The 287,238-nt window shown below is 46.6% G+C and overlaps 4 protein-coding genes and 1 long non-coding RNA gene across 32 annotated transcripts; 2 read left to right on the top strand and 3 right to left on the bottom strand.

Moving 5' to 3' along the window:
* The first annotated feature begins 23,804 nt into the window (after positions 1–23,804).
* Positions 23,805–33,390, top strand: CFAP161 (cilia and flagella associated protein 161). Of its 2 annotated transcripts, none has more exons than XM_026000288.2 (7): positions 23,805–23,922; positions 24,719–24,808; positions 25,415–25,647; positions 26,607–26,691; positions 30,412–30,570; positions 32,365–32,438; positions 32,995–33,390. In XM_026000288.2, exons 1-7 carry the CDS (start codon positions 23,854–23,856, stop codon positions 33,209–33,211), a joined length of 927 nt encoding a protein of 308 aa, XP_025856073.2. In that variant the 5' UTR covers positions 23,805–23,853; the 3' UTR covers positions 33,212–33,390. The 2 variants fall into 2 exon arrangements, with proteins under 2 accessions (XP_025856073.2, XP_025856083.2); XM_026000298.2 differs by having other exon boundaries at positions 23,835–23,922; positions 24,627–24,808.
* Positions 33,391–60,346: 26,956 nt separating this feature from the next.
* Positions 60,347–162,745, top strand: IL16 (interleukin 16). Of its 25 annotated transcripts, none has more exons than XM_072737450.1 (21): positions 60,604–61,114; positions 87,820–88,217; positions 120,477–120,585; positions 123,731–123,873; positions 125,697–125,807; positions 128,658–128,772; positions 135,181–135,254; positions 135,841–136,066; positions 136,480–136,597; positions 138,677–138,809; positions 142,779–142,866; positions 145,443–145,921; positions 147,558–147,617; positions 149,295–149,454; positions 151,357–152,449; positions 153,929–154,097; positions 156,282–156,383; positions 159,431–159,689; positions 159,931–160,053; positions 161,803–161,894; positions 162,261–162,745. In XM_072737450.1, exons 1-21 carry the CDS (start codon positions 61,075–61,077, stop codon positions 162,390–162,392), a joined length of 4,224 nt encoding a protein of 1,407 aa, XP_072593551.1. In that variant the 5' UTR covers positions 60,604–61,074; the 3' UTR covers positions 162,393–162,745. The 25 variants fall into 25 exon arrangements, 23 of the variants coding, with proteins under 23 accessions (XP_072593567.1, XP_072593556.1, XP_072593557.1 ...); XM_072737458.1 differs by lacking the exon at positions 60,604–61,114 and adding an exon at positions 86,844–87,047; XM_072737448.1 differs by lacking the exon at positions 60,604–61,114 and adding an exon at positions 87,007–87,383.
* LOC140595481 (uncharacterized) lies at positions 143,340–146,677 on the bottom strand. Its single transcript, XR_011997125.1, has 2 exons — positions 146,249–146,677; positions 143,340–145,483 (listed from the first exon to the last, which is right to left on the bottom strand). It is a non-coding gene; the product is annotated as an uncharacterized lncRNA (long non-coding RNA).
* Positions 161,542–174,156, bottom strand: STARD5 (StAR related lipid transfer domain containing 5). Of its 3 annotated transcripts, none has more exons than XR_011997124.1 (7): positions 173,970–174,141; positions 173,278–173,327; positions 172,792–172,924; positions 167,843–167,960; positions 167,089–167,182; positions 164,138–166,492; positions 161,542–162,707 (listed from the first exon to the last, which is right to left on the bottom strand). XR_011997124.1 is itself a non-coding variant. In XM_026000311.2 (6 exons), exons 1-6 carry the CDS (start codon positions 174,066–174,068, stop codon positions 166,345–166,347), a joined length of 642 nt encoding a protein of 213 aa, XP_025856096.1. In that variant the 5' UTR covers positions 174,069–174,156; the 3' UTR covers positions 164,046–166,344. The 3 variants fall into 3 exon arrangements, 1 of the variants encoding a protein (XP_025856096.1); XR_003235193.2 differs by lacking the exon at positions 161,542–162,707 and having other exon boundaries at positions 164,046–165,703; positions 165,748–166,492; positions 173,970–174,143; XM_026000311.2 differs by lacking the exon at positions 161,542–162,707 and having other exon boundaries at positions 164,046–166,492; positions 173,970–174,156.
* Positions 174,157–179,288: 5,132 nt separating this feature from the next.
* TMC3 (transmembrane channel like 3) lies at positions 179,289–219,538 on the bottom strand. Its single transcript, XM_026003149.2, has 22 exons — positions 219,312–219,538; positions 217,941–218,087; positions 214,307–214,382; positions 208,459–208,540; positions 205,373–205,479; positions 204,458–204,556; positions 204,213–204,355; positions 202,660–202,807; positions 201,999–202,042; positions 199,253–199,400; positions 197,300–197,409; positions 195,207–195,285; positions 193,692–193,937; positions 192,693–192,821; positions 192,365–192,432; positions 190,676–190,804; positions 188,412–188,522; positions 187,605–187,730; positions 186,873–186,951; positions 185,757–185,799; positions 184,145–184,400; positions 179,289–183,009 (listed from the first exon to the last, which is right to left on the bottom strand). The coding sequence occupies exons 1-22, from the start codon at positions 219,398–219,400 to the stop codon at positions 182,172–182,174; spliced, it is 3,297 nt and encodes a 1,098-aa protein (XP_025858934.2). The 5' UTR covers positions 219,401–219,538; the 3' UTR covers positions 179,289–182,171.
* Positions 219,539–287,238: the final 67,700 nt, after the last annotated feature.

Raw genomic sequence — 287,238 nt, 5'->3', positions numbered from 1 at the left:
GAGCCCGACGTGGGACTTGGTCCCGGGACTATAGGATTGCGCCCTGGGCCAAAGGCAGGTGCCAAACTGCTGAGCCACCCAGGGATCCCGAGTTACTGTACTATTGACTAAAGCTATTGTTCAATAGCTTTACCAGGGAGAAAACATGAAAAGATGGGCCCGCACTGGAGTGAGAAAAGCACTCCGGTTAACTCCAGGGTCATTACCAAACAAGTGGAAGGCTTGCAGAGTTCGTTCTAGGAGATCTGGAAAATGGAGTCAAGAGGTCACCCTTGGGGCACGGAACTAGTCTGAATGAATGACTTGCATCCTGACAATGTGCCGGCACTGCGGAGGCCTGGTATGAGTTCCTTTTCCAGATCCTGGGCTCATGGGATAGAGACCTGGAGCTGTGGGTCCTTCCCACTCCGCCCAGCAAGAAGGGGCTTGGACAAGAGAAACGTAACCGGAACCACCCAGTGAAGGATCTGCATGCAGCTACCTAACTTCAAATAGTAAAGTTAAGAACTGGAAAAATGAATCTCTGATGATAGAAATCAGAGCTGTGGTTGCTTGTGGCACAGTCTGGGGGATTGATTGGAAGGGCGGCAAGATGGAATTCTCTGGGGGCCATGGAAGTGTTCTTTATCTTGATGGCGGTGTAGGTGTTTTTCAAAATTCATAAGTTGCACAGGTAAAATGTGCATTTCTCTATAAGTGAATTTAAAAATATACAAAAAAATACAGAAATGGTAGGGAAAATTATTTAGAAATATTCCTGCATGGGTCATACCTCAGGAAAGGCAAGAGTATATCCTCAGGCTACCACCCTAACCTGGAGAGGGTGACACGACAGTCCCTAGACGCCAGAGGACCCCGATTCTAGACCTGGGCTTGATAGCCCCTTGGTATCAACCACCATCTTTCCCTCTCTACCTCTGGCCCAGCCTACAGACTAAGGGAGTTTTACAAGGAGATGGATAAACTCTGATGGTCAGGGACTCTCTGTCCCCACTTCCCGAGACAGAGGCTGAGCCGGATGAGCCATGGGTGTGACCTGATTTGGTGATTCTTGTGATCTGAATCTCTTCCACATGTCTGGTGTCAGCCGGCTGAGGGGAGGGGGAGAGAGAGCGGGGCAATCTGATACCTCCAGGAAGTCCAGTGCTGGGCTGTTGCTAAAATTAGAACCAGGCTGCTGCTTACATCAAGGTCATTCTTCTCCCAGCCCCTCCATGAGCTAACTTCTCCCTCGCCCCCCCCCCCCCACCCCGTGCCCTGCAAATGCTCATGACCACAGAAGCCCCGTCCCATGAGCGTCCAGTGATCCAAAGCGCAGAGACCAAGGGCAGAAAGGGGGTTCTAGACTCACAGAGGCCCTTTCAGATAAGGAGATGGGGAGCAGGTGCGAGGAAAGAGAACCGAATGTGAGGGAAAGGAAGAAGGAAAGCAGGTGAGCAAGTGAAGAGAAGTGATTAGCTCCTGTGCCTGGAAGGGAGCGGGGGTGGAAGATCTCTGTGCTCCGTCCATCCTTAGCCATTTGCTGCAGGCTACACGGAGGTTCCCCCGAAGATAGCAGTCCATTCCTTTTTTAGACAAAACTCCAGAAGGATGAAAGCGTGTTCTTTCCAGGTCATTCATTTCAGTCGCATGCCTGCCAGAGGCCGGCGCTGGGGCAGGGCTGCAGTCCTCTCTGTCACGGATTGACCAGGACCTTGAGCAATTGACCCGATTGCTTGTACCTCATTTTCCTAATCAGCAAAGCAGACAGATCTACCATGTAGGGAACTGGGAGGACGCAGTGGGGTGCAGGGTGTGAGGGCACCTCGGAAGTATGTGAGCAGGCTGGCTGTCCCTGCATCTCACTGGAGATGTATAGATAATTTTAGGGTCCACTGGTATCAGGGACCTTACCCCACTGTGGGTCCTTGCTCCAAGGGTCATTTCTTCATCCCAGGTCTTCCCAACCCTCCTGTAGGAGGAGAGGCCCTCTGGCCTGTGCCTCTCCTGTCTGGCCCACCATGAAATGGTGACAAGTAGCTCCCTAGGAGCTGCCCTACCTTGGTCCTGCGGGACCCCTGCTGTCAGAGTGGTGTCCTCCACCACGAGGGGTAGATCTGCCTGCAGAGCTGTGATCCTGTGCTGTATTGAACGCAAAGTGCCTGATGCCATGGTGAGCACCTGGCTGGTGCTTAAGACGACACTTGTTTAGTAGGATGAGTTATTAAGAATTTTTAAAAAGTCATTTAATCAGTCAATTTGTTAATTTGATGCTCTGGGCTTTTCGGCTGAATGAAAACACGTCTACTTTCTTTGGGGAAAAATACAGTTTGGTACTTGATGGCTGAGCCATTTATCTCCATAAGGCCATTCTCACAGTCCTTGTTGTTTGTAGTAGTAACGTGAACAGACAGGAAGGCTTAGAAGGAGAAGCTGAGGTGTGTGCACCAGGCTCTTGGGTCACTTCCTATGGGACCAGCCCCAGGTTGCAATGTCACTGTGCCAGCCGCCTGGTGACCCTCACCGCATGGTGATTCTGATGCTCCGACATCATCAGATGGATCCTGTCAAGCAGAATTCAGAGAAAAATCTTTACAGAACTGCCCTGGAGCGGCCGTGAAATGTCCACACTGGGGCTGCCCAGAGCAGAGCCACAGCCTATAGATAAGAAAGGGAACACAGCTACTTTTCCTTCTGGGCCTCCTGGCTGTCCCTTCCTTCTACCTCCTGAAGCTCTCCTGATCTCTTCTCTCCTGAGGCACCTGCTGCTGAGGATGGTGGGAAGTCTTTCTCTGCCAACCTTGGGTCTGTGGAGATCTGTGGTGAGCGAGGGGCCTCCACTCTCAGGCCTCACTGGAGTCAGAGACAGGCCCCTCTGCTCAACCTGAAATGCCTCCAGAGAGAAGGGGACAGGCTTCTGGAGTCATGTGAGTGACGGGGACCTGCTGGCATTTCAGGAGCTGCTTCTGTAGCAAAGGGCACGGAAAGGAAAGAGAAAAAAAAAAAAAAGATAGCTCCTTCTAGACATAACAATTTTAGGCTGAAAACCCTCGAGGTATCTCAGCAGGTGACTCACAGGGAAGCCTTGCTAGTCCCCAGGTGTATATGGAGACAAAACAGCCCATCAGGGATGGAAGCCATGTCTTTTATCTGCAGTGGTGGCCAAAGTGAGCACTTGGACTCTAGTTTCTTTCCCTGGCCTCCACGCCTCCCATCATAGGATGGGGAGGTTGTTTGAGATGCTCAGCAGCCACCTTTCCTTGCCTGGCTATGGAACTCACAGATGGACACCCCAAGGCTCCTGAATTCCGGCTCAGCCCCACCTGAGGTAGCAAATACACACCAGCGTCTGCCATCTTGGTGGCCCTAACATGCACTTGTCTCCTTGCCCCGGGGCCTGGTGTTACTCATGAACTTGTCTTTCCCCAAGAACTCTAGTCTTTTTCACTGCCTGCTATGACATCTATGAGATGCCCATGGTTCTCCCTTGAGGCTGACCACACTGGCCATGACCTCCTGATGAACAATGGGTCCCTTGCCATCATCCAGTATAGAGTTCCACGGAGGGACAGTTCACTCATGCATGAATGCTGAGCCCTGCCCACCTCAGTACATGCCAGCCCCTCTATGGTCTGCCCCTTGAAGGGTGACTCTTGTCTCAGCTCTGGGACACCCCCTGCCTCCGCCTGCCTCGAGCTGAGGCAAGCTGGCCACCACGATCTTTGGGATGAATCTCAATGTGGTTTTTGGGATCTGATATGAAACAGACTCACACCAACGTTTCTTTCAAGATTTCTACAACCGTGGAGAAGGCCCTGGATATGGGCCATGTGGTCTCATTTCCTTGCAGACATCCCTTCTCTGTGAACTGCAGCCGAACACAGGAATCGCCCATGTGAAGACATCTGGGTCCTTTTGCAAAACGCTGGTTGGAGATGGGGCTGACTGTGTTACCTCATGTCTGTTATATAAGGACGCACTTGATAAATTTCTCCTTGAACACAGTGCCAGGAAAAATTTCTCTTTCCAATCTGATTCCAGAGTTATTGTACAATGAAAAGTATATGAGCCAGCCTGTTTCCCCTTCATCCAGGAAATTCAGAGATAAATCCAGCGTTGAGCTGTAGTAAACAGCTCATCCCAGGTGGCTCGAAACATATTGTTTCTGTTTTACCCTCACTTGTTCTTCTGAGGGTTGTGTTTAGTTTGTAAAGTTTCCTTAGACTCTTTTTGGGAAAGAGTGATTGCAAGGACATCCATGCACATGGTCACACAGCATAGATGTCCCCACTTTTACTGTCACCCCAGCCACGTCCCCAGTGCAGGCTGCATGCCAGGCACGGAGGGTGTAGGAGCAAGTGGCTTTACAGTTGGCCTACGGGGAGCCTCAGCAGACATAGAAAGAGCCTGAACGTGAGGCAGAGCAAGGTCAGCACTGAAACCAGGCAATGGGGAGGAGGTCCGCCGGGCTCAGAAGAGGTCGGCTCTGGAAAATGGACATCAGAATGGGGAAGACTTCTTGGAAAGAAGGGAGTCTCACCGGGAAGGATGGAACAGATTTTGAAGGCAGAGATGGAGGGGGAAGACCTTTTCTGACAGAAGGAACAGTTTGAACAAAGTCTTGCGAAGGAAAAAAATCCATTGCCCTCCGCGTTTGGCAAAAACATGAGGAATCTCGTTCAGTTGGCAGGTCAGATACGTGGAGGAGGCACTGGGAGCTAAGGATGGTGTTCTTTTACTTTGCAATTTGGAAACAGGATTGGACCCAATGTAACCTTTTGTCCAACCAGCCCGGGAGGTCCGCAGAGAAAGAGCGATTATTCCCTCGAATGGGTCGGGGGCTGGGGCTGCAGCCCGGTTGAGACCCGTTCTCGGAGACCCACTGGAAGCACGAGCACCAGTTCCCGGACCCACACCGGGCGCTCACTTCGCTGCGTGGCTCCATGTCTGGAAATACAGGAGGAGGACGGGGTTGGCAGGGCCGGGCTAGTGCAGCTTACCTCGGGGATGAGATTCAGAGCTTTGGGTTGTGTTTCCTTAAGGGGTGGGTGGGGTGGTGATGAGGAGCAAAGGGAGGAGCCCCTGAGCACAATTTACAGCCGGTTCCCCTAACAACGCCTGCAGATGGGTGAATTTCCGCGCAGCCGGGTTCTCTGTTCCTTTTCTGCTGCTGACGAGGAACAATGAGGGAGTGAGGGATAAGCAGTGATGTTTATCTTTCCAGCTCTGAACTTTCAAATGCTGGAATCCCCCGGGTTGGGAAGAGTGGGTGTGGTCACTTCCCACCATTGCCAAGGCGGGAGATGCAGCCACCCCGCTGGGGAAGAGGGGGTGTGATTTCCTCCCAAATAGGAAATTTATCTCCCGAATGGGAGTCTGCAGAGAGTCATCAAGGACTTATCGCCAGAAGCAGACTACCAGGGAGGAGCCCTGCCCAATCCTTTACCCCAGAGGGAGGGCGCTGGCCGGGGAAGGGAGGGTGAGGTCAGGGGCTGAGGACCAGCAGGGAGAGCACTGGTGTCCTCCGTGCAGAAGGAGGACTTCCTCCTGTCAGACTCTCCTGGGACCCTCGGGACCCTCGGAGGCATCGCAGGAGCTTGTCCCAGGACCTCCGTGATGTTGCAACTGGAGAAGCCAAGTTCATTGTCATGGAGAACAAAGGGGAATTTTGATCCTTTCTTCCAACTGGGTCCTGAACTCTGGGGTGAACATCTTAGCTCTTAGAAACCAGGCTCTGGAGATTCCAAAAGCTCCCCAAGCAACCAGACCTGCTAGTTGAGAAGGAATGTCCTCTTAGCACCCTTAGGGCATTGCGGCAGGAAGGACCCCCACTCTCTCTTACAGATGAGGATGTTCATTATGGATGCACTAAACAGATACCAAGTCAAGCTTATTGATGATGGCATTTCACTTTTTTTCTAAATCCTTCTTTCAAAAGAATCTACTTTAAGGAAGCCTGGGTGGCTCAGTGGTTGAACGTCTGCCTTTGGTTCAGGGTGTGATCCCAGGGTCCTGGGATCGAGTCCCACGTTGGGCTCCTTGCATGGAGCCTGCTTCTCCCTCTGCCTGTGTCTGTCTCTGCCTCTCTCTCTGTGTCTCTCAGGAATAAATAAACAAAATCTTTAAAAAGTAAAAAGAATCTACTTTATTAGGCATAAAGGTCTGCATATCTCCCTGTCCTACTAGCTTCCTCTTCAGTCTGTCATATTTCTAAAGTGTTTTTACTTTTATTTGTCCCAGCAATTCTCTGTACTTACTTCGTTGTATGAAGGGGGATGATCTTGGCTTCGTACATATCTGGGACTCAAGTACCCAAGGCAGTGTGTCCAGCACGTTAAACAGTTTGCAAACATTCAATAAAGTTATCACAAGGGGAGAAAGCCTCCAGTTTTAATTTCTTCTACCTCAGCCTACCTGCCAGGATTTTGGTATAGTTTGGGATTTTTTTTCTTTTGACAAAGTTTAATGCTCATTATTATTAAGTATTTTTTTTTCCTGAGGAATTATTAGAGTGTATGGTTTTGTCCCTGTATGTGCAGTAATTATGTCCTCTGAATTCCCACGCTTCTGCTACATATGAATTTTCAGCATTTATATACAGTAAGTCCTTCTATAATTCAGTCTCCCTATACTGAGTTCTTTGACTTGATTTACAGCCCCATTGCATAATATTTTTGAGGAAAGTTACATAAGAGGCATGTTCTGGGCTAATATAGGCCTTAGGATGTCTTTCTGCTGCTTAAATTACAAATGCCAACTTGCTGGGCTTTGAACTCTTGCTTTGCTGACCTTTCCCCTCAGCATTTCATTGAGGCTGGCTCCTTTCCTCTTCCTTTGTCCCTGATTTATATGCCTAGACGATGATAGGCATCTCCCTTTATCCTTGAGATTAAAAAAAAAAAATGCCTCCACTTTTTATCTCTTAAAAGTCCTTGTTCTTAACAGAAAAGAGGTTTACTTGGCCAGGTATTTCCTCCCCCAGTATGTATTTGTGATGTCCTTGGGAGATCCTGAATTGTGGGTGGTGATGGTAGCCAAGCTGTTTAACATGGTGTCCTGACCAATGAGACAGAAGCAGAGGTCATATGGGGGCAGAGGTCTAGGGACCCCCTCTAGTGCCAAATATTTATCCTTAATTGTTGAGTAATGGTGGTGGGGGAGAGAATGACATCAGGGTGACCTGACAGGGAGGGATGGGGAAGCCATTGTAGCAGAGGGACACTTAGACAGTTTGGGGGCATCAGCTATTTGTAACCAGTGTGGAAACATAGCATATTAAAATCAGAATAGCCGTGCCAGTGCATGTCCAGCCTTCCATGTCGGAGATGGTTTGTCCAGTCTGTTCCCCCAGAATCTCCCTCAGTGCTTCTGCTTGCTCGAGGTCCTTCTGGCAAGGATGTTTTGCAATGCCACTTGAATATCAGTGATGTCCTTCAAAGCCCTGGGAAAGACAGACAATGTTGGCATATTTTCTGGGAATCTAAGCTTGTGCCTGACCAACTAACTGCACCACACTGCTGCAGGTTGCACCCCTGCTCCCATCCATGGTAAAAGGTATAGCTCTGTGGGTACTTTGCGGGATGGCAAACACCATCTGGATATTGAACTGAGATTGGCATTTAATTGCTACTGAATATCATCATACCCTAGAACTGAGCCAAAGAACGGCTCTATCACATGGCAGCCAAACTGTCAGGAGAACAGAGCCAAGAAGTACAGATTTACTCGGCACAAACAGTGATGGTGCTCAGAGTATTCTCGGACAGGGAGGGATCAGGATCTTGGCACCTGAGCTGCGGGGTGTGGTTGGGTCTGAGAAGGTGCTAGGACTGGGGTCTGGCCAGCTTCTCTAGGCCAGCTCCTGGGCAAGGCCTCCTTCTGGGAACATGAGAAGGGATGGTCTGCAGAATGTTCTATAGACCCAATACAGAATTGGCTCATGAAAATTATGTGGGCATTTGGATTGCTTCTGGAGAGAGCAGGCTAGTGTATTTGGCAGGCAAACCCAAAGGAAGACTGGCTTAGCTTGCAGATACCTCAAGACCCAGGGCTGATAGGCCAGGCCAGGTGATGGGGCAAGAAACACAGTTGGTTTTGGGTCCTTACACTGGAAGGGAAGAAAGTAATTGATGGGATTGATTGCAAGAGGTTAATGCTATAGGCATGGAACATCCCAAGGGTTGAGAATAAAGGAGGGTTACTGAGACCCTGCTAAACAGACTCTGCTTGAACCACAGAATATTGCAGTCTACTACAGGACCAGTAGTAGCTGAAGGAAAGAAGGACAGAGGATGCATGTCATGATGATGACGGTGATGATGGTGGTTATAACAGGCAACATGTATTAAGCACTTAGTGTGACCGTGGCACTATTTAAATCCATTAACTTACATACTTGCTGCAATAAAGTGAACAAAGTAGGTAGTATCACCATCCCCATTTTATAGATAAAAAGAGAGAGGCCCAGAGAGGAGTGAAAACCTGTTCAAAACACACTGCTAATAAGTGGTGGAGTCAAGGTCTTTTCCACTGGCAAAGAAGGAGCAAACAGACTGTTAATTAAGTAATAAAAGTCAGGAGTTTTTCCACAATGCAGAGAAATAGCAGTAGAATTCAGCAGGAGAAACAGGAGTTGGCTCAGTTGAAAGCTGCCAGGAGGCATCCATAGACAGGAGCTTTTAGCCAACCTTCCCCACCGCACCCCCGCCCCCTTCTTCATTCTCTCATGATTGCAGAGAAGCCAGGAGGGAGCCAGAAAGCCATGGCAGCAGGCACGGGCCAGTGGAGGCTGCGTGGAGACCTTAGGCACCTGGCTGGCTCATGCAGAGGCAACGGAACAGAGGCTGGAATGCTGGCAGCTGCTCCCAAGACTTGTGGGGATTTAGAACCTCCCAGTGGAGGAGGGTAGATTGAGATGTAGTTTTAGATCTTGCCACAGTACATATGGGGAGATGGATGTGACACGGCAAAGTGAAACCCCTCGAAGAGCCCCCTCCTCAAGATAGATCAGTTGCATGTTTTAGATGTTTATTTTTTGAAAGTATTTATTTATTTATTTATTTGTTTATTTATTTATTTATTTAGAGTGTGAGCAGGGGGAGGGGCAGAGAGAGGGAGAGAGAGAATCCCAAACAGATTCTGCACTTAATATTGAGCCTGACATGGGGCTCGATCCCGTGACCCTAAGATCATGAGCTGAAATTAAGAGTTGGACACTCAAGCGACTGAGCCACCCAAGTGCCCTGTCAGTTGTGTCTTTTAGAAAAGAGTTTCAGATCATAGGCTGTGGCTGGCTGGACCCATTAGGTCCAGCCCTGCTCAGCTACTCTGGATTCCTTCCCCAGAGCAGCTGCCCTGAAAACCGGAGCCCTTCCCACTGAGGTTGGCAAGACCACAGGCAAAGATCCAAGACCAGAAGAGATGGAGACACTTGCCAAGCAGAGTTGGGCTGTAGGTCATTTCCAGCTCATTCTGTGATAGCTGATCGGTCCATGTTCCTAGATAGAACTCACAGGGAAGGTGCCTGTTGGTGAAACTGGAATTTCTGGATAAGCTGTCAGAGACAAATAGTGGGCAAGTTTGCATAGTACTCTGGTAGGAGTAGCTGAGTCCAGATTTTTCTGGAAATTCAGACATACTGTTATTAACAGTAAGGGGAGTTGAGTTCAGCCCTGATCCCAACTCATACTTCATGAGCCAACTAGCACATGAGGTAAGATAGAAGCCGAGAACAATGGGAACTGGTTCTTTGTCCCCTGTGGGGGTGGGGCGAGAAAATAAAGTTAGATAGCCCCCATCTGAACAGTGAGAAGTCTCAAGACATGGAAAGAGACACACAAAGGGAAGGTAGGAGCTACAAGAGAGGTGTTCTCTTCCACAAGTAGACCTTTCGCTGTGCCAAAGGGATGTGGCACCCATGAGCAGCAAGCCATGAGTCTAACCTTCTATGGAATGTTCAAGAGTGATTGCCTTTGGAGATCACACACTGAGGAACCATTTAAAAGAATTCGTTCCAAATGTCTTATACCCAAATCTTACACTTTTCCAATCTGGAAATTTGGAAAAGTGAAACCTATTGAGGGGAATCATTATGAACCACACAGTTCACTGTGACCCCAAATCATGACCTAGTGAGAAGTTGATAGTTCTTGGCTTTAGGTGTAAGGATAGGGTGTTAGGAGCTGTTAAATTCTGAGATGGCTTGGGGGTGTAGGCTGGCTGGAGGGCTGCTCACCATGAATGGAAGTGTGGGACCTGGGCTGCCCACCTGCCTACATGGGCATCCAGAAAGTTTACCTATCGGGTTGAAGATGGGAGAGTGATAGGAAGTCTGAGCAGGATGGTGGCAGGTTGTGCTGGCCTGCTTTTTCCTTTGACATCCAAACATCATTAATAAAGTCACCAAAATCACAAGAGAGTTAAATTTAGCATATATATACATTTATGTATATATATGTATATACATATACATATCTGTATCTCTCTATATCTATGTTGTTGTTTTTTTCCTTTTCCTTTTCCTAACACAGGGACAGAAGTGAGAAAGCAGGCTCAGGAACCCAGAAGTGTTGTCACATCCCAGGTGGGGATTTGTTTTCAAATGTGTTATTTATTCATTTGAGAGAAAGCATGAGCAGAGGAGGGGCAGAGGCAGAAGGAGAAGCAGACTCCCCACTGAGCAGGGAGCCCGACACAGGGCTCCATCCCAGGACCCTGAGATCATGACCTGAGCTGAAGGCAGATGCTTCACAGACTGAGCCACCCAGGCGCCCCCAGTTGGGGAAGTTTTGTTTATGGTCTGATCCTTTTAATAACTATAAATAGATGATGTATCTTGAAGTATTCCTTTACAGAACTGTATTATCTGCCCATAACCATGGCAAACTCCTCCATGTATTACTTATCGGATTGCTATGATATCCTTAGGAGACACATGCTTATCTCTTAATTTTACAGAGGAGTTTACTGAGGCTTTGAGAGTGAAGTGCCTTAAAATCCCAGTGAGCTTGGATTGGAACCCGGCTCCACCTATCTGCAGAGCCCTGGAGCTCAAGCAAGCTACACGCTGCTCCGTCTTTTGCAGACAGCTTATTCAGCTTGAAGAGTACTGAGAGAATAAACTGTAAACTCTAGAATTTCATCCCTGCATCTAAGAATAACTGGATTATCTTCACATCTTCCTGCCATCCACCAGGCACATAGGTTGTCATGGACTGAATTTCTGTGGCCTCTGAAAAGTCATATGCTGAAGTCCTAACCCCTCTGTGATAGTACTTGGAAGTGGGGCCTTGGGGAGATAACTAGCTACGGATGAGTTCACAAGGGTGGAGCCCCACAATAGAATTAGTGTCCTTAGGAGAAGAAGAGACACCAAAGCTTCCCCTCTCTGCCATGTGAGGACACAGCAAGAGGACAGCCATCTCCAAGCCAGGAGGAGGGCTCCCACCAGGAACCAAACCATCCTGATCTTGGACTTCGTAGGCTCCACAGCTATGAGAAATTAAGTCCTGTGGTTTAAACCACACTATTCTGTGATGGCAGTTCGAGGTAAAGCATAAGTTCATTTATTGGTCTCATGAACACAGCTTCATTGTTTTTGAAAAAGAATTGTAAAAAATTTAAGCAGCATGAAGAAAATACAATAAGGAAAAAATCATTCCAAATTCCACTACTCAGAGACTATCACCAAAATCAGTTTGTTAGATATTTTTCCAGGCATCCCTCTGGGCTTACATACACGGGTACCAATTTCTATAACATTTTAAAAAAAGATTTTATTTATTTATTCATGAAAGACACAGAGAGAGGCAGAGACACACACAGGCAGAGGGAGAAGCAGGCTCCTTGCAGGGAGCCCGACAAGGGACTCAATCCCGGGTCTCCAGAGTCACTCCCCGGGCCGAAGGGGCGCTAAACCGCTGAGCCACCCGGGCTGCCCTCTATAACATTTTACATAAATAACCACCACAGTGTGTATGATATGATCTACTTTGTTATTTATGAGGTGTGTTAGATTCTCGGGGCTGCTGTTACAAAGTAGTAGGAACCAGGCAATGGAGACAGAGACAGAAATTTATCCTCACACAGTTCTTGAGGTTGGGAGTCTGAGAAGGAGGTGTTGGTGGGGTTGGTTCCTCCTGGAGGCTCTGAGGGGAGCCTGTTTCATGCCTCTCTCCCAGCTTCTGGTGGATTCTGACAAACCTCCACGTCCCTTGGCTTGCAGACATAACCCTTGAAACTCCGTTTCCCCCTTCACATGTATGTCTGTATATGAATTTCCCCTTTCTTATAGGGACACAAGGCATTGGATTAGGACCCTCTCTAATCCAGTAGACCTCATTTTAGCTTGATTACATCGGCAAAGATCCTATTTGTAGACAATGTCACACTCATAGGTACCAGGTAAATGTGAATTTTGGGGCCAGTGGGGGGGAGGTAGCATTCAATCCAATACACATGTGGGCATCTCTTTATGTAAATAAATGGAGACTTCTATTATTTTTAAGGAATTTTACCAGAGATGTGTACCATAATTTCCTTAAACCAATCTCTTATAGATTTATGGATTTACCTCTAGGTTATTTTTATTTTAGTTTTGGGCTATCTTTAGCATCTGCTTGATGTACACCCTTAAACACAGATTTTATGCTACTGTGATCATTCTTCTTAGAGAAAAACTTTAAATAGAATTGGTGATCCAAAAGGCATGAACTTTTATTACTTTGACATCTCTTGACCGAGGCCTTCATGGAGGGTGGCCCCAGGCAAGGGGTGAGAAGTATCAGGGGCTGAGGGGCTCTTCTCTTGCACAGTGAGTGTGATAGTCTCCAGAGGATTTCCAGAGCCTCTCTGGAGGCTCATTTCATAAGAAACTTCTGTATCTGACACATAGTAGGCATATAAAAAGTCTTTATTAAATGAATGTGGGTATTTATGAAAAATAAGATTTTTTCAGGGAAAAACAAATAGCTTTTTTGAGCATTGCATTGGGCACAGAGAGGAAATTTCTGCATGTTCCACAGTGATTTTTCTTTGGAAGCCAAATGCATGGGGGCTGGGCTGGGAGCACAGATGCTTCAGGGGTCTGTTCTGGCACTGTCCTGGCAGGGCCTGTAGCCACCATCTGCAGGAATGTTCAGGAAAGGGAACAGCTCCTGTAATAAAATGTGTTCCGACTTCTGCTCACGAGGCTGGGGTCTGACCAGGATCGTGGTGGCCGACCCCCCTTAGGGGCTCTGCATGGCTTTCAAACTGGATTGGGTCACAGTGCCTGCATTTGCTCAGCCTGTCACAGGGCACCCACCCACGTTCCAGGAACAGAGGAATCTATTTATCATACAAACCCAGGTCACCTTCTGCTCCCAGACTTGGGTGGAGGGGGTGTGCGTCAGTTTGTGGGCATGGGTACAGGACGTGCTACGGCCCTGGGAAAACATCATGGATATTCAGAAGGTGACAAAGCAGCTGAGCACAGAACGGTCACTCCAGAAGCTGGTGGGCAGAAGAGAAAAAATAGTGAATTGCCTGGGATGAGTAGGAGAGGATTTCCTTCCTGCCCATGAGATTCAGAGCATACTCTGAGTATGAGAGGAAAAAGAAGGCATCCCGTCAGTGAGGCTATGATGTGGGGAAACCAAGGCTTGCCTAATGCTGATGCTCACCTCAGGGCTCACGTGAGATCTGGGTGGACAGGCAGATAGGAGATTGCCTGTGCAAACGGGCTCAGTGTTTACTCAATAGCCAGGTATTTCAGTGACTAACATTTATGTCTATAACTGGGGTAAGATAGTTGTCCCAGACTGTGCCAGGTCTGGTCCCAAGAGAGCTGGAGAGGGGAAATATATTCATGCAATGTGTATCTCGAACATCCACTCTATGCCAGGCACTGTGCTGGTGTTAAGGATATGTCCCTGGAACAAAAGACCTCTGTTCTCGTGGGGCTCACACAAGTCTGAGTTGCTCATTGGTAAGAAAAGTTGTGCGTACTAGCAGTTTGCAGAGAAAATGCAAAGTCCCATGAGAGCCCGAGCAGAGGACCTGGCTTAATGAGGTCTGGGGATGTTTTGGGGGAGGTCACCTTTGGGTTGGTCTTGGTGAACGAGTAGACATGACAGACAGAAGAAGCATCTTGAGTAAGGAAATCTAAGTAGAGGAAGCATCAAAGCCAATAAAAAGCATTGTGTTGGGGACCTCACACATCTGAATACTCTCGGCACCTAATGAACAGCGTTACTACAGGGGAGGATGCTCAGACTATTACCATGGAAAATGGTTTACTAGGCTTTTGATAGGTGGCTGGCTCTCAACCTCAACGTTTATCATTTTGTGGGAAGACGCATTATAATTTCTAGAAGTGCCCACTTAACATCTCCCTCTGGGGACACTTGTCAACTGTGGGATCTCTTGCCCAAAAGCCCGTAGACTGTCTTGTGGGGTCATTTTCTTACAGCAGACAGGAAGCTGTACTCAGGACCTGCCACATGAGGGCACAATTGCCCAATGATGGGCTCAAAGTCCGTCCCCCCCCAAAGAGAGGTCAGGAAAGACCTTGTCCACACAAGCTCTTCTTCCAGATGACAATGACCAAGTGCAAGAAACTGTCCAATGTGATTGTATGAAAGCCACAAACATCTGCTGAGCGAGGCGCTTGGAGGAATTAGGGCAGAAAACTGGCTCCCTTTCTAGGTCCTCACTTCCCCAGCGCCTGAGACATGTTTCCTATGATTCTTGCCCTGTGATTACAAATCAGACTTCAGTTTAGGTAGGTGTGGAATGCCAGTGGGCTAGTGCTTTCAGAATATATATATTTTTTATGATCACAAAGAATTGCAGGCTCATACAGAAAGTCTCATGCCCCTTCCCCATTAGCTACATATATAAGGATTATAAATGCGTATAGATTATATACCTATAGATTATGCAGGTATATGATTATATATAATATTAGATATTGCACTATATGACACATACATATTACACATATAAGTGTACACACATACTATACACATATATTTATAAACTATATTGTTTTTTCCTATGATACACATTTTTACAAAATAGACATCTTACACTGTAAACTATTTTGCGATCCCATTTTCATTTAATACATTTCAAACATTCCCAAGATCACTCAATATTGTTCTTATATTATGATTTTTAATAGCTGCATAACCTTTCAAAACGTAAATGCTCTGTAATTTCCTGAAGCAACTTATCATTATTAAATATTTGGGTTGTGGGCGTTTTGCAACAAATCTGCTTTTCTGCAATTTGTTTCTGTTGAGGTACACATCTCCTTGGTATCATACCCTTGAAGTGGACTTTAGAGAAATAGACACTTCATTTTAAAGCTTTTGATAACATAATGCACAACTACCTTCCAGAATCATTACCACAGTTTCCTGCCTCATCAACAGCAGATAAAAGGGCTTCCCAGTTATCCTCAGGGTGTTTGTCAGATTTTGGCAAACAGAAGATCCCTGGCCTCCGGGAAGCCACAGATTTAGTGGAGCTCCTGGGACTCCCTGACGGATAGTTGAAGGAGGGATCAAAGGAGTGCCTTGCGTGTCATTTCTCTCCCCACTTCTTGGCGGAGGATAATGGTCGTTCCATTCAGCGAGCTCTGGATTGGGGTCAGAGTGTCCGGGGCCTGAGTGATGCCATCGCCTGGTGCTGGCTTTATGCTTTGGAGCAGCTCAGGCCACCCCACTGGGGCCATGGATCTCACCCTAAGATCCAGGAGAATGAACTCCCCGTAGGGAATTTCTCTTTGTGCTTCACAGAGGCCTGGTGCTGAGCATTGCTGTCATGACTGTTGGTTTGTGAAAGTGTATTGAAGACACTCTTAATTTTTCAGCTCTTACTTGGGACCCTACAATCCAGCAGAAGACATTACAAGTCCTGAGTTTTGGTTCCTGCTCTGACAACACTAGCTGTCTGACCTTAGACACTTCTCTTCCTCTGGCTGTGTCTTTGTTTTCCCATTGGCCAAATGAAGTTTCCCTTGAACTGGAAACTGGCAAGTCTTGCAAACAGAAAACTACTTGGTAGAGCTCTTCTCCATGGCAAACTTTCTAAGATGGTGAGTGGCAATATCTACCAATTCCTTCCTCTGCCCTAGGCACCTTGCGAAGGATGGGACGTGCATCATCAAATGCATCACAAGAATTACATGAGACAGGTTTTAAGATCTCTTCATTTTACAGGTAGGGAAACTGAGTCACAGAGAGGTTGTGACTTTGCCCAAGGGTCACTCAGCCTGCAAGTGGTTGATTCTGGGATTTGAACTGGGGTTGATTTGAACTGAGGATGTAAGACTCCAGAGCCTGTGTTTGAAATCACAGAGCTGGCCACAGAACCTAAGACTATCTTCCAACATCTTGTGATGGCAGCGCCCAAATGATGTGTGTAAAAGTGGTCATGGACCTGTGGACACTGAACATGCGAGGCCGTACCTTCTGTTTTCTCTGCTTTCTCCTTTCCCCTTCCTCGCTGTGTTCTGTTGTGGGTTTCAGTTCTGGCTCTGGTGCTAACTTGGGTATTTCCCAAAATTTCTCTGTGCCTCCATTTCCTTGTTTGTGAAATGAAGGGACACCCTGCCTTTCCCCATCAGATGAAAGGAGCTGGGAAAGCTGACGGTTTGGGGAAATGTGTCTTTGTATTGGTTCTACTCTGTGCACACGTACCCGGGTCTTGGAGGGATTTCCTGGAACCAGTTCATTTCTTAACTGTGTCCTATTGTAACATTAGTGTTTGAATGATTGCAATGCTTTCAGAATGTTTTTTATAATTACTGGCTTTTTGCTTGTAAGAGAGGGTCCTCTCTTTTGACCAGGAAAACATGCAAGGGCCAGAGGTGAGTAGGTGAGTGGTCCCACAGGTGGGGCTGGTGATGGCTGGGAAGCAGAGAAATCCCAGACTGTGTGGCATGCACGTGGCAATGACGGAGGCCCTGTTCAGGGCCCTGTGGTTGAGTCCCACTCTGCAAGCCTTGAGTGTAAAATAGGGGACAAATGAGATCAGTAGTTTTAAAACTATGTTTTGCAGACTTTTAGTGTCCTCCCATGGGGCAAGTGGGAATTTAGGGGCTCACCTTTGGAGTCAACCATAAGACCACCCTTTTTTATCTATTTGTTTTATATAACTGAGTTCTGTCTTGCTTTTGTTGGAAAAGAGGCCTTCCTACTTTCTAAAGGGGGAAGAAAGAGTTTGAAATAAATTTATGGTGATTTTTAAAGAGAGGGATACTCCTGTAACCTAAATATCAGCCTAGGATATGCTGCCCTTTGAGATCTAGAAGAGACAGCTTGATACCCTTCTCTATGAGATCTAGAAGAGACAGCTTGATACCCCACCTTCATGCCACTGGGAAGCCCAAAGTCCTCCCCAGATTTCATGAGTCCCAAGGTGGGGCTTCTTTTCTCCTGATCACCCTGCCTCTGGGTGCTCCACCTGTTGGGAAACTGGCTTTATTCCTGCTCTTTTAGGCAGGGCCATTTGCCTCTTGCTCTCTCCGGCTGTCACGCCCTGCCCTGGGTTCACCTTGCCATTTCCAAATCCACCAATGTGCTGAGTAGAACAAAAGGGTTTCCTTTCAACAGGGTCCATCCCCTGCAGAAGTCAGGATTGTACATGGAAGGAAATTTCTTCTACTATGGGAACTTCAGAATACATGCAAGCACCCATGAGCTCGGCTTGAATGGAGGGGCGCTGACCATTGGCTGCAAGGGTGACAAGGAGGAGCTGAGAGAATGAAGTCCCACAGGTCTGTTCCTGCACCAAATGCTGGGCTCTGGGCTCATATGTGGCTGGGGAGAATTCCAGGTGTATTGCTGGGAGTCTTTCCCCTGGGCATGTGGTATAACCAGTAGGGAAAGTAGATGGAGACAAAAAAAAAAGCACCTAGAAGACCCTTTTCTGGTAATTCACTACCTTTTGTTCTTTGGAAAGGATCAGAATGGACACCCCTGATTAGATGAGGCATTACCCAATGATGACATAGTCCTAGTGGCCCTGCCCATCTTATTGAAGGACTACTATTAGTGGGAAAACTTTACCTGCCGAGGTCCCTTTGGAGAAGTCTGCCCTTACTGGGCCTTCAGCAACATGCCTCACACAGATGACTGCTAATTCAGAGTTGTCTCCTCTTTCTGACTCTCCACAAAAGCAGGAGAGTCTCATTTATCCCCATCTCCCAAATGCTGAGTATAATGCTTGACATGTGGCAAATCTTAGGAAATGAATAGATTCCCCAATGCACGGTCATTTTCCAAGAGGTGACAATCTTGACTTGAGTTCTTTCCCACTGTCACTGCTGTACTTATGCACATGCCATCACCTCTCCCCACATTTCCTCCTCACTGGGGCTCCTGCCCTCTGCCTGGCCTGTTGGCTTGAGGTCTGTGCAGTGGCCTGCAGCCCCAGCAAAACTTTTGCCAGCTCTATAGGCATGCCTCATTTCATTGCACTTTGCAGATACTGCTTTTTTTTTTTACAAATTGAAAGTTTGTGGTAACCTTGCATCAGGCAAGTCTATTGGGCCCATTTTTTTTCCAATAGCGTCTGTTCACTTTGTGTCTCTGTGTCACATTTTGGTAATTCTTGAGATATTTCAAACTTTTTCATTATCATGATTAGATTTGTTATGGTGATTTTTGACCAGTAGTTATGACTCACTGAACGTTCAGATGATGGTTAGCATGTTTTAGCAATAGAGTATTTTTTAATTAAGGTATATACATTGTTTTTTTAGACATCATGCTATTGCATACCTAATAGATGACAATACAGTGTGTAAACTTAACTCTTATATGTCCCCAGAAACCTAAAAATTCACAGGACTCTCACTTTATTGCAATATTCAGTTTATTGTAGTGTAGTGGTCTGGAAGGGACTCAGCACCAGTCCAAGGTGTGCCTGGGCTCTGCTGGTGGTCGATCCCTCCTCAGGAACTCACAGTAGCTCTCCACTACTCACAGAAGAAGTCCCTGTTTCCCATCTTGGTCTACAGGCCCTTCACCACCTCCTCCCCCTGTCTTCTTTCATTACCCATTTTCTTTCTGGCCCTTTAGATGTTCCCTGAGTCTTTGTGTCTGTGCCAGCCTCATCCTGCCTCCCCTGTCTGGAAAGTGCTTTCCTTGGTCGTTCATCTACATGGCCAAATCCTACCTGTTTTTCACATTGTTATACAATTTGAGTCTCACTAAAATCTCTTGAGTCAGTCATAGAACATTGGTCCTACAAGATGATCCTTTAAAAAAGGATTCCATGTTAAAATTGGCTCAGGCAATGATGCGCATCATCATCCCTTTGTGGATTTAGGGTGACACCCCAGCACCTGAGGTCCTGAGGAGGGCTACCATCAGGATGACTCTCTAACCCAGCATTTCCTGAATGCATTGACATCAGAACTCTTCCCCCCTCCATATGTATTCACATCCTGCAGCCTCTCTGGGGAATGCTTCCCTCAGAGTTATCAGTCAAGTTATCCTTAACCTGTTTTTATTGGGAAAGAAATCCAGGCAAGAATGCTGGCACGAGCTGAGTGAAAGGAGGGCCAATACCATTATTTTCTTTACTATGCTCTGATGACTTATAATATTTATCATCCAGTGAGGACTTTAAAACTTATTCTCGGAATCCTGGAAGTGACTGGCTTCAAAGACTGTAACTCTCATTCCTCTGTCCTAATATCTGAACTTTGTCCTACTTCTCTTTTCTAAGAATGATCATGTCCAAGTATTTCTTTGGCTTTTCTTTTCCTGCCAGATGTTTCACAAGTAAGGAACAAAAGGTTCCAATTAAATTTTTCCAAGAGTTTCATCAAATCATGACAATAAATAGCAAATACGTTTTCTAGTATATACCTGCCTTACATCAAAATCAGAGTAACTGTAAAGAGGAAGGAACGATGGCCTGATTTTAAGGAGATATTTATAGCTAAATAAGAACTGAGCACATTTTATGGTGGCCAGAAAAGCACGAATGTATTTCTGTTTTAATCTTAGCTTTGAGGGCTTTTGAGGGTTATACATTAACATTTTGTATAGTGAAGTAGAAAATAAGCATTTTACATTTTTTTTTCAAAAATGAAAGTAAAAATTCGGAAAACTAAGGGAAAAAAAACTTTTTGCATGTTTGTTTAACATTTTGTTATTATTACTTAACCTTTAAATCCACCTGTGTTGTAAGTTGTGAGATCCTCCCTGATGGTACTTTATTGTATTAAGAGTCATTTGGGGGGAGAGAACATCAGCACACTATGCACACGCTTAAGGCTGAATCCCTCAGAGGTGATGTCAGAGGGCTGTGCGCTGCTTGGGGGCAGGTCTCACTGAAGTAATCCAGCCAAGGTGACTTAAGAGATTCGTAAGCAAGCAAGCACACAACAGCAGACACCTGGGGTGGGGAATCAGTATTCGGAATTGCTATACTATGTTACAGAAAATGTCTAGCTTTCAATAAAAAAATTTGATCCCTGCCAACAAACAGGAAAATGTGATCCATATTCCAGGGAAAAGGCAGGCTTTAAGAGGGCCCAGATGTTGGACTTAGCAGGCAAAGACTCCAAAGCAATTAAGAATATGTTCAAAGAACTAAGGAAAACCATGATGATAGAATCTAAGGAAGGTATGACAGCAATGTCTCATATTAAATATAGATTATAGATAAAGAAGTGATAGAAAAGAACCAGGCAGAAATTGTGGAGCTGAAAAGTGTTATGACCAAAATGAAGAATTCACTAGATAGGTGGAACAGTAGATTTGAGCTGGCCTGAGAAAAAGTAAGACCTGGAGAAAAAGGACAGAAATTATGCAATCTGAAGCCCAGAGAAAAAAAAGCAAGGAAGAAAAATGAATAGGGCCACAGAGGTACGTGGGACCTAAAGAAGGGCACCCACATACATGTAACAGGAGTCTCAGAAGGAGAGAGAGAAAGGAGAAGACAGATATTCAAAGAATTAATGGCAAATCCCACATTTGAACACAACAATCTACACATTAATGCAGCTCAATGAATTCCACATGGGATGAATGTGAGGCCCTTGCCCCCAGGCTGCAGTCAAGTGATGAAAGACAGAGCCACGGAGGGCATTTTGAAAGCAGAGGAACCAGCACAGGACCCTTTGCAGATGTGCAGGGAACCTGGATAAGATTAATGGTTGACTTAGGAACGGTGGAGGTCAGAAGGCAGGATGATGATGACATTTATTTTAAAAAAATTTTTTAAAGATTTTATTTATTTATGAGAGACACACAGAGAGGCAGAGACATAGGCAGAGGGAGAAGCAGACTCCTTGCAGGGAGCCTGATGCAGGAACTCGATCTCTGGTTGGGGATCATGCCCTAAGCTGAAGGCAGATCCTCAACCACTGAGCCACCCAGTCATCCCTAGTTTTTAAAATTTTTAAAAAATATTTTATTTATTTATTCGTGAGAGACACACACAGAAAGGCAGAGACACAGGCTGAGGGAGAAGCAGGCTCCCTGCGGGGAACCTGATGCAGGACTCAATCCCAGGACCCCGGGATCATGACCTGAGCCAAAGGCAGATGCTCAACCACTGAGCCACCCAGGTGCCCCAGGATGATGACATATTTAAAGCATTGAAAGGAAAAGCTGTAACAAAGGATCTCACAACCAGTAAACCATCTTACAAAACTGGAGGTGAAATAAGCAAATGAGTAAAGGCTAAGAGAATGTATTGCTAGGCCTGCCTTACAGAAACACAGAGGGAATGGGGGACAGCAGGTTATACCAGGCAGTAACCTGAACCCACACGAAACAGCAAAGAGTCAGCAAAGATAAGTGTGTCTGTAATTGCACAATCACGTAGTTATATCTTTCTCCTGATTAAAAAGCTGTTTCACAAAACAATGTGTGGAGAGCATCTTTTTGGGCCTATGATGAACAGCAGCGTAACTCATTTCACAACAATGGCCCAAGGGAAGTAGGTGACAGCAAAGCTTCCTTGGAGTGAGGTCTTACAGACTCATCGAACTTCACTAAATTACATGGAGACCATAGTTGCCTTGTGATCTTTCTGATTTTACAGGGATTATGGAAGCACTTAGAGAAAGCATGAACTTGGAAGTCAGGAGATTGGGCTTAGTCTTTGTTTTCAGCAACTTTGAGCATTTTGAGCTTCGAGGAGCCTGTAGCGCCTTGGAGCCTCAGTGTCTTAATTTATCAAACACAGTCTTAGTGGGATACTACATGACCTACCTTCTTTGTCCTACTGAGCCTTTTGAAGTATCCTAGAATGTGTTGATGGACTGGCAGGGCCAGTGGACTCACAAGTGTGAGAGAATGGCCCATCTGGACCTGCGGCTGCAGCTAGTCAGCTGATATCCTTCCCAGGCCAGCTGCAAAGTGCCCCCACCCTGAATCACCACCCAGAGGCTTCCTTCCTGATTCTCATTCCCTCACTTCCCCAAGGCAGAATGAACTTTTCCTTATACTGCTTTGACCCTTCATCAGCCTTCATTGGCACATCTGTGATACCACTTGTTCAATTATCTTCTCTTTTAGAGTGGGTTTGCTGGAGGGAGGCAAGGGTATGAGTCCTTCATGTCTGTGCTGTCTCAGTAGACACAGAACAAGGTCAACTACCAAATGCATTCCATCTCCGTCAAGCTCCAGGTCATCCTAAAGCAACTGCCTGTCCCTCCTACTCATAAAACACTGCTTTAAAAATGTTGGCTCCAGCATCAGAACAAAATTAAAAAACAACTCAAAAAACCAAAACCAAAAAAAAGAAAAAAAAACAAAACAAAAAAACGTTGGCTCCCGCATGTTCTAGCTCTATCAGGAGTTTTTGCAAGCGACAGGCTTGTCCTGTCACTTGGAGACTGGGGCAGGCGGGATGCTGTAAAGCCCATAGAGATAGGGGTGTCTCAGAACCCTGGAAACAGGCTAACATGATAGATTTCTTACTTTTGAGGCACAGACGTTGTAATTCTACCTTCTGTCCTTCCTCCGCGTTACTTTGGTTTCCAAATTTCTGCATCGAGGATGCATGTTTTAGGGTTAAGGTCAAATTGATGTTGCTTCTGCTTCTCTAAAAATCAGAGGCAGGCAAGTCGTGCTTCGATTCAAAAGCTCCTCTTTTTATATTTTTTATATTCCCCAAATATGAATGAGACCATATAAAATAGTGAAAGGGAATAAAGGGGAGAGGAGAAAAAATGAGTGGGAAATATCAGGGAGGGAGACAGAACATGAGAGCCTCCTAACTCTGGGAAACGAACAAGGGGTGGTGGAAGGGGAGGTGGGTGGGGGGTGGGGGTGACTGGGTGACGGGCATTGAGGGGGGCACTTGATGGGATGAGCACTGGGTGTTATGCTATATGTTGGCAAATTGAACTCCAATTTTAAAAAAATATGTAAAAAAAAACTTAAAAAAAAAAGACAACAACAAAAAACCCCACAAAAGCTCCTCTTTGGTGTTTCAACAAGTAAAGGATATTTTACTTATATGGCACTTTTCGTTTGGATTAAAAAAAAAGAAGAAGAAAGAAAAATGTTTTAAATTTTTAGCATAATGAGGTCTGCCGGCTAGAGTTTGTCCTCCCGCCTGCTTTGCAATTAAACTCCAGGAAATCGTGGTGGAAGGGACTCCAGGAGGCGAGCGTGCCGCCCCTTCCACCCGGCTCCCCGCCTTCCCCGCCTTCCCCGCCCCTCCAGGGCCCCCCTCCCTCGGGCGCCCCCCTCCCCGTCCCCTCCAGAGCCCCGCCCCCGCCCAGGGGCGGCTCCTGTGCTGCCGCTGGTTGGCCAGCAGGCCTCACACCTGGCCAATCGCCGGGGACCGGTTGTCATGGCGACAAGCACGCTAACAGGGCAGGTGCAGGAGGGAGGCCAGGCCCGGGAGCGCAGGATGGCGCAGAACCTGTACAGTCCGCGAGTACGGATGGGCAACTGGAACGAGGACATCTACCTGGAGGAGGTACGCGGCACTGCTCAGGGACTCCCCGGCCCGCCCCAAGGCCGGCGGCCGGGGCCTCCCCTCTCACCCAGCAGACCCCCAACACCTGTGACATCCCACCAAGGCTCGGCCCCCACGAAGTTCACCTGCTGCCCCACAAACCCAGGTCTCACGCTCCTCGACTCTTTCTAGGGGTCCCTTGGCCTCCCAAACCCCATGCCTCCCCTTCCGTCCAGAGCCCCACCAGGTGTCCACCAGGTGTCCTCCATCCTCACAGGTGTATGTGTTTCAGAGGCTGCAGTCCAGGTGCGAAGGAGGCGCGCTCTGTGTGGAAGCACCGCCCCCTCCCGCTCCTGACCCGGTCACACACACCCTCTAGGTGTCCCCGTGGTGTCCCTGGGGTGTTCCTTTCCCTGACATTACACTCACACAGGGCCCTGGGCCTTCAGGAACCCATCCAGCTGGGACTGTGGGGTGGGGTGGACGTTGAGCACCAACTATCGCACAACCAGGGGAGACCTCAGCTGGGGACTCCGTGGCCTCCAGATGTTATTCATGACTGTCTCTGGGTGGACTCATCAAGCATGATGTTTCTTATTCTTTGTGTGTCGTTCTCATTTTTTCAAGTATCCTACACTGAAGTAAAAATATTAAAATAATGCTAAAACAATTTCCACCATTCCCATTATGCTCACATTTCTTTTTCTAAAATGTTGCTTTTTCAGCGTGATGTGCTTCTGACCTGTAAGCTACCAGTGTCTGTAGATTCAGGACTACTGCTGACCTTTTGGGTTCCCCTCATTTTCTCTTTCATCAGGAGCTCATGAAGGACTTTTTGGAGAAGAGAGATAAGGGACAGCTTCTCATTCAGAGAAATAGGCGACTCAAAGAGAATCTTTTGAGACCGGTAATTTTAAATTCAAGCACTGTTTTCAAAATCCTATCGAATCAAGTGTGAGTGTATGTTAGGCAAGCAGACGTTTTGTAAATGAATTATCATTTGGAAAATACTGTTTTTTTTCCCCTTTAGATCTGAAAACCACAGTGTTTAAAATTCCCTAAGATTTTAGAAACATAGGAGAAATCTGCTCTTAATCATGTTTACCCACATTTTCCAAATTAAGACATGGGTGGATCAGTGCAATATGTATAATACCCCTTAGCTGGGGCTTAAGACATTTCCAGTGCATTTGAAGAAATTAAGTGGAGTCAACTCATGTGGTTTTTCATCAACTGTTTTTTTTTAGTTCATTTAGGATTTTGGGGGGACTGTGCTTTGGCACAGTGGGAGGGTGAAGGTAGCAGGAAAGGGAAGAAAATGAAGGACGTGGGGAATGTGAGTTATTACAAGTCATCCAAATGATCTCACCTCTGTTGAAATGGGTCCTCGATAGTGAAGGAAAGCAGGTGCCTGGGGCAGTGACCTCTGCACCCAAGGTAGTGGCCAAAGCACCGGCTGTTGGCTGTCAAGGACTTGCACCATTTGTTTGAAAAACTCCTATTTAAATTGTAGATGCAGCTTTCCATATCTGAGGATGGGTACGTTCACTGTGGCGACAAAGTGATGCTTGTGAATTCCGACTACCCTGAGACAGAAGCCCATCTGGTTTTGGGCGGGGACCTGAGCCTGTGCATGACCCCAGATGAAATTCAAGCCCACCTGAGTGACGAGTTAGAGGTGCCCTGTGGCCTGAGCGCAGCTCAAACCAAGATCCCAGTTGGCAGAAACACTTTTACCATTTTGAGGTAGAAATACTTTAATTTTCAGCTCATTTTTAAAATCATAAATATATTTTCACATAAAGCTTCAGGGTGCCCTGCGACTGGAGCAGTCCTGCCTGGAGGTGAAAGTCATAAGACTCTGTGCTTCTCATCTTGCTGTCTCCCCTTAAGGATTGTTGTTGGGGCCCTTTACCTGCCTTCACCTTAAATGTCAAGATAACTACTCGTTTGTGTTCAGTTATAAATGCTTACTTCAAAAGTATTGGATCTAGGTAATTAAAATCATATTGTGCCTAGAAGCTGGGCTTTTGTAATAACATCTCGGGATGCTGTGAGCTCATCTGAGTTTTTTTTGTTGCTCTTAATGTCACTGTTATTTTTATAACAAAAATAGTTTGGTACAAGGTGGCGTCATGTGTGGGATACTTGAGATCTGGCAAATAAGCAATTAGATCCTTAGAGAACAGATACATAATAATAACGAAAAAGTATTGCTTAACAATGTTTATATGACAAAGATATAGCCAGTCTTTTAAGTCTTTAATTGAGATCTCCTTTGAATACTGATAATTTATGTCAAGACAACTAAAAGTTGACCACAATCTCTGTGTCCTGGAGGATTAAGAGGGAAGACTGTATTAGGTGTGCACACATTTGTTACTGTGGCTCTTCTAAAGATGTCTGTGCACCGGACCAGAATTCCTCAGTGTCAGATAGCGTGATGTGCTCACAAAGAGGGGATGCCTCTTGTGAGGCACAGCATGTTGGCTGTGGTGGGACACAGGGACAGGGTGCCAGCTGGATTCGAAGGCCCAAAGAAATGACCATTTTGAAAATGTTTAGTTACTTAATCAGTTATGGTGTGTGAATGTACATTATCAAGAAAATTGATTATAAACAAAATTGCATCTGCAAAAAAAAAATTAGGATGCAGAATGATTCTAATATAGAGAGTTGACGTGATACTTACCCTTCGCTGACAGTGAGGACAGGAATGCCATGGGTCAAGTCCTTAGATATGGACAGAACTTCTGCCTTGCGATAACAGGAGGATTTGAAGGCAAAATGGTGAGTCATCACGGTGGGTGTGACCGGGTGGTCACACCTGCATGTGTGTTCGGGACCAGGTGTTTTTGTTTCTATGTGGGTTTGTGGCTGTGCACAGAAGTGGACAGAGGACGCAGCAGGCGTGAGCTTCACCTTTGGCTGCTTCAGCTTCAGTCCACAGCTCTTCACTGGCAGTGTTGGGCCACTTCTTTCCTTCTAACTTTTTGAATGACAAAAGTATACCTTTAGATGCTAAGGAGGAAGGGAGAAAACTCTTCCTAAATGCTGCTGACAAAAAGCAAAAATGTATGCCACCTCCACCTGTAAGTCAACGATTGGATTAATTAATCATCGTCTGACAGCTGTACCAATGTTCTCAGGGTATATTATCTGATTACCTTTTTTAAAAACTTGATCTTTGTCTTTCTGTTGAGGATTAGCAGGTGTAATAGAACCAGATCTGGGTCTAACTAGTTGACATGTCTCTCTATGGGGTGGGACTTCAGATAGGTCATATAACTTTTTTGAGTCTCATCTATAAAATGGGGATTATTATACCTTACTACATGCTTAACTGACACACACACACACACACATATATATATATATATATATATATATATATATATATATATATACATACAATCATCCAAATAGGCCTTTAAAAATATTTATTTATTCATGAAAGACAGAGAGAGAGAGAGGCAGAGACACAGGCTGAGGGAGAAGCAGGCTTCCCACAGGGAGCCGGATGTGATTTCCATCCCAAGACCCTGGGGATCATGCCCTGAGTCAAAGGCAGACACTCAACCACTGAGCCACCCAGGCATCCCTCTCAGAACAGATTTAAATAAAATACCGGGAAAGCTTCAAGCCCTGCAGCATGGAGATACACCATTTCTGGTCCCCCCCTCCCCTCCGCACATACTGTCCTTAACTCTCCCATCTTCTTTGTCCCTGTAAATCATCTGTTCTTTGCCTGAGTACTGATTTGTGATTATGTATCTGCTCTTCCATAGATTATAACATCTTGTCATTCTGTTGGTAATTTTTCCTCCCTTTGGCTACTTGGCTTTTATTATTTTTATTTTTATTTTTATTTTGGCTGCTTGGCTTTTAAATCACAGTCGCTCTCACATCTTTTTGAGTAAAATGTATCAGTGTTTTCCTTGGTAATTCCTTCCATTGCTTGGAGCCCTATTAAGTCTGCTCCAGAGATACTATAAAAAGAAAAACTTGTATGGACTTCTTGATGTCTGAAGTTTGACTTTGCTCCAATTTGTCTTCATCCGCTTGAGATTTATTTCGATACAGGGTTCTATGCAGACATGTGATTTCCCCACAAACAACTAATTAGCTGCTTTTTTGTTATTTCTTGAATAATTATTCCCTTCCTCACTGACACGCAATGCCCCCATAGCGTCCATCCGTTAAGTCACTGTACAGACTACATGCTGTCTCTGAGCTTCCTATTTTAACCCTTTCAACTCAAGTTGTATGTATGTATGTATGTATGTATTTATTTATTTATTTTTCAAGTTGTATATTTTTATTCTAGAATTCTACTTTATGATATAATGAGACATTTTGATGGCTTGTCAGGCTAGTTCTCTCCCTACACTTCTTTGTCTGAATTGTATTAAGAATTAACCTCTCAGTTAATTATTTCTACAAGTCCCTCTGCCCCCATGGGGGGAAAAATCATGTAGTATTTTGATTGGCCCTGGAAAATTATGTAAATTCACATATTTAGTGCTTTACAACACTTTTTCTTCTGAGGTGTCTTGCCATTTATTCATTTATTTTTTTGTTTTCTCTCTGTAAAATGTTGTGGTTTTCTTCCCACAGATTTGGTGCTGATCTCATCAAGGTGGTCCCCTGGTATCTTCTATTGTGGGGGCTCCTGTAGGGCGGCCCTTACAATAGTTGCAACAAAACTATAAGAAACCTGTCAACATTCATACTTACCTTTGATGAAATCCCTTACTCTTGTTATTTCTAATGATTTTCCAGCTGATTGTTTTATGACTTCTGGGTAGACGGCCCTTTCCTTTTCAAGGGATGATGATTCAATCTTCTCTCAAATTTTCTCATTTCTGTTGCTTGTCTTTGAAATAGCAAGTGCTTCCAGGGCATTCATTAAAAGATATCTGGTAATACTGAACTTCTAGATTTCTTCCTGATTCATTATTATTTTTCTTTACATTAAGAAGGCAGAGTTTGGGGCAGCCCGGGTGGCACAGCGGTTTAGCGCCTGCCTTCAGCCCAGGGTGTGATCCTGGAGACCCAGGATCGAGTCCCACGTTGGGCTCCCTGCATGGACCCTGCTTCTCCCTTGCCTCTGTTTCTGCCTCTCTCTGTGTCTCTCATGAATAAATAAATAAAATCTTAAAAAAAAAAAGAAGGCAGAGTTTGTGGTTTGAGGAAGATATTCTTTGCCATCGGAAGTCCTGGTTTTCCTGTTGCTCTAGGTGGCATCAACATTGACCCAGTCACTGAGAGCCAAGCTCTGGTGAGTCTTGGGCCCATCCCACTTCCCTGCCCATGTCCAGCTCACAGCTCTCCATTCATACTGTGTGTAGGTTTGGCTTTTCATCCCCAATGCCAGGACCTCAGTCCAGGGCCCCTTGGCTTGACCTCTCTTGTCTCTCCTGATTTCAGACCACAGTAGATGCACACTGCCAGATTGATCCTTCAGGGGCTCAGGTTGGTCAATGCTGCTGTTCCTCTGTGACATGTCCCTGGCCTCCCTGACCACCACACTGCCTCCTCCTCAGAGCTTCTCCTGAGCCCCTGGGAAGCACGTGTCCTCACCTATGCCTGCCTGTAGCTCTTCCATCCCTGGTGGCCAGCCATCCCTCGCAGGTGCTTCCCAGGCTCATCCTCTGTCACTCCCCTGCTCATCAGGAAAGGGCTCGAAGATAGTGCCTCATTTCTACCTTCCCCACAGTGAACACCTCCTGGCACAGCTTTGCACGTGAGAACTTACCGAGATTGGCAGAAACAGCCTCGACATTGAGGGTCAAAGTCCATCAGTCAAGAACTAACAAGCCACTAATGTTTCAGACTTTTCTGCAGGATGGGGCCCCTCTTGGCTCAATCCAGGTGCCTGGATAGAAGCCTAAATGAGTCCCGTGTGTGGACATTGACTCCTGAGGGGCGCAGAGTGAATGTCAGCTGTGATGGTATTGGTTGTAAGGACACTTCACTTCATGTAACGAGTTTCGTGCAACACTATTTTGAAGAAGCAAACTAGTGGTCCAGGCCGAAGCCCTATGATGGAGGAGGGGAGCAGGGATGGGCTGAGGAGGAGAGAGTGGGTTTGGTGTCCAAAGGAAGGAGAAGCCATGGAGGTGACATGGGCAGGTGGGCAGCCTCAGCGTTCTGAGATGACATTTCTCAGGGGGAGGAAAACCGAGTGTTCTCATATAATTGGCAAGAGTGGGATTTTCCAAAACTGCTTTTTAAAAAAATATTTTATTTATTCACAAGAGAGACAGAGAGAGAGAGGCAGAGACACAGGCAGAGGGAGAAGCAGGCTCCATGCAGGGAGCCCAATGTGGGACTCGATCCTGGGTCTCCAGGATCAGGCCCTGGCTGAAGGCAGCGCTAAACCACTGAGCCACCCAGGCTGCCCCCAAAACTGCTTTTGAACGCACCTGACATCTAGCCAGGTAGTAGTTTACTTGCCCAGCTTTCGCAGGGCTGTGGTGTTGCTCATTCACGTGTTGCCATTCTCAGCTGTATTTATCAAGTGACCACAGGACCCTGCTGAAGTCGTCAAAGAGGTCTTGGCTTCAGGAGGTGTACCTGACAGATGAGGTCTCCTACCTGAACTGCTGGCAGGCTGCCTTCCTCGACCCCCAGCTACGCCTGGAGTACGAAGGCTACCCAATTCCGGTGAGCACAGCCTGGGAGAGACACTGGTACCCCAGGGCTCTTCCATGGGTGTGATTTACTCCTGTGTGTGCAATGGGAGGCTTCTGAGCATTCTTACACCGTCTGGGCCCCGTGTACTTTCTCTTCCCCCCACCCCTACTTCATTTGAACCTCTAGCCTGGGGCAGCATCCTGCACGGCTGTTTCTCAATCCCAGCTGATATTAGACTCACCCACTGAGCCTTACACACACACCACCATCTGGATTGTAAGGATTATGATGCTGGTCTCTTCCAGGCAGCTCACTTCTGTAGGTGCTGGGAAACGTTGGGTCCTACAGGGCAGCATCTTTCCTGTTCTCGTTGTTGGGCGCTTCCCCGGGAGCTTGGGCCCCGCAAGGCTGGAGCACCAGGCACCGGTCCCCTGGGCCAGAGGCTTTGCTCTGGCTCCTGACGCATCCAGCACACACAGAGTGAGTGGTCGTTGGAAATCACTGAGAGCGCTTGGAATTGCAGTGGGCAAGGACTGAAGGGTTGGCCAGCGGAGGTGGCCATGAAACGGGGGTGATGATAGTATCCGCTGATGAGGCTTGGTCGGTGCAGTGGCTGTGCTCACTGGAACAGTGCCTGGCTCCCAGTGGCTCGCAAGCACTCCTGGTTGTCATGGTTGTCGCTGTGCTTATGGGAAAGCAGTGGGCCGGGCCCAGATCTGTGCCTCCTGCTAGCTCAGGCCTCCCTGGCACACGGCTCCTGTCTGCGCACTCAGAGCCCCACACCTGTCCTGGCTACCTTACTGTGCTCAGAGTTCGCCAAGTGCTCCTGGGGTTGAGTAAGTCAGCTTTCCCGCTTGCTGCAGCAGGGCAGGAGGCATCCGTGGGGCGCATCTCAGGAAGCCGGTGGTACAGAGGACGTGTCCTAGGATTTGGGCTTTGATTGGGGGATTTAGGGAGGTTCCCAGGAAGTGGGGGCTCTGCTCCTGATGCCGTCAGAAGTGGGGTGATTCTGTGACTGGCATCTCAGCACCCCTTAGCTGTGGAGAGGGCGGGCCAGAGCGAGGTTCATGCTGTCCTCAATCAAGAAGCAGCAGCTTCTTGACCCCGGAAGGGCGGACCCTGGAGGGACGGATGTTGGCCATTCCGTGGCGTGGACAATGCTCACGTTTAGTCTGTGTTCACAGAGTGGTCTCGTTTTTGCTCTGACCCTTCGTGGTTGCAGGGTGGCCGGGTCTGACGTGAGCATCCTCTGACGCTGAATAGGTCCCACAGGAGCGTGGGGGCCTTGCAGTGAGCGCCCGTCAGTCCCTGGAGGCCAGGGGCTGCTTCGTTCTTCCTCATACAGCTTATAGCTTTCATGAGCCAGGAGTTTGAAATAATACATATTGTTTTTCTGATTATAAATGTAATACCTGCTCACTGAAGGAAAAATTTAAAAAGCACAAATAATGTGAAATTAACCAGTAATTTCACTTTCCAGAGAAAGCCACTGGTATTTATAATTTCTTTTTCCATGTATGTTTTTTTTACTTAATTTAATTTTTTTAAACAAAATTGGACCTCAGCGATATCCTTATCTTCTCCACTTAAAAACACCATTGATTATATCTCATGCTGTGAGAGATCTTCTTCAGTGTGGCTCTGAGTGGCTCTAGAATGTTCCATCATATATGCACCTGCAATGATGTATGTCATCTGTCCTTTATGGTTTGGCTTCTCGGTTATTCTATTTTCTAAAAATTAATTTAAATGAATATTTCCAAATTTTTGCCTTTAGGAATTGGAGGCTTTAGTGCAAATAACACACTCTCTTCATCTTTAAAGGCAAATGCAAAAGTTATCATCAATCACTGTCACACAAATCGGGGACTGGCAGCCCACCGGCACCTATTCTTAAGGTATGTGTTGCAGGGCTCAGCGAAATGCCACAAATAGGGGGGTAGGCTGTGCCTATTAGCAAGGAAGCTCAATTTATTTTTATTTATTCATTTATTTATTTTGGCAGGGGAAGGGCAGAGGGAGAGAGGGAGAATCTCAAGTAGACTCCATGCCTAGTGCAGAGCCTGATGCAGGGATCGATCTCATGACCCTGAGATCATGACCTGAGCCAAAATCAAGAGTCAGACACTTAACTGACCGAACCTCCCAGGTGCCCCCAAGAAACTCAATTCGGAGTGTGGCCACAGACACAAGTCCTTTGATGAAGTATTGTCACAAAGGACTCGATGGTGTGACAAAGCCTACCTGTGTCCACAAGTCCCTCTCAAACAAGAGGATCTTAGCTAAGGGGACCCTGTGCCCCTCATCATTGCCTAAGTAGGGTCAAACGTTGGGCAGACATGTATTGTAGAGCCCACCCTCCCTGAGCAGGGGCTTGGAGGAATGAGTGGACAGAGTTCCTTACCCAGAGCCACTACTCCGTTTCCAACCAGTATCCATTCTTTCTTGCCCCAGTACCTATTTTGGAAAGGAAGCTGAAGTGGCGGCTCACACACATCTGGATTCACACAGAGTTGAAAAGCCAAGGAACCATTGGATGTTGGTGACTGGGAATCCCCGCAAAGACTCGTCCACCATGTTGGACCTGCGTAAGCCACTGGCGGAGGACAGCCGAGCCCTGGAGCAGGCCACCCAAGCCCTGGAGCAGGCCGTGGACCCCGGGGTGCAGTGACCCCAGGTGCACCTGCTCAATGGTCAGCGGGGGCGGTCAGGACCTCTACCTGACTGGCCACACGATCTTGCAATGATTTTTTGCCAAGTGCAAAATAGTCTTTGAAACTGGCACATTTGCCATGGCAGCTATGTGATCAGAAAGTTCCTGACAAAATAAATATTTTTCCCTTCCACATATTTGCTTGTCTATTCATTCTTTGTGGGGTATAAGGTAAAGTGTTATAATGGGATGAAGAGTCCCCCAGCCCTGTTGGTAAAGATGAGCCATGAGGCTGTCTCATGGGGACCTATGCCAAGAAGCAGATGGTAGGCTGCAGGTGGTGTAGATGTGGTTTAAAGAGACACTGCTTTGGGATCCCTGGGTGGCGCAGCGGTTTGGCGCCTGCCTTTGGCCCAGGGCGCGATCCTGGAGACCGGGATCGAATCCCACGTCAGGCTCCCGGTGCATGGAGCCTGCTTCTCCCTCTGCCTGTGTCTCTGCCTCTCTCTCTCTCTGTGACTATCATAAATAAATAAAAATTAAAAAAAATTAAAAAAAAATAAAGAGACACTGCTTTAAGGAGGCCTTTGCCAGCAAGTGCTGCAGGAGTTAGGGCGGTGTTTCCTGTCCCCAGCCATGCATTGGATTTACTCAGAGAACTTTAGCAGTTGCTGATGCCTGGGCCCCAGCCCAGAAATTCTGATTTAATGCAGCCAAGGTGGAGACCCACTGCGGTAGGAGGCAGAGGAAGGAGCAGGGGTTCCTTGGGGCATCCAGGGAAGGCTTTCCTCAGTGAGTTTCAATCAGGCCACCATTCCGAATCAGGTGAACAACATGGAGTGAGCCCAGTGCCCCTCTGCATGCCAAACCATGAAATCAGAGTTTCTGCAGTGGGGCTTTAAAAAGATACAGATGCTTGAGCCCAGCTCCAGGGATTTTCATTGGAGTGATTTGGGGTGGAGGTAACAATATTTTCAAAAACTCGCCTTTTTACTGTAATGTACAGCCTGGTCTGAGCACCACTGGCAGGTGAATGGAGTTAGGTTTGCCTAAGTGTCTCCTGAGGGCGAAATCAGGATTGGGAGTAGGTCAGTTGGGGCTCCAGCTGGGGAGAGATGTTCTTTAACAGTTCAATCTGCAAGCATTTGGACCAATTCTGGTGCATTCTAGCTCCTACCGTAAAAGGCATCCATGAGAAGCTTCCAGACGGCATTGGGATTCCTGCCTTGAGCCACTTATCGGTGGTATCTTGAGAACCAGCACAGCGTTTCAGTACCAGGACTACTGAGCAGGTTTGCATGACTGTGGTTAGTGACAATAACAGTTGAATGTGACAGCAAAGCACAGTCGTTTTAATCCAGAGACATTAAACCATGAAAAAGGCATCCCTGTGCATCTTGGCATCAATGAAAGACACCCAGCAGCTGGGAAGTTGGCACTACTGAGTTCAGACCCACGCTTACCTCGTGCCATCACTTCAGACTGCTCCCTGGGTCTGTCAAGCATGTTACAAAACCATAAAACTCCTTGTTGAATCTCACTCTTCTCAAGGGTTAGATGAGATATGGTTCATTTCGGTGTCCCCATTTCTTGAGAAATACCTGTTGTGTGAATAAAGGAACAGGTGAATGAGCCCGCACCTTTTACAGGGGTAGCAGTAGGCTTGTACAAGTTAAGTGGTCTGCTCAAGATCACACAGCTTCTACCAAGCAGGATGGGGCAGGAGCAGGTCAGGTCTTCTAGACCCTCCTCTACACCAGAGTAGAGGACCTGGTGCTCTCAGGTTTTGAGTCCAGATAATTTTTTGTTAGTGAGAGTGGGGGGTGGGGGGCTGTCCTGTTATAAGATGTTTGGCAGCATCCCTGGCCTCTAACCATTGGATGACAGTAGAGCCTCTCCACTTGTGACGGCTGAAGGTGTCTCCAGACATTGTTCAACATCCACTTGGGGCACATCTGCCATTGGGACACCACTACCCTAGATCTTCTAGAGATTTATATCCCATCTATAGAGGATGCCATAAAGGGGTCTTTCTTCTATTTATATTTTTTCTTTAGAGGATACTCTATGTGCTTTTAAGAAACTACCAGGTACATGAATAATCTGCTTTTAGCATCTGATTTGGGCTTTGTTGGAAACTTAGAATTTTGTGTACAGCGGCCCTAAGGACAAAGTTGCTCTGGATGTAGTTACATGCCTGGAAGGCACTCAGCAGCTCAGTAGTGGCCTCCAGTGTGGGGGGCACACAAGCCGGCCCATACAGATGGGAAAAGAAAAGCTTAGGACTTCTATGTGTATCATTATTTTATCTTTTAAAATACATTAGTGTGTGTTTCCTACCATTCAAAATGTTAGTTTTAAAATATACATAATAGTTTAATGGGCTTGAGTAAAATTTATAAGTGCAAATATATATACGTGTGTGTGTGTGTGTGTCTAGCTATTGCTCAAAACTTACCATGGAGGGCTGTGTGCTGGGTGCTGTGTGTGCTTGTTTTCATACAGAAAGTGCCCTGGAGTCACTGATGTTGTGCAGTTTTGTCCGGAGTTGTGGGCTGTGGGCTCCCCCAGCTCCAGGCCTCACTCGCTCACCTGAACAGGTGTCTGTGGATCGCACACGGAGTGCCGGTTCTCTTACCAGGGCTGTGGACACGGTGGGCACTCACACCAGGTCCCTGTGGTGAGGGAGGGGAGGGGGAGACCACGAGCCTGTGCGTGCAGAGAGCACTTCTCGGGCTGGGCCATGGGGGAGAGGGAGAGGGAGAGGGAGATGACTCATGCCCAGGGACCAGATGCCAAGGCAGCAGGAATGGAAAAGAGGAGCATTCCAGGCACAGTGGGTGGGGGCGGGGGGGGGGGACTGTGCCCAGAGGCAGGGACTTAGGCAAAGGCCCAGTTCATGTGGGCTGTGTACACAGCTGATGCTCAACAAGTAGTCCTAGCAAGCTTGTACTGGCCGGTAAAGTACTGTCATATCTCCAAGCTGCTTGGAGACTAGCTTCTGACCCAAGTCCCCAAGGCGCCCCTGGCAGCCCTGGCACCTCTCTGCAGGGACCCCTGCCCTCACTACAATCCAGCCACTGGAGAGTTAATGTCTGGCCCGGCCAGGGGACATTCAGGACTCTGTGGTTGGGGTTTGTTCGGTTTGGTTGATGCCCAGTGACATTCAGGAAAAGCTGGGCAGGTTGTCCAACGTTTTGAATATCACTGTTGGCTGTGTGTATCAAATTATTGAATTTGAATTTTATCTGGAAGGTGATGGCCAGCCTTTGAGAGAGTTTGAGGAGGAAACAGCATGATTTTGCTTTAGAGGGATTATTATGGAAGCAGCAGGGAGGTGGAGGGGTCCTGGGGAGAGAGCTGAGGTACTGCACTGAGGCAGTGTCAGGAGGCCTGGAGAGGAGGGGTGGATGAGAGAGACATCAAGGGTGGAGGGAAGGAGAGAGACAGAGGGAGAGAATGAGCGGGATGACTCTACCTTGGGAGGCCGAGAGAGGACGAGAAGGTGGGCCCCAGGTCTGCAGAGGGAGCTCCTTGCTGAGATTCAGAACACAGGAGGGTGAGCAGTTGCACAGGGGGACGGTGCCCCGTGGTGTCAGGCCCAGAGAGGAAGATGTTTTCTGCAGATGTGGCTGCATCCCAGCTACAGCGTGTTCCTGGGCGCAGCGCAGCCGTCTGCGGGACGCTTGGCCCCACCAAATCCGAGCTAAGTGCACGGTAGCAAATACAACTTCAGGATTGAGTGGTGCCTTTAGCTTCCTGGCAGGGGGAGCGTGGAGGAGTCCGACAGCCCGGTGGCGAGGACTGGCCGCTCCCTGGCTGCGGGAAGGTCACCTTTCCGAGGATCGGTGGACTATCTGCAGAGCAGCAGCACTGGCTGCGCCCCGTTGTGTGGAAGCAGGTGCCGTGCATGTGGGCTCCTCCCCCGTCCCCTCTGCCTTCCTGGGGGAGTGTAGCTGAGTGTGCGTCTGAGCCACAGGTGAACTGTCTCTGTCACACATGTGGCTCCAAGCTGGGACTGGGCCCCACTCTGTCCCCATCCACGGCCGACCTTGAGTCGAACCCAACAGAGCTCCCTGACTGTCTTCTGCCAGGTGCCTTGGGCCTTGCGGATCCAGGGCGAGCCAACGTGTTCCTACCTTTAGGCCTCCACTGGGGACATGATGCTTTCCGACGAGACGAAGGGTGGCTTCTTGTGCTGGTGAGAGACAGCAAGAGCAGGAATCTGCACGAACCCCCCAGCAGAAGCCAAAGCCTCTGACTGGGGAAAGGCAGGAGGTATTTAGCAAGCTGACAGCAGCCGACCTTGGCTGCAACACAGGGTGAGATGGTCAGGGGGGCAGAAGACACGGAAAGGGAAAGGCCAGAGTGTGGAAGATCATGTTTCATTGAGCAGGTGGCCGGAGCCACACAGCACGCTGCTGGGTGGGAGAGGGAGAGGACGAGAAAGGAAAGTTTCCATGGTGGGAGAGGTACAGGGGGAGGAAAGGTGACTTCTGAGTCTGCGATCACATCGGGGAAAGTCTCTGAAGGCCTGAACCTGGGCACAGCAGACCCGGCACTCCCATGGCTTTTAGCAGATGATTTCATTTTTTTCTACTATCCCTTCTTCACCAAAGGCTATGAAAATAGTAGAAATGTTGTTTTCTCCATCGGCAACTTCACGCAACATCTCTTGATGTCACCTGGAACTTCTTAAAAGGGAAATAGCTGCCTTATTTGTAAGAATGACCACTTAGAATCATTCACCGATTGGCTAATAACTCAACATAAATTCAATTATGATGGAAACTGGCATAAGGAGAGGCTGGCTCCATTCCTAGGAGGAGACCATGTTGTAGGGAAGACAGGTGGTTACTACTATGTGAAGAAACCCTCAAGTACAAGAGGGAACAACAACGTCCTGTCAGAAAAGCAGGGCGAAGGGCTTGACATAGCAGTTACAAAAGAAGAGATTTGAGTATCCACTGAGCATCCCAGAGCATGTTCGGATGAAGACTGGGGTGCCGTCTTCTCTCCCTCCGACTAGAAGGCAGCCAGGGACCACAGCTGATTGGGCCTCCCCCGTCCTCTTACAGGTGGAGGGATGGACCCTGACTGGAGGAGGACCATGGCCCAGGTGGCGGGGAGGATGAGGCAGGGTGGCCCAAGGAGAACAGGTCTGGGGGGGTGGGTCTCATGCTCCTGAGGGAAGCCCCCTGGGGTGAGAGTCCCGCAGCTGCTGGTGACCTGGGAGAGACTCTCTCCCCGTCCTGCAGCTTTGCTCTTGCAGTTTTCCGGAGTGGCCACAAGGTGTCCATGTGAAGAACGCAAACAAGTCAATGCCCAGCAATTGCTCAACCGTTGAGCTAAATTTCAAAACACTAGGGAGTTCCCAGTTTTAAAAATGCTCATTTGAAGAGTGGGAAAAAATCCCAGAAGTGCAGTGGTCGGGGTATCAGTTCACTTCCTTCCCAGTGGTGCAAGGGGCCTCTGTATTCTGAGGGGTCGTGCAGGGGCACAGCACCTCTGGGACTCTTGGCAGGCATCCCCTCCCAAGTCTGGAGTTCGCCCCAGGACACTGGACTTTGAACCTGGGCCTGGGGACTCTGGGCCTCCCTAAGTGATGGCAGTGTGATGTCTGGGCAGATCCGAGGCCTCACAGTTCCTTTCCAGCCTCATTGAGCTCTGGTGCCAAGCCCCGGCTTCCTCTGCTGGGTTATTGACTTCCTCTTAGTGTTGCTGAGAAGGTCAAAAGCAAGGAGATAAGGCAAGTGATAAAGGCAGGAGGGAATCATGGTTGTGGGCCGGCTCCAGGGCCAGATAACTCTGTGGGGACACCAGTCACCACCCAGCTGTGGAAGTCACCACACCTCTTCCAGCCTCCATCCGCTCCTGGGGTAAAGAGCCTCCAAATCACCTGTCTCACGGGCTCGCTGTGCCCACACGTGCCAGGCACTCAGGCTCCCGTCCAGCATTCTCTCCGTAGCAACAGTGCCGATCGCTAGGCCTCGGGCATCTCGTGTGCATCTCTTCCACCGGGTGCGCTGCCCGGCCTCGCTGCATCATGCCTCGTTAGCATCTGTGTCCTCTGCGTGGCTGCGAGCTCTTCAAATACGGAGGCTGTGCATATACACACGTCTCCTCGGCGTGGAGACAGCTCAGGGTCAGCTGCTCCTGTCCCTCATTTACAGCACGAGGAGCAGAGCCTGGAGGGGGGCCTGAGCTGCCCTGCCCTGCACACCAGCGGCCCTTCTGTGCCACAGCTCCTGTGCCTCTGAATGGCAAGACGTCAGGGCGGGAAAACTCACTCCGAGCGTGTCCCCCATGTCGGCACATCAGCGGGGGCGCGGCGGAGGGCGTGTGGGGCCCTCACTGGGTGCCAGACGCTGGTGGAAGCATGCTTTCACGGAGCAGCCACGTGAACACTCGCACTCAGCCTGCGAGATGGGCACCGTCGTTACCCGAATTTGACAGGCGAGGAAGTGGAGACACAGAAAGGTTAATTTAACGTCCGACAACCCAGGAGGGGAGTCTGGATCCAGGTCCAGAGCACTTAATCACCCAGCAGTACTGCCTCTCAGGAAGCTTCCAATGCATTTTTTTGGATGGAATTGAAAAGTAAGAATGGAAACGGATCCGTACGACGGTGTATGTGGGGAGCGACCGCGGGTATGCATTCAAGTTCTCCCTTCAGACCTGCTTTAAATACGCGTGTCGGGGGGGGGGGGCACCTGCCAGGCATGATTTAATGAGTGGGACGAAGGGCTTGAGGGGAGCGTCTGAGTTCGGGAGCTGTCCAGTCCAGGGCAGCGGGGAGCAGGAGCCACGCAGAAGGCCTGGAAGCTGCCGGGAGCCCATGGCGGGACCACAGGCAGCTCTCCTCTGAAAAGGCTCAGCGCTCTGAGCACCTGCAGGCTGTGTCAGTACACCTGGGAGCTCTGTCACCCTGCTGCATCCTGCAAGCCCAGATGGGTGATGGGTGGGGTCCTCCTAGGTACCAGCTCTTGATGAGTAGGGGCTTTCTGGAGCCCTGTGCCAAGCAAGACTGGGATTGTGCCCAGTGCAGTGGAGAGAGCTTAGAGATGCCCCGTGTATCCATGAGGGCCGTGGGCCATACTGAAGTCAGTTGGGTCCCAAGCCTGCCCTTTCTGAAAGACCCTAGCAACCCTCGTCCTTGTAGCTTCTCCAGGTTCCATAGGGTGGCCAGGCTGCCTGGAGCTGGGGTTGTGGGCTCTGCCTAGGAACCAAGTGCTGCAGGCTGAGCCACCCAGGCCTCCACCCCAGAACACTGTACCCTACACTCCATGCTCCAAGTCATACAGGGACACCCCGTCCTCCCCCAGAGGGAGTGGGCACGGTGTCTCCTATGGCTGTCCCCAGCTGCTGGGCAAGAGCCTCCTCCCTTCCTCCCTCCTTGCAATGTCTCTGTGCTGTGTGTTATTGTTGGCTGACGTGAGCAAGGTTGAACATCTGCCAAACATCTGCTCATGTCTCCTGAATGTGCTCCCAAACAGACGGGCAGGAAGCAGCACCACCCTTGCGCTGAAGTGCCAGGGCCTGTGAGCAGCCACCCCAGGACACCGCCTGGCTCACTGGGGGGCTGGTGGGATCCCATGAACTGGGAGCTCATCTCCTTGGGGGGAGCTGGGAGGGGGCTGGAGAGGTCTCTCAGTTCCTCATCCTTCCCATCTTCCCCAGAAGGGATGTGGCTAAGTGTCAGGGACACTGGACCGAGGAGGGGCCTATGAGAGATGGCGGGGGGCAGAAAGCAGGCCGTGTTAGAGCCCTCCCTTCCCTGGGTGGGCATGGGCGTGGGGCGTCCTTAGCCTGGGATCCTCAGGAAATAGACCCCATGCAGATGTGAACGCACACAGCTTATTTGACGTAGGTGCATTGGGGATGCTGTGAAGCAGGGAAGGAGGAAAATCTGGAAGAATACCTGATTCAGCAGCTGATGGACACAGGGGGCAAGTGGGACCCCATCCCCCTCAGGAACCAGAAGACTGGGTGAGCCTCAGACACCCGCCACCTGCCGCTGACAAAAGCGGCCCCTGGGCCTGGGCCTCCTCGCCATCCAGCTTTCCTGGCCCCTGGCATGACATGGGCAGGGAGGAAGCCTCAGGTGCTTGCAGTCAGGACACAGAGGGATTGTGGGTGGGATGTGACAGTCTATGCCACAGGGGAAAAAGCCCCTGGAAGGAGAATTAGGAGTGTTGGACATCATCAGTTCTGCCCCCCATCTTCCCTCTCTTGGCCCTCTTCTCTGGGAATCCATCCCTCATACCTGTCTCTCTGGGTTCCCATGTAGCCCTAGCCCCAAACAAGCCAGGGATGGAGCCTTTCCCTTGTCCTCTATCCTGTCCTGTGGGCTAGTTTCTTCCCGTCCCCTGGATGAATACTCTGCTATCCCTTTGGTGGGAAAGTATCCTTTGAACCACTTTATGTTGCTGAACGCTTGAACCCAGACTGCTCAGCAGCTGCAATGGGATTTTCCCTTGTACTACTGAGTCCAGGACTGGCTGCAGAGGCGAGCCTCCCCTCCTCCTCTGTGCCTGGTTCCCTGCAGGCAGGAGGCCCTGGTAGGTCCTCTCCTCCATCCTACCGAGGGTGGTGTCTGACCTGTGGGGTTGGAGCTTAGGGGGAGAATAGGGTTTTGGGAAATCAGGACAGTCTCTTCCTTCTGGGTTCCCCAGTCTTGACAGATAGATAGCCAAGGTGACAGTCTGCCTTGAGGGTCTTGCTGAGGCTTTGGGGTATCTCCCACTCCTGGGTCTGAGGTAGACTCTCCTGTTGAAGGAAATGTGTCCCCTCTCCAACAGAGGCTTACTCTCAGCCTCTGATCATTCCCCATTCTTTGGAGTTCTTCCCACCAGGGTCTGCTTACTCTTCCAGGACGCCCTCTAAATAATCCCCCATCTGGCCTGGTTCCCATCTGGCCCTTAGGCCAGTGATGGAGTCTTTGAGTCCCATCAGGTTTGGGGAGTGCAGACCTATCCCAATGCAGTTACCTCTCTCTTATAGTGTCAGGGCAGGTAGGTGCCTTCCTCACAATGCCCCCTCCTTTGCCTAGTGCCCCAATCCATGGACTTCAGGGTAACTCTCTGGTCCGATGAGGGGCCACGATGGGCTGCTCACTGCAGTGTCCCTCACAAGCAGCCAAGAGCCTGGCAGTTAGCTAATAAAGCCCAGCATGTGTGTGTCGAGCAGCTGAATGAGTCCTTCACATTTGGCCAGGCCCCAGCCTGGTCCAGGAGGGCTCTCTGGAGTGTGCTGACCCAGCAGGACGCTTGCAGGAGGACCTTGGAGAGATCTTTTGCTGAGGCTGGTGTGAGGGCCAGATCGGCTCCCCACCTCCTCTGCAGTGTTTGATGGATCATCACACTTAGTTGGGGGGGAAGAGGGAGCCTAGGCCTGGCCCAGCAGCCCTAAATCTGTGACAACAGCGCTGCAAACGGCAGCTTTGCCTCTCTTTGCTTTGTTTCAAATGAGCCACTGAGAGAGCTTGAAGAGCTGACCTCGGGATCTGAGGCTCAGCTATGCTTTTGCCTCAGGGCCCTGTGTGCTCAAATATTGGGAGGAGCAGCTGCTGGGTGCTGGTCTTCATTCCTTGCTTGGCTCAGGGTTCATTTGAAGCTCCTGGGCAAGGCTCACTCTTCAGAAAGCTGAGGTCTCTTCCAGTCATGCCTTCTTTGCCTCCTCTTTAATGCCAAGTCTTCCTCAATTCCCCCAAGCTTTCTGATTCCCATTCTCCAGTTTTCCGAAAGGAAGTGGATTTTCAAGGAAAACCTTTGGGTGGAAGGGTGTTGATCTGGTGGGAAGGTCTACTGCCATGGCTTGTACTGCTTCCTCTCCTGCAGAAGGCTGCATGGTCCAAGAGATGACGCTTTAAAATGAAGTGTGATGGGAACTCCACTAGGTGATGTTCACAGGTTGGAAAAATTGGGGCGATTTTTCTGATCAAACGGTTTCATTCTGAGGTCTTTTTTTTTAAAAAAAGATTTTATTTATTTATTCATGAGAAACACAGAGAGCGAGGCAGAGACACAGGCAAGGGGAGAAGCAGACTCCATGCAGGGAGCCCGAGACAGGACTCAATCCCGGGACTCCAGGACCACGCCCCGGACCAAAGGCAGATGCTCAACCACTGAGCCACTCAGGCATCTGTTCATTTACTCATTCATTCATTGAGCCCCTGGCTGTGGCCCAGGTGTTGAGGATTACAAGGGACAGTCGATGTAACTTGGCTGATGCCTCCCCTTTGGATCTACATGTGGTCCTCACCACATGCATGTGCACCATACAGACAAGGGAGCTCTTGCTCACTCCAGGTGACCCCTCATGCAGCTGCTCACCCCATGCTCTTGCGTGCACCTCGCTCCATACCCTTCCATCCACCAACTGCACAGCTTGTTCTGTATCACTCTCGCCTTGTCCTGATGCCTGCCTTTAATCTTGGTTCCTATCCACAGGGATTCTGAACTTAACTGTCTTTGTGAACCTTCCCCAGGATCTCCCTGCTCTCATAAGTGATGCACGGTACCTGAGGCTGAAGAGTTCATGGTTTTGTGGAATATGTAAAACTGTGGCAGGGTTGGAATAGTTACTCCGTGGTATCATTTGGAGGATTCTTGTATTCTGTTGTCACCATGATTATCTTCGCGAAGTCCTACCTTCCCATAAAGGGGTGGTAATAAAGGGGATAATTAGATAGAATCCAGCCCTAGATCTTATTCCAATGCAATCATTCAAACAGTTCCTTTAGGTCAGAAGTTCAATCTCTGAAGTTTGTCCCCACTATCTTTCCCTACCCTGAGACGGCATTTGAGGTGCACGGGGTAACCAGATGCGCCAGGCAGCAGGGAGAAAGTAGGTCCATGAATTGGATCTAGCCCTGCTAGATCCTCGCTGAGCCCTACCCGACACACCTGGATCCTCTGTCCCCTGGACTGGTGACTGCTAAGGGCTGGTGACCAGCTCTCTCCCCTGACATCCCAGGGATGCTGGTGACAGGAGTGTGCGGCTGGAGGCATCAGTGATCCGGCCTCTCTGTTGTCCTGGTCAGGACTTCACAGTCCTCGCTGGTTGACCTAGTGTCACCTCAGTTCTCCACATGGCCATGGCTGTCCTGATGCCCTCGGGTATAGGCTACTTTGTCGCGGAGGCAGGAAACTCTGGCAAGCTCCCCAGTCAAACTCTCAGCCAACTTCAGCTTATCCTTTCCAAGACATTGGAACTTCTTGATCACGTGCATGGTGCAAAGGAAGGGGAATCAGCTCATCACTGCCAAATACAAGGGCCACCTTCCCAGTCCTGAGGCAGCTCCCGTTCACCATGGTATGGTTTCCCTCCGGGGTGAGAGGGTCGTGACTTCTCTATGGCCAGACCTGTGAGGAGTCCGACATGGACTGGTCAGAAGCACTTTCCTCACCTCCCCTAAGACCTCAGGACCAGAAGACCGGGCTCCTATTCCCCTCTCCCCGCGGGGCAGCATCTGAGGCCACTGCCTCTCCTCCAGGGTCAGAGGTAGTTTCTCTATATTAGGGAATACACTAAGAAATTTTGCATCTGAACGTGCTTGCTGATAAGCCAGGGAGGAATGGGGGTGAAAAACCAATTGGGAAATTCCTTTCTTACAGCAAAAATCTGGCTTACAGGACTGGGGTGTGGCAGGAGACCGCAGAGTCCCGGATGACTTGCTTTGCCTACGTTGCTGGCACCTGACCGCTTGCCTTTCCTCCCGTCTCCAGACAGGTGCACGCCTCAGGCTGCCTAGAAACAGAATGGAAACAAAAATCCAAAAGAGGAAAGCACACAAATATATTTTTAGAACATTACTACCGTATCCAAATGCCAGCATTGTGTAAACATCAGTGACGCAGAACAGAGGAGGGAAGGACACGCTGGTGCTTTGGGAATGAGGAAGACTTTATCCAACAGGGTTATACAGTATGCCGAATCCTCCAAGAGCTTTGCGAAAGGCGCCTACAGAGAATATAGATTTCCAAGGATAAAGTCAATTGACTTCTTAAGTACCGAATCCTGGGGCACCTGGGTGGCTCAGTTGATTAAGCATCCGACTCTTGGTTTTGGCTCAGGCCCTGATATCAGGGTCGTGGGATTGAGCCCCTGAGTTGAGTCGGGCTCTGACCTAAGCAGGGAGTCTGCTTGAGATTCTCTCCCTTTGCCTCCCCCTCTCTAAAATAAAAAAATAAAATAAAATCTTTAAAAAAGCCGATAACCATATCTCCCAAGCAACTAAACTATCTGTTGATATAGATATTTGTTTTCTCCTGATCACAAAGTAATAAGCACTCAATGTAGTAAATTGAGGAAAACATAAAATAAGTATTGTTAATTTTCAGTGTGTTTCTTTAACATATATTTTAGATGCTATAGAACGCCGCAGGGACTCATGTCAAAATTGATGTGAGCGAGTGACCTGTGCTCCTAAGCTCCTGAATTTTGGGGTTACCCTGGGACTGTGAAATACCCTAGCTCTTCCTAAGTTAGAAATTGGTAATCGAAGTAAGATGCTGCAGTGACAAAACCCAGAAGTACATGGTACTGACCCGTTGGCCAGGCTACCGGAAGTGAGGAAACCAACAGCCCCTGTTGTGCACTGGTAAAATACTGATGAGGCTAGTCCCTTGTGATGGAGCTTGCAGCCCCAGGGGAAGAGGATGGAACACAGTCCGCTGGTGTGGGCTGGTGGTCACTGGCTGTTTAACAAAGGTGTGACAAGGAAGGCAGGAGCATCAAGAACTGATGAGTTTCCAAGAGAAATAAAAGGAATAAAGAAAATGGGACAAGTTTTCTGAATTGGATTAAGGAGGACCTGGGATGGCCAGAGGCAAATGTCAGACTGAGGGTGTGGTGCCCGGCGTGGCGCCCTGTTGGAATCAGGGTGGAACTCAGAAGAAAGGCATGTCTCTAACACCTATTTCAGGTCTTCCCCTGGCTGGAATGTCTCAGAGCAAATAGGAGAAGAAAGCCTGTAAATGTCACATTTACCCGTTGCCTGGAGGCCGCAGCTCTGACATTGAAGGAAGAGGCTCAGGGGCATGAAATGAAGAAATAAAACACATCTGAGAAGCAAGTCCTGAAAGAACAACGGGTGTGGTTTCTGGATGTGAAACAGACTACTGAATTTGAGAGTTGTACTGCCAAAAAAAAAAAAAAAAAAAAAAAAAAGGGGGAAAAAAAAAAAGAAGAAAGATCCTGCCTTAAGAAGCCTGTGATTATTTGAGACTATTAACTCTGTGGCTGCCCGGAGACCCCAACCATCCAACAGGCAGCGAGCAGGCTAAGGCGTGTTTGCAGCCACCGTAGAGGAAAGACATGCTTTCCCAAGCCCACTTCAGATGAGGCCAAAGAGGTGAAGGGTGTCCATGTGCTCATCCTGGCTGCCTTGGGATATGCATGTCAGAGAGTAAGTTCTAGGCAATAGGTCCAGCATAGAAATGATGTGGTCACTTTTGGCCTGAGATCCTGGAAGGCCCTGTCCCGTCTTCCATGCATCTCATCCCCATCACAGAGCTCTGGGGTGTCACGTTGTGGTGGTGGATGCACTTACCTCCACGACGTAGGGTAGAGGCCTACATGCTGCCTTGAAGAGGCACCAGAAGTGCATCAGACCTTGTGGGGATGAGACAAATAACTTCTTCTGGGTTAAAATACTGAGATTTGAGGATTAAGTTCATCATTTCCTCTAACATCACTCTTCTGACCAATGGAGAACATACCACACCCACATCATCATTTAAATAAAATTGAGATTATACTTGTCCATAATTGGCATGCAATATCTGTATTATTAATATCTCCCATACTGTGTAAAATAGTCTTTGAAAACATGACTTTTAATAGTTCCTTATATTTTCCTGAATTATTTCATTGATCATGTACAATGCTGGGGAAGGCATGGTAAGAAAAACAAGTTCACTCACTGGCAGCAAAAGAATAATTTAATGCAGCTTTTCTGAAATGCAAACATTAACATGTTTATCTCTTTGGATCCAGTAATTCTATCTCTGGAACCTTGCCCTAAGGAGACAAGACAGGTGGGCAAATACATATGGGGGAAGATTTTTGTTTCAGCTTTATTTATAATATCAAATATTGGGAATAATATAAATATCCAACAGTAAGTCAATAGTTACATAAGTGATGACCATTAGCCTGCTTGTTGATGAGGCTTGTTTAGCATCAGATGGCTGCAGCCTGAGATGTGGAACATGGGTCTGATCTAATAACTGGCAGATTGCATCTCTGCTTTCACACTGTACCTATTCATCTCCTGCTGGTTGCCTCCGATGATGGAGGGGAGGCTGGCCAAGCTTTGTCTCCTTTTCACTTCCTTGGCAAGTCATGGCTCCTGGCTGCAGATACTTCACATGGTTTCTTGGACATCACACGGTGACAGCCCAACATTTGGTTACATAAAGTGCAAATGAATCATGAACACGTGGATTATATTTCCGTTCAAATACACAGGGATTTCAATTTATGGGAAATGGACTGTGGGCTGTACCCATGAGCACTAGGTTTGGGAAATCGGTTGAATGGCTGATCAGATCCTCAGTGTAGGTAATGTTCATCTGCTCTCCCCCCAAATCACCTCCTTAGCACCCTAGAGATGACAACTGTTTCATTCCAGGGGCCTCCAAGAAAGACGGAAAGCCAAATGAGTTTGCCAAAGGGTTCCTGGGGTTTATTTGTTCTGTCCCAAAGCCAGAGAAGACTGAACAAAATGCAAAATGGACCCTCCCTTCCTCTTGGCTTCTGTGTTGGAACTTCGAAAGTTTTTTTTTTTTTTTTTTTTTTTTAATCTCTTTCTTCCCTGTCTTCCCTGCCCTGGTGCTGTGCATCTCGTCATTGTTTGTCTCTTCTGTGTTGGGATTTCCTCAGGCTTCATCTTTAGCCATTTCTCTTACTGTACTTTCTAGGTTATTTCCAATCTGAGCCCTAGGCTTTGACTCCTCTCTATACGCTGATGGTGGTCAGATGGCTGTCCCTGGCCCAGGTCTCTCTCCTGACCCCCCAGTCCCTGCGTCTATGTGCTCACCAAGCATCCCTCCGTTCTGAAGTCCCCAGTTTCCCAATCTCACTGTACCCTCTGTTCCCCATTCCAGCCACTCTCCCTGCATTCACTATTTTAGTCACTGAAAGTGCCAATCATTCATTCCATTGCCAATACCATTAGTTAATTAGTTCAGAAAACTTTGAGCTCTCACCAACTGCTCTCATCAAGTGCCAGTTGCTGATTTAGATAACAGGGCACAGAGAGGAGTAACACCTAGCTTTATTTAAAAAACCTAGGTTTTGCCCTCAACATACTGACATACAGCGTGGTAGATGGATGTGCAGGTGAATGATCACAGGACACTGGGAAGCACTGCATTGGAGATAGGCAGAAGATCCTTATAGTGTGCATGCAGAAGGGCCACAGATCACATCAGGGTGTGGGTGGGGGTCCTGGGGATTCTAAGGAGGGTTGTGAAAAGGTGACATCCTAGCAGTGGATCAAAGGATGAGCTGAATAGACTGGATGGGGTGGTTGGAGGGGGCCAGACACAAGCCTGGGGGTGAGAAGCAGTGTGGTTGAGGGAGGGGGGCCGAGGCAAGGGTGTCTAGTGAGGCTGCAGGGGACACAGAGGCCAGAGAGAGGAGGTCTTGCATCCCTTGCTCATGGGTTTAGATTTTATCCGATAGTGTTTATAGGGGTATTACCTACAAGGTATAAAGGTTAGGTGTCTGTGACTACAGGAGCAGATACACTTGACGCAGAGGAAGGCAGAGATGCCAGGTGGCTCTGGGGGCACCCTGGCTGCCAAGTAGGAGAGCCTAAGCTAGGACATGGCAGGGGCAACAGAGAGGTCTGTGCACTTGAGGGATGCCTTGAATGTATACTGGCCTTGAATTAAATGTAGAAATAAAGAAAAGTAGGAGTGGGAGATAGTTGTGGATGCTGGGCTGGGTCATGGGGAGCATAGTAATGGTGTCGGGAGAGCAAGCATGGGGACTTCTTAGAAATGGTCTCTGTGTGGATTGGTGGCTCCTGAACACGCCCTGTTTCGGGTTGCTGTACGGTGCTGCACACGGTTCCTCTGGTTCAGACAAGCCCACTTCCCACTCTCCTGACCTTCAGATTCAACCCGTCAGCCCATGACTCCTCTGACCTGACTGTGCAGGATCTGTGCCCATTTCTGTGCTTTCAAATCTTCCAGGGGGCAGACTTCATCCCAAGTGGCCTCTCCCTTAGAAGCTCCTGGGGTCACAGCCCAGCTGCTGTTCACTTGCTATAAGCTGGATGCTGAATGCCTCTTGGCAGGAAGCGAAACTTGTTCTTTTTGGTTATGGAAAGTCAACGTGTTCAAAAAACAAGGACATGATGGACGCCTCCGAGCTTATGACTTCGTGACACCCGTTCTCCATGTGGTCTTGGGACACCTGTTATCACGGTGTGATCTCAGGGAGGTTTGCGTGGATGGTGGCCATCTGCTGGTATGACTGGGGCTGTGGCAACCTCTCTGGGCTCTAGCTGCCCATCAGGTGCATGGAGAGTTCCGTGTCGGCTAGCGAATGGCCAATAGCCTGGAGGTGGAGCCCGGTGACCATATGGAGTGGGCTCAGACCTTGCAGAGATCAGCATGGGAGAGGAGCTGCTGGAAACAGGCCAATGGGGGTGGGGGGTGGGGGGGGGGTGGCTGCAGCAAGGGGAGCTTGCATATGAGGCCTTCTCCTTGCTTCTTGGCAGCACAGGATGAGTGTCGGCTGCAAAAGTGTTCCTTGCGGAGGTTGAGGACAGAAGGAGGGGATAAGGTGCTGGGGACAGTGTTGGGGATAGCCTTGGGTGCAGGGGTCCTGGACTTCACAACTTGACTCTTGGGTCTTCCTTCAGAACTGAGCTCTGACTTTTGGTGCCAACTTTCCATACTTTAAACCTTCTTGGAGAGGAGACCAGGCCTTGGGTGGGCCCTTGGCCTCTTTCAGGCTGGCATCCCTGCAAACACGAGAAGGTCCCTGTGGAGAGGTGGGACTCACACAGCAGTCCTTGTCCCCCTGGCTGAGCCTCCTCGGTCAGTCTGCACTCAGCATGCCCGCCATGCCTCTGCCTCCCCCAGCTCTCCCTAGCTGGACCCCCCGAAGAATCTCTGAGTGCAGGACCAAACTGACCTAAGGAACAGGACTCTCTGGATCCTCCAAACAGTGGGCTCATTACCTATCCACTTCTCCAAGGAAGAGTGAAGCCACGACTCGCCGGGGCTCCCCATGCAGCGTTCGTGTTGGTTCTGGTTCCCAGGTGACTCCTGTGACGCCCCCACTCCCCGAGTCCCCCATGCTTCCCGTGCCCTTGCGTGGGCTGCTGCTGGAGTCGCTGTCCTTCCTGATCCCTGTGCTATGACAGATGGCCTGGCTGAACCTGCATGGTCAGTCAGCCAACCGGAGAGTGGCCACCAGTACCTGCTGGGAACGTGTCTGTTCCTTCTCCACCTTCTTGTCCAAGTGGGAGGGAGATAACCAGGCTTCCGTGGAGGCATTCTGCAATGCAGGGCTGACCACAACGGCCTTGATTAAGAGAGGTAAGGCATAAGCAGCGATTGGTGCAGTGCTTAGCCAGAGCAGATACTCACCACTAAGTAACTCTCATCACTACCATCATCACATCGTCACTGTTCGTCACAAGTAATTGCACATAACCTCTCCATCGTGCTGTCGGGGCCCAGCGAACACGATCCTACCATCGGACGGGACACAATCAGCCGACAAGTGGAGTCTAGAATTGAAGGGCTCTGCTTCCAGGGCAGAGCATGCATGCTTCCTCCCTGGAAAGAGAGAAGACAAACTGTAGTTCACAAGGGATCCCCAGGGCTCTGAGGTCTGGGGGCCATGGTGTTCAGTCCATCACTGGTCAGTCTCAAGTTGGGAAGAGGCTGGCAAAAGATGAGTAAGGCGGGACCATGGACAGAGCAGGAAGGGGGATCCTCTGGATGGCCTCATGGGTGTTGGCCACCATGGGGACGCTCCTGTCCTGCCAGGAGGTGGCTCGGGTCCGATCTGGAAGAACGGAAGAAAGGGCTGCCAGAGGGTCACAGAGGAGTTATCTCCGCTGGTACCTGTGGCACTGGCTGAGCGCTGGGGTCTGGTTGGGAAGTCCTTGTCATCTTCAACTGGCTTTCTTTCTTTTTTTTAATAATAAATTTATTTTTATTGGTATTCAATTTGCCAACATACAGAATAACACCCAGTGCTCATCCCGTCAAGTGTCCCCCTCAGTGCCCGTCACCCATTCACCCCCACCCCCGCCCTCCTCCCCTTCCACCACCCCTAGTTCGTTTCCCAGAGTTAGGAGTCTTCATGTTCTGTCTCCCTTTCTGATATTTCCCACACATTTCTTCTCCCTTCCCTTATATTCCCTTTCACTATTATTTATATTCCCCAAATGAATGAGACCATATAATGTTTGTCCTTCTCCGATTGACTTACTTCACTCAGCATAATACCCTCCAGTTCCATCCACGTCGAAGCAAATGGTGGGTATTTGTCGTTTCTAATGGCTGAGGAATATTCCATTGTATACATAGACCACATCTTCTTTATCCATTCATCTTTCGATGGACACCGAGGATCCTTCCACAGTTTGGCTATTGTGGACATTGCTGTTAGAAACATCGGGGTGCAGGTGTCCCGGCGTTTCATTGCATCTGTATCTTTGGGGTAAATCCCCAACAGTGCAATTGCTGGGTCGTAGGGCAGGTCTATTTTTAACTCTTTGAGGAACCTCCACACAGTTCTCCAGAGTGGCTGCTGCACCAGTTCACATTCCCACCAACAGTGTAAGAGGGTTCCCTTTTCTCCGCATCCTCTCCAACATTTGTGGCTTCCTGCTTTGTTAATTTTCCCCATTCTCACTGGTGTGAGGTGGTATCTCATTGTGGTTTTGATTTGTATTTCCCTGATGGCAAGTGATGCGGAGCATTTTCTCATGTGCATGTTGGCCATGTCTATGTCTTTCTCTGTGAGATTTCTCTTCATGTCTTTTGCCCATTTCATGATTGGATTGTTTCTTTCTTTTGTTTCTTTGGTGTTGAGTTTAAGAAGTTCTTTATAGATCTTGGAAACTAGCCCTTTATCTGATACGTCATTTGCAAATATCTTCTCCCATTCTGTAGGTTGTCTTTGGGTTTTGTTGACTGTATCCTTTGCTGTGCAAAAGCTTCTTATCTTGATGAAGTCCCAATAGTTCATTTTGGCTTTTGTTTCTTTTGCCTTCGTGGATGTATCTTGCAAGAAGTTACTGTGGCCGAGTTCAAAAAGGGTGTTGCCTGTGTTCTCCTCTAGGATTTTGATGGACTCTTGTCTCACATTTAGATCTCTCATCCATTTTGAGTTTATCTTTGTGTATGGTGAAAGAGAGTGGTCCAGTTTCATTCTTCTGCATGTGGATGCCCAATTTTCCCAGCACCATTTATTGAAGAGACTGTCTTTCTTCCAGTGGATAGTCTTTCCTCCTTTATCGAATATTAGTTGACCATAAAGTTCTGGGTCCACTTCTGGGTTCTCTATTCTGTTCCATTGATCTATGTGTCTGTTTTTGTGCCAGTACCACACTGTCTTGATGACCACAGCTTTGTAGTACAACCTGAAATCTGGCATTGTGATGCCCCCAGCTATGGTTTTCTTTTTTAAAATTCCCCTGGCTGTTCGGGATCTTTTCTGATTCCACACAAATCTTAAAATAATTTGTTCTAACTCTCTGAAGAAAGTCCGTGGTATTTTGGTAGGGATTGCATTAAACGTGTAAAATGCCCTGGGTAACGTTGACATTTTCACAATATTAATTCTGCCAATCCATGAGCATGGAATACTCTTCCATCTCTTTGTGTCTTCCTCAATTTCTTTCAGAAGTGTTCTATAGTTTTTAGGGTATAGATCCTTTACCTCTTTGGTTAGGTTTATTCCTAGGTATCTTATGCTTTTGGGTGCAATTGTAAATGGGATTGACTCCTTAATTTCTCTTTCTTCAGTCTCATTGTTAGTGTATAGAAATGCCACTGACTTCTGGGCATTGATTTTGTATCCTGCCATGCTGCCAAATTGCTGTATGAGTTCTAGCAATCTTGGGGTGGAGTCTTTTGGATTTTCTATGTAGAGTATCATGTCATTGGTGAAGAGGGAGAGTTTGACTTCTTCCTTGCCCATTTGAATGCCTTTAATGTCTTTTTGTTGTCTGATTGCTGAGGCAAGGACTTCCAGTACTATGTTGAATAGCAGTTCAACCGGCTTTCTGATGCCAGGTATTATTGTGACTTTCTTCCCTGTGACCTACGCTTACTCTTGGGGACTCACACATAGCCAACTTAGTGTTGGCCATGGGCAAGGAATGACTAAATGTATATGTGTACCCATGTGTATACACGTACATGTGTGTATGTCCGTGTACACATACGTGTGTGTATACACATGCACATAATGTAACGCACATACAAAATGCAAAACTGTACATTAAAACCACAGAAGCCTTCCAGAATAAAATGAGACTTTATGCTTTTGGGTCTGCAGAAAATGTTTCATGATAAATTAAAAATTTAAGATGTGAGAAGATACTTCTGGACGTGATTTCAAAAGCACCAAGTATGTAAAAGTTTGATAAAGCAAGTTCTGCCCAGCACCACGATCTGCTGGGATGTGTCCCTGTTTGGGCTTCTCTCTCTGATTCTACTGGTCACCAGGCAGTGGTAGATAGGGGCTCTGGGGGCAGAGGAGTGGTGGGAATAGATGGTCTTTGGGACCCTCCCCGTTCCTGTGATGGTTCATCTTTGGGTACGTCATTTTCCCTCTAGACCACAACATGTCTGGGTGTGGATGAGAGGGGTGCTGTAGGACAGGGGCTTCCAGACGTGCTCAGCTGAACCTGGGGGGATGCCGACCAGTGGTACAGGGGGAGGTGGTGATGAGCTATAGACTCATCATCCTGCCTTCAGCCAGGATGAATTCACTTTCATCCGTCATTGTTTTATCTATTAATGTTCCATGTGAGACGTTTGAGAGAAAGGGATCTGGTCTTCCTAAAGGTTTGCAAACCACACAGATTAGTTCACCCCTAAGCCCTTCCAGCTCTGACTTCCCTGGTTCCATGACTGACTCTCTCAGGCCTGGAGTGGGTTCCAAAAATCCCCACCTTCCCAGCGGGGGACCTGGGAGCAGGTCCTCTGCACGGATGCAGTCACCTACCCATGTCGTTCTTGACTGAGCACCAAACAGCCCTTTCTCGGTCGTTACAGAAGAGCACTGGGTGTGTCACGCCCATCATTTCTTACTTCTGGGACCCCAGCACACACCCCCCAGCCCACCTCTGAGGCTTTGTTTCCACATCTGTAAAACGGGGACCACTGAACACCACATGCGGTCTTGCAGGATAGGTGGTTCCCTCTGGCTGGTGGGGTGAAGGGTAGGGACCATCATGTCAGGTGGTTAACAGTTAAGGCAGGTGCTGTGGTTTCTGGAGTTGCCACAGATGATGGACAGAATTTCAAGACTTTTTTTTTTTCAGATCTGGGATTACCAGCCTGTGTTTCACCCTTTGCCAAATGGGCTAGGAGATCCAGTTTGCCCCTGAAATAATGTTCAAACATCACAAACGCCATGATTTGGTATATTAGGCTGTCTCTATAATTTTCTGAGTACAAAAGTAAATTTTAAAGCCAGTGAACATTTAAAAATGAATGGGTTGGTTGACCAAGAATATTGGTTCTTTGGCGCATGTAACCATCCATGGGGACGAAGGCACTCAGGTTAATAATTACACATTTAGACTGAAAAACAGTTCCCTGGCTTTGGCTGAGGCAGCCCAGGCTCCCGTAGGGTCACTATCGCACAGCCGGTCACATGACCCTCCAGGTAGCCTCATCGGATGACAGGGCAGGCCACGTGCTCCTCGGGGAGGACCTGGATGCAGAGCCTGGGAGGTCTGTGACTTGGGGTGATGCTGGTCGACAAGGGCTCAGCTCTTGCTTACACATGAAATGGGACTTGGCAGGGTCAGCCGGGCACTCAGAGGCACAGCTGAGGGGCAGCGGGAGAAAGTGGCCCCAGGCTGCCATGGGCCTGGCTCCTGGGAGCCCTGGCAGTGGGCCGAGTCCCGGGGAGCAGAGGAGAAGGGCATGGATGGGGCTGCCTGCCCTGGGAAGGGGTCCGGGCCGGCTCCTGTGGTGGGGGGGCAGGGCGAGCAGTTGGGAAGACAGGAGCCCCATGTCCACATCAGAGGCCGAGGACTTGACGGGATGCATGGTCCAGGGAGGGATGCAAGGTTCAGGGCAGGTTCCAGGTCCAGCAGGGAGGGGATAGGCCCATCCGCAGAAGTGGGAGGCAGGCCTGGCAGGGCAGACGGACACATGGGAGCCGGAGGCCCAGGGCTCACGGAGGGCCAGCAGGCTTTGTGCCCACAGCTCCGAGCATCTGCAGCCCACCAGCCACACTTGCTGAGCCGCCCACAGCCTGGCTGCCTGGGCAGGACTGGCTCAGGACCGGGTATGGCCCACTGTGCAGCTGAGGAAAGACCCAGGCCCCCGAAGTGAGCACACCCCAGGGGGCTGCTGGGTCGGGGGAGGTCAACACCATACACTTCCCAGTCCTAGGACCCCAGCCCTGCTAGTGGGAGCACAGGCAGAGGCCAAGAGGGGCCAGTCGGTTGGAATGTGGGAGCTTGAGGCCACGTTTCCCCCAAGGCGGTTTAACTAGTAAGAGACGGGATCCCGTTCTTTGTGGCAGACCTTGTGCGACAGATGAGATCGGGTGCATTCAGGGTGGTGTGGCGGTGGACCCGACCTTGAGTGAACTAAAGATACTCCCTCCGTCACCTCATGGTGCCCAGGAGGGGCCAAGGAGGCGACTCTGTTTATGGGAGGAGGCCACAGAGAGAAGCCCCCTCCCCACCCCCTGATACGAGACCCGCTTCCCCAACGTTCTAGGCTCTTCCCTTACAATCTGTGATGATGCCTAAAATTGTGCCACGTGGCCCCCCTTATCCACCTGGCCTGGGCACCTCCTGAGCAGACGTTACCATGTGAGGAAGCCTGGCGGTTTGGGGGCTTCCTGGTAGAGCAGGTGGGGGGCAGACACCCGGGGGCCAACAGCAATGCCCTCGCAGGTCTACCTTAGCTTCTCCCCTGCTGCACACTTGGGAAATGTTAAGCTCAGAGGCCAGGCCGCTGGGCCCGGGATTCCCACTGCGGCCTCTCGAGCTTTTCCACCGAAGCCCCGGAGACACAGGATAAGATGGAAAATGAGTCATCAGTGTGGAGAACCCCGCAAGCAGGCTGTCCTCGGGGTGTGCAGATTGGCAGACTGGCTGAGGAAATCATTCTGCAAATACTTCTGGAACATCTGCCACGTGCCAGGCACTGTTCTGGGCACTCGGGGCACATCAGTGAAGGAAGCACAGCCCTCTTGCTCATGACGGACACAGGCTGTGCCTCTGTGCACGGCTCTGGCCTTCCACGTGTTACGGCTTCCTATGTATATGCTGTCCCCCCACTTTTTTGCTAAGAAATAAACTTGTTCTTTTTGGAGAAAAAAAAATTAGGAAATACAGAATAAAAAGAATAAAAAAGTGTTCATAATCCCACTGGCCACAGATAACTTCTGTCCACATCTTGGCACGTAGCTGATAGCCTATTTACAGGAAAAAATAATATGCACGAACGTGCAACCTTCCTTATTTCTCTGTAACTGGACTCACTTGTAAACCTTCCCTTCTGCTGATGATGGGATATTGATTTTGCTAATGTTAGTCATTCCTGATTTACTGCTGATTTTACTCTGTCCCCTCTGGGCATCTATCTTCTCAGTCCAGTCAGAGTTTGAGTGCTGGGTGCTGAGTACTGTCAGGGTGTTGCGGAGGGTGATAGCCATGCATGGGCACCTCTTGGAGCGCTCGGTGTGCATGGAGCCCGCCAGCCTCTCCCTTGTCCCCGAGGCTCCACCCCACCCAGCTGACCGCCCAAGCAACTGTTTCTCACAGCCACTCAGGGCACTCCCCTCCCTCCACATCCAGCTGTCCGGAGCTCCCCAGGAGCACTGGCACGTTCAGGCAATTCTGGGTACCCTCTCAAGGCACAGGGACCTTTCAGCCACACTCCCTCTGTGGGAGCACGTGTCCACTCCGGTAGGCATTTCATGTGGGAAGTGTGTCCTCTCTTGTCTCCCATGTGCACTGTGTGTCTGGTTATCAATCAGGAGGGATCAGAGTGGGGGCTCCTTCTCAGGCCCCCATGCAGATCTTTGAACCCCAATCACCTTCACTTGGGTGGATCTTTTATCTCCTTTTGGATAAGAAGACAACCTTTTTCCTTTTAAAGATTTTATTTATTTGAGAAAGAGAGAGAGAGCATGAGCAGAGGGGAGGGTCAGAAGGAGAGGGATACTGCCCACCAAGTAGGAAGCCCAATGTGGGGCTTGATGCGGAACTCGATCCCAGGGCCTCAGGATCACGACCTGAGCCAATGGCAGATGCTTAGCCGACTGAGCCACCCAGGCGCTCCAAGAAGGCAACTGTTTTTTCATCATCACATGGCTTTTCCCAAATCTGTGAGCTTATGTAAATACTGTGCTTTGACTCCTCCAGACTTTGCTGTTTGTAGTCAAAGGCAAGCTTTCAGGATCGAGGAAAACAAAATGAAAACAAAATGAAAACAAACTCAAACATAGTAGTTTCCGATTGCTGCTGTAAGAAATCACCACAAAAGTGGTGGCTTAAAGCAATACAAAGTCATTATCTTGTCGTTCTTGAGGTCAGAAGTGTAGAAGGGTCTTCCCGGACTGTAGTCAAGGTATTGGCAGGGCTGTGTTCCCTTCTGGAGACTGGAGGGGGAATCCATTTCCTTCTGGAGGCCACCTGCATCCGTGTCTCATGGCTGCATCTGTGGCTCATGGCTGCATTCATGGCTCGTGGCTGCACCTGTGGCTCGTGGCTGCATCTGTGCCTTGTGGCTGCCTTTGTGGCTTGTGGCTGCATTTGTGGCTCGTGGCTGCATTTGTGGCTCGTGGCTGCATTTGTGGCTCGTGACTGCATTCATGACTCATGGCTGCATCCGTGGCTCATGGCTGCATCCGTGGCTCATGGCTGCATTCGTGGTTCATGGCTGCATCTGAGCCTCATGGCTGCATCTGTGGCTCATGGTTGTATTTGTGGCTCATGGCTGCATTTGTGCCTGGTAGCTGCATCTGTACCTTGTGGCTGCATCTGTGCATCATGGCTACATCTGTGGCTCGTGGCTGCATCCGTGGCTCGTGGCTGCATCTGTGGCTCATGGCCCCATCCTCTGTCATCAAAGCTGGCACTGTGGCTTCTCGAACTCTGACCCCCTCTTCTGCCTCCCCCCCTCACATTCATAGACCCTTCTGATTACATGGGTACCACCTGGGTAATCCAGGATAATCCCTTTATCTTAAAGTCAGCTGATCAGCAAGTTCATTTCCATCTTCAACCTTAACTCCCCCTCCAAGGACCATAACACATTCAAAGATTCCTCCTACAGGATGTGGACCTTTTATGTAGGGGTCAATAATCTGCCTACCACCCCGAATAAAAACTCCTTTGTCAAAGGCTTAATTCATATGATCAAAAGCCATGACTTTCAAAATTATAGTCCTCACTATCAACTTTACAAAAATCTACTTAGGACTAAGTTCTAAAGCCAGTGACTCAATTAAAAAAATAATTTTTTTAAAGCGAAATTATTATTATTATTATTTTTAAAAAAGATTTTATTTATTTATTCATGAGTGACAGAGAGAGAGAGAGAGAGAGAGAGGCAGAGACACAGGCAGAGAGAGAAGCAGGCTCTACGCAGGGAGCCGATGCAGGACTTGATCCCAAGTCTCCAGGATCAGACCCTGGGCTGAAGGTGGCGCTAAACTGTTGGGCCTCCCAGGCTGCCCAGAAAAATTATTTTTAATTAAAAATTTTTCTACCATGCTCTAGGTGGTATGAATGGAAAGCTATAGCTGCTCCCTGAATTGTGGGGGTATCAGCATGGACACTGGGAAGTTCGTAGAGGAAAATACCCATAATTTTACTTCTCCATATTTAATCTTCTTTCACATCTATAGAGCATACACTCTGCAGTTCTCACCCTATTCTTTTCATGAGGCAATATAATGCAGACATCTTTCTATGATAGTAAATCTTACTTTATCGTATCATTTTAATTTCTGCTAAGCGTTCCCTGTTTACGTAGCCCTGTCTCTCTGTGTTGCTATGGCCGCGTCCTCCTAGGAGGCAAGGCCAGGTTCTGGTCCCCGCGGTGCTGGTGACAGAGCCCCGGTGTCCTGCGGCTTCGGGACCTGGGCTGTTGCTTGGTTGCTCAGGGCCAGGTAGGGCGGGCAGCGGGGCCACGCCAGCCCGGATCCCAACCCTCATCCCAGGATGGGGATGACTGTCAGGGAGCTGTTCCTACTCCAGGTGCTGACAGCAGAGGTTTTTCTGGCAACCTGTGGCACTGGTCTGAAGAATGATTATTTATGGGAAAACGTGGGGTATATGTGTTGGTAGAGGGACCATCGTGACCTGGGGGTGGTTTGAGCACAGCGGTGGTAACTTGGGAGCCTTTGACTCCAAGGACCTGAGCCGTGGTGGCCTTGACCCTGGTCCAGGGCTGTTGGCTGTGGTGGCCATGGCTGGGGCCTAACCTGGGAAGACTGGGGGCTCTTGGCAGGTGACAGGTAAGCCCGGACCTGGACCAGGTCTGTGTCGCTTGCTTCCCTGGTGGGTTTTTCTCCCTATCTGATTGATCAGGCTTTCCTTTCAGTCCAATCATCTATGTCTGCGTTCCCAAAACCATCACATTCTTCCCCAGCTTCCAGCTCTGACTCTTTGCCACTTATTGTATATTCTTTTGGTCTTTTCGGTGGGGAATCCAAGGATTTATATAACCCGGCAATCAAGTCGGTCACTTAAAATAATAGTACATCTTGTCCAAGTCTAAAAATAAAATCTCCTGGTATGAGAAGGCAAACAGGGGGAATTGGGTACAGTGGGCAGAAAACATTTTTACAGCCCAGTTAGCCAGGGCTCGTGCCCACTTTTCTATTATGCTTGCTTGTCCCGACTCGGGCGGGAGTCAGAGTGCCTTCTGTTTGTTCTGATGAAAGGCAGCCTCCACCTTCCCCGGAGCCCAACTGCCCTTCTGGGGACACAGGCTGCATTCACCACCAGCCGCTCTGCCCAAGCCCTTAGCAGATTTTATGAAAGGCGTTTTCACTTGGATTAAACAGGCGCTGTGTTTGTGTGTGGTGTGTGTGTGTGTGTGTGTGAAGGAGAAAATGAATCACTTCAACTTTGGGCAGAAATTTTAGGTGTTGTGTTTGTCCCTTGCAATTACATAAACACACCAGAACTCATTTAAAAAACGAAGAAAAAAAAAGTTGGGAGGTGGGGAGCCGAGTCCAGTGCTCGGGATGATCTAAACCGTTTAGCACATTTTCCATACATTCGACCTCAGAGAGGGTTGTGTTCAGTCCGCTCCCAACAGAGTCTGAGTCCAAAGGAAAGTTTGAGGTTTTACATTTCTGTTTGTGGTACAGGAAAAGGCTTATGATCTGAGGGCTTGATTCAGTGAAATAACATTGCCTTCATGAACATTTGCTTCGCAAGAAAGGCAGGGGTTGGAAGCAACCGTTGTGAGACTTTAAAGATTTGCTGGCAGAGGGAAAGGGATTTTTTTCCCTCCCTCCCTGCCGGGGGGAAAACCAGTTCTAACGAGGAGCTACTTCGGAGTTTTAACTCCTATTCAAATATTCCCTGCCCAGGAGCTGCCGGTGATCCCCGGGACTTCTCAATCTGGCTGGGGCTCTGAGGGGCTTTTTGGCTCAGCCCCATCCTCAAAGCCCTGCACGGCATGAGTTTGCAGAAGAGAATCTTCCCTCGGAGGGAGAATGGTGAGTGCAGCTTCTTCTCGGGGGCTCCCGCGGAGCTGGGGATGGAAGGCTTGCCTCTTCTTGACATCCTCCCGGAGGGGTATGGAAAAGCATGATTTTGATAATGCCATAGAGCGTGTGTGTGTGTGTGTGTGTGTGTCTGTGCGCGTGCGCGCTCACCCGTGTGCGTGCACGTGTGGCGCAGCAGGACACATCTCTGTCTGTCTGCATTGTCCTTGCAGAGCTGCCTGTGTGCTCTCTAGGCTGTTTGGCAGAGAGGTGACGGGTGAGGGCAGGTTCCCCGAGGGGATGAGAACAGCCCGGGCGGTTGGCTTTTATGAGCCCTCGCTTCCTCTGTGAGTGTGGCTCTTAACGAGCAGGGGCAGGGACATCAGTATCTAAATGGGCAGCTGTCAGGGTCCCCACCCGCTGAGCTCTGGTCCCAGCAGGAAACAGGACAGGAGAGGGAGCTGCTTGGTGTCTGGGGAGAATGGAGCAGGGGACCATCTGAGCCTTGCAGAGCTGGGCACGGGGAGGACAGAGGTGAGGCTGGGAGGGGCCTGAGTCCCCTGGCCAGACTCCCTGCCTTCTTGCAGGGACAGCCCAGTAGATCCGAGATCATTTCTTTAGCCGACCTCCTTTTGCTCTGGAAACACAAATAAACAGGCACCAGGGAGGGTTTTAACCCCTCTGCCCAACGTTTAAAGTTAACACTGGCAAAGCTTCAGCCCTGTTGTAACTTTGGCATCAGAGAGTAAACACATGGTTTTCTTTAAAAAGGGGGAATGAGACAAGTCAAAGGCACACTCTGAGTGTTCCAGCTCCAGGGAGATATGGACAATAGAGCCAGAGCCCAGAGGCCAATTGGTTAGGTTGCATCAAAGCATCTCTGAAGTCTGAAGGAGGGCAGTGGGACATGGGGACCAAGAACCAGGCTGTGGGGTCCAGCCACCCGGGATGCAGTCTTGGCGCTGTGATGCACAGGCTAGTTGGTTTGGGGGAAGGCATTCAACCTCTCCAAGGCTCGGTTTCCTCCTCTGCAAAACAGATATTGTGAGTTCATTCCTACCTCTTGGGACTATAGAAGCAATCACGGAGATCACACATGGAGATGGCCAGAGCATCGTATGAGTGACACCCAGAATAGGGCAGCACCTGTACATGCTCCTCCCCTATGGTGCCACGGCAGCCCTCACAGAGCACTCAGGGCTTGGGGATGGAGGGAGCCCTCCATGGCCAGGCAGCCATGCACCCTCTCTCTTGCAGCCAGGGGGCCTAGCCTTCAGAATGTCTCCCTTTGGCTATGGACCACATGGGTGCATTTACTGGGGAGTCGTCAAGGGCTGGGATTGATCTGGTATTCAGTAGGTGCTCAATATTTGGTGAAACCATTTTATTTCTGGGGAGGCCTTGCCGCTTTGTGTCCCTGGCCACATTGCCATGAGTGGGTGGGTTTCCTGGTAAGCCTCTGAGACAGCAATTCGTGTAGGAAGGTCATTGGAGAGTGTGTTTGGGGACACCATCTGTGTGTCCTTCTCCCAGAAGGAGATGCTGGGCAGGATGCAGCTATGATCCAGCTGATCCCATGGGTTTTGTACACCTGCCATGACCCATCATGCCTGTGGGCTGCCCTAGGATCAGGGTACAGCCTGGGGCAAGGCATCTGTCTTCAGCAGAGGGTCATTCTTGGAAAGAGACTCTGACTGTTACAAGTGGCTCTTCATCAGCTGTGGAAATAAGCACCTTGGTCCTGGGTCTGGGAGCTAATCTGGGAGACACCCTATAATGTCACTTAATAGTGATGAGTAAGTCCCATTCTCTGAGTTCAGCTGTAGGATAATTGAGGGTTAAATGCACAGACACCTGTCCAGTTAGATCCTTACAGTGCAACATGACCTGGGGAAGCCCGTTTCCGAACCAGGGGGCTCACTGTCCCTGTCTAGAAGGTGGATGAAGGCTGCTGGAGGAGAGTTGCCTCTAAGAAGGCTTCTAGTCCTGCCATCTCACAGATACACATTCTGAGCACATGACGTAGCGCTCGCTTGTCTACCCAACCAGCGGTCACATGATGTCCTCTGCAGGTGCCTCCTTTCCTTCAGCTGGAAATGGAATCCCAGGACCGGGAGACCCTTGTGCCTCTCCATGACTGGCGTGGGCAGGGAGGGTTTGCAGAGGGAGGCTCTGTGTGGGGCTGGAGCATCAGGAGTGGGGTCTGTGATCAAGGGAGAAGTAAAGCCATCTGAGGGACTGCCATGCTTCTTTGATAGTTGAGAGCTACGTGGTGTCACCCAAGACAAGTGTGGATGTACTGAGTCTACCTTATTGCCCTCCCCATCCTACCACCCATTTCCTATTTCTGTTTCAAGCTGCAAAGAATGAAGTCACTTTCTCAAGCATTTAGAACTCATTGTCAGCCATTTATTTAGAACATTCTAGGCTGGGATGCCTGGGTGGCTCAGGTTGTGATCTCAGGGTCCTGGGATTAAGCTCCATATTGGGCTTCCCACAGAGACCCTACTTCTCCCTCTGTCTGTGTCTCTGCCTCTCTCTCTCTGTGTCTCTCATAAATAGATAAATAATAAAATCTTAAAAAAAAAGAACATTCTAGGTTGCAGGCACTAGGCTGGGTTCTGGAGATCTAATGGGTGTCACGAGGCTGGACATTTACCCAGATGTGTGTAAATCTACAGAGAAAGAGGGTTAGGTGCGTTGGAGTGCTCTGATGGGGAACTAACCCGTGGGTCAGGGGGGCTTCCCTGCGGGGGTGCTGTTTGAGCTGTTTTCTGAAGGATGTGCAGGAGTTGGGTGGGGGTAGGGGTGGGGAATCAAGCTTTAGGTAAAGGGAACAGAACCTCGTAGGGCAGGGATGAGAAAAAAGAACTACCTCAAATCTCACCAGCTTATGAGCCACTGTGAGCATTTTCAGTATACGCCCACCTATCTGTTTTCTCTGCAGCATTTAAGAAAAATAATCATGGTGACTTGTTAGCTCAGGAAATACAAGCTTGTGCTGGAGGGGAGAGGCCCCAAGACCCTCCTCTGTGAGCATGAGTCACTCACCTGTGTTCCCCACACCTGGGGCGCCGGCCCCCAGGTGCACATCCCGGAAGCGTCTCTGTGACACCGGCCTCTCTCCCTCCTGAGCATCCCCCAGCACCAGGCACAGGCTGCTTTGACCTTCCCCATGCCCCTGGGAGGTGAACACGGTTGTCTTTACAGGTGAATAGAAATGAGGCAGCCACACAGAGTCAAGCCGAGGCAGGTCTGTTTCTAAAGCCCGTGTCCTCGGCGTTCTGCAGGTCCTGTGGCCGAGCCGCGTCAACGGCGACCCTCACATGCACGCATCCTGTTCCTGGACGGTGGGGCTTGTCGGTTCCTGCAGAGGTAGCCAAACCTCCAGCTCTCTGGCCCCAGAAACCCACATCAGATGCCTGTGCCACAACTGGTTTACCCATTCCCCAAATCATGGATTCTCGAGCTTGCTCTCAATTGCATTTCTTCCAAAATATTACAATAAAAAGGTGTTCAAACATACAAAAAAGTGGAAAGAACTGTCGTCAGTGGGCACACCCCACTGCTTTAATTCTCCAAGTAACATTTCACTCTACTTGTCTCATCGCGTGTCCATCCATCCTGTCGTCTGTCTGCCCATCCATGCACCCATCTCAGTTTTTGGATATGTTTCCGAATAAGTTTTCGGCATCACTACCCTTCACCTCTAAACACTTCAGTGTGTATGTAATTAATCTGAGTTCAGTATTTGCTCACTGTTCTTTTTTGAGATAAAGTGCACCTACGCTGAAATGTGTGTATCTAAAATGTGCCATTCTATTGATTTTGAAAAATGGACACGGCTGTGTAAGACCAACTCTGGGCACGATGCAGAACTTTGCCCCCAGAAAGCTCTCCCAAGCCCCTTCTCAGTTGCGTTTGGTTTTTACTAATGATATATGATGTGTCACTAAATTTAATCATGTAGTTTAATAACATAGAGTACCTGCTTTGTCCTGCCTCGGCCACAGGGGCAGAACCGAGTGCCGGCTTAGGCTGAGGCCCTGAGGGAGCCCCACCCAGCAGCAGGTTAGGCTGGGCAGGAGGGAGGATGCTGGTGCTGACGCAGGGTGTCTCTGGGCACGCGGTTAGGGCTGGTGCGCTGGGGTCTGAGAGTGGGCTTGGTACGAGGCCAGGACAGAGGAGATGGAGCAGGTGCCCTGTCATGGGAGCTGGACCCTTGGCTGGTGGGGAGAACCATGGCAAGGCTCCGTGTGCGTACATAGGTGCGTCCTGGGGCCTCACGTGGGACCTCCGTGATCCTGAGTGAGGGTGATGGGAGCCAAGCTGTTCCCACGAGAGCTCCCGTGTACTGCATGCTGCTGCGCAGATGGGCCCGGGCACTGGGGGAGCATGTGCCTCTTCCACTGAGATGAAGGCAGAAGCAGCCAAGGAGGATAGGATTGTAGGAGGGATGTGCGCTCTCAACTGTCTGATGTGCTAGGGTGGTCTGGGGCAGAAACGGAGAGGGACTGAGGGCAGGGATCTGGCTCCTGCCCCGGCCCTGGGGTCCTTCTATCCCTCCGGTTGTGGATGGCACTGGGTTCACTGCGGGTGATGGGATGGGGAGGGAGGAAGGCAGTGCTAGTATTTGCTGAACCACCACCAGGTGTCAGGTGTCAGGTGGTGAGAGCATTCGCAATGAAGTCTTCTTTTTAAAAAAAAATTTTATTAATTCATGAGAGACACACAGAGAGAGGCAGAGACACAGGCAGAGGGAGAAGCAGGCTCCCTGTGGGGAGCCTGATGCGGGATTCGATCCCAGGACCCCAGGATCATACCCTGAACCAAAGGCAGATTCAACCAGTGAGCCACCCAGGTGCCCCTGCACTGAAGTCTTCTAAAACGACTTCCACAATGTGGAAACTTGTGGCTCAGCAGAGGGGGTGGCTCACCCCTGGTCACACAGCCAGTCAGCAGCATCCTGGGGCTGAAAACCAGAGTCCTGGACTCCCAGAGCAGGGCAGCTCCTGTTTCAGTGAGTTGGGGGGAATGACAAGGAGGACTTCCTGGAGGAGGTGACTCCAAGCCAAACCTTGAAAACTGCCCAAGCATTGGCCAGCAGGCAGGGGCCTGGGACAGCGTGGCGTGCGTGCCCCGAGGTGCGGAGGTGGGAGGAGGCGGGAGCCTCTGGAGGAACATCAGGCGTGCTGGGGGAGACAAGCCTGTGACCCCGGGCAAGGATCTTACATTTTTGCTTATTGAGTCAGTCATGTCATGACAATAACAAATTAAGAAAGGAAAGTAGGGATTTCTTCATCTTTACAAATGTTGCTTTCTGAGGCAAGGCAGGAAGCCACGCTCCTCAGATGGTTGTGTGGGCAGACAGGGGGCAGGGGGTCCGGCTGTCCTGCTCCACGGAGAGGGGCGGGGCCAGGCACGCTGGCTGGGGGACCCCTGGTGTCCTGTCAGAGATGCAGAAGACAGGGGCTCGGCAGCTTCCGCACCCTTCTAGGAGGGCACACCCCAACCAACACAGCACAGCGGTCCTGCCAAGGCCCTGCTGCGCGGAAACAGCCGCTCCGGGGCCCCGGGTGCTGTTGTTCTTACCTGGCCGTTTCTGGAGGCCAGGTGGAGGGGAGGCGTGCTGTGCCAACAGTCCTCATCTTGGCCTCGAGAAAGCACCACCAGCACGGACCACTCCCTCCCGCCGTGGTGCGTGACCCTTTTTGAGCCCACCCTGTGCTGGGCGGACTGGTGTGGCTGGGATTTCCAGATGGCTCAGCTCGGTTTATTTACTCAGCTTGGGTTTGTGGATGGGCTGCCTGGACTCTGTTGTCAGATCGCCCTGGGTTCAAATCCTGGCTCTGAGCTTTGAGAAAGTCACCTGGCTGCTGTGCTTCTGCTCTGTCCCTGGCCTTGGCAGGGAAATAGGGATAACCCATGGCACCCACTGCACAGGTTCATCGTGGGGCTGGAGCCTGTGTCGACAGCGCTTGGCACGGCGTCGGGCCCGCAGGAGGCGTGTGCACAAAGTCAACGCTGTATCTCCAAGTTCTCTTTTTTCACACCGTGGCCGTGGATGAAACCATGTGCCTGTCCAACCCACAGGATTATCGGAGCTCTTAGAAATAGACTCTCTTCCCTTGGAGAGACGTTCCCACTGTTTCTTAATCCGTGAGCTTCAGGGAACCGGGACAGAGAGTGAGCACGTTTCTTAAGTTCCATTTAAATCTGTACCTAATAGGATTCATTTGATTAAGAAAATATCTGTAAGAGCTCTTTGTAGGCTCTAAAATACAAACAAATGTAGAAGCTCATTACATGGCATTAGTCACTTATTTATTCGTTCAGCTGTGGGTTGATTCATTCGGTAAATGTTTATTGAGCCCTTATGGGCCAGGAACGTCCTAGAGCTGGGAAGCTGCAGTGAACGAAGCTGACGATCTCTCTTTGGGGCACTTGTGCTCTGGAGGGGATGGATAGGTGGTACACAAGGTCCCCAACAGGCCAAGAACACCTTCGGATAGTGACAGGTTCTATGAGGAAGGAAAAAAGGGGGTGTAGTGGGGAGTGCCTGGGCACTAGTTTAGATGGACAGGAAAGGTCACATTTAGGTATGAGGATCTGGAAGCAGAGAGCAGTTTGGACAAACACATTATAGTGACAGGGACTCGGCTTGTTCAGGAAAGGGAGGACGAACAGGGGCAAGGGCATGTCAATCTTTTGAGACATGGTAAGGCATTGGGATTTGATTTGTAAAAAGCAATGCAAAGTCTTGGGTGAATATGTGGGGCACAGGACACTTTTAGTGGAGCAATACACTTTTCCATACGGTGGTGTAAGGGCGCACACAGGACATAACCCACCTACCAAATCCCACAAAACTGTGATGGGTTATTTTGTAGAAAGGAACATGGAGATCCAAGCAGGAGCCAGAAGCCCAGCTGGGAGGGGAGCAGCAGGGCCGTGGAGTCAGGGCCCTGGCAGTGGAGATGAGAGGAAGGGGGTGCAGTAGGGGTGTCTCCTGCCAGGAGGGCCAACAAGAATGGCTGATGAATAGGGTGGTACGTGGAGGGTCAGAACTGGGGTTGATCAACAGTGCTGCTCCTGGTGTGAGTTTTGGGCATCACCAGTCAGTCCCAAGGTGGAGATGCTAAGCAGGTGGCAGGAAAAAAGAGTTCCTGACTCAGAAGCAAATCCAAGGCTAAAGACATGGGTTTGGGCATTGTTGGCACAGGGACGGCCTGCATGCCAGCAGGATGGGCTGTGGGCCCTGGTTCTCATCACACTGCATATCAGCAATGGCTGTGACCCTGAAAGGGTGCCAAGCCCAGAATGGAGAAGTGAGAGAAGAGAAGGCCGGAAGGAGAGCAACAGGGTCTACATGGAAGTCAGTGATAATTGTTGCAGCAAGTAAGACCTCTGGGATAGTCCTCAGGGCCTCAACTTCACAGTGTGAAGAACTCCGGAGGGTTTTTAAAGAATACTAGGTAGGTCCATCCTTGGGCCCAGGGGAGCAACCGCTGGATTGTCATTCCCATTCTGCAGAGGAGTGAGGCTCAGGAAGGGAGTGGCCTAAGCTCCCGGAGGGGGCAGGGCAGAAGCTGTGGTCTCACCCGTGAGGTGACTCCAACCACGATCCTCTTGATTTGGCTGCTTTTTGACCAGAACAGATGACCCCGTGAACGCACTTTTCATTTTGCCTTCTGAATATTTTGACTTGCTATAGCAGATATGTATTACTTTTATAATTTAAAAAAAAGAGGGAAAGTATCAGAAGAAAATGTGGACATCAAGTTTCAAAAACAAAATAAATCGAAACATCATGTCATAAATAGAACTCATGGTCTAATCCCAGAAGACGCCGGCTCTCCACGCAAACCTGTGGGAAAGGCCTCCTGGTCAGTGGCGCTCATCCCGAGCCTACGTGCAGAAGGGTCTGGTCACTTTCAGCCACGACGTCAACGTGCTCCGTGCATTAGTTTACAGTCATTGGTCGTGAAACTCTGGCTGGCATCACGATGGCTTGAAGATATCTGGGCTCCACCGCTGGAAGGACAAGGTGCACAGCTTTCCCCCTGGAATGTTCGCCTCTTCCAAGACCTCGTGGGCAGTGTCACTCGTGGATGTATCCAGAGGGTGTGAGGCACACAGATGGGGGTTCATGTGCTGCTCGGCTGCCAGCAGCTGCGCGCCCCAGGAAGGTGAGCTGCTCCTTCCCTGAGTCCTAGTTTCTCCATCTGTGAAATGGGTATAGACGTAGAATCTGCTTCATAGGGTTGATGACAGGGCAGAAGGAAGCTGAGTGCTCATCCACGTCTAACACATGGACAGACGTCTGCAGATGCCTGCCAGTCTTTACGTAACTGAAAATGGGGACGTGTGTGCGTGAGCGCGAGCGTGTGTGGGTGCCAGTGCACAGAGGCGATCGCATGGAGGTGAGCTTCAGTTTTCATGCTAAGGGGAGATTAAAACGCAGATGGAAGGTGCACATGTGCATTGTCGCTGGGGGGTCCTTCCTCTTCTCTTGGCCCATCCCTCAGGAGCACTGTGCTCATCCCATTTGGCAGATGAGTGAGCTAAAGCTGAAACATGACCACGATCCCATAGTAAGACCTTGGCTGAGTGAGGTGTGCCACCAGCTGCCCCAGTTCGTCCTGCCTGCTTCTTCCTCTCTTGCTGCTGGCACACAGCGAGCTGGCCTGTGGAGTGTTAGACAGTGATGGGGAGTCTGTCCTTTTTCTAGAGGAGGTCCTGGAGGACACAGATGCAATAGTTTCCACCCTATGTCAGTAAGGATCTGGGCAGGATTTCTCCTACACTTTGCAATGAATTTGCCTTCTGAGAGGTAAGCAAGACAGGTCATCCGATAGTAGGACAAAGTGGGAACTGGATTCAGGCACAGGTGATGGGGGGCTTAGGCCTGGTGTCCGAGGGAGGCTGTGGGATCTGGGAAGGGTGAGGCTGGCCTCCAGAGGCCTGGGGTACTGCGTCAGTCCCAGCCTTTCTGCCAGACTGTGAGCCCTAGGAGCTGCTGCCAGCTGCACTGCACCCGGGAATGGAGAGAGTCTGTGCATATGAACAGAAAACATGGCACTGACGGAGGCCTCCATTCCCTGCCCTTGAGAAGTTCCTCCGCTGCCCCCACCCCCAGACTCAGCCCTGCAAAGTGGAACTGTCCCCAATACCCACAGACAAAGACAGCTCTGTCTCCAACATGCATCCATGCGACTGTGGGCCTGGCTGCCCTGGCAGCAGCTGGTCCTCTGCAGCTCCACGTTGCATTCCAAGGGCTTCCCACGGGTTGCACCTACACGCTCATTAAAGCCCCCAGCGGACCCTGAGACATTTGCTGGTGAGCGCTGGAGCACATTCCATTCTTCCGAAGAGAGGGCCACTCAGACATCCCAGCCTGGCGCACACCAAGAACTCACAGAGGCTGTGCTGAGGACGTGCGTGTGGGAGGCTCTTTAGGGGGCAGATGGGCTGAATGCCACCTTAGAAGGGGACATGTGGGAGGAAGCACCCTGGTCACAAGGCAATCATCCCAAGGGGAGAAACAGAAGTGCCTTGTCCCTTTGTGCTACGGTGCTCCACATGTTCTGTGTGCATCACGTCCTAGGTCCTCATGCTTGAATCACCTGGAGGGCTTGCCGAAGCAGACTGCCAGGCCCCACTGCCACAGCCTCTGATTCAGGAGGACTAGGACACAGCCTGAGAATCTGCATTTCTAGCCGCCGGTGCTCATCCTGCTGGCTTGGGGACCAGACTTTGAGAAGCACTGAGTTGTATCAGCCCCTGCTCCTGAGAACCGGTTTTTTATTTTAGGGACAGAGACGCAATGTGGTGCCATAGAGAGCATGGGCTTTGGCGTTGGGCAGATCTGGATTTAGGCTCCTGGCTGGGTAACCTCAGGGGAGTTGCTGAGCCAGTGATGGGCTGTAACCCAAGGGTACCAGGTTTTGGTGTTCAACGAATTTGTGTGTTGTGATTGTTTTCACCTGTAAGATAGGTATGATAATATTTGCTAGATTGGAGGCAAGACTGTGTGAGCCGATGTTTATGTAAAGCTCCTCGCAGCATGCCAGGCGCAGTGTACACCCCAAGTAATGTTTCATACCTTCCCAGCCTCCAGCCTCTTCTAGGTTGTCCAAGGAAGGCTAAGCCAGAAACAAGGAATCTTGCTGGGGTCCTGGGGTTCTGGATTGGGCTGGCCTCCTCTCCAGTCCAGCAGATGGTGGACTTTGTTCTGGGGCTGAGCTTCTCAGTGCTGGCAGCCTCCCTATCAGACCAAGGTGTTTCATGTGGAGAAATCAGATGGCTCAGGTCGGGAGTCTTTGAGCAAACCGTGCCAGGTTGGACACATTTGCCCTGAGTCACCTGTCCAGAGCAGGTGGTGAAGGCAGCGTCTGACTCAGAGCCTCAGAGCCTGGGATCAGACCCAGAGACTGACCTCTGTGTGAGGAAAGAAGTCTGTTTCTCATTCTCCCCCAGCTCTAACCCAGGCGAAAGCCCCAGGCTGTCCCGGGTAGGTGGTGTCTCTGTCTCTGCTGGGCCATCAGAGAGAAAAGTGAGAGGTGGCAGCCCTGGGGAAGGTGTGCAGGGAGGTAGGTGGGCCCACGTGGGTGAATGTCCTTCAGGCTCTGTCCAGGAGACTGGCCTCTCTCATCTGTGTGGGGGAGGGTCTTGGTGCTGGGACTTAGTGTCATATTTGGAAGCTGTGCTGGGGTGGGGACACAACAGAAGCCAGAATGCTTGGGTGGGAGTCGCGTGCCACCATGGTGCCCAGTGATGTGAGGAGGAAGCAGCTTCGGAGGCTGGTATGGGGTGTAGGGGCTTCCTGTGTCCCCTGTCCTTGCTCTGCCTCCCTGGGGGCTTCTGGGTCTGGGCCATCCGGCTGTCAGCTGGGACCTCCTCTTCCTCGGTGCAGGGGCTGCAGCAGCAGCAGAGGGTGGGAGAGGGTGGGAAAAAGGGGGAGGCACCCGGAGGAGGCTTTCCCGCTGCTGCCAGGCCCCTCCTCCCCCAGGTGTGTGGGGAGCTCAGGCATCTCTGACCTTGACCACAGGCAGGGCGGTCTCTCCGCCAGTCACTGCACTGTTGGAGTCAGTCCGCCACTGATTCCCAGGGCAGGCGGTCCGTGGACTGATGACCGTGCTTGCTGCTTGGTTGGAGGATGTGGCAACCCAACTGATTTCCTCGCTCTCTGTCCAAACAGGGAAGCATCCATCCCTCCTTTTCTTGATGGATGAAATCACCTCATTTCAGGCTGAGCCCCTCAAGGGCAGCACTTCATCCCAGGAGCCCAGCCCTGAGGCTACCCCCTCTCCCCAGGGCGCCTGGGAATGAGAGGAGCCTTCCACTCTAGCCCTCTCTCTGGCTGTCCCCTCATGTCCTGCAGTTAAGTGGTGCTCAGTGTTTACGACCCCAGTGGAGGGCCCCTCCAATCTGCCAGATGGGATGGGTCAGGAGCTGTCAGGGTGGGCCAGGCACCTCCGTGAAGCCCCTACTTTGATTTTTCAGGTGCCCAGTGATGCTCCTGTCACATCCCTGCCCCCAGCCGCCCTGGTGCATCTTTCTGCCCTGGCACTGCACTCAGTCTCTGCGTGTGGCATGTTGTTGGAGCCTCTCAGTGCCCTGGCTTAGATAGTGTGTCTCCAGAATGGAGAGATGAGGTGATGTGCCCAGGATCACTTGGCTAGAAAGTGGCTCTCCCAGGACATCAACCCTTCCAACCCAGTCTCTGAAATCTATACTCTCAGCTGCTGTGCAACATGCCTAGGAAACGTCTGCATTGACTAAGCACAAAGATGAAATTGTACCTTTACTGGGTGAAATTGTAGGGCTATAATTACTCAGAGTAGGTGTTTTCTAGCTCTTTCTATCCATAGGAACCTCTTTAGAACTGAAATCTTTCATGAAACATGTAAACAGTCAAGACTAGAGTCATTCGCGCAGCAGGCAGTCCGGGAACGTGGGACCTGCCCTTGGGGGCACCTTCTCTGGGGCCCAGGTGGCCTCAGGGCTTGGGGGGGGGGGGGAGGTGAAGCAAGGAGGGTGCACTCGGAAATGAAATCCACTCACCAGCACGATGGGGGTCCTCATTCCTTGATCCCCTATCTCATCACCTGAGTTGGCAATTTGGTCCCTTTGCTTCCTGGTCACACTCCTGGGGCTCCAGGGCCACCAAGAGATTTGCTGATACGAAGACAGCAGGGTCTTTTAAGGCTTTCTCCCTTTGTGCATGCAGTTCTCTCAATGTGAAATGAGTTCTCTCGGCACCATCTGCCTTCCTTCCTCTAGGTAGGAAACTCTCATTCGGCTTTCCAGCCTCGGCTCATGGGCCAATTCCTTGGTGAGGCCATTTATCAAGTCACTGCAGATGGTAGCACTTGATTCAAACCTGTATCATAAACTCCCCGCACGAGGAGCCATCTCCACCGACACATCCATCTTCTCCAGCGGGCTGTGAAAGCCCTTGCCTTCCTCCTCGACACATCACCAGTGACACACAGTGAGTCTCAGGAAGCTGTTGCCTCGATAAGTGAATAACAGCATCAACACAACCTTAACTGTAACAGTTTCGTACCTTGTATTTACACTGTCCATTCAGGCTGGCAATAAATTTTCCACATGTAAGTTTTTTTTTTTTTGACCTAAAAGACACAAATTAGCGCAGATAGCAACACACTCATATCCAGGGAGGCAAACTAAACAAATAGTTCTGAGAGCTTGGAGTGTGGTTAAGAAGACAGCTTGAAACAAGAATGTATTTCAAGCTTTTCTCTTGGATTCCAGCTGAAATAAGGACAAATCTCTGTTGTCCTGTAAGCCAGGCAAGGTGCCCCGCGTACCGCTGAAGTGCTGAGGGTCTCAGCAGCAAAGACTGCAGAGCAGATAAGGGGCGAGGCACCACTTGGAGAGGAGCCCACGGGGAGCTGCTACGCTCACCACACTCGGAGATGCTGGAGGGCAGGGTGTGCGCTGGCTGTGCCGCCCGGGGCTGGCGGTGATTCCACTCGGTGACCCCGGCACTGGGACCACCCACAGATGGGACTCTCCATAGGACTTGCTCTGGCTGAGGCTTGCAGGCACAGCTGGCCAGAAATGCTCTATGGCTCTTATAGCAGCAGGGACATGGCTGCTCCGCCAGTCAGCTAGAGGTGGCCCCCCCAGACACACTCTCCCAAAGGTCCTGAAGCTGTCCTCACTGTGGGGACAGCCAACATTAGTGCGTGCTCCCTGTGGCCCCCTCCTCTGGCAAAGCAAATCTAGAGCACACGTGAGCCCCTTCCTCCTTCTTCCACCTGTAACAAAAGGAACAGGGGCTTTCACAATCCATCGCAGCTCCTAAATCTGCGTGAAGACAAGCAAATGCAGTGAAATCGCCGTGTTCACACAAAAAGTCAGTGGCTCAGAAGAATGGAGCTAAGTAAGAAATCACAGCAAATACTCCCATGTGAAATTGTTTTGGGAAATCAGAGAGCACTTTAGAAGAGAGGTTTTCAAACACAACCCACTTGTGCATTGGAACTCAATTCAGTGCTTTGAGACCAGCCTTGTTTTAAAAGAAAAATAAAAGAATCGAGTTTATCAGAATGCATCAGGTTCCAGGCGAAATCCATTTTATACTATCTCTGTCATGTTTTTACTTGACTACATCCATGGTAAGGGTATTGTTTCATAAAACTTCTGTTTTTGTTATATGTGTTTATGTACACAGTGTGTTTGTTTATAAACACTTATATACATACACAGCTTATATGTGTTTGTGTGGTATGCATTATGATGTAAAATGTAAATTCTTATGGCAAGAGAAGATTTACAAAGTTTCATGAGCCAATGGGTAGGATTTGGAATGGAGATGTGTAGGGAGAGCATTTTAAGTCCAATCTTCTCTTCCAACATGGTGGCCTTTATCTGTGGCAGAGATCGTAGACTAAGTAGGCCATGAGTTCATCTCTTTCTCTTCCTGCCTTTTCTTAAATGGATCAGAAGAGCTAGAGCAACAGAAAGGTTGGGGAGGGCAGGCAGGCCCCCAAGCTCGCGGGCCTTTCGTCTCCTTTCTTCTCCTTGGCCTCTGAGCACACAGTGGCCAGTCCAGCCGGGCTGTGGTGGGCGAGCCCCAGGAGCAGGAGACTCCTGGCATGTACTGGAGCTGTGTCTTGGCCATCAGCTCCCTCCTCTCCGTGCATGGAGCTGATTGTCAAATGCAGGTAATACAACTGTGTCTGTGCGTATATGCATGTGGGTGTGCTGAGAGAAATAAAAATAATCTTGAAAGAGACGATATGTAATCTCTTACCAAAATGCAAACCCAAACCAGTCATCTTACACACACACACACACACACACACACACACACACACAGGCAGCTGTTGGACCACAAAGTCTGAAAAAGTCTTGCAGGCCAAAGACTCTGTGACCAGCTATAGCTGAGATTTGCATTTCCACGAACCTCCTCTCCGTCCTGGTTGGAGATGATCAATGTCAATTTAATGCCCTTGCAGCTGTGTCCCCAGGAAGGGGTCTTGCTTGTTCACTTATGTGCATGTTTTGAGCACTTTCCCAGTTCTTCTGGCAAGTAGGTCCTACTTTAGGGTTGTGTGTTTTAAATTTTTGTGTCTTTTTTTCCCCCTTTCTTCCCTCTTAGGTTGTAATTAAGGGAAGTATATGCATTTCTTGCAGATTTATTATATTGCCACTTTGTATTTTAATTTTTATAAAGTTTTACTTTGGGTAAAAATGTGATGCTTAGTCAAATATGGTGACCAGTTGTCCGTCACCACCCAGCCTGCCCTTCAGAAATAATCCCTGATGACAGTTTGGTGAGGATTCTGAATTTTTCTATTTCCAAACACACACACACACACACACACACACACACACACACACACACACTGTCCTGCCGTACATTTTTTTCCCCACTTCCGTGTAGCACAAAAAGTCTACCTCATTCTTCCCCATGCCTGAAGAGTGTTCCATGTATCTTCATGGTCAAAACAATGACACAGAAGCATGGACAACTCACCAGAATTTTCCTAGGGATGGGGTTACTAAGTGGACCATCTATTCCCTGGCAGAGGTTGCCCAGGCAGTGTCTATAAGATGTTTGGTTCAACTTTATACATTTTGTCTGGCCAGAAGCACATTCACACGTTAAATGAAGGCATTCTCTGTCATTCAGTAAGTATTTACTGAGTGATTGGTGGGAGCCACCAACTGAACGGGGCCTAGTGTCCATCTCTGAGCATAGTGGACAAGCACCTGCCATGGGTCAAACTTGCTTTGTACCACGGGGAGAGCAGGTTCTCAGAGAGCGCAGACCCAGCCCAACCTACAGCACTGGGGGTGCAGAGAGGGGTGTGGATTTACTCTGAACAAATGCTATCTGTGGATGGGCATGAAGAGTGAGGGAATCTGTCACAGTCAAGGGAGGCAGAGGGCAAGTGTGGCATGGAGAATGCACAGTGGGGCCCACGGGCTGAGGGTGGAGGACACTCAGGAGTCTCACAGGCTAGTGACACAGTGAGGGTTACAGAAAGCAGTGCAAGAAGGGCCAACCCAGGGGGATCCCTGTGTGGCTCAATGGTTTAGCCCCTGCCTTTGGCCCAGGGCGTGATCTTGGAGACCCAGGATCGAGTCCCACATTGGGCTCCCTACATGGAGTCTGCTTTTTCCTCTGCCTGTGTCTCTGCCTCTCTCTCTCTGTGTATCTTTTATGAATGAATGAATAAATAAAATATTAAAAAAAAAGAGGGCCAACCCAACAGATGACGCAGGAGCCAAAGCCGAACCACAAGGACTCCTGTCAAGTTAAACCTCAGTTGTGTTCTCAACAGGATTCTGAGATGATGCAGGTGAGAATAACTACCTCGGAAGCAATGGCGTGTCCTCCCCTCCACAAAGCCACTTGGTCTGAAGCACAGAGACTGGGAGGTCAGGTTCCAGGAGGAAGGCAAGGCAGCATGCTTGGAAAGGACACAGAGGAAAGATGGAGTCTCCAATATCGCGCTCAAAGATTCTTGATAGAGCTGCCAGTGGTATAAACACAGAGTGTGTAACATCTCAGCCATGGAGGATGATGAGGAAGAGTGAATAACTGGCCCGGGAAGCAAGGAAAGGAAGCCACACAAAGAGAGCAAGACAAGGTGGAAGGAAGGTGTCTCATTTCAGATGCAAGGCATAAGGTTAGACATTAAATATGTGTAATCTCTGTGAGGGATGATGTAAGATATGAGGTTATACAGCTGACCCGTGAACAACATGGGGCTGAACCACGTGGATTCACTTCTATGTGCATCTTTTCTAATAAAGCATACAGTATGTAGTGTAAAGGTATTTTCTCTTCCTTACAACTTTCTTAATCACATTCTCTTTTCTCTAGCTTCCTTGATTGTAAGAATACTGTCTATAGTACATATAACATACAAAATGCGTGCTCATCAGCTGTGCATGCTGTTGGTAGGTCTTCCGGTCAACGGTAGGCTGTGAGTAGGTAAGTTTTTGGGGAGTCAAGAGTCATACATGCCCCAAACCTCCATGTTGTTCCAGGGTCATTTGTATATTTAAAAAAAGGAAGACTCCCAGGTTCAGCTTAGAAAAAAAATTTTAAAAACTAAAAAAAAAACAAAAACAAACAAACCACATTCTTTCTCACAATCTAGTTACATCCCACTTTTAAGAGTCATGATTTAAAACAAAATTGCATCAAGTGTAAAGTAGAGGGATGGGCATCCACGGAGCAAATGCAGGTGAGAAGGAAGTAGGGTAGCAGTGTTAATTCTGTGAGATAAAATATTGGAGTAAATCAAGAAGTAGTACCTCTCACAAAATGATAAAGAGAAGAACAACATGACGGAAACACGAACATCAGAACACTTTATGCTCCCAATGAAGTCACTGACATATACAAAACAAAAATGTTTGGAATATTAGAAATATGGTGTCAGATTTGAATGCACACCAGTCAAAGCTTCATCAAATTAATTAGACGAAATGTAAGTAAAGAAATTGAGGTGTTGAACTACGTGATTTATAGGGTTGAATACATATGTATTATATATATAATATATGTATGTATGTATTTTAATATCACATTTGGACATATTCATCTTTGAAGTTCCAAACAGAGAGTTCTAATTCTTTGGAAATGTGCACGCCACATTTTAAACACTTAGTCACATCACATACCGACTCGGCAAAGTAAACCTCAATAAATTCCACCAAGTAAAAAATGTCCAGGACACATCCTGTGGCCACGATGCAATTAAACTGGAATTTCCTAATAAAAAAAATTATAAGAACAGCAAGGCTACATCTTGGAGATTTGACCAGGACAAAAGCCGAAGATACGACCAGGACAAAAGCCAGTTCTTCCCCCGAAGAACTGAGTCTAAGTTGGAAACCAAACTACAATCACAGACCATTAACGAAACAGCTAGAATGTCATATTTCAAAATTCATGGGCTTGCAACCACAGGGGCATTTGGAGGAGAATTTCGGGCTTTAAATAATGATGATGGTGGCAGGCCTGGTGATCACAAGTAGCCAATAAACTGTGTTCAGGGGTTGACATCCGGTATTTTAATTTATTCTCACAAAGTTGCTGTGGGATGGCTTCTACAACCATCCACATTTTACGAATAATGAGACAGAGTCACAGAAACGTCAAGAAGATGTTCAGGGTCAGACACTTAGCAAATAATTTCACTGGGATTTGAACCCAGGTCGAACTGCCGAATGGCATGCTGTCCTCTCTGAAACAGAAAGAACAGATTTGAGGAAACCAAATATTAAGCTCTAGAAGGTAGAAAAAGAAACTTATAAGAAGCACGGTGGGCAGGGAGGGTAATAGTAAGACGCAAGCGGAAATAGATGTAATGGAAAGCAAACCAAAAAGAGTAGATGTTTGCACTGGTTCTAAGGAAGAGCCCTTTGGAAGCTCTGATGGCACCATCTCCTTCAGTGAACGCAACTCAAAGCAGAGAGGAGGGTGACCAGCAGAGCGCGTGCACAGAGTCCCGGAGAAAACTTTGCAAGTTAATGGGCTATTCATGCTAATAAATTCAAAAATCAAGTGATCAAAATCGACAAAGAAAAAGATTTTTAAAAACTGAATAGTCCAATAAGGAGAGTTTCAAGGAACCGCCTCAAAAGTGATGCCAGGACCAGAAGATTTAATGGAAACATTATTTTAGGCTTTTACTAGATGTATTTTAAACTATCCAACTATTTCAGAGGGTAGGAAGGGATATCGACCTCTCAAATCTTTTATAATGCCAACACAACACAGGACTACAGGCTGTTTCTGTTTGTGAACATAGATACAAAAATCCCAAACAAAATACAGGCAAAACAAGTCCAGGTAAAAGAATTGCATGTTGTGAGCCAGTGGGACTTGAAACAACACCAGAATACGGGTGGCCCGGTCTTATGAAAGCCAGTCACAGGTTCCTTCCCACAGACAAACCAGAAGAGGAAAGATAGACGAGAGTGCCAAGGAGCTGAGGCAGCATTTAATAAACAACACCCATTCTTGGTGCAAATGTTTCCCGAGTTACAATTAGTAGAATATTTCTTTAACATAATAAAAAATCATTTTATCTTGATAGAGCTGTCAGTGTCCCACTTACCATAAAACACTTCAAGAATTTCCATCACTGTCTAGAAGAAGACGCGGAATGCCTCTATGTACCATTGTTTCCTAATGTTCTGGAAACTTCAGTATATTAAAAAATAGAATGAAATAAGTAGTATACACATTTTTAAATTAAGTAAAACTTTTAAAGATGTTATTTATTTGTTTGAGAGAAAGCGAGCACGAGCAGAGGGACAGGGGCAGAGGGGGAGGGAGAAGCAGACTCCTCACGGTGCAGGGAGCTCAAAGTGGAACTGGATCCCAGGACCCTGTGATCATGACTGAGCCACCCGGATGCCCTTAAATGAAGCAGATTTTAATATTCACTAGGAATCAGTTGGAAACTCAAGCGAAGCTATTGAGTAGCTAGAGTATGAAGGAATATGAGAGATCTACAAGGTTGCCAATTACGAGATAAATAGGTACAAGTCATGACTTATGTATAAGGAATACCCAACTAGAAAATACATTTCACAAATGGTTCCATTCAAAATAGAAAAAAAAGCACTGGGGAATAAATGTAATTAGGGATATTTAGAGCCTCAATGAAGAAGGATATAAAATTTGATTGAAAAGAGAATTTGAACAAATACCAAAAAAAAATTAAGAAATGTTCTTGGATGACAAGACTTTCTCCCTAAGTTCATCTGTAAATCCCAGGCAATTTTATTAAGAATTTCAGCCCGATATTTTAGGGCCTGAGAAAAATCATTGTAAAGTTAATCGGAACTACTTGTTGGCAAAAATTAGCCGTAAAGTTCTGTTTTGTTCTTCAAAACAGGAACCTTTATTTTTCTGGTTATAAGTGTGATGCACAATGGTTTGTAAAAGAAATTAGGAGTAGGAATTATTAAGTACAAAGGAAAAGCTTTCAGTAAATCCCATCCATCCCCCAGTACTTTATGCACCCTTCAAAAAATTATTAACAGTTCAGTGTTCATTAATGTGAGTACATTTTTTAAAACCAAACTGGTGCCTAGAACCATTTTACAGGGTTTCTTAGCAGTGCAATATACTCGAACCTCTTTCCATACGCACACATGTAGATTTGTCAGACTGTCTTACTGGCTGCACGATGGACCATGATAAATTTAATACAGTCTTTCACTGATGCACATTTAGATTGTTTCCACTGTTCTGCTTTTTTGGGTGATTTTTTTTCCTTTTGGTCTGTACTCTGCATCAGGCATTTGGCTAAGTACCTCCTGGAAGTATTTCTCTTGTTTTTCTTGGTGGTGAGCATTGTCACCTCCACTCAGTGGCCATCAGCTATGCTGTAAAGGGGCTGAACCCTGTCCTGAGGCTGCTGCCCAGGTAAGCGGTGCTTCTGGTGTGCCAACTAAGGTCACCTGCAAGGCCCAGCCCTCAGCCAGCATCTGTGTGCTCCTGCTGGCCCCTCCTCCCAATGACAAACACCATCCTGTATGGCTTTTCTGCAGCAGCAGCTCCTGAGCATCTGCCATGTGGGAAGCCCTTGTTCTAGGCACTGGGGTTTAATGAGGAGTAGCCTAGGCCAGTCGCTCCTGAATAGTGCCTTTCTTTGGATGTGCCAAAGAAAGTGGATGTGCCTTTCTTTCTTTCTTTTTTCTTTTTCTTTTTAAGGTTTTATTTATTTATTCATGGGAAACACTGAGAAACAGAGACACAGGCAGAGGGAGAAGTAGGCTTCCTGCAGGGAACGCTGGGATTATGCCCTGAGCCAAAGGCAGACACTCAACCACTGAGCCACCCCGGTGCCCCTGAATGTGCCTTTCTTGAATGTATCTAGATCTTCTTGAGATGAATCATGTCTTCAGTCTCTGCCACATCAGAGGGAATACATATTGAGGGGGAAATGCCTGTCCTGCTTTGTCTCAGAGGCCTGGGTGTTGGGGAGAGCATCTTGAAGACCCCACATGTGTATGCATGTTGATGGATGAGGTGACCTTCCAGGGTGCTAGAAGCACAGTGGCCTAGGTGATGGGCTCCTCTTGGGGTCTTACAAACAGTCTAGGCTCCTCCAAAGAAGCAGGTTCCAAAATGTCTTTCCTGTAGCTCGAACTTGTCATGTACTCTGAGGTGTAGCCCATTGGGGCTCCATGTCACTGTGATGTCAGTTTGCTACCTGGAGTCCTTCATTCTGTGGTCCTAGGTGGGATGTTTTCCCTAAGCATGGGTCAAGGTTCTCCAGAGCCACAGTATGAATGGGTGGGTAGGTGGGTAGGTGAATGGATGGATGGATAGATAGGTAGATGGGGGGGAGGGCGGGGAATGGCTCACACCATTGTGGAGACAGAGAAGTCCTATAGTCTGCTGCCTACAAGCTGGAGACCCAGAGGGACCCAGGGCGTGGTCTGCGCCAAGCCCACAGCCCCTGAGAACCAGGGCAGCCAATGGTGTAAGCGCTGGTTGGAGTCCAAAGGCTGGAGAACCATAAGGGCTGGCATCCCATATCTAGGGCAAGAGAAGGTAGTGTCTGTCTCAGCTTGTTCAGAGCAAGTTTTCCCTTCCTCTGCCTTTTGTTCCATGCAGGCCCTCAAGGATGATGGAGTGGATGATGCCCATCCACTCTACTCAGTCTGCATTCAAATGCTCATCTCTTCTGGAAACACTCGCAGACACACCCAGAAGTGATGTTTTCTGCGATCTGGGGTCCCTGAGCCCACTTGGGCTGACCCATAAAATCCCCATCACACATTTGGCCTTAGCCTGGAGTGGAAATGCTTTGTGGAAAGGAGCCTTTGAAATGCTCACCCACCATCCATTCATTCCTTGAATACGCTGATGCCCCTACTTGGCCAAGCCACAGTGGAGCCCTGGGGACACAGAATTAGGGAGATATGGCTTCTCTCCTCCAGGAAATAACACTGGAGGGTGGAATGGGCTGCTTCAACACGCTGCTCCCTCTACCTGCCGGGAAGCTGCCCCAGAGGTGCCCCGGGTCCCAAGCCAACGTGCGGACACGCACACCACCAGGCCCAGCCAAGGGGCCCGAAAAACAAGGGTCCCAAGTGTCCTCACGTCATTGAATCTCCGAGTCACTCCTCTGTTCAAGACGGAAAACACCCCCTGGGCCGGAGTGACCAAACTTGAAAAATCGCCTTTGATATCAGACACTGTCGGGGAATTCAGAAATCTGAAACACATTTCATCAACCAGTTCCCCATTCTCCATATGGTTATTTACCCTCTCTATGTTCTCCAGTGAATTCAGTATATTTTATCCAGATGGAAATACTGTGGCCTTTCCTCCAGTGAGTTAGCTTCACCCAGTGTAGTGACAGGCGTGTCATGCTTTCTTAACAGACACTGAATGAAACAAATGGGAAGGAAGGAGGGAAGGGAGGGTGGCTTACTGACCTGGCTTCCCAGCAAGTCCACAAGTTGTTCGAACTCCTTTAAAGGAGGACCTAGCCATTTGCATTTCGGCTCCATTCTTTTTGGCTTTGCATTTTCTATATGGATGATGTTGCAGCCCAGGTTGGTCTAGACGTCTGGAGAGGACGGTGACAGGGCACCTGTCCTCAACCGTCTTCAGGGCGCACTGCCCTCGTGTGTGCATGTGTGAGGGGATGCCCCTCTGGCCCCAGCACTCTGTGGATGGTGTAGTGGAAGAGCCAGTGGTTGGGAGGAAAGGCCTCCAGGAGTGGGAGAGCTGTTTCCTGGAGTAAAGCAGATCTTTTGGGTTCTTCTGCCGGGAAGTGAAAGCAGCTGGTCCTATTAGCATGACCATGCTGGAATGCTTCTCTGCGCTTCCCCAGGAAGCCTCTGGAAGAGACCCCGAAGGTCATCTTGTAGAGGACTCACATGAGAGAAAAAGCAACAAGAGCCTGGCAACCACTCATGGAGCCTGGGGCAAAATCCGAGAAAGCGCCTTGGCCAGACCTTTGGAAGGCTCCTGCATCCCGAAGAGAGGCACAGGCTGGCCCCCCGGCTCTGCTGACATTTGGTCCCATTAGGAGCAATAGCTGGTTCCAATGTCCTGAGCACAATTACCAAAGCTAAGCAGAACCATGTGACCACGGCACTGTGTTTCCAATTATTTCCTTTCCCTTCTCTCGGTCTCTCCCTCTATGCCAGGCCTAGAGGGAAAGCACTCTCCCACAGAAGTCCAATGCTGGCCGCCCCTCTACAACCCTTTGGCAATTATTCCCTTCCTTTGTTACATTTTTCATAAAAACAAGTCTCATTTTGAAGACCGTCTTTGCTCTGGACTGAAGGGTTCGCCTCTCATCCCCGGCACATCACCAGCCTCCCATCCCATGGCCCCGGCCACCCCCACACGAGAGCCAAGGCTGCAGAAAGTCACAGTTCCCTCTGGAAAAGCTTATTTTAAAAAACTGACAGGACTCATCAGGCACTCCTGCAAATGGTCCACTGGGATTAGCACAGTGTCCACCAAGGAATTTGACCCGTCTGTTCTCCTAAGTCCCACTTGTAGCCAACTTCCCCACCCCTGAGTGAAGCACACAGCCTTGCATCTGGTCCCCAAGGCTCCAAAATTTTGTGTCCTGCAAAATGCCTGGTAAGTGAGCTTGTCTTTGCTGGGGCAGCCATGGTGAGCCTGGGAGAGAATGTGGATGGGAAGGAGGGCCTGGCTTGCATTCTTAGAATCCATGCAGACAGTGACAGAGCTTGGTGGAAGAGAATACAGAGGCTTTTATTGCAGAGCCCGGCACTGAAGGGGAGCAGGCTTTGACTGTGGGTGACTGGCTCCTCCTCTAGCTTGGAGTGGAATAAAAGACAGTTTCCAAAACCCTCTTGGCCCCTGGATGTCACTGTTTTCCATTACGTGTGCCGGTAGCATCAGAGAGAAGAGCAACTATTCCAGGAGGATTTTTTTTTTTTTTTTAAGGTAAACAGAGAAGTCTGTTAGCTTGTATATGTGAATAGGTAGTGTGGCATCAGGCACTGCTGGATCTAGGTGCTCATGTTACATCACTTAAATTCATCCTTGTCACACTTTCTCTCTGTCCTCTTTGCCTTCTCTCTTCTTGCTCCTCTCCTGTCCCCCAACCTCCATGAGTTGTATTCTTTCTGTGTTGGCTTTATTCCCATCAGCTCTCCCCGACACACAGGCCCTCAGCAGCTCCATATTTATATACTTCCCAATGAGCACAGTTCAAGTCCAGAAGGATCTTAACACAAAACTTTGATTATTGTTCAATTTTTCAAATGCCTGATGGACGAGGGCTGGCTATGAGCAACACACACACACACACACACACACACACACACACACAAGAGGCCCAGGTCAGCTGTGGGGAGTCCTAATGAAGTTGAACAAAATGCAAAGAAATTTGGATATAAATATATAAATAGAGTGATATTTTCATTGAGAAAAAAAAGCTTGAATTTTATCTATTGTTCAGCCAATAGATCTAAGCATTGCATGATTGATCTTAAGGAATTCTCTCAAAAAGGTGCAGGTTCTATGTGAGCAGACCGTGCCCTCTGGTCCTGGGTTCATGACTTGGGGCACATAAAATGCAGAAGTGATAAAATGAGAGTTTCAGCGGTTTCAGGGGAAGGAAGCAGACTGGGCTGTGGCTCAGAGGGGAGGTGAGCAGGAGGAGAGAAAGTGCAGAGTGTGAAACACTCATTCAAGAAGATAACAAGGAATAGCATTCCATTGTCAACGTGGTGCTTGGTGAGCGACACTGCGTGTACAGCGGCAAAAGTGTTAAGATGGTAGACCTTGTACTAAGTGTTCTCATTGTAATAAAAGACAAAGGGGAAAAAAGAAAAGATGAAGGGATAAGAGAGAGGCAGATAACAAGAGGAGCATGTGGAGTCGACACATCGCCATTTTATTAAGAGAGGGAGTGTGCAAGCATGTGAGCCGGTTAGGTAGAGGCATGGGGGGCAGAGGGAGAGGCAGAGAATCTTAAGCAGACTCCAGCCCAGTGTGGAGCCCAAAGCAGGGCTCGATCTCAGGACTCTGAGACCATGACCTGAGCCAAAATCAAGAACTGATGGAGCCACCCAGGTGCTCCTCTACGTAGTTTTCGAAAGACAGAAGCGATCTGACTATGTTTCCGTGCTGCCGCTGAAGACCTGGTGCAGAGGAGAGATTAGGCAACCTGCCCACGAGAGGGCTGATCATCAGTGTCAGTGTGAAGGTGTGGAAGAGAGCAGGCCCCAGAGTCAGGATGCCTGGTTTCACTCTGCTGTCACCGAGTCCGAGCTGTGCGATCTTGAGAAAGTGACTTAACGTCTCTGTTCTTCAGTGACCCTGTTTGTAAAATGAAGATTTTGCTGGAGACTATCAATAGATCTTTGTGAGAACGATATAGTAAAAGCAATCAGAACAGTGCCTGGCATATCCTAAGTGTTGAACAAATACTAGCTATTATTATTTTGTTGTTGCTGTGCATCAACACGCTGGAGGGATGGGATCCAGAGAACAGATGGGGCTGTGGGGGGGGGGGCAGCCCCAATGGGAGGGCGGATGTGTAGAGTCTGTGTGGATGCAAATGCATTTGTAAATTCCGTGGTAGAAAGCCGTGAGGATTGCCGTCTGAGAGCTTCTACGTTTGCATGAAGCAGGACGAGACAGTTTACGATGGGGAGGGAGGGAAATCTAGTTTCTAAGAAGGTAAAGTTTTGAAATAGTCATTGTTGAGAATGTATGATCAGGACAACTCTGGAAACATAGTGCAGTTGCTGGCCAGAGCCAGGGGTTCAGTGGGCGGCCCCAGTGCCAGCGGCAGCAGCCTGCGGGGCTCTGTACCTTGCAGCCAGGCCTGGGGCTCAGCAAACAGCAAACAGCTGGCTCCCTCTGTGGTTGAGGGCTCTCTGTTACTTAAAATGCAAGGACGGGGAGTACAGGACTTAGGGGTACTGGCAAGAAGGTGGCTCGATGAAATGGACGGACATCGAGTTAATTTGTACTAATGCATCAAGAGCAGTGCCTGACATGCAGTAAGCTTTCCGGTATTTATTCCTTCATTCATTTTAATTCATTGTTATTGGTTGCCATGGATGGTTGGTGAATAAACTGATAAAATTAAATGGCTAATACAGAAAACAATTTGTGCCGCATGGGTGTTGCAAGACGGTCTTCTTTTAAGAAATTCTCTTTGCAGGGGCTCTGAAAGGGCTTCTAGTTAATGAGATGTTGGAAGGTCTCTGCCTTTCCTTATTTGATGCTGGATGCACGCAAACGGCAGCACCACGGTTTTCTGTTCTGGCAACAGCTTTGCTCTGTGGCTTGGGCCTGAGTCAGGAGCTCTTTGGATGGACCCTGTGTGCCACCTGCCTCACGGAAACCGAAGCAGCAGGAAGGCGCCTCTTGGTGAAGCAGAGCCGGGTGGGCTGGGCAGAGAGAGACACTGTTGACGGGGTGTGAAGCCAACCCTTGATGTGTTGAGCCGTGAGATGGGCGGGGTGGGGGGACGGGGACGGCTGACAGAGCGGGAGGCCCTGGCCATGGTGTGATCCTGGGGCCAGGGAAGGGCACACGGGTTTGCCAAGTGCCTGCTGTGTGCAGACATTTCCCACGTGCCACCTTCTTTTACACTCACATCGACCCTGGTTGGCACCAGGCGACACTCCCAGCCTGGGTCATAGGCTCTGTGTCTGGGAATGAGGACTCAAGGTGGCAGCGGTCCTCAGACTGGGCTCCTGGATTCTGCAGTTTCTGCAGGACTCACCAGGGCTGGTGAAAGGGGACAGGCAGGTACATCCTCGTCCCGGTTTCCCCCTGACTGGCTCCGTTGACTGGAGCCTCTGCAAACTTGTAGGAAGCACAGACGTCAGAATGCAGGGCCTCTGTCGTCTCTAAAAGCAACCCAGTGACTCTGCTGCTCTTCTGTCTGGGTGCTTTGTGGCTTTGGGTCTGCATTTCCCTTCTCTGTGCCTCAGTCTTCTTGTCTGCAGAGTGAAGTTTGGATAATTGGAGCTCTGGCTTCTGGGAGTGGAGGGTGTGGTGAACACTGGGGTTCACCGAGCCCCACGCGGCTGGCCAGTGGGCGGGCTGGTGCCACCAAAGGACCGTCTCCTTGTTCACCCTGCTTCTCGGGTGCTGGCTCTGTGGCTTTGCTCCAGGACTCTTGTCCTGCTCCACTTGTCAGTAGCAAGTCACCCTGCTTCATTCTGCTTCCTCTTTCCTCCAGGGACCCACGAGGTGGTGGCGAAGCCCAGTCCAGTCCCCACCCGCCAGCCAAAGACCACAGATCAGGAGAAGAAGAAGGGAAGCCTTACTTCCTCCCTGAGGATGGATCCGCACAGCCGTTCTGGAAAGAGCAGAAAGTCTACGAAACTCCGGTCCATCTCGCGGTCCCTGATGCTCTGTAATGCTAAGACCAGTGACGACGGCTCAAGCCCCGATGAGAAATATCCCGATCCTTTTGAGACCTCCCTGGGCCAGGGCAAGGAGGGCATTTTCCACTCGTCCGTGCAGTTGGCAGACACATCGGAGGCTGGGCGCGGCAGCGTTCCCGATCTAGCGCTGGCCTCTGAGGCCACTGGGAGTGATCGAGGCAAGAGCAGTAGGAGGATATTCTTCATGAAGGTATGCCTGGGACTTGTGGGGCTGGAAGTGTCTGTGGTTGCTTTGGGGGGCTCAAATGAGTCTTTGAATCCTTTTATTCTGAGGTCAGAAAGGCACAGAGTTCTAATTCTGAACAAAAGCAAGAAGGAAGTTGAGGCAGGGCTCCCTGGAATGATCATAATGAGCATGGTAATGAATCAGGCTCAGTTAACCTTCTCCCTTGAGAGAGTCAGTCTGCTGCTGGGTCAGTGGGAGGTGAACCGAGCCTAGGTCCCTGCTGGAAATTGCAAATGACAATGGCCAGGACACTGGCAGGTTCTTATCTGAGGCAGACACTATCCGGCACACCCTAGCAGCTCAGGTCACTGACTTACGGGGCCGGGGTGGAGGAGAGACCTTATGTTGCTCAGGGCAAGGACAGAGGATCCGTGAGCTTGCTCCCTGAGCGCTGGCCGTGAGTGGTTTCCAGGTGCCTTTGCCAGTTCCCACGAGGGTGTGAGTGCTGGAACGGACAAGAGGAGCCATGGCGTTGGGGTGCAAGGGAAGCTACTAAGTGGTGTTTGGAGACCTGCCAAAATTCAGAATGCCTTCTCTTCCGTGAGACCATATTTCAAATTGTGTTACCACAATGAGATGGAAATTGCAAGGCACCAGGGGATAGAGGCTGTTACTCTGAATTATTCTCTATCGAGTACTGAGCCTTCAGCCGCCTTCCATCAGAGGTGGGACTTCTCAAGGGTCTGAGCAGCCCTGAATCTTGGCGCTCGTGTGGCTTACCCAGCAATGGGCCAGCAGGAAGGCTTTTTCCCACACCTTACTGGCAAATCCTATGGACATGGTAACACGATTGTCAACAGAAAGTAAGGAAGGCCCAGTGGAGGGGATCTAGGACCTTGGCACAACTTTCTTTCCTAAGAAAACCATTGCTTAGCATGCATACAATAATATCATGGAACATTATACAGCAGGTTAGCAGGCCAGGTCCCCAGTGATCGATCTCCAGACACAAGCAGCTTCCCCAAGGGCCTCACCCAGCCTGGGGCTGTTCCGTCACCCGTGATGTAACCTCTGTTGGTATGACTTGAGCTCACCCAGTAGGACAGAAGGAGGGATGGACCAGCATCCCCGTGGGTTCAGGGGAGCCTGGCCAGGCTTCTGGTTTCCCATGAGTGAAGTGACAAGTATACAATTCACCAGCTGAGAGTCAGATTTATTAAAGGTGAGATCACGTCGTCCAGGTGACAGCTCTGATAAATGAGATTCAAAAACCATTTTGAGGTTCCAAGAGACTCTTGAAATGAATTATTCACTTGCTCCTATTGAATTGCACAAGTGTTTCCTGAGCGCCTGTTAGGCACCAGGGCCTGTGCCAGGCCCTGTGGGGATCGAGTCCCTGCCCTCAAGGATCTTGTTTCAAGTGGGGTAGAGACTACACTCCAGGGCTGCAGGAGGCTCATAAGGAGTGAGTGCATCTCTGACATGAGTATCAGTACATTCAGTGCTTGCAGAGCTCCGACCCGTGCCAGGCATTTTTTCAGGAGGTGGGCCATGCAGACCCAGTCCCTGTCCTCACTCAACTCTTATTCTGGTTGGGGGACAGATGTGAACACCTTCTGTGTGATATGACACTAAACCGTGAAGGTGTCTGAGGAAATCTCAAGCAGCAGACGGGCGTAGAGAGTGATGAGGAGAGAGCTCACTGTCCTTTTTGGGAAAGTAATCACGAAGGCTTCTCTGAGGAAGGGACATTTGAACGGGCACCTGAAAGAGGTGGACAAGTGAGTCATATGAACATTTCAGGTGGGGAAAAGCATTCCAGGTGGAGGGAACAGCATGTGCAAAGACATGAAGTGAAGAGTGATTTGCAGCAGCAAGGAGAAGAGGTGCCTGGGGGATGGCAGACAGGGGAGGGGGACAGAAGGTGAAGCCTGGTGGTGGGAGGCTGAGCAAGCTGGGGAGTGGCACAGCCCCGCAGGGGAGCACTCTGGCTGATGAGCAGAGGTGGAGCACGGGAGGCCAGCTAGCGCTTCGCCTGTAACCCCGGCCGGAAGTGATGTGGCCCCAAGTAAGATGGTGATGGTCTCACCGAGAATGGTCAGAGTACGGATTTATTTTCAAGGCAAACCCAGGAGATTTGTTGTGTGAGAAAATGAGAGGCGGCAAGCTTAACTGCGGGTGTGGACTTGAGCATCCTCAGGAGAGCAGATGCTGTGTGCTGAGGTGGGGAACACTGGGGGCTGGATGGTGAGATGTTCCTGAGGGACCCAGGGTTCGGCCCAGCAGATGGTGGGTGGTGGAAGGAGCTGCATAAGGGAACATATGGAGGTGAGAAGGTGCTGAGGGCTTCTGCGTGGCCCGCCCTGCAGGTGAGCGTGTGGCACCTGTCTGGTGGCAGGAGCTGCGTGCCTGGGAACAACCAGATGAATGGCTCTGGGGAGGAAACCGGCCAGGAGTCAGACAGGCTTCCCCTCTTTCGTCTCAGTGATTCGCAGGTGACCCACACCTTTATGGTTGAAATAATGTATCCACAGCTCTCATTGCCCCCTAGCCCCCAACCCCCTCCCCCAATCACAGCAGCATGAGTACTTCTGGCAGGTGGGGTGCAGTATGACACAGGTTTAGGGGCGTGAGCTCATTAGTCTGACTGCTTGGGTTTGAGTCCAACTTTGGTAGCTGTATGATCCCAGACACTCACTTCATGCCTCCATTTTCTTACTGATTAAATGCAGAATGTTGACACTACTGTTCAGCTCCTGTGGGCTTTTATCAGGACTAGGTTTTAAGTACTTAGATAAGAAAATCGACCTAACCCAGTACAGTGCACACAGTAATTGCTTACTTAGCATTATCATCACTATTTCTGTTTTAGGAAGGGGACACTGACTGTTGGTGAGTGATTAGGTAATTAATGAGCATTTACTGAGTGTCTCCAAATGTGCCAGGAGCATGCAAGAGTTGTAGCTTACGCGTTCCTCCTGGAGAATGGGATGGGACACATCTCTCCTATTCCAGGGTGTGGGTGCAAACATGTGAGGTAGTCCTGGGAATGCTGAGGGGTATGCAGCTCTCTCTGTGGGAGGGCACCCTGGAGGTGGTGCTTTTGACAGCAGGATATCCAGGTGAAGAAGTCTAGATCGCAGGAAGTAGTGTAAGCGGGCAGAGGAGGCTTTGAGGCCAGGAAGGGGTAGTGTGCATAGTCGAGTCACGCTGGGGGCAGGCATAAACCAGGAAGGCAAGGAGGGCTACTGGCCAGCTTGGAATCCAAGCCAAGCTCTGGGTATTTCCTTCTCAGGAGCACAGGTGATCTTGAACCATCCATGATCAAGTTCTAAGCAAGTGAGTGTTTTAATGTCTGAGCAGGTCCCATATTAAGAGTGCCAGGGCATGAGGGTCAAAGGTGACTGCCAGTGCCAATGTCCTTCGTGGGGGAGCCTCAGTATGGTATAACACCCCCTCCTTCCCTGCTTCTTGCAGGGATGCTCTAGTCTCCTACCCTGGCTCCTGCCCCACCCTGCACCCAGGCGTGACTCAGTTGGCCCAGATGGACTCCCCGGTTGCCAGCAATGCCATGGTTACACCGATTTCAAAACAACATCTGGAAAGAGGCCCTGTGACATCAGGCTCTCCTCTAGCAATGCCTAATATGAAAATTAAAAAAGAGGAAGTTAGATAAACAGCCAAATGAAAAACAAACAAAAAAAAGCTGTATTGGATGCGTTGTGCTTGGCATGACCAGGGCTGGGGAAATCGCTGCCCGGGGATGTGCCAGAGCTGGGCAGGGACGTGCAGTCTGGAGAAAGTATCTGAACCTGCATTGCCTGGGGCTCCTTCTTCAGGGGAGAGCATCCAGGCCTCTGGGGATAAATTCAAGTGGAAGAATGTTGAAAACTAGACTCTCTAACGCAACAAACAAAAAATATTCAATTTATCAGGCCTCAACCTTGAGCGGGAAGAAAGGTATGGGCTCCTGGGCTACTCCAGACCCACTGTCTTTTTTTCGAATGGGAAGAGTATTTAAAAATGCCTTTTAGGTAGGATGTTGGGCCAGAGGGAAGGAAGCTCAGGCAGGTGGAACCGAAGCTTTCCGCAGACTGAGCTGGTCTCCTTCCTCATTCTTCCTTCTCCCCTTCCTTCTGTTTCTCCAAAGGCAGGCAAAGCACCTGCTGTGTATGAGATATCTGTCCCCTGGGGATTGAGAAACATATTGGATGCTGTTCTTCCCTCAGGGAGCTTGTGGTCTGGAGAAGGGGACAGCTGTGAGCATCATGAATCCTATCTCTTGTCCCCTCCTCCAAGCTAGGGCGTTCTTTGCTCGGCTTTCTTTCAGGCGGTCTCATGCAGAGGATGAGTAGCAGAATTAGATCCTCGCAGGAGCCTCCGGGGTTGTCTTTCATTTCCCCAGAGCGCTCTACAGTAGCAGGATTGATGCTCCTCCTCTGGGACTTCCCTGGCAGTGAATAGGTCCGGCCAAATTACTGTGGAATCTCAGGGATCTCAGAATGACAGGATGAGCTCAGTCCAGAGAAGTCCCTCCTGTCCGCCCCTCCAGGAGGCTCAGTACTTGTGGATGGAAGATGCAGGTAGTGCTTTGCTGGGGCGTTAGGAGGAGCCAGAGCTGTGGATGTGCAGGTAGGATGAGGGGAGAAAGGCAGGGGAGAATAGTGGAGGGAGGGAGACACGTCTGCCTCCCGCAGCGCCAGCCTGGCTCCAGATTTTCAAAGGGATCCTTTTAGTTTTATTCTCTTAATTATTGTGTTTTAATATTTTATTTTAATTCCAATATAGTTAACATGCAGTGTAATATTAGTTTCAGGTGTACAGTAGAGTGATTCAACACTTCCAGGGGATCCCTGGGTGACTCAGTGGTTTGGTGCCTGCCTTTGGCCCAGGGCGTGATCCTGAAGTCCTGGGATCGAGTCGCACATCAGGCTCCCTGCATGGAGCCTGCTTCTCCCCCTGCCTGTGTCTCTGCCTCTTTCTTTGTGTCTCTCATGAATAAATAAATAAAATCTTTAAAAACAAAACAAAACAAAACACTTCCATACACTACCCAGTGCCGATCACATCAAGTGCCTCCTTCATCCCCATCATCTGTTTCCCACCATCCCCCACCCACCTCCCCACTGGTGACCAGCAGTGTGTTCTCTACAGTTAAGAATCTTTTTCCTGGTTTGTCTCTCTCTCTTTTTTTTCTATGCTCACTTGTTTTGTTTCTTAAATTCCACATATGAGTGAAATCATATAGTATTTATCTTTCTCTGACTTATTTTGCTTTGCATAATACCTTCTAATTCCATTCATATTGCTGTAAATGGCAAGATTTGATTCATTTTTATGGCTGAGTAATATTCCATTGTATGTTTGTACCACATCTTCTTTATCCGTTCATCTATTGATGGTCTTGTGGGCTGATTCCATATCTTTGTTATCGTAGATACTGCTGCCATACACATTGGGGCACACGTATCCCTTTGAATCAGTATTTTTGTATTTTTGGGGTAAATACCCAGTAGTGCAATTGCTGGATCATAAGGTAGTTCTATTTTTAATTTTCTGAGGCACCTCCATACTGTCTTCCGCAGTGGCATGCACCACTTTGCATTCCCACCAACAGGATTCCTTTCTCTCTGAAGCCTCACTAACAACACTTGGTTCTTGTGTTGTTGATTTTAGCCATTCTGACAGGTGCGAGGTGATACTTCATTGTGGTTCAATTTTCATTTCACAATGGGATCATCATATTTTAATTTTTTTATTTTATAGTTTTACAAGTTTAATAATTCATAAAGCAAGTCACGTGTTGAAAAACCAAACCATACTGTCCCCTCACGGTACCATCCTTTCTTGTCCTGGTCTCCCAAAGGGTTGGAACAGCGGGGTCCTTTTAAAGAAGTCATTGCTGCAAGCTCACAAAGACATTTTTCCATGTCTCTCCTAGAAGCTGAGTTGTTTTATCTTTCACATTTGGATCTTTAATTCACGCAACATCCATTTTGAATGTATTGTGAATGTATTAAAACATTTTTTTCCTGTGTGGATATTTGATTGATCTAGCCTAGTTTTTAATGACCCTGCCCGTGCTCCACTGCATGGCAGTACTATCATAAAAAAGTCAAGAACCATGTATGTCATTTATCTATGTATCTGTGTATGGATCTATCGTGGATCTATCTGTGGCTTTATGTTCTCTCATTATGATCCATTAGCCTTTTCTTCTTTGCAGGATTAACGCATTGTTTTAATTATGATCATTTTATAGTATTTTTTTGATATCTGATCAGTCCTCCAGCTTTGTTCTTCAAATTAGACTTGGTTATCCTGTTGGGATTTTTATTGGAATTGCCTTGACTCTATTGGTTTATTTGAGGAGAACTGATACCTTCTACTATTGAAACCCTGAGCCCATCTGCTTGATGGAGCTCTCCAAAGTTTGACTCTAGTGTTTAGGTTTGTTTTTGGGCAGAGAGGATCGTGTTTCCACCATGTTTGAATAATCAGAACCCTATCTCCTTCCAATTTTTATACTTTTTCTTCTGTTTCACTGGCCAGCACCTGCCTTGCAATGCCACTAGTAAGTATCCTTATCTCCTTCTGATCTCAAGATGAAAGCTTCATTGTTTTGCAAATAAGTAGGCTGTTTGCTGTACCTTTGTTTTGTTTTGTTTTAGATATTCTTTATTGGATTGAGGAAGTTTCTATTTGCGTTTAGAAAAGAAGTTTTATTTTTCCCTTCATCAGTTGTCCAGTTTTATCAAATGACTTTTTTCTGCATTTATTGAGATAATCATATGGTTTTTTTCCTGCTTTATTCTTGTTCATGTGGTGAATTGCACTGATTGACATCTTTTTTAAAAAAATATTATTTATTTATTCATGAGAGACACAGAGAGAGAGGCAGAGACATAGGCAGAGGGAGAAGCAGGCTCCTCGCAGAGAGTCCGATGTGGGACTCCATCCCAGACCAGGATCACATCCTGAGCCAAAGACAGATGCTCAGCCGCTGAGCCACCCAGGCATCCTGCACTGATTGACTTTTTAAGGTGGTAAGACAAGGTTACACACTCTGGGTACTCAAGGACTCCTAGTTAGGATCCATTATCCTTTCGATATAACTGTGGCTTTAATATGTTAATATTTTGTTTGTGAGTCTTGCCATTTCTATTTGCAAGAAAGATTAACCTAAAATTTGTTTCTTGTGATGTCCTTATCTGGTTTTCATATTATGGGTGTGCTGGACTCATGAAATGAGTTAGGAAACATTTCTTTTTCATCTTTTGGAATGGTTTGACCAACACTGGCGCTATGCTTTTCTGAATGGTTGGGAAAATTCACCTGTGAACTCTCTGGGTCTGGAGATCTCTGTGAGGAAAGGTCTTAAATTATCACTGAATCTACTTAATGGATAAAAGAATATTCCGGTTTTTTATTTCCTCTGATATCAGTGTTGGTAACATGCATCTTTGTCCCAGAAGTTTTTTTCATCAGAGTTTCTGAATTTATTAGTGTAAAGTTGTTCATAAAATCTCAGTACATTTTAACTAGCTTTTTTTTTTTTTTTTTTTTTTGGAGAGAATTGTTAGATTTACACTATGTTGTAAAAAATAATACAGAGAGATCCTGTGGCCTTTCTCCCAAGGGTAGCATCTTGCAGAACAGCCAGCACACTGACATCGACACAATCCACTCATCTTATTCTGACTTCCTCAGTGTGCACCTTAGGTTTGGACATCTGCAGGAACTGTAGTGATTGTCAGTGTTCATTCTTGATAGTGATACTTTGTCTTCTCTCTCTTTCCTTTCAGGTGATCTTTCATTCCAGAGCCTGTCAATTCTCAAAGGATCAGCTTTTCAGTTAATTGGACTTCTCTGTTCCGTGTATTCTAATTAACCTTTGCTCTTAGCCTTATTATTTCTTTCTTCTCCATTTGTCACATTTAATATTTTTTTTCTAGCTTTTTGAGATGGCAGCTTAGATAATTGACTTTCAGTTTTCTCCCTCCACCCCCAATTTAAGGCTATGAATTTCCTTCCAAATTTAGTGGCTTCATCCATAAACTTTGATAGTCCATATTTTCATTATTTTAGGCAGTATATGCATCCTATTGTGATTTCTTGGGAGATTTGTGGTTTATTTAGAAATGTGTTGTTTAGTCTTCAGGCAGGTGAGGGATTTCTAGTTTGTCTGTCTCTATATGGATTTCTATATTGATTATTCTATAGCCAGAGAAGAGAGGGTATTGTGAATAACTTTAACAATGGAAATTTGGGGATGCTTGGGGGATTCAGTGGTTGAGGGTCTGCCTTCAGCTCAGGGCATGATCCTGGGGTCCTAGGATCCCAATAAATCCTTAAAAAAAGGAAATTTTTTAAGATAGAATATATATGTTATTGTTGGATGCAGTGTTCTAAGTATGTCTCTTCGATCACGTTCAATAATCACTTTTTCCAGATGTTTTTCTTTTTCTATTCCTCTATTAGTTTAGGGAGTGGGGTGGGAGTTCAGTGTGTTAAAGTCTCTAGCTATGATTATGGATCTGTTTCACCTTTCAGTTCTGGCAATTTTTGCTTTATACATTTTGAAGGTATATTTTATGTGCATAGTCATTTAGAATTAAAAAAATATATTTTCCTGGTGGATGATCACCTTTATAATCTACAAATCTCCTTTTTTATAGTGCTAAAAATTATTTGGTATTAGTAAAACTTAATCTACTGTCTTTTGGTTACTTTTCCTCTCTTTTTTTAAAAAAATGATTTTATTTATTTTTTACTCATGAGAGACATAGAGAGAAGCAGAGACATAGGCAGAGAGAGAAGCAGCTCCCTGCAGGGAGCCCGATGTGGGATTCGATCCCAGGACTCCAGGATCATGACCTGAGCAGAAGGCAGGCCCTCAACCACTGAGTCACCCAGGAGCCCCTCCCTTCTTTCTTTTTTTTTTTTTTAAATCATCAACCTGTGTTCACATATTTAAGAAGTATCTCATGTAAGCAGCATGCCATTAGGTTCATTTTCTTCCACCTTACAATCTTTATCTTATAATAATGTGTATTGATTTACACTTGTTTTTTTCTCTCTTCTTGCCCCCTTTTAGGTTAATATATTTTTACAACTGCATTTCCCCTTCAATTGACTTGTCATATATATATATATATATAACTATTCTTTTAATCATTAAAATGTAAAACATAATCCTGAATGTATTCGAGTCTCATATAAAGAGCACTTTTATCAATTATCAGACAATACTAAGAACTTAGAACACACAACTCCATTTGCACCTGTTCATTTCTTTGACATGATTCTCATGCATTTTAATTCTATTTATATGTAAGTCCCAAGAATAGATCATTATTATAGTTCTGTTGAGTCAGTATTCATTTCTGTTCATTCTTGTGTTTACCCTTTCCCTTCTTTTCTTTTAAGATTTTATTTATTTATTCATGAGAGACACACACAGAGAGAGGCAGAGACACAGGCAGAGCGAGAAGCAGCTCCCTGCAGGGAGCCTGATGTGGGATTCGATCCCAGGACTCCAAGATCATGCCCTGAGCTGAAGGCAGGTGCTCAACTGCTGAGCCACTCAGGTCCCCCACGTTTCTGTTTCTCTTTGTCCCTTGCCAAACTTCTGTGTCTCTCACAGTGATCACTGTCCTTTGGCCAGGAGCAGGCCTGCCTCTAACATGGGCAAGACAGGGCCAGAGTTCAGATGGAGCTCCACATACCAAATGTGTAAGTATTTAAAAGTTACAGACCAAGGTCACATCTGGTGAAAAAGATATGTTCTATCCTCCTGCCTTGACAAATATTCCTTCATAAGAACTTGGATAGTCAAGTTCAGATAAGTTCTCAGGGTCTTGCAGGAGAATGGGGTGCCACAGGGAAAGTTGTTTCCTGGCTCTTGGCCACTGGCCACAATTCCCTCTCTCCTGCTGCTCCCGGCATAGTCCAGTCCAGACGCATGCAAGCATGTGGACCCTTGCAGTTCTGTAATCACTGACCCCAGCAAACAGCCCCCACCCCCACCCTGCACCCCTGTAGCTTAGGGCTGTGCATACCTAGTATTGTGATTTGCCCTCAGTAGACTAGACAAAGGGGAGACATGGGGTCAGGGCCCAAGCTCCCTTGGATGCAATCTGTTGCCTCATATCTCATTTGTTTCTTTCTTTCTCTCTGGCTAAATACTAGCAGATCACCACATAGGCCTCAAGCACTATATTTACTCACTTTGGAGCTGGCACTCCTTTTATGACACTGGATTGGATTGGGAACTGGCACCTAGTAATAGTTCTAGAAATGTTTGTGGAAAGAATGGTTGCATAAATGAGAATATTGAGGCCACCCTTAAGGCAGAGAGTCTACTGATGTAGCCAGAGCTTGCATTGGTTTACTGAGCCACCACGTGGTTTACACCCGATGCTGCTTTGGGCATTCCCACTGGCTGGGGTCTGGGGTCACAGGACATCCAATCTGGGAGTTGGACAGCAGATGAGAGTGGATGTGTGGGAGGTCCCCCCTCAGGGCTGCCCTCCTAAAAGAATGCGAAATGCTTTGATCCACATGGGAATGGCCTCTGTAGTATGGAAAGTCCTGCTTTTCTTTACAAATTCAAAATATCGGTTAGGCTAAGTCAGCACTCGAGCAGTGTGACTCAGGATGGATGAGGTCAGATCAAGCATCTGAATCGCTGGTTTGTGCTGGGGAGGCAGAGGGAGGGTGGTCAGGGCCTCCAGGAGCCGACCAATTCCCGATTTTTGCTGCCTGTGAGCAGCTCAGCCTGTGGCTTTGAGGCCCAAACTTCCTTGGCAAGTGGGAAACCCGATCCTTTGGCCCTTTGCCTCTTCCTGCCGCAGAAGAGCAGCTTGTAGAGGCTGAGAGCAGCCACCGGGAGGGACGCTCGGGGCTCCAGGACTCCCACGGAGCAGGAGCAGCCGCATCCCTTGTGTGTGGGGAGGAGGGTGGGAAGGAGGCAAGGGTGGTCCACACGCCAGAAGTGGGTGGGGAGGCCTGCAGGTATGATTCCCATGCACTTGCTGCCCGCCTCCCAGACTCCAGGGGATTTCTAGTCCCTGTTTCCATTCTCAGAGGGCATTTGGACCAATCTGCCTGGAAGTGTCTTTTGCATCTGGTTCTGTCAAGACACCATTTGGTTAGTGAGAAGGGTTCTGGTGGAAAGAAGAGGGGAACAGGGGAAATGGGGAAGAAGTAGTAAACCACCTACCATTTCAATTCTGTTTCTCAATATGACCCTTCCTACCTACATCACAATCCACCCAAGGCTTTCCCCTGTTCTTTGCACACAACCCGCTGGTGACTGTCTCCCAGCCTCCACCCTTGCTGTCTCCTCTGCCTGGAATACCTTCCTGACCAATTTCCATGAGCCCCAACCTTGGTCGTCCTGTCTCTAGGGTGCAGCTTCAGTGGAACACCTGCAAGAGGCTTCTCCTGACCCTCTCCTCCTCCCACACCCCAAGCTTTGGCCATTGTTACTTGGCACAACCTCTTCCCTCTGCATTTCTAGGCTGAGCCATTCCTAGAATCGCACTAAACACTGATTTCTCACAGAAACACAAATGTGTAAGTTCCCACCCAAGGATGAATTCTAAGCACTGGCTACAGGTGGGAAGAATTTACCGTGTCCATTTGTGCTTCCGCCCAGCTTAGGACAAGGTCTGCAAAAATGTTAAAGGCTACATGAGACTATACCACATAGATGTATCTTAATTTATTATCTCAAGATCTTTAAATAATATTTTAGTAGGGGTTCCTGAGTGGCTCTGTGGGTGAAGCGTCTGCCTTCGGTTCAGTGCATGATCCCGGGGTCCTGGGATTGAGCCCCACATTGGGCTCCCTGCCATCGGGGAGCCTGCTTCTCCCTCTGCCTCTGCCCCTCCTCCCTGCTCGTGCTCTCTCTCTCTCACTCACTCTCTCTCTATCTCAAATAAATAAATCAAATCTTTAAAAAATGTTTTGGTAAATGTTGAGAATATAAAAAGAAATTTATACAATGTTTTATACATTCTACATTCTAGAAGGATAAAGATGCCCTAAATACTTGAGTGGCAATCATGAAGTTGAAGAAGCAAGGGGCATGTAGAAAACTCACTCCGCGGCCGCCCCCTTGCTGTCCTCCGTGCCTCAGTGTAAATCCAGCACTTCCTCCGCAACCACCGGGCACCACAGCACGTTTGGTTATGATTTTTGCTCCAACCATGAAACACGGTGCAAGAAGGGAAGGGAAGGATGATCTACTAGGCTTACTTCTGTTTTTACCCATTCTACCGTTTCTTTCTCTTCTGACCTTTCCAGCTGTTTTGTCATTTTCTTTCTATTTGGAGAGCTTCCTGCGGTCGTTCTTTAAGGACAGATCTGAGAGCAGAGCCTTCTGTTAGCTTTTCCCTCATCTGAGAATATCTTTCTTTCTTTTTTTTTTTTTTTTACTATGAACAATTTATTCCAATTCTGGGAATTATCCTCATCAAATACAAATCTTTTCAACATTTTTCATTTTAAACATTTTCTAAAAAATTTTCAAATATGGCCCCACATCAGGCTCCCTACTCCATGGGAAGCCTGCTTCTCCCTTTCTTTTTTTTTTTTTTTAATTAATTTTTATTGGTGTTCAATTTACCAACATACAGAAAAACACCCAGTGCTCATCCCGTCCACTCTGGAAAACTGTGTGGAGGTTCCTCAAAGAGTTAAAAATAGACCTGCCCTACGACCCAGCAATTGCACTGTTGGGGATTTACCCCAAAGATTCAGATGCAATGAAACGCCAGGACACCTGCACCCCGATGTTTCTAGCAGCAATGGCCACAATAGCCAAACTGTGGAAGGAGCCTCGGTGTCCATCGAAAGATGAATGGATAAAGAAGATGTGGTCTATGTATACAATGGAATATTCCTCAGCCATTAGAAACGACAAATACCCACCATTTGCTTCAACGTGGATGGAACTGGAGGGTATTATGCTGAGTGCAGTAAGTCAATCGGAGAGGGACAAACAGTGTATGTTCTCATTCATTTGGGGAATATGAATAATGGTGAAAGGGAATATAAAGGAAGGGAGAAGAAATGTTGGGAAATATCAGGAAGGGAGACAGAACATAAAGACTCCTAACTTGAGAATATCTTTCTTTCCCCTTCATTCCAGAAGGGTATTGTCAATGGAATATAGTTGACGTACATTTTCCTGCACTTAAAAAGTCTTGTGCCCTTTCCTTCTGCTCCATCTCCCTATGTTTTCAGATGTGAAATCTGTCATTTCTGTTGATGGTTTGCTTGTTTCCTTTTTTTTTTTTTTAGAGATGTGTCGTTTCTCTTTGATTGTTTTTAAGACTTTATTTTTTTCGGAAATTTAACTGTGAGGCATCTTGAGGTTAATCTCCTTGGGTTTCCTACATTTAGTTCTTTAAATAGCCATGTGCTTCTTTTTTTAAAAAAAAGACAACAACCCTATTTCTTGGTTGGTATCTCTTCATTTTTCCTTTGTTTCAAGAGAATTTGTAAGTGACCGTTAAAGCATTTTTTTATGCAGGCTGCTTTATAATCATCACCAGAGGATTCCGACATCAGCTTCGCCTCAGTGTTGGCATCAGCTGTTTGTCTTTTCTCGTTCAAATTACATATTCCTGGTTTTAGATGCTAAAAGTGACTGTTAATTGTATCTTAGATATTTCCGTTATTATATTCAGAGTCTCTCAATCCAATTTAAATCTGCAGGCAATACCTATTTAAATTTAGCTTGTACTTCTGAACTATTTTTATGGACTTCTGTTGTAATGACATTTCAGTTTTCAGAACCCTTGCAATACTATTCTGGTAGGCTTTATTATTTCTGGCACTACTGGAAATCTCACATATTCTTTGCATTTTGGCCTGCTGGGGTGGGAGCAGCTTCTTTGGCCTGCCTGGTATCACTGGTGACCATCTGCCATGCAGGGTGGGGATGGCCAGGAGCTGCTGGGCCTGGGTCTTTTTGGCAGTAAGTGGAGGGCAGGACAATGAACTGTTCAGCTCATACAGTCTCTGCAGGTGGATGGGCATCCTGCTTGTGCTCTAGTTCTGGAGCGGGGCTGGGTCAGCCTTGGGCTTTGCCTCTGCCATTGCTATGTCAAGATTGGGCCACCTGCTGCTGCCCTGGTTGTGGGACCAGGACTCGGGCTTCCTTTGGGTCTTATTGATTTCCCCTCTTTCCTGGTCTTTTGGCCAGGCAAGAGAGAACATGGTTTTCTGTTTGTTTGTTTCTTGTGTTTGCTGCTCTGCAGTTCTGGGTTACAGGCCTCTCTAGCACCTAGTCTGGGTATACAGTAGGTAAGAAGGAAGCTCCGAGAACTCACCATATTGTCGTTCCTCAAGTCCTGAGTTCCGTACCCAGTTAGCTAGCTGTCTCCTTTCTGGCATTCAGAATTCTTTTATTGCTCTCTGTTGAATAACTTCCAGGGTATTTAGTTGTATTTAGCAGGGAGGAAGAAAGTGAGCAGTTGCCATCTTGTTCTGGAACTTTGGAAGTGTCAGCCCTACTTATGTTTGACAATAATACAGGTGCAATTGCACAGTGATTGCTCTTTGGTAGACTTACTCCAGTTACTCCAATTATATTCCGGAAATTCACTCATGTTATTTCATTTTGTTGTTGTTTATTGATTTTTTTCACTGCTTTATGGAATTCTATGGTTTGAACACACCATTTATCCATTCTACTATTGGTAGATTTTGGGGTACTTTGCTTTACTTCTCTTTGGAGATTGTGCTGCTCTGGGCATTTTTGTACCTGCCTCCTTGTACATCTCTGTAAGTTTCGATAGGTGTAAAGCTAGATGTGAAATCAGTGAGTTTTAGGGCATGGCATCTTCTTTTGTATGAGATACTCCCAAATTATTTTCTGAAATGGTTGTGCCAATCTATCCTTCCTTCAGCAGGTATAAGTTTCTTGGTTGCTCCGCATCCTAATCAATTCTTGGTATCCTCAAGCTTTTAAACTTTTTCCCAGTCTGAAGGCCTATTAAATTGTTTTTTACATTAATTTATATTTGCCTTTTTCCTAATTACTAGTAAGGTTGCACGTATTTCCATGTTTATGGGACATTTGAATTTCCTCTTATGTGATATGACCACCTGAACATTTTTGTTTTTATTTTGGAATGTTTGTCTTTTTCTTTTTCTAGCTTTTACCTTGTCATCTTAGCCCTTTTAATTGATGAATAGAAGTTTTTCATTTCACTTCATTTTTAAAGGATTTAATTTATTTTAGAGAGTGAGAGAGAGCACACACATGTGTATGACTGGGGGAAGGGAAGAGGGAGAGGGAGAATCTCAAGCAGACTCACGGAGCACAGAGCCTGACATGGGTCTTGATCCCAAGACCCCAAGATCATGACTTGAACCAAAATCAAGAGTCAGATGCTTAGCTGACTGAGCCACTCAAGAGTCTGTGAAGTTCTTCATTTTAATGGGGAATTTACCAATCATGTGCTTTACAGTTTGTACTGTTTTGCATCTTGTTTGAAACTTTTATGCTTTTCTAAAAGAAACACATACTATTTTAATGTCTAATCTCTTCTATTGTCCTCTGAACATCTTATAGGTTTGCCTTTTGTATTTATGTGTTTAATCCACCTGGAATTGATGTTTGTGAATGTACGGGTGCATTATAGTGTTTCCACATGGTTGACCAGTTGTCCCAGCACCCTCTATTGGAGTGTTTGTCTTCATCCCAAAAGTACAGGATTAGTTCTCTCAGAAATTGGGTTTCCTCGTATGAGCATGAAGCTATTCTAGGATCCCTATTCTGTTCTGCTGGTCGGTTTGTTATCCTGCTGTCAAAACTCTACTATCTTAATCATGGCATTTAAATATAAGTATGTTTTCTCATATGGAAGTTTCTCTGTCTTTGCTTATTTAAGTATGTGTCTATTTGATGCCCTTTGATTTTTGATAAAAATTCAAGGATTTGTTTGTGATGTTCTAAAAACCCCTTGACATTTTGGTTAGTACTGCATTAAAATTATAAATGACTTTTCAATATTAAGACTCTTGTTTTTGTGAATATGACTTATCTCTCCATTATTCAGGACTTATTTTATGCCTTTCAGTAAATTTTATAATTTTCTTCAGGATGATCTTACATAAATTTCATTAGTTTAGTTCGTAAACACTATTTTCTGATACAATTGTAAATGTTGCCTTCTTAAATAATTCTGTTTTCTTTTTTTTTAAATATTTTATTTATTTATTCATCACACACACACACACACACACACACACACACACACACACACACAGGCAGAGACCCAGGCAGAGGGAGAGGCAGACTCCATGCAGGGAGCCTGACGTGGGACTTGATCCCAGGTCTCCAGGATCACACCCCAGGCTGAAGGCGGTGCTAAACTGCTGGGCCACTGGGACTGCCCAACAATTCTGTTTTCTTTTTTTTTTTTTTTAATTTTTATTTACTTATGATAGTCACAGAGAGAGAGAGAGAGAGAGAGAGAGGGGCAGAGACATAGGCAGAGGGAGAAGCAGGCTCCATGCACCGGGAGCCCGATGTGGGATTCGATCCCGGGTCTCCAGGATCGCGCCCTGGGCCCAAGGCAGGCGCCAAACTGCTGCACCACCCAGGGATCCCAACAATTCTGTTTTCTAACTATTTTCTGGCATCGGTAATGCAATTTTTAAATAGTTTTTAAAATTAAATTCTTTATGTCCAGATTATTGCAGATTCATATAAGTTGTAAGAAATTAACAGAGAGATCCATATACCTTAGTTTCTACCAATGGTAACATCTTGGACAATGATAGTATAATATCACAATCAGGTTATTGGTATTGATGCAGTCAACGTATGGCATATCTCCATTCTTGAAAAGATTCCTCGTTTTGCCCCTTTGTAGCTACCCCCCCTTCCACCTTCACCCATGGCAACTCTCTCTATGTTTTTGTCATTCCAAGAACATTGTACAAATAGTATCAGATGGCTGTAACCTTTGCAGACTGTGCATAATAAGTTCCCGTTTATTGCTGAGTCATGTTGCATGTTATGGATGTACCACAATTTGTTTAACCACTCACAATTGAAGGACTCTGTGTTGTTTTAACTTTTGGGTGGTCACGAATAAAGATGATCTCACATTCCTGTACAGGTGAAACATACATTTTCATTTCTCTGGGATAAATGCCCAGGAGTGCAGTTTTGGGATTATACAATAGCTACATGTTTTATTTTTAAAGAAATTGCCCAACAGAAATATCAGGAAGGGAGACAGAACATAAAGACTCCTAACTCGGGGAAACGAACTAGGGGTGGTGGAAGGGGCGAGGAGGGCGGGTGTTGGAGGGGAATGGATGACGGGCACTGAGGTAGACACTTGACGGGATGAGCACTGGGTATTTTTCTGTATGTTGGTAAATTGAACACCAATAAAAATTAATTAAAAAAAAAAAAGAAATTGCCCAACAGTTTTCCAGAGTGGCCATCCAATTTCACATTCACGTAAACAAAGTATGAGCAATCCAGTTTCTCTGCATCCTCCACAGTATTAGATGCCACTATTTTTTCTTTTAGCCATTCTGAAAGGTATGTAGTGATATCTCATTGTGGTTTTAATCTATTTCATTAATGGCTCGCGGCATTGAACATCTTTTCGTGTGCTTAAACTGCGTCTTCAATAAAATGTCTGTTCATGTCATTTGCCCATTTTTGAATTAGTTTGTTATTTTTCCTATGGAGTTTTAAGAATTCTTTATATATTCTAGATACTCACTTGTCTTTTATTGTGTATGTGGTTTGCAAATATTTTCCCCAGAATTGTACATCCTCTTAACAGAATCTTTCACAGAGCAAAAGTTTTTAATCTTGATGAAGTCCAATTTATCAATTTTTCCTTTTCCAATTATGCTTTTGGTATCAAATTTAAGAATTCTTTCCCTGGCGCTGGATCCTGAAAATTTTCTTCTATTTTTTTCTAAAAGTTTTATAGGTTTGCATTTTACACATAGGTCCATTTTAAGTTAATTTTTATATGAGGTGAGAGATGTGGGCTGAGCTTCCTCTTTCCCAACCTGCCTCCCCACTCCCATCAGTGTTCACTTGCTATGGCATCACTTGTTAAAAAGTCTATCTTACCTCCAAGTGGTGTTTGTACCTTTGTTATAAATCAAGTGGGCATATTTGTGTAGATCGATTTCTGAGTTTTATATGTATATCCTTCTTCCAATACCACACATTTTCGGTTACTGTAGCTACATAATGCATCTCAAAATCAGGTAGGTGGATTTCTCCTATTTTATTGTTCGTTATTCAAATTTGTTTTAATTACTCTAGTCTCTGCATTTCCATATAAATTTTAGAGAAATTTTGTCTATATCTATACAAAATCTTGCTGGGATTTTAGCAGGAATCACATGAACTTTATATATGAATTTGGGGAGAATTAATCTTTACTATGCTGAGTTTTCCAATTTATTAATACAATTATGTCTCTCTATCCATTGAGGTCTTTGATTTCTTTCGTTATCATTTTGTGATTTGCAGCATACAAGCCCTCTATATGTTTCATTACATTTATGCCTAAGTATGCTTTTGAGTGATTGTAAATGGTATGCATTTAAATTTCAGTGTCCATGTGTTCATTCCTCAGAGAAAAAAATATAATTGATTTTTGTTGAGTTTATTTTGCCCTTGGCAAATTGTTGAACACACTTTTTTGTTCTATGAGTTATTTTCATAGATGCCTTGGGATGTTCTATGTAGGCAATCATGTCATCTACAAACCAGGACACATTAATTTCTTCCTCTCTGATCTGTATGCCTTCTATTTCTTTTTGTTGCCTTATTGCAGTGGCTAGAACTTTCAGTACCAAGTTGAATGAGGATTGAAATTAGGTATTCTTGCTTCATGCTCAATCTCAGAGGCAAAGCATTCAGTTTTTCTCTAAGAGTGTCGTTAGCTCTGGGTTTTGTGGCAATATTCTTTATGAAGTTGAGAATGTTCTACTTTAGCCCTGATGTCCTGAGAGCTTATGTTATGAATAGGTGTTTAATTTTGTCAGATGCTTTTCAGCATTGATTGATAAAATTATGTGAATTTTCTCTGTTAGCCTGTTAATATGGTAGATTACCTTAACTGATTTTTGAATGAACTATCTCTGCATCCCTGGAATAATCCCACATGGTCATCACATATAATTGTTTTTATCTATTGGTGAATTTTATTTGGTAGTAATTGTTAAATATTTCTACCTCTGCAATCATAAGGAATATTGATCTGTAGGTTCCTTTTTTTTTTTTTTTTTGGTATTGTCTTTGTTTGGTATTTGTAGCAAAGTAATACTAGTATCATAAAATGAATTGGGAAGTATTCTTTCCTATTTTCTGGAAAAGTCTATGTGCAATTGATGTTAATTCTTTAATTTTCTGGAAAAGTCTGTATACAACTGATGTTAATTCTTTAAACGTTTGGTAGAATTCTCCAGTAAAACCATCTGTCCCTAGAGTTTCTCTTGCTTGAGAATTTCTTAATTTTTACAGACTTCTGAAGATTTCCTAACTTTTTTTGAGTTGATTTTGATAAAGTTTTTTTCTCGGAAGTTTCTCATTTTACTTGATTACTCAGATTTATTCTATAAAGTTGTTTATTATATCTCTTATCTTTTTAATCTGTATTGCATCTGTAATCATGTCCCTTCCTAACCCCTCATGTTATTTGTTTTCTCGCACTTTTTTTTTTTCTTGATTAACTTTGCTGGAGTTTCACCAATATGTTAAAATGTTTTCCCAGAACTAACTTTTAATTTTGTCAATCCCCCTCTTACATGTCTCATAAATCATGTTCTTGTCTCTAGTATCATCTCTTCCCTACTTCTTTTGATGACTAGCTCAAGAATTATTTTTAGCCTTTATGTTTCATAATATAAGCTTTTAAAATAATAACTTCTGTGAATATAGTTTTATCTTTAGCTGCATTTCACAAGATTTGAGATCTAAATTTCCATGACTGTTCAGTTCTAAATGCTTTAAAATTTCCAAATTAATTTTTTCTTTAACCCATGAGTTAATTAGAAAGTGTGGTTCTTAATTTTCAAGCATATGAATATTTTCCAGTTAATCTTATACAGAACTTTTTTGAATTATTTTGAGATAATTGTAGATTCACACGAAGTGGCAAAGATGGTACAGGTAGGTAGTATACTCTTCACTCAGTTCTTCCCAAGGGTTGCATCCTACACAATAACCATAGTAGGACATCCAAACCAGAAATTCAACACAGTTATGATGTTTGTAGTTCTGTGGTATGTTATCCCATGTGTACATCTGTGTAACCACCACCCCAATCAAGATACAGAGCTGCTCCACCTTCCCCAGAACCCCCAACCACTGTCCCTTTACCATCACATCCAATCTCACACCACCCGTAACCTCTGGCAACAAGAATCTGTCTTTTGTCTCTCTAGCTATCTTTTTGTCATGCTTTATGGCTGATGTTGTTATTGTCAGAAAGTGTGGTACTATTCCAGGCCATTGTATTTATTGAGAATTGTTTGACAACCCTGTAACCGATTATTTTTTGCAAATATTTTATATATTTGAGGTGAAATTGTATTCTGCTCCTGTTAATTGTATCGTTTAAATAGTCCACATACTTTCTGAGGTCTATCTGCTTGATCTAGCAGTATTTAGGAAGTAGGTTCAAAATCTACGCTAGATTTTCCTTTTTATGTCAATATAGGAGAGCTATACAAGATGCAAACAAGCTTAAAATTGTATCTTCTTCATGATTTAAAGCAAGCATTCTATAGTGACTTTACCTCTATTAATTGTTTTTGTTTAAATCTTTTTCTATAAGATAGAACCAGATTTATTTTGATTAGCATTTTTCTGATTTATCTATAAAAGAAATAGTTGATTAGCTGGAGTTCATTAAAATTAAAAAAGATTGCTGGGGTGTCTGAGTGGCTCAGTCAGTTAAGCATTCGACTCTTGATTTCAGCTCAGGTCATGATATCAGGCTCGTGAGATAGAGTCCCCTGTTGGGGCTCTGTGCTAAGCATGGTGTCCATTTGTCTTTCTGGCTCTGCTCCTCCACTCCTGCTTTCTCTCTCTCTCTCTCTCTCTCTCTCAAATAAATAAAAACAATATTTAAAAAAAATTTTTTAAAAAGACTGGTCTGTGAAAGACAAATTGTCAAGAGAATTAGAAGACAAGCCACAGAGTAGGATAAAACCTTTGCAAAAAAATCCGCACCTGATAAAGGACTGTTATCCAAAATATACAAACAACCTAATTAAAAAGTGGGCCAAAGTCTAAATACCCCAGTAGAGAAGATCTCCAGATGGCGAGGAAACATATGGAAGGATGCTCCACCTCATACATAATCAGGGAAATGCAAATGAAAACAACCTGAGCCACCTCTACATTCCTATTAAAATGGCGAGGACACCACATGCTGGTGAGGATGTGGAGTAGCAGAAACTCTCATTCTTTGCCGGTCGGGGGGCAACATGGTACAACCACTCTAGAAGACACTTGAGTGGCTTCTTACAAAACTAAACATACTCTTCCCATAGGACCCAGCACTTGGGTTCCTTGGCATTTACACAAAGGAGCCGAAAACTCATGTCCACGTAAAATACTGCACATGGGTGTGTACAGCAGTTTTGTTCATAATCACCCAAACTTGGAAGTAACCAAGATGCCCCTCAACAGGGGAATGGATTCATACACTGCGACGCCCCCGGACAATGGAAGTAGAAAAAAACAAATGAGCTGTCAAGCCATGAACGGACACGGAGGAACTTTACATACATCTCATGAAGAGAGAGAAGCCAATCTGAAAAGCCTATGCACTACTTAATTGCACACACTCAACAATCTACAGACAGAGTTAAAATATTAGTGGCTGCCCCAGTGGGGCAGGAGGAGATGTAAACGGGCAGATCACAGAGCTGGTGAAGTATCTACTCTGTATGATATAACCGTGATGGGTACTTGGTGTTACACATTTGTCCAGAGCCACAGGAGGTATGCTGCCAACAGGGAACCTAATGCAAACTAGGCCTTTGGGTGATGATGTTGTGTCCCTGTAGGTTCATCCTTGGTCATGAATGTGTCCTCTGGTGCGGGGTGCTGATGGTGAGGGGGCAGCATGGGAAGTCTGAATCTCCCTCTCAATTTTGTTTAAGCCTAAAACTGCTCTTAAAAATGAAGTTTTTCTTTAAAAGTCAAGTGAAGTGCTTAAAAAAATGCGTTTAGGTAAATTTGTCCTGACAATCCTTCTCTTTTGGCTGGTTCACAGAGCCTCTTAAATTATGCAAAAATGTAAAATTATGTCATTTTAAATATTTTTCTACTTTTCCATGTTTTTTTCCTTTTTTTTGTCAGTTTGGTAGTTATATTTTCTCATTCCTTTTCTCCCTTATTGGTTCTGTTTATAACTCTGTTTCTGTAATTTTATGATTATCCCAGAAAATTTGGCATACACATCCAGGGTTTCAGTGTTAAACTTATCAGTTTTTACTTTTATCTTCCTTCTGAATGGTACAAAAATGACTGAATATTTTCATTCTTGTAGTGCTCTTTCTTGGCTTATATCCTAATATTTTCAGGTAATTTAGCTCTATCTTTACATATATATTTAGATATCCTCTTCCTCCCTTCTCCTTCCTTCTTCCTCCTTCCTCCCACCACCCACTTCTTCCTTTCTTCCTTCTCACTCTTTCTTCCTTTCCTCCCCTTCTTCCTCCCTGCCTCCTTTTCTCCTCCCACCTCCTCCCTCCCTCCTCCTCCTCTTTCTTACCCTCCTTTTTTGGAATTTCATCAGTGAGTGTACACTGGTGGTAAACTACCTCCAGTTTTCTATCCGAAAGGCCTTAATTCCACTCACTCTTAAAGGTATGTTAGCTAATCTCCAAGTCTATGTTGACAGTTGCTTTCTCTTGCCACATTGGATTAATTATTTCATAATTGCCACCAAGACAGGAGCTTTGGGTTTAATCATTCATTGTTCATTTAAGGATGATCAGTCTTCTCTCTGGCTGCTTTAAAGATCTCCTACATGTTTCAATATTCTGTAGTTCAACTAGAAGCTAAGAATGCTTTTCTTTTTATTCACCTTATTTGGGGTTTGTTGGGTTCCATGGCTCTGTGGATGGATGATTTCATCGAGACTGGAAGAATTGCATACATGCTCATGTGCAGTGAGTCTCTTTCTGGAATGCTGGTTAGATAGAGGCATTCCTGCCCCACCTTCACACTTCCAGACACTCCTTAACACTCCCCATCCCTTTTGGTTGTCATCTGGGCATCTTTTTCAGATCTACACTTCAGATCTCTTTGTCTCCTCCCCAGGGCTATCTCATTCACTCTTCAATCCACCTATTTGCTTTCTTTTTTCTTTTCTTTTTTTTTTTTTTTAAAGATTTTATTTATTCATGATAGTCACACACAGAGAGAGAGAGGCAGAGACACAGGCAGAGGGAGAAGCAGGCTCCATGCACCGGGAGCCCGATGTGGGACTGGACCCCGGGTCTCCAGGATCGCGCCCCGGGCCAAAGGCAGGCGCCAAACCGCTGCGCCACCCAGGGATCCCACCTATTTGCTTTCAAATATCAGTAGTTCTCTTATTTTTAAAAATTTCTTGGTACTTTTCCCAATACTGCTTAGAAACTTTCATAGTTTCTCTCTCTTAAATTGTTCAATCATCACTTCTATTTCTTTAAAAATTTAAGCATATTTATTTTGCCTTCTGTGTCTGATTTCCCCACGATTCGAAGTCTTTGCAGGCTGATTTTGGCATATACTGCTCCTTCTGGTTCTTTCTCGTGGTGTCTTATTCCAGTATGTGTTTTATTTTTATTATTTTTTTTAACTTTTTTCTCTAAAAGTAAGTCTTGTTAGTCTTGTTAGTTTCTTGGTGGGAATCTCTGCGACCTAAGTTAAAGCTCGTTCCTCCAGAGAAGATTTGAATTTGTTTCTGCCAGGTGGTTAGGGCACCACCAGCCTGGAACCGTTTTGAACTAAATTCTTGTCTAGAGGTTTTTCAAGACATGCATGTGGTATGAATTAGGGCTGCCAAGTTCTGTGAGGGCCATCTGGTAACTGTTAATCACCAGCAAATCAGGAAGGCTTTTCCCCCCTTCCATTAGGGCCGTTTCCAGACTGATAATTTTCATGCAGGTCCTGAGGGTGGGAGGGATCTATTTCCAGTTTACATTTCAAATGAGGATGTAATTATTGGGGGATCCCTTTATGCAAGAGGAGTGCCCTACTGAACTCTACATCTTGGGAAGAAATCAGGAGTTTCCATCTGCTCCTGACATCCAGAAAGCTATAGAAGGTGAAGTACAAGTCCAGCCGGTTCATAAAAACAATCTCAGGGCAGCAGCCAGCTTCTGGGCTGCTTACCTGCCAGGAAAATTGTGGTGCAGCCTTCATTTGCTTCTTGGGTATTCCTTACTCCTTTGCTATTTCATTGATACATTCCCACCCCGTCCAACACTTTTACTTGGTTTTAGCAGAAGGATCAAAGTGATGGGTTACTGTCATAACGTCCTCAATACTGCCTCATCATTGTTTTCCATTACAAGCAGTGGGATGAACATATTTCTACACACATCTTTGTGCATTTTGTCCAGTTGTTTCCTGTAACAAATTTCTAGACTATTAAAAACACTTGACAGAATTGAGAAATATCTGGGAAATAGATTGGCACTACTTGGTGGCTGGTTGGATTATTACGGCCTTTGCTGGCCATCGATCCAGGTACTTTGCATAGATTATTTCATTTAAATCTTCTGAAAATCTCACTGGACCAAATAGGTAAAAAAAACTCTACTGGGGGTTTTTTCTATTAAATGAGTGGAAATATAAACTCTGTTTTGGCAGAAAAATATTCAATTTTTTAGGGGGGAAAGTGGTATTCTCCAGAGTAGTTTTTAAATTTAGGGAGAGCTCTTACAAAAATAGTAAGAGAAATAACTTTTTAACTAGACAATATAATTTTATAATGTGAAGCAAACGTATAAGACTAGGTTGGAAGAAGAGTAATGAAGGGTTGTCCTATTCGTTATTAAGACAACGGCCGACAAGCATCTCAGTGTCTTTCTACTTTTAAGCTTTCCTTGGGTCTGATTAGCAGAGACAGTCCCTGGTTTTCTCAGGAGGCAGCTATTTTGCATCAAGACATCACTACAGAGGTATGATGCCTGAATTTGTTCTTGCAGAATAAATTTGGTGGGATATTCTTGAAGAGGGAGGGAAAGCAAGGATGGGCCACTGTAAGATGAGACAGGATGCAGAAGGTCTATGGGGCAGGAAGTGTGGGTCACTGGGGCCAAGAGGTATGGATCGGTCTGAGTAGTGTCAGAGGAAGCATGGGTCAGGGAGCTCAGATTTGATCTTGGGTCTATCAGAAACAGATCCACCAGAGAGTCAGTCAGGCTCATGAGTAGCATTTGCATTTTTATAAAATCATGCTAGCAGGAAAAGTGATCAAGGGCAGGGACATTATGAGTGAACAAATGAATTTTCCTTTCAAAATGGTTTTCTTAAGATATAGCTCATACACTGTACAATTTGCCCATTTAAAGTGTACTATTAAATGGTTTTTAGTATTTTTACAGAGTCAAGCAACCATCACCACTATCTGATCTTTTTTTAAATAATAAATTTATTTTTTATTGGTGTTCAATTTGCCAACATACAGAATAACACCCAGTGCTCATCCCGTCAAGTCACCACTATCTGATCTTAGAGCATTTTTGTCACCAGGGAAAGAAGCCCCACCATCATTAGAAGTGACTCTCTACCCACCAGCCCCCAACTCCTGTCCGTCCTTCACCATCCACTAATCTACTTCCTATCTCTAAGGTTTGCCTATTCTGAACTTTTAACAAAAATAGAATCATAGAATATGTGGTCTTTTGTGAATGGCTCTTTCCACTTAGTATTACATTTTTAGGGGTCATCTACATTATAGTGCATGTCACTCAACCCCATCCCAGGTCTTGGTCGTCTCTCAAATTTTTATGATTGTCCAAAATCCCCATTGGTGATGGTCTGCCAACAAGTCAGTGTTCCAAAGGGGAGGATCTCAGTCAGTATCTAGATTCAGATTGATTGGAAGCCAGACCCTCAGCAGCAGCTTTTAAGGAATGCACATAGATACAGCCCTGTGGGAGCACAAGTGTAAGCCCCTCTGGCTACCAGAACCAGCTGATGTAGAGGTGTCTCCTGGAAGCAGCCACAAAAATTGTTGCTCCAGACAAGTGTATACGCTTCTTCCTGGGAGATATGAGTGAGCTGCAGGGCAGCGAAAGTGACATTTCTGATCCATACTCCCTGACAGCACCTCCATAGCCTCTAGACGTGTGCTAACCCTGAAGCCTGCCCCTAAGCCTGAGGCTCCAAGGATTAGCAGGTAGGACTCTCTCTCAGAGAGGGCCTTAAAAACTGGAGTGCCTGACATGGGGTACAAACTCTTCACTCCTTAAGGAGAAGCTCTAAGCTTTGAGTTCCCTCCTGACTGTGGGCTTCCCATCAGGGGTGAGATTATGAGACTGTGTCTCAGACATTCTTGCCACCACTCTACCCTCTCTCATTTGCCTGATGTAAAAGGATCTCTCTGCCAGTTTTTAGTTAGTTTTTTTTTTTCCCCTGGAGCAAATAGTTCCACATGTGGCTGTAGATTTTGCATGTCTGTTGGCAGAGGTGAGTTCAGGATCCTCCTAGTCTCCATCTTGAACCAGAGCCTTGTCACTGTGGCTTTGATTTGCATTTCTCCATGGCTAATAATGCTGAATACCTTCATGTGCTTCTTGGTTTTTCATATAACTTCTCTGGGAAACTATCCATTCAGATCCTTTGTCCTTTTAAACATTTGGATTATTTGTCTTTCTGTTATTGAGTTGTGGGAGCTTTATACATATTCTCAGTCCAAGTCCCTCATCAGATATATGACTTGCAAATATTTTCTGCAGTTCTGTGGGTTGTTTTTCACTTCCTGGATGGTGTTCTTTGAAACACAAATTTTGTAATTTTGAGGAACCCCATTTCCATATTTTCATTTGTCACTTGTGCTTTTGGTGTCACATCTAAGAAGTCTTTTCCTAATGCAACATCATGAGGATCTGTGTTTTCTTCTAAGATTTTTTTAGTTGCAGCTGGTATATAGGTCTATGATCCACTTTGAGTTAAATTTTTGTGTATGTTGTGGGGAAGGGGTCCAATCCACTCTTTGACATGTGGATGTCCAGTTGTCCCAGAACCATTTGTTAAAAACAATCTTTAAGGGGAGCTTGGGTGGCTCAGTTGGTTAAGTTTCTGCCTTCGGCTCAGGTCATGATCCCGGAATAAGATTCCAATATAAGAGGAATACTCTGAACTAGGGCATAGCCAGCAAGAATGGATGTGTTGGGGCATTTGGAAAGGTAGAAATACAAGGTGACCCAGGTCATACAGGGAGCACAGCGGAAGGGAGACTTGAGAAGGATTCCTAGTTTCTGGTTCCCACCCTTCCTCTCCATATCAGGAGGTGTGTGACCTCAGTCTCCTGTGTGACCATCCCAGAGCCCATCTGCTGGACCTAGTTGCTCATCCTCATGACTAAGGGATCAAAGCCTGTTGCCGCATTATCAACCCAAACATCAGAAGTGAGCCTTGATCCTGGAGACAGCTGGGTGATATTTTGTGGTTTCCTTAGCCTGGAACTGCTATGATATCTCAGTTCAAAGAGAAAAATGAAAAGACTCTTATGTACATGGAACGCAGTCAGCAAACTTCAGAAGCATGAAGCTTCTGCCCGCAGTCAGGGATCTACATAAAAAGTGAGCACTCTGAGGGAAGCAACGGATCCATCTAGCCCCTGGGGAAGCATTTAGACTCCAGAATAATCTTGTCTGTAGGACACAGTGCATCTTCATTCTGGAACTCTGCATCTTCATTCTGGGTTTGCTCCCCTGGGGACATGGTGTCTTTGTGTTTTTGAGGGTTGGCTGCTTAGCCCTTGAAGCCATGCAGATGATCTTCATGTTGGAAAAAATACCTTAAAGAACCTTCCTGGCAGTCCCGCCCTATTCCCTACTCAGGCACCAGAGAGGACACTGCAACCCACGCAGCGATGGGCACGCTACCCTTAGAGCTGCTGCCTGAGGCTGCCGTCTCTCATGGCAACAAGGGGAAATGTGTCTGGAAATGTGTCTGACCTCAGTGGATGAGTCCTCAGCTTCCAGGGCAGCCCCACCTTGGGAGCAGGAACAGAAGAGCTCTGTTCCGTGTGTCGCCAAGGGCGCCGCACTGTGCAGACGCTCGTGGGGACCCCACAGAGACTCCTTTGATGAGAAACCACTCCACCCAGGACGTTGTGCCCGAGAGTGACCAGGCACCCCTGGGAGCCAAGGAAAGCTACTTTGTTCTAGTGAATGCTCTTCTAACATGTGATCATCTCTGAGAGGACAGTAGCCCCTTAGATCTTTAAACATAAGCATCAGTTGCGTTCAAAAGCGTGGGCCTCAGTGGCGCCTGGGTGGCTCAGCATCTGCCTTCAGCTCAGGTCATGATCCTAAGGGTCCTGGGATCCAGCCCTGAGTCGGGCTCCCTGCTCCCTCTGCCACTCCCCCTGCTTGTTCTTGCTCTCTCTCCCTCTCTCTACCAAATAAATAAATGAAATCTTTTAAAAAAAGTTGTAGAACTGAAAATAATAATAGAGGTTGTTAAGTCAACACCCTTGGTTTACAAAGGGGGAAACTGAGTCCAAACAATTAAGTGACAGGCCCAGGGTAATGAGAGATTTAATGCAGCAGGTCTCATGCCCTCTACCCACTCTCTCCCACAACACATTTCTGCTAAAGAAATCAGTAAGCCCAGAGTTGTATGGATTGAAAAGAATGAACTATACTTTGAAATAATCCCAGACTGTGGATGTGCGCTGGATTCTTGTTGGTTTCCAGGAATAGAAGGCCCACAAACCTTGTGCACTGCCTCTATCTTGGGAATTTTTAGGGGCCATGTAGTTGGGATTTATTTTTTTACGTATCTGTTAGGAAATTGCCTCTTGGATGCCCCCTTTGGTTCGTGGTAGTACACTTCCATCCTTCCCTGCACGAGCCCTCCAGTGAGCCAACTCCCACCACAGCCCGTCAGAGAAAAGCACATCAGTTTTGCACAACCATCCAAGTTTGGCAGTTGCCTGGGTAGATGCAGGATGTCAGAGCCTCCAGTTCTGAGATGGGCTCCTGGCAGAGGAAAGGGACCAGCCGCCTGCCACCCATGTCTGAGACAGCTCTGGTCGGAGGATGCAGAGCTATGAAGGAAGGGACTCATCAGTGCTGCCTCGTGCTTGCAGAGAGGGCTCCATGACCTGCCCGCACACAGTGAGGTGGCCGCTCCTGCTGTCACAACTAGAAGAGGCTGTACTGCTGACATGCAGGCAGCAGACAGGTCAAGTGGTTCATCTGGCTGGTTTGGGATGAAGTCTCTTACAGCCAACCCTGAAGTCCCAAAGAAAGCTTCTCTCCTCTGCACATGACATTAACCATTTCCAGGTAATCTGAGCTTAAAAAAAATATTTCTCCACTTCCTGTGATTCTCCTGCCATCATTTGGCTTTACTCGTCGACCTACCTATTTCTCAAATTTGTCTTGGACAGGGACCTTTATAAAGAGGATGGAGCCGAGGTGGGAGAAAAAAAAAAAAAAAAAAAAAAAAAAAAAAGAAAGGGAAAAAGTGAACAGTAAACACACTGTCTTAGGTTTACTAATGTGACATTTGAAATACACGTAAAATGGCATTTTGTTTTTAGTCTGATGGTACGAGTCACACATGCTTGTTGTGGGAGACACGGAACATACAGAGGGTTGTGAAATAGGAAAATAAGTATCTGTAATCCCGTCATCACACAGACATGCCCTGCCAGCTTGTAAAAGCAGGACCCTGTCACTGACGTATCCTCAGTACTTGGAATAGGGCCTGGTGCATAGTAAGTGCTTAATAAACATTTGTTGAATGGATGAATGTTACTATTTTGGTGTTTTTATTTCCAGTTCTTTCCTTCTGCCTATTTTACATGATTATTGTGAGACTGTTCATAGGATCTTTTTTTTTTTTTAAATCTACCATAATAATAGAAGCATATGATATTACATAAATCCTTTATAAACATTATTTTTAAAGATGATCCATGTTTGTATATGTTCTGTTTACTTATTTACCTTCATCTTATTAGAGTTGGGGGAAAATCCACATTTCAAAGGCACTTTGCAAATAAAGGCTTCACCTTAGACAAGTAGACATAATGGCTAAGGTCTGTGAGTCCAAATGAGCTACTGAATTCACATTTAATTATTTACTCTCAGGGTGTCACTGGAGAGCTTGAAGAAGTGGGAATAATGTCAGAGGACATGGTCTCAGGGACTATTATAATTAAGAAATACCTTTTGACTGTTGTATGAAGAAATTGATTCAAAGAACCAGTCATGATGCTAAATCCTAGAAATATAGAGTCTCAAAATTAAAATGCACTAAGCCACCTTCTATAGAAATCATGCTGTTTTGAAGATTCTTGGCAGAGCCTGGTTGAAGAGTTTTGCAGGTTGATATAGCACCATCTGCTGCTAAAAAGGAAAATGAATGCTAGGAAGATGAGCTCTAGTTTTAAATACCGATGTGTACAAGAAATAATACGACTGTGATATGTGGTTTCTTGCAGGATCCTCTTGGATCAGAACCAGATGCAATTTTAAACATAAAAAAGTGCTGGGAGTGGACTTCTGGCTCCAGATGGCTCCAGAGTACATTCTATTAGTTCCCCCACTTCTTGGAATTTCTACCAAAAAAGTTTATTTCTACTAAAATTCAAAGAATATATATACTAATAGAGAGAAGTGTATGTCAGAACAGGAAGCCATGGAAAGGGGCCAACCATATTCTGGAATCCATGAGAACTTCGTGCATGACAGTGCAGGTGACTTTGGGTTGGAGGCAAGGGCTAATTAGCCTGCCCCTGACTGTGGTGGAAGGAAGCCTTTGGAAAGTGAGTGGGGCAGATGTCAGCAGACCCCTCCCAGCCCAGAACCTGCCCACTTGCAGTGTCAGGGGTGGGTTGTTGGGTCCAAAGTGAGAGGAAACAGTAGATCCTCCTTCCACCCTGGGAAGTGTGCCGGGTACTCAAGTCCATACACACACATTGGACACATGACATTAACCAGGTGCCAACAAGCCTGGCTTCAAAGAAAAGTGGGCACAGCAGTTAGAAAGGGCAGTAGGTGCCCCTAACAGACCTCTACTCCGGAACACTAAATCCTAGGTAGCATTTGACCAGACAATAGTTTCCAGGTCCAATAACAAATATCCAAAGATTCTATACTCAGCAAATAATTTAAGTTTTACAACCACAAAGTTGGACATGTGAATATTCAGAGAGCTTCCATCTGCATAATTTTTAAAAGATTTTATTTATTTATTCATGAGAGACACACAGAGAGAGGCAGAGACATAGGCAGAGGGAGAAGCAGGCTCCCTGCGGGGAGTCTGATGCAGGTGGGACTAGATCCCAGGACCCCAGGATCACACTTTGAGTGGAAGGCAGACACTCAAACACTGGGTCCCACAAGCACCCTGAGAATGTTGGTTTTTAAAACGCTAAATTAAATCTCCAGAGATGGAAATCAGTAATACAGTAAAAATCATCATACTCTCAAGAAGGCATGGATAGTTCAATATTAAGAAACCTACTTATGTAACATTGGTCTGACACAAGTTTCTAAGTGTCTCCTACTCGCAGACCATGGGAAGTAATTGAAGCTCTTCTCTGAAATGCACCTCCTTGCTTTCCTGTTCAGGGAAGTCCTCTTCCTTCATTTGTCCTTCTCTGTCATCACCGATGACTTGTGTTTGTTTGCTTGTTTACTGAGGGCCTTTCTCCACCCCCCCGCCCAGGGCAGCGTTGCTCCAACACTGATGCCCTATCTGGCTGGTTCACACCTGCGTCCCCAGCACCTGACAACGAATCAGACACATGACGGCCGACGTGGTTATTGGACATCTGTTGTTTTAGTTCAATATCTATGCAATACATCTATTCACTCAACGTTTACTAAAGGGGTGACTGTATCTATGGATTAGTAGATGACAGTGATTCTAAATCCCTGCCTTTCTAGAACCTATAATGTCCTGGGGAGACAGATAATCCAACCAGTGCCTCCAAGGTCAGTGCCACACTCCGCTTTCTGTCCACGTTCTCCTGTTCTGACTGCCCTGCTCAATAAAAGGTGGGAACTGTTTTGCAGGAGGCTGCTACAACTTCTTCTCGAGAAAAGTCTGGAAAAGCAGACACACAAAGTAGTCACTTCCTGCTTCCCAAAGCCCGTCACCAAAGGACGCGCAGCAACTCAACCAGTAAGTGCATTGTGGAACTGCCCTCAGGAACAGAGCCTCACTGTCGCTGAGGACCAGGAGTGTCAGTGATGTGGGGAGATTTGGGGGAGGGAGGGTCTCTGCTAGTTCAGTGGGATGAAATGTGGCTGTGATCTGTGTGCCTCTCTGGGAGCATTTGTCATTGCACATGTGTGTCCATCCTCCTGGCCAGCTGGTGGGCTCCCAGTGGTTTTGGCAGCTCTGCCTCTAGCTGGACTCAAATGCCATGTTGGGAACACCTGATGTATGGGATAAAAGGTGAGGGCTTTCCTCCTGCTCTGTTTTCTGATGAGCTTCTCAATTTTAGGAAGGTCATTTGTGCTCCCAGGGCCTCCCCCATCTGTTACAGGACAGGAGTGGAGGCTGGAGGATGTCATGATTCTGGGTTGCTGCAAATAGAATAGCCTTACTCCAAAGTCAGGAAATTTGAAGAATGCAGAAAAGCATGAAGAAATTAAAACCACACTACGTGCTGATATTAGAATTCCCCTCCTGTGCCTCTATACGCCTGTAGAGCACACGTGCATACATGTGTGCACACAGCACGATTTCACATCCTTGGAAATTCTCCTGCAAACACCATGTTCAGTGGGTGCCTCCTATTTCATTATATGAATGTGCCTAATCTAGTTAACCAGCTCTCTATTGTTAGATAGCTAAGTTATTCTCAGTTTTTCACTAAGATAATCAACATTGTTGAGTTTGTACACAAAACTTTGCTTATGTTTGTGATGATTTTCCTAGGGAAATATAAGGTACAGTGGATGGGAGCATGGCTAGGAGCTCACACTTGCTTCCAGAACTAATCATCCATGCTACCTTGGGCAAATTCCTTAAATCCTGTCTGATATTATACTTCTGTAGTATGCACCCTCTAAACCATTATTTCCTAGACTCATTTCCTATTTTGGGACTGCTAGTTACTTTTTTTTTTTATCATAAGTTTCTGCTTATTTCCCTAGAAATAACTTCCTAGAAATGGAGTTTCAAAAGGTAAATATGCCTTAGATTTTGATCTGTGCTGCCAAATTTAAGTAGCTAAGACTGCAATAATGTGTATGAATACCCGTTTCTTCAATCATAGCCCACACTCCATTAAAATTTAACAATATAGATTTGGTGCAGATTTCTCCCTATCTTCCTCCTCCATCTCTGCTTTTCTCTGGCCCACTTCACACCCAGGACCAGCTACACAGTTTGTGGGGGTCAGTGTAAAATATTATTAAGGATTTCAAAATGAAGGCAGTGGAGCCTTAAAACCCAAGCTGAGGCCCCTCTAAGTGTGCCTGCAAAGTGTATCTGCCTGCAAAGCCAGCCCTGCATGTGTCCTGGCACAGACCCTTCCAGACAGCACCTCCTGGCCCCCTGGCTCCCTGGTTCCTGGCCTCCTGGTTTCTGTGGAGCTCAGTGGGTGAGAAGCACCTCCAGGAGACTGGAGGAGGGTGGTGGTGGAGGAGAAGCTGCTGGAATATTTCTTTCCTGTTCCCTTTTCCTCAGAGCTGTGTTTCTGGCACCCCAGGTCCCACTGTGACTGATTATATGCCAGGTGAAGGTGGCGTACTTTCCATGGAGCCAACACCCACTGGGCTCTAGGAAGGCCATCTCCTCCCCTGCCCCCTTAGGGCCTGGGATGGTACAAGCTTCCAGTTCTTGCCAGTTCCTGGGTGCCTGGGAGGCTCCGCTCTTTTCCTAAACCTGTCTGCACTTTGCACCCAGCCCTTCATTCATTCCTCTCCGAGGCCTCTGGGGCTGGCACCTGACTGGCATCCCGACCCTGAAATCGGGCGGAACCATCCCTCCCCACACAGTTGGACTTAAATATTCCTTCCTTCATTCCTTTCCTTTTTGGGGAGTCCACCTATTTTCTGTTGGGCTGCCCAGCATTAGCATTCATTCATAAACCTTTATATTTGGCTGTCATATTTGTGGGATGTGCTTTCTTCAGTTTGTTATTTTTCTTTGAAGTTCTTTTTTAACATAAAGATGAGAATATTTTCATATAATCAAATCTATAGTTTTTCTTCCTTCCTAAGAATGTTAAAGTTTCCTCCACATCTAGAGAATTATTAAAATATTTGGCTATATTTCCTTCTAATTTTTAAACGATTTGCCCTTTAAAAAAAAAAGCCTATTATATTCGTCATTAATGTTTGTTGTTTGATGTGAAGCAAGAATCCAAACGTTTTTCTAAGTTGGATGCAGCGCCGCTTATCGGAGATCGATTCCTGCCTGCCTTTTATTGCACTTTTTTGCTTGTTTATCTCTTGCAAGTGATGTGTGGTTAGATCCGGGAAGCAGACGCGACGATCTCTTTGAAAGGAGCCACTTAGGCCACTGGTGTCACTTTTACAAGTAATACTTGTTCTCACTTTCCTGCTTCTCCTGCTTTGTTATTATGGTCACTCATCGGTGCGTCGTTCCCTGCCTCTTGCTCTGCAGGTGTGCTCAATTTTTATAGTGATTTGGAAAGTTTATCCAATTTTTATCCCCACTTCTGGTTTCCTTTGCATGAAGTTAATTAGTTAATCATTTGACTTTCATTAATTCAGGAGTACTTGAGACTATATTTTCCAAGTTGCCCACCAAAATGTTGTCCTGCATCCTTCGTCCCTTCCCCTGTTCATCTTTCCATTCCATAATTCAACTTCACAGTAAATTACAAACTCATATTATTATTATGCAAGCGTCGTAGTTTATAGTTTCCCTTTCAAAAAGTTACTTTGGCCTTTGCACTGGCTTTCATGACCACATTTTCAATGAACCCAATCAGTGCTGTATGTTTAACTGGTTTCAGCTCACTGCTGCTTGCAATGGTAATCTTGAGCCATTTCCTTGTGGCTGGAGCACATCCAGAAGCCATCTTCAGACCAGATGGTGCTTTGGGATCCCACTCTGTCCCGACCCTGGGCCTGGGTCGGAGCTGATCCCAGCTCATAGTGGGAGCAGGAACGCCCTTGGGCTGCCTGGTGGGTGGGGATAGAAGAGGCAGAGCTGGAGCGGCTTGGGCTGCTCCCTCGTGCTTGCCTGTGGCTTTGGGGCTTCAGGATGGCTCTAAGGGTCAGCTCTCAGCTGACCTTTGCATTTTGAGATCACATACAATTTCTTCTTTTTTCCTCTTGTGGTTTAGGTGTCAATCCCTACTGCATGGGAGAAATCGATTTCCCAATGATCAAGAAATCTGCAGCTTGCACAGACAGGCAGCCCTATTCCCTCTGCAGCAGCAGGAAATCTCTTTCTCAGCAGCTGGACTGTCCAGCAGGAAGGGCTGCGGTAAGGAGGAAGCAGGGGAAGGGGAGCGGGGAGGGGCCCAGACTCAGCAGTGGACACCTGCCTGGTGGTTTTGCGTGCACGCACTTACCGAGGCGAGGGGCTGGCTAGTGGGGGTTGGCAGCCCTGGGCAAGGAAAGAGGCCCAGTGGCAGTGGTCACCGCTGAGTGCTCCCCGCTGAGTGCTCCGTGTGCGGCTACTGCCACGTCTGTGCTGTCAGGAGCAGGCCTGCAGCGAACATTCCCTGTGAGCAGGCCTGAGCTCAGGCTTTATTCCATCTGCACCTCAACTCTAGGAGGCAGACAATGAGCCGGGGCTGGGATAGGGGAGGGGATGCATGCCAGTTCACATCACTAGTTGCAGACAGCCCTGGGGCTCGAAGTTGGACCTTCAGGATTCCAAAACCTGGGCTCTTGACCCTGTGCCATGGTGAAATGCTTTACACATAATGCCTCTAATTCATAAGACAAGCTCAGAAATGAATGTAGTAGTCGCCCCGTTTTACAGCGAGGAAACAGCGGCTTAGCCAGGTGAGTAGCTGTCGGAGTTCACACATCTTAGAACCCAAGGGACCAGACAGGATTTGAGCCCAGCCCCGTGCACTGCGCGCTGTACCTCTTTCCCACTGTGGGCATCAGCTGGCAGGGCAGGGGCTGAGCACACCCGAAGCACCGTGTCCCCTCCTGCCATTTCTCTAAGCCCCGGACGGTGCCCACCGACAGCCTCGTGCTGCCCCCTCTACCACCCAGCACCTCCGTCTGTAGCACCTTGTCCCTCTTTGTCTCCTCTCTAGCCTCTGGAAAGCCTATCCCGTCCTTCAGACACCTGCCTAACACTACCTCTGCTGGGAGTGCTCCTGACCCGCCAGCTGCATGGGCCTTACACTTTTCCTAGTGCCCATCCTGGGCGCCTGTCCTCTTACTGCCCTCACCCCAGCAGAGCATGAGCGGTCCGAGGGCGGGCTCCGTAGGCAAGTGATCTTTGATTCTCCCTGCACGGTACTCGGGGCTCGGTAGATGCCTGCAAGTTTCATTTCTCTCTTCCCTTCCCTTCGTGGGCTGACTATGTCTTTCATTTGCAAACTGGGAGCATTGGGGTCCCAGGGTTAGAAAAAAAATGACATTCAGAGCGACGGATGGATTTTCACATAAGAGGAAACAGGCACAGAATGGTTAAGTCACTTCCTCAAGGTCACCAGCCGGTACTTGGCAGAGCCAAGGAAAGAACCCAGGCAGTGCCAGCGGGGCTCTGAAGTCTAAGCTCTGACCTATAGCCCCAGCTCTAGTGTCCTCGACCAGGGCAGCATCCTGCTGCACCCAGGTGTATGTCTCTCCGGCACACTCTGCTTCCCCTTTTTAAGTCACCTGTGTGCCTCCCCTGAGAGAGGAATTGTTCTGCGTTTTAAGATCTTCAGATTCCTTGCCTGCCACCCCATGCCTGGCAGAGGGAGGGCTCTCAGCATGTGTGTCTTGAACATGCTTGGACACAGTCTGCGGAGGACATTCTTGGAGGCTGCTGTCCCAACCTCCGTTTGAGACTTTGGCTCGTTGTCCTTGGGCAGTGTGGTCTGCGATGCACTCTGCACCTGCTATCTGCACAAGCCTTAGGGGGCTTCTGGTTGCTGTTCTGCAGGTCAGCAAGGCTGGAACCACTCAGACCAGCACAAACAGCCCCTCTCCACCAGACACGCACCGTGCCTGGTCAACCACGCTTGGGGGTCATGCTGTGGGCTCCCGGGAGAGGGGGTCTGGTCCCTCCCTTGCCCTGTGAGGTGTGTGCTCCTGTCTCGTTGGCTCACCCTTCAGCACCCTGCTTTCTTCCTGCAGGGCACCTCGAGACCCACGCGGTCGCTCAGCACAGCTCAGCTGGCGCAGCCCTCAGGGGGCCTCCAGGCTTCCGTCATCTCCAACATCGTGCTGATGAAGGGCCAGGCCAAGGTAAGCCAGGGCTATTCTCAACAGAAACTGCTACATGGACACCAGCTCCTGGGGAGCTGTCCTGTCCAGGGAAGGAAGGAGCTAGGGCCAGCAATCCTGGGCTGCTAGTGTGAGCATCAGAATGTCCCATGGAGATTCGGGGCATGACATTTTCTAGATGTTATTTTTACCTGATGGTTAAATTCAAATCATTTAAGGGCAGTTGCTGCAAAGTTCACAGACGAGCCCAAGAAACCCAGACCTAATATAACTTTGGCATGTAGTGTGAGGGGACAATGTCGTTGCTATTTCCTTTATGGTCAGAGGAGGGGCTGGCTGCACGCCTGGGTCTTCTCTCCCCTACCCCCTTCCCTCCCTCTCGTGGGAGCTTACAGACACGAGTGAGAAGACAGAAGCACCAGGTCCTGTTGCTGCTCTCATCACAAAGAGAAATTCTCTCCATGCTGATTTTTCTCCTAACACCCAGCTTTGGGATTAGTAAATCCCAATGCTTTTCACCCCTGGATTTAGGTAGAGGCATTTAAAATGTAGTTGGCTTTTAAATTGTTTGCAATGCTCAGAAGAAAGCAAAAAGGGGCACTTGGGTGGCTCAGTCAGTGAAGCATCTGCCTTTGGCTCAGGTCATGATCTCAGGGTCCTGGAATCGAGCTCCACATCGAGCTCCCGGATCCATCAGTCTGCCTCTCCCTCCTCCCTGATCATACTCTCTCTTGCTATCTCTGTCTCTGTCTCTGTCTCTCTCTCTCTCTCAAAAAAAAAAAGAAAAGAAAAGAAAAGAAAAGAAAAGGAAAAAGAAAAAGAAAAAGAAAAAGAAAAAGAAAAAGAAAAAGAAAGGAAGAAAGAAGCAAAGGGCACCAAAGCTCATGCAAAGATGACCAAAAATGATTTAACTGATCCCCATGTCTGTAAGAGGTACATTCACTAAATCACACATTACATGTCACCGGGTAGCCTGAGCTGGCCTTCAGGGGCCTGGGTTGGAGCGAGGTGAGCCATTCGGTGCAGACCTGGGTGGGGAGTTCAGATACAAGGGCTCCCACTGTCCACCTCGCACAACCTATGAACTGAAGGAAGGCCGCATCACCGAGGATGGCAAGTAGGACAGGGGCAGAAGTGAGTTCGGGAGGATGAAGCAGAGCTAGAAGCCTCTGTAAGTGCTGGAGGCAGAGTTAAAATCAAACGGGGCAATAAAGCAGCTGTAGAAAGCCAGGCTCTGTGCTAAGGGCTGCACAAGGCCGCCTCCTCTGATCCTGGCCACAGTCCTGGGGCTGCCTCCCTTTGCCCACTGAGGACCCTTGAGGGTCTGGGAGGTTGCAGGACTTGCTCAGGGTCACTTGGTTAGTTAGCAGCCAAACTAAAACAATGACCCAAGACTTGCTGACTCCCGGGCCTCGCTCTAACCTCGGCACCCTGCCGCCTCTTCAGGGCGGAGCAGATCTTGAGTCTGCAGCAATTATTTCAGCGCATTGAAGCTGGGGCCCAGAGAGGACCCCTGAAGTCATGCCTATCTCTCATTTTTCCTAGCCCTGTGGTTACCACTTGTCTCTCCTTCCCTGGAACACACACCCTCACCAGAAGTCTAGAATAGTACCTTGTCCACATGGCTTCCCTACCTGCCAATGCTTGCCTGGTTCCCTATGGCATCTTGAGGGTGGGTGCCAGGCCTGCCATCTCTCGGGTACAGGGGCGCTGCACCTGCTCAGCTCTGAGCAGCTGCTGGCCTAAAAGACACTGCACATGAGCAGTGATGCTCTTACAGTGGTGGCCATCCCGCGGGGTCTGTCCAGGAGCCAAGCTAGGAACCACTGCCTTGTACACCTGCAAGCTGGACCCAAGGACCCAACTATCATCTGTCACGGGCCTTCACTCCATGATACGCGTTTCCTGAGCACCTGCCAGGGGCCAGGCATCACCAAATAAGATATGTTCACTGCCTCCAGGGAGTTGATAATCTAGAAAGGAGCCCATCCAGACCCTAGCTGAGCCTTCCTGGGAAGTAGGGAGCTCCTGGGTCATCACATTGTTGATGTGAAGCTAACATGTGTGAATTTCCTGGGCTGCTCTCTGGGTCGGCCCACGTGGTTCTCCTAACTGGTCTGCAGGGGAAGTGGGGCCCTCCTTCCTTGCTCTTTCTGTGCAGACATCACTCACACTTTAGCTTGCTCTTCTGCCTCTGGCCTTGTCTCTGCTGCCTCCCGGCTGCTCCCGCTGTTAGGACCCTCTGTTGAGCCCCCTGAGCTCTAACCAGAGCCACCTGCCAGTGCTGTGAGCTCCTGGGGTTTTTGTCAGCTTGAGACCTAGCAGAGGGGGCTCAGGGTTGCAGCGTTGTCCTTGAGAAGGGGAGGAGGTGGGATGCAAAACAGAAGCTAAGTGAACGGCCTTTGGCAGGAGAAGGGGTGCTTCCTCCAGTGCAAGCTGCTGTAACTATGACTGCAGGGATTTGTTACTTGGTATCTCATTGGATGTTCAGACACAACCCTATGAGTTAGGTTATGAGCATCATTTTACAAGGAGCTAACCTGGGGCTTGGAGTCGAGAGGTGATCTTCCCAGATTGCCAGCGAGAGGGGCAGAGTCAGGGCTCCGTGTCATCCCAGGTTCTCCAGCCTCATCCTCAGTTCTGCATCAGGACATTAGGCCCTTGGGAGAGCTCCCGACTCCATGTGGACCAGTCTGGCCTGGAAGTCCCGGTTTTCCCCATTCTTTTGTGAAGGCCGGAGGCATGTGAGACCAAGGACACCTCGCTGCTCCCAGGGTCCCTCGCTCAGGGTTGGGGCGTGCCGTCGGCAGATGTTAGCCCAAGGAATAGCACGGAGCACCCCTCAAGCCACCTCTCCTCTTCTCTTCCCAGGGCCTGGGCTTCAGCATCGTTGGGGGAAGGGACAGCATCTATGGCCCTATTGGAATTTATGTCAAAACCATCTTTGCCGGGGGAGCAGCGGCGGCCGATGGAAGGCTGCAAGAAGGTAGATCTCCCGTGTCTTACTGGTTGATGTTTGAGGAATCGGGCAGAGTCGCTAGGCCATAGAAGAGGATGGAAAACAAAATGTGTCTTCGGCCTTCAGATGCGGCTTGCACAGGTTCTGGGGTCTGTAGCATGTGTCCCTGTTGGCTCCGTTGTGACAGACACTTTGCTGGGTGTGTTTGCAGTTGGTCTAGGTCCTGTAGCCAGCCTGGGACAGAAGACTGAGCTGTCTGTTTCCCTCACCCGCCTCCCCAAGGGCTCCTCTGTAGCTGGTACCCTTGCCACCCTCTTCCTTCACCCCTGCCCGCCCTGACCCACAACCACCAGAACCTAGACCCTGTGCTTCTAGTGTGTCTGATACACATTCTCCGTGAGCCCACTGTGTTTGTGGATCTAGGAATAGAGAGAATGATCAGAATGATCTCTCTTTTGAAGAGCTCACGATCCATCAGCTCTTGGGTCCAAGAGAAGCTATCCTGAGGGTAAGGGGCCTGAGGAGCTGAGCTGTCTCCAGAGGGCCCTTCCCACCTTCCTGTCCTGGATGGCCAGGGTTTTCTTTCTATCCCAAATGCCTCCCAAAGTCATGTTTGGAAGTATTGGACAACAGACTTGGCCCAAGGACATTCCCAAATTTCAACCAGAGGGAGAAATTCAGGGGCAGGCAGCCCTGGATCTGACGGCAGTGTCTGCAGGCCAGATGTTGGGTTATGTACAGGATGCTTGAGAGAGGTGACTTCATAGCATCCCCACTGCGGGGGATGTGCCCATCTCTGCCAGGCCAGTATCTGTAAGCTGTGCTGGGAGCCTAATCCTCTTTAAGAACTTAGCTTGTTGGGGCACCTGGGTGACTCAGTGTTTGAGCGCCTGCCTTCGGGTCAGGTTGTGATCCTGGGGTACTGGACTGAGTCCCACAGCCTGCTTCTCCCTCTGCCTGTGTGTCTCTGCTTCTCTCTGTGTCTCTCATGAATAAATAAATAAAATCTTTAAAAAATAGAATAAATTAAAAGGTAAAAAAAAAAAAAAAAGAATCTAGCTTGCTTGCTTAGGGCAGGGGTGACAAGCTCCAGCCAAATTCGACCCACCTCCCGTTTTCATACTGCTCACACATGAATAATGGTTTTCATGCATCTAAATGGCTGAAAGAAAGTCAAAGGAATTTGTAATTCTTTTGTGGCAAAAGTGAAAACTGAACGAAATTCAAATTTCAGGATCTGCAGAAAAGTTTTAGAGGGCAGAGCATCAGGCACAGGGCTCATTGACTTAACCCATCCCACTGTCCGAAGCTGCTTTTGTGCTTGTGACAGCAGGCTGGCGGCATGGTTGCTCCAGAGAGCCCGTGGCTGGCAAAGCTTACCGTATTTATTCTCTGGCTCTTCATAGAGCAAGTTTGCCCACACTGACATTATGCAGGATTGTGCATATGGATTTTATCAAGGGAGCAGTGGGGAACCTTTGATGGTTTTATGACAGAGGTTCCTAGGTGATTAGGGAAGCAGGGTGTAGGATGAAGGGGGCTGGCAGGAGCCAGAGGCAGACAAGCCTGCAGAGCCAGGTTCTGGCTCTCAAGGGTCTGCTCTGTCTCTTCTGCACCTGCACCTCCTCTCCACCTCCTTTGCACCTGCACCAGAGAAGACAGCCTCCCTGGAGGCGGCACATGAGGGGCGGTCAGAGAAAATGTTCCTGGCTGGAGTAGGACCAGGTGAAGAGGAAGAGGACAGGAAAGCCAAGGAGGATGCTTCGGTTTGATCAGCAGCATGCAGGGTGAGGCCAGCAGGCGGTCACTAGGTGGAGCTGTGCCACAGGAGGATGGTGGTTCCAGTCCAGGGAGGGAGCCCGGGTTGCATGTAGATTTGGGGGTTGTGGACGCCTGGAAAATACTTGAGTCATAGGGCAGATAAAGGAGGTAGGGAGAGGAGGGTGAAGGCAGGGCTCTAGGGGAACAGCTAAATCCAGAGGCAAGTTAAGAAAGAGGGATGGGCACCTGGGTGGTGCAGTGATTAAGCATCTGCCTTTGGCTCAGGGCGTGATCCTGGGGTCTAGGGATCGAGTCCCACATCGGGCTCCCTGCATGGAGCCTGCTTCTCCCCCTGCCTGTATCTCTGCCTCTCTCTCTCTGTGTCTCTTACTGATAAATAAATAAAGTCTTTAAAAAAAAGAAGAGGGATCAATGAGACAAAAGGGGAAAAGTAGAATCAGAATCTTGAGAATGTGCCAGTGTTTGATGATCTTTTGTACTTTTCTGTGTTTAAATAAAACATGGGGGAAGAATTGAGGTGGCCAGGAAATGGATGTTGTGTTCTGTTTCCTTTCCAGGATGCAAGTCTACCTGAGTCAAGCTTCTTTTTCCTCCTCTGAGTATTTGTCTAGCTCCATCATTACCCATTATAAAAATTCAGCAAGAAAGACTTTCAGCTAGTCTTGAGTCCTAGATTCTAACCTCTAATGATTGACCAAATCACCTTTTGTATCTCTTTCAAAGTTAGGTTTTAGAATCTGCCCTTGAGTTCATGAGGTACATCCAGTTGCAACAAAAGTTTGGTGCACAGATCAAAGCTAGTGATGTTTTATTTGTGTAACCCTTCCCCAAAAAATGATTGCGTAAGATTTATTTGGCAAAATTGAGGTTAGTAACTTTCCACCAGAAATGGCCAAATTAGGGTCAGGACTCTCCAAAGAGCCCAGAGTTGGGTTATGTAGTTCTGTTAGGAGAGAAGTTCAGCCCCTCATGCCTTTAAGAACGATCATTTCTCAAGAAGTGCACCCTCATGTTCACTGCAGCGTTATTTACAGCAGACAAGATATGGAGGCCACCCCAGTATCCATTGATGGATGAATGGATGAAGATATGATATATACATATATAGAAGTATAAATACATAACGGACTATTACTTAGCCACAAAAAAGAATGAAATCTGCCATTTGTGACAACATAGATGGACCTAAAGGGCATTATTCTAAGTGAAATAAGTCAGAGAAAGACAAATACCACAGGATTTCACTCATATGTGGAATCTAAGCAACAAAACAAATGAACAAGCACACAAACACCACCAACAAAAACAGAAACCGAGTCATGACTACAGAGAACAGACTGATGGTGCTCAGGGGGAAAGGGGTGTGTGTGGGGGGTGAAGTAGGTGAAGGGGATGATGAGGTACAAAATTCCAGTTAATAATTAAAGAAGTCATGGGGATGAGAAGTACAGCACAGGGAACATAGGCAATAATACCATAATGACTTTGGGTGATGGCAGATGGTGACCCCACTTACCCTGGTGAGCATTTCCTAATGTATATAATTGTCAAAGCATTAAGTTGCAGACTTAATACTAATATGCCAACTATACTTCAATTTAAAAACATAAGTAGAGGAAGGTATTTAATGGACGGTGCATACAGAGCATCATTTAGGCTCATCGCTTTGTGATCAATCAATCTCTTGTCCATGACAGAAAAAAAAGAATGGTTATTACTGAAATATGTTCTTTGTCTATTCATCCTTCAGACACATTAGTTACATTTTGCTTATTTTTTACATTTGCCTGTTTCCACTCAGCTTGGACTCTCCAAAGTACAAGGACTGAATCTTTCATTTTGGTCTAAGTCTGGCAGCTTCACAGATGATGCTGATTTGAATCCTCTGCCCAGCTCACTCCACCCTTCATTTTTGACACATAGGCATGTTGGATAAAGTAGCATATCTAAACTTGAAATTAAAGTATGGAAACTCAGGGGTTGATGATGTCATGGCCTGTGGAACTGGTACCCGTAAGGCTGAATGAAGGGCCAGGGACCAGAATTTAACTACCCACATGGGACAAGAAACATGGCTTAGTCCCTGGAACCTCCGAGAACCTGCAGGAGGGCCATGAGAGGCCACTGGGCCCCAGGCAGCAGAGAGGAAACCTCACTTTTCCCGTGGTTTTCGGGTGTGAGGAAAAGACATCTCCCACAGGCAAAGTAAGACACATGCCTATGTCATGTGTGTGAGTACTGGCCACATTCATAGTCCCTACTAAGTACAGGATGCCCCAAGCTGGGAACCTAACCTCAAAACTAGTCCTGAAGCAGTGAAAACCTCTGACTGCCTCCTGGAGATAAAGGAAGTGCTGTTACCCAGCAGCTTGGGGTGCATGGAATCCCGGAGAAAAACTGGCCTGGGAAAAATGAATTCGACACAAAGACTACACAGGAAATGGGGAAACATCACTTATTAATGAGCATCAATGGGAATAATGGGATGATTAGCCCTCAAAACCCCAAGTGCACAGAAGAATCTAAAAGACTTGTAGAATTCATGTTTTTTATTGTGCATTTTTAAATTAAGTTTTAAATTTTAATTCCAATATAGTTAGCCTGCAGTGTAATATTAGTTTCAAGTGTACAGTACAGTGATTCAACACATCCATACACTACCAGGTGCTCATCATAACAGGTGCTTCCTTCATCCCCATTACTTGTTTCCCCATCCCTGCTGCTACCTCTCTTCTAGTGATCAGCAGTGTGTTCTCTGTAGTTCAGAGTCTGTTTCTTGGGTTCTCTTTTTTTTTTTATCATTTATTTTGTTTCTTAAATTCTATATGAGTGAAATCAAAAGCATTTGTCTTTTTCTGACTGTCTTCACTTAGTGTAATGCTCTCTAGCTCCATCCATGTCCTTGCAAATGGCAAGATTTCATTCTTTTTGATGGCCAAGTAATATTCCATTGTGTATATACACCACATCTTCTTCATCTATTCGCCTATCATTGGACACTTGGGCTGTTTCCATAACTTGGCTGTTCTAGACAATGTTGCTATAAATGTAAGGGTGCATGTATCCCTTTGAATTAGTGTTTTTGTATTGTGTAAATATTTTTAAAATTTATTTGAGAAGGAGATCATGAGCAGGGGGAGATGCAAAGGGAGAGGGAGAGGGAGAAGCAAATTTCCCCGCTGAGCAGGGATCCTGAGACAGGGCTTGATCCCAGCATCCCTGGATCATGACCTGAGCCACAGGCAGACGCTTCACCGACTGAACCACCCACATGCCCCTAGAATTACTGTGTTTAAAGAGATCTTCGAAAAGGTAAAAGAGAGAACATGAGCAACAAGGAAAGGTCAGAACACAGTGAAAACAATAAGTTGTAGGGAAGAAAAGGCAAGTCCAATGGGCCACACAGAGTGATGGAGAACAAGGTGAGCAGAAGAGAAACATGGAGAGTAGGATCAGAGGGCCCCAAGGGAGGACCAGTTCTAGGAAGGAAGGGCAGTATGAAAGAGGGGAAGCAAGCCATATTGAGGTAGTGGCTAAGAATTTTCCAGAAATGTCTTAAGGCTTGAAATGTCAGTGTGAGGAAACACCCTAGGACATTGCAGTGGGACTTCAGATTGTCAGAGATAAAGGCAAAATCATCTTTCAAATAACCAGAGAGAAGGGATGGGTTATCTGCAAGGGGACCATAACCAATGGGCTATCTGCACGGTGACAACAGACTCCCCAGCTAACAACCAGGCCAGGCGTCTGTGTGGGAAACACTGCTTGCATCTGAAACCCCAGGGCAGCCCTGAACGAAGAGCAAGTGCTCTTCTTTGCGTGCTGAGTGCATTAGGTGAAAGAGACACTGGTTTTCTGTCCCCATAAAAATGAATTTTTGGATACAGAAAAAAATGAGTCTGTTCGGCATATATGTGTGGGAATGGCTTGTAGTAAAAAGGCCAGGGTACTAATTTTCTTCACCGGATGACTTGAGGCTTCTCTGAACTCTTTCCTCTTCTGCAAAATGGGGCCTATGCTGCATTCTGGAAATATTACCTCCCACCCTGTTTCCTGAATGCTGGGCAGGCCCCACCCAGAACTGACCTTGGAGACACACCGTCTAATGAGATAAGTCCCCTACCTGGGGAGCGGCCAGCCCGGTGGGGAGACTGCCCCAGGTCACCGGTCACCACCCATGGGCAGTGCTGGGATAGGCAATGGAGGACACAGGTGCCATAGAACCCTCGGGAAATAAAACCAGTGGGGACTGTGAGAGAGGAGGGTGGAGAGGGTGGGGGCAGTGCACTATGCTGGAAGCAAGCCTTGGACGCAGACACCGGTGTGGGAAAGGCATCAGGGCAGGAGCCATGGGAGCACATGGCCTGAAGGGCAGGGAGGCAGGAGGGCAGGGTCCAAACGGGGGGGTGGGCTGCACAGGTCAGGCCAGGTCTTGCATGCTGGTTGAGGACCCTGGATGGATCTGCACCTGCGAGAGACGAGGGGCCTCAGAAGGCCGGTCACTTCTGCCCACCTGCCTCCCAGGGGGAGAGCCCCGGGCCGGGAAGGCTTCCGGGCGGGCTGCCAGGAACCTTCATGCATCCTGGCGGGCTGCATGGACACCCCTCACTGGGCCACACTCCTCTCTGCTGTGATCTCTCCCTTTCCCGACAGGGGATGAAATTCTGGAACTCAATGGCGAATCCATGGCTGGACTCACACACCAGGACGCTTTGCAGAAGTTCAAGGTGATCTCTTGCTATCAGTATGCGGCCAGATTCCAGGGCTCCATGCAAAGGAAATAAGCCTGACCCTTCTTCATTCAAACCTGCAAATTCAGAATATGGGATGCTTGATGTGGGGCACCCTGCTGAGGCTGGTCTGGGTACATGGTTAAAAAAAGACCTGGCTCAGAAAATGCGAATGTAATCAGGATCGTGGTTGGGCTGTTTCCACTAGTTAAGATGTGTGGAACGGTTTTAAAATGCTCAATATATTTATTTTGACATATTTACAAACCTGTTCAAAGTTTTTAAGGCAAGATGTTTCCAAGTCTCCACGTAATCATTTCAATTAGAGGCTTTATCCATCCAGCACATGTACACACACACACACACACACACACACACATTACATATTTGGTTTGTCATGCATGTGGATGTGTGTCGATTATACTACACACACACATATGCATGATGCACATGCACACCCATAGAGACACATGCATGTGTGGGCTCACACAGGCATGCACATGCACACACATATAGGTACATGCACACATGTGGGCAAACACACAGCTGCTGGGCACTGCAGAACACTGTCTCTTCCTTTCAGCAAGCCAAAAAAGGGCTCCTGACACTCACGGTGAGAACCCGCCTGACGACGCCCCCATCCCTGAGCAGCCACCTATCTCCGCCGCTGTGCCGTTCCCTGAGCTCCAGCACCTGTGCCGCCAAGGATAGCAGCCCATTGGGCTTGGAAAGCTCCACCACCCCTGTTACCCCTGCCAGCACAGCCAAGCCCAACTACAGAGTCATGGTGGAGGTCTCTCTGCAGAAAGGTAGGGTCGCAGTACCTCCTCCTCCTCTTCCTCCTCTTCCTCCTCCTCCTGCCTGGGCCTCCCACCACTGAGGGCTCCCAGAGACTTTCCTCATCAGGAGTTGGTCCAAGGACAGGGCAGGGTGCTGTCTGTGAGCAGATTACAGAAGCCCAAGACCCAGCATGCACATCCAGTCTACGTGTTCTGGAGCAGTGGCTAAAAGGAAACAAAGCAAGGCAAGCCCCAATCACACACAACGCTGCCCACAGAGGAGCAGGGCCAGGGTCGCTGCAGCAGTGAACACACTGTGAGGTCCAGGGCGGCCACTCCCCCTCGGGTGCCAGTGTTCTTAACTTGTGGCAGGAGAAGTGGGGTCCTCTGGGTCACAGGCTGGCTCACAAGCCCCCCTCCCTCTGTCCCATACTTCCTCGCAGAGGCTGGCGTTGGCCTGGGAATCGGCCTGTGCAGTGTACCCTACTTCCAGTGCATTTCCGGCATTTTTGTGCATACGCTCTCTCCCGGATCTGTGGCACATCTGGATGGACGGCTCCGGTATGTCCCCATTTCTGTTTTCAGAGAAGACAAAAACAAAAACAAAACTCTGATTTACAGTGAGGAAAAGAATTCCTTAGAGGCTGGGAAATTCATTTGGAGATGAGATATTTAGAATGACCCAAACATGGCTCAGAGCCTTGTTCTCCAGACTCCCGTGCCTGGACTGGTTGCATAAAAATCACTTGGGAATTTGTTAGAAATGCAGGATCTCAGGCTCCTCTCCAGACCTCCTGCAATCGAATCTGCATCCTAACAAGATCCTCAGGGATCTGTGTGCACACTGCAGTTCAAGAGGCATATCTCAGGGAATTCCAGTCTGAAACGGGAAACATGAAGTGACCACATTTTAATTCCAATTTAACTAACACAGGATTTATAGTGATATAAGTAGGAGCTCCAATGGGGTTTGCTGTGTACCCTGTATGGATAAAGGAGCTTATGAAGCTAATCAGGAGTATTAATTCAGTTTCTGGATGGTAGCAAAAAACTATTCACAGGCGTTGCAGACATATTTCTCTGCAAAGAACTTCTAAGAGAAGCCCTGAATCTAAATTTTCTTTCTGGTAGGTGATGAGCGTTCAGCAACATTTACCACAGTTTAACTTGTTACAATACTTCCAGCTCACATGTCTTCTCTTTGTGCTGCACTTATAACTTCTCTCCCTGGGTTGGGGTTTTGCTAAATCAGGAGAGTTTTGCAGTATTTTTAAATTCTCCTACAATTGCAGTACATGTGAGGGCAAGCAAGCCATGGTCAGGATGGTGTCTTGATGGTGCTTCGAATTAGAGATGGATTTGCCATTGTCACGTGCATGGCAGTGATGGCTGATTTGCTGAGCTGCTATGCTGTCACTTGGGACATAATTACAGAGCCACAGAGACTGCCTAATACCTTCAGACAGAGAGTCTTCCCTCCTAGAACTGCAGCCGGGTGGAGACTGCTCTGGAAGCCTCTGCTGTCCTTGGCATCTGGTGCTACATGGCTGTGGTCTTCAGTCACATCAATGAAAATGGGTATTGTCTTAGCAAAGTGAAGGGGGATGCACTCAGCAGATCACAGCAAGGGGAACAGTGAGATCCGTCCCAGGTCACCTGTGTTCCAATCCATACCGTACCAAGAACCAGCCAGGCCAGTGGTCAGCACACTGGGGCCCACCACCTTCTTGGGTCTTCTTTTTAATAAAGTTTTATTAAAACACAGGCACACTCATTTGTTGACACACTGTCTGTGGCTGCTGTTTTCATGCTACAACATCAGAGTTGGGTGGTTGTGACACAGAGAGAGTGGCCTGCAAAGCCTAAAATATTTACAATTTAGTCTTTTCCAGAAAAAGCCTTTTTAACTCTAAGCTAGGTCTTAAGGAGGAGATGATTTCACCTGCTGTGCCTCAGTTTCTCCATCTGTGAGACAAGGGGGTTGGATTGCACCTATCTTCCATGTGTGGATGCATCCCTCTTTTCTGCCTCATTTCTTTCTTTTTTTTTTTTTGCTGGTTAGGTCACAGAATAAATCTAAATTTTCCCTTGCTTGCTTCCCATCTTACAGCAAGAATGCATTCCATGCTTTCTCTTCTTACTTCGTTTTACAAGGACTTCAGCTGCTGCCCAGTCCAGTTATTTCTTCTTTACCTTTTAGGTGCACAAAGCATCCATTTTTCCTCCTAACTATTCTACAGATGGGAATGATGAGGCCCAATGAGAGGGTGTGATTGGTTAAGTCATGGTTAATTAGTAAATCACTTACATTGGTGAACCTATACCATCAATCTCAATTAGGCATAGTTTAATGGGGAAAAGGAGGAAGAAAGTTGCAGACAAACTTTTGTTCATGTTGCCCCACCCTGGGTATGAAATATCTTCCCCTTCCCCACTGGGGCTGTGCAGGGAGGGGCTGATTAGGGCACTGCTTTGGTCTGTCCTGCTCTGGTGTCAGTCAGGTGGCTAAGGAGCTCTACTTACTGGTGTAATGTTTAAATCTCATCAAACAGCCCATCTAGGAGTGGGGGTCTCAGGAAGGGGGCGTCCTAATGCCATGTGGGTTAGCTTGCTGATGGCTTCCTGTGTACACTTTCACAGGTGTGGTGATGAGATTGTGGAAATCAATGACTCCCCTGTGCACTGCATGACGCTCAACGAAGTCTACGCCATCCTGAGCCACTGCAGTCCTGGGCCAGTCCCCATCATTGTCAGCCGACATCCAGACCCGCAGGTAACATGCCACCAGGATGTCTTCTTCTACCCAGGCTCATTCATTCAGGACTCAACTTCGAACAAGAAATAGATGAAAGTAGGTGATGCTGGTTGGGTTTGGACCTGTATTTCCAAGAACCTGTTCCAAATGTGAGAGCAAGTGTCTGCAGCAGGGGTCCACTGGCAAACTCCTAGACACCAGCGGCAATTGGCATCACCTGAAGGGGGGCTCTTGCAGTAGGGTTACAAGCTCAAGGGCAGGAAAATAGAGACCCAGGATCCCTGCTGGAGATGCAAGAGATCAGTCAATTCATCCGTGCATCTAGGGGGGACCTGCTGCATGACTGTCTGGCATTGAGCATATAAAGCTGAGCAAGTCCTAGCACACAGTCCTGCTCTCTGGAAGCTCAGGGTCTTGCTAGAGACACTGACACAGATATAGTTGCAATAGATAGTGGTAAGTATTCTGGGAATAGAGGGGTACAGAAAGGAAGGTTGGATAAAGCAAGAAATACCAGAAGTTAGCTTTCTCTAGGCAAAGAATTTGAGGAAGGTCATTCCATGAAGTGGGAACACAAAGTTCATTTGTAGAGTCACGAGGAGACCTGTCATGGAAGGACAGGGGTAGGTTCTCCTGAGGCTGGGATGTGAGTACTGGGTGGAGAGGCAGAGATCCAGGTCGGCTGGCATTGGAGCCGCACTGTAGCAGGCTTCCCATGGGGTGCTCAGGAGCTCACATTGTATAGGTGAGGAGCTAGGGGAGGTCTTTGGCTATAGATGTAATATGTTTAGATTTTATTTTTTAGCCACTGATGATGCTGTGAAGGACAGGGTAGGGTGGGCACAGCCTGGAATGTGAAGAGGAAGGAAAGAGATGGAGAGGGCCTGAATTACATAGTAAATGTGAGAAGAGGATGGAGAAGACGGGGACACAGACAGCTCCAGACGGATTGGTCATGCTGTTGGCTGATTAACCTGGGGCACAGGGGGTCTAGGATGGCTGCAGTGTTTTCAGGTCAGAAGATGGAGTGATGACACCACTACCACCACCAGTATAAAGAAGAGGAGGAGGTCCCTCAGGAGGGAAGAAACGGTCCCATGTGGGGCATAAGGAGATTGAGGTGCCTGTGGGGTACCCAGGAGGTGGTTAGATTTAGGGCTGATAATGGTTGGTACGTGGGGTCCGGTTCATAGTGAGCCTTGGGAGTTGAGGCCATGGGCATCGGTGAAGTTCCTTTGGGGAACCTGGTGATGCTCACCACCACTGTTTATGGGATCCTTTGTGCTAGGCGTACTTGCCAAAAGACGAGACAGACACAATTGTGTTTAGTTGTTGAAAACCCCTGTGAGATCAGGGTGACTCTCCCTTCTAAGTCACAGAGGAGGAAACCAAGGTGTAGAAGGGAGAGAGGACCTTGTCTCATGGTGGAGCTACAATGGACAAAGCTGTGCTCTTTTTTTTTTTTTTAAGATTTTATTTTTTATTCATGAGAGACACAGAGAAAGGCAGAGACACAGGCAGAGGGAGAAGCAGGCTCCATGCAGGGAGCCCGATGTGGGACTCGATCCCGGATCTCCAGGATCACACCTTGGGCCGAAGGTGGCACTAAAATGCTGAGCCACCCGGGCTGCCCCAAAGCTGTGCTCTTAATGAACAGACTCCAAATTCCCAGCGGAAACACTACAGAGATGGAATTGCGAGCCAGATCCGCATGCACCTAGTGTAGTGGGATTCTGACCCAGCTCTGTGGAGCACTAAGGATAAGCACCCCTAGAGAAAAGCAAACTTCCTACGAAGGTAAACAAGTAATTTGTCTAAACCTCTGGCGATAGAAGAAAAGAAGTGGTCTTAGTGTTTCCTGCTGCTCTGGGGCCCTGTGGGGAGAGAGCAGGGGAGTAGGAGTTGGGTTGGGGGGTTAAGGCAGGGGGCCCCTGGCCTTGAGGAGCTAGGTTCTGCCTGGAGCGGGGAACACACACGGAGAGCCCACGGAAGGTGAGGGCCACGGGGGATGAGGGAGTCAGCATCCCAGCAGCCCAGAAAAGGAAGCCGGGCCTTGAAGGACAGCCGGGGCTTAGGGCAAAGTCTGTGCGGGCAGAGGAGTCCAGAGCCCACAGGCAGTGGCACACCTGCCTCCTGGCTGGCTCTGCTACTCACTCTCGGTGACACCTGCGACGTTCATCTAACCTTCCAGAGCCTCTGGGTCCTCAACTCTGGAATGGGGGAGCCGTCCTTACCTGGCAGGACTGCTGTTGGCATGAACTCCCTGTACTGAGAGTTTGCCAGGTATTGTGCACGGCACTTTAAATGATTTATTATTATTTTAATTGTGGTAAAATACATCTAACACGACATTCACCATATTTACCGTTTTAAGCGTTTTAAGCTCAGTGGTGTGAAGGACATTCTCCTCATTGTGTGCCTGCACCACTGTCCATCTCCAGATCTCTTTTCATCTTGTAAAGCTGGAACTCTGTGTCCACCAAACAGCTCGCCATTCTGACTCCCTCCAGGTCCTGGAGACCCGCTTTGTACTTTCTGTTCTGATGACCTTTTGTTCTTCATATACATGGAATTGTACAGTCCTCATCCTTTTGTGACCGAATTATTTCACTTAGCAAAATCTCTTCAAGTTTCATCCATATGCTAGCAGGTGTCTGCATGTCCTTCCTCTTTAAGGCTGATGACAGTCCATTGGTGTATGTACCATGGTCTGTTTATCCCCTCCTCTGCCCATGGACACTTGAGTTGCTTCACCTTTTGGCTGTCATGAATAATGCTGTTATGAACATGGCTGTGCACATATCTACTTGAGTCCCTGCTTTCCATTGTCTTTGGGTATGGGTCCAGAAGTGAAACTGCTGGACTGTATGATAATTCTATTTTTAACTTTTTGAGGAAGTGCTATACTATTTTTCACAGCATCTGCACCATTTTGCATTCCCACCATGAGTGCGAGAGGGATTCAATTTCTCACATCCTTATAAACACATATTGTTTCCTATTTTTTTGATAGCAGTAATGTTATGGGCATGAGACGGTACCTCACTGTGGTTTTGATTTGCATTTCCTCAGTGATGAGTGATGTTGAGCACCTTTGCATGTACTCACTAGCCATTTGTATATCTTCTTTGAAGAAAAGTCTATTCAAGTCCTTTGCCCATTTTTTTTTTTTTACAATGGGCTGTTTGGTTTGTTGTTGTTGTTGTTGAATTGTAGGGGTTCTTTAAGTATTCTGGATCATAATCCTTTATATGACATATGAATATTTTCTCTGAGTCCATGAGTTGACTTTCAGTAGATTGTATCCTTTGATGCACAGATTTTACTTTTGACAGTCAAATCTATCTATTTTTATTGTTGTTGCCTGTACTTTTGGTACCAGATGGTTTATTTTTTTTTAAATCCCCCTGACCTCACTAGGAAATAAGTTATATTATTTTTTTTTCACAGAAGAAGAAGTTGAGGCACAAGGAGGTTAAGTAACTTGTCTAAGAGTACACAACTAGAAAGTGAAGGAGCTAGGTCTTGAACACAAGTCTATTTGGCTCCAAGAGTCATACTCTTAACTATTACTCTAAGGTGATTAGTGACCCGTGACAGTAAAACAGTGATGGTGATGATTATGACAATGTCATGGCAGCATTGCCAAAAATGGAATACTCCCAAAGGTCAACTGTTTAGTTGTAACTTCAGTGCCTGGAGTTTCTCAGCGAGCAGTGGAGAGAAGGTTGGACAGTTGAGAGGGGCCACCTTGAGAACACCTTTATGGACAGGCTTTGGACTTCACTGACAGTATACTAGGGAACCACTGGTGCCCTGGAATCAATAGGGTGTTTCAGAAGCTGGAATTTGCCAACTATTTGCAGAGTGGGTTGGAAGGACAGACCCTGGAATCCAAGCGCCCCACTTGAGAGCTGGTAATAGGACTCACAGCCTGATGCAGACATTTCTGCTGTTTTACCTGAGCAGCTGACTCATATTTCCTAGGTCTCTGAACTGCAACTCATAGAAGCTGTGGCCCAGGCTGTGGAGAATGTCAAGTTTGGAAAGGAGAGGCATCAGTGGAGTCTGGAAGGTAAGGGAGACGGTGAGCTCTGACTTGAATATCTTTGCCTTCTTAGACAGCTTAAGGGGTAGCCATGAACTTGCCTCCCACCTCAGGGATGTAACAGTGATCACGGACAAGCATGACACATGGACAAAGGTTGAAAGCCAGCAGCCCATCAGCTAGGCTTGGCTCACACTTTTGCTTTGTTTGGGTAGAAGACGATAGAAGTGTCTGAATTTGGATTCTTTTCAATGAGCAGGCCCTCTCCCTGTCTCTGTAGTTCCCACCATTCCCTGTTATCCTGGGTTGCCGTTTGCACAGGCACCCCATACAGATTTGAGTTTTCAGAACTATAATAATAATAATAATAATAGACTCTTTAGAAATAATATCTAAAAAAAGAAATAATACCTAACTCTTACTAAGGTCTTCTAATTTCAGACACCTGGGTTAATTCATGAATTATTTTACCAGATCTTTATATGTAGTTTTTATGCACATTTCTTTTTTAAAAATGAATTTATTTATTTTAGAGAAGGGGAGGGAAAAGAACAAGCAGACTCCTCACTGACCACAGAGCCCCATGCAGGGCTGCTCTCAGGACCCTGAGACCATGACCTGAGCCAAAATCAAGAGTTGGACACTCAACTGACTGAGCCACCCATGCACCCCTTTATGTACATTTCTAAGGAAAAGGTGGGGCCCTGAGAGGCTCTTTGGGCCAAAATCACTCTATATAGTGGACAGAGCATCTGGACAGGAACCAGGTTAGCTGAAAGGCTGCTCAGGGCTCAACCACTGGGCATTGGCCAAGTCATCCTGGAGCATATGATAGAACAACATGCAAATATTGACTAGGAGGCTAAACAGTCTGAAAATGTTCAAAGAAAGGAATGTTCAGAAATTTTATTTCAACTATGTTCTATCATTTCCGCCCACTCAACATGCAATTATGCTCAGGAAAATATATCAGAGAGACTCATAAATATTTTGACAGTGGTTATTTCCAGCAGATAGGACCACAGATAAATTCTTTCATTTCTCCCTTTTTGTGGCTGAATTTTTTCTCTTTTTTAAAAAGATTTTATTTATTTATTTATTTGAGAGAGAGAGAAAACACAAGTAGGGGGGAAGGCAGAGGGAGAGGGAGAGGCAGGCTCCCTGCTGAGCAGGGAGCCCACAGGGCTCGATTCCAGGACCCTGGGATTGTGATCTGAGCAGAAGACAGGCACTTAACAGATTGAGCCACCCAGGCACCCTTATGACTGAATTTTTTCTAATGAGGATGCATTATTTTATGGTCAAGATAAAGCATAAGAAATTTTTTTTCTTTAAAGAGGATTTGAATTGTGAGCTTGGCTGACCTTGGTTTTGTCCTAAGGTTTAGGGTTCTCTTCTTTGGGGCTCTCCTTCCTCTCTTGGCCTTCCAGAATGAGCTGGAGTTTGAGCAAGAGGCTGGGCCTCAGTCTGTTCCCACTCCTTTGAGCAATGATTCTAGGAAAGAAATACCTGGAACAGTTTCCTGCTAGAGAAAACAGCCTCTCAGGGTTCTGTGGGTGTCCCCTGATGCTGAGAATAGGCGTGTTGGGGGAATAACCCAGGAAGAAAGGCTGGATGAGAGGGAAGAAGAAGGAGGCTCAGTTCATCCTCAGCTGGAGGAAATGATAGCCTCTTGGTACAAGGCTTAACACACATTCACAGGTGTTTTCTGTCTTTGATACTGAGCCCTGAAACAAGCCCAGTGGCCCTGGAATATTATTCCCATTTTATAGGTGAGAAAGTGGGGTGTTGCTGGTTGGGTTCCCCAGGGAGTCAACTGTGAGACAGTGTTTGGTAGGATGTTACCTCGGAAGGGTCCTAGCGATTAGAGCCTGTGAAGGGAAAGAGAGCAGAGGGCTGGGCAGTGGGGGAGGTGACCTGATACACAGCTTCAGCCAGCCCCTGGAGTTTGGCAGCTAAATGGCACATTAGAATCGTCTGGTTAGAGCAGCCCTGGTGGCTCAGTGGTTTGGCACCGCCTTCAGCTCAGGGCGTGATCCTGGAGACCCGAGATCGAGTCCCATGTTGGGCTCCCTGCAGGGAGCCTGCTTCTCCCTCTGCCTGTGTTTCTGCCTCTCTCTCTCTCTCTCTCAAATAAAAAATAAAATCTTAAAAAAAAAAAAAGAATCGTCTGGTTGGCAGGAATGGCTCCTCCTTTAGAGCCCATTTCCATCAGTCCCTCCAACAGTCCCTGGAAATGAGCTGCCCCTTGGGTTAGGTGGCTCCCTTTAGGTAGTCCCTGCAGAAGCTGACAATGGCAGACACCTGCCACCAGCACACCCCACAGTGGGGAGAGCAACCCCTTCCTCAATGGGCAAGTTGGAGATGCATCTCCATATCGATCACATGGAGACTCAGAAATTTGAGCCATTTTCCCAACTTGAAGTCTACAGCTTGCGGGGGACAAGCCCATGAATCCCGGGCTCTGAATCCAAAGTGACCTCAGATGAGGAGACAGCCTGGGGGTGCGGCGTGCAGCCCGGAGCAGTCCAGTTGGGGGCACGGCAGACAGTATGTTTGCCCTTCAGGCTCAGCTGTGGGAATCCCTTGTCCTTCCATTGCAGGTGTCAAAAGGCTGGAGAGTAGCTGGCATGGGCGGCCGACCCTGGAGAAGGAGAGAGAAAAGAACTCAGCACCCCCACATCGCAGAGCTCAGAAGGTCATGATCCGCTCCAGCAGTGATAGCAGCTACATGTCGGGGTCCCCCGGGGGAAGTCCCATTAGTGGCTGTGAACAGCTGACTTCGGACCCAGAGGTCCCCACCCATAGCCCCAGCCTGTCCCTGGGACAGGAGCCAGGGGCCCTTCCCGTGGCTCTGTCTAGGCCGCCCCAGGAGAGCCCACCCCTCCCTGTGATGCCGGACAGCCACACACCGCTGAGACTGAAGAAATCCTTTGAGATTTTGGTGAGAAAGCCCACAACCTCCAAACCCAAGCCTCCGCCCAGAAAATACTTTAAAAGCGACAGTGACCCTCAGAAGAATCCGGAAGAGAGGGAGGACCCCCTGTGCCCTTCTGGGCACACCTTGCCCACATGTGGCCAGGTAAGAGAGGCATCTCACAGGTTGAACATTCTCCTGAGCTCCAGAGCCCAGAATTGTGGTTTTGTTGCTACTTGTTTATTTTTATCTTCTTCACGGTCATTCTTGAGCTCAAGCAGCAGCATTAGCCATGGGGGAGGCAGGTTGCCTCTGCTGTGTTGGAGAGAAGAGGCTCAGCTCAAGTTTCGGGAGGACCGTGCAGATTCGAAGCTTGGCGGATCCAAGCTGAAGCCCCATTCCTGCTGGCTGGCTTCTGGGTCCCCTTCTAAAATATACTGGAGCTTACTACTGCTTATGAGAGGCGTGTGTGGGGGTCATTTCCAGGCTTACCTTGGTGCGGGGTGGGCAGACAGGCTGTGCCATCTACGTGGATGCCCGGTGGAATCTCAGGCCCACGAGCCTTCATGGCTGTGCTCCTTCCTGCAGCATCTGTTCAAGACCTGGCTTCCTTCCTCTGCAGCCCCGGGCCACCCCTGTGGGAAGGCAGGCCGTGGGCTGGGCAGCTGCTGCACTGTGGGCCATTTGCATGCCCGGGCCCTGTGCTGAGCACTACACAGCCACTGCCCTAGTCCAGCCCTACCCCCCTGGGGGTGAGGTGCCCACCCCCCGAAAGAGTTGGCTGAGCTCAAGCCCTCATGGCCAGCGGCTTGAGCACTGGGAGACCCTGCCTCTCACAGCCTGGGTCCCAGAACTGCCGTGGCCAGGCAGGTGGTGATGTGGCCTTGGGACATCCCCTAACCGCCTGTAATTGGAGTTGACAAACCAGGAGGGGAAGAAGCCCAGAGGGTGCAGTATGTGTGTGGGGGTTGTGTAGGAGGGGGAAGTGATGGGAGGAGGAAGCCAGCCCACTGAAAGGGAAGTGGGGTCCTGCCCAGCCCAGCGCCACCGGATGTGGTTGCTTGGCTGTGCCTAATGGGCTGGTCCAGGTGAGTGCATCCCCTGCCTCCTGCTTGAAGCAAAGGTCATGCTTCCCCGTGGGTCCGGAAGGGCAGATGAGGAACAGGCAGGCCGAGAAGCCAGGCTTTTCACTTTTTCCTGGAGACTCAGAAAAGGAGGAGCAGTTTTGCCAGGACAGGTCTGCGGGGCCGCAGGGCTTCTCAGTGATGCCCCGGGGGTCCCCGGCCAGAGCAGGCAGCAGGTGTCCCTAGGCCAGTGGGCTGGAGGAAGACGCGGGTTTCTGCCGGCGGGGGCTCCAGTGTGGGCACTTTCTCCGAGCAGCCCTCCCGGGGCTGGGGCTGGCTGTCCGGCCTCCTCCACCGCCCTTGCCGGGGTCAGCAGCACCCTTCCCGGTGCCTCCGCTCTGTCCCACGCGGCCAGCAGGCCCTGCCCAGCCAGCACAAACCACATGACACACTCCTACTGGGAGTGGGAGTCCCAGTAGGGAAAGGACAAAACTGGGAAGCAGGGCTGGACCTCACTCGAGTCCCTGTGACCATTTCTGGGGCTCTCTCCCTGGACGCGTCTCTCCGTGGCCCTAGGGAACAGCATCTCCCTGGCTGTCCCTCCCTTTCTCCCGGTTCTCTTAGGACAACCCCCAAATCTTGCCCATCCTGTAACTCACCAGGATGAAACCACCACCACCAAAATGATCCTCAGGATATTATTTTCCTCAACAAAAGACCAATTCTCTCCTTTCTAGGCAATCAACTCAGACCTATCACTGAGCCAAAAATGCACCATTGGCCCTGTGAGCCCACAGGTTTGTCTTTTCTCCTTTCCTCTCTCTCTCCCCCGACCATCACACTATGGAAACAGCTCAAAGTTGCTTCCAGAAAGATCTGCATAAAACTGGATTTATTTCAGGGGCTAATTAAGAGGGGGAAAAACCCCTCCATTAAGAGGATACACAATATCACGTGTGTTAATGAAAAAAAGACAAAATACATATGTGTCTGTCCCAAGGGGCAAAGTTGCTTTAATTAGTGTGGTTGGTACCAGGGTGTCAGCTGGTAAGAGCATCAGCGACTCACAGATATAGACAAATGTCACCTTACAGAGCTCCCAAATGAGCAAAGCTGAATTCCAGCCACGTGTCATTTTTCCTGCTTGATGAGGGTCCTCGATGCCATCGGCCTAGTGTCTTAAGTTCCAGATGCCATGGGCAAGCCTTGTTTCTTCAAAGGACTAGTTCAGGAGCTCAGGGACTCCTGAGTTGGTTGGTCTCTCTGTTTTTCCAAGTGCTCTCCCCGAGCTCAGGTCTCTGATGGGGACTTGGTGGCAGCAAGGCTCTGTGAATGCATTTCCAACTTTTGTAGCCCTCATAGTGTCAAAGAATGTTTGTCTCCAGTGTGGACATTCATTTCAGGCCACGGATGTTTGCCATTTCTGTTCTATTCCCAAATGATGCATTTATTCCCCCGTCTTTCCTTCCTCTCGGGAGGAAGCCTGTAGCCTGGCCAAATCCCTGGCCCGTCATTCTACCCGGCTCTAGAATGAAAGGACACAGAGATCACCACCATGTAGCCCAGGGTTGCTCCCGCAGATGACCACATGTGAGAGCGTCCCTGTGATGACACCACTCTTCTTCTCCTTGTCTGGGCTGGCACCTGCTTGTCCCTCTCACTGAGTATGTGGGTCCCTCTCCCTGGAACACTCTCTTTCTGCTTCTCTGCCTGGGAAGTTCTTACTCTTTGTTCAAGAGCCAGACAAAAAGAATTTCTCTAGGAAGCCTTGCTTGCCCCTTGGCTTTCTCTGGGCACCGGCAGCATCACATTTGTGCTGCAGGAATGCAAGCCCCAGGTAAGCAGTGGGTGGGTGCTGGGGTCCTGGTCAGCTTGTCCAAGGCTGGGTCAGGAAGGGGCCTGAGACCGCATCCGGGTTCAGTGGGGAGAACACATCTGCAAGGGACTGACCACACTACGGCAGGTGCAGCAGAGGGAAGCCACAGTACGGGCACCCCAGGGCCTGTCATCCTCAGAGCATGCTTACGAAACATCCCTGATGGATGACAGGGCAGAAAGCGGCCAACCCACATTTTGCTCTGAGTGTCCTAACCTGAAGTTAGTGGAGATTAGGCAGCTGCTGTTCCTTCCCATCCCGAGGCCCTGCTTCCCCCCCGATGCAGCGGTACACGGAGCGGGGCCAGCGTCTTTCACGCCCCGAGCTTCTTGTCCCTGTCACAAAGGGCCTAGGGACTTGACGCTCGGCAAGGAGGAGGTGCATTCTGGATGCGGGCTCTCTGGATGCAGAGTGGCGCCCTGGGTGCTGGGTGAGCGGGCAACGCTGGGGACGAAGGGGCCCCTTGGCAGGGCTGCTGGGGGGCCCGGCATGAGAGCAGCTCAGCGGGAGCTCTCCGGTGCCAGCCCCGGTGTGCCTGAGCCCCTCACGGGGGCAGGCCACCGTTTTCACATGGTCTCGCTTCCTGTTTACACCACAGGAAGCCAGAGAACGGCTGCCACCGCCACCGCTGCCGCTGCCGCAGGAAGACACGGCGGGGAGAGCCCCCCGCGCCCTCGCCTGCTGCTCAGGGCCCACGGTGGACCCGCACACAGCGCCCTCCTCGGAGCCCGAGCCCGGACGGAGACGAGGCAGCCCAGGTAGGCTTTCAGTTCAGGCTTCCCGAAGGAAGGACCTTCCCGGTGAAGGTCCAGGAACGAGGTAAGGATGTGGGTTTGCTCTGAGGATGGACGCTTGTGCCCAACGGGGCAGCTGGACTCGGGTGGGTGAGCAGACAAGAGCCCTGAGGTGCCCAGGCAGCAGCACAGGGGGTGCTGCCAGGCTGGGGACCCCCGATCGGACTGGTGGTGCTGTGGAGGTGCTCGGTGGGGACAGTCAGCAGGAGGAGGACAGGGTGAGGGGTGGCCAGCACTCTAGCACATGGTGTCCAGCATGTCTCAGGCTGGGCATGCGGCTTTACATTCCCTGGTAGGTGCTGCGTCCGTGAGGGGGGTGTGCTCACATGGCACCCTACAATCGCTGAGACATGAGTGTGTCCTGGCCTGCTAGAAAAGGCATAGGATTTGGGGTCAGGAAGACCGGCATGGGACACCCAGCTCTCTCCTCTGGGAAGGCTTCTTTGCTTTTCTGAGCCTCTATCGCTCATCAGCACGGTGTGGCAAATCACATGGCACCCCAGCATGTACTGAATGCTGCTTCCCCAGGCTCTGTGCCAGTTGCTGGAGAAAGGGAGGGACAGACAGGAGACAACCAGTCCAGGCCATCAAGGAGCTCCGGGTATTGCAGAAGAACTAACCTGTAGGCTACAAACCATATATGCCTGTTTGAGAAACGCTACATGAATAGCACATGAGTGGCCCCTGGAGGGTTGGGAGACGTTATTATGGTTGGAAACGTCTGGCCTGTCTCACCCAGAGCAGGTGTCCCACTGATGCAGGTTCCCTGTCTCCACACTCCCTTCCCTTAGTCACCCCAGTTGAGGAACACCCCAGAGAATACCTTGGTGCTCTGCTTGCAACAGCGCCTCACCCCTGCGTGCAAAGGGCTTGCCAGCAGAACCTCACGGCCGTGCTTTATGACAGCCCCTTGCAATAGAGCGATGGATAAATGCAGAGCTGGGCTGAGAGGCCTGGGCCCCCCTAGCAGAGAGCCATGCAGATCTTCCAGATTGTGCGGAGCATCTCTCATACCTTTGAGGCTTAACACTCTCACGGTTTGCTTCTCTTGAGGCCTGGCACTGAGACAGGGGCCAGCAGGGGTCAGTCCTTCTCATGCTGGGCTGCTGCTGGGTATCAAGCGCCCACCCCGAGCACAAACCCAGAGCAGCAAACTCTTCACCAGGGAAAGATCAGACCTAGAGGCCACGGGAGGGTCACATGTCCACTTGGTGTCTTTGCTGTGTGAGGGCCGGCCTCCCTCTGTCCCTGGATAAGAAAGTCTCCTCACTTTCCCAGTGGGGATGCACAAATATGAGAGATGCAAACCAGCGAGGGAGGGGGTTAAGGACCGAGGTGAGCTGGGGTGCACCCCATCTGAAGGCAAGCACTTTGAAGTTGCTTTTTAATGAGATGGGTGGGCCACGGCAAATATGGCCACCAATCTGTGACCTTTGCCCTAAAAGTTTTAAAAGGTAAGAAAATTGCTTTGGCTTTTAAATTTGCGATGACTCACGGGCAGGCTGCTTAGTGCAGGGAAAGGACAGTGAGAATCAGGAGATGGTGGGCTGTGCCCTGTCTGGGCCAACAGGTAGTCCCTTACCTGTCTGAATGTTGGATTTCTCAGTTGTAAAATGCCAGATATTGGCCTGGACATTCTCTGCAAACCCTTCCAGCTCTAAAATGCTGCAAAGTGAACTCTGGTTCTGGCGTGCTGCTTGCGGGCATTGCAGGCAGGGAATGGCACCAGGGAAGGGGGCTAGTTGCTCACCCAACCAGCGCCCAGCACCTGCACTGGTCTCCTCCCCCAGAACGCTTCTTGCTCTTTAGCTTTGAAATGGGGATGTAGGTGTAATGCTCAGCTTTGACCTTGTCTCTGTTGCCCAGGGACTCAAACGTCCCCAGTCAAACACCCGCTCCTTAAGAGGCAGGCTCGGATGGACTATAGCCTTGACATCACAGCCGAAGACCCCTGGGTTAGAATTTCCGACTGCATCAAAAACCTGTTTAGCCCCATCATGAGTGAGAACCATAGCCACGTGCCGCTGCCGCCCAGCGTCGGCCTGGGTGGAGAAGACGGGCCGCGGGGCCACCCGGATGGGACGCCGCCGAAGCTGGATGCCACCAGCGGTGCTTCCAAAGCTTACAAGTCAGCGGACAGCAGCAGCGTGAAGAAGGGTCCTCCCGTGGCCCCCAAGCCAGCCTGGTTTCGCCAGAGCTTGAAAAGTTTGAGGACGCGTGCTGCGGAGCCCAGGCGGCTGCCTGACACCGCCTCGTCCTCCAAGCCCGCACCGGCTTCCAGGGAGCGCCCAGGGGCCCCCACTCGAGCCTTCTCGTCCTCCATCAAACAGAGAATCAGCTCCTTTGAAACCTTTGGCTCTGCACAGCTGCCCAACAGGGGAGCCCAGAGACTGAGTCTCCAGGCTTCCATGGGGGAGGCAGCACAATCTCCAGGGGAGCAAGACGGAGGACAGGTTCCTGGCCTCTCGGGGCGAGGGCCCCCCCACACCGTGGAGCAGCAGCAGCCAGAGCCAGAGCCACTGCCGCGGGGCACCCTCACCTCCTCCAAGACCAGTGAGCTGGGAGTGTCGGGGTCCCCTCTCCCAGGACGGCAGTCCAGTCGGGAGACCCTCCTCCCCGACCCTGATCCTCTCTCAAGGCTGCTGTCCACGCACACAGAGGAAGCCCAGGGCCCTGTTGTCAAGATGCCGAGCCAACGGGCGCGGAGCTTCCCCCTGTCCCGCACCCAGTCCTGGGAGATGAAGCCGCTGGATGAGAAGGCCAGTAAGCTCTACTCCATCAGCAGCCAAGTGTCATCGGCTGTCATGAAGTCCTTGCTGTGCCTCCCGTCATCCATGTCCTGGGGACAGACGCCCTGCAGCCCCAAAGAAGGGGGATCTCCTGCATCATCTGCCGGTGACACCCCAGCCATGAACACCTCTGCAGAAACTCCTGCCTTGGACACGGGCTTCTCACTCAAGTGAGTGTGCCCCAATATCCTTCACCTTCCTGTCTTCCTGCTCTCTCCTGTCTGTCTTTCTTTCATGGCTGTGCATAGCCTTGAAACAACATCTGGGGAACCCTAAGGAGTCACTCTGCTTATTCTTCCCCAGGTGTGTGTGCATGTGTGTGTCTGTGTTATACCTTCCATATGAAGGAGGAGTTTCACAACACCTGGTCTGGGAGGGTGGCAGGAAGGTCCTTGGCGAGTTGCTCATGGAGATTTGGAAACACATGCACCTCTGACATGTCCTGCTCCTGCTCAGGAAGACCAGACTGGAGCCAGGAATAATGCCCCACTCTCCCCTGCCCCCACTCCCGAAGGAATCCACAAGAACTCTGCACGTGGGTTCAGGCCGCTGGACGGGGCGTTAGAACATCAGGGGCCTGGTTCCTGCTCTGGCGCTGACTCCCTGACCACGAGCAGGTTCCTCATCCTCAGTTTGCCTTTCCATTGAGATTAGGAGGTGGGTAGAACCTGCTCCAAAGAACTGGGGTGCTCCTCACAGTTCCCTGGGGCTCCCACTGTGGGGTGAGGTCCTGCCGTGAATCAGAACAACTCTGTCTTTACCAGCTGTGTTTCTTATTCTTACACTGCTGAGACCCATCGACCCTGATGTTTCATGTTCCAGCCCCTGCAGACAGGGAAGAAACACGAGTGGCTCTGGGACACACAGCTAGAGCAGGGGCTCAAGAGCCAGACCGACCCCTGGGTAGCCACTGGGAGCCGGTCAGGGGTAGAGGCACATGAGGTTTCCCGGGAGCTGGCTCTTCCTGGCTGAGAAGCTGTTTTCCAGTTGGAACTGCAAGGCTCACGGTTAGAATTTACTGCCACGGGACCTCTTTACCTGTTGGCAGTAAAAATCTGCCAATCAGAGGGAGGAAAAATTTCTTCTTGCTGAAACCACAATTTCCTGCAAAATAGGAGGTGTAGCTGGAAAAAAAAACTGGCTACAAATACCAAAACAAGTTCCAAAGAAAAAAGAAGGCCAGTTGCGGGCTGCGCAGGCGCTCTTTGTGGTTATTAGGTGCTAATGGGGGATACGCAGGTATTGACGGCAGCGAAGGAGCACAGGGGTGAGTGTGTGCAGGGTGCCATGGCTGTGACCTGACAGCAGTGTTGGTGCAGACTTGTCCAGAGCGTCTGCTGTACTCTGGCGTGAGGTGCTGACATTGGGAGACCCCGACCTGGAGGCAGACACACCATGATCTGTGATTGTGAATCCCAGATCTGGGCATTTTGTGGTCACGTGACCACAGACAAGGCATTAACCCTCTGGAGGCCCCAGTGTCCTCATGGCTCTAGTGGAGGGATGCTGGCATCTACTCAGATTTGTTGCATCAAATTACAGAATGCACACTGGTGCCTAGCCCCATGCCCAGAACAGAGTGATCCCACAATGGCTGTGGGCTCCTCTTAATATTCTGATTCGTACCATGTGCTGTTTCTCTATGACAGCCTCTCAGAGCTGAGAGAGTACACAGAGGGGCTCGGTGAACCCACGGAAGCTGATAGCTGGGACCACTGCTCCCCTCAGTCTGGCCAATCAGTCATCAAACTGCTGAGCTCCGATGAATTGAAGAAGCTCATAGAGGAAGTGAAGGTTCTAGATGAAGCAACGTTAAAGGTAGGCTTCCTTTGTAAGCACTTACAGTGACCAAGGCTATACTGTGAGCTGTGGCTGGAGGGGACACAGAAGCAGCCCCCAGGGTCCTGCCCGTGGAAGTGGACATTACCTCACCAGACCACAGTAAGACCCGCCACTCAAAGGAAGCTTTGTAGCTTAGATAGTGCTTTTAATTGTTGGCTTATTGCATCTTTTCAACTATTTTGTACATGAGAAAGGTGGGGCTCAAGGGTTTTCTTTCTCCAAATCCTGTCCAACCTGGCATGCATGTCCGGGGAGATGCTTGCTTCACAGGAGCGTGCTGTTGTAAGCAGCCTGGGTTATAAGTTCTCACGCCAGAGACTTCCCCTGCACAGGGAGAAGTGATTGATCCTAGGGCTTGCAAGCCACCACCCTCCATCTCACTCAAGTCATTGTGAAAGTCCTACTTCCCATATGCTTCTGAGCACACCCCAAGATATGAGGAGAGGAAGTGGCCAGGCAAAGCTGAAGTCAGTTCAGCTCAGATGAGCATTGACTCGAGGCCTTGCCCCTCCTGGGTTGTCTCAGATCTGCAAAGGCACCAGAATCTTCCAGACTGGGGTGAAAGCATTAAGGAGGGATCATAGCTAAAATTCCCAAGGGTAAGAGTGCGGCTTAGCCTGAGTAAAACAAAATGCCCTGAGCTGTGATTCACTCGTCACCAGGACCTGTCTCTCAGGGCTTCCTTCACACTGAATAACAGGGTCAAAGGTATTGTGTCCAACACAAAGAACTAACTTGTCTAGGGTGTCACCGGGAGATGATTTGTTTTTCTGCTGGATGAGGGCCTCTTACAGGGCAGGTAACCTGGTACTTGGGTCAAAGTGGAGAGATTTGGGCCAATGCTGGGGTAGAGGTGGGTGGAGTGGTCCCTTCATCCCTCTGGGTCTTGGGGACTGCAAACAAAGGATCCCAGAGTCAGCGGCATGACAGGTGCTCTGCTGGTGCCAGAGCAAGTGAATTCTTCAACATGAGGGTATTCCCTGGCAGTGAGGTACAAACTAGTAGCCCGTCAGCCACAAGGATCTGAGGGTGTATTTTATTTGGTCTGCATGGTGGTTGTTGAAATTACTGTATTCTAAAGATTATAAAACCTGAATTGATACCTGGCCATCTGGCTTCTCTCTTTGTTGAAAGAGAACAGTCGATGGGGCACCTGGGTGGCTCAGTGGTTGAGCACCTGCCTTTGGCTCAGGGTGTGATCCTGGAGTCCCAGGATCAAGTTCCACATCAGGCTCCCTGCATAGAGCCTGCTTCTCCCTCTGCCTGTGTCTCTGCTTCTCTCTGTGTGTCTCTCATGAATATGTAAATAAAATGTTTCCAAAAAAAAAAAAAAAAAAAAGAAAGAAAGAAAGAAAGGAAGGAAGAAAGAAAGAGAACAGTCAAGTAGCACTGAGTCTACCTTACTAGGTAACAGCAGGTTCGTTTGCACAGGAGACGTGCTCCCTGGTTCTCTGCAGTTCCCATCACCCTAAATGTCTCACGTCTGTTCAGTTTGCTCCTTTAAGTGATCTTCCTGGGTCCTCATGTGCATTTGACCTTGAGACCTCAGGTCAAGATCAGAAAGAGCATCTCTGATTTCAGATAGCACAGAGGGATTGTTTCGGCTCCATGAGAGCTCACTTCCAGGTGAGAAGCACTGTGTGCATATGCTTTTGTGTACATGCATGTGTGCGTGGGTGCATGTGTGTGCTGCAGCCAGGAGTTGGCTGGGCTCTTTCATGTGCAGCTGTGCCCCATTGGAAGAGTAGGAAGATAGAAGGAGCAACCAACTTCTGCAGGACAGCGCTGACCTCTGAAGTCCCACAGGCTGACCTTGCCCCACACCGAAACGGCAGGGCTGTGTTACCTAACATGCTGGGTTTCCAGCTGACTTAGTGGCACCCAGCCCCATATGACAAGCGTGGGTGTGTGCGGGGTGGCCGGAGAAGGAAAAGAACTGCACCTGTTACTTTACACGTGCTTTTTCTCTTCTGAACTTCCTATGACGCCAGAAAGCATAGTCCTCTCAGTCCAGATGGTGGGACAGGTTTGAGGAAGTGATATAACTTGGCATGTGGCCACGCTGAGGTTTGAGATCAAATCAGCCTGATGTTACAGTGCTTCTTAAATTGCTCTGGCTGGCGCAGTGAATGTTTTTAATATATGTGTTTCCTTCCACAGCAATTGGACAGCATCCACGTTACCATCTTGCACAAGGAGGAAGGGGCTGGCCTTGGGTTCAGCCTGGCAGGAGGAGCCGATCTAGAAAACAAGGTGATCACGGTGAGTGGACCAGCCCTGCAGGTGTGCAAGAGCCAGAGACAGTGGCCCTGCCAGGAAGGGCCTCATGTTGGGATCAGAGGAGTGCCTGGCACCAGTCCACTGGGCAGGATTTTAAAGGGGAGCTGTCAGGACCCATCCCTTATAAGAAGCATAGTAACATCACCTATGTAACTCTCTTTTCTACCCCCTTTGTGATCCTTAATTTAACAAACAAGGTCTCTGTAGACCCCAAACAGCTGGAATATGCTGAAAGAAATCTGAATCACTTGTAGAATCTTAAAAAAAAGGAAGAAAATTACAGATGTCTCAGCCTCACACCAGGACTACTGGATCAGAAGTTCTGGAGGTTAAAGCTCTAAGGCCTATACAGCTGCAGGTTCTGTCTGAAGGGACATTTATTTATTTTTTAAAAAGATTTTATTTATTTATTCATAAGAAAGAGGGGAGGAGAGGAGAGGAGAGGAGAGGAGAGGAGAGGAGAGGAGAGGAGAGGAGAGGAGAGAGAGACAGAGACACAGGGAGAGGGAGAAGTATGCTTCATGCAGGGAGCCTGACGTGGGACTCGATTCCCCGTCTCCAGGACCACACCCTGGGCTGAAGGCAGCGCTAAACCACTGGGCCACCAGGGCTGCCCCTGAAGGGACATTTAAAAAAAACTCAAACTCCTTAAATGTCACTGAGTAGTACACTTTAAAATGGTTCATCATATGTTATGTGAATTTCAAGTCAACAAAAATTCGAAGCAAGCTCTATTTAATGTCTCTTGTTTTGGACAAAAGAGACCAGTAACCTGTTAGCTACTAAACATTTAGACAAGAATGGTTTATGACCACAGGTGCCTTGAGGCGAGGCTGGACAGCTGGAGTTGAAAACTGGGCAGTGATGGCATAGCACAGCATGCTGGATGCAAAGGGGCCTCACCTGAACAGAAAGGTGCCTGGGGAAGGTGGATCCTATAAAGGAGACTGCTTTCCTGGTTTTGCCCACTTGGAGAGTGGAGATGTCAGCTTGGACACTGGAAGGCTGAGACAGCGGATTGGGACATATTAGGGCCATGCCAGAAAGAAGCAGTTCCTGTGTGAGTTCACAGAGCACAGAACAGACTGCCCTCTGAGGCTTCAGATCTTGTGGTCCAGCCCCTGTTCTTTGGGGATCAACTGCAGCCTGGAGGCAGAGAGGGGAAGCAGCAGCTCCCCATCACCTCCTCCTCTTCCTCTTTTGGCCCACACGGTCTGATCTGCAGTGGCAGCAGCCCACCTGTCTGCTCACCCTGTCTATCTGACCCAGATGCTTTCTGGTGGTCCCATCCTCATGGATGGAGCTGAGACATGGCCGCTCCGTCTCTCCAAAGCTGGGTGCACCATCCTCATCAATGGCTGTGTTGTCTCAGTGCATTCTTTATGTGGACTCACATGAATTCCCTTGCCCAGCTAAAAATAAACCCTGCAGTTCATCATCAGCCAGGATTAAATACACCACACCGCCAGGCAGGTGACTTGGCCCATTCCTATTGGTCAATTCAGAGCAGTGACTTCCTTCTCTGCAAGCAGGCTCTCTCTCTCTCTCTCTCTCTCCACACACACACACACACACACAAAACAAAAAACAAACGAAAAAAAAACCTCCCCTACACACAGATACACAAAACCACTCAGGATCTATTTCTATTACTAAGCACACAGCAGGGTATGATTATAAAGAGGCTCCTGATCATTGACTTTCTGTTTGAAGAGAGCTGGCCTGTGAGAATAGTACGAGGGATCTTTGGGTTTGTCCTGAGTGGTGACTTCTCTCCACCCTATTTGACAGCCACCCTGAGACACTGCAGCCACTCAAACCCCAGGAGGAAGCAGTGCACATCAGCCAGGCATATGCACCAAACTTCCTCTTTCTCCTTCTGCACGTGAACACTCCCAAGTCATTAAAAGAAAACTAATGTTGAGCACTGTCCAAGACCGAGGCCCACGCTGGGCCCTCACTGGTTTGTCTAAACCCATCTTCCCATGACTTACAGTGAGGGGGGGCAGGGTACTTGGTGCTATTTATGCTTTGTCTATAGAGGTGGGATCTGAGATGGCCAGCAGAGCTTCTGCTTCATACTTGGGTCTTGTACAGAGCCTGGGGATCCTCATCTCTGACCACATCACAGAATTTTTTTGGACATCAAAACAACTTAGAGAAACAGAGAGCCTGGTTTCCATGATGATGTAGCACATTTCAGTAATAGCCTGTGCATGTTCTCATGCAATTCTCTTAATTATGCACATTAGAATTTACCTCATTAAAGACGCAGAGGGAAAGACATGAGGTTTTCTTTTTTTAAAAAGCATCTATTTTGCAAAGAGGACCAGAAGGTGTGGCCTCTTTTAACTTTATCTGAATTTCTAGGGAAATTTTAAAATGCCCAGACTTACTAGGATAGCGTTTCTAAAAAAAAAAAAAAAGAAAAAAAAGCATCCTGTGGAAGATGGGGGCTTGAAAATTCTGCCTGGAAAAAAGGATTCTTGGCTGAAACACTTTTGGGGATCCTATGGCCTGTTCTTACAGAAGCATCATGCAAATTTGCTTCGTAGAGTCTCTAATACCTTCCTAAACAAGCTGTAGATGTTTTCAGAACTTTTGTTTCATCCAGCGTTCTTAACTTACTTAGACCTTAGAAACCTTTTCTTATACACCTATTAATGTGACACAGAATCAGTGCTTCCGAAAAATCACCCTGGGAAATGCTGCCGCAGAGCAGATAAGGGGAAAGATTTGAACTGGGTTTGTGAACTAAGATTGTGGTGAACTAAGATTGTGGCAATCGGCTAGGGCATCATGTTAGGAAGGGTTCTGAGGACCAGTCTGGCCATTAGGCTAGCGATCCCTGGTCTGGGTGGTGGATGAGGGAGGCCCTGTGCCAGCAGCCCTGATCTGAGACATAACTTGTATTTTCTTCTCGCTAAGAATCCTTCAGGTTTGACTAACTGGTTTGGATCCTCCTCCAGCAAGAACCTGGACCTGATGCTGGGTGATTCCTGGCTCTTGACTTCCTTTGGTTTGTTCAGGTTCATAGAGTGTTTCCCAACGGGCTGGCCTCCCAGGAGGGGACTATTCAGAAGGGCAATGAGGTTCTGTCCATCAACGGCAAGTCCCTCAAAGGGGCCACACACAACGATGCCCTGGCCATCCTCCGCCAAGCTCGGGACCCCAGGCAAGCCGTGATCGTCACGCGGAAGCCGGCTCTGGAGGCTGCGCCCGACCTGAACTCCTCCACGGACTCTACGGCCTCAGCCTCGGTGGCCAGCGATGTTTCTGTAGATCCCAGTAAGTGCCCCGAGCTCGGTGGGAGCCCCGTGGGTCACGTTGCCCTTGGCCACGTGGGGCCAGTACTGCTGGGGCTGCTCCATGATGCGCGGCCGGCCCGGGACACTGCTGGGGGAGTGTGTGTCTGTGCTCACATGTGTGTGGGCCCGGGCGGGGCTGCAGATCCAGCGGGCACGATGCCCAGGCGTCTGTGGGCTAGCGCGGAGGGCACCCCTCACCTGTCCCTGTGCTTCCCCTGCAGCAGAGGCCACGGTACACACGGTGACACTGGAGAAGACCTCTGCGGGCCTGGGCTTCAGCCTGGAAGGTGGGAAGGGCTCCTTGCTCGGGGACAAGCCTCTCACCATTAACAGGATTTTCAAAGGTGGGTGTGTGTCCGGCTCCTTGCGTTCTCTCCTGCTGCGAGTGTTGGGCCGGGCCCCTGCAAGGCTGCTAGGCGCCTGCTGGCCAGGCAGGGGGCCACTTGGGGACTGGATTCGGCTTTTTCTACCGGTTCTCCTCGGCTCAGGACAGCCTCTTACCCCTTCTATTTCTCTGGGTCCTCATGACAGAGCCCTGGGCTTGATTCAGCCTGGCAGGCCCAGGGGGGACTAGGCAGAGATCCGAGAGGCACAGCCCAGGGCACAGCCCTGCAGGGGCCCCACACCCATGATAGCTTATTTCAGTGTGTTATTTTTATTTTTAATTTCTTAATTATTTTTTAAAGATTTTAGTTGCTGATTCATGAGACAGAAGAAGCAGAGACACAGGCAGAGGGAGAAGCAGGCTCCCTGTGGGAGCCCGATCTGGGACTCGATCCCAGGACCCCGGGATTGCGACCTGAGCCAAAGGCAGATGTTCAACCCCTGAGCCACCCAGGTGGCCCTCAGTGCGATATTTCTGAAAATTAAAATTAATGAAAAAATCCATAAGGAACAAAATATCAAAGTTTAAAATAAGGATGGAGTCTGACTTTCCACTTGTACACACTCGGCCTCACTCCCCTCCCCCTGATCCTGGACCGGTCAGCTCCCTTTATTCAAAACTCTGACATTTTGTTCATCGTGGGCCGAGGTGCAAGCCGGCCTAAAGTGGGGGTCGCTTGGGTTTTCCCTCGAACATTGTGAACGGCCTGCAGCTCCCACAGAGAACCACCCAGGTTCTTCCCAGCTTCTCAGGCTGGAGCCCCCGCCCCACAGAACAGGGACATGTGCGCAGAGAGAGCACGGAGCAGGAGCCTAGGCCCTGGGTTCCAGCTCAGCCTCTCACTTACTGAGTGACTGCTGTCTCTGGGGCCGGAGGCTCCTCATCCACACAGAGGTGTGCGGTGTGTCTGTACCCCGGGTGCACGGAGGCTCACTATGGGGAGGGGAGTCTCCAGGAATCCGTGTTTATCCAACTATGGGAAAGACAGTTTAACTTTTGAAGGTGGACTTGGGCTCAGCATGTGGCTCAAAGTCCAGAGGCCAGGGTTCTGGTGTTAGGAGCTGTGCTCCTAACAGCAGCATGATCCTGGACAGGCCTCTACTTAGCAGCCCAGGCCCGTCTGCGGACACTGGGCTGGGCCTACCAGCTGCAAGGAGATGGGGACTCTGGGGCAGAGAGTCTGGGTTCAAACTTGGGCCACAATACCTAGCAGCTCTGAAGCTCAGCTGGTTACCTGTATCCTCGGGGTCCTCACAGGTGAAAGGGGACTACTACCACCCAAACAGTGTTAGCAGATCACCTGAGACACACAAGGGCCTGATATTCTCCAGCACTTCTGCATTCTCATTACTATTAGCTTCTATTCATACTCCTGAATATCATTGTATCAAATGGATAGAAAATCCTTCGATAGAAACAAAAAAATAACACTCTTTCCACAAGCATCTTTTTTTTTTAATTTTAATTTTAATTTTTTATTTATTTATGATAGTCACAGAGAGAGAGAGAGAGAGAGGCAGAGACATAGGCAGAGGGAGAAGCAGGCTCTATGCACCGGGAGCCTGATGTGGGATTCGATCCCGGGTCTCCAGGATCGCGCCCTGGGCCAAAGGCAAGCGCCAAACCACTGCGCCACCCAGGGATCCCCACAAGCATCTTTGAATGAGTGGGGGCCATATATGATTATGTCCTCTTCACATGGACCCAGGGGTCTTCTCCAGGCCGTTCAGAGACAGCGCACTGCGAAGGTTCACCAGCCCCCTTCCCACACTGCCCAATGCCTGGCGAGCTCATCAGAAGGCAAGAGACTGCATGTGAACAGAAGGGGTTGGGCTGGTGTCCGAGGAGGGGGGTCAGTTCCCCAGAGGCCTCTATGACCCACAGAAGTCTCCTCAACTGGGCTTGGGGCTGCCCAGAACCTCCCTTCTCTGGGGACACAGAGGCTACACCTTTCCCAAGGGCCATGGAGCTAGAGCCTGGTGTGTCAACCTTGAGGTCACTATTTGATGAGATGCCTCATTCTAGACCCACTGCCAGGCCCCCAAGGGATGGGCACCCTGTTCCCTCCGGAGCTGTCCTGCCTCCCCAGAGACTGAGGGTAGGAGGTAACCCTCCTTGTTCCCCTGCCACCCTTGTGACCCATCATCTTCTTCCTCCTCCTCTCAGGGGCAGCCTCGGAGCAGAGTGAGACAATCCAGCCAGGGGATGAAATCTTACACTTGGCCGGCACGGCCATGCAGGGCCTCACACGGTTTGAAGCCTGGAACATCATCAAGACGTTGCCCGATGGACCCATAACGATGGTCATTAGGAGGAAGGGCCTCCAGTCCAAGGGGATTACAGCCGCCGGAGACGCCTAGGTAGAGCACCGGTGCTGACGCCAAAGCCAGTAACATAAAGCTCCTCACAACCGCTCATTCTCAGGGTCGCTGCTCATCCCCACCTGGATGGGGGAAAGCAGAGGTGTGCTTCGTGGTGCCTGCTGCCCTGGTCCAAGCTTCCTGGGACCCCACCCAGCAAGAGGGCGTCCCAAAATGAAGGGCAGAGTCATGCTGGGGTGGCCGGTACAACGTACAGACTATGCACAGAGAGCGTAATCCGAATACTGTGGTGCTGTAAATAAAATGGATGTATTACAGTTTCATATGAAATCCATGTCCTGCTTTGCGTGTTTTCCAAATCCTATAATGCTGTAATGATTCACACCCCAGGCAGCATTTATTTTTCTCACAAATCTGCTATGTGGGCAGGTATGGAAGGAACAGGTGGTGCTGGTTTGCTGGGCATCCACCAGAGCAACACAAATGCTGGTTTGCAACCACCCGGAGGGTCATTTTCTCACACATCCTGGCAGTTGGTGTTGGCTGCTGGCTGGGAACTGAGCTGGGGCCGTCAGCACGAGCTCTCACAGGCAGCCTCGGCTTCCTCACATGGTAGCTGGGTGCAAGGGGCAGTGTCCCCCCACAGTGAGAGCCAGGTAGAAGTTGTCTCCTCTAATGGCCCTGCCTTGGAGCCACAAGGCATCTCCTGCTGTACCGCCAGTCAAGGCTGGCCCAGGTGAAGGAAAGGGGAGACAGCGCTGGGCTGTTCTGGGAAAACATGATCTGCCACACAAGACACTGGCACAGCTGGTTTGGTTGGGTTGGAGACATGATCCTAGGCAAGGGTGGTACCTGGTGGTGGGGCAAGGGATCAAAGAGTACAGGTAAAGCTCAAAGAGTGGGCAGGTGTGCCCTCATGGACCAGCATCAGTATGATAGGGTAAGATTAAAATTGCTGCCATTGACCTACCACGCACCAAGCACTGGGTCGGTGTTCAGTGGACAGTCTTTACTAATCATGTAGGTGTCTACAGACTGCGCTTTTGTGCCATTGTATTGCTGATGGCGTCAAGACCTGGAGGCAGCAGTGACTTGTCCAAGCTGGTGAATGATGAGGCAGAGGACTTAAGAGTCCTTTTTCCTTATGATTTGGTACAGACCGTCAGGGCCTGACTGAAGGGATAATTGGTTTGCTCATCTCTTAATGCCCGATCACCACGTTCTGGACAAAGACATGGATCAGGAGCAGCCAGAGCTCCCCGAGTAGACTCTGGGCAGCGTTCTAGCCCTGCCCCAGCCCTGAGACTATGGTGGAGAGTGCAGACCACACAAAAATGGGTTATTCCTAGGTCAGGAGCACCAGGGCCCTGTCAGTGTAATCTGGTGGCTTCTCCAGGGCCCATAGGAAGCAAAGACCGTTTCCTGGCAGTGAGCTTGTAGAAGAGCCACTGGGGCCTCCTCCCCACACAAGTGCCTTAGTGACCTCACTGCAGTGGGCGTTAGCTTGCAGCCCCATCCATCTAAGAAGCAGCAGGCTTAGAGTCCTGTCTGTGTCCTGTCTGCTGCCTTTTACATCCCCTTCTAAATTTCGTCAAGCCCTAGACAGAGACACGGACTGAAACACCACATGGACCCGTTCTTCAGGTTTAATAAACACTGGAGGTCAACACGATCCAGCAGGAAGGCATGACCCAGTTCTACATGCACTTCACAGGATCTTACCATGTGCTCCCAGGGCTGGCCGGCAGGGCCATGGGGACCAGAGGCAAACCCATGGCCCTCCCATATCACATAGTGACATCTCCAATCATCAGGCAACTGCCGGGCAAGCAGGCAAGTCATGCATGTGGACCAGCCTAGGGAGGAGGAAGTGGCCCTGTCAGGACTGGGAGGTGGTAACAGGCAAGAGCACAGCACTGGCCATGGGCCAGGGACCCAGAGAAGGCCTCCTGCACAGGGCTGGGCAGGCTTGTCTCAGGATTAGGGCATAGCCGTGGCTCAGCCTGCAGCCCTTCCACTCCTGCCTTCTGCCTTGGAAGGTGCCCCCTGTCCCCCAGCTCAAACAGGGCCACTCGGGATGCCACCACTGGTCAGATTTCCCGTTTCCACGCTGGGGCAGGGGGCAGATCTTCAGTCCAAGAATCAGTAAGGTCTTAAAACAAGAGCTCATCCATTAGCACTTCATGGTAGTGGGATTTACATGGGAGGCTGGGCTTTCCTTGACAGATGGGTACAGAACAGCGCCTCTGCAGTTTCCACTCATCCCCAAACGCAGCAAGCATCACAGCTCAGGATCACTGACCCATTTTATCACTCTGTGGTCATGGAGCTCTCGGGTGGCCCCAGTTCTTGGCTCTGTGCAGTGTTCTAACAGTCCATGCATTATTTCACCTGCATGGACGCTTAAGCAGCAGAGTACATGGGGACTGCTATTCACGATGCTACATTGTCCTATAAAGACAGGAAGTCAAAGCACAGGGATGTGAAGTCACTGCTCAGGAACAGAAATTCTGAGTAGCAGGCATGGGATCAGGTGCCTGTTTTCTGACTCCTCGTCCAGTGCCACTGTTCAACCTGATGCCAGCGGGTGGGCTGTACACACGATGGAGCCTGTGACAAATGTCCTTGGGAGGATGGTCTCCATCTTGCTACACGGGGCTACTCGTGCCACGCCGTCTTGGTGAGACCACTGCCTTCTGGGGTCTCCTGAGCTGGTGCTTGGCATGGTGAAATCTAAATAAATTCAAGAGTCTGATGAAGCTTTCTCAATGAGAAGTTAGCTGGATGATCCCAATAATGGCATGGCTGTGCGATCTGTAGTCACATTACAACCCAGAAAGGAGGGGGCTTTCTAATCCCTTGACACGGAGCCTTCCTGGTTTAAAGTCTCCTCAGGCTTCGGCGCATGGAGGAGATAGCCACCCCAGGACTCGAAGGTAGGGAAGTGAGCTACTTCGCACCCAGGAGAGGTCTTCCACATGGAGGACTGTGGATATTTTCCACAGACAGCAGTAACTGCAACACGAGGACACTCTGCTCAGACACAGGGATGCTCCTCACCAGCAGGCTGTGTGGTCCTGACTGGAGAGAGGGAAGGGACCTCGTGTGGCTGCTGGGGCTCCTTCCAGGTGGCAGGACTGTGCTCCCCAGTTCTGATGAGCCACATGGTGAGCAAGGCCGGTGCAGGGAGGCGCAATCTCAGAGCAGAGCCCAGAGCGAGGACTCCAGGGAGCACTGGAGAGGATGTGGTCTCTCTTCCTTCCTGCTGACAATCAATCCAGAGAGCACCTGCCCCAAGGCGGCAGAGTTGGCTTAGGGCAGATGCAGACTACCTGGTTATGCTGGGGATGTAGGAGTTTAATTTAACTTGGGGGAAAAAGAGAGGAAACCACTGATTCAAATGGATGTTACAACCAAAGACATATTGAATGTATTTTTTCCTTAATGCTCATCCCATTTGTTAAAACAATATTTTCCAAGTCATTACCTTTTGAAGAGGGGAGAATCTGGTGCAGAAAAATAGATACAAGGTCAGTGGCATAGGTGCGAAAGCCCCGGGTGCTAAAAAGGAAGCAGAGCTTGGTTTTCAGCATCGATGGTGACTCTGACAAAGGAGGGCAGGGATGGCGGGGGAGCAGCGGCAGGTAGTCTCTGGCAGGGACTCGCACAAAGAGGCTCATCCACTGGTGTCTGCTGGCCCAAGTTGGGGTGTGGACAGCCAGCAAACAGGGCCCTGGAGCAGTACCCCCAAACCAGCCCCGAGTGGGAGGAGGAGCAGGGTGGCAGGGGCCACTCTGGCTGGCTTCTTGGAGATGAGCTGCTCCCAAGCGGGTTCTGAAGGGTGAACACTGGCCCTTGAGCCCTCCAGAACCCGAACAAGAGGAGCTCTGTGGGGAGTCTCTGGAGTTCTTGGCCAGCAGGTGAGGACATCAGTCATAAAGCCTCTTCACTGCTTTCTCCAGGTTGGTGTAGAAACCGGCCATGCTGCGGGGGAAGAAGGAGTCCACCACACTCTGTGGGAGGTAGCCGCTGAGGTCAGTCTGGAAGAACGTGACCAGCTTGGTCTTGTTGGGCTCCCTGGGGAAAGAGGAGCAGAGCTGGGTCAAGCGCCAGGGCTGCCGAGGAGCACCCACCCTGGCAGGAAAAAGCTGGGACCCTGATTCCTTGTCAGGAGCCCCATCCAGCACTGCACCCGCCCCTCACATAGGCCAAGGGCCTAGACGCAGAGACCCTTTAAAGCCCTGGCCTCATCCCAACTGCACAGACACAGAGCACTAAGGCCTGGAGAGGGATGGAGTGGGCAGTGTTCTAACTGGTGCCTAGAGCTCGAAGAGCACGGAAGCGAGGACCTGGCCCTGCGGCCCTGCACTGCCAGCCTCTGACCTGCAACAGCTCCCACGACCTCCCTGAGCCTGTTTGCTAAATGGGACCGTGACATTTGCCCAGCCTGCCTTATGGGGCTGGAGGGAGGAGCCCCACACTGAAAATGGAACAAGGCCTCCCACAATTCCTTCTCCTGTGCCTGGCGCTTCGGCACACCGCGTCACTGCTGTGTACGGAACGGTGCTCCGTTTGTTACTGCAGATTATAATTAACGGACCCATTGAGCAGGTCTGCAATTAAGCGATGGGTAGGTCTGGGCGTGTTAATTCAATCCAGGAGATTATCCTTACCCTGGCAGAGGCTCACAGAAGCACCCACAAGGGTGGTTAAACCCTCTCACGTAACCTGGCTTCGGAGGACATAACGGGTGTTCCACGTTGACAGCTGGAAGACAGAGCAGAAGGGTCAGTGAGCTACGACCTTGCCCCCGGGGCACGCAGAGCCCCTCGCCTGGAGCCCGAGTCAATGTGGGGGTCCCAAGCCCCTTCCCCGCACCCCACTGTCCCTTACACACACTCAGGCTCACAGACAGACATACAAACCCACACCCGCACATAGGCACACAGGTACACGGGTACACTCACACGCACGCACACACACATTCACAGCTTCCCCAAGCCTGCGGGCATCTTAGGGAAAAGAACATTGCACAACGGAAGGCTCAGGCGTGGGAGAGAGGCACCCCGTCTAATCCACCACCTTGGCCCCGTGTGAAGATCCTGTGTAGTGGCAGCGGCTGCAGCTTTTGGGGGGCAGTGTGATAGGCGCAGTGCAGGACACACCCGTGTTCCTCACTGGGAGGCAGGGGGCAGCCCCACACCCCTGCACATCTACAGGGTAGACTGGGAGCCCCAGTAGGACCAGGGGCGCCAGCCGTATCTGTGCCTTCACTATACACTTCCTAGCCCGTACTCCCTCTCACCTCGGCCCTCCATGCACACGACCCCTGAACCTGATGACACAAAGTCCGCAGACAAGGCACCCAGGCTGTGAGCCTGCTGGGACGTCCCACGAAGGCCTGATGGCCACCCAGCTGTCACTCACCATTGGAACTGAGTGTCCCGTCCTCATACTTCTTGACTAGCACCAAGTCCACAAAGTCTCTGGGGGAAATGAGCTTCATGGCAGCCGAGGGGGTGGCGGTTCTGCTCACGCACAGCATCTGTCAAAGTACAGAGGGGTCCAGCTGCCAGTCGGAGTCTCCCTGCTTCCGTCCCACAGCCAGAGGCTAGGAACCCAGTGGTCTGGCCCTCAGAGCAAGTGCCTCCTTCAGCGTGGTGCCTGGCATCCTGGGTTCTCCAGGCCTGGCCCTGGAGGGAGCGCCCTGTGACCCTCACCCCATTCTCAGAATACCCCCACCAGCCCACAGTCCCACTTTGAAGGCAAAGTCGCCCCAAACCCACCCATCCCCACCAATCCCCTCCTCCAGCAGGGCCCCTGCCGTCTCAGGGAACGGTAGAGAACAGGTCAGGTGTAGGATGGGATAGAGCGCTCTGGGGTACGCAGCAGGCAAGAAGTAACTGGGAAGGTCTTTCTCTGTCTTCTCTCTTGGGTTTTAAGACTGGGGAACCTCTGCCCTCAGGGTTTCAGTCTTCAGTGTGGGCATGCCATCCCTCGGGGCACTATGAATCCCTTTTCAGATGACAGCCTTCCCATGTTCTTCCTAAAAACACCAGCCTGAGAACAGGCTCGCCTTCCTGCAAGCTCTTGAGACAAATGTACAGCATACCCTACCCATCTGGAATCTTCCTAACAGGTGCTGCTCCTGGGTGCAAAGTCCCCAGGGCACAAGGGGACACGTGAGGTTGCTGATTCCAATAGTTAAGCAAGACATGGCATGCTGGAGTTAGAATTCCATGTTCTTCCTTCTTTTTTATAAAGACTTTTTTTTTACATTTTATTTATTCATTTCAGAGAGAGAAAGAGAGATAGAGAGAGAGAGCACACAAGCAAAGAGAAGAGGCAGAAGGAAAAGGAAAAGCAGATTCCCCACTGAGCAGGGACCCCAGGATCATGACTTGAGCTGAAGTCAGGCGCTTAACCCACTGAGTCCCCCAGGCGCCCCATTCCCCTCATTCTTTTTAAAGACCAAAACTTGCGGTTAGAAACAAGGCAGCTTGCCTTTTCTGAATTCTCATCATTTCCAGCAGGAATGGCAGAAATGCTCTTTTAAAAAAATTTTTCTTTTAGTAACTCATCCTGATTCCTGCTGCAGGAGGCATCTTTCCTGAAGGAGTGTTTACAGTATTGCTAAGAATGCCAAAAGCGGCAATGTGGGATAAATCCACGAACTGGCACACAGCTCTGTGTCTCACCTATCCTGCTGTCCACCTGTCATCTGTCTTAGAATTCGAGTATTTGAGATTTCTCATAATCAGGCTGATAAACATCGATCTTCAATCTGTGAGAGAGGGCTCCTCCTCTGCATTCCCGCCACTTCCCTGAGTGGCAAAGAAGCACTCGGCGGCTTCTCTGTTTTTCAAGAACCTGAGCTCACCAGCAGCCTGCCTTCCTCTCTTTTCAGTAACTGTCCACTGAAGGCTCTCTCTCTCTCTCTTTTCTTTAAAGATTTCATTTCTCAGCCATCTCTAACCAACAACGTGGGGCTTGAACCTACAACCCCAAGATCCAGTCACCTGCTCTACTGACCGAGCCAGCCAGGTGCCAGCAGTAAATCCTATCTAGCAGTAAATCCTATCTTTTCATGGGCACAGCAATTAATTTGAGAAAAGACTTCCCATTCCTCTCATTGAGAGATGTAAAATATATTACTTTTTACATATAATAGTCCTTCATCCACATTTGTAATATAATCATACTGTTTTAATAAATTCTAGTATCTCAATCCAGATTCTTTTCAACAAGTAGTCTTTTTATTTTTTCTTAATTTTTAAAAAGATTTTATTTATTTATTTATTCATGAGAGACACAGACAGAGAGGCAGAGACATAGGCAGAGGGAGAAGCAGGCTCTCTGCGGGGAGGCCAATGTGGGGCTCGATCCCAGGACCCCGGGATCATGCCCTGACCCAAAGGCAGATCCTCAACCACTGAGCCACCCAGGTGCCCCACAACAGGTAGTCACAGGTCACAGGAGATATATCATATACATAAATACATATATATATATATAAAACTTATATACATATTTATTATGCAGGATGAAGTCTATGAAGAATAAATATATTAGGATACAATTCAGTAGTGTACATGCAATGGAAAACGAGTTCATATATGAAGAGAACAAAGCAAAAGAAGATAAAATTAAATTTCCTTATAGCCTGCAGCCCATTCACAAATACTTGAGGCAGGTGGAGTAAGAAATACCTCCAGGAACTCAGGACTGCCTTCCAGTTAATGCTTTATTAGAGGCAAAAAGCAACCTTAGCTAGATAAGTCAGGCTCCAGGATCCTGGATATCTTCTTTAGCATATGAAAATCCTTTTGGAAACTTCCTTTATCTCTACCTCTCTAACCAAAAACTATATATAATCAATTGCTCCTCACAATCCCAGTGTGGACCTCTCTTGCCCTCCGCGTGTCCTGTCCCTCTGCACTTTAATAAAAGCACCTTTCTGCTCCTAAAACATCTTAAGAATTCTTTCTTGACCTTTAGCTCCTGGCCCACATCACATCAATGTATCTTTAAAACAAGTGATGGTCAATAAAACTTCAGGTCATGTAGATACATTGAAAGAATGAGATCATGGTTTTGCTCAAAATCGCCTGATTTATTACATGTTAAAAACAGCACACTTTGCAATATATGATGAAAATTTTCAATGTTAACTAAATGTTAGGTGTCAATTGTATGTGTAGGGATGATGTACAATTTTTCAAACGTCTGTTTGGAGGCATGCATGCAAAACATTTGAAGACTTGCACTGGAGGACTGACAGGGCCAGGGGGGATACAGGGTTGAGCTTTGGGCTCATACTGGCTCAGCCCTCAGCCAAGACTGAGGGTCCTGTGCAGCCCCCAGGGAAGCAAGCATGCCTTTCCAGGAAGAACCAGGTGCTCAGAGGAGATACCCTGTAGCATCACCTCCCAAACCCCACTGGCAAGGTGGTCAAAAAGGCGAAAGTATCTGCAGTATTGGCAGGCTTGGGAAATGTGATTACAAAGATGTAACGAGGAAAACACACCTGTCTGGCCTCCTGAGGGATCAGGTCAGTGGGACCCCAGCTGGAGCTGGGGTGAAGACTGGGGGCTCATTAACAGGTTAGGAGCCTGGAGATTGGGAGGTACCAGCCAGCACTCTAGACTCTCTCCCTCCGTGAAAATGTTTCCTTCCCCATGGGGTCCAACTGAAATGCTCTCATCGTGCAGCACAAAGCCCATCACTGTCATCATTCTGGGAGAGCAGGACCCCTCTCGGAGCTAGGTCCCTAGGCTCTGCACTCTCCCTCACGGCTCCCCACTCACTGGATCAAGACAAAAAGTCTAACCAGCTACAGAAATGCAGCCACTGTTACCTTCAAGAAAACTCCATATAGGGTCATTCAGTCCCTACATTTGTGTTATGATATAAAGGGCGCTAGCCCATGGTTTCTCAACTCATACCATTTGCATAGAATTCTTTGTATATTGTCTTCACAATAATTTTTTACTCTTTCTGGTAGCCTCTATGTTGTTATTCACTTAATACTGTTAACTAAATGTTCTTGAATAAATTTATTTTAAAAGAAAACTACTTAACTATCTGAAGTGGGGGGAAAAAAAGTATTACTTGGCATAAAGGCAACTGCAAAATAGCCATACAAAGGATTGTTGGATCCTAATTCTGATTCTGAGGTTGAGGCAGGCGGGCCAGTTTTGTCATAAAGGAGATGATTAGCAAGTGTTAAATGGGTGTCACAGGCACATTAGCACCTAACTGAAACTCTCCCTTTCAAGCTATCAAAGGAACTGAAAAAACCCAAATGAGTTGGGGTGCCATCACCATGTGCCATTTAATGTCAGCTTTCTCCTATCCTTTGTGTTCCAGGGGTGTGTGACCCCACCCTTCAGGGAACACTCACATAAACTCTTGACAGTGAACTGAAACGTGAATTTCGGTCCACGCTAAGAACACCCGTTTCCTCCACATTGACCAGAACAGAACTATGGCCTCAAGTTTCACAACACCATCTGGGTATACACACAAGAGGGCGTCACATTTACAGATGTCAAAATCAAGCAGGTTGGCAACATCTCCCCAAGGTAACCTTGTTATTAGTTTTGGCTAAGACTTTTTTTTTCCTTCTTGACTTCTGTAATCAAAATGAGGTGGGTTCTTAATGCTACAAGTTCCTACTGCTTAATGTTCTTTAGACAGAAGCACCTAGAATAGTGCTCATATGGTAGCTACTAGCTCCATGTGGCTATTTAAATTTACACTGAGAGTAATGAAAAATAAATAAAATTAACAATTCATCTCTTCAAACTAGTCACCTTTTAAATGCTCTGTGGCCACATGGGGCTAGTGGCTACTGTAGTGGACAGGGTTGTTGCAGAGCATTTCCATCACTTCGGAAAGTTCTATTGGGCAGTGGTAGCTGAGATGACACCCGTTGTACCAATGGAGAAGCTATAATCCAGGGCTGCCACCTGGCCTAGTCCCACAGCTGGCAGAGAATCCAGACTCCAGCTGGGACTCTGGATTCATTATCACGGCCCCATCACGGGGCAATAGCTCAAACCTGAGCTGATAAGTCAAATCCAGGCATTGCTTTAGCAACCTCATCTGGGAGCCCACATTCACGCTGCGCTCCTTCATCAGCGCCTGCTATGTTCTTAGAGCTCTGCTTAGGGCTTCTCCACCTATCTGTTCACACTGTTTCCCACCTGTACCCGGGCCAGGGCTGGCCTTGAGTGTTGCAAGCAGTGGGCAGCCCGTGTTTGCTGGGTACCAGGGGCGTACAGGGTCCTCCCCTTGTCAAAAGGTGTCACTGACCCCCTCCAGAGGGACAAGGTCAGGTTACTGCCAGGGTAGCAGTGCTTGAAAAGACTTACATCAGTGATGCTTTCGATAATTTCAAAGCTGCTCACATTCTCATCCCACTTGTCTCGCAGGGTCCCAGCAAGCGGCTTTATGCAGCCCCACACTTTCTCTGGTGTCGAGTTCACAATGCCTTCTCCCCGGTACCTGGAGCACAAAAGGAATGTGATCCCAGGTATCCACCAAATCTTTATATCCTGGGATTATTCAGAAGGACTAGATGTCACATCTGTCACTGCTCTTTAGGACAGCCTTGCAGATCAGGGGCTGAGAGCTACCAGCCCACCTCCCCTCAGACCTGCAGAAACGGATCATAAGCTTTCACAAGATACAGTTAGCTGGAAATGATTTAGGTAAAAACAGAAGCTTTTCTGGAAGATAACTGGCAAGTGAATTCCAAGGGTGCTAGGGCAGAGTGGAATTATTTTAGGAAGCAAACCCGCAGAGACATCACGAAGGGTGTGGCACCTCTGACAATCTTTGACAAGGCATGCACTTACAGGTTCCCTGGAAACTCCATAGATGGCCTCCAGGAAACTGAAACTCCATTCTGTCAAAAGGCACAGAATCGTACAATTTAGAGCTAGAAAGGCTCTGGGAGATCACCTGACCCAATCCCTGTTCTATAGAAGCCTGGAGCCTCAGGAGATGCGATGCTCCAAGGTGATCCAGCTCATGTGTCGCAGAGCAGGGACTGGCCCTGGGCAAAGCTGTCCTACAGCAGAACTCGATCGAGCAAGGGATCTTAACTGGCTGATTCGAAGAGCTCTGTTTGAGTGGTTTTCCTCCAAAACAAGCCATCATGCAATTTGTCTCCTCCAGCAATTTTGGTCAACTCCTTAAAAATCAGAAGTCGCGCAGAAGCAGAAACTATTCCCATACCGCCCTCCTGGGAACGCAGACCGGTTCCTGCTGTGATGAGCGCAGGCTCTGGAGCCTAACCACCATTTACTAGCCAGGTGACCTTGGGCAAGTCACTCAGTGAAGGGGACAGATAGGAATCTCCCCAAGTCATTGGCGCACAACAGGCCCAGTATTTTTTAAGGAAACCACCCTCAATGGGATCCCACCCGCAATCCAGCTCCAGGATGCTGGAGCCAAAAAGGAGCAGGAAGAGGAGGAGCCTGGGGTCTTGGGAGACCCCAGCCCGCCGGGGAGCACGCGACCCCTTCCTGCCCAGCTCTTCACTCACGCCTTCCCGGCAAATCTTCCATCCTGACTCGTCCCGCCGGTACCGGAGCACCTTCTCCGCCACCGCCTCGCTCATCTGCGCGGCCACCGCCGGGTCCATCGCGCCGAGGGCTGCGCGCGGCTGTGGGGGTTGCGGCGGGGTCGCGGCGGCGGCGGCGGCGGCGGGCTCCGGGTCTGGGAAGCCGCACGGTCCCGGCCCGGGGGCGGAGCCTTACCCTCGGCCCCGCCCCACGCCCCCGATTGGCCCAGGCCGGTGGGCTGTCCCCGCCCGGCGCCTTGGATTGGCCCAGACCGGCGGACGGGCCCCGCCCCGCCCCGAGATTGGCAGGGTCGGAGCCGGCCGAGCCAGGCAGGGCGGTCCGGGTGGCGCGGGGCAGACCTGCGGGGCCGCCCCCCGCCTGGGAGGGGCCCTGCGCGGGGGAGCGGGGGGGGGGGGCGGCGGGGCGGAGCCCGGGGCGGCCCCGGAGCGTGGACTTCCGCTCGCAGCGCCCGGGGATCCGCAGAAATGAGCTTCAGGGGCGGCTGCTGCGGGCCCCGGGAGGTGCGCGGGACGACGGGCGACGGTGAGGCCTGCACGGCGGGCGGCGGCGGACCGGAGGCGAGAGGGCTCCTCCGGCAGTGACCCCCCGGCGGACTCTGGGAGTCTGTGCCCCTGACGCAGGGGCTGCAGAAGTGGGGAGCTGGGGAGCCCCCGTGCGCTGGGGCTGAACCCCCGGGGGCCCGGCCGAGTGAGCGCCTGGTGCGTTCAGTGCTGGGCCCCTCTTTTTCCTTTACGTTCTAGGTCGTGAACATACGGTGCGATGTTGGCTGCAGGAGTAGAATTCAGTGGTTCATCACTTACAACGCCCCACGCGCCTCACTACAGGTGCCTCCTTAATGCCCATCCTCCCCACCTCCGTACAGCAGCCCTCACCTTGTTCTCTAGTGTTTGGTCCTCTGGGCCGGAATACCTAAGCGGATGCGTCCCGCACCTGCGATGCGCGGGCAGCTGGGGGAGGTCTCTGCGTGCAGGTGGCTCCCGACTTGGGGAGCCAGTGGGGTCACCTCCCCCGCGTGTGAATGGCAAGCAAGCTCAGTTTCCTCTTCTATAACCAACTAAATATCCGAAAACGTCAGCACCGAGGTCATTTGTGCTTCTGTTGGTCTGATCCTTTCATTTAAAGGTTTGAAAAACCAGTTCTAAATAAAAGGACGACTTGAAACTCTTTTCTGAAGATGCAATGGGCTGCCAGCTTTTAAAGAAGCCCCCGGATGAGGAATGAGGGAGCCCCAGGGTTTGGACCAGTTTCACCCAGTAGTGGCTGGGTGGTTTGGGTCAAGTCTCTTAACTTCTTGGAGCCTCAGCCTGCTCCAAGGGGAAATGGGACACTAATAGGTGTCTCTGTGTGCCATTGTGATGGGCAAGTGAAGGCAAGTGGGCGTGTAGGTATTCCTAGTAGCCATAAAAGAAAAAACTAATAAGGTAACCACACTTTTTTAAAAAAATTAAGGACATCAAAAATACTATACAAAGTTAAGTAATAGAGGCACCTACCTTGGCTGGCTCCGTGGTTGAGCATCTGCCTTTGGCTCAGGTTGTGATCCCGGGGTCCTGGGATGAAGTCCCACATTGGCTTCCCACAGGGAGCCTGCTTCTCCTCTGCCTATGTCTCTGCCTCTCTCTGTCTCTCATGAATAAATAAATAAAATATTTTTTTAAAAAGTTAGGTAATAGTCTGAAGGAAAAATTGGAGCATATTTTGGCTGAAAGTAAATTTTTTTCGTGTACCAAGTGCTCTTATAAATTATTAGGAAATTTTCAGACAACCCAGAAGACAAAACAAATACATCAGAAGTGAACGGATACTCTGCAGAGAAATAAATTAACAGGGGGAATAAAGACATGAAAAGATACAGAACTTTCATAGCTAGAGAATTCCTGAATAAAACAAGAGGGCACATGCATACCCGTCCAATGGGTTGATAGGAAGAGGTTTTTAATTCCCTGTGTTGGCAAGTGGATGGAGAAACAATTTTTTTATACACGGAGGGCGGAGTGTAAGTTCACGTAACCTGGGAAGAAAACAAGCTATCTTAAAATTTTAGTTTATTTGTGTTCTGACCTATCACCTCCTACACAAAGACGGGTAAGATTGATCTTGCAACGGGAAACAGTCTTTGTCAATAGAATAAAGAAAGTGACAGGACTTCCATTTGGTAGAAAATTATGTAGCCATTGAAACAGTGTGACACTGTTGATGAAGGAACATGGGGCTGGAACAGGAAATGCTCCCTAGAGCTCAGGCAGAAGTCTTGAAATAGAGTTGATATGAATAGACTATTCTAACCAAGAGCAATTTATTCTCTACAAAGGAAATAAATGGTATTTAAAACAACTTTAAACATAGCTTAATATTAAGTTCTTATCCCTCCCATCAAATGTCTTATATATATATATATAAAAGTATATTGATATATAAAAATATATAAAAATATATTAATATATATAAAGGTGTGTATATATGTGTATACACACACACACACACACATAAGGACTTCACAAAGTCCAAATGTGTAAATTGCAGGACAAGAGTACGGTAGGTTAGAGAGTCGGTGCTCAGCTCAGATTGCCTGGGTTCAGATCCCAGCATCACCACTTACTAGCTGTGACTGTGGTTAAGTCACTGATCCTTGCAGATTTTAGTATCCTCCTTTGGAAAATGAATAATAGTACTACTAACTCATAAAGTTAACAAGTGGGTCACAGGTTGTAACAGACGAATAACAATTAGACTGGTGCGTAGCATACAATACATTTTTATGTGTAATACGTCGTATATGTATATATCCTGAGTGAGAGAGAAATAACTAGAGATGTTTGTATATGTTTATACATCTACTTGATTAGCAGATTGACTTCAATAAAGGTAGAGAATAAATTGGGAGCAGTAGGGAATAATGCCAAAGGACATTGCTTTTTAAATTTTATATCATCATGTACTGTTTAATTATTTTAATTACCAACATGTAAGACTTTAAAAAAAAACCATTTTATTTATTCATGAGAGACACAGAGAGAGAGGCAGAGACAGAGCCAGAGGGAGAAGCAGGCTTGCTGTGAGGAGCCTGATATGGAACTTGATCCCAGGACCCTGGGATCATGATCTGAGCCAAAGGCAGCCGCTCAACCACTGAGCCACCCAGGCACCCACATGTAAGACTTTTTAAATTAAAAAAGCCTTATTGAAAAATTCAGTGTAGACTATTTCTGTAGAGCTGCAACTCGAGACCCAGTCAGGCTGGGGCCTATCAGAATTTGGGGGAGGGGGGTGATAAAACACTCTGAAAACAAACAAGCTGAAGGAAAGTAAGTCTTGTTATACAAAGTGGCTTCCTTTTGACATCAGACACTTAAAGAGATTTCTATATTTATCAAATGGAGTATTGGTTTTGAATTTTTTTTTTTAGTACTGTAACAGCTTTTAATGTTTACTCTTAGAAGATGGGAAGTACTGGGTAGATGAAATATTTGGAGGGGCAAACTGTTGAACCCCAAGGCCTGTGACAAGCTGGCAGCAGAGGATTGGTGAGGTCAGGGCAATCTTGGGCAAACCCCTGGTCTGTGGAGGCCTGGCAGGCACAATGAGCAGCGGGCTGGGCAGGGCACGGGAGGTCCGCCCAATGACCAGCTGCTCAGTGGGGCCTGGGGCTGTAATTCAGAACTGAGGCAAAGGAGGTTGGGGGGCTGGTCTATAGTCTTCACTGCTCAGAGGCCCTTCCACAAGGCCCTCGGGCCTCTGAGTAACCCAGCTACCACAGCACACCTCACTGAAGTCCTAGCTGAATTTTAAATAGGTGTGTACAGTGTGGGGGGGCCTGGTGGTGTCCACCCCAAACCAGCTCCAGAGCACGGAGAGGGGTGCCACATATGCAAGCACTCCAACCCTAGAAGCTCCTGAGTGGAGTATTTGCTTTCCACTTAGACTGTGGTGTTTATTATGTTATATTTATTATGTGAGCTCAGGCAGGTGCTGTCTACACAAGTGAATCTCCTGAAAACGTGTATGTTTGTTTATTCTTAGCCACAGCTGATTGTTACTGAGGTGTACTTGCCAGCCCGCGTCCTGAGCACTTCACCTGTGCTGTATGTTCCAACCCTCACAAGGGCCCAGCCCTAGGAGGTGCAGACCTATTTTACAGGTTAGGAAACTGAATTACATAGGGTACACCGGGCCTGACAGCTAATAAGGAGCAGAGCCGTGGCCCTCACCCACTTCCTTTTCTGAAGTGCATGGGCTTACTGACACTTGACCACATCCTCCTTCCCCTAAGGATACACAGTATTGACCAGGAAATGGGCAAAGAGTAAAATCAGAACTTCAACAATCTACAAACCCTACAAAGAGGGAACACACACACATACACACACACAAGCACGTATACAGAGTGGCTGCAAAGCATAAATACCCCTCAGACTACAGAAATGAATCTTTTAAAGATGCACAAAAGACTTTTCTCCAAATGTTCTAGCCTTCGTGACTTTGGAGGCATAAGCAGTGGCCAAGGGAGTGCGTCATTAGGTTACTGAGATACTTACCAGACCGTTCCTATCAAGAGGAGATCACGTTCCATAGTTAATGGAGGCGGTTGTTAGGATTTCTGACAGCCGAAAGGAATTTGTTCCATAGGGCTTTTTAGAAGAGATTTTTAATCATAGTGTAGGTCATGTCCTCACTGGTGGTGAGATCGAAAGACAGATCACACCCACCACCCACAGAGATCATGTCTGGGAGCCAAAGGAATGTAGGGGAGCGTCAGTTAGGAGAAGGTGTTGGATGATGCAGGTGCGAAGCTTCCTGCAGGGCTGCAGCTGACGAAGGCCTGGAGCTGGTGGCCTCTGCCAAAAGAAAACCCAGCAAAGGCGGGTCGTCCATCAGTTCACAGAAGAGAAAATGCAGATGGCCAATCAACACAGGAGGATGCTAACAACCAGGGAAATGCAAATTAATTAAAATAAGTTGGGCTTTAAAAATTTTTTTCAGCAGGTTGGCAAAATTTTACATAGGGTGGCAATATCAGGGTTGGGTAGGGCTGGAAGCAAAATGACCCTCGTGGTCTGCAGGGGGAGTTTGCATGGGGGTCTGGACGCCTGGAGACTCAGAGGAGCAGTCGGTGCCTCCGAACGCGCTCCTGTCCTGTGCGCCAGGATCTCCCCTCCTGCAGCACCAGCATCCGCTCCCAGGTCGGCACCAGCACGTGCACAGTTGAAGCCTTATCAAAGACGTTGAGTGCAACATTCTTAGCTGAGGTGGGGATGATTTCAATGTTCACACATAGGAAATGGATAGATACGGAGTTTATTCATATAGTGAAATAGTATGCAGGGAGCTTGATTGATACATTTTATCACAGACATCAAACATAAAGATGCAGGATGATACATGCTTTATGATAGTATTTTCTGGAGTAAAACATGCTTGCACATTGTTCATGGATGTTTAGACGTACATATTTACATACATAGCATCTATAACTATAAACGATTTATTTTTTTTAAGATTTTATTTATTTATTCATGAGAGACACACACACACACACACAGAGAGAGAGAGAGGCAGAGACACAGGCAGAGGGAGACGGAGGCTCCCTGCAAGGAGCCCGACGTGGGACTTGATCCCGGATCCCGGGATCATGCCTTGAGCCGAAGGCAGACACAACCGCTGAGCCACCCAGGCATCCCAACTATAAACAATTTAATGGACATACACCAAATTCTTGGCAGTATGAGGAGTGTGATCTATGTGTGGGGATTATAGTGCACTTTGATGATATCTGTAATATTTTCTTAATAATAGTAAAGTGACCAGGTGAAAATAAGATAACATTGCAGTGGTGGCTGACACAGTATGAATAGGGGTGCTCCTCACACCAGGCTTTGTACTATTCTGTATCTTTCAAATTTCTCTAGGTGAAAGACAGAGCCTGATACTGAGTGAGGTGTGCAAGTGAGCTATGCTCTGATGCTCTGGGAAAGGTGCTACACACACCTGCTGCCGTGGGTGTGTGTTGGCAACATTTGTGTGTCCTTGGGAATGATGCAGAGCCTGCCTGGCCTGCTGGTGGAGTGCCTCGCAGACACACTGTCCTCCTGCAGGGCTGGGCCTTTCCAAAGTATGTCTCGGTGTCCAAGTTGCTCTGAGCCTCAGCCCTAGACTAAACACCTGGAAGAGAGGACCCTTATCCTGCTACTGTGGGTGCCCCTATGACAAACACATGTTCCCATGATGTTGCAGAATGTTTCTTCCTGAATGGACTGTGACCCCTGGGATCTATCATGGCTTTGACCTACATTGAAAATATGTCATATTTCATGAAAATATGAACACATATGCAGCACCTTGTCATGCATTTGGGGAGGAGTGTTCATCTGAGTCTGTTTTTAAAGCAACATTATTTACACTGAACTCTCCTTTCTGGTTAGAATTGGCAGTAGATCTTGGATGGTAATCCCTTCGCCCCGTCATTTGCAATCGTTCATTAGTGTAATTCATTCATTTTGTTCACCCACCCATTGGCATTCAACAAGTATCTGTGTTAGGCAGCATTCTGACACGGCCCCCAGCATTCCTGTTCCCTGACGTCCGTTCCCCATGTAATCTCCTGCTGAGCGTGCTGGATGAGTTTTACTCCTTTGACTAGGCTCTGTTATATGGTCAAGATGAACTGGTTTTGTAGATGTAATTAAGGTCTTTGACCAGTTAACCTTGAAGTAATGAAAAGGGAGATTATTCTGGGTGGGCCTGACCTGATCAGGTGGGGTCTTTTCTAAGCTCCAGGGACATTCCTGGAAAAGGAGATTCAGAGCCGAAGGGGCTTCTCTTGCTGGTCTTGAAGGTGCAAACAGCTGTGCTGGGGAGAGGGCCACTGAGCAGGGAAGCAGAGGGCCTCCCACAGCCTCAGGCAAATGATTCTCCCAATAAGCACAGGAGGCTGCTCAGAGGGGACCCCTCATCTCCGATGAGTTGCCTGGTGACAGTTTGCCTGAGACGCTGAGCAGAGCACCCAGCTAGGCTGTGTCTGCCCTCCACCCACAGAAACTGAGATGATAAATGCGTGTTGCTCTAAAGCACAAAGTGTGTCACACAGCCATAGAGACTGAGTACAATACTGATTATGTGTTGGTTCCTGAGGATGCAGACATAAACAAACAATGCCTTGTTCTACAGGCACTCAGGCTGATGGAGGAGACAAAAATTGAAAGGCACAATTTAGAGTGGAAAGAAGGGTCTCAGAGACAGGAATAGGGAACACTCTTCAGTTGACCACAGCAGACTGACCCACGCTGCTGCAGAAGCCCGCCCAGTGCCAACAGAAGGCATACCAGCCTTTAAAGGTGAAGATGGCACGAAGCGTGGAGGGACACCTTGTTCTTTCCCCCAGGCTTGTCAGCTGGGTGGCATAAGCCTGGCATTTTCTGTGGCTGTGAATTCCTCTTCCCCCCACTGCCTGGAGGAAGCCTGTCACCAGCAGGGGAAAATGAAGCCAACCAATAAGGAATGCTAACAGGTAAAAAGACAGAGGATCCTGAGGATGCCTGACACTCAGGTCCAGCCAAGCCTGAAACCAGATTGATTCCCATCCTTAAAGGAATCAATATACCTTAAAGATTCTGCTGCCTCCCATCCCAGGGTCCCTGAATCATTAACAAAGAGGTGCAAGCAGCCTGGTCGATAGTAAAATAGGCTCTCAAATTTTAGTTCCCCCTGTCATTCCTAAGCTGATCATTCATGTGAACCAGAGAAGCACAGTGAAATCTCGAAGGGCAGACACATCCCTCCTGGATGCTTATCAGGGAGGACTGAGTTCTGTGTGCTAAAACAGACATCCCAGGCACGGCGGTACACGCAGCGCACACACAGGATGGAGGTCGGGCAGAGACATCTCAGAAGAGGCGTGGCCATCTGGATGAGCTGTCTGGCTTGCCTCGGATGTGTGTCCCCCGAAATGGAGGGAAAGGATGGAGGTTTTGAAATGACAGCCTAATGTTCCAGAGGCACTGGATGCTGCCCACTGGCACTCAGCTGCTGGAGAAGAGGGAGGTGAGGCTGTGTCTCAGGACTCTGTGTTCCTGTCTCATTCCAGAAGGGTGGGGACCGTACGCTGTCAGACCACACCGGCATCCAGCAGGGCCCCGATTCTCTGACGGGGATGCCAGGAGAAACCCCTAGACGTTGGAACAAGTCAGGTCGTTCAGATCAGCAATCAGCTCCTGCCTGGACATGGCCTTCCTCCTGCCCAGCTCGCACAAAGACTTTGGGAATTTGCCCTGGCTGTGGGTGGCCCGCAGATACTGGTCCTTGCTGCTGCTCTGCTGGTCGCTGCTGGATGCTGCCGATGTGGAATCAGATTCTGCGAGGGATGGCTTAACCTTGGGCTGGCCTCGGAGCTTTGGGGGGCGCTGTGCATACTGGAAATTCCGGGAACGTGGCTTTTTCTGCACATACGTCAGCCTGTCAAGTGGAGCCTCAGAGCCATAGTTCCAGGACGTGTAGTACATCCTTCCCTGGTGCTCGGGGCCCAGGCTCTGACTCTCTGACTTTTTGCCAACATAAAAGGCCCCTTGGAGACCTGTCAGGGGCTGTGGGTGGAAAGACCATTCAACTACCTCTCTCTCCGGGGCATCTTCCTCTTCTTCACTCAGCTGTGGAGAGCGATCCTGCCGGGGGGCCTGGGACACACCGCGTCGCGTGTTCCTGGGGTACCTCTCAACGATGTCCCCTAAGGCATCCATCCTGAAATGTCTTTCTGGCCAGAGAGTTGGGTGGGTATTTTTGCGAGAGTCTCGTTCATTAATGATGTAGTATCTGGGGGCATGGGACCTAGGACCGTGTGGCACTGAGGTGGAGAGCCCTGGACCACAAAGAGCAGCGTTGATCTGCTGAAAGTCTTTTCGGAAAAGAGGCTCTGCGTGGATGTCTTTGGTGTGCTTTGCCAGCGGCGTGGGCGAGCAGGATGTGTCCTGGTGCTGGTCCCCTGCGCTGGCGCACCAACCACGGAGATGCCTGCAAGACAGAGGTGGTGAAGCCCCTGGGCTGTGGGTGCCGGCCGAGCCCCGTGCCTTCTGAGCACCGAGAGCAAGGGCAGTGCGCTCTCTGCCGGTGCCCTGACGCACGATCCAGAGTGTTCCTGCACATTCTGTGGATGGATGCGCAGGTGCATTGGGGAAATGGGGCTAAATGGATGTCTTTACTCCTGGAATTCTTAGAGCTCTTAATGTAATGATGCACACAGTGATGCTCCCTGGAGGGGGTAGGGCCAAGAGTGCTTTGCTGAATTATTTCACGAGGAAGCCCCCTCTTGTCCAGGAGCACACAGTGGGAATAACATTTGTAGAGCGCATGTTAGGAGCACTGTCCAGGCAGCTGTCCAGCTGCTCTGACCAACCTGCCTGGGGCCCATCCAGTGCAACGGAATCCCTCCCTCCTCCTTGTCAAGACCCTACAGATACATGAAGACAACTCTCCTGTAGCAGGACTTCAAGTCCTTTGCTAACCTCATCACTAGAAGAAAAAAGCCCAAACCCCAACAAACCCCAACCCCTGAGTTTGATCTGTGTTCTTTTCACCGTATTACGTTCAGATCCAGTATAGCTCTCCATATGCATTCGGGTCAGTCCATCCTTCCAGAAGCTCTACCTCTGTGAAGGAAATCCAGGGGTTCCAGTGATGTCCTATGTGTAAGTAAGGCTCACACACCTGACCCCATGTCCTACAGAGACAACTTGCCACTTACTTGGCCAGCCTACACCTAAAATATAGAAGATCTTGCCAATAATATGGCCAATGTGAAGTTAAAAAGGTAAAATATATAACAATTATAAAAGACACTTTTCCCCCTTGGGCTATAGGAGGAGTGCATACCCTAGGCTGGCACGAATGTTTGCTCACAGGTTATCTGTCAGAAGGCCTAGGAGGAGCACTGTCCTGTTTGATCACATGCCCTTCCACTTCTTCTCAGTACCAGCTGGCCTCGTGGCCTTCTGGTAGACCTGGAATCTGATGGCCCTGCCTCCCTGCAATTGCTAAGGCCCTCAGATCCCTAAGAGCTCTTTATCCTACACTTGATGGCCCCTGGGCCTTCACTGACAGGTGTCACAGCAGGGAGGCAGGTGTCCTGCTATGCTGCGGGTCAGCTCACCTGTGAGTGTCCTGCTCTGGCCTGGATTTGGAGGTGCCAGGAAGAGACCAGCTGGGACTGCTGAGGCCTGACTGGGGACTCGGGGGCGTGCGCTGGCCAACAGTCCCTACCCTGCCACTCTTGCTGTTGGATGTGTCCAAACTGACCACAGTGCCATTGCTTTGGGGCGTCGCCGAGTGAGCTGAGGACGTCTGGCTGCTGGGGTCACCGTCCTTGGGAAGCCTCTTGCTGCTTTCCTCTTGGGTTTGGATCCGGGCTGCAGGGAGAGGGTGGGATGTGAGAAGAGGAGGTGGCCCATTCAGGGTCTTCTGGGTCTGCAAAGAATTGTATGTGTTTGCAGCTACACCTATCCCGCGGGCAACAAACATTCCCTAAATCAGATCATTTCTTCACAGGGAGCTGGAGCCTGAAGGGAGCATGCATTCAGATGAACCCTGAGGCTTTACAGATGCCATCTGACCCCCCCCCCCCCCCCCCCGCACCAGAGACAAAGCAGGTGGTTCACCAGCTTTGGGGCTCTGGTGGTTTATCTCTACATGCATATAATAAAGCCGATATGACAATTGTGATTTTTGGAAGCAGTTCACAGAGCATTCTGAAAGAAGACGTAGAAGAAATTAAAAACCAGCCATCAGATACTTCCCCAGTCCTCCTAAGAGAGGTCCCAGAGACCCTCGGTTTTGAAGACAATGTGAGCTAAAGTTAACTATGTCCCTTTGGCACACAGTACTTGACGTTCAGTGGGGTTTGATGGTGTGAGCTCGAGTCCCTTTCTGTAGTATTTTGTGCAGAGGCTGTTTTCTGACAAGGGGGTGGGGCAAACCTGATCCCCCGGGGCTGGTGGCTCCTGCTCAGCAGCCCCCCCCCCCCCCCCGACTCCCCAGGGGAACAGATCTCTCTCTTTAGCTCTGTGTTCAAGCAGACACAGATTGGCCATTTTAATGCTGCCCGTTGATCCTTCCAGCTCACCACGGGGTCTCTCAGTGGCCCCAAGGGGCAGACAGACAGGTTTCTCTTGGCCATCCCTGCCCACTTGCTTCCCTTCTGGCCTCACCAGCCTCTTGCTTTCTGTTTCCCTTCTTTCTGCTGGAGGCTCTTTTCTCTTCCCTCAAGGAGCCTGGTGGGAGCAGGTTTGTCCAGGTGCTGCTGGAGAATGTGGGAAAATAAGGTGCACCTGTCGTGTTCGAGGCTGGGGGTGCCCATCTGGCATCACCCTGTGTGTGGGTCCTGGATGCCAGGACATGCCTGTAGGAGGCTAGACTCTGGTGCAGAGACCTGGGCGGTGGGCGGGGGGGGGTCTTGCCAGGAAGAAATGGCCACTGAGAAGTACAGACATTCTTAGGGATTTTCTCCAACTTTCTGTTTCTCTTTCTTCCTTACGTCAAAACTTCCTTCTGATTTCAGACCTGTTTTGGTGTTATTCACAGGCCTGGGTATGATGTAAAAATTGTAAATTTAAACCAATATTTATATCCCTAGATTTTATTTTATCGTGTGTCATTAATTGTGAAAACCAGTTTATCAGGAATTTTTACTGGTGGTATACCTTAAACTGCTGTGTTTTTAAATATAGTCACCAATTGAGACACCTGGCATTTTCGTTTATGCTTACCTTCTACCATTTGAGCGACCTTTTTCTTATCTTCAGATCTGGCCTAAAATACAAATGATAAGCATGTGTTTGTTTGGGATTTAGCAGGAAGAAATAATAATACTATTCTTGGGTGGAGGGTGGGGGGAGATTTGTGTCATTGCTCATGCCTTGGGTCATGACCCTACCACTGCTGTCACTTGGGGACGGCATACTTGGGACTCAGACCTGTTAGCTGAATGAGAAATGCTGACACTCAACACCTGAAGTTTAACCTAGCAAGTTTTACTTTAAGACCGTGTACAGACTCTGCCAATATGGTTAACCTGAGATATAAGAGAAAAATAGAGATCGACAACATGGAAGATGTATGTTTCTCCCCCAAAATGCCCTTTGCAGCTCCAAACTCATTTCTTATTTGACTGTTGCTGGAACTGTTTCTTTATGTGAATTGATATTCATGGGAGCTTATGTTTTTAAAACTGAAGAAGGCAGATATTTCTTGCACAGAATTCTGGGACAGGGATGAGGCAAGGGGGGCACCCACTCCTCATCATGTGGGGCAGGGTCAGCATAAGCCTGAGGGCCGGTGCCACCCCTGCCTCCCCGGTCCTGGCCTGGGGCGGGGTTGGGGGGTTGCAGTGTGCAGAGACAGGACCTGTCGGTCTCCCTCTGACAATTCTGAGAGTGAAGTCCCAGATGGGAGAGGGGATAATTATGACCAGGGTCTACAGTCACGAAAAAGGTGTGTCTTCAGGTCCAAGCAGAGTGCACGGGCTCAGATGCTAGAGAAGGGGCCCTTTCTCCTTCCTTGGGGTCTGGCACAGAAAGCCCAGCACTCTGAAGCCTTGGGGCAGCTGCAAAAGGGCGCTGAAGTGCTCGAGGCATCAGCAAGGCCCCTGGGGGAGGAGGAAAGCCTGAGTTTGCTAGTTCCTGAGCAAATAGGAGCTGTCCCTGGGTATTCTTAGAAATAACTCTGTGAAGCCTGGGGGAGGCAGGGCCTTATGCCCCCAGGGTAGCCAAGAATTGTATTTTCAAATTGTAATTTGAAAACGGGACCTCACCTGTATTCCCTTGCTGGCCAGACCTGTCGTGTGACTGACATACATGACAAAGCAAAGAGGATGAGATACTTGCGTTTTGGATCTGCATTCGGAGCTGCTGGTTGCTGAGCTTTAAGGACCTTGCGATGCTCTGAAGGTAATAGATGAGCATGCTGGAACAGGAGAGCACGGGCCATGAGTGAGCCCCACGTGGTGTCGGCGGCCCAGGACACCCTCCCAACCAGGCTGGTGGGAGGGAACCAGAGGCCCCCAGGTCCCATGTTGGAGAGTCAACCCCCACCCCACCCTGAGGACGAGGGTGTGAGTGAGTGCCGAAGCTGGCCAGAGCCACTGGGAGGGGGCCGCCTTCCTTCCTCCTCTCGTTTTTCCTCGTGATCTCCCTGATGTGGACTTCTGCAGGGTCATATAAGGACATAAGGACGGGACGGGGACCTGAGGGGTGTTTTACAGCATATCATGCTATGAGTGCCTGACCTGCTCCCTGTAGTTTTCTTCTAAGTCAAAAACAAGCAGAAGCTACTTAGCTGCATTGTAAAACCCCTTGATTATTTCAACCTCTGGCCAATAGGACAATGATAATGGCACTCAAGCCCCAAAGCTGTGGCCCTAGTGACTTCCTGAATGGGCTGCCATGGACCTCCCTGGCTCCCGTGTGATTCAGCCTCTGCCTGGATCATCCAGCTCTGTACGTGACTTTGCAGGGAATACAATGATTTTATATGATTATTGGAAAGCGGTGCTCCTTCACTGGCTGAAGGCACAGAAGTCCCCCAAAGCTGGCAGGGAGGCTGTGTGTGGTACTCACAAAAGCAGCAACACAGCCGGCAGTATGACCACAGGGCTGCTGACGTACCCCACTACAGAGCCAAACCAAGCGGGGAAGTCCTTCTCGATGGTTTCTGACACGATGTCATACATTTTCTCCTGTCCACTGCGAGAAAGACAGAACTCCAGATTGGATTGCTTTTTGGCAGAAGGAGGCTGCGAAGCCATCAAGAAATAGGGCTATAGGGCTATAGGGCTATAGTCCAGTCCTCAAAGGTGGGGCAAATATCCACATGTGAAAGATACATAATTATCCTAAGATGATTTTATATAAACTAATGGTGTGATTAATACTAGATTTGAAGGGGGAGTCATGGTCACGGTTTGCGTGTGTTTAAAAACGTATACAAACATAGACTCTAAATGTCCTATATAGTTTCACAACTGACCTCAAGCAAATGTAAGGTGAAGAAGTCTAGAAATCACTGCTTTGATGCCGTTAGATAAATAACACAGAATCAAAGGTGGTGTGGGTTAGTTTTTAATAAGAGCTTCCTGAGTTCTGGAAGAGAAAGATTGGTCAGGTGGAATTTCTCCATAGCACAGGAGCTATGCCACTGCCCACTGTGCTTTTAAAGGAGCTGTATCTTTTCAAGATGAGCACAGAGGTGATCCTCTCTGAGGGCAGCCTGCTGTCAAGGAAAGAGCACTGATCTTGGATTCACAGGCTGGGAGTTCAAGGTCTTCCTCTGCTGCTGACCTGTTCTATCAGTCAGGAGGAGAATTCGTTTCAATTCAGGGGCCCTTTTCCCTCCCAGCTGCACTGGCCATCAGCTGCTTAACTTACCTGAATGGGCCGCAATTTAGAGATGGCTTGTACCGAACAATAGCAAAAATGGTTGGCAACATGCACAAGAAGAGCATAAACAGGAGCATTGCCAGGTAGAAGTTGTTGGATCTGCAAAGAAACCACGTGCCACATGCTGAGTTCCTTCTACGGCCAGTGGCCAATGATGCATACGCCCAAAGAACCAACACCAGAACCACAGATCTGACTCTGTATAGACAGAAAAATCCTCCTCCAGCTGTTAGCTAGGAAAAGGTCTGTCACAGGATCACAGGCAGCTTAGCAAACTAGAAACAGGTGCCCAAAGGGACTTCATCGAAGGTTCAGCCCAACCTGTTCATCTTCTAGACATTTGCTGAACACCTGTCCACTTCAAGCCAAGGGAGTGGTGAACCCATTGTCATCCCCAAGTAAGCTTGGTTCATGGAAAAACCTCAGAGCTTTTTTTCTATCCCCCTGACCCCCTCTTCTGTTCCCAGCCTTGAACTTGTCTCCTACGTCTGAGGATGGTTAGGTTCCTTTGGGGTGATTCTTGACTCTCTTGCTTAAATGTGTTTTGTGCCCAACCTCTTCTCCTCTCTGCTACTGGCTCCTCAGGGTAATTGCTCTGCCGGATGAAGCCCTGGGACCTGAGCTCTATGCTGCTTTTAGGGAGCTTGGCTGCCCAGGCCTCCCCAAGGATGGCTCCGATCTATTTGGTGGGCAAGGCCCTGCACACAGCTCTGGAAAGAGGAAGGGCGGTCAATCTAGAGACAATCAGCTAGCGCTCTTTGTCTCTCTCTTTAATGAAATAAACTGGACTAGAAGAGAATAGAAAATATCAGAGCATGTAGAAGGTAGTAAGCAAGTAAACATTGTTAATTTGTAAAACTTTCTGTATATACTATACGTACATATATATTTATGAATGGATATAACAAATATGCACATATACTATATACAGTGTGTATATATATATTTGTATTCATTTATATATGTGTATATACATATATAAATATATATGTATGCACATATAAATATATACAAAAACATACAAATATACATATGAATGAATATATGCCTGTATGTGTCCTGTTTACCAGATAAAATATAAATACATCGTCATGCCGGTAGTTTATGGTCAAAGGTTTGAAAGCCACTGACATACACCCACATAAATAACTCTTATGTCAGAATAAACCAACAGGGCTCTAATCAATGTGTTCAAAATGTGTTATGAATTTATCAAAATGGCTAAAATGAAACTGCAGAAGAGAAGAAGGCAAGGTTATGGGGCATCTGAGGAGCTCCTACAAGGCTGCTAGAGGGGACGAAAGCTCTCGGGCCCTGTCTGCTGGAGGTGAGCACGTGCAAGCCCTGGGAGCCGGCAGCAGCACCCTGAGTGTATTCCCAGCAAGCACAGGAGGAGAATGTTCAGGGCAGTGTTATTCATTACAGCTCACAGTGGGGAGCAACTGGTGCAGCCACCAGGAGCGTGGGTAAAGACATTTTTTCCACAAGATGAGTCTCCCAGAGCAACACTGAGGCAGAGAAGCCTGAGACCAAAGGGTGCAGACTTTGTGCACAATGCCCTGAGAGGTTGGTAGCAAGTGGAATCGAGTACATGGTGGGGCTTCTGGGTGTTACTCTTGTTCCATTTTTTGATCTGGGTGCTGGTTACATGCATTTAGCTTGTGAGCATCCATCAAGATGGACATTTATGCTTAGTGCATTTTCTAAGGGGTTATTTAACCAGTAAAAAGTTACTGGGTGGCTCAATGGTTGAGCATCTGCCTTTGGCTCAGGGCATGATCCTGGGGTCCTGGGATTGAGCCCTGTATCAGGTTTCCCTCTGCCTATGTCTCTGCTTCTCTCTCTGTTTTTTTTTTTTTTTTAAGATGTTATTTATTTATTCATGAGAAACACAGAGAGGAGAGAGAGAGAGAGGCAGAGACACACGCAGAGGGAGAAGCAGGCTCCATGCAGGGAGCACGACCTGGGACTCGATCCCGGGTCTCCAGGATCACGCCCTGGGCTGAAGGCATCGCTAAACCACTGAGCCACCCAGGCTGCCCTCTCTCTGTGTTTCTTATGAATAAGTAAATAAAATATTAAAAAGAAAAAGAAAATACCAATGATTAAATCTGAGAGAGGGGACTACAAGTGGCTTCAGAGGGGAGACAGATGAGAGTTTCGCAGGTGGACGGCTGGGAGACCACTGTGCGGGAGAGGAGAGCGTGGCCAGCCTCAGCTCTCCATGTGGTGCAGCCTCAGTTCTCACTGACCTGGAGGCTCGAAACACTTGCTGGTGAGGCACGTTGCAAGTCAGCACTGCCCAGCTCCTCAGGTACATGAGCCCAATCAGTTTGAGGACGTTGAATGCAGGGAGGCATGGGGAGAAGAAGGCCCCCATCCTGGAGCCACAGAGGAAGGCTGGTTAGTTAGCATGTGTTCCCCTCCTGCTTCCTGTGGTTCTGAGATTTGGGGGCTGAGACCCTATGCCTGCCCTCCAGCTAGTGGGGGGGGGGGCAGTCCCTTCCGCAGGTGAGGAGGGATCCCAATGTAGAGCATCCCTTGCGTACAGGTGTACCAAGGGCTTGTCTTTCTCCTCACCGCAGGCAAGGGAGCAAATACCCTTACCCCACTGTCCAAAAGTGTGTGTTACACCACTCCGCTTTTACGAAAGACAGTCCTTAGTACCTGCATTCATTAATAGCAAGAAATCCCAAGAGGATCATTGCTTTTTTGCTTTTACGGTCACCTCCCCTTACCTACAGGGGTTTGTTCGAAGACCCCGGTGGATGCTCAGAACAGCAGAGAGAGCTGAATTCTATATATCCTGTTTTCCCTCTATATACATATGTACTTATGATCAAGTTTAATGTATAAATTAGGCGCAGTAGGAAATTAACAATAACTCATAATAAAACAGAACAATGACAATGATATGCTGTAATAAAAGGTATATGAATGTGGCCTCTCTCGCCAAGTATCTTATGGACTACACTCACCCCTCTTCTTCTGGTGATGATGTGAGATTAATGTAGTTATCAAAGTACCTGATATCTAGCAAATATTACATAAGTGTTACATATTATCTTTAATACTGTATTTGTGAAAATTTTGCAAAACAGAGTGGATAGACTATAAGGATATAGAATCTGATGGAAGAAATATTACTTGATGCCTCTCTATTCCTCATGCATCTTTACTGAATGATTATGGAGAGATTGTGTTTTCTGAATGTATGGAGCATCCAAGAAGAAGTATGGAAACTTCTTTGTCTTCACTTGCTTTATTCTAACAAATAGCACTGTGTGCATGGTCCCTCTTGGGGCGGAGGGATGATGACTGAGGGAGCTCTCAGCCATGCTCCCCCACCCCCACGTATATAGGATCATATGGCCCCTTTCAAGTCTTCAGCATCTTTAGAAACAGGATTGCCTTGGCTAGGAGTTGCCCTGTGTGAATGAATTTCCCAAGTTTCTGGCCTCATCCTAGGATGGGTCTGTCAGTCTGGAGGATGGCCATGTGCCCAGCCTCAGTGAAAACAGGGTGGCACATGGAGGGGGAGTGGGGTGCCGAGGGCAGGCCTGGCCCCAGCTGTGACACAGCCACTCCTGGATCTCCTTCTGGGGACTCAGCAGCCTCTCCTCCCAGCTGTACCTAGATCCTCCCCAGATGCTTATTCTAATGATCCCCTGTAGATTTTTTTCTTTTTTTTTTTTTTTTTTGGCTGTGATCAATACTGGCCCAAACACAGACTATTTTCTCTATTGTTTCTTTCTGCAAAATGCTTAGAAAGCCGTTACGAACATGACTATACCTGTAAGATGATTTCATTAAGAACAATTTGTGTTCTATTTAATTCTCATGGCTGTTTATAACAGGCATGTCCCATCCAGACCAAGTAAATCAAAATCTTAACCCAGATGAGTTGTAAAGAAAAGGTAAGAAGAAACTTCGGTACTTACCAAATCATCCCTTGGTTGTAGACTAAATGTAACACGTTCTCTGCTATTTTGAATTCCCCATATTCAGGCTACAAAAGAAAATGAACTTTTGGATTAAAAAAAGATTCCACGGTTCTCCGCCCAAGCCAGGTCATGATAGTCACATGTAGAGGATTCTTGGCTCCCACAGACATGGGGAGATTGCCCCAGGAAACAGTGTCAGAATGAAAAGAAGACTCAGCCCTGTGCCCCCCAACCCTTGTCCCGTCCCATGTGTTTCTCTCAGGAATGTCAGGAAAGGGGGATCTAGCCATATGAACTTCCCCAGAGGACTGTGCATCTCACTTACAAACTTGCTTTCCAGGTCCCAACACCAGTAGTCACTTAAGTACCGGACAAAAAGTCCCCGGAAGAAGTCTATGAGCAGGACGCTGGCCACGGTGAAGAGCATGTCGATGATGGAAAGCTTCAGCATCTCCTGGAACACAGACTCTTTTAGCACTACCACGGCCTGCGTTGCCTCCATCCACCTCTTCTTGCACAGCCCCCTCCTCTGCTAACTCCGTGAGCCTGAGCTGCTGGGTCCCACCCACAGCATCTTCATGTCTGGCACATCATGGGTGCTCAGTATTCATTAATTTGAATCTGGAATTTGATGTCTGAGGCCAACATTACACGAAACCAGGAGAGAACCCAAGGCCTGTGGTTCTGAGCCACCAGAGACCACTTGAGGTCAATGATTCAAGTTCAGGGGACCTTGGGGCTAAGATTCTCTGTACAAGATCCCATGTGGAAGGTAGATGCCTGGGTTCAGATCTTCCTTCTTCCTTCTAATATCTGGGTCCTTGGGCAACTTACTTAACATGTTGAGCCTCAGTTTACCCACTGTGCCTATGAGGAGGATACTAGGATTCTCATGAGGACCAAGCCCTTAAAACAGGGCTGGCAGGGGTACCTGGGTGGCTTAGTTGGGTGAGTGTCTGACTCTTGGTTTCCGCTCAGGTCATAATCTTAGGGTGATGGAATTGAGCCCGGTTTTGGGCTCTGCGCTCAGCACAGAGTCTACTTGAGGTTCTCCCTCTCCCTCTGCCCCTATCAGCACTTGCACTCTCTCCTCCCACTCTAAAATAAATATATCTTTAAAAGAAAAAAAAAAAAAAAACCAGGGCCAGCACATAGTTCACAGCATGAGTCCTTATGCTGACTATTCCTATTATTTTGAGAAAATCATAAACCCTCACTGAATCTTATTCTTCTTTCCAACAAGATAGAGAGGATGACACTCCAGAATTAAGTTATGAGATGATGAGTGTGGAGGAAGGCCTTTATAAGGCAGAAAGGGAGCCACCTGCCCTACGTAGGTCTCCCAGCACTGGTCTTGTGGATTCTGGGTGTAGATGGTGGTCTTGTTGGCCTCCGAGAGAGGCAAGGTGTAAGCTGGAACACTGGTCTCGTCTGGGCCCCACGTGCTGTTTCTCCCGAGCCCTATCTCAGGTCCAGGTGTGGACCATTTATCTTCTTCAGTGACCGTCCTGGTGGCAAAGAAGATGGTAGACTCTATCCAGTGGCTTGTGTTATTTTTGGTGGCAGTTTCCTGTGAAGGGAGGGAAGGAAGAAAAAAAGATTGTCCACATATTTGTAAAGAAGCATCATAAACATCAAAGATGTCTCTGCCTTGCTTGGGAATAATCTCTTTCTCTCTTTCTCCGTCTCTCTGTCTTCAGCTGTCTCTCTTCTGTCCCTACCTGCACCTTGCTGGATGACCAGCCACTTCACAGCTGGACTGAACAATGAACACAGGGTCTTAATGGCCAGTATTTATTGGACCTTAGTGAGCGTTGGATCCTGTCCTAGGTTGACACATGGTGTATCTTCTTGCCCTTACAAGTGCATCAGTCAGACTCATTATCCCTTGTTACAGATGAGGAGCTTGATGCTCCGCTCCATGAAGGGGAACACGCCGGGTCTGCTAGCAAGTGGTGGGTAGGGACCTAGTCTATGCGACACCAAGGCTCGGATGCAGAACTGCTCTCTCTTTGGCCTCTTCTGCCCTGTGAGCCTTGGGAATGTCACAGTCTGGCCTGGTGTGGTGTGGGCCGACACCCTGAGAATCCTCTTGGTCCTCCCTACCTCCCCCTCCTCTACTACATGGGATGAACTCACAGGTAGACAGGTTTACGATGGGCTCCAAAGCCACCCTGGGATGAGAGTGGAAACCTCTGCGGGGTTGGGATGGAGGACCTACTCTGAGCTGTTCCCCACAAGTGCTCATTTTCTCCCAAATTTGCTAAATGATTCCCACAGCCTGTCTCTCATCCTGGGATCACTTGAAACCATTGTGGATAGCTTGTTTTTGTTTTTATTTTTTTAAAGGTTTTATTTATATATTTGAGTGAGAGAGATCACAGTGGGAGAGGAGGAGGGAGAAGCAGACTCTCCACTGAGCAGGGAGTCCAATGCTTGGCTCTAACCCAGGATCCTGAAATCGTGACCTGAGCCAAAGGCAGATGCTTAACTGACTGAGGCACTCAGGCACCCAGGTAGCTTATCTTGTTGGAACTGACAGAAATAGTGTGGCCCTATCCCAAAGAGTGGGACTCAAAAGACCCAAGTTCTTCTCCCAGCAGGGTCACTCACTAGCCATAAACCCTGCCCTTGGTTTCTTTATCTTGGAAATGGGGCTAATTCTTTCTTCCTTACCTTGAGTCGACCACAGCTGAGTTGAGTTTTGAATGTGATGTAGGAAATGCAAGTATAAGCAGTGATGATGTCAAGGATGGCCCTTGTGTGTATGTGTGCACGTGTGTGTGCATGTGTGGCAGTGGGGGTGGGGAGTGGGCCTCTGCCAGGGACGGGCACTCACCTCAGTGTTCATGCTGTTAACTTTGTCCAAGAGAGCAATGATCAGGCTGTAGAGGTTCCCCAGGTAGAGCACAAGGACCCTGAAAGCACAAGCCCACCTTGAGAGACAAGATACCACATGAAAGCCCGTGGTTCTGGACGTGCCACCAGTTAGGAGTGACTATCATGGTCATGCCAAGTCAGTGGCCGCCACATGTGGTTTCCTTCAGAATCATGGCAGGGAGGGGCATTTAAGAAATACAGAATTCCAGAACCCATTCTGCTGTTATCGGTCTGGATCGGACCCGGGACCCCTTTCTAGCCTTCCCGGGTGATTCCACTGCGGCCCATCCTTGCGTCAGCAATTTAAAACCACTTGTGTAGCAGAAACAGTGTGAGCTGAGGAAGCAGGGCTCTGAGTGCAGTGTGGATTAGGTGTCCTCATGTTGTGATTTCTGGTGAATATAGTGATTTCCCAGGCAGGATCTCATTTGAATCTCACGACTCTGTGAGGCGCATGTATTGTAACCCCTGTTAAAGGGACAAGTAGCTGGAACCATGGGGAGGGCCAGGCGAAGTGCTCAGGTGCACACAGTTTGCGAGGGGCAGAAAACAACTTCAGGATCTCAGGGGCTGCTTCTGAAATGCAGGCTGAGTGGTGAGCTGTTCTGGGGGACTGCAGGCCACTGTGAGCAGGTGGGATCAGCTGGCCAGCAATCCAAGGCTTGCTGCCAGCCTCCCCAGAGCTTCCAGGCTTTGGAAGCATCCTAGAATTACCCAGGATGTAGCCTTGAGTCTTATCAGAAACGGATCTGGGACTCTGAGATGAGAAAAGAAAGCGTCAGGTTCACCACTGCCTCCCACGGACACTGATTCGCACAAAGGGGGTCAGGAGACCAATACGGGTAGATGAAAAGGAGAAAGCAGCTTTATCCTGAGGACAAGACTCCAAGTTGAAACTTTGCGTGGCCCCCTGGTGCCGGCAGTTCCCCTCATTCCACAGGGACAGCACTGACACCCGCGTGAGAGTGAGCCGAGGGCATTGGGGCCAGCCCTGGCTCTCCCCATGACTCCCAGCACACTGAGCTGGGGGCTTGTCCATCTCTGCGTTCGGGGGCACCCAGCACAGGGCCAGATCCTCAGGGTGCTCTCAGAAGCGCTGCCCCTCACAAGAGCAGGAGGGCTCACTCCGCTGTCCTGCTCTCCCATTGCTCTGGTCCTCACTGTGCCTTAAGCAGAAGGTGACACGGTTGGCTGATGAATTACACGGAACTTAATGGAACCAAAATAATGTGTCTTGTTCTTACTACCAAAATTAGCCCTAATTTGTCTGGGGCATGTCTCTGGATGCCTCTATTTCTCTAGTTTTAAATGTGAGTAACGAGACCAATCTGTATAATAGGATTGCTGTTAGAACAAATGCAATAATAGAATTGATCCTCCCAGGTCTGCTGGTGAGGAAGGAGCTGAGGAAGACACGTCTCTCTCAGATCAAGAGCAGTGTTGAGTAGTGTAGGGTCTCAGCTCCGAGCCACCCAGGGCTGGCATGTTTCCGCAGACCCCTGAATCTTCTTTGGCATGTCTTTCTATCTTTGAAATGACAGCTGGATTTCAGGGAGTGGCAAATGACAGCCTTCTGGCCAAATGCTAGGCTTGCCTATTTTTGTAAATAAAGCTGCAAGGAACAGGGCCACCCCTCAGTCCATTACTCACTGAATGGCCCCTGGCCACTTTCGGGGAGACAGGACAAAGCCAGCACTGGAAATGGATGTGGCTGCCCTGCCCTCATGGGATTCCCCAGGACCCCCTACCACTGCTCAGGCCGGCCAGCACCACCCGCTGTCCTGTCCACCCACCATCCTGTCACCGCCCTGTTGACTCCTCTTCCCAGCCTCCCTCTCCTCCTCCTGCCCCTCTTTCTCTCCTTCCCCTCTTGTTCTCCTTGAGCATGCACTGCTTGAGCATCCTGCTTTCCTTGAGATGCATCCATAGGGGAAGTTCGGCATGAGGTTCAGGCACCAGTGAAGCAATCCTGGCTCTTGAGGGATGGGAGTCCCCAGCGTGGTGGGCACACGGGCATCCCACCACGTGGCAGTGCCCACAGGGCTGTCATACCTTGCCAGCTGGAAGCGCAGTGTGGTTCGTGGGTGGTACATCTCCAGGGCGGCGATGAGGTCAAAGGCCGATGGTGCTAGCATGGTGACGAGGGAGACCACCACGCTCACCTGCCAGGAGAGTGCGGACCAGCCATGAGTCCACAGGTTCCCCAGCCCGGCCTCACCTACCTCACACTGGCCTCCTGGCCTTCCGCTTGGCCAGCGGGCGCTCGGAGGTCTGTGTGCTTCCTACCTGGAGAACCTGCCCCCAAGTGCCTGCTGGTTAGCTGTTTCTGAGAGGTCATTGCCACTTTGTCGTGGGTTTACTCCTATTAGGAACTTAATCTGAGATGCTCACACTTGTCGCTGGGGATTCATGAGCATTTCTGCCACGTTTCTCAACTGCCCTGCTGTTCTACTTACCTTGCGTGGCAGAAGGAGGTGACCCCAACCATTACAAATAGGAAAGGGGACGGGCTGACTGGTAATCGAATATTCTTTCTGTGCATGGAAGAGAAATTGTCTAGAGGATTGTGCCGGGCCTGGCTCCTGTCTGTACTTCTGGCAACCAAAAGAGGACATTCAGCTGGTAATAGGGAGGTGGGAGCTAAAGAGAGACATAATTTCTGAATAAGCCCTTAAAACCTTATTCGATCTGCCAACACACAAGCACATATTTACACAATCCATTTAATTGGCATGAAATAGAAGGAGGTCTGAGAAAAGGTGACCGAACATTGTCTCAGATTCTGAAAAATTACTGTACGTTGAGGATAAACTATATGCATCATATCATCTACACATTTTACTTTATGAATCCCATAAATGAGGCTCATTTCCACAGCAGTGGTCAGAGAGATGACCCCCGTGCTTTGTCTGCCTTTCAAATCGTTGCAGGAAAAGTGCACGTGACTTCCAGGGCAGCAGCAGTCTTATAGCAAATATTAAGAATTATAAGGCAACAGGCTGGGGGGTACCTGGCTGGCTCAGTCAGTGAGCATCTGTCCTAGGCTTGGGTCATGATCTCAGGGTCCTGGGATCGAGTCCTGCATTGGGCTCCCTACTCAGTGGGGAGTCTGTTTCTCCCTCTCCCTCTGCTGCTCCTCCTGCTTGTGCTTGCTCTCTCTCTCTCTGTGTGTGTCAAATAAATAAATAAATAAATAAATCTTAAAAAAAAAGAATTATAAGACCGCTTATAACTTTCCCTTAGCCATTTCCTGCTGTGAGGATATTCACATAAATGAAGGGAAAAGATCTTTTAGTGAACAAACATGGTTTGGGAAGCATTGTTTGTAATTTAGAAATACAGAAATGACCTCAGCGTGTAAGAATTGGCATACGGTCAACCGTGACATGTGCTGCAGAATATGATTCAGTCACTAAAGCCCGTGTGGGGGGAAGTCCACTCCTGGAAACGTGTGTGTGAAGAAACACCACGCAAGAACAGCTGAGCACAGTCGGCAAGACCCAAAGGGAAACAGTAGGGTGAACGCTTGAAGAACATATTGAATCAGAACCTTTCCTGATCGGGACCAATGAAACCATTCTATCAGGTCTCAGGGCACCACCACTCTGGCTCAAAGCCCTTGCAGTTGGTTCTCTAGGACAAGAGGACTAAGTTAGGGATGCCTGAGGGGCTCAGTTGGTTGATCACCTGCCTTTGGCTCAGGTCATGATCTCAATCTCAAGGTCCTGGGACTGAGTCTCACATCAGGCTCCCTGGTCAACGGAGAGTCTGCTTCTCCTTTTGCCCTTCCCCCTGCTTGTATGCTCTCTCTCTCTCTCTCTCCCTCCCTCTCTCTCTCTCTCTCTCTCTCAAATAAATAAATAAAATCTTAAAAAAAAAAGAAGAAGAAGAAGAAGACTAAGTTCTTCCAGGGAGACATTTTTAGCTAGCCTACCTAGGACACAACATGGGAAGGCTGCTCTTGCTTCCCTCTGGGAGGGCACATGCAGATCACACGGCAGGTACCTCATTCTTTTCCCAGAGCGTCAGCTCCTTCTTCGACTGCTCCAGCTTCTGGGACCGGTCTACTACGAAGTAGATGAGATAGATGCTCCCAGCGAGCGAGAGAATTACCAGGATGTTGGCAACAACCCTCAGGCAGATGGTCACCGCCCTGTGGGGAGAAGTGGCATGAGGACGCATCCTCCGGGCTGTGCTCAGGGTGCCCAGATGTACAGACACCAGACAGCCACAGGACCCCTCTCCTGTCAAGTGTTCCTCTGTCCTGAAGAGTCAGTGCTCTTCCCTACCCACCCCGCCCTGAGTCCAAATTCCTCATTTCCTAAGGGATTCACAGTGACTTATAAATCCACCCAACTCCCATCAGTGGGACTGGAAACAAGCATCATGAATGTGACGCTGTACAGAGATTTAAGAGGTAGGTGATTAGCTGTCTCTCCTAGAACATAAGCTCTCAAATGATTTGCTCTTCTGTTGTATTCTCAGCTCCTAGAATACCTAGACCTAGATGAACAAACAAATAAAGAACAACTGAATGCCAGGAGTGGAACAAGGGTTTGCTCCTACCTTCCTAACGCTGGGGAAAACTCACTGACTCCAACTGGCCTACTTTATGGCATCTGCTTCTGCCTTTGGTCTTAGCCTGGAATTCCTTGCAAGCAGAGCCTCAGGCACAGACCCATTTGCACAGAGTTTACTTGGGACATGATGCCGTAAGGTCTGGGGGGGAAGACAGGAGGAGAGGCAGCCAGGACAAGGGATTGTGGTGGACTTGGCACAGCTGGGGGCTGCTGCAGGGCCTGCAGAGGGGCAGATGAGCTGCACCTCAGAACGGCCCGCCCACAGAGAAGTAGGAAGCTTTTGTCATCACTCCTGTACCTACTGGTCAAGGGTGGCTCCCCAAGCATGAACCCCCAGCATTGCCCCCAGCCTCTTGGATTCCCATGCCTGTGCCTTGACAGGGGTCTGGTGGGTGCCCTGGGGTGACAAGCAGCAGGTACCAACGAGGGGCACCAGGGGCCTATGCATCTGGCTGTGACACCTGCACATGGGCCGTTACACCTGGACACTGGCCGTGGCACTTGCACAGCCCTGCATGGTCTTGCCTGGCAGTGGGCACTAGAAGAAGAGTGTGGCCAGGAGGATCTGAAGTGTACGCAGAGTGTACCATCCTGTCTGTAAAGCACAGTTCCGCCTCCTGGGTGACCTGGGGCTGGTCATGACCCCTTTTTCTACATGAGTCTTGACCTTTCATCTGTTCAAGGAGGAATCTCACTCCCAAATGAAATGATAGACATCACCTCATCTTTCTGTGGAGAACTTCAGATAAAGAATCTGAACCCTGGAGATGGAAAATCTGAGCGAGAGTGAGGCCCATAAATGCTTTTTGGCATCCACTCTCTCTTGTCCCCAGACCATGCTGACATCATTGGTAGGGCCAGGCAAGTCATGCATTATGGTCCCGCTGTCCCCACCAGCACCTGTTGATCCTCGTGCTGTTTGCACCAGAAAATGCACATTATGGGCGCGGGGTGAAGTCTCCAATCAAATGCTCATTTTCCCATTTCTCTACTCTCTTCCTTCCCTGTCCTGTGATAATACCCTGGATATCCCTGAATGCCTGGTACACATCCATTTACCTCAAGTTTTAGCAGAATGAGGAGGATTCAGGATTTGTCTGATTCAGGAAGAGAGGTGAGAGTCAAGTTATTCGTGCTGTTGATACATTTGCTTATAATAATGCAGGATGGAAGTACCCATCTTTGAGCTGGAATGCTGCAGTTTTTAAATTTGAGGTAACACTGGAGTCACCTGCACATTTTGCTTTGCAAGGCCTGCTAACAATGTGGATTCTTGGCCCCCCCTCCAGAGGTTCTAATTCAGTGAGTCAGGGTGGGTGCTGAAGCGGGTTGCATGTTTTGCGCCCTGGGGTGACTTGACTGGGTGGGTTCTCTCTGCCCTCGGAGAAGCACCAATGGAGCTCCATCCTCATTTCACGGGGAAGAAGTGGAGGCCTGGAAAGGCCAGGGACCTTCCCGGGTTGTGGAAGCTAAGTTAATGACAAAGGGAGGGCTGGAGTCCCCTTGCTTGTCTCCCTGTGGACAGTCTTTCCTGCCACCGTGTCCTGCATCCTCCCCTCCCCACATCCCCTGCATCCCCCCATCAGGCTTTCTGCATTGTGGGAACTAGTCAAAAGGTGAAAGAACCAGTGAGGATAGCAGGGAGTGGACATGGCTGTCCCATGAGGACAGGTCATTGTCCCTTCTAGGGAACAGTGATTCCATGCCATTGGTTCTCACGCTGAAGGGCCTCACCTCCCCAAGGCAGCCCTCAAACCCTGGGGAAGTTCAGACCTGAGACATCCCCTTGGAAGTCTTGTCAACAAGAACTGGATACTACTCCCATCTTATGACCTTGGGGGTCTCTTGCTAAATAAAATAATCTTTGCTTAATTTAGCAAACTAGAAATCAACGCTAAAAATACCTTTTATCGTCTAAGTGAAAGAAGTTGGTCAACTTCAGAACTCTTACCCTGTCGCCCGATCTTACTTAGGAGGGAGGAACCACTCCTAAATATGGCCATCAAACCATTACAGGCTTGCCATGTATCACATTACTTAGAAGGATAGATTTTTAAGGAGAAAGATTTGCCTGACGATGTGTGGAAATATGATATAGATAGTCTGGAAAGTTTTGTGCCAAGTTAAAATAGCTTATCAATAAATGAAGACTGGGGAGGGTCCATACGTACAGGTTTTTGCTTTTCTTCTTTTCCTGTTCTTCCAGGATGGCCTCCTTTTAAGAAAAGACACATCCAAATTAAAAGCTCAGCCTCACCATTAATCATAAATCTTTAGAAATATTTCATGCTAAGAAATTATTTAGTCAGTATTTTTTAGCTACTCTGTGAGATTTTATTGACATCGATGCTTTGTACAATAATAAGTAGATGAAAAAGAAATCGGGGTTTGGGCAGAGGAGGTGGATGATGACATCGTTTACATAAGTTAAATTATCTAATTTTCTCAAAGGGGCAGCATTTAGCTGTTTGCACCAGTCAATAGACCCAAGTCCCCAAGTGAGTTTGATGACATCGTCCTGAGTTACTACTAAAGCTTACATCCCTAACACATACGTGTGTATTGGCTCGCAAGTGCCCTGCACAAAGGTCGTGATCCACCATACAAATGATCAAAAACACACCAATTGACATTTTAGGGGGATGAAATGGAAAAATTAAGATAAAGACATTTTCATCGTCCCTTCCTGTGTGTGCTCCATGGGATCGTGGGGTGCGGTGCATGCCCCGCCGTCCTGTGGACAGCCCCTTTCCTGGAGCACTGGGAGGAGGCCTGGAGGCTCCGCGGTGAAGGTGTGACTCCCCACCCCGGGCCCCCGCGCCCCCCACTCACCCTGATGCTGTTCACGATGGCAGCGGTTTTGCTCTCCGCGGCCTCCGGGTTGCCGATGAGGTAATCCCAGGCACAGAAGACCCGCCAGCAGAAGGTGTAGTTCTCATTGGAGGCACTGGCCAGGCTGGTCCGGGAGTTCTTAGCCATCCTGCAGGAGAGGGGCAAGGGCCGCGGGCATAAGAGGCAGGGGCTGGCTGGGCCCCGTCCGCCCCAGGGCCGCTGCTGGTCCACGAAGGGCCCCAGACAGGTCAGGCCAGCGTGGAACCTGCTGGCTTCGGCCCCGCTCTTGTGGCAACGGCACTGTCTGGGTGTGGGGTAAGCCCATCTGACAAGCGGCCTTGCCCCGCGGTGGCCAGGAGGTCACCGCAGGTGTGTGCACCTGGGGGGCCAGCCCCTCCCATCTCTGTGCAGTGTGACTGTGACATCCGACTCTCCTTAGAGCTGAACCAGCCTTCCTGGAGGCCCTGCCTTTGAGGGGGGAGCCTTTCGGGTCCCTTCAGCCCTCAATAAACCTTAGATTTTTCTGAATATCATGAAACAGTCACCATCCCTCCCCAGCGGAGAGTCCTGCATCCTTCAGACTGTTTCTCCAGCTACTCTCTCCCTCCATAGTTCTTGGTCCTGAGTTTGCCTCCATCTCTCCCATAAGCTGTGACATCTCGAAAAGGGCCTGTCTTCCAGGCGGGGTCTGGAAGCACACAGAAGTTAGGTGGGGAAGTTTCTTGTGAACCGAAGGCCCCCAGGTCACAATGCACCTTCTCAGGCTTTTGTTGTTTGGTGGTGATGATGATGCTCATGGTCTTTTTTCACCCCCCTCAGCACTTGTATCTGCCCTGGGCTAAGATGCCCCACAGGGCAGGTGACAGGACACACCGGGGCACACAAGGCACACAGAAGTAGCAGGTGAACCAAGCAGAGAGGGGCCAGGTTCTCTGTGGCCTCAGGGCCCACACATCCATCCCCCCAATTAGCTAGCTCCCATGTAGAAGCACAGAACATGAAAGCTGCCAGGGAGCCTGGCTGTCCACCAAGCCCACCTGCACATTTTACAAATGGGGCCCAGAGAGGGGCCAGGAGGGGCCACAGGTCTCATGGTGGGGATGGTGAAGGACTCCTGACCCCCAACACTTTGTTTTCCTTCCCCTGTGCCTCTGCTCGGTGATGAACTGGAGGTGCAAACTGCATCATGACGCAGATGAGCCTGGCCCCTGCAGGACTTGTAGCGAGGTCACTGGCAAAATGCAGCCAGAGGAGGATGTTTTGCTTTCTGTAACCTCTGGCCACGTACACCATGTTGTCCCTATCTCTGTGAGAGCAATGACTAAATTGTCTGAAATTCCCTTAGCTGCTAAACCTATGTGATTCTCGTTTCTCCAGACCCAACACGGAGCAGTAAATGTTGAATAAGTGTTGGTTAAAATGTGGCTATCTCTTCTAGCCTTGGTCTCCTCATCTGCAAATTGGGCACAGTTATGCCTGAACTCTACAAGTTATGGAGCAGATTGAGATCATCCACATCATTCTTGGCATGCAGAGAAATTGAGCAGCCATACTTTTTCAAGAGGATGATGAAGCTGTAAGCAAACACGGCCATCCCCACCAGGAAATACGCCAAGGGCAGCCGGTAGCCAGCTCTCCCAATCCTTCGCTCCCTGCCATAATAGCCGTAGAAGAGCACTGAGTACTGCAGGTAACCCTGTGAAGAGAGAACTCAGTGTCATTTTCCAACCTAGGTTCCAGAACTGCCACCCAGTCAGCCCTCCCTCAAGATAGGAGTGCGGCCAAGACTCAGCCTCACCCCCAGGGACCAGACTGTGTCCAGGTCTTGAGCCGAAGCCATGTGCTCCTTGGGGATGGTCTTGCTGGCTGTGCTTCCAAAGGGCTGGCCTGCAATGAGCTGGTAGAGAAAACAGGATGTCCTGTGATCCTCTGGGGGTGGGGAGGGGACCAGAAGAAGAGGGGTGTGGCCAATCCCCAGATCCCTCCCTATGGCCTGTGAAGGTGCTGCAGTTAGAAGATCTCTAGGGGCTGCGTTTCTGCTTGATTCTCACTGGTGGAAAAGTAATCCTGGGTGGGCTGATGTTCTTTTTTCGATCATCCTGCCTGGGTACTCTCTTGCTGGGCTTCTACAAGTGGATTTTTGAGGTCACTGGGTTTCTGCATGGGAAACAGTCCCATTTACTTTGTGAGGATGAAGTTTAGTTGAGAAGCAGGTTTTATTTTATCACAGCACTGGTGAACTGGCTCATGGGCCAAATCCAGCCTGTTACCTCTTTTTGTATGACTCAAGAGCTAAGAATTGTTTTTTGTTTGTTTGTTTGTTTGTTTTGTTTTGTTTTTAAGAATCGTTTCTGCACTTTTAAATGGCTGGGGAAAAATCAAAAGAAGAATAATATATTGTAACACTTAAGAATGATATAAAAGTCAAACTTTAGTATTCGTAAATAAAATTTGATTGGAACATAGCCACCGTCATTAGTTTGTGTACCGTCTGTGGCTTCTTTCACACTGCATGGGGGGTGAGAGGGCTGTGACAGAGATTGTGGGTCCCCAAAGCCTCAACTATTTACTACCCGGCCCTGCAAAGAAAAGGTTCACTTCATCCTCTTGATTATCCTTCCCATGAGGATAACGCGGGCAGTTGTTTATGAGACTCTCACATCTCTTGTTTCTAAGGCATGGCACTTCTGATTTTCCCTAAACTAGTTCTTACCTCTGGAATGACAATAAAAGCACCTGTCATAATCGTGAGCACAATATTAATTCCAAATAACCATCTCAAGAATATGAAGTAGGAAGCAACCCCAGATCCAAAGTGACCTAAAAAAAAGGCCAGAAAATAAGAATGGTACAACATAGTATAAACAGGATGAACACTATAAATCCCTTACCGTGCAAAGTTCTCTGTACAGCAACACTGCAATGTTTTGTGTATCAGGACAAAGACGAAGAAGGCCATGATTATATCAGTTGGGGTGTCCCCCCAAAATAGTCATTTGTGTGGGTCAAGATGTTCATTAGTATTTCCAGTTATAAGCACAGAAAAAAACCACTAACTTAATAATTTCCCTTATGACACATTCATCTAAAATACTTGTCAAATTTGCAACATTTCACATATGTTCAGAAGAACTAGCATCTTCTAAGAATTTCATAGATGTATATTTTTATTTTGTATAGTTTTGAGAATTCCAAGGATTTGTATTAATTTCAGGGTATATAGCAATTTGCTAGGTGTTAACATTAGGGGAAACTGAGTGAATTACAGGAACTTTACAACTTTTCTATATATCTAAACTTTTCTATATATCTATATTATCCTAAAACAAAAAGTATATTCAAAGCTGAGCTTCTATTAAGAAACTAAGGGAGCATAGAAATTAGATGAGGAAGTGAGTGATTTGTACCATACTTAAAAAAAAAATCTCTTGAGTTTTTATTTCTTTTATTTTTTATTTTTTATTTATTTTTTATTTTTTTATTTTTTGAGTTTTTATTTCAAATTTAGTTTGTGTTTGGCATAGTAAATAGGAAAACACAAAGCCATCACCAAGAAAACAAAAACATTACCTATTTTGAGATCATTAAATTAAACTACTAGAATGACTTAGTTTCTAGTAAACTTTCAGTGTGTCCCCCATTATTATTCTATGTGTATAGTTTTTTTGTACAAAATTGGCATTTCTCTACAACATGAATCTTGAATTATTCATATATTATAAGCATTTTTTCATGTAAAAACTATTCTCCTATAAAAGAAATATTATTGTTTCATCAACTGAATTTTCCATCATCTGTTTAATCTATCTCCACCATTTAACACTTAAATTTTTGACTTTTTACCAGTTAGGTGATTCCTTAAGGTAAGTAAGCCTGCAATAAATAATTTCCCTCCAAGGGCAGGTTTTCTGGAAGCAGAGCCTGAGGAAGGGGTCCAGCTATTATGACATACTGAGGAAGCACTCTCTGCAGAAAGGGAGCGTGGGCATCAAGCTGAAGGGGGGCAAGGGAAGAACTAAGCAAGGAGGTGGTTTCCCTGGAGCCCAGCTTTACTCCATCCCATCCCAGGGGGACCCTGGAAGACAAATTGCACAACACAGTTGACCCACTTTGCACAAGGAGCAGGACTTGACTCCTCCTTCCTCAGGGCCTGCCTCCCTCTGGGCCCTCCCTTGGGGCATGGGGCAAGTGACCTGTGCCCAGTGGCTGGAACAGCACAGGCTTAGGGCAATGCTCCAGGGAAGGGGCAGTTGTGAGTCACAGCATCAACACCCAGGGCAGCCGAGAAAAAAGCTGGACCAGCCAAGCAATCCGGGTGGGGTACCAACTTGGTAATCGTGCATCAATTTTGTTGTGGCTCTTGTTTCTCTGGTTGTTAGGGAATGGAAGAGTTTTATCAAAGAGCACAAACATTATGAAGGCTTTGGTTACAAATTTTAACTTTCCCTTAGAAACGCCTTTCCAATTTACATTCCCACCCACTGTGTAGGAAAACTCTAAATTCCATTTAAATGCTGAAAATTGTTTTTTCTCCATTTGTCTTCTTTTATTTATTTTTATTTTTTTTTTATTATTTATGATAGTCATACAGAGAGAGAGAGAGAGAGGCAGAGACATAGGCAGAGGGAGAAGCAGGCTCCACGCACCAGGAGCCTGACGTGGGATTCGATCCCGGGTCTCCAGGATCGTGCCCTGGGCCAAAGGCAGGCGCCAAACTGCTGCGCCACCCAGGGATCCCCTCCATTTGTCTGCTTTTAGCTTTGTTTTATGTAAGTATAATTTCTTTTATAGGTAATTAAATACAGCGTTGTTTTCCTTGATGATTTCCTTCTTTACTTTCACAGACAGGTTTGCATTCACTGAGATCACATGCTCTGTACTTTAATTCTTTCATGGCTTCCTATCTCCTATTTAATGGCTCATGGAACCTTAAAGCGAAGGATCTAAGCATCCTCTTTAAAACAGTTGAATCAACAGTTCTAGTATCATCTATGGTGCTATGCTACAGTTTCAACTGCTGTAGTGTTTATAAATGTATTTTAATGTTTTGGTTATGCAAGCTCAATTGCATTTTTCTTAAAGAAAAATTCTTTTTGATGAATCTTTTGGTTGTGTTTCTTTCATACAAGTTTTATGATCATTTTGTCGAGTACAAAAAAAGAAACAACAAACCACATTACATTGAGATTTCTACCAAAATTACATTAAACTTGTAAGCTGATTTAAGAAAATGCACATCTTCAAATATTAAATCATCCTATGTCTCTTCAGAAGACCTTTTAAACTTCCTGTGGCCTGATTTTACAGTTTTCTTCACTACAGATTCACTGTTAAGTTTATTCTTGGCGTTGTGTGCTGCGTGTTATGTGTGTACAATGAGTCTGCACGTTTGTGAACCTGTTGTGAATGTGACTTATTTATTTTTTAGAATATACTTTCTGAATGGTTATAATCAGCTCTAAGAAAATGCAAGTTTCCGAGGTTTTGTTTGGCAACTGCTCCCATGACTCTCTTATTCTTCTGCGGTTTTTAAACCTGATCCTTTGGGGTCAGTGCTGGGTCTGACTCCCGAATGAACTGCCAGAGTGGCAGAGCCGCAGCGACAGGGGGACCACTGTCATCCAGGGGAGTGGTGGGACAGATGTCTTCTATCCGCACCATCCCAAGTCCAGCCCCAGCCTGCACCACGCACACAGTGTGACTACCAGGGGACCCACAGCTCCTCCCTCCTCAGGCCTGGAGGTGGGCTGGCCACTTGTACCTTGTCCCTGCCCCACTCCTCCGAGTGCCCATACTTACTCTCGATTTTCTTGATCCTCATCTCCCAGGGAATGAAGATGACCATGAAGTTACAGGCCAGACGAGCAAACTTCCGCCAGAGCTGAAAAGGAGGGAGCAGAGTTTGAGAACTTTACAGTTGTCAAAATGGCAATGACTTTGTGATGCTACGGTCCTGAGGGGAGCACAGGCCCCCAGACACATTGTCTAATACCTATAGCTATGATTTTTCAAGACTTTAGGCACAACCAGGACCAAAGCAGCCCCCCTTGTGTTCTCTGTACCCCTGCTTGGGGGAGGGCACCTGCCTCAGGCTCTGAGCTGTGGTGTCTGTCCTGAGGAGGCCATGCCCTTGGGGTCACACCTACCTTACTCTCCCCATTCCTGCTTTGGGGAACCAAAAACACTTAATTACTTGAGGAATTATGTCCAAATGCACCCAGTTGACCCCAGCCTGGGAGTGGGGCCCAGGTGACCACAGCTCCCTGGACTGAGGACCAGGGGTCAATAAGACACCCTGAACCCAAGCCCTGCCCGTTGTGTGCCTCCCGTCCTGTCCGGTGTCCTCCTTGTGCTTGTCTCCCACCCTCTCTCCTGGCCAAAGCTGCCAGCGGTGAGATCTGGAAATTTGTCTTGTGTGTTTAAAATGCAATTGCCAAGAGTTCAAAAATCTTCTTTTTCTTTCTTTTTCCTCCAAGGAGACTAAAGCACGATGTGCCCTGACGCTGGCTCTGCTCTCCACAGTATTGGCAGGCTGTTCATTTTAACATACAAACAATCTCGGTTTGTGTTGGAAGCAAATGATATCATTGCAGAAAGAAGGCTTGCAAATGTAATTACAACATTCTGAACTCTGAGACAGCACATGGTCCTGATGCAGACACGCATGATAATGTCCTCCGGGATGTGTCTGCTGAGGCCAGAACGGCTGCTTGTAAATGAAAATCTGTTTGAATTTTATCAGACGTTGCAATTGTTCGTCTTCTGTTCATGATTCCAGACCCAGCTCGAACCTAACCACGCCCATGATGAGTTCACGCAGCTTCTCTGAAGAGAGGAATAGATCCTTCTCTCTGTAAAGCTCCCAGCGATGGATATTCTTGTAATGTTGATTATATCCTACTTGGTGTTGCCATTAGATTTCTCCCGTGGCGTATGTCCTTTAGCATGGAGAACACCAAAGCTTGTGCTCTTTCATCCCCTACAGCCTGCAGGGTGCAGGGTGCAGGGCCACGGTGCTCAAACACCCTTGGGAGCGGGTTTGGTGTTGGAAACCAGCTGAGTCTCTGGCCAGCTGTGAAGTCCTTAAGTGTAGGAGGCACTGGGAGGAGGGCCCCAGCCCTGAGTTCTAGCACCAGCTCAGTCGTGAGCCTACTACACACTCTTTGGAAAGGGATTTTCTTTCTTTGAGATTCCATTTCCTTGTCTGTATGAGAAGCAGGATTCCATCAGTAGTATTCAGGGTTACTCGTTCGATTTAAATTTTGGTTGAATTTCAATGCACAGAACACTGTAAAGCAGAACGACTTTTGTAGATAAGAGATGAAAAACCTCTTTTCCTGCCTCTGGTGCTCATGTGAGGAGTCAGGGGCCCCTGACTCAGCTTTAAGGGCATTGAAACCCCAGCACTCATTCTGCTAACACGAGTCTACACTAGCTTCCTAAGGGAGCTTCCTCGAGGTAAATGGGATTGAAAGATGTGATTTGTTGATAACCCAGATTCAGTAAAGCGGTGAAATAAACACCACACTTCTCTGATAATTTGCACCAAATCTTCATGGAAAGCCCTGAAACTCTGAAATGATTTGAAATTTTAAGAGCAAAGCAAAAAAAAAAAAAAAAAAAACAAAAAAAAAAACAGCAAAACCAAAAACCAAACTTGGAAGAATTAGATCTTAATTATGGGCCTGAGTTATTTGGTACCCAAAATAAGAATAAGCTCATTCTTTCCTCTTTGGAATGGCCTGTAATTTCACCTGGAATAAAGGTGTTCTAACAGCACGTATTCTAGTTTATGACAGATGCATTCATTCTGAGCATGTACTGAGCACCCATGTGTCTTTCTAGTATTGTGGGTGCAAATGGACAAGACGTATAAGATGTTAGCTGGCGCAGAGCTTGCGTTTAGGTAGAGAGAAGGCAGCAACAGATACATCAATGCCACAGGGGGACGTGGTCCATTAGGGCTGGATGAGAAAGCTTTTTTAAACAAGAGGATCAGGAAAGATTGATCTGGGAAGGTCATACATGAGGTGAAACTTGAATGAAAAGGAACTGATATTTCAAAAAATAATAAATCATTAGAGGAGCTATCTAGGAGGCCAAGGCAGCCCGTTACATCTGTGAGTTAGCATGTGCTGGGCATTTTACAGCAGAGTATGGAAGAAGGGAAAGTGGGGTGAGATCTAATTGGTGGGTCATGGGAAGGAGAGAGATTTAATTCTAAGTATAATAATAGCCTATCTATGTATCTATCTGTGTATCTATGTGTCTCGGTATCTATCAATCAATCAATCAATCATCTATCATTATCTTAGTAAGGGTTGGCATCAGTAGTTTACTGTTTCAAGGATTGCCCTGGATCCTGTGGGGAACACAGTAGATTACTGGGGGATGTTTGTAGAAGCAGGAGGACCTGCCAGGAGGCCAATCAGTCTATATACCATCATAGGCAGGTGACAACCATGCCACAAAGGCTCTCCAGAAGGGTGACCTCCTTTGCTAGTATCATGAGAGACACAAAGGACATAGAATATTAGAACCAGAAGGAATCTTGAGAATCAAATGTGAAAACCAAAGCCAGAGTAGGGAAACAATGGCAGAGGGACCTGGGTGTCCTAATTCCCTCTGGAGCGACGTCTTGGGTCCTGGTTGTCTCACACTCACACCTCGCTTCCTTCAGAAATACAGACATGTGCTGGTGCTGAAGGAAGACTGTCTATAAGGAGCTGGAATCGAGTGGAGACCCACGTGAATGGAGGATGCTGGCTGGAAACAGGGGAGGGCTCCCCAGGATGCCTTGTGTTCTGAAGCAGTGATTCCCCGGACAGGACCAAGTGGCAGTACTGTGAATGGGGACCGGGATCTTGGTGCTGGGAGTCACGAAGAATGGGTAGCTGTGTTACATAAAATTTACTATTTGGAAAACAGTTACCATCTTGGGCTTACAAACCCGGGACTACACACAGAGGGGCTGCAGGCAGTACGCCGGCTGGCTAGATACCTTCTATTTTCTCTATGCAGCAGCTAGAGCAGCTGCTGGTCCCCAGTGGTTCAAATAAAAATTTCTGGCATCAAAATATTATTAATATTAAAAAAACAGAGGAATGCAGTTCTGAATATGGGAAGGGGAAGAACCAAAGTGTGAAGAAGACGTGGTGGGAGAAGAATTTTCTTTGGCATTTTACTGCATGCTCAGAAGGCAGAAAAAACCCAGTCTGGGCTATTTCATTACCTGAGGGCCTGAAACAAAGCACAGCCCATGGGTCAAACTGGACTGGTTTGAACCACTTTCTGTAGGGCCAGCGCTCCTACAAATGTTGCGCCTGCATGGTGCCGGCTGAAAACCTCAGGGCAAGCTCTAGGTGAGGCTGAAAATTCAGATCCCCTTTCTCATTCTAAATACCCTGCTTTTAATAATTCAGTCCATTATCAAATTACACTTTTAATCCATTTTGATCTTACCGTTACTAAAAGGTGCAGTACTTCTCACTCTTATATGTCACAGGTTGTCTGAACCCAAGGGAAGGGCCTCCTAGTATTTGCAAGTTTTTTCCCATAGCATTTCAGACTTTCTATTTAGGGAAGATAAGGAAGGAGCCCAGCAGCACATATGCTTATGATTAAAAAGATAATTTTGTTTTCTGTATGGATTCCATAAAGTCTATCACAGTGTGACAGGCATAAGAAGTCCTGGGTAATCTCGGTTGTGGGAATAGATTAGAGTCTTCAGGCAGTCTGTGGAGAGTAAGAGGACAGCCAAGGTAGACCCTAGGGACTCTTTGAGATTTTATGATTATGTAAAATTTATGGCCAGCCTTATTTATTTATTTATTTTAAAAATATTTTATTTATTTATTCATGAGAGACACACAGAGAGAGAGGCAGAGACACAGGCAGGGGGAGAAGCAGGCTCCATGCAGGGAGCCCGTTGCGGGACTCGATCCCAGGACCCCGGGATCACGACCTGAGCTGAAGGCAGATGCTCAACCACTGAGCAACCCAGGTGCCTCAGAAACACATATATTCAAATAGAAAAGCTTAAGTAATGTTATATTAAGCTAAGTATATATAGGACTAACTATATATATGTGTTGTTACCCAGGTATATATAAACATATCATTAAATATATATTTGTTTATGTGAATAGAGGCCAGCTTTAAACTTCATTAAGAATACTTTTTTTGTTTCAGAGAATCTAAAAGGAGTGCATCTGTCAGCTTTTGTCTGTTAAAGTACAACAAACTTTAAAAACTTAAAAAATTACAATATCCAATATTGGCAAGAATATTATGAAAACAGTAAGCATCATGTATGGCAAGATAAACTATCAAGGGTTTTGGGAAATAATTTATTAATATTTATCAAGAACCAAAAAAATGGATTATATTTTTTTCTACAGTGATTATAGTTCTGGCATTTATCCTGGAAGAGGAATTTTTTTTTTTTTAAACTTTTTTATTTGTTTTTTTTTTTTTTAATTTTATTTATTTATGATAGTCATACAGAGAGAAAGAGAGGGGCAGAGACACAGGCAGAGGGAGAAGCAGGCTCCATGCGCCGGGAGCCCGACGTGGGATTCGATCCCGGGTCTCCAGGATCGCGCCCTGGGTCAAAGGCAGGCGCCAAACCGCTGCGCCACCCAGGGATCCCCTGGAAGAGGAATTTTAAAAGGTAGGAAGAGGGGGCGTGTGGGTGCTTAGTCAGTGAAACGTCTGCCCTCAGCTCAGGTCATAATCTCAGGGTCCTGGGTTCAAGCCCCATGTCTGGCTCCCTGCTCAGTGGGGAGCCAAATTCTCCCTCTCCCACTCCTCCTTCTTGTGCACGCTCTCTCTCTCTCAAATAAATAAATAAAGTCTTAAAAATAAATTTTAAAAAGATAGGAAAAGGAATATGTGCAAAGATACTCTTTGCAGAGTTATTAATAATAATGAAAAATTATAGGCAATTTAAATATTCACCAGGAGACTAACAACTAATTAAGTTAGCTTACAGTCATCTGTCAGGGAAAACACTATGTGTAAAAAATGCATAGCAACATGGAAAAATCCTTCTGTTACGTGTGAGGTTAAGTGAAAAAAGAAGCAAGACAAAAATGTTTGTATACTATCATTGCTCTCAGTGAAAAATTATATATTCAGTGACTGGAATGTGAGATTTTTAAAAAGATACTATATGGGGGTTGATTTTTTTGTCTTCTAAACATTTATGAAAATTATTGTGATGTCTCTCTAAATAGATAATTTCAATATATACTAAAGTTTAGCTTTAAGGAACTGAATGGGAAAAATAATAAGCAAAAACCTTAGCACTGAATTATAAAAGGAGCATTGGAATGTATCTGTAACTTTCTCATCACAAGACATACAGTGAATAAAAGCTACACGTATGGGTGGGAGTAAGGCAAGAAAGATGCTAGATCATTTTTTCAAGGGAAGATATCCTTTTTCAGATGAGTTGGGCTCCTCCAGAGTCATGTCGAGTTGGTAAGTGACAGAATCCAGGACTAAAATTCAGGTTCTGGGACTTTTGTACCTGCCAGCTCAGGGCTCTAATAATTGATGTACAATGACAGATGCCATGGAGTGCAATTTCTCGGCCCCAAGACCAGCAGAAGGGGTGGGAGCACCTGTGCCCACATGCTCTCACCTCTGCACCTGCTGCTTGGTAGCCGCGGGTCCGGGTCAGCCTCCCTTCAAACTTCAGCACGATCTCCTTCGCTCGCCTAAGAGAAGAAAAACACCATTGTCAGCACGATTTTGTCACACCCATTACCTTGGCAAAACATGTGGAAGTGCAACAGGAGCTGGTGGTCAAAATGTGAGGGACAAGATGCTGTGGCATGGTGGGGCTATGCAAATCTGCAAATCGTTCATCTCCTGACCTCAGGCAACCAGAAATCTCTTTTAAAAAATACTTTCTGAAAAAAAATTTTTAATGGATAAATTCTTAGAGAATGATAAATCAATGACAAAATGAGTTGCAATGAATTTCTTAAAGTCCTTCCCTGGTTGTTGTCTGGGAATCAATCCTGAGGGCGGGGGGGGTGGGGATTCCTGGCAGCGGGCACGAGGGGGTCTCACCCCTCCCCTTGACCTCAGCGACCCTCATCTCTGCAAGTGAAAGTCAGACACAGCCTCAGAGAACCTGCCTCTAGAAAAGGATGGTGTCTGGTTTACGTGGTGTCTCCACAGCCACAGAGAACCTGATGCAGCCCAAACGAACTGCTGACTTTGGTGAGCTGACCTGATGTCTCCACCTAAACGATTAATCCTTGGAATGCATTGAACTCACTGGGGTAGATGGTTACATCCACAGTCCTGTGAATAGCAGGATTAGACAATTACTGTTAGCACCAGGGGGAAAAAAGGACAGCAGTCAAGGACCCTCAGAGGTGAATGTCACCTTCAAGGTGACCTCATCTGACACTGCACTGATGAGACCCTTGTTATCCATGGCCAGCCCCCCACCCCTTGATTCTGACCAGTGCTGAAGGGCTTGGTTCTTCAGAATCCTGTAATCTCGAGTGTGCCCTGGGAGCTGCTAGGGAGGTTTTGTGCAGACACCCCAGCAGCCTTTTAGCAACACCCGCCGGTTCTGAGTCTTTCCCTGAGATGCAGGAACTAGCTGACTCCCTTTTCCGACAAGTGAAACGTGAGCTAATGGGAGCGCTTGCTGGGTTTTGCAGCTCTGTGCCCTTGTGGCCATCACCCCAGCTTCCCGGCCCCGCAGATGGCCTGGCTTCATTCCGGTCAGAACCACAAATGCAGGCAGGGGTGAGGCTTGATGCCTTACCCTGCACGGCATCTAAAAGACAAGAGGCTTATACAAGTGAAATCATTTATTTCATTTAATTATTCATAATTTTCTTTCTGCAAACATTTTCTGCACACTCACTTGGGTTAAGTGTAGTGGGATACAGAGATGCGTAAGACAGAGTCGTGCTGGAAGAGTCCTTAGCTAACAGGGCGAAGGAGCCCAGAGGTGCAGTAACTGGGAGAGTGGCTGTGGCAAGAGTATGAGAGAGGGCGAGCCAGGACCTGAGGTACCAGGGAGGACCACCTAACGTAGGCCTCCTCATAGGGCACTGACCACTTGCTTCCCTGCCAGGGAAATGAGCCTGCGCCCTGTGCTCCCAGACAGGTGCCTACTGCTCCAGACTCAGCTGGGGCTCCTGGCTTCCCACACGGTTAGGCTTCAGTGGTCTCTGCTCTCCAGACGCCCCAGCAGGTCCAATTAGTGATGCATTGCTCCAGTAGCTTCTCAAGGTGACGAGGGAGGAGACGTGGGGAACAGGGGATGATGAATGGAGGTACTTAGAGGACAAACCGCCTCTGAGAGCCTGACTGCCAGCCCTGGGCAGCACCGGTGTGACCCTGTCAGTGTCTGGGCTGAGCCCCTGGCCAGGTGTCAGCACAGATGGCCTGGTTTTGCCCTTTTGACAGAAAAGCTGTATTTGCTGTGCTCTGCCTGTAGGTTACAAAGGCTTAGCTTCTTACTAATAATTAGTGATCACTAATTACTAGTTAGTAAATACTAATTACTCCTATTAATCATTTATCATCAATCAGCAACAACATTTCCGCATGATTTTTTAAAAATCTAGCACATCACTTTTTTTTTTTTTAAGCATAGATTGCTCCAACTATTCCTTTGGCAGAGTTCTTCTCTGTTTCAATAGAATTTTGAAGTCAGGGTCAGAGGGCCTGGGTTTAAAGCACCGGTCCGGCCCTCAGAGGCTGTGTGTCCTGGGGTAAGCCACTTTACATCTCTGGGCATCAGTCTTCTGTCTTAAGTTGCTATCCTCACTCAAAGAAACAGACATGGTAGGAGCTGATAGCAGACACGGAGGATTAACCAGAAACTGCTGAGCCTGGAAGGGACAGGTGTCCTTAGCCATCTGCCAAGCCACCTGAGGACCAGCTGTGTCTTGGGCCAGACTGGAAGAGTATGCCTTCATGGAAAGCCAATGAAGCCATGATTTGACAGGAGAGAAGTGGAAGCCTAATGGTAGACATGAGGAGGGAGGGCTGTGTGCTTGGTGCCTGGAAAGGGGCATGACCGAGGTTCTAATCCTGTCTACACAGGGTACCTGATGATCAGGGCTGCTGCTGCCTGTTTCTCCAGGAAGGTCCACTTGACAGGTCAGAGTGGCTCATTAAGACCGTTCAATTAAGTCCCTGTCCTGTGACCCCCAGCATCAGCATCATCAATCAGGACTCACTGTCAAGGGTGACAACCGCATACCAGAGACTGTGTGAGGCGCTCACACGGCTCATCCCATTTAACCCTAGAACTATCGCGGATCTCAAACTTCAATATGCAAAAGAATCCACCTGAATGTGTGTGTAAAATACTGGGCCCCACTCCCATACATTCTGATTTGGCAGGTCTGAGGGCAACCAGGGATTCTGAATCTCTAGCAAACACCCTGCTTGCTTCATGGGGCATATTTTTGGAAGCAGCGTTGCAAGAGGCAGGTGCTATTCTTTTTTTTTTTTTTTTTAAGATTTTATTTGTTTATTCATGAGAGACACACAGAGAGGGGCAGAGACACAGGTAGAGGGAGAAGCCCAGTCTCTGTGGGGAGCCCGATGTGGGACTCTATCCCAGGACCCCAGGATCATGACCTGAGCCAAAGGCAGATGCTCAACCATTGAGCCACCCAGGCAGGAAGTTGCTATTTTTAATCATCATCTCTACTTGAAAGAGAAAGAAAGTGGTGGAAATTAAGAGAGCTGCCCAACATCACGTAGCTGATGATTGGGAGATAGTATTCAAATTCGGGCAACCTCTCTTCGACTCTTTAGCTGTTCACTATTATCCAAATGGATTCTCCAGTGACCCTAAGTGTCATAATCTGGTTTCCCATAGAATCTTGTCGTACCCCCCGCCCTGCCGCCCCCCCACCCCGCCCTAGAGGGAATAGCGAGCGGCAAGCAGGGGGAATTACCATCTGTTTTCATTCCAGTTTATAGACTTGTCTGCAGTGAGTTTGGTTATTTGGTTATCTCTAGACACAATGCTAAAATCTAGTGTTTGAAAGGGAGGTAGAAAACCACCAACACCTCACCAAAGCACACCCCCAACCCAGACACACATACACTCTCACACTCACAGAGAAATTGCCACCTTGGGGTGCTTGTGACTTCTCCGAGTCAGATCAAGAGTGCCTGCCCACCACTCTCTCATGGGTCTTTGTGCTCATTTTCTTGGGCAGGACAGGGTGGTTTCATGGAAAGCATATTTGCAATAATCAGTAACGATTGTGGAAAGCCCTTACCTCAGTGCTCCCAGCTTCTGCCCCATGGTCCACGGTCTGCAGCGAATGTTTGCCATGAGATCCTTCTGGAACTGTATATTCTGGAAGATTTGTTCAGGATCATTGCTGTCCCCTGGCTCATCAGCATTAAAGCTGTCATCCAAGTTGCTGAATGGATCAGGGCATCAAGGAGGAAATCTGATTAGTAGAATTGCTTCCAGCAAAGATCTTGCCCCGGGCACGTTCAGCATCTCGCTGCCCCAGGGTCATCTGTATGAAGTTGGTATGTGTAGAGGGAGAGGGACCCGGGGAGGCAGAGAGAGAATTTGGCCATCTTGGGAGCCACTGAAGTGCATTCATTGGAGTCTGTCGTTTCGGTGGGCCAGTGAAAGACAATGGTTTCTCTGGATGACAGCTTTTATCAGAAGACGTCATAGAAGGAGACGGGAGGGAGCTTACGGACAATTCCTGAATGGCAAAATCTTTGGTGGCCAAGGAATTTCTATCTCAGGCTGACTGAAATAATCAGTTCATCTTAGAGACAGGGTTCCCCCTATTTCTCTAGCTCTGGAGGCAAAATAAAGGAAAACCAAACGCTGTCATTCAGAGACCCCTCCCTGCGCGTCCACTTCCATTCTTTGAAACTGAGATAGTGCAGGCAGAAAGTTCTAGAAACTTCTAGAAACCAAGAATGTAGCCGAGCAGATTTATGTGGGCAATATTACAGGGGAAGGGTTATCGTGTAGGAGAACCATTTTCCCACATGGAGCAACATTTATTCCCAGTAACAATTAATATGTTAATCCTAACACAACTTTTCAGGAGGAGGTAAAAGTATTCTGCTACTTGATCAATGATACACTTAAAAGTAAGAGAAAATAATTCCTCTGCTTTGCTCTAGTTCAGAGATGGTTTTTACTTACTCATAGGAGAATTGTCTCCAATTTCTCCAAATTAATGGAGGCTTTAATATACCTTTATAAATATTTAACAGATTGGAACAGAACCCCCTCACTTCTTCCTAGCCTGAAGCTTTTTCCAACAGACACCTTATTTATTATGACAGATGTATTATCTGCTCTCTCTTGACATTGCCGATGGAGTCAACAGAGAGAAAACAGAACCTGTGCCTGTGGATTCAGGCAGGTTGGGGTACATTGGATCTGGCTCTCCCAGTCAATGAGCATGTAGAGCCATGTCCCCCTGTGCACATTGTCAAGGTGGCCAACCCAAAAGCCTGGATAAAGGGGTTGCTGAGTTCATTCTGAAGGAGAGGAGAGTGGGATGAGGACTTCGTCCTCAGGTCAGATACAGGCAAGGCTCAGGTGATTCGGGCTCCCTTCCTCAATACACCTGCCTCCTCTGCCCAGCGGGGGGACAGGACCAACTCACCTGAGCAGCAGGGACTCCTGGTAGAAATAGTGCTGGCTGGTGTTTCTCCGGATGCTTCTGTAGCGCTGGGATGCCTTTGAGGGTTTCATGGGGGCTGACTGCTGCCAGGGACCCCTAGGGGCCGGCTGAGTCCCCAGAAGCCAGCAGCAGGGGTCTGCTCCAACCGAGGCTTCTGAAGGGGAGCTGCTAGTCGCTCTGCTCTCTGGTTCTCAGGAGCAAGAGTGCGCGTCTGCAGCTGGTACTTGGCGAGGAGGCCAGTTGTGCATATGTAATGCTAAGGTGGCTGCGGCAGCAGAGATTGGCTGGAGTCTGGGCAGACAAAGGCGGGAGGCTTGGCCAGTTGAGCTGGGGATCACTAGGTGCTGCCCAAATAATCACATCTGTGACCCCTTGTACCCAGGTGGGGCTCTGCGCTTTGCAAAGCGCTTTGCATCTATTCCCATGACAGGTGTTGAGAAAATAGGGAGAAGGCAAGGCATAACTTTTTTCCCCCTCATTTTTACCTTTCAAGAAAGAAGCTTAGAGTAAGAATCTTGTCTGTGTTTGCATAGCAGAATCCAGGAGAGGTAGTCATAACATCTTCCGTGCTTTTAATTTTTTCTCAGCTTTCTTTTTCTATTTGGAGAAAAGTCAATTGTCCAGAAATGTTGCACCACCAATATTACATACTCCCAATCTGGATCTACTTTGCTGCCCCCTCTGCTTTATTTCTATCTACTTACTTCTCCCCCAACACTATTTACAAGTACATTTCAGAAATAATGACATGTCTCCCCTAAATATTCCAGCATATTAATAATGATCAAGTTAACATTTCCTTGTATTTTATGTTTTCTAAGTGTGGCCACATCACCCAGCAGGATAATCCTACAAGGAGTGGGGTGAAGAGATTTTAAGAGGCCCCCTGGAATTTCATAATAAGAAAGTGAGGCTTGTAGACAGTCAATACTTACACAGATATTCTGGAAACAAATCACCTGCTGCTGTAAGACAGGGTGCTCAGCGCAGGCCGGTCCCTGAGGCCACATCAGCAGCTGCCCCTCCTTCCTAGGCAGAACGGTACCCAGTGCCCTTGTCATTGGCATGTTCTCCTCTCTTAGTATAATTCACTAGAATTCTCCACCAAAGAATTTCCCCAAACCCAGGACTTGCAGTTTGTACTCACTGAAGGTGAAGAAGTGAATGGGTAGGCACCACACACCAGGGCGAAAGGAAATCCATCAGCAGCTCCAGGTGTGGGGCTGGGGCGAGCAGCTTCCTTCACTCATTTATTCATGTCTCCATTGGCTCGTTAGCAAATTGATTACATGGCTCTTACAGTCTGCCCCACACTGGCAGGGCAAAGGCCAGCCAGAGTCCTAGCCCAGGGTCCTGGGGTTCAGGGCCTCTCAGACAGGTGTTTGGACCGAGAGCTCTGGGCAGGGGAAGGCAGCAGAGGCTGGTGCCAGAACTGGCCCCGGGGGGACTGTGAGACCAGATCACCTGTCTGCCAATTTGCCCGAGGCCATGTGGCTTTATGCTCTGTCTAGTAACACTACATAAAATCTGTGTTTGTCAGATAGACAAAATAGTGCATATAATTGGATTATTTCTACCCTTGGCTTTTTTTTTTTTGCATTCGTTTAGAGATCTTAACCTATAAGGATTATTTCTGAGCATTTCAAAGATTTTTTTCATCCTACTTTTCTGAAGGCCTCTCTATATTAACATTTTGAACATTTTTGTCTCTTCTTTGCATATATATGTGTATATAGGTATATATGAATATTTATGCATATATATTTATGGATTTTTTTGAATATAAAAAGTAATAGGAAGTTTTGAGGTACTATGAGGATTTATTAAAACAAAATAGTGTAAACCAATGATTTGCTTTTCATATTTATTTAGATAATTCTGTTTAACAGTATGGGTAAGATAAAATGGATTAATCCGAAGATATTTAACTATTTTTAGTATCCAAATCATAAATTAACTGGGATAATTAAAAAGGAATAATTACTACTTTTGATATGAATCATTTATCCCAATTTTTTACCTAATTTTAAAGAAATGTTGATTTCTAAACATTTTTTATTATGAAAGTAATGTATCCCCCCAAAATAGAAAGACTAAGAAAATTATAAATTTAAGAAACCTAAAACAGTATTGCTTAGTGATATTCCCAGTCAACATTTCCAGCTTTTTACCAAGTGTCTTTTTTTGTATTTATATATTTTTCAATTTTATTCTATATATGTATCTCTCACCTTTCCATCAATTTTATACTTAAAGCAATTTCCATATTATTTTTCAAATTTTTTGTGACTATGTTTCATTAGTACTTAGTGGAATATTCTAACTAGAACATGCAATATTCAGATTTTGCCTCATTTCTCATCCATCCATGTTGTCTCTCCCTGTGCATTTTTTTGCCATCAATGATTTTGAGCCTCTTAGCATCATTTTTTAAAAAGATTTTATTTATTCATCCTTGAGAGACACAGAGAGAGAGGCAGGGACACAGGCAGACGGAGAAGCAGGCTCCCTGTGGGGAGCCCAATGCAGGACTCAATCCCAGGACCCTGGGATCACACCCTGAGCCAAAGGCAGACGCTCAACCACTGAACCTCCTAGGTGCCTCAGCATCAGTTCTTTAGAATTAGTTTTCCAGAAGTGACTGAGTCAAAGGGAATATCATTAAAAAATTCAATCATGTTGTCAAATGACAGTCACTGTCATGTATGTTGATTTAATGGTTTATTATTACTATTATTATTACTGGTAACATGACTTTTTAATACAGTCAGATTTGTCTGTGGTCACTTTGTGGTTTCATTGGTTAGATTTTTAAAAATTCCCTTTGCAGTCCTGCTGGCATCCATCCTGGCGATGAATTCTAAGTGAGGCTGTCACTGTTGCCCCTTGCACCCAGCATTCAGGACCCTGATGCTCTTCCCCAACCCCCGCCCCCCCCCCAGGCTCCTGGGTTCAGGCAGAGGAACTGTGGACAGGGGATGCCATGTTCTGAATGTAAGGGGATCAATTACCCTGCATGCGTTGCACTTCCTCTGACAATTTGATTAGAGGCTTTAGGTGCTCTGGATGATGTTAAATCAGGCCAGGGTGTGTCTATGGACAAAATGACGAAAAGTCCCTCAAATGATCACCATCAGAACACTTTAAAAAAACAGAAAGGATCCAATGTCAAAATAAGCTAAAACCATTATTTCCTAGACCAACTGCTTACAGGATCTGTGTGTGTGTGTGTGTGGGGGGGGGGGGGCGGAAAGGAAGATCTATTTGTAGAACATACAAATCCCTTTCGTTGAAAAAAACAAAAACAAAAACAAAAAACAAACCCAAGCCATTTTGTGATACGTCCCAGGAGATCTTAACAGAAATCATCAGATGGCTTAGCTTACAGGAACAAAAACATTCATCATCTATGTCATCGATTAAATAATCCCCCGCCCCCACTAAATGAATTCTATTCTGAGACAGTAACACCCTTGAGCACATCTCAGAGTGTCACGTAGGAGTCCCCATTGCCAATGCTCCTCCTTTACGAGGGCATCAAATTTTTTTTTTTTTTTTTTTTTTTAGATTTTACTAATTTGTTCCTGAGAAGCAGAGGGAGAAAAAGACTCCCTGCAGGGAGCCCAATGTGGGACTGGATCCCAGGACCCTGGGATCACACCCTGAGCCAAAGGCAGACGCTCAACCACTGAGCCACCCAGGTGCCCCTGGCATCAAGTTTTTATCTTTGCATTTTACAAGAGAGACTTTTCCATTTCTGAGACATTATGGACATGCCGGAGGATATTGTTTCAGTGACTCTAAAGCCTTTTGTTTGAAGTTTAGAAATACATCTTGGGTCTGGAAAATGTTGTTCAGGGGAGGGACTCGGGAAAAGATTGTTTCCAGTTTTCTGAATAATAACTGAATTTGTTGAGACATGAGAGCGAATGTTGTTGTTGGTGGTGAATTCCTCATAAACTCATCAGCTGCAAACAAGTTTGAAACTGAGCAGACACGCTGAGATTTCCATCAGGGGTCACGTGAGACTCTGTTACTCATTTAGCCGGTGAGAGGTTCCTAACAGGGGCGGCAGCAAGTGAAGACAGGCTGTCACCACCACATCCACGGAATCCCCGCAGAGCAGGAGCTGATCCCCAGATGGGTGGCAGTTAAAATACAAATTATAGAGCTGCCCTGTCCTGCTCTGCTGTCGTGCTTTCTCGAGGCAAGAAATTCTTTTTTAATGGAGGGCTGTATCTAAACACATGCCCCCTTCTTGGAAATGAAAAAGAGAATAGAACTTTCTGAAAAACTGGGATAATGACAAGCAATTGAGTTTCTTGTCAAGCAACCACTTAATAGTTGGCTGTGATTTTTCTCTAATGATTTTTAGATTGTATGTCCCTGAATACTCGGGGACTGGTAGGAAGCACAGCCAATGGTGTCTCTGGGGAGGGACAGTCTCCTGCCAGCATTGCCTCTCCATCCCTGTGGATGTGCGGTGGGGCAGACAATGGACAGAAGCCCAAGGAGCCAAGCGCATGAGGCAGAGGAGGCCAGGGGCAAAATATCTTTATCACATGTGGACTTACCACCCAACCATGAGGTTTCTCAGGTTCCTGCCTCTAAGTGCAATATTTTAAAACCCCCTCTTAAGCAAATGATCTTCATTTTTTCCCTTCAATTTCACTGACATCTTTTTTCATCCTGTTTTGATACATGATTTCTTGTTTTAAGTCCCCTTCTTGATGTGCAAAGCAATTTCACCCTTAGCATTGACTTAACTTTCCCTAAAGAAGACTTAAAAAAAAAAAATCGAAAGCCCTTCTCCTCTCACTGTTTTTCTTTTCATTCTCTGTCTCCTTCTTTGTGGGTAAAGCATATTTACGTAGATCTACCTACATCTCTGGTGATTTTTAAGTAAGAAGAGCATTAATTTTGCTCCATGTGTGCCCAGAAATAGTAGACACCTGTGAATTCTATTATCATTTTAAATACTGTGCAACGAACGTTGCAAGGGTCTTCATTACAAATCAGGGATTTTACATTTTTGCACAAAAGCTAAAAAAAAAAATGGCTTACCTATTACATTTTCTCTAAGAAAGATAGAATTTACTCCAACTTGTGTGAATAGTAAAATCTCTGTGAATCTTGTGTGAATCTATCATTTTTTCAGTTTCTTCTAAGAATCTAACTCATTGATCCCAGAGTCCTGGAATCAAGCCCTGCATTCGGGCTCTCGGCTCAGTGGAGAACCTGCTTCTCCTTCTCCTTCCTGCTCCCCCTGCTCGTGCTCTCTTACTCTCTCTCAAATAAATAAATAAAATATTTAAAAAAAAAAGAATCTAACTCATCAACCAAGATAATTTGCAAGGACCTTGGGTTCGAATAGTCTTTTTTTTTTTTAATTTTTTTTTAATTTTTATTTATTTATGATAGTCACAGAGAAAGAGAGAGAGAGAGAGAGAGAGAGAGAGAGGCAGAGACACAGGCAGAGGGAGAAGCAGGCTCCATGCACCGGGAGCCTGATGTGGGATTCGATCCCGGGTCTCCAGGATCGCGCCCTGGGCCAAAGGCAAGTGCCAAACCACTGCGCCACCCAGGGATCCCTCGAATAGTCTTCATTAAACACAGCGCCACTGCTGGCGGGCTGGGTTACTTTGGAGGAATCACGGACTGTCCTTGAGCCTTTACATCCCTACCTGTAGAGTGGAAGTAACCTTGAAAGGTTGTAGATGCTGTTGTGTAGGATGGACCTAGTACAGTGCCTGTAGTTCAGTAGGAGCCCCAAACTGGCAGGTATGCTTTATTGTTGTGTCTATAATCATATTATCATTGGGTTAAAAAAATGAAATGAAAACAGGACTGGAATGATTTGAGCTTAGTCATTTTATATGAGCAATTGTTATGACCATCATTATCCCTATCATCAGCCTTATTTTAACGTCAGCATGAAAGCTGATTAGAATGGTATTGAAATCATATATTTCATGACAACAGACCTGATTCATGTACAGACTTTACAAAGAAAGTATATTGCAAAGCTATTTATTAATTACATGATAGATATGCTCTGTGTGTTCTTTAATATAGCTATAAATACAAATGAAACTTAAAAAAAAATGCCTTCTTCCTTCTAAAAAGCAGAGGCATCTTACAAATCAGCCTGAGCAGTGAGCGATTACCTATCCAGAATCTACGTAGGTGTCTGCATTCACGGCAGTAGGCTGTGGGTGAGGGCCCGAGACACAGGATTCCTCCCCAAAGCTCATGGAGAAGCAGGCTGACAGCTGAATGAGTCTGTACCATGTACCTGAAGGTGTGGTTCTAGCCTAACTGCAGGAAACTGAGAAATTTATTAAGCGGTGTTTTTCCTGAGTTTAAAAAAGGGAGATAGATTATCACGAATTATGATAGGATCTTATTAAATTTCTATGCTGCTAATTTAGAATCTTTGTTAAGCTGACCTGGCCTACATGATGGAGAATATGTGTAATGAAATGCTGTCACTTGGAGAGTTTATGTGAGCTGCAGAGCCAGATGATATGGGCCTATCGCTGATTTAAGTTTATTATACTTCCATTCTGTGCACCTAGACTTAACCCCTAATGCCATAAGCTTGAATGCTGTTGGGATTCACTTTCAAGGTAACACTCAGGGAGAAGCAATAACCCCCAAGTGCTAGGAAATCATTTCGGTGGTTGCAAAACGGAGAGAGGAGGTTTGGGAGGACGTGGGCTGGGAAGCAGCAGGGGCCGTTTGCAGAAGGGTGTCTATACAGCACACACTGAACCCAGGAAGACTAACAAAATCCAGGGCAGAGAGTCAAGTAGAGTGACCAAATGGCCCTGGTGAGACTGGTTGAGTGACCCACTCCAAAGAATGCTGCCGTGACCTGTGTCTGCGTGGTAGCAGGTGCAAACAGAGAGCCCCAGTGGGGCTGGTGGGGACCCTGTGAACGTAGCCTGCCTAGTGACTCCATCCAGAGAGAGCTGGCTGCTTTTCCTTGTTGGTTTAACCATACGATACACTATCCTGTAAACAAATTAATTTCCCCCGGGACTTTTGAAAGCATCCTAACTACATTATCATTTTTCTGCATAAAGGAAGCTTAGCAAGAGAACAATTATGGAATGGACTTCAAATGATCTCCAAATGGTCATAAAGTGGAGAAGGCCATCCACAGAGATGGGAGGAAAACACAAACAAAGTTTTGTTGGCTAAAATTGAGGATCGTTTATTCTCAGAGCTGTGTTGACCCTTTCCTGCTCTCTCTTCCGGCAGAAATCCTTTGGCGTCCTCATTTAAAATGTTTCTATTTTTCTCCTGTTGTCCATAGCCTTTCAGCTCTGTCCCCTCCAATCCAAATGTCAAAGCCAAAACAGAATTCCCAACTTGACCTGTTCTGGGATGAGCTGACATGGTGGGGCTAGAGAGAATGAGCCAATGTGCCAGAAAGATACAGAATGAATTAGCACATTCCTCATTTAAGGCTGGCTTGTGCCTGTTCCTGTGCACTTCCTTGGGGGGTGAAATGAAAAAAAAAATACACTAACCTCTCCTTAATTAAAGCAATATGTTGTCTAGTAGGATGACAGGCAAACAAAGAAGGAGTTCTAGGGCAATGAAGTAATTGCTCTGCTATGTTGGGAGGATATATTCTTGTCTACTCAATTTGGGTCTTTGGCTCAGCTTAAGAACTCTACTGATCTAAGACAGATTAACAGGAGGAAAGCCTATACCTTTTATTGAATTTTTATGTGTACATGAGAACTTTCACAGGAGAATGAACACCTAAAGAAGTGATCAGAGTAGAAAGCTTTTTTAAGTTAAAACAAAACAAACAATAAACAAAAAACAATAGAGATGCCTGGGTGGCTCAGTGGTTGAGCATCTGCTTTTGGCTCAGGTCATGATCCTGGGGTCCTGGGATTGAGTCCCATATTGGGCTCCCCTCAGGGATCCTGCTTCTTCCTCTGCCTATGTCTCTCTATATGTCTCTCATGAATGAGTAAATAAGATATTTTTAAAAAACCAATACATTTATGTAGAATTGATAAGACAAAGGGATTTAGACTATCCCTTTGTAAATGGTGAAGAAGCAACAAGGTTTGTTTCTTACCTGTCGACAAAGGAAACAGAATGTCCCTCCTGCACCTACTGTTTCTCAAGTACCTGTAATTCATAATCATCAATATGCTAAAGTGGCCTATTTTGGAGTGACAGATTCTGGAACCTCTTTAGCTTAGCTAGATGCTTGGAGCTATAGAAGGGTAGAAGAGAGGAAAAGAGTATCACCTTGTCTAGGCCCTGGAAAGTAAAGTCCTATTCTGAAGGCATAGTGGAGGCTGGGTGAGGGGCAAGGGTAGGTCATTCAAGACTGAAAACGCCTTTGGGGACAGGCAGGAGCAGGCAATCTCCTCTGGTCCCTCAGGCCCTGAACCACCTGCAGAGCATAGGTGAGGGAGTTGCCCAATATAGGGCCAGAGGAAAGGTCACAGGGATATGGATGTTTAGACCCTAGGCCCTGAGAAGACACAGATGCCTTAGAACTGGAGTCCAAGGCGTAGGTTCTGGCAATCCAGGAAACCTAATATGCACCTGGCCCAGTGTGTCCTTAAGAGCTGGGAGATGTGCTGGATAAAAGTCAAGTGAAGCTGGCAAGCCTTGATGTGAGCTCCACTCACTCATCAAGCACAGCCTCATCCATTCAATAATTCATCCAGTGAGCAGTACTTACTGATATCTATAATGTGCCAGCCCCTTCTCTCCCCCCCGGCTAGTCCCAGGGGAACTAGGGCGAATGGGATACCATCCCAGATAACTGGCATTAGGGTCTGGTGTCTGTTCTTCTGTGTCGTAGCCCTGGTCAACTGTGACTCATGAGTCTGTGTTATCCTTCCACACTTCTGAGAAGATGTCCCTAGCCTCTTGCCATCCTCATTACAAGAAGCTTATATTTCTACTTTTCAGTCTGTCATTTAAGAACTTGTGACATCTGTCACCTTTGAGCCTCAACATTTATCTCCTCCATTTATGCAGTTGGACTGTCATTCCAAACCCCCATCTTCTCTGCCCCCCCCCTCCGCCCCCGGCCTGATCCCCCCGTGAGAATGGTCTGTCCTCTTCTGCTTGTAGGGTCTGGATCCCCTGTGCTTTCCTGGAGTCCCCTACAACCACAGATGGCCCTTCATTGTCCTCCTCTGAGAAAAAGGAGCTCTTCTCCTTATGTCTCCTCCCTTTCTTGCTCCCCCCTTCAACGGCCCCGTTCCTCTCATGACCCCATCATGCCCCATCTCTCATGCTCTATCCATCCAGCTTAGCACCTCAGCCCATGAAGCACCCCCTTTCCCAGCCTTACCTCCTGGAAGATTCCTGGAATCACAGGAACATTGCTCTAGACACAGGCTCCTTGATGAAGCATCTCTAGGTTTGTAATAATGGGGATGGAAAAAGGAGTACAAAGTCATGGCCCCCTCCAGATATTGGGTTTGAAGTTGCAATGGAATGAGAAAATTCGAAGAATTCCAGTTCCCTTGATATTATTCAACATATGAGCACCTCTCCATTGATTATCAATGCCGTCTCCCCTCTGGAAGCAGATATCTGGAAGTGAGATCATACTTAGTAAACACGCCCTTCCTTTTTCCACTAGCTTCTCTGGTCAGCCCAGTAGGTACAGAAAGTCTTCTCACCAGAAGAGGTCTCAGAGCTCTTTACTGCAATTTTTCTAGGGGTATTTGAATATCATTAACATTTCCCTACACGACCAGGCGGCTCCTTCCTGAACACCTCAAGGGCTAAAAGATCATTTTCTCCTGAAGTAGTCCATTTATCTGTGGATTGCCCTGGCCATTAATGCTTTTTTATATGGATCTGAAATTATTGTTCTAAAGTTTCTACCCATGCATTTGATTTTTATTTTCTAGAGCCGGATAACTAATAAATGGGGATGGCAAAGTTACAGGACACAAGGTCATGATAAAAATTCAAAATTTTTTTTTTTGTGTGTACTAGTAATGAATATTTGGAGTCTGAAATTAAAGAAACAGTGCCATTTATGATAACACCAAGTAAGGGAATATTTAGGTGTAAGTCTATAAAAATGTGTACATGATTTGTATGTGAAAAACTGTAAAACACTAATAAAAGATTTAAATAAGTGGAGAGCTATTTCACATTCATAGATTGGAAAACTCAGTATTATGAAGATGTTGATTCTTATGAAATTGGCTTGCGGATTCAACATCTCAACTAAAATGTTAGCAAGCTATTCTGTATGTGTCAATACACTTATTCTAAAGTATACATAGAAAGGCACTGGACCTAGAATAACCAACATAACATCAAAGTACAAAATTGGAGGACTCACACTACCCAATTTCAAGACTTAGTATACAGCTATAGTAATCAAGAGAGCATGGGTTGGTGAAGGAACAGACATACAGATCAATGGGAAGCATCCAGAAATAGATCCACACAAATAGTCAACTGATATTTGACAAAAGAGCAGAGGTGATTCACCAGAGAAAAAACAGTGTTTTCAACAGGTGGTGCTGAAACAATTGGATATTCATACATAAAAAATAAATGTAGAAGCACACCTTATACCATTCACAAGAGTTAACTCAAAAGGGATTATAGACCCAACAGTGAAATGCAATCCGATGAAACTTTTGGAAGAAAACAAAGGAGAAAGTGTACATGATCTTGGGTTTCGTGATGAGTTTTTAGATATAACACTGAAGTATGATCCATGAATAGAGACACTTGATCAGTTAGGCTTTATTAAAATCAAAACTTCTGCTCTGGGAAAGACACCTGTAAGAGAAGGAAAAGACAAGCCACAGATGGGAGACCACACTTGTAAAACATATATGTGGTAAAGAAACCGTGTCCAAAATACACAAAAAGCTATTTAAAAAATCAATAATAATACAAACAACCAAAAAAAAAAAAAAAAAGAATACAAACAACCCATTTAAAAATAGGTAAAAGATCTGAATAGACTTCTCACTGAAGAAGATACTCAGAAGGTTTATACAAATAAGTAAGCATATGAAAAAATGTTCAACATCATTCATCATTAGGGAAATGCATATTAAAGCAATGATGAAATAGCATTAAATCACTAGATGTAGTGGCTAGCCATTTTAGAATGGCTAAAATCCAAAAAACTGACAGTATCAGTTGCTGGTGAGGATGTGGAGCAACAGAAATGCTCATTCATTAGTGGTCAGAATGCACAATGGTGCAGCCCCCTTGGAAGATGGGTTAGCAGTTTCCTAAAAAAGTAGATGAGGTCTTACTCTGAATCATGTCTTACCACCATAGAGAATGAGTCCTATAGTCTTTGCCCCTAAACTCATTACCCCAGTGTAATTGTGAGAAAACACTAAACAAATCCCAGCTGAGGGGCATCCTAAAATATACCTGACTCGAACTCTCCTCGAAACTGTCAAAGTCTTAAATAGCAAGGAACGTCTGAAAAATGATCACAGCTAAGAGGACTCTAAAAAGAAATAACGAGTTAAATGTGATGTGGGATCCTGGATGAGATCCTTGAACAGAAGAAGGTCATTAAGTAAAAACCAAGAAGGTCTGAATACATTATGGACTTTAATTAGTAACAGTGTATCAGTATTGATTCATTAATTGTGACAGATGGACCCGACCGATGTAAGATATTAGTGATAGGGGAAACCGGGTGTGGAATATATGAGAGCTCTGTGTGTTACCGGCACAACTTTTCTATCAATCTAAAAGTATTCTAAAATGAAAGTTTTTTTTTTTTAATAGTAGTGTTAAGTGCAGAAAAAACAAGCTGTAAGCTGCTTTTCCAAATGTCTCCTGCTTTTTACTTTTCTGACATTTCTTTGGCTCAAACTACATGTATACGTTAGTGATATAGAATAACTAAAACAAAAGCTAGCATTTATTGAGTATCTCCTATGTCATTAGGTGAGGAGTCTATTCAGATCTTTTACCTGTTTACCTATTTTTTAATTGGGTTGTTTGTACCTCTTATTTACATCTATTAACTATACTAGTGTATCTCCATTATGATCCTGATAATAGCAATAGTTATGAGACAAGAAGAAAGGGACAATCAGGCTCACTCATATCTGGTTTTCCTGTTTTTCCTGAATACATGGGAAAACCATTTTCCAGCATCTTTGCAATTAGGCCACATCCTGTGCCTGGTTCTAGTGACATGTGAGCCAAAGTAAAATGTGTCAAGTGCAAAGCATGATGTGTAACAGCTGGTGAGACCTATCCACCTGTCTTGTCCCTTTGGTGGTGACTGTTAAGGTCATAGGTTGAGATGGATGTCCGCATGGAGGAGAACGTGGAACCACGTAGTGTCTGATGTGAGCCAGATATGAATCTTGATTGTGTTGAACATAACCTCTTCAATGTTGACTCCTGTAACGCTGAGACATGATGTATAATATATACCATGTAGTGACAGTGTGGTCATGCAGTCTTTATGGATAGCATTGATGGTCTCGGTTTTGTAATAACATCTCCTGAAGAATATTGGCTCAAGGAATGACAAATCATGGAGAGGATCACAGCTTCATTTCACACCTTTTTGGAAGTCCTTGAAGCGGACATTTCTGTTTCCTTTTAATCCCAGTAGCCAGCCGAGACCTTCCACAGCCATTCTCATATATCCTGACCTCTGTTCTTTCCTGCTGCTTAATGATCTTCCTATAAATTGTATAGGAAATGGAGCAAATGCAGTTACAGTGTCTGCCAGCCCTGATGCAGATAAATAGATGGAAGTCTAGCCAAGTGTCTCCCTAGGGCAGCCCTCAGCCTTCAGCCTGGGTCTCACTGAGAACATAATCACAGCAAGGCCTTGCTCTGATGATAGCACCAGCTCCTGGAGAACAGGGCAACAAAGATATTTCAAATGGACATAACTAGTCAACACAAACCAAACTGCTTCTGGAGCAGAGCTTTTATAAATTTATATTAGGATCTGATTTGCCAGTGAATAATCCGTTGGATCTGCAGGTCACATCCAAACTCTCAATGTAACCTCCCTCATCTCTGTGTCCCAGGAGGCCTCGTCTCCAGCTGGGACCCAGGTCCCTTTGGACGGTGGAGTCATGACCAGGCATATTGGGAGGGCTAGTTACATGGGCCAGTCAGAGATTTATCTACATGAGAAACGAAATGCTTACATGGTTTGGAGCAGGGTGCTGGGCCTTCAGAACATCATCTCCAAGGTATTCTTTAATTCCACAGCTTGTAAAAGTTAACCGTCTCAAGGAGAAGAGTTGACATAAAGAGTAAGTGAATGAACTCCTTTGTTCTTTTTTTTTATTCATGATAGACATAGAGAGAAAGAAAGACAGAGAAAGAGAGAGAGAGAGAGAGAGAGAGAGAGAGGCAGAGACACAGGCAGAGGGAGACACAGGCTCCATGCAGGGAGCCCGATGCAGGACTTGATCCCGGAACCCCAGGACTGTGCCCTGGGCCAAAGGCAGGTGACAAACCGCTGAGCCACCTAAGGATCCCTAACTCCTTTGTTCTTATGGTTTTTGCTTGATGATAATATGAGAATAAAAGCAATTTCCTTCTTTGACCTAGCTCACAACAAAATGCAGATGGAGAAAGTATCCTCCCCATGGTCTTCAGTCTTGACCCAATAGGAATAGAAACTGGAACTTTCCTGCCCAGGCTGGGTAGATGCTAAATGTTCTCACCTGTGTTTGGGTATCAGGGTCAGCACTTGGGGACTGAGGTATACTGCCAGCAAAGCTAAGTGTGCACTCTAGAGATCTCAGTGCCAGGAGGCCGCCAGGAAGATGGTAGGTGACAGCTTTTGAAAAAGTCCAAGGATTCCAATTCCTTAAACCAAAAGGCAGGATCTTCTCCACTGTTCTTTTTCTTTAAATTTTATTTATTTATTCTTAAGAGACACAGAGAAAGAAGCAGAAACACAGGCAGAGGGAGAAGCAGACTCTGCAGGACTCCAGGATCATGACCTGAGCTGAAGGTAGATGTTCAACCACTGAGACACCAGGCACCCCTTCCCCATTGTTCTTTCACACTTTGAGACTTTGTTGTGCATGATGGCCCATCCTCCCACCCCATTCCTGGGCCTTTGGATGACCATACCCTCTGCTTTACCAACCTTCACTCTCCCGCTAGCTGTGATCTGACTTTGCAAAGTGGCACCTCCCATAACCAGTTAGTGTCACCCTCCTTGTTACTTTAATTGGTGTGTAATAAAGAATATGGCTGACCTTTGTGCCCTGTTTCTGGGAGGTAACCTCCAGACCTTTGGAATTCCCTGAATGATAGGAGTGTCTTTGTTATTCATGATGCCCCCGCCCCGCCCCCCCCCCCCCCCCCCCCACCTTGGATAGTTGATTCTAAGCAGATGACTCAAGATGGGGGCGGTCCTGCCAGAAAAACCAGCCATAGCCCCAAGGCTGGGGCTTTAAGCCAGGGAAGGGAGAAAGGTGGAGGCGGGGTTCAACCACCTGGCTAATGATTCAATCAGTCGCACCTACATAATGAAACTTCAATAAAAACTCTGGACACCAAAGCTGGAGTGAGCTTTCCTGGTTCATAATACTGTGCATAATGTCACATGTCCTGATTCTTGGGGGAGAGGATCGTTCTGCTCGGGCCCTCCAAGGGCTCACTCTACGTGTCTCTCTATGCCTTTGACTGGTTCTGATTTGAATCATTTTGCTGTAATAAAACTGCAGTTGTGAGGATGGTGGTTTCCTGAGTTCTGTGAGATATTCTAGTGGCCAGGGTGATCCCCTCAGTTTGTAGCCAGCTAACTTTTCTTCAAGACTCTGCCATTCTGTAGGAGCCCAGGGCCCCATCCTGAGTGTCTGGCACGGCTGAAATGTGTTCTGGATCCGGAGTGGGGTGCTGTCCACATGGAGTGGCTCACATGGAGCCCAGAGCAAGTTCTCACAGCACAGATACATGTTAGTATCCTCGAACAACTGAAAGGCAGTGGGGACTTTTTTGTTTCTTTCCTTATGGCAAAAAGAAAGACAACTGAACTCTTAAATATGATAACTCATGAAGCCTGCTCCCTCTGTTGAGGGAGGTCTTTTCCTACCCTTTCTTGCTCACCTTGTTCCATCCTTCTCTGGCTGTCCCCCAGCTCCTGGTACCTTAAGGCAGGAAATATCAAGGCTTCTTATCTTACACAAGTGATGAAATGATGCAATCCCAAAACGTGTGTGTGTGTGTGTGTGTGTGTGCATGTGTGTGAGTGCGTGCATGCATGTGCGTGCGTGGGTCCATGACTCAAGCGTGGTCACAGCACAAAGACAACTCATACTATCTTGAACTCAAAGAGGTTTGCCTCAAATACCGAATCTAGAATTTTCCCCTCCACATTTTCAAGCCCTGCCTGGGAAGGATCTTTCATCCTATTAAACAATTGATTCTAGGCCTTGCCCTACTCAGGGATGTGGGAAGGGAGGAGTGATACCTATACTTGATGGTGTAAGGGATCTCATCCTGGACACACTCCCTTCAGGACCAGAAGGGACGAATATGATCCCACACTTTCCTTGCACACTGGCCCTCCCACTCAGCCTTCACTCCATCCCATCCCTTCATCCCCACCCCAGGGATTTCCCAGAGTCTTTGAACTGCCTTGTGGGAGACTGAAAGGCTCTGTCAACCTCATCCCATCAGGAACTACTCAGAATTCCTGCAAATCCAGGCTAAGCTCCCAAGGGAGGCTGGCCCTGCCCTGTCCTCTGCTCTGAGGTCCTCCCCATGAGCAGTTCACCTCATAGCTGCTCTTTCTTCAAACTCAGTCGAAGAATGGCTCCCTCCTGTCTGTTCACAACCAATTCTGTGAACTCTTTGTGACTCAGGTCTTCCTTCTTGAAGATAGGGCCAGAGGCTGGGCTAGAAATTAATTAAGGTATTCCATCCTGAAATGCTCCCTACGGAAATTCCAAGATCGGGATGAAGTCTCCATCTTGTGGCTGAATTCAATTCTGCAATTAACTCTTCACATCCAGCAACCCTAGAGTCCACTTAGAGGAGCAGCTCAGCATAAACACACTTTCTTCACTAAGATCCAGATTTGTTTTATTCATGGCCGTTGGAAGGGGATCTCAAGTTGTACAATGAACTGTGCAAAGATATTTATTTGTTCCTTTATCGAAGAGAGGGCCCACTGTGGCTAGGAAGTGAAAGTCTGTTGGTGAGCAAGGCACAGTCTCTACCTGTCCAGTGGGGCAGGCAGGTGGACAGGTGGGTAGCAGCGAGAAATACTTATGGAGGTCTGGGTGCTGTGAGATCTTGGGGAAGAGCTAGGGAGTCAGGTGGGAGTTTGAGAGCAGAGGGATCTGAGCTGACACCTGAAGCAGGTGCAGAAGCTGACTTGGGGAAGGGGAACGGAAGTGCATTGGGGGCAGAGAAGAGAATGACAGATCCTTAAATATCAGGAAAGAGTGTGTATAGAATTTGAAAGGGAGCAAATCTTACACTACAATGGAAGTTACTGCCAGATGCTCAGATTTTGTCCTGATGTCACCTGAAGCATGTGAGCAACGTGTGCTTTGAGAGAACACGCTGGGGTTGTGGGAAATGGATCAGAAGGGCATGGCTAGAGGGTGACAGTGGCCCTCTGGAGACAGGACTGGAGAGTAAAAAAAAGTGGGCAGAGGGGAGTTAGGTCCAGGATGTGACCGGGTCCCAGATGTTCTCATCATAACGGTAAATATCATGAAGTCATTGGAATTGTGATAGTCTAAGGGACCGGAAGTTTGGGGTAATGAGTGGGTGGCTGACAACCAGAGTTGCATTGGTTTCCTAGTTCTGTGTCATAAAGGACGACAATCTCACTCCCACTTGTCACTTCACTGTGTGGGCAGAAGTCCAGGGGGCTCACAATGCTGAAATCAAGTGTCAGCTGGGCTGTGTGGATTTTGGGGTCCTATTTATTTATCTTTTTAAATTATTTTTCTTGGGGTCCTTTATTAAAGCTCTCATGTTCTCTTGCAGAATCTAGTTCTTCGCGTTGTAGGGCAGAGGTTCTCAGCTCCTAGAGTCCATGCCCAATCTCCATGCCCTGTGGCCCCCTCCTTGGCAGTGTCTTTGAGGTCAGTGGGAGAACCTCTCTCTCTGTCAGTTGGGATGGAGACTTACACAGCGTAAGGTGATCAGGGATGTGACACCTTCTCATCGTTGACACAACATACTCTGTCCACACTCAGGGCAAGGGTCATAGAGCCATGTGCATTAGCTGGCGGGATCCTTGGGGATCACCACCTTGAGTTCTGCTCACCAAAGAGGTCTTCAAGGGAAGAAGGGTGGTAAGGAGGGGCCAGAGCCGAGATCTGAGAAAAGGAGGCAGTCACATGGCTCTCAGGACCCTCTGGGGGAAACCAGCCTCACTGTGCTAAGGGCTGTGCTCCACCACCACGGGGCAGCTTGTCCAATGACTGCTTTTCTTCTCAGGGAAGTGAGCAAGATGGTTGAAAGCTCTTTGCTTTTTCTTTTTTTTTTCTAAGATTTTATTTATTTATTTGAGAGAGAAAGAAAGAGAGTGAGAGAGACCGAGAGTACGAACAAGGAAGAGCAAAGGGAGAGGGAGAAGCAGACTCCTCGCTGAGCAGGGATCCTGAAGTGGGGCTGGATCCCAGGACCCTGAGATCATGAGGGTCTCACCTGAGCCAAAACCAAGAGCCTGATGCTTAACTGACTGAGCCACCCAGGGGCTCCTGAAAGCTCTTCTGTTTTAGGTGCTCTTGGATATTGTGGCGCTGGAATCACAGAAGTCCCTAAACTGCTCTGTTCTGTCCCCTCTTCCCAGCTGTTTGCATCAGTTCCTCTGCTATTCGGGGTGACCTTTCCTCTCAGCTCAGATCTGCTCTCTGACACCTCCTCCCACTTCTCTTTCCAAACAGAAAATAGTTTCCTAAGTAACTACTTGGGTCTTTAACTCAAACATTTTCTGCACCCAAATGTGAAATGAAGCCACATTCATGAAATTTCTAGCATCAAGAGCTGGTATAACATTTTAGGGCTTGGAGTCTCTGAAATGAAGGACTCAAGGTCTTTCTGCTTTTTCTTCTCCGTTTATAGCCAGGACTCATGCTCTCCTGCAGGAACAGCTCCTGGAGACAGGAAATATGAAGACCTAGAGCACTCAGCCAGCTCACGAAATCTGCCTTGTTACTCTTTGACTTTGAACTCAGACCCCTAAAACTGAGCTCCTGTTTGCTTCTTGTGAACCAGTCCTGTCTACCCACACACATGCATTGTCACACCTCCATGGAGGCCGCCCACACCTCTGTCTGCACCATCACTTCCTTCCTTGGGCTCTGTTTGCTGCAACACAGGTCTTGCTGCTCCTGAAGAAGAACCCCGTCCCTGCTGTCCCAGCCGCATACTGGGTCCCAGCAGCCTGCTGGTCTCCTCTGAGGTTAGGCTGTGTGCCTGGTGGAGGGAGCTGCTCTTGGGCATGGGAACCCTTTTCTCAGAAGATACTCCTAGCATTGGTGCTAAAGGCTAATAAGTCCAGTGACATCTGAGAGAAATGTCCTAGATTAGGGCTTCCTAAGTGTACATAGTGTTTTATTAGGGATCGTTGGTGTGCAAGGGGAAGTATTGTAGTACATACGGGAGATTGACAAATCCATTAGCATGGAGAAGGATGCGAGCAGGTTCTACAGTAAAGAAGTCTCTACATTAGTTAATCCAATATCTTCTGAACTCTTCAGGGCAATTATTTTGAGTAACCCTTTGTGCTATGAAGTAGTTGTCTCTAAAATACTCTTTTACACAAATGAATAATTTTTTTTAAAGCTAGATTCCTCTCCCTCCCCTAGAAATGTCATTAATGTGGTGTAAAGGCTCTCTTTGGAAATAACTCCCATGAAACAAGGAAATAAAGGGAAGTTTACTGGATCTGCCATCAGTGAATCTAGGAAGCAGCTGAGACTAGGATCACACATACAGGAGAAATAGAAGGAACAGAGGGTGTCATGAGACAGCGTGGTGACAGTAGACCTCAGAAGGTAGCAGCAAGACTCCCTTCTGGGAGCCTGTGGTGTCCCCTGAAGGACGAACACACACCTCACATGCAGGATGCAGGATGGCAGCGAGCAGGGTTAGGGGCAAGAGCTATCCCTGCCCTCACTTACTGTAGAGAAGCAGAGGGATTGGGGGATTCAGGGAAGCACACGAGGGAGCCTTGGGTGCAGGATGTAGCCATGTCCCAGTGCAGCGGAGCAGGCGAGAGGAGTAACAAGCCTTCAATAAACAAAAGAGCCTATCTTAAAAAAAAAGGAATGACTTTTTTTTGTTTAAAGATTTTATTTATTTATTCATGAGACACACACACACACACACACACACACACACAGAGAGAGAGAGAGAGAGAGAGAGAGAGAGGCAGAGACACAGGCAGAGGGAGAAGCAGGCCCCATGCAGGAAGCCCGACGTGGGACTCGATCCTGGGACTCCGGGATCACACCCTGCTGAAGGCAAAGCTGAACCGCTGAGCCACCTGGGCTTCCCATGACTTTTTAAAAAAGATTTATTTATTGGGGATCCCTGGGTGGCTCAGTGGTTTAGCGCTGCTCTCAGCCCAGGGTGTGATCCTGGGGTCCCGGGATCAAGTCCCATGTCAGGCTCCCTGCATGGAGCCTGCTTCTCCCTCTGCTTGTGTCTATGCCTCTCTCTCTCAGTCTGTGTCTCTCATGGATAAATAATTAACATCTTAAAAAATTTATTTATTTATCCATGAGAGACAGACTGAGAGAGAGAGAGAGAGAGGCATAGACACGGGCAGAGGGAGAAACAGGATCCTCGCAGGGAGCCCAATGTGGGACTCGATCCCAGATCCTGGGATCACGACCTGGGCTGAAGGCAGGCACCCAACTGCTGAGCTACCCAGGCATCCCCAAAGAAAGAATGACTTTATGATGAAGAGAGAATGAACTGGTAGAGCATCCATATGAAAGAAAACTATGGAAGAAAGTAGGGGTGAGCTATGAAGAGGTGAAGAGAACCTAGTATGACAATGTTGATGCCAAGGAGAGGAAAGCTGGCCTGATGATTTGCCAAGGCTTGTTTTTAAAGCCGTGGCGAGCATGAGGAAAAGTACAGAGCACAAATACAGACACACAGGGAAGAGATGGAGAGATGGCAGGAAAAGAAGCCCAAGGGCCAGAAGTCACAGGGAGGAGGACATGATGGGGAAAAACAGGCATTGAGCAAAACATGGAAGAGACACATGAGAAAGGGACACAGAGAGTGGACACACAGAACTGAGGTGTAAAGGGCTGGGGAGAAGATGACAGAGGGGAAGCAGAGGTAGAGGATCCAACACATGCTCCGTTAGGTGATCGCCTGTGAGGAAACAAAACCAATGGAACAGAAATGGTGTTTAAAGTTGTAACTGAAGAAAGTATTCCTGAGATTAAAGAATACTTGGTTTACACACTGTAAAGACACCTCACGTAGCAGGGAAAAATGACCTAAGGCCAACAACACAAGGACATAGCTGAATAGAATTAGTGTACCTAATAGATAAAGATTCTTTTTTTTTTTTAAGATTTAATTAATTAATTTATTTTAGAGAGAGAGAGAGCATGAGCAGGGCAGGGTGAGGGAGAGGGAAACTCAAGCAGACTCTGTGCTGAGTGCAGAGCCTGATGTGGGGCTTGATCTTACGACCTTGATATCAGACCTGAGCCGAAATCCAGAGTGGGCCACTCAACTGATTGCACCGTCCAGGCGCTCCAAGAAAGTACTCTTTCAATTGTCCAAGTGAAATAAATTCACTTACACTTGGAAGAAAGCCAGGCGGGTTTCAGATGTCTCCACAGCAACATTTAAAGCTGGAAGATAATATAACAACCTTTGTAGATACTCAGCAAAAGAGGATAATCTAAGGGTTTTATCTCCACGTAAATTGCCCTGCAAGTACAAAGCCTGCAGACGTGCTTTTGAATCAGCAAGAGCTCAGACTCCTGAGAAGGCTATCAGAGGCTGAACCCCAGTGGAAAAAGAAATGAAGAAGGACCAGCGAAGAGTGAGAAACACCCTTAATCACAGAACTAAGACTAACATAATGTGCAAGGGTTTTAGAGCAGAATGTACGGACTCTATGTGTTAGTGATGTCGGGATGATACAAGCAACAGAACCGGGTAGAAAAGCAATTCAAGGTGGGGAGGTGAAACAAGTAGACTCGTCGCCTGTTCTTTAAAAGCTGGAGCCAAAGGGATTGATTTAAAGCATCAATTCAAATCTTAGTCTAAATCAGGTAATGAGAGGGATGCCTGGGTGGCTCAGTGCTTGAGCATCTGCCTTCAACTTGGGTTATGATCCCGAGGTCCTAGGATCAAGTCCTGCATCGGGATCCCCATAGGGAACCTGCTTCTCCCTCTGCCTGTGTCTCTGACTCTCTCTGTGTCTCTTATGAATAAATTAAAATATTTAAAAAATTAGGTAATGACATCCTTTAATAGTTCAAAAGCAGGGCACCCGACTGGCTCGACCCTTGGTCTCAGGGTCGTGAGTTCAAGTCCCATGTTGGGCATAGAGATTACTTAAAAAAAATAGTTCAAAAGCAACCCAGAGACATAATATCGTAGATTAAAATGTGGTTGTAGGACAGGGAAAAGAAAAAGAAATGGGTGAACTTATCGCCGTTTATGGTGATACCATCTAAACAAATCAAGAAATAATTTTAAAAAAATGTTATGTTGGTAACTAGTAGAGTTCATTTACAAACCATTATAGGTATCAGAGAACCAAACACACAAGCACACACGTAAACATACGCCACACAGTTAAAGGCTTTTAAAATCATCTAACAGACACTACCCCATAAAATCACATGACAATTCTGATGAGATGCATCATAAATATGCAAACTGGTTTAACTAATTTATAATGAGAAAAACACTTATATTGGATCAAAAGCAAACGTGGCTGTGATGCTTGTAAGAGACGGAGACAGTTTGAAATGGAGAGATGGGCACCTGTTCACAAGGCAAATCCAGGCAAACCAGCAGGAGCTGAGGTCAAGGCCATAGGATGAGGGGACAGTTGGCTCATGAGACCTTCCATGAGGCCACGAAGCACACCTCACAGCTGTGAAGTGTGCACGGTTGACACGGGACAGCATCTCCCACATGATGCTTTGGGCCCAGCACAGCCTGGCGTCTGCCGTGTGGACCACCCTCCCAACTTACTCTTCGCTGCTAGCAGAGTGGTTCTCCCAAGGGACAAGTCACCTTCCTTGTGACATACGGTCCTGGGAAGAGAGCAGGCTGGCAAAAATAAAGAGGCTCAGGGGAGGGCAGCCCTGGTGGCCCAGCGGTTTAGCGCTGCCTTCGGCCCAGGGCGTGATCCTGGAGACCCGGGATCGAGTCCCACATCGGGCTCCCTGCATGGAGCCTGCGTCTCCCTCTGCCTGTGTCTCTGCCTCTCTCTCTCTCTCTCTGTCTCTGTCTCTCTCTCTGTCTCTCATGAATAGATAAATAAAATCTTAAAAAAAAAAAGAGGCTCAGGGTAAGGGTTAAAATGTGCCCCCTCCAGGGGCAAAGGGCTGGGCCTGTTGGTTTTAGCCTTTCTTTGGGGATGAGGTCAAAACTTGGACATTTCACTAAATTGCGTCCAGATTATTGGTCTAGAAAATAAAAGTTGGAGAACAGAGACATTAAAACGAATATAAAACAGACCCCATGGAAAGGACATCGTGGAAAAGGATGCTGTCTTGTTCTTTGGCTCGAAATTATTCCACACCTATATTAGTTCTATTGTTTAATTGTTCTTTCTTTTGTTTTGGCTAGTATAAGAATTCTGCTGAGGACGTTTTTGCAGCTGACGTCAGATGTTACACACCTCCAGGACTATTTCCTAAGGACGTATTCTTAAAGGTAGACTAGCTGAGCCGGCAGGATGCATAGTTTAAGGAGACATGATAAGGAATTGCAAGTCGTACTGTAAGCGGGCTGCCCCAGGTTCCCCCCGGGAAGCACTGCTGGAGAGTGAGCGCCTCGCCTCCCGAACATCGGGCCACTGTTTTAATCTTGGACGACTGAGTTAGGTGAAAAATGCAACCATGGTGTGATTTAAATCCACATTTGCGTATTAGTAGGTAAGCTAAGCCCATAACCTCTTATACGTTCACCAGCCAATTATGTTTCTTCATTTTGTATTTCCTTTTATTATTGGGGCAACTGTCCTTCTATTTATTTTTACTGTTAGCTACTTGAGGCAGGTCCCGCGATGCACAGTCTCTCTGGGCCCACAGCTTGAATCAGTCCCCAGAGAGAATCCACACCAGCAAAGCCGGCTTCTCCCCCTTGCCCTCAGCGTCCTGCAGCCCTGTGAGCCTTTCCCTGCATGGCCAGTACCTGGAGCTCTCTGCTGCATGAGCAAACTACCTGGAGGAGGGTTAGTCTTGGACCCTGACTGAGCAGGAAGTGTGTGAGGAATGAGCCGGGACAGTCTATGTCATGAAGACAGTGGGTGGGTCAGGAGGCTGAAGCGAAGCAGAAATTTAAGTGTTTGGGTAAAAAAAGAATCAGGGAATGAGGAGTGTATTTGTTTCTTGAGGCCAGTGTAACAAATCACCACGTATTTGGTGGCTTTTAAAAGCACGCATGTATTCCCTTACTTGTCCTGGAGGTTAGAAATTCAAAAATAGTTCCAGGAGCCCAAGTCAAGGAGCTAGCAGGGCCGTGCTGCCTCCGGAGGCCCCAGGGGGGGATCCTTGCCTTGCCTTCCCCAGCTTCCAGAGCCGCACTCCCAGCGTGCCCTGGCCTCTGTCCCCATCCTCGCTCTCCACCTTCACAGCCAGTGGGGTGGCACCTCATGCTGCCCTGTTCTTCCCTGTGTTCTGACCTCTCTCGGCCTCACTTTACAGGGACACTTGCAGTTACTTGGGGTCCCCTGACAAAGCTAGGATGAGCTTCCTATCTCAAGACCCTTAATGTAATCACATCTGCCAAATCTGTTTCCTATAGAAGGTGGAGGAGTTTGCTATCCACAGGTTGCGGGGATTAGGATGTGGATATTTTTGGGGTATTCTTCAGGTTGCCCCAGGGAGGAAGTAAAGGAGATTTGGGGAAAGGGGTCACCAGGCCAGTGTCACATGTCTGGCCAGCATCTATTCCACCACTGCCAGGGCGGGATACAGCAGGGAGGGGGCACCGTCATCCAGGACCCAGTGGGCCCTCACTTGCGGAAGGCCATCACCATTACCAACCGTGATCTTAGTGCCGTGTTCAGGAAAGGTCACTAATTCATGATTCAGCCCAGCTCATGGCTACAAGCCCACCTCCTTGCTGGTGGAAGGAGGGCTGTCCTCCCTCCTGGATCAAGTCAGCTCTCCTAGAGGGGGACGATGGAGCCCAAGGGACTGCACTTCCTTGACAGTAAACCTTGTAGGACTACTTGACTTTTCCAAGTATATGCATGAATTTCTTGGAGATTTCTTTTTTTAAATTGAAGCAGAAATAATTTGATTCAAAAGAGACGACTAATACAAGTCATGCAATTTCAGAATATGGATTATGATTCTTCAGAATATCCTTCTTTTTAGTATCTTTATTTTTTATTTAGCTTCCATGTGCATTGCCCCAAAAACATGTGGACTCCAAGAAATACTTTTTAAGTGGAATACTCTGAAGACATTCTGGGAAAGTATAGGGTATCTTTGGTCTTTTTTGCTTGTCTTCAATGTTTTCTAGCTCATCTTAGATATAGTAAGCAGTGAACTTACACTTGACAGTACTGTATTTTTCAATTCTCTTGGTTTTTCTTGGGTAAGTCTGGTTGGAGAGCTCCTGTGGTTATTCATGACATGAAATTCTTTACTGGACGCTTTCTAGCTCTAAAGTGGGAAGTTTCTGCACACTCCGGCCTCCACCTAAGGGCGTGAGGACCTGCTTTCTGTACTTGAGTTTTAAGGAAGCTACTATAAATTCTTGGTCAGACCCAGAGTCTCTTGCAGGACCGGTTTCATGTACTAGCCTCAGATCACTCCCTGCCATGTTCCATTCCCCAGCTTTGACCCTAGGGCTGTCCATGTCATTATCCTAAAAAGCAAATTTCTGTCCTAGATCAGTGAGTTCAACAACTTTGCGAGGGAGGAAATACCCAGCCGAAAACTCCGGACACGTTGTCTTCTTAGATCCGACCAAGTATGTTCACTCACGGGAAGGTCATGACTAAAATTTAGGGAATTGGATTTTTAGGATTAAGTGAGGTCTTAACAATGATTCAAGGTAGTGTTTCTCAAGGTGAGGGAAGTGGATTACTTGCATCAGAGTCATTTATGATTTTGTTTAAGACTCAGATCCCTGGGCCCTCTACCTGTGGAGACAGAGTCTGTGCCAATGCCAGATGAAATGATTCCTAACTTCACTGGGATTTGAGATCAATTATACCGGACTGATTCCTCCATCCAGTTCTCAAACCACCTTGATATTTATGCATGTGATGACTTCTCCCCAGAAAAAGGCACATTTGCATCCCTCTACCCCCCCACATATGTACTATTGCCTTAATCTGCTCAAGTTGCTGTAAGGAGATACCTGCCCTTCCCAGACTGCTGTGTCCTCACGTGGTGTCCTAAAGCCACTGACCGCATCATGGTGCTCCAGCCTTGTGACCTCAGCTAAGCCCTGTGACCTTTTGAGGGCCCTACCTCTAAATACCATGACGTTGGAGATTAGGGTTCAACACATGAATTTTGAGGGAGTATACACATTCATGTTCTTAACATTGCACCCCAGACCCCCACCCTCAAATTTATGTCGTTTTTACCTGCAAGATATATCCATTCTGTCTTACATAGCCTCAAAGTCTTAAGGTCCCAGGTACACTTGTGTCTACAGCCCAGAGTCTCATTTAAATATCATTCAAATTAGATATGGTGAGAGACTTGAGGTCTGATTCATCCTGAGGCCAAATTCTTCCCCTGCTGTGAACCTGTGACACAGAGCAAGTTACAGGAGTCTGCAATCCGGAGCTGGCCCAGGTGTAGAGCAGATGGTCACATTCCAAAAGGGAGAGACCTGCAAAGATTCCCGGGTGTTGGGGGGGGAAGCATGGTGCCCCCAAAGCCCCAGTGGTCCACCCCATAGCTCTAGGACACCCCAATCCCAGGGCTTGGGTCAGAGGCTGGCTGGCCTATTAAAACTGAGGCAGTGTGGGCGCCTGGGAGGCTCAGTAGGCTGAGCATCTGACTCTTGGTTTTGGCTCAGTTCATGATCTCAGGGTCATGTGCCTGAGATCCGATTGACCTGAGTCAATCTCTGCACTCAATGAGAAGTCTGCTTGAGATTCTCTCTCCCTTTGCCCCTCCCCATGCTCTCTCAAATAAATAAATTAGAAAAAAAACACCCAAAAAACTGAATCAGTGGCCATGAGGGGCTATATGAGATCCCCTAACAGATTGAAGTCCGAAACCAACAGGACAGGGTAGGCTGTCACAAGTCACTTTACTACGAGATAGTGAGCAAAAGCTATGGGATTTACCCAAAGCATCTTTAATTGATGGAAGGGAGAGACACAGCTTCCTGAGTTTGAAGGCAAAGACTAGAGAAAAAAACCATTCCATGCCTTTTCACGTTTAGGTTAGACCTTTCGAGAAACCCAGTCATGCCTTTTTGGAAGTACATTTCAGTATAATAGCTAACATCATAAGTAGCTTGAATTTATCACCTAAAGCCCAAAAGAGCACGATTTTTAATGTTGAGAATGTGATATCACAGTTTATCAGGAAGCAATAATGAGACACACAACTTTGATCCCCAAGTGCTTAATTTTCTCAAAGTAATGATTTCCTTTCCTCATCGAAGACAGAATCTCATATTGGATATGTTTTAAAATCACATCTCTGTGAGGCATAAGATTGTGAAGGAAGTCTTCTTAGATCCAAACGTAACTAGAGACCATTTGCCTCTCATGATGATGACAATGATGACAATGATGGCAATTTCTTTGGCCCTGCCTATGGTGTCAAATACTGTGTGAGGTGCTTTACGTATATCAACTCAATATGGACAGAAAAATAAAAACCTCCGATGTTGCTCCCATATGGGAAAATTCTTTGTGAACTGTAAGACACTGCATAAGAGCAGGGTGTATGACCAACACCACAAGAATAACAATTGTTAATATAACACAGAAGTTAGGTTAATGTGAACTTAAGAAAAAAGGAGCACAATGTCCAGTACGACACCTTATTCATCCACCCTGCATTGCATTATCTCTCTGACGGCAGTGTGCTGGAGACCATGACTTTCTCTTCTTCCCTCCCACATCTGGAGATTCTGGTCCCTCCTTTATATGTCCAGAAAGTTTCCTTTTGCATCAATAACTGAATTCTGCATACCGAACCTGGATCATGCATGTGCTTGTAGGATGTCTCCAACTAGACTGGAATGCATGACAAGAATTCTTGGGAAGGCCAGATCTCCACTAGCCAGCACCCCACTCACCAAGGGCTGCAATGACCAGAATTGCATTGGTGTGATTACTGGTGGCAACTATGAACTCTAGCAGTCTGTGTTCAGAAGCAAAGCCATTTGCCTCGGTCCAGCATGACCTCATTCTTCGGTTACATCCCGTACTTCACCTTTATGGATGCAAGCAAGAGTCTTAATTTATGAATCAGTAGTCATTCCTCTTTGTCACACGTTTGGACTTGTTTTGCAGAATTACATTATTGGATGCAAATTTAACATCCAGCCTCCAGATGGCACCAGAGAACTGAGGAAAATTACATTTCCAAAGAGCCTTTGTGTTTATAAGAGACTGTAGGCTGAGGGAAGCCGCCCTATTTGTCACTAAGTTACCATATGGGATGCCCTTTCCTGGAAGGAAGGTGTGGGTGCCCTGGTAATGTCCCCGTGCTACAACAGATCTGTAACCGTGGACAGCTCTCAAGCAGACACGCAAGCCTTGTTGTTCTTGCAGAAACCCTAGAGATGCAGAAGGATGATGCTCCTGGCTATCTCTGGAGCAAATTAGGACACGTGCTCAAAGATGTGTTACCTACAGAATTTACTTGTTAAAGTTCTTCTTGCAATATAATCAGATATACAAAAATATCTTCTAGAAAAGCAGGAACATAAAAGATCTACACCACCTTAGATTTTGTGGTTCGTTCTCTTTGACAACACCAAGTTCTGCTATGGGCTGTCAAGCAGCAGAAAATGACCAGATTGAAAAGAGAAACAAACAACAAAGAAACAAAACCTAGGAGATGATTCACTAACCACAAGGAAAACCTGATAGCGTCCCTTCCCTATGTAGTCAGAGACCTGCATGTACTCTGTACCCTAAACAGATAAATGACAAGATGCATCAGGGGAATTGGTGGTTTCAATCAACAGTTGCCACCTACCCTACCTTCTTCATCAGTGACTAGTTTATCTTAGAGACACAGGTTCTGCTGTGAGAAACCAGAGGTGCCCCCGCCCCCCACATTATTCCTGTAGCCTTCCATAGGATTCCACTGTCTAGGGAAGCCTGGGTCCTATCCCAACACCCCTCCAGTAACATCGACACCTTTGATCCTACAATTGATGACTCAATTTTGCCACACTGATACACCTGCTACAGTTGGAGCCCAGTGCACATCTGGAGACCCAGATGCACTTTTCCTGGCTCATCTCCTGACTCTGTCTCAGCTCCCAGATCATATGTCACCTCATTGGAGAGATCTCCCTGACCATCCTACCTAAAACAACTTCCAGCCACTCTCTCATCGCCCTGCTTACTTACATCCAGTGCTTTCCAAAGTAAAAATCATCTTTTCTTATACTTATGAGTCTGCCTCCCTCCCTAGAGTTTGTGGTCAAGCAGGCAGAAACATTTTCAGTCTGGCTCCTACTGTTTATCCTTTAGAAGAGTGTGTGGCCCTTTTTTAGAAGGTTTGATAAGGATTGAATGAACCTACCTTATGACTGGTAGGTGGGTCCATTTCTCTATTTTCTTCTGGTTATGAAATTTGATTATAAAATAAAGCTTGAAAAAAAATAAAATAAAAAAAAGAAAAGAAAGCTTGGATCAAAGCCATTACTGGAGAGTATTATATTAACACAAACAACAGAATATGTGCTAGCCAAAGATGGTGTATAACAAGAGAGGATTATAGATAACTTAGAAGAATATATTCTCTATAGTGATAAAGCACTGGAACATTTTTTTGAATAGTTATAAAAAGAAAACTCAAAGGCATAGGAATCCTGAACAGGAGTTATATATAAGGGTATATAATTTCCATGAGAATTTGTATATCTTGGCTCAAAAAGAAGCAGAATGAAGTTGCCATAATCTCAGATTTATCTGCTATTTTATCCAGAGTTGCACAACCACATGGGACCTCCATTAAGTCACTCATTTGAAAGGGGGGAGGCGCCTTGCATTTTTGCTATATTTATAGTCTAGTACTTGCAAATTGCATTATCTTTAACCAACTTCCAGATGAGCTGGAAAAGATCATTTTAGTACCTCAAGAAAGCTTTCTCAGACTTCCAGATTAGCTCTGGTTCCTGTCTTCTTATGCCATCCTCTCTCCCTCATCCAACTGATCAAAATTGTAATGAAGTGGTAAGCTGTGTGACTTGTTAACTGGCCTCACGGTCACCTTCCTTAGAGTGTAAGGATCTTGAAGGCGGGGACTGTGTGCTCCTGTTCAATGCTGCATTCCCAGCCCTTAGCATAGTACCCGATAAATCAAAAGTAATCAATTAAATATTTGTTGAATGAATGAATGTGTATATTGAGTGCTCATTATGCTCCAAGCACTGTGCTACCTTTTTACATACTTTTTATTTTTCCCACTTCATCTCATACAACCCTGTCTGGTAGACACTAGTTTTATCCCCATTTCACAGATTTAAAAAAACAGGCTTAAAAAGATTAAGCCCTATAATTAAATAACAATTGAACAATATCACCTATAACAAATTGCCCATGTTAAGTGATATTTCACTGAATTGTGTGAATTACTGTGGAAGAAAAAGGTCTTGGCTAAGAAATGCCTGGAAGCACTCCTTGTCTCAGTCACAAATAATTGTGTATGCTCTCAGGGTGTATTTGAGGACCAGAGAAGATAAAACATATGAACCACATAGCAGAATGCCTTGCATACTGTAAATTCTCCATAAATATTATTAATTAGTAAATGAAAAGGGAGAAAACATCTCTCCATAGAGGATAAAAATATACCTGATCAAACTTGATATTCTATTAAAAGTACTTTTTGTATTTCTACTTGCATCACTGTGGTGGTCTAGGTATCCTGAAACCTTCCGCCACTGCAAAGTAACCACTTTACTGGATAAATTAGAGTGAGCAGATCTTACTTGCCTTGCTGAACTTTCCAGAAGGTAAAAGGTACCTACAATAATAGGTTCAGGGGCTGAATCCAGAGTGCACAAATGCACAAACCAGAGACTCTCCGAAGGCAGCTGCTGATTTCAGAAAATTAGCACTGTGAGTTACAAACATCAGTGGGAGAATCAGAGCTGAGACCCTTGCACAAAGAGGGGGGGTTGTGCACTGGAGACCCTTAACGAGGATAACCCCTCACAAGAGGAGGTTGAAGAAATGTGTGCCTGCAGTTGTAGGGCATCAACAAAGAGACCTGCTGATCTCCCCATGGCTCTGGACTGGGAGAACAAGACAATGGGCAGTCAAGAAACCAAAGAGCAAAGCAAAACTAAATTTTTCAAATAGGAAACCTGTAATCCAAAGCTAGTTCCATCTAAGTTCAGGATGTGGATGGTTGCTACCTGCAAGGCTATGCCAGTTCCCAGTTAGGAACCTGAAATTGCAGTGGCCTTAGGTTGGTAGCGCCCTTGAACCAAACAAAAAAATGCAGATCTTCTCTTGAGAAAAAGGATCCTCCACCCATAGCTGTTGGGGTTCCCAGAGAATACATGTAGCCAGATATTGACTCATAAACAAAACATTTTCAAATTAAGTGCTATGAGTTCGAGGATTGGTAGAACTTCCCAAAGAGGAAAAACAGTGTACATATCTGCCAATAGCAGACAAAAGATGACATAATAAGGGTGTGTATGTGGGCAATAAAAGGAAGTAAAAAAAAAGAAAGAATGTTTTAAAAGTATGAAAATAGCACAAAATAATTTAAGATAACTGCAATCAAAGAATTGATTACACAAAAAAGCAAAAGGTCCAAACACATGTTAAAAGGCATAAATTGTCCTCGAAGGTTTAAAGACATCAAATTTAGCCATCTGATAATTATGAAACACCAATATACGTATGAGGATGGAGAGACGACAGAAATGCTGAAGGTAAAAGCTGAAAAAAGATATGCCAGGCAAAGAAAGCTGGTATCTCAATACGCGTATCAATACAAAATGAGTTTTGAGACAAATCTTGAATAAGTGTATAAAATTAATAATTATGATAAAAGTGTCACCTCATTAAGGGGACAGTTCTAAACACACCTGCCTAAAACCGCATCAAAATGTATACAAAACTAATTACAAGGAAAAGGTGACCAATTCATTATTATACTAGGAAATTTCACTACCCATCTCAGTAATTTTAGGTCAAACACAGACAGACAGACATGCAGACAAACATAGGCTCACACAGACAAACACACAGACATGCACACACTGATATACATGCACACACGTCGATACACATGCACACGCTGATACACACGCAATCAACATACATGCAATACACCAACACACATGCACACATGACATATATGCACATACAAAGACATACACATGCACACACATGTGCACAAATACACATGCATACACTCTCCCCTCCCAAACTGGAGAATTTGATAATAGTTAATAAGGTAGATGTAACACATGCATGGAACTAGCACCTAGCCACTAAAGAACACTAATTTTCTCAAGTACACATGGAACAGTTATACCTTTGGGTAAGTCTTAAGCCATAATGAAAGTCTCAACATATTTAAAATCATTTAAAATAGCTATTTCCACACAGCATACGTCGTCGTACCATAGTGCAATTAAGCTAGAAAGCAATAATGTAATGTTAATGAAAAATGTGCCAAGGGCTTAGGCTTTCAAAAACTCATCCATCAGATAGAAAGAAACAGAACTGCCTAAATACATCAGCATTGAATACTAACAAAAACGCTATATTATTACAATATGATTTTTAAATTATTTAGCCCCTGAGATTATGATGGAAAAAAAAAACAGATTTAGGGCAATTTGGACAACCCTCATGAATGCTTCCTGAACGTTGTGAGCATTGTCAGCTGAGTATATTTTGTCATGGATTGATGTCCATCGTGGAGTGATTTTTATTTCTGTACAGAGTGTTTAATTTTGGCATCTCTAACTTCCTGTTATGTCCTGATATGTGCCCCCCATTTGTATGTTGAAGTCCTAACCCCCGATACTTCAAACTGTGACTGTGTTTGGAGACAAGGCATTCAAAGAGGTAATTAAAGGAAAATGAGATCCTTAGTGGGAACCTAATCTGAGATCGCTGATGTCCCTACAGAAAGAGGAGATTAGGGTACACACAATACATGTGCCACCTGAGGACCAGCGTGAAGGTGGCCATCCGAAATCTCAACACCCTGAGCTGAGACATCCAGCCTCCAGAACTGAGAAAATGCTTGTCTGCTGTCTAGCCAGCCAGGCTGTGGTATTTTGTTGTGGCCGCCTGTGCAAACGAAGACACAAAGCTAGCACCTGTTCTAGGTGGCCAGGTGGTTTCCATCTGTCATGTCATTGAAAAATCACAGTCTAGCGTCCACATTCTAAGGGCACCAACAAATCCCTCCCTGGTGCTCTTTCATCCCTACTTCCTTGGATGTGATTTCAAAAGTAGAGTCACCCTATCCCTTCCTGGCTGAGCCCAGCCTGGGAAAAGCAAGAAAAAGGCTTTGCTTTGCTGATCTGCACTTTTTTGCTCCAGTTTTGTCTTCAGGCTGTAACCTGAGCCTCTGAAAATGGCTGAGTTCCTTGACCTCTCCCTACCCTTGACTCTTAGAATTGTCTCAGCAGGACAGCTCCTGGTGTTGGCTTTCCTGTTCCCAGCACGGAAGGACTGAGACCCAGAGAGTAAGACATGGGTCCCCCAGGTGGCGAGGCTCAGAGTTCAGATAGCTCATGCGGTTGCAGAAAACTGAGCGCCTGTTTTCTCACCATGGCTTGGTCACCCATGCTGTGCCGGGCATTCCTCATCGGTGGCTCTGACCCATCGGTGCTACCCTGTGTCAGCGTGCTCCAGAAGTCAGGTCAGACAGAGTCAGTGTCACTTTGCTAGAGCTGTGGCTCCCCGAAGCTACAGGTGGTATGAATTCCTCAAGGGCTCTCTGTCTCCGGGCTGTGAGTCTAGTTGGGAATAAATGGGCTTGTCTTTCAACCTCCCTGCTAGAAAGCTAAACAGGAAACATTGACTCAAATCCTTAAAAATCCTCCAAATTGGGGGTCAGTCTTCGCAGTCGTTTGCTAAAAAATACCTGACCTGTTTTCAGTGGATAAAAATAGACATATCGAGTAGCCACACTTAAAACCACAGGGTAACCTCGCAATATGCACATCCTCTTTTTCCCTCATTCAGCAAGTGACACATTGGAGTTCCTCATTTTTATAACGAACTGCTCTGGTCATGATACCGTGAAACAATCAACAAATAAACTAGGAGATATAAAATGGTTTTTGAAAGTTTAAGTGTTATGGAAACATAGCATTGTTGCTATTGGAAATGAGCCAACACCACGATCTATATTTTAAATTCAAGAGGAGCACCAGGTGATGTATGGAAGTGTCAAATCACTATATTGTGTACCTAAAACTAACAACACTGTAGGCTAAAACTTCGTTAAAAATTTAAAAGAATAGCTGGCATATGTTGAATTTGGTTGTCACCCATATCCATGACTGCAGTATGAAACCATAATTACGTCACTGTAATACCTAAAATCACAATATGTCTCCATAATTGATCTTTATACAAATTTTTTATAGCACTATGATCATTTCCTTGTTAAAAATTTTAAAATTAGACATCCGTTTCTACGACAGCTAATCAAATACACTGTCCCATGGCAATTTCTCTTAATTTGTGATGGAGTGATCTGAGCCCATTAGCAAATAATATGTTGAACTATTGATTTAAGTTAGCAATCAATACCAATAGAGCGCTCATTACGTGACAAGGACTGTGGTAGACCGTGGGTTAGAACCACTTTGTCTGCAACAAACAGCCAAACCAGAATCAAATTGCTATAAGGACACTTGTTATTTCCTACAACCAGAGCTCAGAGAGGATACGGAGCAGGCACAGGGCCTCCAGGGCCAGAGAGAGACGTCCACAGACGTAGTTTGTTCTATTCCTCTACTTGGCCAGGCTCGCTGTCAGCTGCATCGCCAGTCTTGTGGAGGGGCGCTGCGAAACAGAACAAAACCAAGGCCTCGAGACAAGGAAAGGACCAGGGATACCACGCTCGCTCTGTCAGAGCTCTGCTGAGTTCAGAAACAGAGGCCTGTCAGATGGTGGGAATCACGATGTCTATGAAGAAAAAATACCTGTGTGGACACAGGAAGAGCTAGATGGTGACACTACATTAATGTCTTTAAATCCTTCTTGGAACTAGAAAGGACATATAACACTACCCAAATAAAACATCAAATCATAATACAGTTTATCATTTAGGAAGAATGAAGGCTGGAAACAGGAAGAGTCGGAGCTCATTGGCAAACCATCCAGAGAAAATTTTATGGGAGCCATGAACTGGAGGAAGACATGTAGATAACATATGTGTGTAGATAACATTGGAAGATCTAGCACCATTCCTGTCCTGCCTTTCCTTGAAGCTTTGAATCTGCCGGTTGTTCAGAACTATCCAATGAGGATGGATGCTGACTCTTTCTTGTACATCTGGATCTGCTTTTGTTCCAGAGGCATTATATGCTCGAATAGTTCCTGGTATCTTTGACTCCAGGCTCCTTGGCCATCTATTCCTATGTTCGTTGTGTATAATCAAGACTCCAGTAGCCTCTCTAGCGCTACCCACTGGCTTCCCCTTCAGCAACCACCCACTAACTAACTACTTGGGTTAACACGTGGTTCTAAGTACACTGGCTCCCTCCCCAGCTTTTGCCTGGGGCCATGCTGGCCTGCACCTCTATCTCTGCACCTGGCAAGTAGGGCATCGCCTTACCCACCCACATCGTGGGGTTACTGGGAGAGCTAGTGAGTTACATCCAGGCAAAACATCTAGAAAAGTGTCTGGAACATAAATGCTCACTACGAATTAGCTGTTCTCAATGTATATAATTATTTTTATTTTTATTTTTATGTTCCTATCAGTCTCAAGAGCTTGAGTTTGATTGAGGAGATAATTATGAATATTTCAACTAGGTAATTTATATAATAAAAGTGATGGTTTAGGTGTTGAATAGATCGGTAGGTGGCGGACTAGAGAGAGAGAGCGAGAGAGAGATACTGTGATATTTCAGGCTCATCCAAAAAAAGACTTCAGATTTGGTCTAGAAAACTGTGCAAAGCATTAAAAAAAACAACACAAGATTTTAAAACCTTTTTTGATATAACTGGTGCATTTAGGGAGAAGGTGTGAGCTTGCGTACCTGGAAGGATTGACAGAGGGCACTTTTTTATCCTATTGTTCTTTGAAAAGTCTAACTACATTTTGTATGATCAGGTTTTGCAAAGAGGCTGTTGTGCATTTATCGACTTTACATGAAATCTTCTCTTTAATATGCAATCAAAATAAGTTCCCTTTGATGCCTGTATCTTTAGACTACAGTGGGAGTTTAATTTTTAGGAAAGAACCAAGTTTGGATGTTTTAAGAAGCTGAAATCGTATCACATAACATTGTCCTCCTCGTAAAATCACAAGTGTGTTGAATTTAAGCAAATGCAATTAGGCCTAGAAATCAAATTAAAATATGGAAGACACTTTTTCTGCCCTAAGATGTTTCCCTCTATGCAAATCAGACGGCAAACATGTGTAATTTATGAGTTTGCTGATTAAATCACCCGTCAGCAACCACCTTTCCAGGGTACTGCCTCTCCCCCAAAACCACACAACCACCACAAGGGACACAACACTCACGCAAGCAAAATTTTTCATAAAGGACTTTAATAAAATGGAATTAAATAAAATTTGAGAATTGGTATAATGATGATCAGAGTCACTGAATGTGACAGCCTTTGGGAAAACTTCCTAATTGACATTCACAATCCTATAAGTCAGACTATCCAAAATGGATTAGCAATTCGGTCTTTGTTGTGTTTGGACACCAACTAATCCATTATACTTGTGCTTCTGTAACTGGCTAGACATGGCCACTGTGGTAGAAAGAAGTTTCCTAATGTGTCTTTGGTTTTCTTTATTTCTTAGCTTTACACATAATTAGAGAAAAAGGCACCAGATTTGGTGAGATAATCCAGAGAGAGAGAGGCAAAGCCATGTGTACTGGATGCCCCTAAAATGGCACCCTCCTGTTCTTGAGTTTCTGTACACTGAACAGTTCCCCCTCTGTTTTCCTCCTGCTGGTGTGAGGGAATTTGTCAGATATGGGATGTCCAGCTACTAAGCGTTCTGTATTCATATGTGATCTGGGCTCAGAGAATTAACTCCACCTCTCATGTATTCCCACTTAAATCATGAAAGGAACATGGCAAGAGAGAAGCACACCTCCAACCTCAGACATCTGAGCACAGTCTTGTGCAGCCAAGACCAGATGGAGGGAAAGCCCAACAAATCTTTAAGCCACACGAGAAAGAAAATCCAACACGACAGTGGATGGAGGGGACTCTTGGGAGAACCCATCAATGTTCCCAAGCTATCCTATCCTGCTGGGACCACATATTGGAGCCCAGAAAATTTTCTGGATTTCTTAGGGTTCGTATAATTTGTCGTGATGGAAGTTCAGTCATTTCAAAACATGTACATATATCAAGCACCACATTGTATACCTTGAATATATACAATTTTTATTTGTCAATCATGCCTTCATAAAGCTGAGGGAAAGAAGTCATACATGTTTATTGTGGAGGTTTTGAAAATAATTAACTATCAGCTGGCCTCTGTGGAAAAAAATTATTAATCTTCACTTTCTCCTTCCTGTTATTTGCATGTATGTGCATATTTTTGCTTGTGAAGTTTTTTTTAAAGATTTTATTTATTTATTCCTGAGACACAGAGAGAGAGGCAGAGACATAGGCAGAGGGAGAAGCAGGCTCCCTGTAGGGAGCCTGAACAGGACTCAATCCTAGGACCCCAGGTTCACGACCTGAGCCAAAGGCAGAAGCTCAACCACTGAGCCACCCAGGTTCCCCACATGTAAAGTTTTAACCATGTTTTAAAAAGATTTTATTTATTTATTCATGATAGACACAGAGAGAGAGACAGAGAGAGAGAGAGGCAGAGACACACGCAGAGGGAGAAGCAGGCTCCATGCAGGGAGCCTGACGTGGGACTCGATCCAGGGTCTCCAGGATCAGGCCCTGGACTAAAGGCCGCGCCAAACCGTTGAGCCACCTGGGCTCCCTTTAACCATGTTTTTTAACTCAATATTGCTTACATCATGATCATTTTATGATTACAAAATTTACTTCAAAATATGATTTTTATGACAGCATAAATGGCTATACCATCATATATTTAACCCTTTCTTTATTGTTGGATATTTATATTGTTTCTAATTTCCCTTTATTGTTATTGCAATTCATGTTTTTGTATATAAATCTAGCTCATATTTGATTATTTCCCTAGAATGTTTTCCAAGAGGTAGAAATTGCCAGAGAAAGTGTGTACTGTGAAGGTGATTGAAAATACATTTCAAATCTCCCTTTAGAGGATTTAGATTCATTTACATTTTTTGATGATCTTGATGTGTATCTTTTAAAACTCTTTGCCAATTGGGGAATCCAAAACGACAGGGTTTTTAAAATATATGAATATTCACTTACTTGATTATTCATAATATTGAACATCTTTTACATTGTCTTGGGACATTTGTTTAGCTAGTATGGTGATATTGTGTGCCCATTTCTCCATTGTAGAAAAGGGATAAGAGAGAACAGAGGTTCTCTCCTGCTTCAATATTCATCTCTGATCTTTCCCAGACCTCACACCCTGTATTTAAACTAGCATTGAACCATTATTAGCTCCTCTGCAAAAATATAAACAGAATCTGCCATTTCTTCCATGCATGCTGGTCAAAAAGATGGCCACCCTCATCTTTTGTTTGCACCAACTCAACGACCTCCTATTTTTTTATCATGCATTCCCCATAGAGTAACCAGAGTGGCCTTTGAAAAATGAATCTGAAATATTATTTTCCTACTTAAAACCTGAAATGACCTCTTCATTGCTCCCCATCTTTGTCTTCATCCAATATGACCACTGGTCTTCTTTCTGAGTCTCTTGAACATGCCAAATTCCATTCACTTACAATTTGCCCAGAAAGTTCTTCCCCAGGTCTTCTTGTGGGGCCTCTTTGGAGAGGCCTTTGACCATCTGGCCAAAACCGCTTTTCCCCAGCCTACTCTGGGTACCTCTGTATTCTATTAGCCTGTTTTCTTTAAGGAACATTTTGGGTTCTAAAATTGTATATGTAAATGAATGTTGACAAGGGTGCACCATTATTCCAGGGCGCCAAGAATACCCAGTGCAGAAAGGAAAGCCTTGTCAATAAATGGTGTTGGGAAGACCAGGCAGCAGCAAGCAAAAGAATGAAACAGGATCCTTACCTTACATCATACACAAAAATCAACTCGAAATGGATTAGAGACTTAAATGCAAGACCTGAAACAGTAAAATTCTTAGAAGAAAACATAGGGGAAAAGCTTCTTGACATTGGCTTTGGCAATGATTTTTTGGATATGACATCAAAAGCACATACAACAAACGCAAAAATAGGCAAGTGGGACTATATTAAACTACAAAAGATTCTGCACAGAAAAAAAAATCAGCAAAATGAAAAGACAACCTTCAGGATAAGAGAAAGTATTTGCAAACTATGCAAAAATAAATCAGAGCAAAACTCTGATAGTTAATATTCAAGATATATGGAGAACTCTTAAGACTTAACAGCAAAAATAAAATAAAATAAAAATAAAATAACCAATTGAAAAATGGCCCAAGGACCTGAACAGACACTTTTCCAAAGAAGACATATAAACTGGCCAACAATTATATGAAAAGGTGCCCAACATAACTCATCCTCAGGGAAATGTAAATCAAAATAATCTCAATTAAGAGGTAACACTTCATATCCTTTAAGATAACTATTATCAATGCCCAAAAGATAACAAGCATTAGCGAGGATATGGGAAAAAGGGAGTCCTTGGGCACCGTTGATAGGAAAGTGAACTGTGCGGCCACTGTGGAAAACAGTATGGAAGCTCTTCCGAAAACTAGACCTACCATGGGATCCAGCAATCCCCCTTCTGGGTGTATAGCCAAAACATTGAAATCAGAATCTCAAAGATATAGGTTCACCTTCAGCATTGTTCATTGTCCATTGATGGACAAATGGATGAAGAAAATGTGGAGTATTCGTACAATGGAATATTACTACTCAGGCTTCATAAAGAAGGAAATCCTGCCATTTGTAACAACATGGGGGTGACCTTGAGGTATCATGCTGAGTGAAAAAAGCCAGACACAGAAGGACAAACACTGCTTGATCTCACTTACATGAGAAATTGAAAATAGCCAAACTCCTAGACGCTGAGAGTAGAATGGTGGCTGCGGGGCTGCAGAGAGGACACGGGGAGGTGTTAGAGGATGTGGATTCTCAGTTACTAAGATGAAACATTTTAGAGATTCACTGTATGGCATAGCACTCACAGTTAATAATAAATATTATACTACAGGGACTCCTGGGTGACTCAATGGTTGAGCGTCTGCCTTCGGCTCAGGACGTGATCCTGGAGTCCCAGGATCGAGTCCGGCATCAGTCTCCCTGCATGGAGCTTGCTTCTCCCTCTTCTCCTGTCTCTGCCTCTCTCTGTGTGTCTCTCACAAATAAATAAATAAAATCTTCAAAAATTAAATAAGTAAATACTGCATTACATAATAATTTTCCGAGGTCGATCCTATGTTAAGTGCTCTGACTTGAACAAATATCTCTAAGGCTTACAGCACAGGGATTGGCACATATTAAGTGCTCAGTAAACAGCATCTATTAGTACACTGTGAAACATTATTTATCTATCATCGCAGAGAGGTTGAAAATCTTGCTTTTTGTCGTTTTATCTTTCCTGTCCCCTGTCTTTTTCATCTCCTACAATGTGGTCCCTCTTATTAAAACAAGGAAAAATTGGGGCAGCCCAGATGGCTTAACATTTAGCACCGCCTTTGGCTCAGGGTCTGATCCCGGAGACCCGGGATCGAGTCCCATGTCAGGCTCCCTGCATGGAGCCTGCTTCTCTCTCTGCCTGTGTCTCTGCTTCTCTCTCTCTCTCTCTCTCTCTCTCTCTGTCTGTCTCTCATGAATAAATAAACAAAATCTTAAAAAAATAAAAAATAAAATAAGGAAAAATAATTCTGGTAAAAATAGTATCTCCTGGTGTATTTAAATATAGAGCTTTTAGGGCAAACAATACTTTCTGCAACCAGGAACCCTCATCTCTAATTGGAGTGAAATTTGTGAGTTGAAAGTGGCCTTTAATGGCTTTGCCTGAGGCATTGGTTTTGGACTGAACAAATGGCCACATGGCTTAATGCACCTGTGACAGACACACTGAGAACTTGGTCCTACCATGGAGATGGGTTTCATGGACTTTTATTTCACGGCTTACATAGGAGATCTAATTTTACCATCAACTCCTCTTGGTATCTTGGAATAGCTTTATGTTAAACATATATTCACATAATGCAAATGATACGTTAGGGTGTGTTTGAATTCTTAATAAAGAAAGGCTGCAAATAAAATTTAGAGCAAAAGGAATTACATTAACAATAAGCAGTGCTTCATTAACAGCAGGGCTTTTTGTTTGTTTTGTAAAATGTAATAGACAAGCATATAACTCCTTTTTTATGGCTTTGCCTTTTTGGTGGTGGTACCCTGAACATGTATATGTATTAATACCGTGAAGTACTCTGGGCAGCTTTTATACTCCTGAGAAGGCTAACGCTGCACACAGACTGGTGGATGGGAGGGATGTGACAAGAAGCGGAGTGTATAATCAGTGATTTTAAAGAAGACAGTAGGACATTCATGAGAGAAAAGCAAAAGGACCTGCAATTAGGTGGCTAGTTTCATGGAAGAAAGTGCTGCAGGAGCTCAACTTAACCTTCTGTGGTTATCAAAATTTATTTCCTGTTTAGACAGAAAGCACATATGCACCTATAGCAATCACCTGGACACAAATGCTCCCTTCACAGATACTAGGCGATGGTCTATTTCTTTTATCCTGCAAAATAGCAATGGCTTCAAGCAAAAGGGAACTGATTTTTTGGTGAGTTTTCAGATAAAAGATAGAACTGAGCTAGCCTTAAGGGGGAAAAAAAGTCTTCTATGTAGTGACTTGGATTTTACAGTGTAAGCTACTTAGGTTTTTCAAGATTTTCAAAAGAGCAAAAGACAAAAACCCAGTGATTTTTTTTTTCAAGGCCACATGAAAAAGTGTGGTGTCAGGAAACTTTATCCAATACTTGGAAACAAAGCCAAAGGATGACTGAATGTCCTTTCAGTGTCCTGCCGGAGCCGGGTTTCATAAGTCCTTCCCTCAAAGGTTATTTATTATCTAGCTAACACACCTAAGTTTGACTTTGCTAGTACTTGATTTAGAACCCACACACTGTGAAGTCACATGCTCACTTGTATATTACTGTCTGGTAGAAAGATAATTCCAAAGACTACTTTTTTTTTTTTTTTACATTATCTTGTGGGACACCATACAGTTTTATATCTATTAGCAAATTCATTTCAGTATTCCTTGGACCAACTCCATCAGCCTTCACTCCTTCAATTGTCCTTTGAACCACTTTTACCATCCTATGGGTTGGTTCCTCATTAATTGAGTTGAATAACACATTTGGTGCATGTTCATTTATATTTGTGTGAGAGTCAGGAACATTGTTACTTGACAGTGGGGACGTGATGCATCACAGTTTTAGGACTGCAATGCTGAGCAGAGCCTGGCAGTCACAGGTCACAAATCTCCAGCCAAGGGCTCTCAACACAGTGCCCAACACCGATACGGGTAATCTTATGGAGGCAGAACCAAGCTCACTGCACAAACTGGGGCTTGCAATGAGAAACTGGTGAGCCTAACTGAGAGGAAGATGGCAACGTCTCAGATGGATAGGGGGTAGCTAAAATATCTAGGGACAGAATCAGAATTCAGAAAGACCATGGGAAACTGGAACACTGGGTTGAAATAAACCACATGTAACATAAAAAAACAAACAACTATATTTGATGGCTTAGTACGAATTACAAAATATTGGAATCCCTTGACTCTGTAGCCCCACATATGTAAATCTATCCTGAGTTAATAAAAATATGGAAAGAGATTTTTGCACAAAAATGTTAATTGCAATGTTGTTACAAATGATGAAAAATTGGAAGCAATCAAAATGTCAACAATATGGGAATGATTAAGTAAAGTGTACTGCATTTACTTCATGGGGGTTTTTTTCCTAGTAAAGTAAAAGAACACTTATTGTGAAATACAGCATATAATGGAAAAGGTGCACACTGCATAATGTACAGCTTATTGAATTATCATAAAGTGAACAGCCAGATGACCACCACCTACACCTAAAACAAAGCACTACCTACACCACATTAGCTCTCTCCATGTGTTCCCTTCAAACCAAAAACCTTTAAACCCCTAAACTTATCATTATCTGGATTTTAAAATAACCACTAAAATCTTTTTGCTATAGCCTAAGCATGTATTCCTCAGCCCTATAGATTTGCTTGGTCTTTTGAAATCTATATAAATGGAATTTTTGTATTTGACTTCTTCTTGCTCAACATGATTTTTTCCTTTTTGAAAAAACCAGGTAGTGATATATATGACACAAAACTAACCCATTTAAAGTGTACAATTCAGTGGTTTTTAGGATCATTCCAGAGTTGTGCACCATCACCACTGTCTCATTCTAGAACATTTTTACTACTCTCAGAAGAAACCCTGTACCCACTGGCATCACTCCCCATTCTCTCCTCCCCCAGCTCCTGGCAATTACCGATCAATTTTCTGTCCCTGTGAATTTGCCTTTTCTGGTTATTTCATATAAGTGGAATCATACAATGTGTGGATTTTCCATCCAGCTTCTTTCACGTAACATATGGTTTTCTTTCTTATTTTCTTTCTTTTCTTTTCTTTTTTCTTTCTTTTCTTTTTTTCTTTCCTTTTCTTTCTTTCTTTCTTTCTTTCTTTTTCTTTCTTTCTTTCTTCTTTCTTTCTTTCTTTCTTTCTTTCTTTCTTTCTTTCTTTCTTTCTTTCTTTCTTTCTTTCTTTTTAGATTTTACTTACTTATTCATGAGAGACGCAGAGGGAGAAGCAGGCCCCATGCAGGGAGCCTGATGGGGGACTCGATCCCGGGACCCCAGGATCATGCCCTGGACCGAAGGCAGGAGCTAAACATACGGTTTTCAAAGTCATCCATGCAGTAGCAATAACCTCATTTCTTTTTATGAGGGAGTAAAATTTCAATGTAAGGATGAACCACATTTTACTTATCCATTCATGAGGTGATGGGTGTTTGGGTTGCTTCCACTCTTTGACTATTAAAAATAATCCTGCCGTGGATATTTGCATGTAAAGATTTATATATATATATATATATATATATATATATATATATATAGTTACATTATATATATAAATATATATATGGTTACATTATTATATATATAAATATATATATAAATATATATATTTATAGTTACATATAGTATATATGTATATATATATAACTATATATGTATAGTATATAGTTACATTTCTCTTAGGTGTAAACCAAAGTGTGTCTTGCTGGATCATATGGTAGCACTATGCTTAACCATTTGAGGACTGCCAAACTGTTTTTCAAAACAACTGCACCATTTTATAGCCCCAGCAGCAATGTGTGATGGTTTTAATTTCTCCACATCCTTGCCAACACCTGTTATTGTCCATCACTTTGATTATAACCATCCTAGTGAATGCGGAGCAGTAGCTCATTGTAGTCATTGGTTTGCAGTTCCTGGATGGCTAATAATGTTGAGCATCTTTTCATGTACTTGTTGGCCATTTGTATGTCTTCTCTGGAGAAATGTCTATTTGAATTCTTTGTCCATTTTTTATTGAGTTGTTTGTCTTTTTATCGTTGAGTTGTAAGAGATACTTATATATTTTGGATACTAGTCCCTAATCAGATATAAGGTTTGCAAATACTTTTCTCTCTCCAATGGGTTGTCTTTTAATTTTGTTGATAACATCCTTTGAAACACAAGTGTTTTGGCAATAGTTTTACCAACTAAGTATAAATCTCTGAACATTGTAGCTTAGTTTGGCCTTTTGAAATTTATACAAATGGAAGGTTTGTATTTGGCTTCTTCCACTTAGCAGTATGATTTTTTTCTTTTTTCCTTTTTTATTAATTGAAACAATTCACATACCATATAATTCATCCTTGTAAAATGCACAATTCAGTTAAAAAAAAAAGTCCAACAGAAGTGCAATTTAACTTTTTTTCCTTTCTTGCTCATGTTTTGGTATCTTATCTAAGGAACACTTTTTCTAGGCCAGAGTCATGAAGATTTACACCTATGTTTTCTTCTAAGATTTTTGTAGTTTTATCTCTTACATTTTTTTAATCTATTTGGGTTAATTTTTGTATATGATGTGAGATAGGGATCCAACTTATGTACTTGCATGTTATCTTAGAACCATTTGTTGAAATTTTCCTCATTGGACTGTCTTGGCATCCTTGTCAAAAATCAGTTTATCATCTGTAAGGGTATATTTTTGGATTTTCAATTCTACTTCATTGATTTATATGTTTATCCTTATGCTAATAGCACACAGTCTTGTTTATAACTTTGTAGTAAGTTTTGAAATACGGAACTGTATTTATTTCAAGATTGTTCTGCCTATTCTTTTTTTTTTAAGATTTTATTTATTTATTCATAGAGATGCAGAGAGAGAGAGAGGTAGAGACACAGGCAGAGGGAGAAGCAGGCTCCATGCAGCGAGCCTGACGTGGGACTCGATTCAGGGTCTCCAGGATCACGCCCTGGGCTGCAGGCGGGGCTAAACCGCTGCGCCACCGGGGCTGCCCTGTTCTGACTATTCTTTTTTTTTTTTTTTTTTAAGATTTTATTTATTTATTCATTAGAGATACACAGATAGAGGCAGAGACATAGGCAGAGGGGGAAGCACGCTCCCTGCAGGGAGCCCGATGTGGGACTCGATCCTGAGACTCTGTAATCACGCCCTGAGCGGAAGGCGGAGGCTCAACTGCTGAGCCACCCAGGCATCCCTGTTCTGGCTATTCTGAATCCCTTGAATTTCCATGTGATTTTTAGCATCTACCTGTCAATTTTTTTTTTTTTTTTTAAGAAAGGCAGGTGTATAGGGATTGCATTGTATCTGTAGATCAATTTGGGACATGTTACCATCTGAACAATATTAACTCTTCAGATCCATGAACATGAGGTAGATTTCCATTTACTTAAGTCTTCTTTAATTTCTTTCAATGGTGTTTTATAGTTTTTGGAGTTCAAGTAATACACTTTTTAAAAAATTCATTCTAAATTATTTTATTCTTTGTGATGCTATTCTAGATGGGACTGTTTTACCTTTAATTTATGAATTATTTATTGTTGGTATATAGAAAGACATTTGATTTTTATTTTTTTTTATTTTTTTATTTTTTGTTTTTTTTTTTGACATTTGATTTTTATATACTGATTGTATCCTAAGCCTGTTGAATGGTATTTATTAGCTCTAGTATATACTTTGATTCTTAGGATTTTCTATAAAAAAGATCATGTCATTTGCAAATAGAGGTATTCTTACCTCCATTACAATCTATAGGTGTTCTCCTTCTCCTTGCCCAATGCCTTGGCTAGACCTCTGCCCAGTGTTGAATGGAAGTGATGAGAACAGGCATCTTTATTCTGTTTATGATCTTAATGGAAGCATATTAGCTTTTCACTGTAAGTATGTATTAGTTGTGCAATGTTATCTCAGTGTTGTTTTAATTTGCAATTCCCTGATGACACACTTTTTAAATATGTTTATTTGCCATATGTGTGTTTTCTTTGGTGAGGTGTCTGTTCATATCTTTTGCCCGTTTTTAAACTGACTGTTCTTTTTGTTGGGTTTTAGGAATCATTTTGTATTTTGGACACTAGTCCTTTATCAGATATGTGTTTTGCAAATGTTTTTCCCAGTTCATGACTTGTCTTTTCTTTTTCTCAGCAGTGTAATTACAGTTTTAATTTGAGCGAAGTCCAGTGTATCTTTTTTTCTTTCATAGATAGTGCTTTTTTGTCTCCTAGTTTTTAAAAATGTATTTCAAAGAAAAGATTTAATGTAGTTACTAAGTCCAATATATGGGCTTCCTCAAGAACCATTTCTATTGACTGTTTTCTTTTCCCTCTGTATGGGTCATACTCTTTCACTTCTTTGCACAACTCATTTTTTGTTACTGAAAACTAGACTTTTTTTGGTTAATATAATGTGGCAGCTCTTGAAACCAGATTCTCCCCTTCTGTAGTATTTAATATTCTCGCTGTTTATCATTGTGTTGCCATTGTTGTGTGTTTAAATCTCTTTCCTGAACTAATTATGTAAAGTCTGTGTGCTTTGTCAGGTGACCATTGAAGTTTTTGCTTGGTTAGTTTAGTATTCAGCTAGTGATTGTACTCAGATTTCCTTAAATTTCCTGAGTTAGTAAGTCTCCCTAACTTTGCTGAGAGCTTGTGTTTATGTTAAGGCCATCACACAGCTGGCAAGTCCGCCTTAGCCTTTTCTCCCTATCTGCCTAGAGCCTCAATGTCAGTCAGATGTGAGAGCTGAAAACCTTCTTATGTCATTTCTGAGCAGGTGTAACCCCCGGGAGGCCTGTGCACAGCCCTACACGTAAGAGTGGCTTTCCAGATTCCCAGCAACATGACACACCTCTTCAAAGCATCCTATGAAAATCCCTCACTCTCTAGTTTTTCCTTTCAAATTTTTGGCCTGCTTGTTGCTTGCTTCAGTGTTTGTTGCCACCTCGGGCAATAACAATGTTAAACAATTGTTGCTTTTCTTTCTTTCTTCTTTCTTTCTTTCTTTCTTTCTTTCTTTCTTTCTTTCTTTCTCTTTCTTCTTTCCTTCTTTTTTTCTCTTTTTCTTTATTTCTTTCTTTTGTACAATTCTTGCTTTAAAAAAAAAGATAAATGCCACTGGGCACAAGGTTATTAGCACTGGGTGACCTCAGAGCCAAGTTTGAATGAAGACAAGCTTTGTGTGTGCTATTTTCCAGATGGGCCAAATAGTAATAATTCTCTGAGAATGGTGTTTTGAAAGAGATTGAACCCTGTCTGGCCCTTTCAGTGCCTCACTAGGCTGCTGGTTTCTGTCTGATTGTGGGCAGTTGGCTTTCAAGGGTACCATAGAGTTTAGGAGAAGGTCATAGTAACAGGGCAAATTAAAACGTCACAAAGCTCACTATTTTTAACCACAATTCCATCATTTTTTTCTTTTTCTGTTTCTATTCAAATTCTAGTTAGTTAACATATAGTGTAACATCCACCATTTTTCTTGAATAAACAGTCTACAGTGAGCCTTTGGTTCACTGCTAGAGTTTTGAAGAAGTAGATTTTGTCATTTTTTCAAAGTTATCATTGCGGCTTTTATGGCAAGGATTTTCAGAGGTCTTTACTTCACCATTGCCACTCATGTCTTAAAATTATAATTCCAGGAGTTGTTCATGTTTTTGATTGGTTTCAATCTTAATATTCTTGCTCAGTGAATCATCTCCTCTATCCAGGACATAATTTTCTATCATGCAACAAAGCACTTGGTCATACAGAAAAGTTCTACCTGTCTGGTCGATCAATGAATCAATGCTGACAATGAAAGAGATGCCAGATACCTTCTCTAGGTAACTTCCACATCTATAATCATAATAAAGTTAACAATGTTTTATAGCTACTAAAATAGACCAAACAATATCAGGTTCATATTGCTTTATCATTAAGAAATAATGGTACACATTACTGAGAACCTGTCTGACCACAGGATGATTTGAAGACCTCCTAATTTTGTGTTTTTCTTCCCCCAAATTATGGGTTTGTTAAGGAAAAACTTGGTTTTTCCACCTATGTTTCTTTCCCACGTTTCCTTTAACTTTACATAGATACCTCACTTCTGACATTTCTGGTCACCACATGTCTGCAGGTTTTGGCTCACACCAAGCAATTATCTGCAATATAAGCTGGGTGTCCTACAATGTAGCTCAATTCTGATACTGTCTACCCAGAGAAAGCATCAGATCCCATAAGTTCAGGGCTCAGTCCCCAAGATTGCCCTCCCCAGTCCAGGTGCCAGCCATGAGTCCACATTGTCACCTGTGTCTCTGAGGAACCAGCCATAGATCAGAGGTTCCAACAAGCCCCGCCATTTGATTAATTTGCTGGGGTGGCCCAGAACTCAAGGAAACACTGAATTACATACTAGTTTATTAAAGGATGTGATAAATGATACAGATGAACATCAGATGGAAGAGATGCATAGGGCAAGGGAAGGGTATATTGTGCTTCGGGGATTTTTCTGAAGGCTTGATGATAGATTTCTTTTTTTTTTAAAGATTTTATTTATTTATTCATGAGAGACACAGAGAGAAAGGCAGAGACATAGGCAGAGGGAGAAGTAGACTCCTCCCAGGGAGCCTGATGTGGGACTTGGGACACAGTCCCTGGATCACGACCTGAGCCAAAGGCAGACACTCACCCACTGAGCCTTCCAGGAATCTCTTGTTGATAGATTTCTATGTAGGCATGATCAATCATGAGCTCCATTTTCAGCTCCTCTCCCTTCTAAAGACAATGGAGAGTGGAGCTGAACATTCCAAGTTTCTGATCATGGGTCTTTCCCATGACCAGTCCCTATCCAGCCACCCAGAATCACCTCACTAGAATAAAAGATGTCCCTATCACCCAGGAAATTTCAAGGGTTTCAGGAGTGCCATATCAGGAGCTGGGGGCAGAAATCAATATGCATTTTCTATTATCTCACAAGATTATGTGAGTCTACATGTTTCCTATACAGTTTCTTTATAACTCCTATGTGTGAGGAATTATAATCATACCAACAAATGAATACCCACTGTAAGCTATAGGACTTTCCTCAGAAGAGGAATGATACGAATGGCAAGGGTAGCCTTCCCCAGTGCTCCTCAGTTTTTAATAATATGGACCCAGACATTTTCTTTTACCAGATTTCTGCAATGGGAGTTAAGTCACTAGGGAAACTGGTAGAGGATCTAGTTCAGGAAGATCTAGTTTTTTCTTGGATTCAGGACATTGGGTTATACACCTTAGTCTGCCTTTTACAAGTACATTTGAACCTTAATCTCCTCATTTGTAAAACAGGGTGAAGAAAACCCACCACATAGCTTGTGGTGAGGATTAATTGAGATGATACTTGTGAGAGAAGTGAAAGCTATTTCAACATGAAGGCTTATTCTGATGACCTAGAAAATATCCATGAATCTGGGTCCCAAGACAATGTTGCTGCCAGGAGGCATCTACTTCTGTCATGCCTGGTGCATACCTCACAAGGTTCACATTTAATTGGCCTTGGATGTATCCTGAGCATCTGGAGTTTTTGAAAAGCTCCCCAGGTGATCTATCATGCAGTTAGGGTAGCTTCATCCTGTTAAGAATAGTTAAAAGAGAAGAAGACTTCAAAAAATTATGGCTTTCAGATCTCTGTTTATCTCCATAGCTGCAATCGACAGCTTGGGTTTTGCTTCCAGAAAGCTTAAAAAAAGAAACAAAATCAGTGGATGTGTGAAAACAGTTCTTGAAATAACTCTTAGAGATGACTGAATCCACAGAAGGCAGAATAAGGATGAAAAGACCAGCATGATTCTTTCACTGTTCTGAATTTTTTTGTGCTGAAAACTAAGTGCTCACCTAACCTAGATATGGTGGGTTTTGTTCCCTTTTCACGCTATATTTCCTGCAGCAATTTCGTCCACTGTTGTAAAAGACTTCAGCAACAACAACTGTCCGAGAGTGTTTCAATAATGCAAAAGAGGGCTATGTCTGTGGCATTTGCTCAAGGCAGTGTCCTCCACACAGATGATCCAGCTGCCTGCAAACCCCCCAACAAATGAATCCAAGGTAACTCTTTGTTCTTCCCTCCTTTGACTCCCCCCGGCCCGTCTCAGCACTGTCCTGACCTAGCAGTGTCACTGTAGATCTGCTGAAGTGATTTGCAGATCCAGCAATTCTTCCTCATGTCTTCCTTTCTTCCCACTCAGAAAAAAAAAAAAATAGAGGCCATGCAGCTTGGGTTTACACCATTCAAAGACTGATTGACTGATTGATCAATCAGTTCCACTAGGGCAATGTCATTCTGAAAAATATCAGTATGCTTTGACACTTGTTGTCAGTAACTGCAAATGAAAAGGGGGAGCCTCTCTAACCTTGGATGTGAACTGCTGAGAACCACACATGAACCCGCCATTCCTAGTCAGCTGGGGAATCCAAACCAAAGACTGCCTGTCATCAAGGGCCTGAAATTTGTGAGACACACACAATTACAATCATGGTAAATGAGTGACCGTCTCAAGGAGGGAGCACTTGAAAGTGAGTCCATTCAATTCATAGATTTGTAAATATTACATCTTCACCTTCAGGTTTATCTTAGAAAATAAAATTCTCTTGAAATCTTTCTTACCTATTGTTAGCTTTATTCTTTTCTTTATCTATTGCTAGCCTTATTATTTTCTTTGTATTTCCTCATCATAGCTTTCTTAATTTCTTTAATTTAAAATTTCTACACTCTTTCTGTTGCCTTATTAACAATTCTATAATTATTTTGCTTTTTGTAAAAACTATTCAATTTGACCTCCCTATATTCTCTCCTTTATCCCCCGTCCCTTAAAGAAATAATACCTGGGAATATGACTGGAGTTGCATTAATTGATAGATTTTTAAAAATGGGAATTGATTAAAAATATTGACTTATTCCCACATAGGATTATGTTATGCCTTTCTATATCCATATCAAAATCTTTCTTTTTTCCCCCATTTTTTTCTTATGCCCTCCAGTAAAAGGCTACATTTTTCTCCTCTTAAATCTTGTAGGATTCTTAAATTCTATGAGGTTTTGTGTTTTACATATAATCTTTGACCATTTACATTTGTTGCTGTGAGCTGGGTCAGAGGATTCTGCAGTAAGAGCACTGAACTAGTCAAAGCCACAGCAGTGGTTCTTGAGAATGGTTTCCGAGGAGACTCTTGGGTTTTGTTGTTGTTGTTTTTTAAGTTTCTAACAAGTTCCCAGTGATGCTGATGTTGTGGGTCCCTTTACACTCTGAGAAGCTCTGGCTTGTTGCAGGAATACTCAGCCCTGGCTGCCCGTTAGAGTCACCCAGGATCTTGTAAAAATCCCAATGTCCTGGCCACACAAGGACACCAATCCTTCAGCAGCTCTGGGAGAAGGACCCAGGCAGTAAAAATCCCTTAAACTTTCCCAGTGGATTCCAATGTGTTGCTCAGGCTGAGAGCCAGGATCTGAAAATCTTAAAGCCTGAGTGGATTATCAAAAATGCATTTTCAGCTCCCTCTTGAATCAGAATCCTGGGACCTGGGGATTCCTTGTATTTTATTTTATTTTTTAAATTAAGATACAGGTGACATATGTTATATTAGTGTCAGGTGTACAGCATCATGATTCAATATTTGTGTATATTGCAAAATGATCAGCATGGTTAAGTCCAATTAACGTTCATCACTATACATAATTATAAAAAATTTCTTCTTGTGGTAAGAACTTTTAAGATCTGCTCTCTTAACAACTTTCAAATGAACAATACAGTATTATTAACTACAGTCACCATGCTGTGCGTTACATCCCCAGGACTCATTTATATTGTAACTGTAAGTTTGTACATTTTGATCCCCTTCACACATTTTACCCATCCCCATGTCCCCTGCCTCCAGGAAGCACCAATCTGTTCTTTGTATCTATGAATTCAGTTTTTGTTTGTTTTTTTGTAGATTTATATACATAAGTGAGATCATAGGATGTTTGTCTTTTTCTGTCTTATTTCAGAGCCCTCAAGTCCATCCATGTTGTGGCAAATGGTAAGATTTCCTTGTTTTTTTTTTTTTTTTTTTTTATGGCTGAATACTATTTCCACTGTGTGTGTGGGCATGCGTGTCTGTGTGTGTGTGTGTATGTGTGTGTGTGTGTGTGTGTGTGTGATCTCACATTTTCTTAATCGATTCATCTGTCAGTGGATACTTAGATTTTTCAGGTTGTAAAGCTTAACACCTGGTGACACAGGCCCAAGATGAAGGGGGACAATTCTTGTACTAAGTAGGCCTAGCCATTTCAGGGATAGCACACAAGTGAGGGAAAGCTGCCCAGAGCAATTACTATCCCTGACATCACCATGCCCTCCCCTGTGTTGGTCAAATGGCATAGGGCCTACAGATCACCAACTGTGCTTACATGATGCACCTGTTTCTTGAGAAAATACTGGGTCTGAAGCGAAGACTGAACACGTTTAAGAACAGAACGCGGAAATGACAGAAACATTCCAGGGCATAAACATACACACAACATGCCAATGTCAGGAAAGAAACATACTTTGGGGATTTTTTTTCCCCAGGAGGAACAGTAAAATCAAGATATCACATTTTGCTGTGAATTATTTATAAGATGAAAACATTCTTTTGCTTTTTTTTTTTTTTAGAGAATATGTCATTCATTACATAAAGATTTGTGACAATAGCTCCTCATGTCAATTGCTCTTCAATTGCTTCCTTTTTCTTTCTTTCTTTCTTTTTTTTAAAAGATCTTATGCATTTATTCATGAGAGACAGAGAGAGAGAGAGAGACAGAGACAGAGACAGAGACACAGGCAGAGGGAGAAGCAGACTCCATGCAGGAAGCCTGATGTGGGTCTCGATCCCAGGACTCTGGGATCACACCCTGGGCCGAAGGCAGGTGCCAAATTGCTGAGTCACCCAGGTGTCCCGATGGCTCCCTTTTTCAATATGTGACTTCATTTTATATCATTTTTCACATTTATTGTCAGATATAATACACACATGGCTGACCTAAATTGATTTGTTTTACTTGGTTTTAAATATTCATTTTTAAATAGAGTGAACTTAAGTGTTCTTTTTTTTTCTTACCTACTCTATGAGGTTTTGTCTTTTAAATAAAACTTTTAATCCATTTACGTTTGTTATTCCGATACTATTTTAAAAAGTTTGACTATGGATGTGTGTGTATTGGGTCTCACAATTACTCAGTTACACTCAGATTTGCAGCAAAAAAAATTAACATCTATAGTTCTTAATCTGGTCTTCATATGATTCCCCCACTCTTACTAAATAGCGGGGGCAGGTCAAGGATGTAATAACATTTTACTTATTTTCCTTTTGTTTTTCCCTTAAAAGTTCCATCCAGATTGGATGGAACATCCAGACATTCCCTCCCCAGTTCCCTGGATGACTGTGGGAATGAAGGTTGTATGACCTCATGGGCAGGACCATCCTTAGATTCTGGTGGTGGTTTCTGGAGACTAGCAGAGAGTACCTGAGGCCAGTGTGGGCCTTGGGTCAGCCCTTGTGCTAAAGAGAGCAACGTAGGCAACATAGGCTGTTGTAACACCTTGTCTTCACCGTGTTGGTGAGGGAGATCCCCTCACGAGGATTAAGGACCTGTCTGAGTACATGACCCCCAGCACTGGACAGAAGATTGTCATATGGTGGCCTGTCCACCACATAGCATGCTCACAGCCTGAAGGGACGACACCACATACCACCTGGCCCACCAGGGACTGTAGAAGGCAGGCTTTGTAGTATCAAGAGAATGAGGGGACCTCTGGTTCCTGGGGAGGCTGTGATTGATTTTTTGAGTAATTCCATGAACTCGCCGAGAAATGAAAGCCATGATTCAGGGGTGAACAGGAATGGTGCCTTGTCCCCACGACAGAAGGGAGCCCAATGCTCCCAAGCAGAGTGGGGAAGTGGGTTTGCAGTGGGGCCACTTTGCCCCAGATGTTCAAGTGACTCATGACACTGGACCCTCATCTTGGGCCCCACACCACTCTGGCTGGTGGTGTTCTTTCATAAAAGCCCTAAGCCTGTGGCTTCTTTGTCCCGTTTGCAGAATCCCCAAACCAGTCAACAAGAAAGTCCCTCTCACAGCGCATGTAGGTCTTGCACAACTCTGTGGCACTGACGATGCTCCCATGCCATGTTGGATGTGACTCCAAGTCAAATGACACTCATTTGCCTATGGAAATGAGGCATCTGTCTCACTTTTCTTGGATTCCTTCCTTCTGCGGCAATGATGTATGACCTGGCCCTCAAGGTCCCTTCCCCCAAGAATGACTCAAGGATGAGGTGGGTAGGAGTCTGATCTCTTTCCCCTTGGAAAAGAAAAGAAGATTTTGCAGGCAGGTGAGCACACCTAGTTCCCTCTCTCCATCTGTCCGAGAATGGTGATCTCCTGAATTATAAGGTCAGATCGGTTATGTTAATGAACTTAAAAATTTAGAAATTACTTTCTCTCAGGACCCATGCAAGCTGGCAAAACCTTTATCCCTACGCTGACCAAAATCCCTACGCTGACTGCTATCCCATCAGCACGATACTTACTTCTCCTTGTTCCCTTGTGAAAGTCCTGATCCTCTGCCAGAAAAGTGGGCAGTCACAAGGGAGGAAACATGCATGTTAGCCCATGTCAGTGTTATATATGCGGTATACTACATATGTGTAAGCAGAAAACCCAGAAGAATATATGCCAACTTGTTCATAGTGCTTGTATCTATAGAATAGAAGCAGAAGAGGATGCAGGAAAGTTCCTTTGAGCTTTATCTCATGGGATAGCACCCGAATATTTTCTAAGCAGTGCTTACATCTTCATGTTAAATAATTATTTAAAACAAATACTTGGAGGGCGCCTAGGTGGCTCAGTGGTTGAGCATCTGCCTTCGGCTGAGGTCATGATCCTGGGGTCCTGGGATTGAGTCCCACCCACATCAGGCTTGTCTCTACCTCTCTCTCTGTGTCTCTCGTGAGTAAATAACTAAAATCTTTTTTAAAAAAGTGCTGTAAGAAAGTAGTGCCAACCAAGAATTCTATAGACAACATGACACTTGGTTTAAGGTTTTATCTTGTTTTTTTTTTTTTTTTGTTTTGTTTTGTTTTGTTTATTTGTTTGGAACGCCTCATTCCTTCATTTACGACCATTGTTTCAGGATTGCTCCAACCATGGTTTACCCTCAGCCTGGCTTTGGGTTTGTGACATTTATTTTTATTTGTCTTCTCCAGTATGTACTTGCTTTCTATTCTTTAACTGTTTTAAATGACTGTTTGCCTTAATTCTGCAGGTGATTGGAGTGCAATCTTGTTTGAGCATCCAACTCAGGCAAATTCAACTATGAGACTGGAGAGAGAGACAGAGAGTGAGAGTGAGAGCGAGAGAGAAGCTTTTTATCTCCTCCTTTGCCCTTCCCAAGGACTTTTCCTCAAATGCCAGAAGGGGGGAAAAAAAAGCCATCACTTTAAAGATGCAGAACAATGATGGGAAAAAAAAATCATATCTTTGGAATTTCAAGGGCCCAAGTCTAGGTAATTTAAAAAAAGACTTAATTTTTTTCCCCCAAGGGCAGATATAGCTACAGACTTTTTCTTTTTCAAACCTTTGTGCTGATTTTAGATTCTCACTCTGGCATCGGAGGCAATCCATTGTAGTCCAGAATTCCTCAGAAGCTTTTTAAAAAAAACCTGCTTTTGCAATCTCTGGATCCAAAACTGAAATGCAGCACTTACTACTCTGCCTAATGGAGGCACACATTTACAAAGGTGGCAGGTGACAGGTGGGACCAGAGGGCCAGGACATGGTGGACGTGCCTTTGCACACCCGCCTCCACCTGCCTGGATAAGTAGGCTCCTTCCTCAAGGCGGCACGCATGCTCTTCACTGACACTTTCCAATCTCCCCAGAAAATTACTAATTGTCTTTATTTCTCTGTTCCTATAGTATTTCCTGTTTACCTCTGATGTAGCACACAAATATTGTATTGTAGTGAGTTACACAGATCTATACCCCAGCCTCCCTGAAGGTAGAATCCATCCTATCTCATCTTTATAGGCTCATTCTAAACAGTATCTTGAAAGTGAGGGGCTTGGAAAACTATTTCTGAATGAGGGAATTATATACTAAGCATATGGGTAAATATATTAATGATATGAAGTGAACACCAGGCTTCAAGATGCAAGACATTCCACGTGTTTGGTCTTGGAAATCAGGACACATTGCACAGTCTGCGGCATGCTCTGGTTTATTCGGAGGCTTCTCTTACTTCTTGTGCATACTCAGAGGTGGGATGGCCCAAAGGTTGCTACATGACAAGGTTGGCTTTGAGGGTAGATGGCCACTAACGTTCCCCCTCTGAAGTCCCTTCCAGAATGAAAGTTGTTCACTCATAATGCTCTGCATCAAATTAAAAAAAATCAAATGTAAAAAGGTTTACTCTATTTGTTTAAAGTTGATAGTATCTCCTGCTGAAGGAGGAGTGGCAAAGTGAGCATGCTTGCCGCATATGGCATGGACGCATATGAGTAATCACAAGGGCGATGTGAAAACAGGTGTGCTGAGTCTTAAAACTTTTGTATCTTTTATTTCAGTATACCTGAAATACTTCCTAAGAAAATTATCATTTAAAAAAAATCAACATATAAGTAAGTTCTATGGGGCATTATTTATGATAGCAACATAGTAGAAACAATAGAAATAGCCAAAAATATAGAAAGCAAATGTGGTAAAAAATTATTATATATTATATAGTAGGACCCTCTGAAGTCATTAAAATAATATCGTAGAAGAATATTTAATGATATGCAAAATTCTCATGATGTACTGTTATATGTAAATGGCAGAATGAGAAACAAAGGTATATAATTGTCGTTTTTAAAAATAAAATTAGATGTCAATTATGTGTATGTATTATATGTATTATTTATACATATTCATAGAGAAGTACTGGCTAAATAGTTACAAGTGATGATTCCTCTGGATCTTGAAATTATAGGTCATTTAATAGAAGATATTTTATTATAAAAATTTGAACATAGTATTATAAAGAATATAGTAATGGACTCCTATGAACCCACCATCCAGTTTCAATTATTAACTCTTGATCAATCTAGTTTCATGAATATTCTCATGTAATCCCCCTTCCCCAACTGGGGTATTTTGAAGTAAACATAGGCATTGCGTCATTTTATTTGCAACATTTCATTATGCATCTCTACAAGATAGAGGGTCTTAGAAAACCAGCCACTCTACTACTATCAAATTAATGTAACTGTCAGTACTCTTTAACATCAATACTAAAGATTCAAATTTTCTCAGTAATTTCACATATAGATGAGTAGGTTTGGTGGATTCAAATCAAAAGCCGAACAAGTCTACAAATGACATTTGGTTGATCTGTCATGTGTGTGCACTCTATGGATTTCCAGCTCCTTGTCTCTGTCTTTCCCTTGCCAGTTATCTGCTGAAGAAACTGGGATGTTCATCCTGCAGAACTCCCATGGTCTGGATTTTCCCAGCTGCATCCCCATGGCATGCAGAGTATATTTCACCACCTCATGTATTTCCCGAAATGTGTAGTTACATCCAGATGTTTGCTCAGATTTGGGTTAAATTTTTAGCAAGAGTACTCCCACTGCTGATTATTCCCTCACTCTGATATTCCATTGGGGTTGGCCACGGCTGATAATCATCTCTCATCTTAGTTGGAATAATGATATAAGGAAAAACTTTCCCTCACCAACTATTTGATTGTCCTGATGTATATATAGGTGATACCTATATAGTATATATGTATAGTTTTGTATAGCAAAACTTGTATGATTGTCTTTCCTTTGTTCATGGTTTTTCAGACCTGTTCTCTAGGATTCTCCAAAGAAGACCCATGCATTTCCAATGTATTATTGTGAACACATGATTTAAATACATTTGGCATGTTTTTTTTAAAGAAGGATTTATTTATTTATCTTAGAGCACGGTTGTGAGTTGTGGGAGAGGGAGAGGGAGAGGGAGAGAGCATCTCCAGCGAACATCTCCAGCAGACTCCTCACAGAGCACAGAGTCTGGCATGGTGCTCCATCTCATGACCTTGAGATCATGACCTGAGATACAACTAAGGGTCAGATGCTCAACTGACTGAGCCACCCAGGGGTCCCATCATGTTTACTTTAAAAGAATAAGTCCTTGATACATTTAACTGCAATGAATTGTTCATTAAAAGGAAAAAAACTGATGAAACGTTTAATATAATCAAACAAGAGGCCATCAGACTGGGGTGGCTCCAATGCCTTGGAAGACTTCTAAGCAAACCAAACCCCCTGTGAGCTGGGGTCAATGCACTCATATCCCAGAAAATGAAACTTAGCAGTCACAAACAGCCAACTAGGCTTTGCCAAATAAGGCAACTGCGTAGGTCCAAACTCATCAAATAATTTCCTTGCTTTGCTTGTGTGTCTTCTCTGTAAAACCCTCTCCCCTAGTTCCTGTGGTAGAGCACTCATAATCACTTTTGATTTGACACTGCTCAAAGAAACTCTTGAAAAGTTTAACACACTACAGTTTATTTTTTGAGATATTGTAGTTATTATTTCCAGGATCGCTCAAACTTTCCTGTCATTTTTATGGTAAGTGCAGCTTTTTAAAAGTTGGCTTCTGAGTTTTTCTGACACGACCATGTTTTCAGGAAGAGATGAATGAGTGAAAGAACCATGGATAGATTTTGCAGAAGCTCAGAAAAGGGCATGATGGCACTGGTTTAGACTGGCGAAGGCAGCAGGGTGGGAGAGAAGCAGGTTGCCTAGAGAGATGTTCTTGGGGCACCCTGAGAGCACCCATCCTCAAGAAGCTATTTCCTAAATTCTGGTTCTTTAATAAGATCTTAAAGAAATTTATTCACATGTTCAGATGGTTAACCAAATGTGATTTAAGAGAAAATCCTGAACTCATGGGTTCTCTGCTCTGGGCCAGCTCTTCAGAAATAGAATCCAAGACACATTATCAGATCCCATAAATGCCTGCAGTTTAGACAAAGGCAGGATATATTTTCATTAACTTTTTAGGTGTCGTCAAACAAAGTAGAAACTTGGAAGTTGCACATGTTCCTTTATGAATTGTTGTCTAGGCAGCACCACTCAAGAGGAATCTGTGAAGAGCAATTCCTCCTGAACTAATTGTCACTGGTCTGCAATGACATACAGATTAGAATCGATAGAGCTTTCGTAGTGACCTGACAAAGTGAGCAATTTTATGTTCGGTTAATCTAAAATCTTTAAAGAACCCTAGGGGTTCTGTTACCTATTTTTAAAGTTTCATCTATAATAATATACTTTGGTTATATTTTCCAAAATGATCAGCGAGTGACAGACTGGGGAGACACAGGAGAAGACCTGGTTCTCGTGTCTCCCAATTGCATCAAAGTGGGGACTCTGAGTTCATTGTAAATGGTGACTTTAAATACTCATTTGGAAGTCATTTGGTAAGAAATCCTCACATAAAGAAGTTTTATGCTAGCAAATAATAGATGAAATGTAAAAGCAATTATCTTTGCAACGTAGCGTGCATTCCGTCATTGTTAAGTAGTTCCGTGCTTTCGATTACAAATGCGAAACTGTGGGAGAGGGAGATGCCACATACGTGATGTCCTGATTGTATCCATTCCACAAGTACAATTCAACCTGCTAGTTTTTAAATGCACGCACAGAAAATGCATCCATTAGCATAAATTATGTATGCAGATGAAAACGAGCACTCACTCTCCTTAATAGCCATTATAAATCTGACACACCCCTGCCTGAGTTTCCAAGAAATACATGTGGTAGAAACATAATTAATCAGGGTCCATTTTTTTTGTCAGCCTTCAGGAGTCAGAGAGAAGGAAAGCCATTGATTTTACTGCTTTTGAAAGGCTTTTGTTTGGTAAGTCACCCTTGTTAATAAAGTTGAAAGTGCATATTAACGGGATGGAAGCATGGCTGGCTCCAGAAGAAACCAGAAGATTGAATGGTGTGATGCTGGTAGAGAGCTGTCAGGCCTCCTGTGATGGGCAAATTCGCTTTGGGGAGTCTCTGTTTTACTTTGCCCCAATTTAGAATATGTTCAACAACACACAGATGGTGCAGGCTGAGGAAAGAGTGTGCCCATGACACATTCTGATTTCCTTACCCACCAGAGAGATTTCACTCTCCCTTAAATTAAATCTCATACAACTATTTGAAGGTCAACTATATCAGTGGAATTTAGCATGGTAATTTTTCAAAAGTTTGCAGGACAGTGTGTTCCTCCCTGGAAGGACCTAGCCCAGAACCCCCACTCAGTGGGGATAAGGTGGAGGTGGCCTTTCCCACGGAGAGCTTGGAGAACATCTCTCTTTTTTTCTTTTTTTAAAAGAGTTTATTTATTTATTCATGAGAGATACAGAGAGAGGCAGAGACATAAGCAGAAGGAGAAGCAGGCTCCCTGCGGGGAGCCCGATGCAGGACTCCATCTAGGACCCCTGAATCATGACCTAAACCAAAGGCAGACACTCAACAACTGAGCCACCCAGGTGCCCTTTACAAAGCATCTCTTAAATGGACACTGGATCCCCTGGTCAGAGCCCTGTGTTCTTCCCTGATTTAATTAGATTACATGATAGCAAAACAATTCACATATGTATTGAGTATTATGATAAAAACTCAACAGAGTGGCTTCATTCTGCATACTGTGGGAAAGTATAGGCTATTTAATATTCTATAATATTGGCATGATTTGCTGTTCATCTGGAAAAAAAAGAATTTCTATTTCATGTCTCATAAAAGATCAATTCCAAACATTGTAAAAACTTAAATGTAAAAGAATAACAGCAGCTGTTCTATAATCTAGATGTTAGAGAAACCATCTAGTTAATACAGAAAGCTTAATGTCTAAAGAAAAGTATAACCCTATTTGAAAATACAAAACAATTTTTTTTGCACAACAAAAGATAGAAACAAAAGCAATGGGGAGATGTTTGCAGTAAGAATAAGTGATCTATCAGTTAGTATGATTCCAGCTGCAAACCACAGGCTTCCCCTGCCCCTGTGTCTCTGTCTCTGTCAGTTTTCCATGAAGGAGGCAACACGTCTTCCATGGAAGGCCCCCATTCTAATAAACTTTCACTTATATCTTATTGGGCAAATTAGAACATAAGGCCACCTCCACCCCAACCCCTGGAAATTGGTAGTGAGATTTCCACAATGGGGTAATGAACTCCTACTAAGCCTTTTCCTGGGCCTGAGCAGTGCGCAGCTGATACTAAGAAATGCAGGGTTCTATCGTCAGAGAGGAGCAGGGTGAGTGGAGGACATAACTGCCAAGTCGGACAACCACAGTGTTTGCCAAAATAGATAAAGAGTAAATACTCTTAATACGAAATAGAGCTCCTTCAAATTGGCAAGTGAAAAAGTCCAATGGAAAATTGATCAAAGAAGATAAATGGGCAGAGAGAGAGAGAGAGAGAGAGAGAATAAAAAATGAGACATAGTGGAAAGAGAAAATTGCAACAGACTTCCTGGGAGGTAATTGCATTAAAATATAAAAAGTCCATTTAGCCTCTGACCTGATAATCTAACCTGGAGGTCAACAGCTGGGACATGGGTATATTAGGTATTAGGTAATAAAAAGAATACTTCAGATCTATATAGCTGGGAAGAAGTTAGGAGGTAGGGAGGAAAAGAAATAAACAAATTAAGAAAATCATTGAAAGGTGCAGGGAAACATAGGTCACCAATTCTTCATGTAGGGGTGAAAATTGGAACAGAGTTGCAATATCCAAGAAAGGCTCAGTTAGCTCGGAGATGGGAACCCTCCAGGATCCCACTCTTGGAGACATGTAGTCAAGGAGGATGTGCCAAAGTGTTTACTGCAACTGTTCTTAACAGCAGAAATTGGGAACAGCCTCAATGGGCAACAATAATAGAATGGATAAATTAATTTGTAGCATAATGTCTGAATATGCTGTTTTTATATGAATATTTTAATAAAAATAAAAATGAATACTTTAGAATTACATATAAGAACATCTATTAACTATAAAAGCATGTTGAGCAAATGAAGGCAAGCTGCAGAATATGTACAGTATGGTCGAGTTTAAAATTAAAAATCAAGGAGACAAATGCTATATACTGTTTATTTCTGTGAAGAGGGACCTGGATGACAAGGATCTGTACTAACTTCAAGATGGGGCTGGTACCACCAGGGAAGGACAGGGGGATGGACAATAGGATTATTGTCCAATAGGATTTCCATCAGAAATGCTTGCTTTAAAAAAAAATATGGGGAAAAAAGAAAAATCGTTGAAGCGTATCAAATCTGGGTATAGGTACTTGAGCATTTTATTCTGTGTCTTTTGAATGTTTGAAATATTTTCTAATAAAAATATTTTTTATTTTTTTATTTTTATTTTTTTATAAATTAATTTTTATTGGTGTTCAATTTACCAATATACAGAAAAACACCCAGTGCTCATCCTGTCAAGTGTCCGCCTCACTGCTAAAAATATTTTTTAAAGACTGAGTTTAGTTTACTTGGCTTCTGTACTAAACCATGAGATCGGGGTTCCCTTTACCACCCAATTACCCACTTTTACTTTAAAAGTACATGTCTTAAAAAATAAAAGCACATATCTTTATTAAAAGACCAAGCAGCAAAGCCAATATGCAGACAGAAATTGAACTGAATACTAATCAATTAATTCCTCTCTAGGCACCGCTTCATTTGGAAGCAAGTTCTCTGGATCATCTGAAACACAATTCAGTCTCAGGACATGAAAAATTCCGGATCATTTCTTAATCAGATACCCAGATTTACATGATGGTCCCCACATTTACTAACTGAATGATCATTAAAGAAATTAGTTCACAAATGGAACCTACTCCCCTGAAGCTTAATGGGATTTCGGGTAACCTGGTTGCTGTTGTGAAGACGAATGAAAACGTGGGTCCAATGCCCAGCACAGCACTTGAGTGGTTGGCATCAGACATACTGGCAAATAGAAGAATAGCTAATATTCACTGAGGTCTTAACTATATCCTGCTTCTTTGTGTGTACTTCATCTCCTCAATAGCCCTGGAAGGGAGAGCTATTTATGATGCTCTTTCTTTTCCCAGGTGATTACAGAACTTGCCAATGGCTAGTTAGCATCTGAAACCCAAAATCAAGTTTGTCTGACACCAAATTCTTCGTGCATAGCCACCAAACTAAGGGATGAGTAAGCAGTATATGTTGACATGCAGCTGGGAGAAGTCGGAAAAACTTGTGCATCTGACCTGGATCTCAGTGACCCACGTTAACCTGGAGAGCACAGAATACAATCTTAGTACCATCCCACTCCTATCGGATGTTGAACCAACCCTGGCTTCTGCATCCTATTTCTTAAGGAGAGAGCTAAGCTTTCAAAAGTTCAAAGCCACACACAAATAAGGAGCTAGTCCATGATCCTCCAGGCTTCCCCCGTGAGGGTGGGTATTGGAGGGTGGGAGGCAGAAAACTACCGGGGAGTCTCACCAGAGGATTGTCGCTCCTGCTTCACAGGACCTCTTACCTGGGAGCGCTGGATGGCATCCTTTGTGGCTGCTGTTCCTCTCCACTCCTCTGTCCTAGCAGTCACCCTGCTTCCTGCTGACCTGGTCTGAGAGTGGAGGGCTGCTCAATGGGGCTGCAGGTCACCCTGGCTTCTGCGGGGCATCTCCTGCCCATGAGACTGCTGGTGCGTTGTGTCTCTGCTTCCCCACACCTTTTTCTGAGGCTGTTTGTCTTCTCTCACAGCTATTACAGTTCTCTCATTGAGCTCTAATAGGAACTTCCCAAAACAAGAGAGCAAAACACATATTGAGTCTAATGTACGTGTAGTCTTAACTTTTAGTGTTACCTGCTGGAATCACAGCTCCCTCCTCCTCTTCCTCTTCCTCTTTTTCTTCTTCCTTTACCTCTGTAGTCCTAAAAATTTCAAACATACACAAAAGTGCTAAGAAGAGTATAACCAGCCCTCGTGAAGAACTCATCCAGTGGCTTTAAACATCTTGCCAGACTGTTTCATTTGTTTCCATTCTGTTTCCTTCCACTGCCTTTAGCCTCCAGGGCCTATCCTCTATGTGTTTCTTCAAAAGCACTCCCTAACTTCCAGCTCTTTGCTCTGTGTCCAAAGAGACTTTGCTTAGTCTGTATCAAAGATGCCTTTCTTTCCACCTTCCAACTGGGTTTGGCAAATGAGGAGCATTAGCAAGAGATTGGAAGAAGGGAGAAAAGTGAAGTTGGAAATTTATCTCCCTAGGTGCATTTGCTGGATCCCAGGGGGTTGACTACATCCCTTCAGCAAAGTTACAGGTCCTGTAAGGTGGCCTTCCCCATACACAGCTCTTTCTGGATTCACCAAATTAGCCAGTTTGTGTGTCATCTTTTCCTACTGGGATTCTGACTGGCCCACCCCTACCCTCAACAGCTGAGCCTATTTTCATTACCATGCATCCATCCATATATTAGTCCCTTCTGGTTGCTATCACAAAAATATCATAGACTGAGTGGTTTATAAACATCATAAATCTATTTCTTACATTCGGAAGGCTAGGAAGTCCAAAATCCAAGTGTTGGTGGATTTGGCACCTGATGAGATATATGGGTGACTTCTCACTGTGTCTTAACATGGCAGAGGGAGCAGGGGAGCTCTGTGGGGTCTCTTTTATAACGCATGAATCCCATTTGCCCTCATGACCTAATCACCCCCAAAGGCTCCACTTCCAAATACCATCCCACTGGGCATTATTAGGTTTCAATACATGGCTTTTGGAGGTGAAATAAACATTCAGTCTGTAATACCCCCATCTCAATTAATAGTTACTAACCACATACTCTACTAATACTAAAACTAAACACTGACCCTAGACCCATTCTCTGGCATCCCTCACACCCTATAAGAACAGGCTAACCTCTCTTCTTGCATTCCTGTTGTCAATGACATCATTCAGAATTCCATGATCTTACCTCCTCCAGCCAGAGTTATAGTTTTAAAATGTAGTTCTGACCATCAAAGGCTCTAATAGGTTTTGATAAGGTTTTGATAGTTCTCTGAGGTCTGAAGAATTAAGAAAGGTGCATCATCTACACATGTACGTATACTAAGACAAGCCCTTTTATGTACTCTAACCAATACCTACTGTGAAATTTGAGAAAAAATTATTTATGCATATGCTCATTTTAACCTAAATATGAGTAGGATAGATTATCAGTGTTTATACCAGATAAAGGGAGAGATTAATGTGGGAGGGAAAAAAAAGCATAAAACAGAGGGAATGAGCAAGGTCAAAAGTTAGATCTTTCATAGATGAAGTCTTAAATGTGGAAGATAAAGCTATAAAACTTTTAGAGGAAACTACGGAATATGCTTATGACTTTGGCATGTGGGGGGAATACTTAAACAAGACACATACGGCATACTCCAGAGAACAAGATTGATAAATTTCACTGCATTAAATTAAGAATTTATGTTTAAACAAAAGGCCCATAAATAAAGTGAAGAGATAATGCACAATATCCTGAGTATATAAATAATTTTAACTGATGAATTAGGAAAAGAAAATGACTCAATAGAAAAACTGGCACAATTCTCGAACAGGCATCACATAAAAGAAGAAATGAATGAACAACAAATCATATGAAAAGATGTCCGATAGTATTTGTACTCCAGAAAAAGCAATGCAAAACTGTGATATCTCATTTCCCACCCATCACGTTGGCAAAAATACTTACACGTGTAAGATCAAATGTTGACAAAGGTATGGAAAATAACTCATAACTGTGCTGGAGGAAGTGTAAATTGGTGTAACATAATTCAAATACAATTTGGCATCCTGTTTCCATTTCTAGTTGTTCAGTTAGACAATTAGAAAGTTGCTCTTAGAAATGGGCATCAGGACTCAAGAATCAGAATGTTCATAGCTTAGTGAAAAAAAACCTGAGGAAAATCCATATATATTTTATAAATAGACTGGATAAATATATTGTGGAGTATTTGAACAACAGAAAATATGATACAGCAATAAACATATAAACCACAGTTAGGGAGAGGAATAAGGATGACTCTTGGTCTTGGTCAATTAAAGGTAGTCATAAACCAATGCATAGACTATACATCTATTTACAAAGAGTTGGTTTTAAAGTAGAAAAACTAGGGCAGCCCAGGTGGCTCAGCAGTTTAGCGCCGCCTTCAGCCTGGGCTGTGATCCTGGAGACTAGGGATCGAGTCCCGCTTCGGGCTTCCTGCACAGAGCCTGCTTCTCCCTCTGCCTGTGTCTCTACCTTTCTCTCTCTCTCTCTCTCATAAATAAATTAAATCTTTAAAAAAATAAAAACATAAAGTAGAAAAACTAAATCATGTATTGTTTAGGAATGCATATATGTGGTAAATGGAGTCAGATTTCATGTCCCTGGATGGCTGTTGGTCCCCACCAGGGCAGCCTGGTAAGGTGGTGGGCAGTCGGGCAGCATGGTGCCTGAGCCTAGTCTGAGAGTTAATGGGGTTCATTCTGATATGGATATGCTGTGTATATGTTTGTTATTCTAGTTATTCTTTTCCAGTTATTCTTCTGCTGTTTCTATTTCTTCACTGATATTCACTGTATATCTTATTATCTGTATATCTTCACTATATATCTTATTCTAGTTATTTCCTATTATTCTTTTGCTATTACAACTAACTTCTTTCTTTGTTTCTCCCTCTCTTCCTTCCTACCTTCTTTCATTCCTTCCTTCCTTATTTCCTTCCTTTCCTATTTTCACCAGTAGAATTCAGTGGACTAAGAGAATCTAAAAAAAAAAAAAAAAGCATGACTAGGTCCTACATTTCATCTACCACTCTCTCTGAAATCATCACCTTTAAGGCCATATCCAGAGTGAAACAATAAAAACTCTCTGTGGAAAATGAGTAAATAAAAAGATGCGATATAAGTATTATAACCTGGAAAAAGAAAGACACTGAAAGTTTAAGAAAACCAGAAATCTAAGAATTTAGAAGTTAAGTATAGAGAGACCAAACAGAGCAAAAGAAATATCAATCTGCACTTTGAAAGGCAAAATAAAAAAAATTTAAGACTTATTAACAATCAATAGAAACATTAAAACAATCATAATAAATCAATGTACTAGCTCAGAATTTACTGTGATCGAATTAGGTTGAAATTCAGCCACAGAAGAGCGACTAATAAGAATGAAAAGAAGATAAATAATTAAAAGGCCACTTATAAAGCAGATTAACAAATCAAAACTATGAGAGCTGGAAGGTCACTCATTCTTCATACTGTTCATTTGGATCTTTTTGTGTGCCAGGAAAAGTGCTTGCTACTAGCAATTAGAGCCCAGACATTAAACCACGGAAAAATCATGTCCTTGTTAAATTATTCAAGAGTAAATAATAAGATATAAAATATTTAAGGAATAAATAGACACAAATTTTAAATGATTGTAAAAATGAGAGATATAAAGGAGGTTGAAATCCTGAAAGCATAAAAGTTTATTATGAGAGAAAACCAGTGAAGGCACCTTCAAAACAGCGTATGAGTCCCATGCTGAGAAGCTGGGGGGCTCAGTGGTGAGTGGTCCAGGCTCTGCCCTCCCTTCCAGGATGCAGCCCCTG

The sequence above is a fragment of the Vulpes vulpes genome, chromosome 14, assembly GCF_048418805.1.
Source record: "Vulpes vulpes isolate BD-2025 chromosome 14, VulVul3, whole genome shotgun sequence".
Taxonomy (NCBI): Eukaryota; Metazoa; Chordata; class Mammalia; order Carnivora; family Canidae; genus Vulpes; species Vulpes vulpes.
The sequence above is the reverse complement of the archived record's forward strand: the minus strand, read 5'-3'. Positions and strand labels throughout refer to the sequence as shown.

Excerpts from the sequence above, each read along its gene's own strand:
- TMC3 (XM_026003149.2), bottom strand. The coding sequence starts at position 219,400 with ATGAAACCCTCAAAGGCATCCCAGCGCTACAGAAGCATCCGGAGAAAC. Across the intron at positions 199,401-201,998 it reads AAGAAGAAAAGCAAAAACCT|GGCGGTGACCATCTGCCTGA; the intron begins GTACGTATGGAC and ends TTCTCCCCACAG. Across the intron at positions 193,938-195,206 it reads TTAACAGCATGAACACTGAG|GAAACTGCCACCAAAAATAA; the intron begins GTGAGTGCCCGT and ends CTCCCTTCACAG.
- STARD5 (XM_026000311.2), bottom strand. The coding sequence starts at position 174,068 with ATGGACCCGGCGGTGGCCGCGCAGATGAGCGAGGCGGTGGCGGAGAAG. Across the intron at positions 173,328-173,969 it reads GGAAGATTTGCCGGGAAGGC|AATGGAGTTTCAGTTTCCTG; the intron begins GTGAGTGAAGAG and ends GCCTTTTGACAG. Across the intron at positions 166,493-167,088 it reads TTCTGTGAGCCTCTGCCAGG|GGAGCCCAACAAGACCAAGC; the intron begins GTAAGGATAATC and ends CTCTTTCCCCAG.
- CFAP161 (XM_026000288.2), top strand. The coding sequence starts at position 23,854 with ATGGCGCAGAACCTGTACAGTCCGCGAGTACGGATGGGCAACTGGAAC. Across the intron at positions 25,648-26,606 it reads AACACTTTTACCATTTTGAG|TGAGGACAGGAATGCCATGG; the intron begins GTAGAAATACTT and ends CTTCGCTGACAG. Across the intron at positions 26,692-30,411 it reads GAGGATTTGAAGGCAAAATG|CTGTATTTATCAAGTGACCA; the intron begins GTGAGTCATCAC and ends TGCCATTCTCAG.
- IL16 (XM_072737448.1), top strand. The coding sequence starts at position 87,290 with ATGAGGACTCAAGGTGGCAGCGGTCCTCAGACTGGGCTCCTGGATTCT. Across the intron at positions 123,874-125,696 it reads GTCCAGCAGGAAGGGCTGCG|GGCACCTCGAGACCCACGCG; the intron begins GTAAGGAGGAAG and ends TTCTTCCTGCAG. Across the intron at positions 145,922-147,557 it reads CCTTGCCCACATGTGGCCAG|GCAATCAACTCAGACCTATC; the intron begins GTAAGAGAGGCA and ends TCTCCTTTCTAG.